The 202,083-nt window shown below is 36.8% G+C and overlaps 1 protein-coding gene across 2 annotated transcripts; it reads left to right on the top strand.

Moving 5' to 3' along the window:
* Window positions 1-1,603: 1,603 nt before the first annotated feature.
* On the top strand, window positions 1,604-153,345 carry LOC150101236 (ERI1 exoribonuclease 3-like). Of its 2 annotated transcripts, XM_090401742.1 has the most exons (8): window positions 1,604-2,065; window positions 23,006-23,122; window positions 39,041-39,100; window positions 73,380-73,468; window positions 93,977-94,049; window positions 111,544-111,640; window positions 131,592-131,704; window positions 153,160-153,345. In XM_090401742.1, the coding sequence occupies exons 1-7, from the start codon at window positions 1,874-1,876 to the stop codon at window positions 131,675-131,677; spliced, it is 714 nt and encodes a 237-aa protein (XP_090257868.1). In that variant the 5' UTR covers window positions 1,604-1,873; the 3' UTR covers window positions 131,678-131,704; window positions 153,160-153,345. The 2 variants fall into 2 exon arrangements, with proteins under 2 accessions (XP_090257868.1, XP_090257869.1); XM_090401743.1 differs by lacking the exon at window positions 131,592-131,704.
* The last annotated feature ends 48,738 nt before the right edge of the window (window positions 153,346-202,083 follow it).

Genomic DNA, 202,083 nt, shown 5'->3' on the forward strand with positions numbered 1-202,083 from the left:
ACCACCAGTCATATTTTCAAAAATATCTTCTGGATCAATCCTATAAAAACCCTTCAGTAATTTGAATGTCTCAATCATATCACCCCTCCTTTGCCTATCGTCCAATTTCTGCAACCCACAAATCTTCAACCTATTCTCATAAGGTTCATTCCACAGACCTGCTATCATCTTGGTCACTCGTCTCTGGACCCTCTCCACTTCCTCCCCATCACGAAGAAACCCTGGTGTCCATAGCTGGGCACAGAAGTCCAAATGGGGTCTTATCAAGGCTCGATACAGAGGAACAACAACTTGTTCATCTCTGCATGTTAAAGTATTTTTCAGAAGCCAAGTGATTTGGTGAGCTGTTTTAGTTACTTTTGCAATGTGATTTTCAATCTTTTTCATTCTTTGCAATTTTCATTCTTTGCAAGTTACTTTTGCAATTTGAGATGAATCATAAGCCTGTCTGAAAGACTCACAGTTAAATGAGATGAGCTAGGGTTACTCTCTTAATATAATATGTTAAATTATTATTGTTTTTATTAAAAAAAAATCAGCTAACGCCTTATTCATGTTATTATTTAAAAAAAAAATTATAGGGCTATGTAGCTTTGTGGATATGGCGTTTGCATCCACAGCACTAGTCCGGCTGAAAAGAAATTGTTCTAAATTCGATCTATAGCAAGTTTTTCTAATCCTTTTTCGACTGGTTCACGAGTTAGTTGATGTCTAGAAAGAGCAAGTGGTTTTTTCCTCTAGTTTTTCCATCCTGTCATCTCAAGAAAATGGACAGTATAAGTCACTGTATTCCAAAGAAAATATATTGCACTAGGATTAGGGCCAACGAGATGGGAGGAGTGTCTGCCATACTCTCTTCACTGGATGTCATTTAAAATTAGTGACAATCTTGGACAAGCTATCCATGATTGTCTGGGGTGGGGTGGAGATTCCTCCTCTCTCTCTCTCTCTCCGGAAGTTAGATAGAACTTAAACTGCTTCTCCTAATCCTCATGGGGATTAAAAGGCACTAGGATTTTTTTTATTTACAAAAGGTTTAGCAAATCCAGCATGCGCTTCTCGTATTATAAATGTGAAATTCATTGTTCTGCCTTTTGTACTAGTCATAATTATCCGATGACGATCTTCATTTTCTGACCTAAATATGTTTATTTCGATATCGTTAAAACCTTCGTGCTGCTTATGTGTTGTGGAGGTGGTTTTTCCCTGTCAGTCGGTTTTTCAACCCTAGGTGACTTTGTAGGCATTGCCCACGAAGTGTTCCTGGTGAGATTTTTTACAGGGTAGTTCATCATTGCTACCCCCACCCCAATTTTTTCAGGGATCGGGACCGGCATATGGGTGAAAAAACCCTCCTACCTCCCTATGAGACCGGCTATCTTATCTTTTGTCGAAAGAGACCACATAAAGGTTCCTCACGTCACTGATGGGAATCGAAATCAGATCTTTCTGACCACAGTGCTTCGTCTATGCTGACTGAGCTGCCGAGGCTCGCTTATGGGGTGCATTGGTCAAAAGCAAATCTTGCAGGAGTAGATAAGTTTGCTTTTACTGACAATTTCGGCCAGTAGGTGGCAAAATATATTATGCCCAGGCACTAAATGCGTTTGTGTGAGAAACGTTTTATGCCAGCGGGAATTGAGTTAAGATAGGCGGGAATTCAAAAAAGAAGTGATATATTTATTAAAGATAGGACAATGAATTTTCTTCCACTAATATTGAAAAATGAGGTGTTGGCATGAATGAGCATGTTTTCGTTTACTCTATATCCAGATTTCGAAATGTGGGCATAGTAACCCTGCAAACTCGGTTCGTGATGTCAGCTTTTAGCTGATTTTAAACATTGCGGCACGTTGTAGGTCAATTCCATGATATGAGGCGGTTTATTTTGGTTTCTTCGAAGTGTCTCAAAGCTTTGCGTCCTTTTTTTCCCATAAATTCTTCGAACAACATGAGTTCTACAATACCAGTTACAAATAGCTCGTGTATCAAACAAAAATATGATCATTTTCTTGTTTTGGATTTTGAGGCTACCTGCGATAAATTTCAAGTACCTAGACCTCAAGTAAGTTTTTATTGACTCCGTTGTTAATTGTTGTTTTCTTTGTGTGTCATCCCATTTTAGAATGACGCTTTTGGCTGCAATCATATGTCATCGGCATTTGGTCCCATTATGTACTTTATGTATTTAGTATACAAAGCAATCGTAGCTCTGCCTACCATTACTTGCTTCAAGTCAAGGCGAGGGGAGTGCTGCAAAATAGTTCAGTTACTGAGTGACCACTTTACGAGGATATGTCATCCTAGTGTGGTTACTGCTTTAACCTATGTGACAGACACTAATGTGGGAACAGAGGTGGATGAATTAGAGGTTCTTAGGATATTGCAGAATCTCAATGTAAATACAGCTGTGGAATTAGATGGGATCTCAGCTAGGGTTTTGCAAGAATGAATGTGCAAGGGAACTGGCAGTGCCTTTGACTAGGCTGTTTAATTTAAGTCTCAGCTCTAGTAGAATTCCAAGGGAGTGGAAAGAGGACAAAATAATTCCTTTGCATAAGGGAGGTAGACTATAGTAACAAATGATAGGTATGGTGGTAAAAGTACTAGAAAAATTGGTAAAAAAGAGAATTCAAGAATCGGTAGATAAAAATGTGGTACTGTATGAGGGTCTACATGGCTTTGTGAAAGCTCAGCCACGCCTTAGTAGTTTACTTTTTATGATAGAATGACATCTGAGTTGGAATCGGCTACACGATATTTCTGCTGGATTTTGCAAACACATTTGACAGAATACTACATGGAGCTATTATGCAAATTAGAACAAATGGGGATGGTTATGACACTGGTTAAGTGGATAAGGTGGCAGCTGCTGGACAGATATCAAAAAGTGGTATATGGAGGTGCAGAATCGAGGCAAAAAACAGGTGATTAGTGGTGTGCTGCAAGGTTTAGCGTTGGGACCATTGCTGTTTAATTTGTACATAAATGATGTGGGAAATAAGCTGAAAGGAATTACTCAGTTGTTTGCTGATGATGCAAAATTAGATAGAGTAATAGTTAATCAAAGTGATGTGGAGAGCTTGCAGGATAATTTAAATAGGCTGTCAGTATGGGCAAAAGTTAATGGGTGTCAGTTTAAGGTCAAGAAATGTAAAGTTATGCATTTTGGGATAAATAGATTACAAGCCATGTATCATATTGATAGCACTGGTCTCTAGGAAACAGATGAAGCTAGAGATTTAGGGGTGGTGGTAGACAGAGAGTTAAAGTTTAGAGGACATATTGCTAAGAGTGCTAAGGTAGCCCATAAGATTATTTGGCTATTGAAGAACACACATTAACAAGTAGAAATAAAGAAGTTGTAATTCCTCTTTATAAGGCCTTTAAACGCCCACATCTGGATTGCTGTGCTCAAGTCTGGTTTCCTGGGTTTCTTCGGGATGAGGAAGCAGAGAGGATTTGGAGGCGAGTGACCAAGATGATGAGCAGTCTATGGAATGTTCTCTATAAGGATAGATTGAAGGTGTGTGGATTGCAGACGTTGGTTGGTTGGTAGGAGAAGAAGAGGGGATATGATAGAAACATTTAAATTGCTTAAAGGGTTTTATAGGACAGATGCAGGGGAAATATTTCAGCACTTGGCTAGAGGGACCAGAACAGAGGGTCGTTCCTGGAATTTGAATAAAGGTGTGGTTAATAGGGGGTGTGAGGACTAGATTTTTTGCTTGGAGAGTTGTGGAATGGGTTGCCAGAGTCAGTTTTTAGTGCTTTTTCTGTTAATGGGTTCAAGGAGAGTTATAATAGATTGTATGGATTGATCGTGTTTCCTGTGATGAGTGTTCAGAGTTCGAGGTGCCCGTATAATAATAATATTGGTATTTATGTTACCAGTAAAGTTTAACAAGCTTCTCAAAAATGAACTACTTTGTGATTATGCAAATTCCTTGTGTTAACACATATACATTTAAAATAATTTGCTTTTTGAATGTGCCATGCACTTCTAGAAGCTAATGACTTTACATCACTTGCCTTAGTATCCACTAATATCCAATAATACATATCACATATCCTAATGGACATGTATAATGCTATGCATTATGGGAAGGGTCACTACCTAGACCGGTTTTGATCTTTAGTGAGCAATTTATTAAGCAAACTTTGTTTGCTTACACTTAGAAAAAAGATTAAACCAAGAATATAATTTCTTGATATCTTTAATTTATAGTGTAACCAAGTGGAAAAACTTCAAATATCTCTCCCTAATCCAGAGTATTTTATTAATGAGGTGTGACACCTTTTGACTACTTATATCTTGAAATGACTTCTGCATTACTTCAAACCTCGGTATCACATCTTTGTCTGGCTCCTTCAGAATGAACTAGTTTTTCATTCATGTATTACCTCTGCTGCTGTTCTTTGAAACTAGTTGTCACATATTTCCATAAAACTTGAATTTGTAGATATTAAATTCCAGTGCTTTAAAAGATTTATTTTTTTTCTTTCTTCCAATATTTATTTTCAACAGAAAATGGATTGATGGACTAGTATGCGGTGGAGGTTGTAATTGTTCTTTCTTAAGAAAGAAAACTTATGGTTTATTTCACAGTACTAAAAACTTCTGGTCAAAGAATGTGAATATAAGGGCTTTCAGCTGAAGGCCAGTTAGCTATCTCGTACCTCAGGGATGCATATTTATTCTCATAGTAACATAATATGCTGTTCTAATATCCTTAGTTAATTTGATTGTTGTTCCAAATAATTGAATCCATTTGAGAAAGAGAGAAGGAAAAAAAAAGTGCTGCACCAACATTGGATATATGTGCAAAAACAGAAAAAAAAAAAAAAAAATACTGGCCTCATACCAGTCCAACTCAGGGAGAACACATAACAATCATATCATAGATTTAGTTAAGTTTGGAATAATCTAACCCAGGCCAGGTTTACTAGTGTTCTATGATTTTACTTATTCGTTTATTATTATTATTACGGGCGACTCCAGGGACTCCTTAGACTCATCGAGGGAGACCCTAAATATCATGTCCACACAACTATACAACATTCTCACAGTATCTATCATACCTTGCCCTGAACTACTCACTCACCGTCATAGAACCCACAACAGACTCTGGCAGCTTATTCCACTCATTTACCACTCTAAAAGTAAAGAACCCAGCTCTAACACCCCTGCTAACCACACTCTTGCCTAGCTTCCATAGGTTTCCTCTAGTTCCCCCACCACCAGTCCTGATCTCAAAAATATCCTTTGAATTAATCCTATAGAAACCCTTTAGCAATTTGAATGTCTCAATCATACCTCCCCTTTTCCACCTATCAACTAATTTCTGCAACCCTTCACAAAGCCATGCTGTCCCCCGTACAGTATCTCATTTTCATCAATCTATTCCTGTATTTTTCCCTTGACTACTTTCTCCAAGACCTTGACAACTTCATTTGCAGTATAAATTCTAGTGTTCAAAGAAAACACAAAGGAACATAGGAACATATTTTTATAATGTGTTGCATTACATATGAAAAAAAGATTATAAGAAAGAAATTGTAATCCCTCAATTATCTCAAGTAATCCTTGAATGCAGGCCTGGTTGGCTGAGTTGTTAGTGTATATGCTCTCCAACCAAAAGGCTGTGGGTTCAAATCCCACCTTGGGCATGGATGATTGTGAAAATATTGTAATATTTTGAAGGTTTTCGCTTTTTTTTTTTATTTACTTATGTTTCTGTTACTTCGCCTTTGTAATATTTCTATCTTAAATCTGTCTATCAATTTCTTTAGACTTGTCTCTATATTCTCGTTCGTTATCTTTATTATACTTTATCCTTATCCGTTACCTTTCTATATAGTCAGTTAATCTTAATTGCTTTTCTCTACTTTCAGTATATTATACTTGAGATTTCTAGAAATTTATTTGATTATTCCAGACTGCACCACTAAAAATCTCTAATTTCCATAAGAAATTATTTATACCTCCAGTAAAGCACCTCTATACAGTTAATTATAGTCGTGGCTAACTCCTAACATAAAGTTCATACCAAGGTTTAATTTCTTTCCCGCTTACAGGATCGGATTTATTTGGAAACAGTGCAGTTGCTAAAAAGATCAGATGGCACTTCTTATAAATAAAACAAATATATTTATTTACACTAAGACAGTAATACAATGTATACACTTAAATGATGTTACTATCATTTTCTCTCAAGGCTAAGCATCAAAATTAAAACATTGCATAGAACAACTCTCAGGCATGTTATAAGCATCAAAATACGTAAATCATCAAACGATTAATTCTGTATATCAAATAACTATCAGCCCATTTACAATCTAGGGATTATTATGCTTTGAATCTCCAACTTTCACATAAAGAATGTAACACTCACTTAGCAATCAACCTTTCACACCATTACAATTCTATAATTTTCTTATCAGCTCTTTTAAACCATTTTAAACCAGGAAGGTGAGAGACTTTAGATACTTGGGTTCAACAGTGGAAGAAGATGGAGGAGCTGAGAAGGAAGTGAGATACAAGTGGGTTGGAGGAACTGGAGGGGGATGCCTGGAGTGTTATGCGATAAGAGGGTGCCGATCAATCTGAAAAGCAAAATCTATAGGACAGTAGTGAGGCCAGCTATGACATATGCTATAGAAACTGTGGCCCTGAGGAAAAATAACATCAGCAGGATGGAAGTAGCAGAGATGAGAGGAGACTTATTATCAACAGTGATCCAACTTAAGTGGGAGAAGCTGCAGAAGAAGAAGATTGATGCTGTTATGTATTTCTTTGTCTGTTCCCAAGCAGCATTTATTTCCTTACCACTCAACTCCTTATTGCATGCTATAGCTCCAAGCTGTCTCCTAAGCTTATTGTAGTCACCAGCCTTGCACTTTCAAATATATCCTTTTCTCACAGAAGTCTGTACATGACTAGCCACAACCCAAATGATCATTCCGTGATCACTCTCACTAACTGGAGGAAAGTGCAAAATCCCACTCACGATTACATCCTCTGATAAAATTATCAGATCCAAAACTCTCGATCCTTGCATTGCCCTCCTTTACATGCTGCCTGAAATGTTTCTCAAGAAACTCATTTTCCTTATTCCCAAATGCTACCTCTTCACTCCAATCTATACTGCCATAATTAAAATTGCCCATAATAATCGCCCTTCCTTTGTTCACTAATCCAAGTTGTTTATACATTTTTTCATCACTACCCTTCACATTTCCTGGCCAATAGCAACATCCAAATAAATGTCTTCTTTTCAATCTCCACCTCACACCACATTCCCTCATAATTATTGCTATTATTTCTTTCATTTCTACCTTGTGTGGACATAATTCTCCTGTTATGATCAGCAGCACTCTCCCACTCCCTCCTTTCTTGTCCTTTCTATCCTTGCAAAAACACTATCCTTCTATTTATATTCCCATTAGGATATTATTATTATTATTACAGGCTACTCCAGGCAGTCCTTAGGCTCACCGAGGGAGGCCCCAAATCATGTTCATCACAACTATTTGACATTCATACAGTATCTATCATACCTCGCCTTAAACTCATTCACTGTCACAGCATCCACCACAGACTCTGGCAACCCATTCCACTCATTCACCACTCTAAAAGCAAAGAACCCAGCTCTAACACCCTTACTAACCACACTTTTGCCCAGCTTCCATGGATGTCCCCTAGTCCTCCCACAACTAGCCCTGTTCTCAAAAATATCTTCTGAATTAATTTTATAGAAACCCTTCAGTAATTTGAATGTCTCAATCATATCTCCCCTCCTCCTCCTATCAACCAATTTTTGCAACCCAGAAATCCTCAACCTGTTCTCATAAGGTTCATTCCTCAGACCTGCTATCATCTTGGTCACTTGCCTCTGGATCCACTCAACCTCCTCCCCATCAAGAAAAAACCTAAGTGACCAAATCTGGGCACAGTAGTCGAGGATATCATCTTCATTCAGCCATGTTTCAGTTATTCCAACAATTTTGGAATAAATAAACTCAATCAGTGAAACCATTTCATTTCCCTTATTTCAGATACTTCTGGCGAACACGGAAATGGGGGCGAGCCCCCATTTCCGTGTTCCTTTTGCATTCCCATTCTCTCTTTATCTCTCTCATACTACTACTGCTTCCATTGCCAAGCACTTTTGTCTCTTCATGCAAACAAGGTGCAAAAGGTGATGCAAGCATGAGACGTGATCTCTTGCTTATATCACACACTGCACTTCCATCTAGTAACAGTTTCTCCAGTGCACTCACTCCATAGCTATTCAAATGCAGTGCATCATGTCTGTATAATTCCATTTTCCTCTCAAATACATGCCATGCATCCACAAACTGTACTCTCTTCTCCTCGCATCTCTGCTAACATACTATTCATGATAATGGATCTCCATCTCAACTCGTCATTGTCACACCTGGGCAACACACTGACAACCTTCCCGCTATACTGTTATCTTTCACTCTTCTCAATTATCTTTCACCTTCTCAAAATCCCACAACCACCATTAATTCTCTTACTCGGTTCTTCCTCATTTCCAAAGCATGAATTATCTTGCTCATTCTCAGGGCTGTCCGTAGGAATTTTGCCACCCCATGCAGTAGCATATTTTGCCATCCCCTCTCCCCTTATATTTTGTATAGTTTATGCCAATTTTGCTGGCCCATGCAAATGGACGTTTTGCACCATCGGTAGAGCAGGCCCTGCTCATTCTCCCTCCTGGATGGCAGACCTTATGGACTCTCTCATTAACTTATTATCTAATAATGGAAAATCTCCATACACTGCTGTTTTCAAATCACTTGTCACCTCTTATCCTTTTTTCTTTCATTCTATTCTTTTGCATGCTTTCATTTTGAATAACGTTCATTAAATCATGCATTCCAACAATTTCACTCTCTGTCACTCACTATCTTACGTTTTGCTGAACCTCACTTCTGTTTCCTGATTTTACTTCCTTTTGCTCTCTTATCGCTTGTTTTTGCTTCTAGATTCTTGCATTCTTTCACTTTCTGTCTTGCTAGCTTTTGCTCCATTTTCATTTCATTTACACTGCTTCATTTCTTCAGTCTGTTTCACATTTGTTAACTCCTAGTCTAATAAAAATAAAAAGGGAAAAAAAATTGTAAATCATTTTGTTGTATTTATACAAACCATTAACAGTTGACATAAATTCAGGAATTGTAAACTTTTTTTTTTTTTGAGATCTGTTTTAGCACTGCATTATAAAGCACTGAATTTTAATACTCGGTTATATAATGGCTATATTGACAGTAATCATGAAGTTCTCAGAAAATGGCTTTCTTTATAACAAATGTGCTATGCTCTATTAGTAATATCAGTAATTAATACGACTCAGTCTCATTTTTGTGAAGAATTCAAAATAACTTCTATAAAAATGAATTCATATTATTAAATCTAATTTTTATTAATTATTAAACCTAGTTTTTTCACAGTATCCATACTCTGCAGCTACTAATTGGCAGGCCAGACGTAGTCTGTGGGTGAGCTGCCATTTGAGAAGTCCTGAATGAAAGCTTTGAAGGCCAGTATATTTGTTTATTCGTCTGGCCAGTCTGCTTGGTGGGATGAAGAATCAGAGTTCTGGGTAGTGAAAACTCTCTGCTTAGTAGCATTTTTTAGATTTTTGGCATTCTTGGCTGTATGGGTTTTTAGTCCGACAGTTTTGAATAATTGGTAAAATATCCTGTCACAGATACCCTTCTGATATTGGCACTCATGGTAACTGACCAATGCCATTGCATTGGTCAGTTACCTTGATCACAATTATTATTGTGGTCAAGGTTGAAAAGACAAAAAAAAATATTTTTAATAGCTGCAGTAGCCTTTGGGAAGCATTTCTAGAGAGAATAGACATAAGGAAAGAGCCAGTGATTGGGTTTATAAGGGGACTGCAAGTGGGGGTGCAGCTACTTACTGTCCACATTCTTATAGATTTAAACAGTAGTGCAGAAATGATGAATGTTATTTTAGTAGTACATCTGTGGAAGTACTTACAGAACTTAGACTTAAGAGAGAAAAAATCACCAAGATAGTAATTGGAGTTTCTGTGTGAGAGATGTTTCAGTTGTCAGTCACTCCATTTGTCCACTTATGGACAGTATCAAGAACTTTATTGAGAATCAATAAAACAATTTACTGGTTCATTATCCAAATATGAGAATAACACTGATGGGTGGATATAGGATTTTTATATGGCTAGCAGCTGTACAGATGAGAAGTAAAATCAGATTAGAAACGAATGAATACCAAGTTCTTGGATACTGAGTAGGCATTTTATGTAATCCATTTGTTTCAAGAAAGGCTAGAGTTGAATGGCAACATAGAAGTAAATTCTGAGAATCTAATTATGGAAAAATAAGATTAGATGAAATAATCACAAAGATTATTTCATCTAATCTTATTTTTCCATAATTGCAAGGAAGAAGACAGAATTATTCTTTTGGCATCAAAGTTAATTGGGTTCTTCTCGCTCCATTGAAGGATGGTAATGAGATTAGTAGCTGAACTGGTTGTTGATTTTGAACTTCAATGTTTAGCGCTGCTTTATCTTAGCATTCTCCTCCACTTTTGCACTCTGATTCTGTTGCATTACTCACAGAAAAAATGCCACTCACCTTGCTTTTACTGTTCTTAACAAATAACATTCCACCATCCTCAATGCATTAAAACAAAAACAAACCTTATAAACACAATGGTCTATATAAGTTTATTCAGAGAAGACTACAAAAACATTCCTGCCTTATGTGGATTTTTGTAGCCTTTGTAGAAACAAGCACTAGATTTTAACATCTGAGTAATTGAGACAGGTTACTGACATTCAAGTCTTCTTTGATTTTTTTTGCCACAAATCAGGAGAAACTTGTTCAAACTAAATAAAATGTGTGGTAGTCCCAAAGGCTAAATAGGAGAACATATCATCTACATATTTTAGCCAGATAAAATGCTTCAGGATGGGGTGGGGAGGGTGTAAGTCAACTGCTTGTTTTTCAAAATCATCCAGGAAGAAGTTAGCAAAAGGGATGAGATAGAAGAAAATCCTCCATCTGTCTCTAAGTTTTGTCTCTTAATAAATCTCTTCCAAGATACATAACAAGAATGGATTGCAAAGGATAAGAGATTTGTAATATTAGGAGGAAAATCTTTAACATGTTAAGATGTCATTCAAAGAAATATTGGTAAACAATGATGTGATGTCAAAGCTGAAAAATCAAAATATCTGTATTATTTACAGTTAGATTTTCAGAGATATTTTAAAACTTAAAAAACAAATTAATGAATGAAGAGAAAAATATCTTTATTGAAATGAATGTGTTCCATGCTGAACTGTCTTGCATGTAAGGTGAGAACTAGCTTAACTGTGTGTCACATCCTCTCTGCATCAGGTGGACATTTTTTTACGAATTAGCCATTGTATCTGGCATTCCATTTTCCATACATTACTGTTTTCAAATCACTCATTACCTCTTTTATCCTTTTTTTCTTCAATTCTATTATTTTGCATACTTCCATGTTAAATAACTTTCATTAAATCATGCATTCCGACAATTTCACTCTGTCGCTCCCAAGTCTCACTATCTTGCGTTTTGCTGCACCTCATTTCTGTTTCCTGATTTTACTTCCTTACTAGTATTTGTGAACTGCCTTATTTCAAGTCATAAAAAACTTATTTACTTTTCAAAAATATTGTGCATTATGTCAGATAGCTTGGTTTCTTATTTATTATCACTCAGCACCTCCAAGGGCCTCATTGCAGGGGAGGAATCCACACAACCCACACTCTCTCTCTCTCCACTACTACTTTATTCTTCACTTAAATACACAGTGGCACTAACCACCATTGATACACAACACTACTACTAATCAGTAGTATTTTTTGTCTGTAAATTGTGCGAGTTCTCTGACTGATTTGCCTGTAGCCAGGATGAAAAACCTGAGTGTGTAAAAAACCTGGCAATGAGTTTCAACCCATATGGTGTGAGGTGGAGTAATAAGGTCAAATGCATAGTTGGGTGTTGTTTACAGACCTAGTGGATCAGTTACTAATGATGATGAAGTGGATTACCAAATAAACATGGATGCAAAATGAGTAATTGTCATGAGTGATTTTAATTATTCAATCATTGAGTAGTGGTGAGATCTCATGAGAGAAATGAAGCTGAATTTATTGAGCTGTTCCGTGACATCTTCCTCAAGCAGCATGTGATGAAAAGAATTTGAGGTCAAAGAGTGTTAGATCTGATTATAGGGTTGGAGGTAGTAGTTAAAGGCATGACTGTTCTATCTTTGGTTGGTGACAGTGATCATGCTGTATCACTTTGAAAGTGCCTAATTTTATTGATGTTCCATTCAGAAAAGATATGCTTAACTACAAAACAGGAAATTATGACTGAGGAGCATGCTAGATCCTGTTCCATGGTATCATTCACTACACAGGAAGGATATTGGCAGCACATGAGAAGCATTTAAAAAATGCTTTAAACGATGCAGTGGCAGAGTATTTTTCTAGAATTTGAAGAATAAATAAAGTAAGAGTGAGATGGATGTGCCAACTTATTAAGAAAGATTCTGAAATTAAAAAGAAATGTGGAAGAATACCATATACATGAGGATGATGTCAGTTATGAAAATTATAAGGAGCAGGCCAGAAGAGTTAGAATTATTGCACAGAAAGCTAAGTATAATTAGCCACTAGTTTGTGGAGAGCTCCCAAGCAGACAAGTGTCATTTTGAGTAATAATTGGTGATTTTGCATGGTATTTACATAGTATTGTTTACTTTTCATATTTTGGCATGTCTGGGTGATTTTTGGGTGTTTTCTGAGTATTTTAAATTGTAAATTGATAGATACGGTCATCGTGCACATGGCCCCCATAAAGAGGAATACAACAAAGATGGCATCCAGGTCGCCATATTTGTCTAAAAATTTTAATTGAAAAGATTTGATTCAGTGTACCGTTTGCAAAATCTATGCATTGAGGAGAGCAGTTGGAGTCTGGTTAAACAACGATAGTTGAGCGAATGTGTGCAGACAGTGTGAAGAATGTGAGGATTTAAAGAGTGTATCAGGTCGTGAGAGTGATATCGTCGAAAGTGAGAATCGAGAAAATAGCGATGTTTGCGAGGTAGTACCACATAACTGTGATAGTGGCATTGAAAGTGAGAATGAAGGTAAACATACAGAACAAATGAATGAATTATTGGAGAATAAAAATGATGAGACTGATGCAATGAGTGAGATAGCTTGGTTACGCGGAGCAATACACAAGGCAAATCGGCAACTGGAGCATTGGCAAAAATGTTTACCGAGCATAGTACTGATAAACGGCAAAAGTATGATAGAAAAAATGAGTATGATAGTGAGTGTAAACAAAACGAAAGAGCGAGTGTTTCTTAGTAAGAGGTGTGTTAGTTGAGAAGTTAACAAAATCGTACCAACCTGGTGCAAACGGTAAGGATGTAAGTGAGTCAATTAGAATGCAAAAGCAGCGGGTGAAAGATTTGATAGTGGTAGCAGGTACAAATGATTTGAAAGGAGACAAAATTGCTGTGAGTGAGAATGTGAAGGAATTGCTTGGGGTAGCAAAAGAGAAGAGCGAGAGAGTTAGGATGGCGAGTCTGTTGCCGTGGTATGACAGTGACGAGTATAGGAGGAGGGCCATAATTGCTAATGACTTTATGCGTGAATTATGCAGGACGAGTGGTGTGGAATTTTTGGATGTGTGGAGTGAGTTTGATGGGCAAAAGGATTTATATAAGATGGATGGATGGATTTGGTGTATGGAGACTTGAAAAGGTGTTGTTGAATGTAGTGGAAGTGGATGTGCAGAATCAGGGAAACTAGAATTATTAAGGGTGGTGGGGGAGTAGATATGCAGACTTTAGGGAGACAGGTGAGTGTATGAATGTGTGTAATATGCCCAAGCGAGTACGAAAGACTACGAATCAGAATGGGATAGTTAGTATAAGGCATCAAAATAAGGTGGGGACAAATGGGCTTCTGCAATTCATGTATACTAATGCCAGAAGTATTAGGAACAAAAAGGAAGAATTTTTGGCCTTGGTTGGCACTTCCAGGCCACAGGTTATTGGAATTAGTGAAACATGGCTAACAGAAGATGATATAGCTAGTGGGATTGAATGTGAGGGGTATGGTGTGTTCAGGAGTGGCAGGAAGAATAAAATGGGCGGGGGGGGGGGGAGGAGTGTTATTGATGATAGCTGATGAGCTCAAGCCAAAGAGAATAGAAGTGGAACTGCAGGATAGAGAAAAAAACACATTTGAGGCTATTTGGTGTGAGATTGAAACTAGCAGAACAAAATATACAGTTGGGTGCTGCTATAGACCAGGTAATGGAATAGATGGTGAAGATAGTATGCATAAGCAAATAGAAGAAATGAGTGGAGGGAGGGTAATTATTATGGGTGATTTCAACTATGGTAACATTGATTGGAAGGAGAGGACACATGGGAGGAAGGAATTGGATTTTATGCGATTATTAAGGGATAACTATCTGTGACAGCATATAATGGAAAATACTAGGGGTCAGTGAGTGCTTGACCTAGTAATTGCATCGGAGAATTTGGCTGTAATGACCACGTTGCCACCAATTGGTGGGAGTGATCATAGGGTCTTGACTTGGAAGGTGGCTAAAGGTGCGGAATTTACAATTAAGACAGGGTACATGTGGAATTATCGGGCTGATAAGTATGACAAGCTTAGGAGTTTGATTGGATAAGTGCCATGGCATGTAAAACTGCAAGGGCTAGATGTTGAAAGAGCATGGGAGGTAGTTAGGAAGTGTTTGCATGAAGCAATGGCTGACTGTATATCTAGAGTCCGAATAATAATTCAAGTAGGGGTTAAATGGAATAACACCATTAAGCTTAAGCTGCAAAAAAAAAGAAACAACTATGGAGGGAATTTAAGGGGAAAGGTGACTGGCAGGTACATGAACGGTATGAAGCGCAGGCCAGAAGGGTGAGTGTGGTAAGAAAAGCAAACATGGATTATGAAAGAACATTAGCCATGCAGGCTAAAGAGAATCCCAAATACTTTTTTCGATATGTTGCAAGTAAAAGAAAAAATGTATATGGCAGAATGATTTTAATGAATGCCGATGGTAGGGAGGTAACCGAATCAGTTGATATAGTTGAATTACTGAGTGAGCACTTGCAAGACTATATCATCCAGGTGGTGACATTGCAGGACTGATATAGTCTTGCAAGTGGTGAGTAGTCCATTACAAAACCTCAATGTCAGTACATCTGTGGGATTGGATGGTATACCAGCGCATGTCGTACGTGAAGTGGCTAAAGAAGTGTCAGTGCCCTTGACCATTTTGTTTAATTTGTAATGGGTCTGGGTTAGTCCCGACTGGGTGGAAAAAGGGAAAAATAGTTCCACTGCATAAAGGAGATTCCAAGACTGCTGTTGTAAATTACTGACTGATTAGCATATCAGGAATCGTCAAGGTCTTGGAGAAATTAGTCAAGAAAAAAATACAGGATTTGATGGATGAAAATGGGACACTGTATTGAGGGACAACATGGTTTTGTGAAGAGTAGATCATGCCTCAGTAACTTGCTCACATTTTATAACACAGTGACGGCTGAACTGGATAAGGGTAATGGGTTTACAGTGATTCTATTGGACCTTGCTAAAGCCTTTGATAGGACACCACATGGAATTCTAATCAGTAAACTGCAGCGTATGGAGATGGATATAAGGTTGGTGAGATGGATAGGAGGGTGGTTGATGTAGAGATATCAGAGAGTGGTTTATTCAGGAGTAGAGTCCAAAAGACAGCTTGTGACTAATGGTGTGCCCCAGGGTTATGTTCTTGGACCACTACTTTTCAATTTGTTTATTAACGATATAGGAAAGGATCTGAGAGGAAGTGTTTACTTGTTTGCTGATGATGCAAAGTTGGGTAGAGCAATAGTGAATGCACAGGATGTCAAAATTTTGCAAGATGATTTGGATAGTTTGGAGGACTGGGCTAAGGAAAATGGATGTCGATTTAATGTGGCAAAGTGTAAGCTTATGCATTTTGGGGTGAAAAGATTAGTAGCAGTATATCACATTGGTTGAACCGTACTCCAGGAGATTGAGGCCAGGGATTGGGGAGTGTTGGTGGATAGGGAGTTGAAGTTTAGGTGGGGCACATCGCATAAGTGGCTAAATCTGCTCATCAAATCACTTGGTTGTTGAAAAATATTTTAACAAGCAGAGACAAACAAGTTATTGTTCCTCTGTATCGAGCCTTGATAAGACCCTATCTAGATTACTTTGCCCAGTTATGGGCACCAGGGTTTCTTCTTGATGGGGGAGGAGGTGGAGAGGATCCAGAGGCGAGTGACCAAGATGATAGCAGGTCTATGGAATGAACCTTATGAGAACAGGTTGAAGATTTGTGGGTTACAAAAATTGTATCAAATCAAATCTCATCAAATCACTTGGTTGTTGAAAAATATTTTAACAAGCAGAGACAAACAAGTTATTGTTCCTCTGTATTGAGCCTTGATAACACCCCATCTAGACTACTGTGCCCAGATATGGGCGCCAGGGTTTCTTCTTGATTTGGAGGAGGTGGAGAGGATCCAGAGGCGACTGACCAAGATGATAGCAGGTCTATGGAATGAACCTTATGAGAATAGGTTGAAGATTTGTGGGTTGCAAAAATTGGTTGATAGTCAGAAAAGGGGTGATATGATGGAGACATTAAAATTACTGAAGGGTTTCTATAAGATTAATTCAGAAGATATTTTTGAGAATAGGACTGGTGGTGGGAGAACTAGGGGTCATACATGGAAGCTGGGAAGAATGTGGTTAGCAAGGGTGTTAGAGCTAGGTTTTTTACTTCTAGAGTGGTGAATGAGTGGAATAAGCTGCCAGAGTCTGTTGTGGGTGCTATGACTGTGAATGAGTTCAAGGCGAGGTATGATAGATACTGTGTGAATATTGAATAATTGTTCTTGACATGATGTTAGGACCTCCCTCGATGAGTCTGTTGACTCCGTCTAGTTGCCCGAAATAATAATAATAATAATAATAATAAAGCAACTGGATCTGAAGTCAACTCAAAATAATTCTGTCATGTTGCAAATAAAATAATGAATCAGCATAAAAGAATAACTCTACTGAATTTAGATGGTTTGTGTGTGATGGATGCAGAAAAGATTTTTCAACTAATGTATGCCCGTATTCCTAAAAGCAATCAACCTAGTGTGTGTGACATTGAGTTCTGCTGTCTCTTCACCGGTTGAAGAAACTCCGGTATATGAGGAGAAGGTACTAGAGTTATTGCACAAACTGAATAAGAATTCAGCAATAGGAGCTGATGAAATATCAGCATGAGTGCTAAAAGTATTCACCTGAACTGGCTGTTCCTTTGACTTAACAATAAATTTTAACCTCAAAACATAGGTGATTCCACAGGAGTGGAAAAAATGTCTGATAATCCCATTGTATGAAGGTTGTGCAAAGACTAATGAATCTACTGATAGGTCAACGGTAGACAAATGTATCTACTATTGACCTATCAGTATCTCTGGTGTGGTGGTTAAGGTTTTTTTCCCTTATGGTGTTATATGATTAGAATGGATTGCCTTCTGGAGGTTGTGAGTGCTGCAGATAGTGTAAATGAATTCAAGAAAAGGAATGACAACTGGGGCAGTAGCTGATCTCCATTGGCCTACTAGAGACAGAAGGCCAATTTGCAGGAACAAGGAGCTCTATGTACACCTAGAACTGAGAGATGAGGGAGTTTGTCTTTAGTGGAGTAGATAAGGGTAGCTAGTTTTAAGTGAGACTTAAATGTGGTGCAAAGATTGTATTCCCTTTAAGATTTTGGATATTTTTTGTGATGTGACTCGGTTGGGGTTAGCATTACTAAAATCTTTCTGAAGAGAGTCTTGGGCTAGGGGAAGGATTGCTTATTTTTTTTGATACTATGGGAATCATAGCTATTAAAAAAAAAGTGCAATGTATATTGAGTTCTGTTGTGAGAGTGGTTTCATTGGAAGAAAGATTATAAGCTCTATGGTTTTTTATGACACCATATTGTTGAGTGTGAAAAGGACAGGTGGTCAAGGTGTCTGGAAAGGCTAGACTATTATTAATTTCCCTTTCCATTATAAATTGGATTCTACAGGGAAGACTTTTGAGGTGATGGAGAAAAGTGTCTAATGCATCTGGGCCATGAGACCAAATAGAAAAACACATCACTTAACAAGATAGAAAGGTTGAGAGCAGCTGAGCCCAGAGCTTGTTTTTCAAAATCTCAAAAAAAGAAGAAAAAAAAATTGCCAAGGGGTTGAGAGGGGGGGGGAGACCCCATAGAGATATATACCCTCTGTCTGTTTATACATTTTTTCTAATGGCAGAGAAATAACCAGAATGGATAACAAAGGAAAGGAGATCAATGATATCAAGAGGAAAATTTTTTTTAAAAAATAAGGTGTCATTTAAGGGAATGTTAGTAGTGTTGCCAATTTAGCTCTTTTGGAGCTAGATCTAGCTCCTTTTTTAATTTTTCCTAGCTCTAAAAATTTTAATCTAGCACCTAGCTCCAAATTTAGCTTCTTCAGAACTTGTTTCGGCTCTTTTTAGTCGTTTTTATAACCTACTCTTAAAAAAATTGTTTTAAGTTTTCCAGATGTTCGCATTTGATAAAGAAATGTATTGTGCATTTGGTGCGAGTACCATACACGTTTCAAACTTGTGGTGACATCAGTCATGTGACCCAACAGTCTGCCATTTTGTCACCTTGAAGTTGATAGCACCGTTCCAAGTTACGATAGTGAGTGGAAAGTTTCAAAGACTGATTATAATTCGTTGCAGTAGAGAGTTATATATGTACTCTTCTTCAAAAATGAGCAGAGACAAATAAAGCTTACAAGCAAAACTTTAGGAGGGAATGTTTAGTAAATGGCTTTGTGAAGTTTCTGGTGATGCTACAAAAGGCCACTGTAAGTTTTACAGATGGGATATAGCTGCTAAATATTGTCAACTTGTAAAGCATAGTGAAACTAAGAAACATCTTGCTTCAGTTCCATATAAGGTTGTTCATATTACAAATATGCTTGTGAAGAAGTCTGATGAGACAGCAAACTTTGAAGGCATCTTAGCATTATTTCTTTGTTATCACTCATCATTCGACAGTTGCGATTATCTAGTAGATCTTTGCAAAAATATCATCCCAGATGCCAAATTAACTAATATCAAATTATGCCAAAGATGAAAATGTGCCGAACCAAGCGCTCTGCAATTGTAAAGAATACTAGAAGATCTAATTGTGGACATTTTCAGTTTGCTAATAGATGAATCAAATGATATCACAGTGAGTAAGATTTTAGGAATGGCCATCATTTATGATAGCAAGAAATTCAACAAAATTATGCATACATTTCTGAGCATGGTGGTTCTAGAAAAGTGTGATGGTATTGTGGCTGCATTAAAAAAAAAAAAAGCTCTTGGCCAAAAAACTGGACATTAAAAATCTCATTGCAATTGGTACAGACAAAGCCAATGTTATGGTTGGTCAGTAATGGTGTTTATGAACAACTGAAGGCATACTTTCCCTCCTTAATTTAATTAGATGTGTATGCCATTCATTGCAACTGGCAATGTCTCGCACTTGTGCAGAATCTCTCCGAAGAAAATTAGAATTTTTAGTTGCCGAGACGTATAAGTGGTTTTTACATTCTTCTTCAACACAAGTAGAATACAAAGAACTGTACCAATGCACTCAAATCCTACTTTCCTTCCCCACGTTCACCTCCACAGCATTACACTTATAGTTCTGTTATATATATCCAGCTATATTTCTTATCAACGAAAATGATGATGCTCTTAAAATTATAAGCAACTGTGCAACAAGGTGGCTCTCCATTGAACCTGCAGTAGACAGAATTTGCAGCCAGTGGTTGGAATTAAAAACTCACTTTGAAGTCGTGAGTGTGATTGAGAAATTTTACAAAGCTCAAATTTTGTGGGAGATGTATAAAGATGAAAGGAATCTGTTGTACCTTTTATTTTTGAATCCTGTTCTAGTTAAAGTTCAGCAAGTTAATAAAATTTTCGAATTGTGCGGATAAGACGAGATTATTTGAAGATCTTTCTCGTTTGATTCGCTCTATTTCTAATATGTTAGTGCTACCATCATCCACAGTTGACCCTCTAGAGTCAGAGATTGATGACTATTTGGATCCCAAACTAAATCTTGGTTACAGATTTGAAAGAAAAAAATTCAGAGTTGATGATACAAAAGAAAATAACAGAAAATGATAAGCAAAATCTTAGAAATAGAGCAAGACAGTTTCTTCCTGATCTCTTCAAACTGTGTAAGCAAAGGTTGCCTCAAAACTTGAATATTTTAAGAATGATCTCTTCTTTTTCTGTTGACAATACCCTAAAACATATAAAAGAACCTGTTACTCCCATCTTAGAAATAATGCTGAAAACAGAAAAAGATGTTGCTGCTGCTGAATACCAGTATACTACTATCCACTTAAATAAATGGACAAATATAGAAAACACAGCTATTCTGGACTGAAGTACGAGAATACAAAGATGCATCTGGAATGAATCCATTTAAAGAAATTGCTCAGTGTGCAGTCAATTTATTAATACTGAAATTCTAATGTGGAAATTGAACGAATTTTTAGTTCCTCGAATGTAGTTAAAACTGAATTAAGAAACAAGATGGAATTGCCAATGCTGACAGCTGTTTTGTCAGTCAAGTATGGCCTCAGACATAACAAGTGCTGTACAAACTATCATTTACCAGCATCTACACTGAGTAATATTGGAACAATGGTCACATATAATAAAAGCTGAAAATCTGATTGAGAACATGGGTGAATTAAGCACAGAAGGCCACTTGGAAGATGCTTTTAGTCACTTATATGCAAGTATGACTTTAACTTGAATAAAGTAAGTAACTAAAAAGTATCAGCTACTACTTCTAAAATTTTAGCTTCAAATTTTTATTTTTAACTCCTTTTTAGCTCTTTTTAACTCCTTTTTTTTTTTTTTAAAGATTTAGCTGCTTTTAGTGATTTTCATTTAGGCTACAGTAAATGTTAGTGAACAATGAGGTGGTGTCAAAGCTCACTAGGATAGCGTATCCGCTTTCCAGCCAAAAGGCTGCAGGTTCATATTCTGCCGTAGGCATGGATGTTTGTGATTGTCTGTGGAAATACTAGTGGTGGGCAGTAGGTGGTGTTGGTGATGCAATTACTGGTAGTTGAGATCAGGTGCCCTCCCTTGATGAGTCTTTGGACTCCCTGGAGGTGGCGCGTATTATTAATAATAATAATATCAGTATATGTTTAATATCATTAACAATTATATTTTCAATGGAACTTTTAAGGTAAGAGTTTTTTATGTATGGTGTTGTATGACCTTTTCTTCAGAAAGGTTTTAGTAATGCTATCACTATGTCTGAGTCGCATCAAAAAAAAATATCCAGAATCTTAAAGAAATACAAACTTTGCATTGTTTTCAATCCTCACTTAAAACAAATGATTGCAGGACTGGTTGGCGGTTACCTTATATGCTCTCCAGCCAAAACGCTGTGCTGTGGGTTCGAATCCCTCTGTGGGCATGGATTTTTCTAATTATCTGTGAAAATACTAGCAGTGGTGGTGGTGGCTGTTGATGAGTCCTTGGACTCCCTGGAGGTATCACGTAATAATAAAAAATAATGTAGGTAAGGAACAGATAAGGGTAGCTTTGCTAAAGAAAAGCTCCCTTCTCTCTCTCTCTCTCACTCTCTCAGTTCCAGGTGTATATAGAGTTCCTTGTTCCTGCAAGTTGGTCTACTATGGACAGACAGGAAGAGCATAAATAATATATCTGTAGTGATGATCATGGTCACTCTCTGGCCTTGCAGACCATGCTTTGGATACAGCTCACAGAATCAATCGGAAAAAGAACCATCATGCTCCAGTTCAGTAAATTTAGAAGAGAAAGACGGTGTTTAGAATCTGCTTCTGCTCTTAAAAATCAGCTTGCTTTGAATAAATAAGGTTGCATAAAACTTCCCAAAATATGGGAAACACTAATACTTTGAGATCTCAATTTACATCCTAGGACTCTGACAGATGCTCATAGAGGGTGCCCCACCTAGTTTGGGCTCTAGTCTTTCAATCATGTGTTACAAGTCTCATTTTGTACTTCCTGATATCTATAACCGAGATGAAATATTGGAAGAATTAAATACTATTTTTAATATTTTCTTAGTGCTCTTTCACTCAATTAAACTTTTAATGAGTTTCTCTCAGCACTTAAGCCTTAATGCATGGATTTTTTTTTTTTTTATTCAAGTGGCATATTTTATTACCTGTTACTGGTAGTTTTTTAAATTGATAGAAAGCAATTAGCCAAAGAAAATAATAAATGCAGCAAAAAAAGAAGTTAAAACAAAGATAGCTACAACATTGTTTTGTAGCCTGACTGACCATGCCTGTAGTGTATTAGCTCTCCACCTGACAGGATTGTGAGTTCAGATCCCACAATCAGCGTGAGTCATTGAATGGGAGATGAATTTCATTGCCCATTGTGAGATTACAAGTCATGCCTATTGGAAGTCTGAAGTCACTTGGAAACATTCCATGTTTAGTCTTCTAGAGCAAGGCTTCCAGATTATGTTTTTTTTTTTAAAAAAACTTCTCCCACAATAGCTCATCCTCGATACTATAGGTTTACAACCTTTTGCAGATGAGAGTTTAACATCTTCAATTTAATCTCACTAATTAATTTTTTAGTTTTTTTGCCTCTTATGATTTTTTGGTTAATTACTTATGTAATTAAGTACTTCTTTTGAAATTGTTGCCAGTTATAATAGTTGTCAAAACACATTGGTACATGCTACTTTGATTAAATATAATACTGTGGTAATAAAAGCCTGGGCGTTTATCACTCTTATATGTTGAAGTGTTATTTTCTTTTAGGAGATAATAGAATTTGCAGTTTTAAAAGTTAATGGAGTTACCTTTGAGATAGATGCAGTGTTTCATAAGTATGTACAACCGCAGATCCATAAAGAGCTAAGTACATTTTGTACAGAGGTAAGCTATTTTTATTTCATTTACCACAAAATATAATTTCATTTTATTTGCTGGCCTGGCTGGCATAGTAAAATAACATCTTCACCAACAGGCTGTAGTTTGAATCTCACAATGCAAGGGAGATGTAATGGAAAATGAATTGTTCATCTTGTTGTAATTTATTTTTATTTGAATTTTATCTTATTTAACACGTACACTGTGTAATACCATGGATGGGCTAAGGATTAGAAATCTTGCTCTAGAAACTTGGAACTTTTCCACTTCAGGCCTTCAAATAAGCAAGATCTAGTGAGTGTGGTCTCACCTACAATAATTCATCTACAACCTATTGGCATTCTACTGAACAACTTAGACATGCATTTGTGAATATTTTTAGGTTGCAGATGAATTATTGTAGGTGAGACCACACTCACTCACTAGAACTTGCTTATTTGAATGCCTGAAGAGGATAGGAAAAGTTTCAGACTTTTCCTAGAACAAGGTTTCTGGATTTCTTATCCTTAGCACATCCATGGTACTACATAGTATGCCTATTAAATAGCAATGAAATTCAAATAAAAATAAACTACGGCAAGATGAACAATTTATTTATTTTTCCATATAATCTCCCTTTATTCAATTTCAGCATATATAATTTGAGAAATTATAGATTATAATTTCCATTATAATCTCCCCTTAATTCAATGCAGCATTTGTTCATGCAATTTTTGAAATGCGATTGGTAGGTGTCTAAAAGTATAGCATTTCTGTGGTCACATATTTCTGGATGATCTCAGCTGAGTCAAACTGGTGTGCTTTTAATTTTTTTTTCGATTTTGGATGTAACAAAATCCAGTGTGCTAAATATGGCAGATGTTTGTGGACTGATGGATTTGGGATTGAGAAACTGTTTGACATTTAATGCACAATGTTCAGGTGCATTGTTGTGCAGTAACAGCCAGTTGCTTGTTCAGTACAGCTTCCTTTCCCCTGTTACATGTATTAATTCACATCCAGGATAGTACTTGTTTGCTGTTAACCATTTGGTCCTGTGAAACACATTCCTTATGACCAATTCCATTCACATTAAAGACATTTGTTTTGACTCAAGACTTCTGCAGTTATGTTGTCTTGGATATGTCAGTGATCACCATTCCATTCTTTGCCATTTTTGTTCCTAGTTTGTATTGGAAGCACTGTAATTTATCTGCAGTTGTGATTCTCTGTAAAGTGGTATGATCTTGGTCACTGATTTCGATAGTTTCACAAGGCACTAACACTGATGCACAAAGCACTTGTATTATATCAATCGCTGCGTGCGGAAGAACTACTTTTTCTAAGGTGCATATGCACATTAGAAAAAGCATGCACTAATGGTTAAAATTATATGCTATTTTCTAATTCTGTTTAGAGTAAGTCTAAAAAAAATTTAGTTTAATGAACATACCGTATTTTTAGTATAATGGATGCACTTATTTTCACTAGAAGCATATCTGGCAGAATGCCAGTAATTGTTATTTTTGCAAAACCATATACAGTAAAACCCCTTTTTTTACACTTTTCAGGGGACTGATGGAAAAAAGTGTAAATAGCAGGAAATGTAAAAAAACCTTTAAAAAAGGCTAAAATATGACACTGCTAGTATGTGAGTCTACATACTAGATTACAAAATTTAATAACTGAAAATAAATGAATTTACAATTACTTACATTTATCTATTTAAAGAAATCTTTAATTGTTGATTGTTTTTGCTTTTCATGTTTTATTTTTTTTTTTTTTTGACATACCGCAAGATTGCTTTGCGTTGAGTTTTTTTTACTATCGTGTTCAAAGAGGACACGGATAGTCCAAGATCTTTTGCTAAATGCACACGTGTTCCTGCATGCCAATCTACACGTCCCAGAATTGCCATCTTTACTTCTCCCAAAATACATTTTCTGTCTTTTATCTCCATGTCACTAACATGAATAATCCACCACCGCAACTTGAAAAAAAAAACTTTCACATGCCAAATTACGTAGCAGAAATTCTGCAATATCAATTCCTCCTGTGATTGAAAAATCACGGTATCGCTCATCAGTACATTACTGCTGCATGCATGCGAGTCACCGTGATGACGGAAACGAAACTACAGCTGAAAGCAACGCCATCTGGGAACAGAAATGCACAGATTGCACAGAAATCGATTCGAAAATCAGTATTGCCACCCAAGAAATAAACACAAATCATGGGAAATAACGTCCACATCAAGTTGGTAATGGCGGGAAAACAATATATCGTAAGAATAGGCCTTAAGACGGGACCAATGGAAAATGACGTAAATGGCAGGAAAACGTAAATTGCGGGAACGTAAAAACAGGGTTTATTGTGTGTGTGTGTGTGTGTGTGTGCGTGCGTGTGTGTGTGTGTGTGTGTGTATACACACGGGGTGGTTCAAAATTTCACGTACAAACTTTGAGGGGAGGTACAGAACATCAAAATCAACTATATTCACATAAGAAAGCATGTCTGGAAATGCCACCGAAAGGTACTAACAGGGACACAAAGATACAGAAATAACACAAGGCAGTAAGTAGTGTAAAAAAACTTTATTAGGAATAAATGATCAGTTCAATAGTAGTTGGATACATAATATGGTTTCACATCAGGTGCTCAAAGTTACAACGATTAGCAGTGATGCATGCCTGACACCGATACTCATTGATTGCTGTACATTTTCGAAAATACCTGGAGTTTCCCTGATATTAGCAGCGGCAACAGGCGTTTCATACACCATGACTTTAAGGGTTCCCCCCCCCCCCATACACACACAGAAAGAAATCAATGCTCGATGAATCAGGTGAGTGTGGGGACCATGTGACGGGTCCACCACATCCAATCTATCGAGCCCCAAAGGACCTGTCCAAATACTGATGCACAGAAATGCCAAAATGGGCTGTTGCCCTGTCATGTTGGAACCACATCTGCCGATGCACAGTCATTGGAACATTGTTCAGTATATCTGGCAGAACTTCCAGAAAGGTCCGATACTTCTAGGAGTTCAGTCGGGGGTGGAAACAGGTATGGACTGACTAAACAGTCAGCGACGATACCTGCCGTACATTAATGGCGAAGCGTTGTTGTGCAGCATGTGATCGCACAGCGTGTGGGATCTCATGGGCCCACACATGAGCATTGTGATGATTGAAGATCCCTTCACAGGTAAATGAAGCTTCATCCGTGAAAAAAACACAAGTTGGAAAATCCAGGTCTGCGGCACTTTTCTGCCGAAACCACTGCGCGAATTCCATACGTTGAGGATAATATTTAGCCATCAGTAACTGGACCTGTTGCAGATGAAATGGATGTAAGGACTCAGAGTGCATAACGCACAATACACTGGATGAAGATATTCCTATAGCAGAGGCAACGGTACGTGTGCGTGTCTCTAGATTATTGTCCATCACATGCAACACCTCTTCCATGGCGGGATTTCGCGTTGATCGTAGCCGCCCACTATCGTGTCTGCGATCCCTGAATGATCCATAGTCACACAAATTCTGATGCAAATTCTCAAACATTTGGTGATGCAGTACACGTTTGTTTGGGTACCTCTCGCTATACGTTCGTACAGCGGCTTGTCCATACTGTCACCTAACCCGTAAACAAGGTGCATGTCTGCCATCTCAGCGTTCGTAAAACAATGCATATTCTTTGTATGATGTCAAAGCTTGAATGAGGAAGCCCCAATTGCTCACCCGGAGCACTGGCGAACAGCGCCACCTATCACTTTTGGGTGGCGTTTCCGGTCATGCTTTCCTATGTGAATATGGTTGATTTTGATGTTCTCTGCCTCCCCTCAAAGTTTGTATGTGGAATTTTGAACCACCCTGTGTGTGTGTACATATATATATATATATATATATATATATATATGTATATATGTACACACACACACAGGCATACCCCAACTTACACGAATCTGGAGTTACGCAGTTTCATATATGTACGTATTCCCGTCCCACTTCATGCCTCACCACTAGTCGCATCTTTCCGGTGTCAGCCGCATTCGCCAGTGTCGCACATGCTGTGAACAAGCACTGACGTGTTTCGCGCGGTCTCCATTCTTACACGATTTTTATAGTCGACAAACCTTGTGATTGTTTAATGTTATGTTCTTGATAAAAATTTTATCACATAAAAAATAATAATGTCATCCAAAGGAAGCAAGTGCGATTCTTCTACAGCTAGCAAGAAAAGGAAACAAAACTTTGGAAACAAAATTCAACATTATTAAGGATTTTGAAGGTGGAATGAAAATATGTGAGCTAGCAAAGAAGTTTGATCTATAGGAATACACAGTAAGAATAATCATAAAAGAAAGGTTTACAGATTTTGGAGGACATAGATTCTAAAGAGGAAAGAATTGTAGCCACAAGGTAAGGAATAAAAAAATCATTATCTTGCTATGAAGAAATTTTGTGTGACAAGAAAAAGACATTATTAGATTTTATGAAATCATTTACATCGAAATAACTTTCTTTTTTTTTATGTACGAAAAACTACAATTATGATTATATTTCTTCAAAAATATAGGTGTTTTTGTAAACCTTTGATCCCAATTAACTAATATTTTGTATGTTTGTATGCAAAATTATACCAGAGTTACGCGAATTTGACTTACGTGCTTTTTGTTTGTCCCACCTACCGCGTAACTTCAGGGTATGACTGTATATATATATACACAGGTAACCCTCATATAACGTGGATGTTAGGTTCCACAAAAATGCCGTGTTATATAAATCACGTTATGAGAGACTTCAGATCACTCAGAAAAAGTAGGGTTAGGTTCTGAAATATTTTTTTTTTTTTTGTTAAAGATTATATAAACAATGACATATCCAACAAAACTATATTTTTATTTAATTCAGGTAATTCATCTAAGTTAAGAAAACATAAACTATGAAACAAATACATGGTATAAAATTTTAAAAATTATAAATTGTACGTAAACTTCATTGCACATAATGCATAAATGTTTTAGGCAAAATAAAATAAAGTGCATATTTTAATCGTCCTCACTCTCTTCAAAACTAACATTTCTTAGATGTTCTTTATTTACTAGTGGCTGGGCGTCGTCATCACTTTGAATCTCTTGGACATCATCATAATTCTCATTGCATACTTCAGCTGGTTTAGTTATCAAGAATCACTATGCTGCAATTTTTTATTAAGTTCATAATATGGAGCTAAACAAATATCCAGTTGTCTCATGAATTTTCCAGAGCGCTCCATTGAGAGATCATTATCCATAAAATAACTTTCTTGCCAAGTCCAATCCTTCTGCTAATTTCTTTAAACTGAATTTTTAAAGGATTCATCACAAGCTTTGGCAGAACTTTCCCTGCCATTTGGTTCGACGTCATTTATTAATTGTACCAGTTCCTCCTCATTTAAATCTATTTCTGCATCAATTAATTCACTATTGAAGAGATTGGAGCACTTATGAAGAAGTTCGTGAAGGTTGAGTCTCATGTGCTGATCGAAACCGAGTGTATCTTCAGTCTTGTTCAATTGTTACCTTGACAGTTTACAGTGTGTGGGTTTATCTCTATTAATGAACACGTATATTGCAAAAGTGCTCTAAGTGGCCATTACTATAAAAATATTTTTTTACATTAAAAAAAAACATTACATATTGTATGTAACTAACCAAAAAATAAAGTGCTCAGCACTTGAGATTAACACACTTATGATTTTAATGCGCTTTCCTGGCAGAAAACGAAGACAATTTTCAACAATAGACACTTTATATGGTAAACATTTGACGTATATGCGTGCTAAAGGATATTTCCCCTAATATAAATTTGCTGCTTATAACTACATGCGTGATACTGACAGACGCAAATTTAATGAAGATAAAATTTGATTTTTAAGGTGCGCGTTGAAAAATATATGAAAAGATAAAGGATTACTACAGTTTGTAGACCGTCTTATATCCATACCGCGTTGTATAAGTACCGCGTTATACTAGCGTTACCTGTATATATATTTATTTTTTTAAATCACAAAATGTCTTGCAGCTTAGCTTAATTACTACAGTCATTGATGTGACTTGAGTTAGTCACTTTCACTTCAGTGCTATTGCAAGTGATCACTGCTGTTTACAATTAGCGTTTTGTTTAATTTAGTTTTGGATGTAATGAACAGTACAAGAGTAAGGAAGTTAAACTATTATAATAGGTTATTTATAATATCATAATAGGTTTATTAGTTAACCTTATCGTAATAAAAATTAACCTATCATAATAAAACTGGCTTTAACCTTCTCTCTGTGTACAAATATTTAACGTTAACTGTGTACAGGGGTGTAATTATATCCCATACATTTTCAGTGCAAAATGTAAAGAAAAAACTGTGGCTGCATAAGTATTTGTGAAATTTTATTGATTTTTAAGAAGATAGGTATAAAACAATTAAAAAATTTAATTTAAAATATAAAAATTAAGTTTTGTATAAATAAAAAAAATAAATAAATTTAAGATGCATCGTCAGAATCGGTGTGAATAATTTCTTCATCATCATCAATTTCGGTGTTCATGCATTTGTCTTTCTCCCAGAGCTCTTCCAGCCGTTCATCCCAATTCTTCCACATTCCAGCATATATTAGAATGACAATCAAAGTATAGATTTCATCAGCATCATACCAAATATGAGGTTGTTTGTATTGCTGTGGATTTCTGGATGCATCGTAATGATCTCTGGCTTTTCTATTAGTTTGACACACAATCACGCTTATAACAAAAGTCTACTGAGTGTACCAGCCAATAATAAAAAGTATGATAGGAAAAATAAGAGTATGAGTATAAACTTAAATAAAATGAAGGAGAGAGTGCTGTATGGAGATTCATTCGTACGAGGTGTGTTAGTAGAGAATTTGACAAAATCATACCAACCTGGTGCGACCATCAAGGACGTAACTGAGTCTATTAGAGAGCAAAAGGAAAGGGTGAAAGAAATGATTGTTGTGGCAGGTACGAATGATTTGAAAGGAGATAAAATGGAAATGATAGAGGACCTGAATGAATTGTTTGAGGTAGCAAAAGAAAACAGTGAGAGAGTCGGGATGATTTGTCTTTTGCCACGGTATGACAGTAAAGTGTTTAAACGGAGGATCATAATTGCAAATGACTATGTGTGGGTTATGTATGACGAGTGGTGTGGACGTGTGGAGTGAGTTTGATGGGCGAAAGGATCTATATAAGATGGATGGCTTGTATTTGAATGGATTTGGTGAAAGGAGACTTGAAAAAGTGTTGTTGAACGAAGTGGATGTGCAGAATCAGGGAAACTAGATTTATTAGGGGGGGGAGTAGATATGCAGACCTTAGGGAGGCAGTTGAGTGTATGAATGAGTATAATATGCCTGAGCGAATAACAAATCAGAATGGGATAGTTAGTATAAGGCATCAAGGTAGGGATGGGGCTAATGGGGGTCTGAAATTCATGTACACTAATGCTAGGAGTATTAGGAAAAAGAAGGAAGATTTTTTGGCCATGATTGGCACTTCCAGACCACAGGTTATTGGCATTAGTGAAACATGGGTGACTGTAGATGATATATCTAGTGGGGTTGAATGTGATGGGTATAGTGTGTTCAGGAATGACAGGGAGAATAAAATGAGCGAAGGAGTATTGTTGATGATAGCTGATGAGCTGCAGCCAAGGAAAATAGAAGTTGAATTGCAGGATAGAGAAAAGAGCACATTTGAGGCCATTTGGTGTGAGATTGTGGCTAGCAGAACAAAATATACAATTGGGTGCTGCTATAGACCAGGTGATGGAAAAGATGGTGGAGATAGTATGCATAAGCAAATAGAAGAAATGAGTGGAAGGAGGGTAATTATTATGGGAGATTTCAACCATTGATTGGAGTGAGGAGAGGACACACGGGAGGAAGGAATTGGATTTTATGTGGTTATTAAGGGATAACTATCTGCGACAGCATGTAATGGAAAATACTAGGGGTCAGAGAATGCTTCACTTAGTAATTGCATCTGAGAATTTGGCTGTAACGAATATGACCATGTTACCACCAATTGGTGAGAGTGATCATAGGGTCTTGGCTTGGGAAGTGGCTAAAGGTGTGAAATTTACAATTAAGACAGGGTACATGTGGATTTATCGGGCTGGTAAGTATGACAAGCTTAGGAGTTTGATTATTTCAGTGCCATGGCATGTACAACTGCAAGGGCTAGAATTTGATAGTTCATGGGAGGCAGTTTAGAAGTGTTTGCATGAAGCAATGGCTGACTGTATACCTAGAGTCCGAATAATAAATCAAGTAGGGGTTAAATGGATGAATAATACCATTAAGCTTGAGCTGCAAAAAAAGAAACAACTATGGAGGGAATTTAAGGAGAAAGGTGACCGGCAGGCACATGAATGGTATAAAGCGCAGGCCAGAAGGGTAATGAGTGTGGTAAGAAAAGCAAAAAAGGATTATGAAAGAACATTGGCTATGCAGGCTAAAGAGAATCCTAAACAGTTTTTTCGATATGCTGCAAGTAAAAGAAAAAATCTATATGGAAGAATGATTTTAAAGAATTCCGATGGTAGGGAGGTAAGTGAATCAGTTTATATTGTTGAGTTACTGAGTGACACTTTGCAAGAATGTATCATCCAGGTGGTGACATTGCAGAAATGAATGAACCAATAGATTATACGGGAATTGTGGTGAATGAAGTGGGGGTGAATAGTCTATTACAAAACCTCAATGTCAATACATCTGTGGGATTGAATGGTATACCAGCACATGTCGTACATGAAGCGGCTAAAGAAGTGTCAGTGCCCTTGACCATTTTGTTTAATTTGTAATGGGTCTGGGTTAGTCCCGACTGGGTGGAAAAAGGGAAAAATAGTTCCACTGCATAAAGGAGGTTCCAAGACTGCAGTTGTAAATTACTGACCGATCAGCATATCAGGAATCATTGTCAAGGTCTTGGAAGAATTAGTCAAGAAAAAAATACAGGATTGGATAGATGAAAATGGGACACTGTATGGAGGAAAACATGGTTTTGTGAAGGGGTAGATCATGCCTCAGTAACTTGCTCATGTTTTATAACACAGTGATGGCTGAACTGGATAAGGATAATGGGTTAACGGTGATTCTACTGGACCTTGCTAAAGCCTTTGATAGGACACCACATGGAATTCTAATCAATAAACTGCAGCATATGGGGATGGATATAAGGTTGGTGAGATGGATAGGAGGGTGGTTGATGGAGAGATATCAGAGAGTGGTTTATTCAGGAGTAGAGTCCAAAAGACAGCTTGTGACTAGTGGTGTGCTGCAGGGTTCTGTTCTTGGACCACTACTTTTCAATTTGTTCATTAACGATATAGGAAAGGATCTGAGAGGAAGTGTTCATTTGTTTGCTGATGATGCAAAGTTGGGTAGAGCAGTTGTTGAGTGCACAGGATGTCAAAATTTTACAGGATGGTTTGGAAGACTGGGCTAGGGAAAATGGATGTCAGTTTAATCTGGCAAAGTGTAAGGTTATGCATTTTGGGGTGAAAAGAATAGCAGCAGTATATCACATTGGTGGAACCGTTCTCCAGGAGATTGATGAGGCCAGGGATTTGGGAGTGTTGGTGGATAGGGAGTGGAAGTTTAGGGGGAGCACATCGCATAAGTGGCTAAATCAGCTCATCAAATCACTTGGTTGTTGAAAAATATTTTAACAATCAGAGACAAGTTATTGTTCCTCTGTATCAAGCCTTGATAAGACCCCATCTAGACTACTGTGCCCAGTTATGGGCTCGAGGGTTTCTTCTTGATGGGGAGGAGGTGGAGAGGATCTATAGTGATATGAGTGAGACATTAAAATTACTGAAAGGTTTTTATAAGATTAATCCAGAAGATATTTTTGAGAATAGGACTGGTGGTGGGAGGACTAGGGGCCATACCTGGAAGCTGGGCAAGAATGTGGTTAGCAGGGGTGTTAGAGCTAGGTTTTTACTTGGAGAGTGGTGAATGAGTGGAATAAGCTGCCAGAGTCTGTTGTGGGTGCTACGACAGTGAATGAGTTCAATGCGAGTTCGAGTTGCCTGGAATAATAATAATAATTGTTTCAAGAATTATTTGTTTGAAACAGTCCATTGCAGAGCTTAGATTTTGAGTTAGCATTGCTCTGGGAATTCCTTCTCTTTCTCGAAATGCCTGAAAATCAGGAACTTTATGTACATCATAAAAATTTGAAAGTTTTGTATAAATAAAAAAAAAAAAAAAATTTAAGGAGAAAATAGGAGGGACATTGGCCCATCAACTGTTTATTTTTTGAGTTTCTATTTGGATACACAACAACATTTTCCGGGATATTCTCAGCAGAAGAACCTGCAGCTGACCGCAGTAGCTATAGATTCCACATTTGCTGCTGCTTCTCTTAGTTCTTCATCTAATTGTGGTATATACTCTTCAGCAACGTCATCAAAAGCTGATAAATCGCCGTCAAAAATATCGTTTTCTAATTCCACATCTGAATCATCATCATCACTTGGTATATCTGATGAAGCAACTGACGACACTTCCTATAAAAGATCTCTCAACTCAGTGCTGGTATGACGTCTTTTTGTTCCTGTCATAATTATCTAAAAACTACAAGAAAAAAATAAACATATAACAAATCAAACTTAGTAGCAAAAAATTACTAAAAACGAAGAAAAATATACATGCTCATACGAGAATCATACATAGTTCCAAAGCGAATATGGTAGCAAAGCAAAAAATATATATTTCAGACAACAGGAATGTAAATACAAAACAGCCTGTGGAAAAATACTAACTCAGCTGCTTACAAAAACGTTTTTGTATGGAGAATATCGGGGTGCATATGCACCCTTGTACATGGTTAAGGGCTTAGGTGCCTTTGAAGCCTTATAACTACATTCAAATTCACAGATTTCAATGAAATTTTTTTCAAATTTTGTGTGAAACATATCACATAGCATTCCTAAGAAAACTTCGGAAATTTTCAGTTCGGCAACTTTTTATTTACATTTTTATTAGCCTGTAGAGTGTGTTTGCACTCCTGTACACACAGAGAAGGTTAAAGTGGGCCGAGTTTGTTGTGTGTGAATGGAGAAGGGGTGGGGGAATGCCAGAATATTGAATATTAAGGTATCTGTGAAGTAATCTAATCTGTGTATTTGTAGGATCATATTCTAATGGAAGATAGGTTAGCATTCTTTAAGCAAAAAAGCAAGTTTTAATTTATAATCATAGTAGTTTTGAACTACCTAGCCTTCTTTTATCAGAAGTAATTACTATTTTATTATTCTTCTTGATTTCCAGTAGTGCTTCATGTTCTTTATATGAAGCACTACTGTAGGAATTCTTATAGGTACAAGTATGTAGTTGTGGCCTAGAGATAGTGCACTAAATGCTTCCGGTGTGAGAGTGAAGGGAGATAACTTTATTACAGTGTTTGCTTGACAATAAGACTTGAGAGCAGAGTTTTTAGAAGTTTTGGAACCCCTTCCCCCCCATATCTATGGGCTGCCTAAAACCCATAAATAGAATGTGCCATTATGCCCAGTTGTAGATGCCACATACAAATTAGCCATACCAATTTAGCAAAAAGTGCTTTTCGAATATACTGGTAATACTCCCTTACACATTTAAAAAAAAAAAAAAAAAAAAAAAAACTCACTTTAACCCCAACTAGCCATTACGTCTATAGACATCCAGCTAAATCTGGATACGATTCTGTAACACCTATTGTATAACATGGATAAGAAGTGCAATTTGGTCTCACTATTTCATCCACCTCAGATGGTCAGGAGGTTAAAACTAGTATAGAAAACCCTAGCACTCTAACACACTGACATTATGGTCAGTTTCAATGTCTTCTCTTTGTTCACCACTGTCCCACTTAAAGACGCTTTAGAACATATTCAAGCTGAATTTCCTCTTGATGTTTCAGCCTTGTTTAAGTTCACTAATTTCTTCATGGAAACATTTCAAGAAACAGCTCTAAACTCTTCCCCATATAGACCCACTGTTTGACTATGCTTTGTTGATATCTCCATTTAGCCAGCCTGGATGCTATCAATCTATTTTTAACACATATAAACAGTCAACATCCCAGGATCCAGCTCATATTAGAAAAAGAAAATAACAACAGTCTCCCCTTCCTAGATGCTTTAATTATAGGCCAGCCTGATGGATGAAAAGAAATTAAGGGCAGCTCCATTTCAATTAAATAAGCTTTACTATTTTTTTCACATCTAACTTTAGGAGTGAAACGTTTTTCAGAATCTTACATTTATACTGCTCACAACAATTAGGGGATATTTTGGTTTTCTTGTAAATTATAAAGTTATAAAAATAATTTACAAATGTAACATATTATTTTAAAATATTCTTTATATACAACAATGTAGAACATGCAACTGTGTACAAAATTATGTTAAGACGTCGAAACGTGTCTTAGCCATATTAGCATGTGGAGGGTATAAAAGCTTGGCTTGTTGCACTCACTTCCACTGCATAATTATCACTTCAATTATAAACTTGTCACCTACCACCCAATATTTTGTTAAAAATAGCAGAGCAACATGATATCTTAGAATCCATGTCTTGGAGAGCCATTGGTCGTTTAGAAGCTGGACAAATGCAGCAAGTTGTCGCTCAAGTGCATCATGTTTCGCAACTTTGGAATCACTTTCTGGAGACGGGAACTGTTCAAAATCGTCTTAGTGCCATAGGTTTATATGCTCGAAGACCAATGGTTTACATTCTACTTACTGCAAATCACAAAAGAGCCCAAAGAATTTGGGCACAGAAACACCGCAATTGGACAAATGAGAGGGCTCGTGTACTTTTTAGTGAAGAGTCCAGGTTCAGTCTGCACCCAGATAACTAATGTATCTTGATATGGCATGAAAGTGGAACAAGAAATAATCCACAGTTTGTTTGTGAAAGACCCCAACATCAAGGTGGGAGTTTGATGGTGTGGGCTGGAATAAATATAGGTGTCCATACTGATCGGTTCCTTAACAGCCCAAAGGTATCGCAGTGAGATTTTGGAACCTATGGTTTGTCCATATGCTGCTGCAATTGGCCAAGAATTCATTTTTATGGATAATAATGCTCATCCACATGTTACAAATTTGGTACAAGGGTGGTTTTAGGAAGAAGGTATTGAACGAATAGACTGGCCTGCCTGTTCACCAGATTGTAATTCAATCGAACATGCCTGGGATGCTTTAGGTAGCCGTGTTTCTGCTTGACTGATGCCACCACGATTGCTTCAAGAACTCGAAATTGCTCTCATAGAAGAATGGGGAAATATCCCACAAGACCTATTTGATCATCTTATTTATCCGGTCTATGCAATCAAGTTGTACTGTTTTGTTTATGGAAACAGTATGCCCTATTAAAAATTAACAAAAGGATTTGGCTATTCTTGTTGTTATTCTTGTTAAAAATTATTTCACGCTAAAATATATAATTTCTTAAATTTGTAATAAATATCGATTATTTAAACAATATCTCATCAATTACACCCTATCCATAAGTAAGAAATATTTATTCATCTATAAAGTACCCAACAGTTATAATTATCTGCACAAATTTATAATTATCCGACAAACTAAAACCTCTAATTGTTTTGAGCAGGGTATATTGATTACCATTAGGTAGGCAGCAGGGGGACTGCATTAGAGGAGGCTGATATGGAATAACTTGTGGCATCTCACAAGGAATTAACTCTTCAAGATCTCCAAGAATTGGATGGGTATATTAACAAAGAAAGAGACAGTGAAGAAGAGGAAAGAGAGAAAGATAACCTTAGATCGCTCAGTTTATCAAGGAATTAATTGCTAACCTCTAAAAGGTTAGAAAGATAAGTGATTTTTGTATTTTTATGGAACTGACTGTGACATTAACTTGGCTGTTTAATGAAGGTCTTGCACAGGAGCAGGTTCCTAGAAAGTGAAAAGAGGATAAAATAGTACCATTGCATAAGGGTGGTGGTAGAATGGAAGTATTAAACTATAGGCCTGTTTGTATTTCTTCTAAGTTATGTGGGGAAGTAGGAAGGTTACAAATGGAGTTCCTCAGAGTTGCTTCTGGGACCATTGCTGTTCAATCTTTATATCAATGATATTGTCACAGGACTGTAGGGGTGTTCAGTTGTTTGCAGATGATCTGAAGCTTTGGGAGGGTTCCGATGTTTTGGCTCTTCAGTCAGATTTGAATAAGCTGGAAAAGTGGGCAAATGAATTGGAATGTCAGTTGAATGCAACTAAATGTAAGGTTTTAAAATTTGGGATCTACAGATGGGATGCTTCGTATTCACTTGGTGGAGTTAAACTAGAAAAGGTGGAAAGCAAGGGATCTTGGGGTAATTGTGGATGGAGATTTGAAGTTCCAATGACATATTGCAAAAGTTGTGAAGACATCTTATAGAATTGTGACAATGCCAAGGAAACATTGACTATGAGAGTAGTGTGCTGGTCCCATTGTATAAAGCTTTGATCAGACCACATCTGGGTTTCTCTGCTCAGATCTGATCACCAGGATTTGAATGAGATGAAGTAACCTTGGAAAGGGTGCAGAGGGAGATAACAAATCATGCAATGTTGATTATGGGGATAGACTGAAGGCATGTAGATTGCAGATTTTGGTGAATATAAGGTAAAAGTGTGTGTGTGTGAGGGGGGGGATATGATTGAGACATTTAAGCTGTGAAACATATTAACACTGAGGAGGTTTTTCATATGGGAGAATGGAGCAAGGACACGGACGATCCCTGGAAGTTGCAAAAGGAGGTGGTGAGTAAAAGGGTAAAAAGTAAGATTTGTGCATGGAGGGTGATAGGAGCATGGGATGCATTGCCTGAGAGAATGGTGAACATGCAGACTGGATGATTTTAAGGAGTGGTATGATAAACTTTGTTGACTGACCTCCCATGATGAATCTTGTGACTCCATGGATGTGGAAAATAATAATAATGATCATCAGGTCCTACATTAGCTCCTTGCCTTACTTTAACATGCAAGAGTGAACTCCTATATTACCCTTGATTGCAATATGATGAATTTGGGTTTTGATTTTGCCATCTGATGATATCCAAGCCAATTTGTGTATGTCTTTATATTTAAATAAGCTTCCTCCTATCACAAGATTATTATTTCACAAAATACCACTAGTACATCACCATTCTCATTTCTTGGACCACATGCTTCATTACCTACTGCTCTCTTATCTTGATTAGAGAGCAGTAGGTAATAAAGTATTACCTACTGCATTAGCATTCGCGTTACCCATAAGAATAATTATGCCATGCTTCACTACTTGTTTTATACATCTGTGTGACTGTTTTCCTTCTCTTCAAGATCCTTCTCATTTGTTGGTGCATAAACCTATATTATGGCTAATTTAATATATCTTGAACATAATTAGTCATTATTATCAAATCATTTATGGCTTCTAATTTATCAAGGTTTTACTGGTCTCTGCACTAAATATAAACGGCACATATCTTTCATGATTTTCATCCTGAATACAGTATTTGATATCCATCTACAGTTCTCACTCTTTCAAAGCCTGCCCATCTCAGCTCATAATGCTTAGTTCTTGGTTTTGGGCTGAGATATGTTCTGCATTTTTTTTTTTTCACCCCTGTCCGTTATTTCTAATCTACTTATCTTCTCATATCCACAAAGAACAAAGAAAATAATGCCAAAGTCAATAATGTCATATTTAATTTTCTTTGTTCACAAATAATCAGTGCATGGTTAATTCTGAATTGTTTGAAGATTGGTTGTTTACGTTTACTTTGATTGAAATTTGAATTTCATAATTTATTTTTATTTTATTGCATTTTATTTTTTGCAAACTGATATACATAATTATATTACTTCATTATCTTATTCTACATAACTGTTTTGCAGCTGACTGGTATAATTCAAGAAATGGTAGATAACCAACCTCATCTTCAAGATATACTCAAGGTATATATAGAGAATATTTTGGTTACTGTTTTGCTATAAAATGTGTTCCTTACTATTTATTATTCAAGAAATACTGCTTTGCAACAAATCAAAAAATTGTGATTTCTCATCATTTATAAATTAAGCTGCCAGATTTCTGTATTGCCTGCTGCTTTAATTGGAAATAGAATAAAACCACATATCTAGATAAAATTTTAATATCTTCTTGTTTATGAGCATCATTCTTTGGAGTTTCCCCTGATAATAAATCAGTATACTGAAATCTGTCTTCCTTATAATAGATTTTTCCTTGGTGCTGCCATGTTCTTGAATATTTTTGTGTTCATTTCTTGTGCAATCAAGTTGGTCAGGAAGAAATTGAGTTACTTATCAAAGATATGCATCTTTAACAACATTACACTCTGGGGATTTATAGTACTGTAACGTTATATTTTACATCATCATCACACCTTCCATATGGAGTCAGCAGACTCATCGTGAAAGGTTAATTTAACTCAACATATTTATCATGCTGAATCTCAAAATCATTAACACTCCTTGCATGAACACCATATTCTGGTAATGTGTTCCATTCACCCACAATTCTACATGTAAAAATATACTCCTCACATTCTCTTCACCACTCTTGTACAACTTCTAGAGATGGCCTCAGGTTCTTCCCTCTCTTGCCTTTTGCCATATCATTTACTCTGTTAATCAGATAAAATCCCATCACTAATTTAAACATCTCTGTTTGATCACCTCTTCTGTTATCCACAAAACTACAATCCACAGTCCTTTAACCTCTCTCAATAACTGACATTCTGACCTCCTGATATTGTCTTGGTCACTTATCTTTGAACTGTCTCCAAGGGTTCCACATCACATTGAAAATCAGGTGACCATATCTGAGCACAGTAGTGCAAGTATGGCACAACTAATGCTTTATACAGTGGCACAGTAACCTCCTTATCCCTACATGTTTGTATTGCACTGTAATAAGAAGGACATGACCTTATCCCTGCTTTCCAAAATGTAACACATTTCATTTTGGAGTGTAGAGATATGATGATTGTGCCACTTTTAATATTAACACCTTGCAGTTATTAATATTCGAACTACAGCCCTACTTACTTGTCTAAGATAAGTCTATTGATAAGTCTAAGATATGTCTATTGAAATCTTCCTGAATGGAATTAACATCAGTGCTTCGTATTATTCTTCCCAACTTTATATCATCAGCAAACAACTGAGGATCCTCAGTCAGTCCACATGAAATATTGTTTACAAACAAGCTAAACAGCAGAGCCCCAAAAACAGAACCCTGGGACACACCTCTGGTTACTCTCCTTTTTGAGATACTGCTCCATCATACACAACTAGTTAGTATCATTCAAAGAGCCAGTCTCTGATCCATCTATCTAACCAATATGCTATCCATTCCAGTTCTCTGCAGCTTGTACACTAACTTATCATGAAGTTATCTATCGAACACTTTTGCAAAGTGCAAGAATATCACTGTATACAAATCTCCCTTATCCAACATACTTGCTATCTTATAAAATGCAAGTAAATTATTAAATTAAAAGCTATTGTTTAAAAATTCCTGCCAATCAGTGGAAGTGACAATTGCATCCTCTGCTTTAGGCTGCCCAAAGATTGACTTAAGTTCTAGTCTAGTTCACCGACTAGAGGAACTTTTTCTAAGTCTTTCGTCAAACTGGTTCCTGAGTTAGTCAATCTCTGGCACAGGCAACCAGGTTTTTCATTCCATAAACTCAAGAAAATCAACGGTAGAACCTACTCTAATTCAGACAAGAACATATCTTGTTAAGATTAGGTACCAAAAGATGGCAATACTTCTTTGCCAGTCTCTTTCATCAGTTGTCGCTTATAATCAGTGATGGTGATGGGCCAGCTATCTCTGATTGACTGCCAGTGGAAATTGAACTGCCCACTCGATCTCCAAAAGTTAGGGTTAAAAAGCCTTAACTACTGCCTATAAGGGAATAAAAGGCATTAGCTGATTTGATTTGCTAACCATCATAAAGAATCCTATGTCGATCAACCCATTGTTGTATTCTATTCCTAATCAATTTCTCCAACACTTTGATACAACTGCAGTATACATTCTGGTCTATAATTGGAAACTTTGTCCTAGACCCATGCTTGTAGAGTGATATTATTTCGGCTTTTTTTTTTCACTCCTCAGGAACCTTATCCACTGCAAGACTTTCATTAAATAACCAAGTCAAGGGTATAGCTAACTGTTTTGCACATTTTTTAAAATTATGTGGTGATATGTCATCCATTCCCACAGCCTTATTAATATCTAACACAAACAACACTTGATACACCTCTGATTCTCCTAATACTTGCCTAGCTTCTACATATGTACATTGTCATTTACACCAGTATGATATACACTGATGAAGTGCTCATTCATTAGTATATCCTGGAAAGGATATACTAATTCTACTATATCCTTTACAGTGGTCACTCTGTTACCATGACTATCTACCAGGGTCGATCGACGACGTAGTAGAAGAATCCATTGAATAATCTTCAATGAAATATCATTGAAATATCCTTGGCCTGACTAACAATTTTAGTGTTGCACGGTGATCAGCATTCATTTTAGAAATTATGGACTTTACAACTGTGTTATAAATAACTCTTTTAATTTCACGACATTTCGATCTTCATATTAAGATCATAATCTGGAGCATATACAGATATACAGGACAAGCTGGCTTACATTACATACAATAAGCTAGAGAAACAATGATTTGATCACAGGTTATTCTACTGGCATGACCTCTAGTGAAAAAAAAAATTTACAAATTAATTAATTATTAATTAGGGCGTGTTTAATGGTCAAAGCTGTATAACTGAGAGGAGACCTCCACATGGCCTTTAAAGGAATGCGGAGAACCGACCAGGGCTTCTGACCTAATGTCCAATAATCACCTTCTCGTGGTGCACCCTGTTGGGTATCTACCTGGATACTGAACGAATGAGGATGGGCTGGCAATTTAGCCGACCAAATTTTATTACTATTAGTTAAACCAAAATACAAAATGATGGTACTACATGACAAAATTTCATGCTGGCTGGGGCGTCACCAGTTAAGGCCCCCGTTGTTTTCGCCAGGGAACCAGGGCGAACAGCCCTGGTTCCCAAAACACACCCCAACTCAACATCACCAGAGTTAAAGATTGGTACTATGAACATAAGAAGCCTGAATGGCAAAGAAATGGAGCTAGCGGAGGAATTAGATAAGTACCAGATCGACATAATAGGGGTGACTGAAACAAAAAAGACAAAAACTGGTGAGATCTTTCTGAGCAATACAAAATGTTATATTCAGGCAGTGACAATCAAAGAAAAGAAGGAGTAGCCATAGTATTCAACACTAAATACGAGGCTAATCTTCTTGAATGGCAGGCAGTCTCAAGTAGAGTAATGTGATCAAATATGAGAATGGGGAACTGGACAATGAGACTTATTTGTGTCTATGGTCCCACAGAAGGTTCTACTAAAGGTAGAAGTGGAAGAATTTTTTGATACTTTAGAGAAAGCCACTGACACAGTGAAAAAGGAAAAGTTGGCCCTTGTTGGGGATCTAAATAGCAGAGTAGGAAATGATTGTCAGACATACCAAAATATTTTGGGAAAATTTGGAGAAAAGAGCAAATCTAATAATAATGGCAAATACCTGTTGGATTCCTGCTCAGGACATGGACTGGTTATTACTAACACCATGTTCCAACATAAAAATGTGCACAAATTCACATGGAGAGAAGAGGCAAGGAATAAGAAAAGTCTCATTGACTATGTTATTGTTGATAGTGATGTTTTTTTCCTGGTGCAGGACACCAGAGTGTACAGAGGATTTGAAATTGGAAGTGATCACTATTTTGTCTTGAGCAGGATAAAATTGTATATCATATTGAAAAGAATGACATGTAAGAAAGTTTTAAAGCGAATAAAAGTTGAGCAGCTCTTGTGAACTGTAGACTAAAATACACAAAGATTATTGAAGGAAAAATGAAAGAGTTTGAGAACAGGAACCAAACCGTGGAGATTCAGTGGCAAGCATTGAAGAAAACCCTGATTGATTCAGCTAGAGAGGCATGTGGTGAAGTTATCTGCAAGGATAGAAAAATTAGAACTCCATGGGGGACACAGGAAATTAAAGAGGCATTGAAGGAAAAGAAGAAAGCATATCAAAAGTTCCTGGCAAATAAGTCAGCTTGTGCGCTTAGAGAATACAGAGACAAATGCAAGAACGCTAAACACTGTGTAAAACTAGCTGAACAAAAGTCATGGGAGGACTTTGGCAAGAACATAGAAAATAAATATCAAGAAGGTGTCAAAATATTCTGGAGGTTGTTGAAGAAGCTTTGGAATGGAGGAAAGAGTGCTGTGAAAGGAGTTAGAGATGATAAAGGTGAAATGAAAATGGGAGAAAAAGATATCCTTGAAGTATGGAGTAATTACTTTGAAAATTTGCTAAATGAAACAAGCAGTGATGACAGCACAGTGATAAAAAAAACACCGACCAGGCATGCAGTCAGGAATACATATCCATACTTGAAGTAGAAAAAGCCATCAGGCTTGAAATGTGGAAAAGCAGCAGGAGCAGATGATATTCGACCAGAAATGCTGCAGTATGGTGGTATAAAAGTCTTGCAGTGGCTGCACTGCATAGTTCAGAATGCCTGGACAGAGGGAGGAATTCCCAATGATTGGAGCAGAGCTCTCATAGTACCTATATAAAAAGGGAAATAAAACTGAATGTCAGAATTACAGAAGTATATCCCTATTGAGTGTCCCTGGTAAGATATATGCAAGTATACTTGAGAAACAGTTGAGAACAATTGTGGAAGAAAAGCTTGAAGAACAAGCTGGATTCAGGTCAAATAGAGGCTGTCAGGATCAGATCTTCACTTTATGGCAAATAGTGGAGAAATTATGGGAATATAACAAAGATCTGTATTTAAGTTTTGTCGATTTGGAAAAGGCATATGACAAGGTGCCAAGAGAGAAGCTATTCAGTACGCTACAGTTATATGGTGTCAATGGGGCATTATATCAAGCAATACTTAGTCTTTATTTGAGTTGTAAGTCAGCAGTTAGAATTGAAGGAAGTACAGGAAGATGGTTTAATGTTAAATCTGGTGTGAGACAAGGATGTACATTATCCCCTCTTTTATTCATTATCTATATGGATCACATTATGAAGGAAAGTGGTATTAAACATGATATCAAAATTGGAGATGTTAATGTCAGCTCTTTGCTTTATGCGGACGACGTTATACTGCTAAATAAATCCGCTACAAGTCTGCAGGATTCTCTGACTAAATTGAATAACTGTTGTAATAGATATGGTATGTAGGTCAGCAATAAAAAGACAAGGACAATGAAAATAGGCAGAATCATTGAAAATATCAACTGTGTAGTGAACCGGGAACCTGTGGAACAAGTAAAACATTTCAGCTACTTAGGCACGATTTTTACTGAAGATGGTAAATTAAATATGGAAATAGACAACAGAATCAACAAAGCTGGTATGGTAGGAAGTCAATATGGAATAAGAGAGAAATTAGTCGGAACACTAAATTAGCTGTATACAAGACAGTGTTCAAACCAGTTTTAACTTATGGATCTGAGAGCTGGGTCAGAAGTAAAACACTTGACCAAAGACTAGAGACCGGAGATATGAGAGTCCTGAGAAAGATTAGAGGTGTAAACAGATGGCATCAACAGCAATATCATATTAATAAAGAGAATATTAGGAAAGAACTTGACATTGTCAGCATCCAGGAATGTGTTAGCAGAGCTAATCTCAGGTGGTATGGTCACTTAAACAAAATTGGCGAGGAAAGATTAGCAAAACAAGTGTTCTCTGCCAGGTTGGCAGGAAAACAACCCAGAGGAAGACCAAGAAAGAGGTGGATTGATACGGTACAAAGTGCCTTAGACGATAGAAATACAAGATATGGTAATGTTGTCGTCTTGACAAGTAACAGACTGATTTGGAGGAAAATTGTAGATAGGAAGTTAGTAATGATGTAAATTTTTCATGTAGTACTATCATACGCTACTAATGGAGCCTCTGCTACTAATGGCTCAGTTAAGTAAGTTTGAGCGTGGTTAGTAGTTGGAAAGGGATCAATCGTTTGATGCTGTTAGCACACTCTCGATTAGTCTTTGGACTCCCTGGAGGTGTCAAATAATAATAATAATAATATATCCTGTACACCCCTTTAGGGTACAAGGCAGGAATTTGATGATGATGATTAATTATTTAGAAACTACATCAAGCTAAATTCTATTTATGATAATATGAGCAAACATTCTTTCTTATAGATAGTTTTCTTTCAGTAACAATGATGTCCTATTTTTAGCATTACAATTGTTATTTTTGTTTTAGGATCCTGGATTATCTACAGTCCTGTTTATAGTTATGTTTATTATCTATAAATGTATACCTCTTGGTATATATTTATACATTGTTTAGTCAGTGCCTTATGAATTCCTATGGACTTGTTGCACACAACTCATCTACCCACCGTATCGATGCTAGTTGACTATAGATATTCCCATAATCACCCACCTTATAATTTCACATTTATCCTTTTTTGGCCGTAATGTTTTCATATTTCATTGCTTCCCAAACAAGCACCTCATGATCACTCTGTAAAAATAGATTTTATAATTATGAATCTTTTTTATAATTACTAAAATAAGGGGATATTAAATCCCACATAGTTTTAAAACCGAATAAGAAACTCAAAGATAGGAATCAGAGTTTCTTGCCGAATATAGTAAACTATAAAGTATCGGCGAACACTAGCGTTAGCCAATGCAAGTGATCCTAGTACGTAGTACAATCTCGGGCAACTCGTTGCAAAGGTGAGTAAAGTTCAGATCGCTATTCTTAGGTATTTTCCATAATGTAAAAACACATTTCCTAGGAAATGTGTTTTTACATTATGAGTTTTTTACTTTGAGTTTCTTATTCGGTTTTAAAACTATGTGGGATTTAATATCCCCTTATTTTAGTAATGTTTTCATTGCCGAAATGAAGCTTATTAGCTCTTTATACTTAAGTAAGTTTTTTATAATTATTTCTTTATGTCAATGTTTCATTAATTTTGGTTTTGTAACACATATAATCAGCACTTGCAATGTACCCGATATTGATTTACTCGCATACCTGATTTTACTTTATGAAAAAAGAAATTTAAAAGTTTCATATATACCTCACAAATGAAAATGAAGTTTAAACACATTCACATCGGGGTGGTAGTACTTGCTCGCTGCGGTAAACAACATGCCCTCCGCAACAGTCACTATACTGCAGATGCATGAAAAACAAGTAGTTTTATTGTATCATACCGAATAAGGTATAGAGACATTTGCAGGTGTGTGATATATTTCTGAACAAATAGTGCAATTAGAGACAACTGGGATAAAAACAGCACTAACTAATGAATCACATGTCCCCTCCCACAGAAACTATGCTGTATAGACTCAAGCAAAACTATATGTTACACTGGCAAACACAGTATTTTACAACTATTGTCCAATTTTTCAATTACATGAAATTAGTGTTAGTTTGATTACATTTGAAATTTTTGATATCAATAAGACAGATCACAAAGGCTAACTTCAAATAAAATTCTACCGAGAATTGAAACATGCCATATAATGTGTGTGTGTGCATTCTGTCCACCCGCTCAATGCAGAAGAGTCAGGCATGTTAGCAGCAATAAAATTCAACCGAAGGGTTGAAACTTTGTATGAGTTGAGCTCGCCCATGAGAAGACGTGGAAGCAGTACACAAACAGTAATGAGAAGTTCCATCGGAACAATTAACGGGCAAAACACCACCTCATTGTAAACTTGTTAAAACTAAGAAATATATGGTAGATGTTGTTAATGCAGTTTCAGTTGTTATGGAATTCACTTGAAGAGAATTAGCATTTCAACTCAACAATTGTCGACTTGCCTTTGTTGTTAGGTCGTGCAATCTTTTTTAAATACCACACCAATCATATGCACGTCTTCATAGCTGCTTTATCTCTATTGGCCTACCATTGCTGTCTGTTTCGCTCTCTGCTTTCACTTCTCATTAGTCATTCATGATGGATTGTTCATTATGTATCTCAAGTCTTGTAAATTACTGGTAATTTTTGCTTGAAATAATGGGAAAGAAGATGGCGCTATTTGAGATGATGACACTAGCAGTGCACACAAGGAAACCGCTCCCAAGGCTGGAAGTAGCGAATGGGACATTCTTGGTAAGTCATACCCATTTTCAGTTTTTTCCTGATAACTTTAGTTTCCGAAAATCCCTGCATATATCTCGCACCACGATTTTTTAGCTTTCATTTTGGGTAAAAAAGTGAGAGTTATATTCCAGTAAATATAGTATGTTAAAATGAAATATGAAGAGTATTTGAGATTGATGTGCTTACTGGATATCAGATATTGTAATAATTTTAATATTCTTTATTGTAAAAACATTCTCTTTTTGTCAATAATGTCAGCCATTACTAACTTCTTGCTTGCCACTTAAGGGAAGAAGTGCACATTCTCACTGATCAGATTGATGGATGATTAAGAGCTGATAGAGAGAGAGAGCATTCGGTATCTGGATAATGAGAAGAAACAAGAAGGTGGAAGTCTGAGAATGCAGACCAGAGAATTTTGTTTTAGGAAGTTTTTAAGAAAATTTGACAGTCAGAATATATTAATGGAGGATTCTGAAAAAGGATTTGTAGCAAGGCAAATCCTTAGATTGGAAAATTAAGACTATCAACAAGCAAATAGTAAATAAAATAAGGTATTAAATAAATGTTCTATTTCAACATTTGAAGAAATGCTAAATGGAAAGTTTTGTCTTCTATCAGAACAAGTGATGGAATTAGAGAAATCTGAAACTGTAAAGTGGCATTAATGAAGGAGCTTCACTTTGATACTTTTGTTTATAAAGTTGTAAAAGAAACTTTTTTCTCTCTGGTAATTCTTGTGTCTTGTAATATAACTTCCTGAGGTAAGAATAATTATACTCAAACACTGAGGATCATTGGAACAAACGCATGCCAAATAAAGAAACATAGTTCCAGGGAAGTTAATAAGAAATTTTATAATTTGTGAAAAGGCCTAATTAAGAAGCCTGATTGTCGTGAAAGGGATCAAATGATAAAGGTGACATGAAAACTGGAGATATCCTTGAGGTGTGGAGTAATTACTTCAAAAGATTGCTAATTGAAACAAGCGGGCACAGCACAGTGGTAGAAAACGCTCAACAGGCATGCAATCAGGAATACATCAATGTTTGAAGTAGAAAATGCTATCCAAAAGTCTGGAGGTATAAAAGTTTTACAGTGACTGCGCTGCATAATCCAGAAAGCTTGGACAAATGGTCAAATTCCAGATTTGAGTTAGAGCTCTCATAGTACCTATCTGTAAAAAAGGGAAATAAAACAATATGAGAATTACAGAGGCATTTCCCTAGTGAGTGTTCTTGATAATATTTATACAAGTATAGTTGAGAAATGGCTAAGAAAAATTGTGGAATAGAAGCTTGGAGAAGAACAAGCTGAATTCACTCCAACTGGAGGTTGTCAGGATCAGATTTTCATTTCAAGATAAATAGTTGATAAATCAAAGGAATGTTGTAAAAATCTCACATAAATGTTTTGCTTATTATGTTAGTTTTTCACAGTTTTACATATGTTTAGTGAAAATTTTATTTAATGAAGAATATGTTTTGTTCTTTGCATGCTAAGGTAATCTAAAAATATACATATACAGTAATATATATATGTGTGTGTGTGATTTGTTTGCATTTAGTATTGCCATTAGTGCTTAGTATTATACCAGAGCTGCCATGTGATTAAGCGGTAGCGATATAGAGAGACTTAAATATAATAAATAGTATATAAATGTAATTAAACTTGCTTAGTGTATGTTATAATTTTTAGGGAATAGTGCAGAAATGTATGTATATTATTTGCAGGTTTGAGTTACGATATTGATCGTATGTTGCTATTGCTGTACAACTTGCAAGCTGTAGCAATGGCAGCCATTTTGTCACTTGAGTTTTGCTTTGAATCTTGGTAACAGAGATGCACATTAGTTGCTTTTTCAGAATGTAACAGGAATGCTAGGAAGTAAAACGTAGTCAGTCAAGGAAGGAAAGCTGAAAGAGATCTAATAAACTATTGAGTTAAGTTCACTGATCTTGGGAAAGCTTTCATGTGCATCTTTAATTACTCTCCAAGGATACAGAACTCTAAAGTACAGTATAATATATCAAGCCTTTGTGTATGAGAATAATTTGTGCTTAATGAAAGGCAAGTGATATATTATTATTTAGTCCTCCAAGGAGCAAAAGACTCATCGCGGGAGGTCCTTCCTAGGAAACACGTCTATTAAGACTCATCGTGGGAGGTCCTTCCTAGGAAACACAAGTCTATCAAGACTCATCGTGGGAGGTCCTTCCTAGGAAACACAAGTCTATCAAGACTCATCATAGAAGGTCCCTCCTAGGAAACACAGTCTATCATACCACTCCTTAAACTCATTGACCGTTCTCACTCTCACCACTCTTATCAGGCAGTGCATTCCACGGTTCAACCACCCTCCATGCAAAGAAACCACTCCTCACCCTCTTGCTCACAGTTTCCTTTCGTAACTTCCAGGGGTGGCCCCTTGTCTCACTCCTTCCTGCTGTTCAACCAAGCGAAGGAACTCCTCAGTGTCAACCCTGTAACCACCTCTCAACAGTTTAAAAGTCTCAATCATATCACTTCTTCTATCCACCAAATTCTGCAGTCCACATTCCCTCAGCCGATCCTCATAACTAACATTGTGCAATCCAGAAACTGTTTTTGTTATCTGAATTTGTACCCTTTCCATAGTTAATTTATCCCCTTCAAATCCTGGGGACCAAATCTGAGAACAATAGTCTTAAGTGTGGTCTGATCAGGGTCTTATACAATGGAATGATAACTCTTTTTCTCTGTAGGTCAGCGTCCCTCTCACCATTGCAGCAATCCCCTGTGATATCCCCACCACCTTGGCAATATGTCCCCCGAATTTCAGGTTTCTATCAATCTTCAACTCTAGATCTCTTGTCTCCCCTGCCTCCTCCAGTATAGCTCCTGTAATAAAGTATGCAGCGTCCCATTGATGTGTCCCTAACCGCAAGACCTTACATTTTGCTGCATTAAACCGAATCCCCCATTCATTTGCCCATCTGTCTAGCCCAGGAGTCAGCAAACTTTTGAGACGGAACCTGTCCCTCACAACAATTTAAAAATTATTCAAGAGCCATAAATATATTTTTACAAATAAGGAAAATTTAAAGTAATATTATAGTAAATTTATAGTAATGTATAACAAGTTATAATATTAATTATATCTTTATGAAATGAAGAAAAAATCTCGCAAAAAATTGCTCTCATTGGTTTTAATCAGTGTGAGCATTGAGCTTGCATTTCCTTACAAAGTTTCTGTATGTCCAGTTTGTAACTAGTCGTTTTTAATTTAAGGCACAATTCCAAGTTTGAATCAGTAATTTGGCTCCTCAATTTACATTTAATGAAATTCAATTTAGAAAACGATTGCTCACATAAATGTATAGACCCGAACATACCGAGACCACCAAATGCAAATTTTTTTCAATTCATGATATGAGTCTGGAAGACTATTCCAAGTTTTGAAAATCATTGAGTTTGCCTTCTGTAGTTCTTTTATAGCAGTCTGCTTGCTCTGTGAAATCAGACTGCATTTTTCTTTTTCCAGTTCTATTTCAGTGACTAATAAGTGTTCACTTATTAGTCACTTTGTTGCTCTGCAAATGAGCTCAGATGTCGAGACACCCTAAAACCTAATCCTAATTATCACTTTGTTTGGCTCCCCTGTCCTACTATGTGCTCAACCATCCCCTCCACTCCCTCTGTATACTCCCTCCACACTTGCTTTCCCCTCCCTGACATTGTGCATCTTAGTGCCACGAAGTTTTGCGAGATCTATAAAACAAACGAAATCGCCATTATGTGAATAAATTCCTTTAAAAATTTTATAAATGAAACCATGATAGTTTTATTTTCATTTTCAATTTTACTTCAGAGCCACGTGTATATACCCAAAGAGCCTCATGTGGCTTGCGAGCCGCAGTTTGTCGATCCCTGGTCTAGCCTATTCAAATCCTCTTGCAAGACTACCACATCTGCACTATTACTAGTAACCCTTCCTAGCCTCACATCATCCGAAAACAACTGAATATCCCCCTTCAATCCACTGACAATGTCATTGATATAAAGGTTAAACATTATAGGTCTCAGTACTGAGCCCTGTGGGACCCCACTTGTAACCCTTTGCCTCCTTGAAACTGCCCCAACATACACAACTCTCTGATACCTATCAGACAGCCAATCCCGTATCCAGTTGACCAACCTGACATCCAAACCCATGTGCTGCAACTTAAATATCAGCTTATCTTGTGGCACCCTGTCAAATGCCTTTGCTAAGTCTAAGAAAATTGCAGTATATGCCTTTCCCTCATCTAATGTTCTTGTAACTTTATTATAAAAGGCTAGCATATTGCTAAAACAAGAGCACCCCCCCCCCTCACAAATCCATGTTGACTCTCACAGAGAACATTACCCTCATCTGCTCAATGTTGTATATGGTCCTTAACTAATTTCTCCAAGATCTTAACAACTATTCATGACACACAAACTGGCCTATAATTAGACACTTCCAGTCTGCTACCGCCCTTATGCAATGGCACTATCTTACCTTCCTTCCATTCCCTGGAAACCTTTCCTGTAGCCAGACTTTCATTGAAAAGCCAGGTCAAAGGAGTTGTCAGTTCCTTTGGTATGAAAATCAACAATGAAAATAGGCAGAAACATTGAACATGTTAACTGATCCTGAATGAGGAAACCTATAGAACAAGTAAAACATTTCAGCTATTTAGGCACAAGTTTTAGTGAAGATGGCAAATTGAATATGATAATAGACAACAGAATTTGGAAAGCTGGTGTGATACAAAGGGAACTGAATAAATTTATATGGAATAAAAGAGAAATTAGTCCAAACACTAAATTAGCTTTATACAAGACAGTATTCAAACAGTTTTTATTTATGCATCTTAGAGCTGGGTTAGAAATACTTGACCAAAGACTGGAGACCACAGATATCAGAGTTCTGAGAAAGATTAGGGGAGTGAACAGATGGCATCGGTGGCAATATCATATTAAAAATAAGGATATTAGGAAAGAACTTGGCATTGTTAGTATTCAGGAAAGTATACTAATGAATTCCTGTGCTAATCTCAGGTGTTACAGTCAGTTAAAGAAAATGGGAGAGGAGCAAAACAAGTTTTGGCAGGAAAAAGATACAGAGGAAGACCAAGATCTAGGTGGATACTTTAGAAGATGGAAATATAAGATCTGATTGGAGTTTTGTCATATAACAGGTTAATTTGGAAGAAAATTATTGATCTGTAGTTGGTAATGTAACTTTTCATGTAGTGCTATCATAATATCCTGTACCACTCCCAGAGGGAACCTGTCAAGAATTTGATGATGGACACTATCACTGACATGATTTGTGTCCAGAAAATTCTTCACAGATTGCTTGCCTGGTTGGCCAAGTGGCCAAGTTAGCATATCTGCTCTCCAGCCAAAAGGCTGCAGATTCGAATCCCACTGTGGGCATGGATGTTTGTGATTGTCTGTGAAAATACCAATTGTGGTGGTGGGCGGTAGATGGTGTTGATGTAGATGATGATGGCAGTTGCAGTTAGTTGTAGTTGGTGGATTGAGTGATGAAGATAGTTTTAAAGTAGGTACCCTCCCTTGATGAGTCTCTCGGACTCTCTGGAGATATCACACACACATAATAAGGAAAGAAGAATGGCTAGTTGGTAGAGCTGGAAAGAAGTTGAATTAGTAGCACGACATAGTTATGTAGAAGAAACCAATCTTGGCCTTATATGTCATAAGGCATGAAGAGTATAAGTAAATAACTAAATTTACATCATTACTAACTTCCTTTCAGCAATTTTCTTACAAACTCATCTGTTATTTGTCAGTCATTATGAATAATTTTGGACACACACTACTGAGTTAGAGAACTTCAAGGTGAAAACATCTAATATCATCAGCTTTCTTTAGTCTACTGCTGGATGCCAGTCTTGTGCATCTCTCCACCATAAATGTCCATAACATCTTATCTCATTGTCCCATCTTACCACTAGTCTACCTGATTTCTGATAACCAATTCTTGGTGTTCTCTCTGTCCATCTGTTGTTAGAGACATTCTCATTACATGTCATGCTCAGTGCCATTTGTTGCCTTTTATTACTAAGGCAATGTCCATCATCTTTGTTTGCTTCCTTTTTCAAGTATTATTCTTTTTTATCTAACAGGGTTTTTCCTGAATTGGCTCTTTCCACATTTCTTTGTATTTTTTTCAGTTTCTCTAGGTGTTTTTTAGTCAGACTCCAGGTTTCAGTACCATAGCTCACGTTGTGAGTACACACTGGTTGTAGATCTTTCATTTTAAGCAGTTGGGTAAATTGCTCTCTGTAATGGTTAAGAATTTTCCATTCTGCTGAAATTTCATTATCAAGTTTATGGTTGGTTGTAATCATTTGTCCTAGATGTTTGTATGAATTCGTTATTTCAATCTGTCTTTGATTTATTTCAGTTTGTTTTTGTTCTGGAGTATTTCCACTCTACATTATTTTTGATTTATCTTATATTTATTTGTAGGCTTATTTCTAGGTGACTTACTTCATTTAATTCAATAATCATGTGTTGTAGTTTTGGTGATGTTGCTATTAGAATGATATCATCAGAGAATCATAGATTGCTTGAGTATTCTCCATCAATATTCAGTCCTCTTTTCTCCCAGTTGAAATTTTCTCATAATATGTTCAAGGACTGTAGCAAATAATTTTGGTGAGATGGTCTCCTTGTCTGACTCCTCTTTTTATTTCTATTTCTTTTCCATTTAAATTTATTACTGCTGAACCTCTCTCATATATATGCGAGTTTATATATTAATACAAATCTCATCTATTCCTATATGTTTTAAAGTTTCTAGCATTTTATGTAGGTCTGAGTCAAAGGCTTTTTCATAATCTATGAAAGCTAAAGAAATTGGTATATTTCTTCGTGTAAATGATCTAGTGTTGAGATGGATACTGTTCTTTTGGTTAATGAAAATTTAATATATTGTTTATTTTGCCATCTATAATTTTTGTAAACAGCTTATGAAGAACTGGTAGGATTAGAGGTCTGTAATTTCTTATGTCAGTTTTATCACCTTTATTATATGCACTGTTGGAAAAAAAAGGCAACAGACACCTCAATGGGCAAGGTGCATTGTGCTATGTAACAAGTAACATGTTCATATCTAGTAAATTGGAGGATGATGAAAATTTTTCCACTTGGTTATATTAAAGATGCCAAGAAGTTATATTTTTGGTTTAATCCTTTATCCAAGTGTAAGCAAACAAAGTTTGCATGTGTAGTAACTTCACGACTGGGCAACTGATATATAAAGGCTAATGACTTCACCTCACTTGCCTTAGTATCCAATAATGCAAAGTGCATATCCTTATGTACATGTACGATACTATGCATTATGGAAAGGGTCACTACCCAGACTGGTTTCGACCTTTATTGAGGTGTCATCAGTGGGAGCTAGACCCAGAATTGATACTGAGGTTCAAGTAATGCAAAAGTCATATTTCCATATACAAGTAGCCAAAAGGTGTCACACCTTATACTAAGGCAAGTAATGTGAAGTCATTAGCCTCTATATACAAGTTGTTCAGTCATTAAATTATGTTACACATAAACTTTGTTTGTTTACACTTGGATAAAGAATTAAACCAAGAATATAATTTCTTGGCATGTTTATTTAATTTATAAATTGGAGGAATATGGTACTCTCAAGCTAGTGCAACTTTGTCTGGGTGAAATGACTGTGAGAAGGGAACTGACAGAGTTTGAAAGAGGTGTTGTGATAGGATGGCATGTTGCAGGCCTATCTGTTTGGCAAATTGTAGACAAATTGAGCCATCTCAGGTTAACAATCAGTGATACCATTCTGAGATGGAAAGGCAAGGAGTTAACTTTAAGTGTTACCCATTCTGAACAACCCACCACGCTCACTGCACTGAACATGATCATAGGCAGCTACGAGGGATAATATGTAAAAATTGCCATTAGTCGGCCAACACATTGAATTTGGAGTTTTAGGTGTCGACTGGAACATGAATCTGCACAAAAACATTCAGAACCAAGGCTCACAACATGGAACATCAGTTTGCATTTGGGATCACGATATGCAAGCCGACATTACTTTAGCCGACATTCAGAGTCATCTTCAGTGGTGCAAAGAAAGTGTACAGTGGGAAGTGGAAGCTTGGAAAGTCTGTTTTGGAGCAACGAATAATGCTATATCCTCTGCGGAACAGATGTACAGGTGTACGTGTTGCAGATGCCTAGTGAACATCTCTTACCAGAGTGTGTAACCCCAGCTGTGAAATTTGGAGGTGGCATTGTGAGGGTATAGTCCTGGTTTTGCCTCAGACCTCTGTTTGTGGTACCATGAATATTGAAATCGGAGATGTATCTGAACATTGTGGGCAATGTAATTATTATTATTATTATTACGGGCAACTCCAAGGAGTCCATAGACTGATCGAATTTATGGACCTCATTTACAGTCATTGCAGCTTATTCCACTCATTCACCACTCTCCAAGTAAAAAACCTGCCTCTAACACTCTTGCTAACTGCACTCTTGTCCAACTTCCATGTATGGCCCCTAGTCCTCCCACCACCAGTCCTATTCCCAAAAATATCTTCTGAATTAATCTTATAGAAACCCTTCAGTAATTTTAATGTCTCAATCATATCACCCGCTTTCCACTTATCAACTAATTTCTGCAACCCGCAACCTGTGGGTTGCAGAAATTAGTTGATAAACCTTCTTCAACCTGTTCTCATAAGGTTCATTCCATAGACCTGCTATCATCTTGATCACTTGTCTCTGGATTCTCCACCTCCTCCCCATAAAGAAGTAAACCTGGTGCCCATATCTGGGCACAGTAGTCTAGATGGGGTCTTATCAAGGCTCGATACAGAGGAACAATAACCTGTTTGTCTCTGCTTGTTAAAGTATTTTTCAGCAACCAAGTGATTTGATGAACTGATTTAGCCACTTTTGTGATGTCCCCCTCAACTTCAACTCCCTATCCACCAACACTCCCAAATCCCAGGCCTCGTCAATCTCCTGGAGTACAGTTCCACCAATGTGATATACTGCTGCTAATCTTTTCACCCAAAAATGCATAACCTTACATTTTGACACATTAAATCGACATCCATTTTCCTTAGCCCAGTCCTCCAAACTATCCAAATCATCTTGCAAAATTTTGACATGCTGAGCACTCACTATTGTTCTACCCAACTTTTCATCATCAGCAAACAAGTGAACACTTCCTCTCAGATCCTTTCCTATATTGTTAATGAACAAATTGAAAAGTAGTGGTCCAAGAACAGAACCCTGTGGCACACCATTAGTCAAGCCGTCTTTTGGACTCTACTCCTGAATAAACAACTCTGATATCTCTCCATCTCACCAACCCTATATCCATCCCCATATACTGCAGTTTACTGATTAGAATTCCATGTGGTAGCCTGTTAAAGGCCTTAGCAAGGTCCAGTAGAATCACTGTAAACCCATTACCTTTATCCAGTTCGGCCGTCACTGTGTTATAAAACGTGAGCAAGTTACTGAGGCATGATCTACCCTTCACAAAACCATGTTGTCCCCATACAGTTTCCCAGTTTCATCTATCCAATCCTGTATTTTTTTCTTGACTAATTCTTCCAAGACCTTGACAACGATTACTGATATGCTGATCGGTCGGTAATTTACAACAGCAGTCTTGGAACCTCCTTTATGCAGTGGAACTATTTCCCTCCCCCCGTTTGGACTAACCCAGACACGAGACTCAAATTAAACCAAATGGTCAAGGGCACTGACAATTCTTTAGCTGCTTCATGTATGACACGTACTGGTATACCATCCAATCCCACAGATGTATTGACATTGAGGTTTTGTAATAGACTATTCACCTCCACTTCATTCACCACAAATACTGTATAAGCTGTTGGTTCTTTCATTCCCGCAATGTTGCCACCTGGATGATATACTCTTGCAAAGTGCTCGCTCAGTAATTCCACTATATCTACTGATTCAGTTACCTCCCTGCCTTCGGCATTTTTTAAAATTATTCTGCTGTATATATTTTTTCTTTTACTTGCAACATATCAAAAACACTGTTTGGGAGGTCTCTTTAGCCTGCATGGCTAATGTTCTTTCATAATCCGCTTTTGGTTTTCTTACCACACTCGTTACCCTTCTGGCCTGCGCTTCATACCTTTCATGTGCCTACCAGTCACCTTTCTCCTTGAATTCCCTCCATAGTTGTTTCTTTTTTTTTTGCAGCTCAAGCTTAATGGTGTTATTCCATTTAACCCCTACTTGATTTATTATTTGGATGCTAGATATAAAGTCAGCCATTGCCTCCTGCAAACACTTCTTTACTGCCTCCCATGCACTATCAGTGTCCAGCCCTTGCAGTTTTACATGCCATGGCACTGATCCATTAAAACTCCTAAGCTTGTTATACTTACCAACCCGATAATTCCACATGTACCCTGTCTTAATTGTAAATTCCACACCTTTAGCCACCTTCCAAGTCAAGACACTGTGATTACTCTCACTCTCCATTTGGTGGCACCGTGGTCATATTCGTTACAGCCAAATTCTCAGATGCAGTTACTAGATCAAGCACTCTCTGACCCCTAGTATTTTCCATTATATGCTGTCACAGATAGTTATCCCTTAATAACCACATAAAATCCAATTCCTTCCTCCCATGTGTCCTCTCCTCCTTCCAATTAATGTTACCATAGTTGAAATCTCCCATAATAATTACCCTGCTTCCACTCATTTCTTCTACTTTCTTATTCATACTATCTCCACCATCTTTTCCATCACCTGGTCTATAGCAGCACCCAATTGTATATTTTGTTCTGCTAGCCTCAATCTCACACCAAATAGCCTCAAATGTGCTCTTTTCTCTTTCCTGCAGTTCATCTTCTCTTCTTTGGCTGCTGCTCATCAGCTATCATCAATAACACTCCTCCCCCCCCCCACCATTTTATTCTCCCTGTCATTCCTGAACACACTATACCCCTCACATTCAATCCCACTAACTATATCATCTTCTGTCAGCCATATTTCACTAATGCCAATAACCTGTGGCCTGGAAGTGCCAACCAAGGCCAAAAATTTTTCTTGTTCCTAATACTTCTGGCATTAGTATACATGAATTGCAGAAGCCCATTTGTCCCATCCCTATTTTGATGCCTTATACCAGGGGTGTTCAACTCGTTGATTGCAGAGCGGTTTTTGGTCTGTCTCTTGTGTATTCCTCCTTACTTACAAATTTAATTAAAACTGAAAACATAATATTTTATTTATCATTATTTTGTATTATTTTTAATTTGCTTTAAGTGTGATGGTATTGTTTATTTATTTTTCATTAAAATTGTCTAATCAGTAATTTTCTTATAAGTCCGGGTAAATGAATTAATTTGGATCAGTGAAAGTCAAACAGCAAGCCGTGTGAATGCGATTATAAGCAAAGTGTAAAAACTCGATTGTAGCTTAAATATTAAATATTCTAAAACACATTACATCGATTTTTTACTTAGGTTAAGTCCCATGTGAATATTATAAAAAAAATAAATAAACTTTGTTTGTCTTGGTATAGTTTGTATTAGATGTTTTTGTAAATAACTCTTTTGAAGCTAACTGTATATACTGCTTTAATAAGAATATGTTTAGTGTTAAAAACAAAGGCTATGTTTTTGTTGCTGAAGCTGTACATGGCGGCATTAGAAAGATTGTTATTGAAACTTGTATGTATGAGAAAGGCTTGCAGGCTCTAAGTGTAAATATCTCTGAAGTCAGTCAGAAAGAGTCCAAACAACTTTCTGATGGCTACCAACTTATAGTCAAAAGAAAATGGAGGAGAACAAAAGGCATGCTGTACTTGAAACTTAAGATGAAAGACTCATACAGATTCTTTTGGGGTTGCCAAACTTCATGCAAGGTCTCAGAGGAGGCGTAATAAAAAAGGACTGAAGAAAGCAAAAGGGGTCCTGGTTCTAGAATTCCTGTCAGAGAGGAAGTCGCCTGGTCCAGAATCACCGTCAGCGATACTGCCCGGATCCACATTGCTTGAGAGAGGAGTTTCCCGCTTCCAGAAAGGAGCTTCTCGGTTAATCAGATATCAGGTTGGGGGAACGTCATCTATATAAGAGAGTAGATCGCCGAATAACTTATATATAAGAGAGTAAATTGGTGAATAACTTTTTATAGAATAGTAGCTCGCGTAGTAAAAAAAAAAAGGTTGAACACCACTGCCTTATACTAACTATCCCATTCTGATTTGTTGCCCTTTGTACTCGCTTGGGCATACATATTGCATACATTCATATGCTCAACTGTCTCCCTAAAGGCTACATATCTACTCCCCCCCCCTACTTAATAACTCTAGTTTCCCTGATTCTGCACATCCACTTCATTCAAGTCTCCGTACACCAAATTCATTCAAATACAAACCATCCATCTTATATAAATCCTTACGCCCATTAAACTCACTCCACACATCCACAAATTCCACACCACTCCTCCTATACTCTTCACTGTCATACTGCAGCAACACACTCACTATCCTAAATCTCTCACTCTTCTCTTTTGCTACCTCAAGTAATTCCTTCAAATCCTCTCTCATAGCCATTTTGTCTCCTTTCAAATCATTCGTTCCTGTTACTACTATCAATTCTTTCACCCTCTGCTTTTGCGCTCTAATAAACTCGCTTACATCCTTAATGTTCGCACCAGGTTGGTACGATTTTTTCAAACTCTCATCTATCACACCTCTTACTAAAGCATCTCCATACAACACTTGCTCTTTCATTTTGTTTACACTCACAATCATACTTTTATTTTTCTTATCATACTTTTGCCGTTTATTAGTTGGTACGCTCGGTAAACATTTTTGCCAACTTCTGACCCAGCTCTTAGATTCATAAGTTAAAGCTGGTATGAACACGGTCTTGTATACAGCTAATTTAGTGTTTGACTAATTTCTCTCTTATTACATACGAATTTATTCGATTCACTTCCTACGATACCAGCTTTGTTGATTCTGTTGTATATTTCCATATTTAATTTACCATCTTCACTAAAAAGCGTGCCTAAGTAGCTGAAATGTTTTACTTATTCTATAGATTCTTCATTCACAATGCAGTTGACATTTTCAATGATTCTGTCTATTTTCATTGTCTTTGTCTTGTTATTGCTAACCTTCATACCATATCTATTACAACAGTTATTCAATTTAGTCAGGGAATCTTGCAGACTTGTAGCAGATTTATTTAGAATTATAATATTGTCCGCATAAAGCAAAGAGCTGACAATAACATCTCCAATTTTGATATCAGGTCTAATACCACATTTCTTCATAATGTGATCCATATAGATAATGAATAACAGAGGTGATAATGTACATCCTTGTCTCACACCAGATTTAACATTAAACCATCTTCCTGTACTTCCTTCAATTCTAACTGCTGACTTACATCTCGAATAATGAATAAGTATTGCTTGATATAATGTCCCATTGACACCATATAACTGTAGAATATTGAATAGCTTCTCTCTAGCACCTTGTCAGATGCCTTTTTGAGATCGACAAAACTTAAATACAGATCTTTGTTATATTCCATGATTTGTCAACTATTTGTCGTAAAGTGAAGATAAATAGTTTCTCAAGTATACTTGCATAAATCTTACCAGGAACACTTAGTAGGGGTATACCTCTGTAATTCTCACATTCAGTTTTATTTCCCTTTTTATATATGGGTCATAAAGTGAAGATCTGATCCTGACAGCCTCTATTTGGCCTGAATCCAGCTTGTTCTTCACAAAGCTTTTCTTCCACAATTCTTCTCATCCGTTTCTCAAGTATACTTGCATAAATCTTACCAGGAACACTCAGTAGGGGTATACCTCTGTAATTCTCACATTCAGTTTTATTTCCCTTTTTATATATGGTTACTATGAGAGCTCTTCTCCAATAATCTGGAATTTGTCCCTCTGTCCAGGCCTTCTGAACTATGCAGTGCAGCCACTGTAGGACTCGTATACCTCCATACTTCAGCATTTCTGGTCAAATATCATCTATTCCTGCTGCCTTTCCACATTTCAAGCATTTAATGGCCATTTCTACTACAAGTATGAATATGTATTATTATAATACAGCTATATTGCCTGCTTCAGTTTAGGAATGCCCCTGTTTAAATGTCATTGGCTATTTACTCATGGGTTCTTAGGGCATTATGAGTGTAGATGTACTAAAAAGTATATGTAGCTTAAGGAATAGAAATTGCACATACCTTTTTCTGGGTGTTGTGGCTTTTCCTCTGTCTGCGATGTCGAGAACTGCAGAGTGTGTGTGTGGGGGTGGGGGTAGGCAGTTTGGTAGAATAAGTTAGAAAAAACCCGGGTTTTTTTCGTAATATATAGAAACATATACTTTTATATAGGGTGGGGAAAAAGTGAAAGGGTTAATTTTTTAAAATAAGGAGGGGGAAGGGGAAAGGTGGTTGACGGGGTGTGGACCGTTTCGACTATTCGTGGTCATCATCGGAACATATTGGGAAAGTGGAAGCTATGTCAGGTCGGGTGGGTGCTTCAGAGGTGTTTGTGTTGTCTCCTATTGGTTGGGATTGTGACCTCAATTTAATGTTGTGAAGCTTCCAAACCTCGGAGATTATGTAGGGCCTGTGTACGTTGATCGAGTTCGCGTCACACTTTATAGCTATTGTTTCCGATATTCTGAGCATTGTTTCATTGTCTTGTCTGTCTATTATGATGGCCTTGTCTATCTGCAGGGTGTGTTTTTGTTCAAGGGCGTGAACAGCTATTTCCGTTTTTCCTGTGCTTTGTATACGATTTTTCTTTTTAATGTTGCGTTTTTTAGTGTTTAAATGTTCTGGAATAGGGATGTTACAGTCACGGAAGTGTTCTTGTAGTCTTGTCCATAAAGACCTGATGGTGGAACCAGTGTAGGTGATGTCACAGTCTTTTTGGCAGGGAAATTTATAGACTACATTGTGCTGTTCAAATATATCTTTTTGTGTGTGAGGTTTGGTGGATTTTAGGAGGTTAGCCAGTTTTTGGCTTGTGGTGAATACCAGTTTGTAGTCAGTATGTTTGAAGATGTATTTATAGGCTTTGTATGTGTTTTGGGTGTATGGTAGTTTGATAATTTTTTTTGTGTAGGGAAGTTCGTTTTGGTACTTGGGTTGTTTTGGCGGTTTTTTGCCGTCTTGTTTGCGTAGTTAATCAGTTGTGTAGGATAGTTACGATTTAAGAAGATCTGTGTTAGTTTTTTTATTTCAGCGTTTAGACTATTTTGATTGGTTGAAAATTTGTGAGCATTTATGAATTGTGATAAGATGACGGATTTTTTAACAGAATACGGATGGTATGAGTGAAAATGGAGGTAGTTTCCGATGTGTGAGGGTTTGTGGTATATTTTCGTGGCTATTTTGTTGTGTGTTCTGGTTAATGTCAAGTTTAAGAAGTTGATGGATTTGTTCTGTTCGGTTTCTGTGGTGAATTTTAACCTGTTGCTGTAGCTGTTTAGGGATGTTTTTAAGGTGGTGATGTGTGTGGGATTTCCAGTGCACAGAATATCGTCAACGTATCTGCCATAGAAGTTGATGCCGGGGGGAAGGGAAGGGTGGAGTAGAAGTGATTCTATATGTGCCAGGAATAATTCCGCCATCAGGTCTTTATGGGCAAGACTACAAGAACACTTCCGTGACTGTAACATCCCTATTCCAGAACATTTAAACACTAAAAAACGCAACATTAAAAAGAAAAATCGTATACAAAGCACAGGAAAAACGGAAATAGCTGTTCACGCCCTTGAACAAAAACACACCCTGCAGATAGACAAGGCCATCATAATAGACAAGACAATGAAACAATGCTCAGAATATCGGAAACAATAGCTATAAAGTGTGACGCGAACTCGATCAACGTACACAGGCTCTACATAATCTCCGAGGTTTGGAAGCTTCACAACATTAAATTGAGGTCACAATCCCGACCAATAGGAGACAACACAAACACCTCTGAAGCACCCACCCGACCTGACATAGCTTCCACTTTCCCAATATGTTCCGATGATGACCACGAATAGTCGAAACGGTCCACACCCCGTCAACCACCTTTCCCCTTCCCCCTCCTTATTTTAAAAAATTAACCCTTTCACTTTTTCCCCACCCTATATAAAAGTATATGTTTCTATATATTACGAAAAAAACCCGGGTTTTTTCTAACTTATTCTACCAAACTGCCTACCCCCACCCCCACACACACACACTCTGCAGTTCTCGACATCGCAGACAGAGGAAAAGCCACAACACCCAGAAAAAGGTATGTGCAATTTCTATTCCTTAAGCTACATATACTTTTTAGTACATCTACACTCATAATGCCCTAAGAACCCATGAGTAAATAGCCAATGACATTTAAACAGGGGCACTCCTAAACTGAAGCAGGCAATATAGCTGTATTATAATAGTTTATAATGAGGAGTAACATGGGAGTTTTCCCAGAAATAATATACATGAATATGTATTCCTGACTTTTGAGTGTTGAGTGTTTTTTACTGCTTTGCTATCATTGCTTGTTTCATTTAGCAATTTTTCGAAGTAATTACTCCATACTTCAAGAATATCTTTTTCGCCAATTTTCATGTCACCTTTATCATCTCAAATTCCTTTTACAGCACTCTTTCCTTCAGCTCTGAGCTTTTTCAGCAGTTTCCAAAATATTTTGTCACCTTCTTGATATTTATTTTCTATGTTCTTACAAAAGTCTTCCCATGACTTTTGTTTAGCTAGTTCTACACCGTGTTTAGCTTTCTTACATTTGTCTCTGTATTCTCTAAGAGCACAAGCTGACTTATTTACCAGGAACTTTTGATACGCTTTCTTCTTTTCCTTCACTGCCTGTTTAACTTCCTGTGTCTACCACTGAGTTCCAATTTTTCTATCCTTGCAGACCCCACCCCTCTCTGGCAGAATCAATCAATGTTTTCTTCAGGATTTGCCACTGAATCTCAAACAGTTTCATTTTTTCTTGAATAATATTTGTGCATTTTAATCTAGAGTTCACATCTGAGAGTTACTCAACTTTTATTCACTTTAAAACTTTCTTACATGTTCTTCTTTTCAATACCAAATTCAATTTTATCCTGCTCAAGACTAAATTGTGATCACTTACAATTTCAAATTCTCTGTACACTCCAGTATTCATCCTGCACCAGTGAGAAAATATCACTATCAACCATAACATGGTCAGAGATTTTTCTTATTCCTTACTTCTTCTCTCCATGTGAATTTGTGCGCATTTTTATGTTGGAATCTAGTAATAACCAGTCCATGTTCTGAGCAGAAATCCAACAGGTATTTGCCCTTATTATTAGCTTTGCTCATTTCTCCAAATTTTCCCAAAATATTTTTGTATGTCTGACAATCATTTCCTACTCTGCTATTTAGATCCCCAACACGGACCAACTTTTCCTTTTCATTGTATCATTTGCGCTCTCTAAATCCACAAAAAATTCTTCCACTTCTACCTTAATAGAACCTTCTGTGGGATCATAGGCACAAATAAGTCTAATTGCCCAGTTCCCCATTCTGATATTTGCCCACATCACTCTACTTGATATTGTCTGGCATTCAAGAAGATTAGCTTTGTATTTAGTGTTGAATACTGTGGTTACTCCTTCTTTTTCTTAATTGTCATTGCCTGAATATAACATTTTGTGTTTATGGCTTAGAAAAATCTACCAGATTTTGTCCTTTATGTTTCAGTCACCCCTATTATGTCGATCTGGTTCCTATCTAATTCCTTAGCTAGCTCCATTTCTTTGCCATTCAGGCTTCTTATGTTGACAGTACCGATCTTGAAGGTGATGTTTTCCCTGGCAAAAACAATTGGGGGGGGCCTTGTTTAACCAGGTGATGTCCCAGTCAGCATGAATTCTGTCAAGTTGTACCATCATTTTATATTTTGGTTTAAGACAATAAGAATACAATTTGGTTGGCTAAATCTCAAATTGCCAGCCCATCCTCTTTCGTTTAGTTTCCAAGTAGATACCTAACAGAGTGCACCACGAGAAGTGAGGATTGGACATTAGGTCAGATGCCTGGTTGGTTCTCTGCATTCCTTTAAAGGCTATGTGGATGTCTCCACTGAGTTATACAGCTTTGACCCTTAAGCACCCCTAATGTTTATCTTGTTTTTATTAAATATGTTTATCATATATTAACATATATTTACTAGAAGCTTTTAAGAATTGAACTTCACGACTGGGTTACTTGTGCAGTCATTAGCTTCAATATACATCAATTGCCTTAGTATCCCATAATGCAAGGTACATATCTTTATGGACATGTATAATGTTATGCATTATGGGAAGGGCCACTACCCAGATCAGTTTCAATTTTTACTGGGGTCTCATCAATGGGATCTAGACCCACAGGAGATACCAAGGTTGAAATGATATATTTTGCATATACAAGTAGTCAACAGGTATATCGCACCTTATTACTAAAATTGGTATCTCTTCAGTGTCTGGCTCCCACTGATGAGAGGTTAGGTCATGGTGATGTTTAATGGAGAAAACACACATCTAAAAATAATAATTAACTAAATGGGTGCAGTGGTGGAATGTTGCTGAAAGTTTCATAATGACAGTTTCCCAGATTTTTGGCAATGTGATACACTCGAATTTGTTTAGGTTTGGAGAGCTTTGTAGTGTTGTGACAGATTCCAGGAACTTGTCTGATTTGTATCGGTTTCTGCATAAGAGGGAGGTTTTCTCTGTTGGATCTGATGATCTGTATATATACATGCCACAGTCTATCACTCCAGCATGATAGTAGTAGTGCAGATTGGCATATTATTTTCTGTTCTTTTAGGTGAATGGTAAGTTGGTAGGAGCAAGTTATACTTTAGACAGAAGGATGATCCAGATTGTTCTTTAGCTGGGCAGATAAGGGTAGCTAATTTTTTGTAGAGCCTGAAGGAGGTTCATATCTTATAAATGTTAAGAACATGTGCAATTTTTTCTGATGTACTCCAGATAAAGAGAAGAGCAATTGATTTTTTGTTTTGAATTTTTTTTGGAGGGGGAGGATTGGTTTGGAGGATGGGCGGTGTTGTGTCGGAAAAAGGGCTGACTCACTATTCGTAAGCCATTTTGTTTCCGACCCAACACAGAGACAATGAAAACCTAAGGATAAGGACATGCTTACACTTCCAAGGACAGGGCTAAGGGAGTATTGAATATATATTCACTCAAAGGTATATCAACTTGACTGAGATTATTAATACTAAATAATCTAAGGAAATCTGTGTTTAAAACTAATATTGTTCTCGAAAAATAAGCAAAGGAAAACTGTATTTCAGGACCAGAATTGTTGTTATTTAATGTGCTTAAGAGATCTATGTTTTAGAACCATGTTAGAATAGTTCAGAGTTAAGGTGACCAATCGGCCGTAGCAAAGAATATGACGTAGTCAATGAGAGAGGGTGCTCGGAAGGCAAATATAAGGTGCCGCACGAGACTCAAATGCTCCCTTGTTTTCTGTTCCTGTCCAAATCCTGGATAGCTGAGGAAGCTCGTTGCCGGTGCCCAGCAACAATCTCCAGGTTGCTGTTGTACCAAGTTGAATAAAGCCACTTAAGGAATGAAGACAGAATTCCAGTAAAGAGCCGTTGGTGAACCACGCCAATGTATAGTCAGCGAAGGGCAACCTTCGAAGAAAGTGCAAGTAAGTCGCAGAGGCCGTAGAAACACGTGGCCAAGAAATACGGAAGTCTTGCCATATCAGAAGTGAAAGTGTGGGGGAAGTCAAGGAAACCCCAAGAACAAAGACAAGATGGTAACGTACAACCTTTTCATACATATTATAGAATTGTAGACGTAAAAAGGAATAGGAGCCAAGGATTTGAGGAGCTCCACACATTAACTTACCCATAGTGCCTTAAATGACTGTTTGGACTAATTGTCTATGTCAAGTAAGCTGGTGCCATTCCAAGCTTGTGCTGAGCAGAGAACCTAACCTTTGAACTATTTGTCGGGAAGAAGCTATTTGCTGTAGTGTTAGATATTAGCCTGAATTTTACTTAAATTGTGGGGGATAGAGATTTTGCAGAATTAGAACTTGTTTTCCATGTTAAAATATAAGTTAGAATGAGTTTGATATGCCATGTATAAAGTTTACATCTAATTGTGCATTGTGCTTAGGAAGTGAGCATTGAGTAACCCTGTATGGATAAGTCGAGTCTGAGTTTAATAACATGACAGAGATATAGGATTTGCATTACTTAAGCAAAAAGATTGTAATTTTGGATATCTTAATCTAAAAAAAGGGGGGGGGGGATCAGACTCTCAATTTAATTCAAGGAAGGTAACTTAGCATTGAAATTGTTACTTAAAGTGTATCTATATTAGTGGTTTAATAAATGTATTCTTTTATATCAAAGTTCATGAGTCCTGATTTTCTGAGACTGAATTACCACTTATAAATCTTTCGGACCTATGTGAGTGAAAGGGGAAGCAATTCATGTAAGAAAGGGGGGAACCATGACTGCACATCACGTGATCCCTAACAAATTAATGCTATTTATTTGAGTATCAGAATTTAGTTGCCGGCTGGTGCAGTCATTCTCAAAAATATAAATTTGTTGGCAATAAAATAACTGATATGCATGAGAGATAAGTAAAGCATAGAATATAATAAAATATAGTAAAAGATAAGAAATAAAAGCAAAAGAGACATATACGGAGACATAACAGCGGAGAGTTCTACTGATCTTGTGAAGGGGGAGCCAATGGCTAAAAAACATCTCACAAATATGACTGAAATCAGTAGAGACTAGTGTGATCCGAGCAAATGGTTCTAGCTTTATTACACTAGTTTCCATAATTTAAGGAACAAACCTTCAATGGGGGGGGGGGGGGGGCAATCTGAAAGTCAGATAAATTATAAAAAACGTGATCCAGAGCCTGATGGTGAAAAATTTCGAAAAATTTTTTTCACTTAAACTTTGATATCATTTAGGTCTAGCTACTCACTGATGAGACCTCAAAAAAAGGTTGAAAACGGTCTGGGTAGTGACCTCTCCTCATAATGTAAAGCAGTACTACATCTCCTACGAGCTGTGTGTTTTTACATTATGAGAAAATATCAAGAATAGTGAGGGAGCTTGCTCCACCTTTGCATCGAGTTACTTGGTATGGCACTACCAAGTGGTCGCTTAGCTTGGATCCGCCGACAGTTCGTCAGCATGAAACGTTTAGATCGTAGTTTTTGATCTTAGAGTTTCGCATACTGGCTGAAAAACAATAAGGGATTTTTATCCCCTAAACATATTTCATCTTCATTTAATTTCTTCCTTTTTCTTAATTGCATATTCTCTCTGTAACTCAGACCCAAGAACTATCTTCAGTTTTCCCTCCATTCAGTCTGATGTTGTTGTATAGTGTCTATTAAGATAATGTCTTTTATTATATGAGAAAATGTTTTCACAAACAATGCCCAACAGTTTTCCTGATGGATTCATCATAAATAAGAACTCGTTTTCCCATTGTTCATTGAATTCACGTTTGCTATCACCTGTTTTTTCCTGATCATTTTCTTTTGCACTGTGATGGATAACTGAATGTAAAAACAAGGCTTAATTTTTTTTGAAAAAGTACAAAACTGTAAATATTATTATTATTATTATTCAGGCCTCCAAGGAGTCAAAAGACTCATCGAGGGGAGGTCCCCCCCCCCCTGAGAAACACAAAGTCTATCATACCACTCTTTAAACTCACTGACTGTTCTCACTCCCACCACTCCATCAGGCAATGCATTCCAAGGCTCAACCACCCTCCACACAAAGAAACCACCCCTTACCCTCTTGCTCACAGTTTCCTTTCGTAACTTCCAGGGATGGCCTCTTGTCATCACTCCTTCTCGCTGTTCAACCAAGCGAAAGAACTCCCCAGTGTCAACCCTGTAACCACCTCTCAACAGTTTAAAAGTCTCAATCATATCACCTCTCCTTCTATCCACCAAACTCTGCAGTCCACATTCTCTCAGCCAATCCTCATAACTCTCCTTGTACAGTCCTGAAACCATCTTTGTCATCTGTCTTTGTATCCTTTCCACAGTTAATTTATCCCCTTCAAATCCTGGGGACCAAATCTGAGAACAATAGTCCAAGTGTGGTCTGATCAGAGACTTATACAACGGAATGATAACCCTCTTATCTCTGCAGGTCAGTGTCCTTCTCATAATAGCAGCAATCCTCTGTGTTACCTTCACCTCCTTTGCAATATGTCCCCAGATCTCTTGTCTCCCCAACTTCCTCCAGTATAACTCCTCCCATAGAGTATGCAGCATCCCATCGATGTTTCCCAAACCTCAAGACCTTACATTTTGCTTCATTAAACTGACATCCCCATTCATTTGCCCATCTATCTAGCTTATTCAAATCCTCTTGCAGGGCTAACACATCTGCACTATTACTAATAATCCTTCCCAGCTTCGCATCATCTGCAAACAACTGAATATCCACTTGCAATCCACTGGCAATGTCATTGATATAAAGGTTAAACAATATAGGTCCTAGTACTGAGCCCTGTGGGACCCCACTTGTAACCTTCTGTCTCCTTGAAACTGCTCCACCATACACAACTCTCTGATACCTATCAGACAGCCAATCCTGAATCCAGTTGACCAATCTGACATCCAGACCCATGTGTTGCAACTTAAATATCAGCTTATCTTGTGGCACCCTGTCAAATGCCTTTGCTAAGTCTAAGAAAATTGCAGTATATGCCTTTCCCTCATCTAATGTTCTTGTAACTTTATTATAAAAGGCTAGCATATTGCTAAAACAAGAGTGCCACCCCCCTCACAAATCCATGTTGACTCTCACAGATACCATTACCCTCATCTGCCCAGTGCTGTATACGGTCCCTCACTACTTTCTCCAAGATCTTAACAACTACTGATGACACACAGACTGGTCTATAATTAGACACTTCCAGTCTGTTACCACCCTTATGCAATGGTACTATCTTACCTTCCTTCCATTCCCCGGGCACCTTTGCCAAAGCCAGACTTTCATTGAAAAGCCATGTTAAAGGCACTGTCAATTCCCTAGCACATTCTCTCAAAACTCGTGGTGAAATGCCATCTAGTCCCACAGCTTTACTGACATCCAGAGTACTCAGTATCTGAAACACACTCTCTCCTCCTGTACCTCCAGACCTTGAACCAGTCCTATCCCTCTAGCATTAAAACTGACTCCTCTAGGATGAAATACTCCAATAAAGTGTTCATTGAACAATTCCACTATGTCCTCTGCATCAGTCACTCTATTCCCATTTTTATCCCACAATATCATTCTTCCACAGTCATTTCTCCTCCTACTGGCCACATAGCTAAAAAATTCCTTAGGATTTTCTTTGGATCTTAGGGCCAATCTCCTCTCATATTCCAGTTTTGCTTTCCTTACCACACTAGTCACTCTTCTGCCCTGTGTCTTATATTCCTCATGCATCTCTTCACCTGTCTCCTTATATCTCTTCCATAGCCTCTTTTTCTGTAAATATTCACAAAGGACAAACAAAGCACAACTCTGATGCACAAGTATCAATTGTAAAATGACTGACAAAAACCTGTGATGCACTGCTGTTGCAATGCTTGGCACCTCGGGATCAAACAAGTGAATGTGCAAAAGATGTGCATGAAACAAATTTGCAAAAAATAATTATCAAGTTTTAGGTTTTTTCTACAAATTGGTTTTTGGTTAATACTTATTGTATATCATTGGAGTCCAGTGTGAGTTTTGGTGCATGCGGCATAGGTTGGCCATCCCTGTGTAATAATTCCTTAATTGTGTGTTCTTTTCTTCTTTTAACTTATCTATTCTAAATTTGTTTGCACCTTGGGTTACTTTAGTTTCGTTTCTTCCCTAACTTCTCAATCCCTTAGTTACAGTTATCTATCAAAGTTCCCAACCTTTCTGTGGCTGCGCCATCTTAATTCCAATGCAATAGAATTAATATTGTCAGAAAGTCAGCCACAGACTATTACACGATTTAGCAATCTAAAGCAGGTGGTGCATTGGCTTGAAAGATCAGACATGTATTTTGGGTAAAGAAAACATGAAAGTTTATTCATTCTAAGTAATGGTACATATTAATCAAAAAAACTAATTTAAATGAAAAGTTTCTAAAAGTAATGCTATACTAACTGACAAGATCTATAATACAATCGGCATTTCACATTAAGGAATATTAGCAGAGCCAAGCTGTCTTAATCCTGCTCACTTATCACAGTCACGTATATGAATATCTTACTCTCTCCTCAAACATTAAGAAATAACACATCAAATTAGTCTAATGACAATGCTTAAAACAATACACTTCTAGAGCTACAAAGTTCTTGCTAGAAGACTAGGTATTAGAGTCCTGAATTCTATCAACAAGTCTGATCACAAGAAATTTAACACTTTCACTTACCCTGGCCTTAAAATACAATACAATGGACATAAAAACTACATTACCGACCAGTTCAATCTTTCAGGAGAACACTTCTCATCAGATCTTCTTGTAGGCTTCCTTTGGATGGTTACCTTGTTCTGGGATCTGTTGTTCCCCGTCTTGACCTTCCAGTGATTTCGGTCACGAATCACTTCTTTGCCTTATACTCGAAATTCCTCAATGGAAAGGTACGGCTGGAACTGCACAAAATTTTGGTGTTCGCTGGTTGTCTTGTTGCATCAATGACAATACTCGGACTTGGCCGCTACTTAACCATATTGTCGCCGCTTGACCATCCTTTGTTCACCCGAATGACTTCTACTCGACTCCGACGCCACGAGAAAAGGACACCACAAGAGAGAGAGTGCGTGAGCTTGCAATGCCAAGCCTTTTATATTTCTCTACATCTGCTCTCCCTACTACGTCATCAATTGCAGATGCCACCCAAGCCTTTTGCACACCGTACTTTCTCCTCTACGTTGCATCTCCATGTGAGCATCTCGCACGTGCCTCGGACCTCGTATAGCTATTGCCTGGGGTCATGTTTATAATCTGATTGTACAAGTCTGCACTTTGCTCTGACTTTCCTGTTACAATATTACTTTTACAATTTCTTGTTTCTTGTCTGTTATTTACAGGACCATTTATAAATTAATACATAGCAAAATACATAAAAGAACCATTATTACTATATTTACAATTTCGAATTTTATCTATTTACAAGTATTTCTTTTGGGAAACTTTGCATCCCAGTTAAATCCCAAATGAAAATGCTTAAGGACAAATTAAGCCTTTCATTCCAGATTTAACACCTGCTCTAGTATGTGAAAAAATCCACTATCCAAACACAATATCCCAAACTACTAGGATAACACAGGGTTCACTGTTTGAGTCTCCCTTATCGAACACATTGCTTTCATTTTATGATAAGATGAGTGTGCTGAAGTGACCATCAGAGAGAATTTCTGTATGCATATCAACCCAATTCTGCATTCTGTTCCTATTCAACCCTTTCAGTACATTAATTACAACTGCAGATGTACAGTGGTCTGCAGATATACAGTTATGTAAATGCCATAGAATTGTGCTTAATTCAGTGGCATTTTTTTACCCTTCTTTTCATTTACTTTTTTGAAAAAAAAAAAGCAAATATAAATACCTGTCTAATAAATAGCTTTCATGATATAATCCAATCACATTTATTGATCAGGTGGTTAATAAGTAAATTTTGAGTACAAACACAATCTGTGATCTTGCTATAATCAAATAAGGAAGCCTTATAGAATTTGGTGGTAAATCCATGGCTGAAATTTGTATTTGTGAGACAAGCAAACAGAATGTTATTACATATTAGATATGGTGAAATTACAATTATTATTAATCATTAAGACATTGAGTTATAGTCATATTACATAAATTCTTAATGTGTCAGTCTACCACCTGATATGGAAGATTTGAAAAGTATTTTTATTCTTAGGATTTTGATAGATGGTTGCATACTGAAGAACTTTTAAAACATAACAAATTTAGTTTTGCTACCTGTGGAGATTGGGATTTAAATGTCATGTAAGTATTTTTTTGTGTACATCTTTTTTTTTAATGTGTGTATGTGTGTGTGTGTGTATGTATATATATGTATATATATATATATATATATATATACATTTCCATTAATAATATAGATCATTGAAAATTGAAGATAAGGATATCCTAGATATCAGAAGTAGTTATTTTGAAAGACCGTTATATGAAACAAGCAGTGTAACCACAGTAGAAAATTTTCAAGAGAAATGCAAGCCGGAGTACATATCAATGCTTCAGGTAGAAAAAGCCATTAAAAACTTGAAATGTGGAAAATCAGCTAGAATAGATATTTCACCAAAATGGCCAAATATGGAGATATAAAAGTTTTGCAGTGGCTATGCTGCATAATTCAGAGGGCTGGGTCAGAAAGTCGAATTTTAGATGATTGGAGTAGAGCCCTCTAAGTCAATGCAGTAATTTTAAGAATAACTGAATTAGGTGACTTTCACTAGACCCCACTCATAGGGATCAAAAAAAAAAAAAATACATATATTATAGTGGAAATTTGCTATAACAAACTAAATAACGACAGGTGTATATAGATGTTAGCAATGGTGTGCAGTGTTAAGTCATAATTTTCCAAAGTTTACAATCTTAGATGATCATTCCTATTTAAGTGCATTTATGATATATGTCAATTCTTACAACTCTCCCTGAACATTCTTTCAGATAGAAATCTGTTTTTATAAGGAATCTTTATTCTCTTTCATCAGATCCTGTGCTTGGTTGAGAATGGCATAGCATACAAGGCCTTAACTTCTCTTGCTCAGCTAGTGGATGTAATCGTAGTGTAATCTCATCAATACATTGCAGCATGTTCCCATCTGTCTGAAATACAAGAGGGTACTACAGCATGGAATTGGATAGGATCCTGTGGACCATCGGTCTAGATTGTATTGTACCTTTTGCTTAATTCAAAATCTTTTTCTTTCGTGTTAGACTAACTCGACTGTATCATATGCAATCCTATCAGATGCCTGTAAGTGATAAGGATAAATTGTTCCAATAATTTCATCTACTTTTATCAGTAATTATACTACAGCAAAGTAGGAATAGTTATGGACCTTACCATTTTTGCTTAAAAGTAGGTTATTGGAACAATTAAAAAATTGATGTTATGTAGTTTTAATGTTGACAATTTCTGACCCAGGTGGTGATGTGAACAGTAATATATGCTGTTGAGTCTTTATGATAGACTTCTAGTAGGTGTTAAAATAATTATCTGTTTTAGCATTTTTTTTAAAAAAAGATATCTGTAGACTGCCATTATGGTATTAAAATAATTATTTTTCTTTCTTTTTTTTTTTTAAAGTGTTAATTGACACTTTAAAAAAAAGTTTTTTTTTTTTGAAGCAATTACAGCGAAGTTATTACTTCGCTGTAATTGCTGATGCAACATACACTATCTACCAATAATTGTCGGGACATCCCTGTTATTTAAAATTATGGAACATTCCAGGTTTGTTAAGAACATAAAAACCAGTTTACAGATAGTAGGATGCAGTATTTCATCGAAGCAGTTGAATACTGGTGGTGGTGTCACATTGGTGGCATGTCCGTACATGCGATTGCCACTCAACTGGAGCATCAAAATCAATAGTTGGTGATGTGATCAACAAATGGAGACGTTTTGGCATCACTAGTACAGGAGAACAACCAGGGCAGCTGCCAAAAATGCCTGACAGGAGGATGTGCAAAATCAATCAGCACAGACACCTGTAACGAGTACCAGAGTGTCAGTAACACCATGGTGAGCACTAATACTGTGCAAATAGAACTCCATTTACTGGGTTTCCACAGAACAACAGTGACTTGTCTGGCCTGGTTCAAAGACATTTGTGAATTTCAATTGACCAGTGAAAAATAGTACTCTGGAGCGATGAATCAAGGTTCATCTGTTTCAAGTCTGATGGCAGGGTGTGGAGGCAGCCTGGTGAGCGCTTGTTACTACAGTGTGTTGTACCCAGAAGTAAAGTTTGGTGGTGGAGGCGTGATAGTGTGGGGTGCATTCAACTGATTTGGAGTGGGACTGCTGGTCATTGTCTGTGGTTCCATGAAAGCACCTCACTACCTTGATATTCTGGATAATCATGTGGTGCCTACGCTGTGGAGTTTTAGTGGAATGAACCTGTGTTACTATCAAGAAGACAATTCTCCATGCCATAAAGCTGAAGTTGTTATGGAATAGTATGAAGAAATGAGTGTTAAACGACTACCTTGGCCTGTGCAGAGTCCTGATTCAAACTCATCGAACACCTGTGGGATGAATTGGAGCAGCAGTTAAGGTCCAGAGCAACATGTACTCGATCTGTCGCTGAACTCAGTGCTGCTTTGATGGAGAAATGGAGACAAATTCCAACTGATGTCTTCTACACATTGGTGAAAAGCCTCTCTCAATTGATGCAGAAGGTGATCAAAGCCAAAGGTGGACATACCCAATATTAGGGGTTCTCCTGCTGGTATCAGTTGTAAATTGCTAGTGTCCAGACAGTTATTGGTAGATAATACTGGCCAACAAAAAAAAAAATTTTTTTTCTGCTGATTATGATCTGACACTTGTTTTTTACTAATTTGGGTGCGCTGATTTAAAATATCAAACCCGTAGCAGGGAAAGTAATCTTGTGCAATATTTTAAACACAAGTGTGGGTTTGTTTACTGTAACAACGTGTCAGGTTTACTAACTGAAATGAGTGTTGTACAATATCATCCAAATGAATGGCGTTTATTTATCAACAGTTCAAGCAGAAGTCTCAAGTGTGTCTTATTACACAATGGGAATGTATATGGCTCAATTCCTATTGGCTATTCAGTCCACTTAAAAGAAACATATGAGGACATTAAAAAGGTTCTGAAGTTATTAAAATATACAGACCATAACTGGATCATCTGTGTGGATCTTAAAATGGTGAACTTTTTACTTGGCTTTCAAAGAGGATATACAAAGTTTCCGTATTTTCTATGCTTCTGGGATAGTCGAGCTAGAAACCAACACTGGAGTCAAAAACATTGGCCTCTTAGAATATCCTTAAATGTTGGAGAACAGAATGTTATAAATCAACCTTTAATCAACAGAGAAAAAAATCATTTTTCCACCTCTACACATCAAACTAGGTCTTATAAAGCAGTATTATTATTATTATTACTACGGGCTACTCCAGGAGTCCTTAGACTCATCGAGGGAGGCCCTAAACATCATGTTCACACAACTGTTCAACATTCTCACAGTATCTATCATACCTTGCCTTGAACTCGCTCACTGTCATAGCACCCACAACAGACTCTGGCAGCTTATTCCACTCATTTACCACTCTAAAAGTAAAGAACCCAGCTCTACACCCCTGCTAACCACGCTCTTGCCCAGCTTCCATGGGTGTCCCCTAGTTTTCCCACCACCAGTCCTGATCTCAAAAATATCATCTGAATTAATCCTATAGAATCCTTTTAGCAATTTGAATGTCTCAATCATATCTCCCCTTTTCCGCCTATCAACTAGTTTCTGCAACCCACAAATCTTCAACCTGTTCTCATATGGTTCATTCCATAGACCTGCTATCATCTTAGTCACTCGCCTCTGGATCCTCTCCACCTCCTCCCCATCAAGAAGGAACCGAGGTGACCAAATCTGGGCACAGTAGTCAAGATGAGGTCTTATCAGGGCTCGGTACAGAGGTACAATAACTTGCTTTTCTCTGCTCGTCAAGATATTTTTCAACAACCAAGTGAGTTGATGAGCTGATTTAGCTACTTTCGCAATGTGCCCCCTAAACTTCATCTCCCTATCCACCAGCACTCCCAAGTCCCTGGCCTCATCAATCTCTTGGAGTACAGTTCCACCAATGTGGTGTACTGCTGCTAATCTTTTCACTCCGAAATGCATAACCTTATATTTTGTCACATTAAATTGACATCCATTCTCCTTAGTCCAGAACTCCAATCTATCTAAGTCATCTTGCAAGACTTTGACATCTTCTGCATTCACTATCGCCCTACCCAACTTTGCATCATCAGCGAACAAATGAACTGTCCCACTTAGACCCTTCCCTATATCGTTAATGAACAGATTAAACAGCAGTGGTCCAAGAACAGAACCCTGTGGCACACCACTAGTCACAGGCCGTCTTTTGGACTCTACTCCTGAATAAACTACTCTTTGATATCTCTCCATCAACCACCCGACTATCCATCTCACCAACCCTATATCCATTCCCATATATTGTAGTTTACGGATTAGAATTCCATGTGGTATCCTGTCAAAAGCCTTTGCCAGGTCCAGCAGTATCACTGTAAACCCATTTCCCTTATCCAGTTCAGCCGTCACCTTGTTATAAAACTTGAGCAATATGTTGAAGCAGTATGTTAAAGCTTTAGATTTATAAGGTGACTGTTTCCAATACATATGTGAAAAATTTCCACGACTTAGTTATGAAAAAATTAAAGCTGGTGTATTTGATGGACCACAAATTAGAACTTTAATGAGAGACCCAAATTTCATCAACTCTATGAACGAAATTAAGAAAGAGGCCTGGACTTCATTTACAATGGTTGTGAATAATTTTCTTGGAAACAAAAAAGCGTGCAATTACAAAGATCTAGTGGAAACAATGCTTGAAAATTTCCAGCGCCTAGGTTGTAACATGAGTATAAAGCTTCATTTCCTATACAGTCATCTTGATAGATTTCCCGAGAATTTAGGTGCTGTAAACGATGAACAAGGCGAAAGATTTCATCAAGACTTAAAAACTATGGAAGATCGGTACCACAGAAGATAGGATTCTCACATGATGGCCGACTACTGTTGGAGTATTCAAAGGGATTGCCAAAACAGAACACAGCAGAAATTGCTACAGACAAAAAAAAATTTATTCCCTGAAACTCATATGCAAGTAAAATTGTTATTTTTTTATAAATATTCTTATAATTTTTAATGAATATTGTTAAGTAGTTATGTATCTAATTATCGGCCTCTCTCACATTCAAAGCACCAGTACGTGTCGTTGCAGGTTCTTATGCATTTATTCGTTTACTAACAAGCGAGAGTGGTGAGCTCCGATTCTGATCTGCGCACCACTTTGAATAATAGGCTATATCTTCGGAAATTTTCCGAATTTCTTGATAAAAAGTTCGGAACAGATTTTTAAAAGTACATACTTTCAGAAAATAATATTAAAAAATCGATTTTTTTGATCCTCTAAATAGTACTGCCTCCTTAAAACTATCCAAAACTTACAAATTAGCAAAAAGAACATGCCACAGAGGAAAAACCTGACGTGATAGAGAAAAATGGGTTTGATATTTGAAATCAGCGCACCCAAATTAGTAAAAAACAAGTCTCATAAAAGTCAGCAAAAATTGTGTTGGACTGTGTAATATTCATATGATGATACAAATGCGAGTCTTCAATATTAAATTGATGCAATTATCTGTAAGCATGTTTAAATCAAAGCATTTATTACTAATTGATATCACTTTATTTATTTCATATTCAAACACAAGTGGTATAGTAGTAAGTAATTGGTAGTACAACAAATTAGGGTACATTACAAATGAGAACAGCTTAAATTGAATAAATAAATTATTCAGGGAATAATAGGTAAAATATGAAGGAAAAAGAAACTATAAGTTGTATACAATAAATATGGTCAGATGTTCCTCCAGTATCTTGCACAATCAACTGCTCTTCCTGTGTGGGATATAAGGTCCTCTTTTGTGCAAGGTGATTGAAGAAGGGGAGCAAGAAAGATGTTTCATGGACTGGGTTTCCCCCCAAACTCAATTATTTGGTCCAGTGAGGTAGCCCCATTTGAAGTTTTGTTTGCAGCGTCCCATCATTTGTAGTCTGTTGAGGCTTTTCTAAGTATTCCAGTCCAAGTGGGTACCACATGGAAGATGTTCGGCTGTTGGGATACCAGTATTATTCTCAGTATAATGCAAACCATTGTTGAAGTCTCGTCTCTGGGGGATTCTTAGGTGGTTTAACAGTTGCTAGAAAGCTGTGTCGGGATCTTAGGCTTTGAGGCACTGTAGTCTAGTCAAATAGTGGGTGGTGCTCATCGTTCATTTGTCAACTTCTTTCATCAGCTGAGAATGCAGATCTTAGAATTGAAGGGGTGATACCAGCCAAAGTATACAGGTCTCTTAATGGTGTTGGTTTCAGGCATCCTTAAGTGACAACTTTCATTCGATGCTGGGTCAAGTTTTTCAGCATGGCAAGATCTGGTCCATACAGGTCAGACATATTTAACAGATGAATAGCAAAGTGCCAAGGCAGAAGATTTCAGTGTGCTAGGGTCTGTACCCCATTTGGAGAAAGTAAGCTTTGTTACTATATTGTTTCTTGCATTAACGTTTGCATTTGTTTTTTCTATGAGTATTTTATTATGAAAGAGTGCGATTGACAGTCACACCATGGTAGACTGGGTTCCAGGAATGTTCTATATATGAGCCTTCCCAAGAAATCTGTAGCTTCTTGTTGGCTTCCTTATTGTTAAGGTGGAAAAAAGGCCAGTCTGGGTTTTCAAGGGGTTTAGTTTTAATTGATTATTGCTATAATATGTGGTTAGAATATTTAAGGCAAGTGATAGAGTAGTTTCAATGGATTTGAAATTATTTGATTGAGCAGCTATGGTAAGGTCCTCAGCATAGATAAAATTTCTAGTTCCTGGAAAGATGGGAAGATCATTCAGATGTAGATGTTGAAAATGTAATGGTTTATTTTTATTTATTCGTATGGAGTTTCCTCCCTTTTTCTCCCCCTTCCCTATTGGAGTGAGTTGAGCCACCCTCATGGGGGGTTAAATATTTATTGCTGTAGATCTGTGTGTTCACGGGGCCAGTTTGCCTGCTTGTGGAATGAAAAATCCAGATAAACTGGGGGGGAACCCTGCTTGGGGGTCCACACCCAAGACTGGCTAACTTGGCTATGGCTGAGGAAGATCCTTAAGCTCCTCACGTCAGTGACGGGAATCGAACCTAGGACACTCCTTTCCCAGGCATATGGTTGCAAAGTGCACAGCCACTAGACTAACCGCACGGTAATGTAATGGTGATAACACACCTCTGTGGGGGGGGGTGCCAATGGTCTTCCTACCCATTCCCCAAGTTCCACAAAAAAGCGTCTGTTTTCCAAGAGTGATTGGATCAGGAGGACAAAAAAGCGATAGTCTCTAGCTATTCCATATATTTTATTTCTGAGTGTGAGGTGGTTTATGATATTGTATGCTGCAGTTAGGTCTACAAACCCAACTGCAGGTGGCTAAAACCTGCTCCTGTGGCTAAAACCAGCCTGCTCAGATAAGATTGGGTTTGATCAGGGGCTGTAGCCTGTTCAAAATAAATCATTCATAGAGTTTAAAGAGGTTGCTGAGTAGTGATATAGGTCTGTAATTTTTTGTTTCAGTTGGAGTTTTCCCTGGTTACAGAAAAGTCACCTGATACAACATTAGTTATGTATGCATGCCTCCAGATAGTTGGTATCCTTAGGGTTCTGAGGGAAGTGTCGTATAAGCTTAATAACCACTCTTTAGTCCTGGATTGAAAATGTTTAATTTGTTCATTACATATATCATCAAGGCCTGCAGATTTTCTAGATTTGAATAGGTTTATTGTAGCATTGAGTTAAGCGATTGTGAAATCGGAGTTTCATATTTTGTTCCTCACTTGGGGTTCTAAATATCTTATTTTTGGGTGCTTTTTAGAGAATATTCCATTCAGCAGCAACTGGTGAGCAATTTCATTAGCTGTAACCTGTGGATGCTCATTTGGCTTAGTGAAATCCTTCCTAATTCTGTTGATAAAGTTCCACGCCTTTCTGTTACTGAGAGTCATGTCAAGGGTTTCTATTCCTTTTTTCCATGAGGAACATCTTTCCTCTGCCATCTCAGAGCATATTTTTCTCCTGCATGGATATTCTCCTCTGAGAAGGTATTGGTGGTGTTGTAAAGTTGTAATTATCATACCGGACTTGTATATCATTGGAAAGGCCTGGAATGTAGTTTGTGCAGCATCCTTAGGGGATGTGTTTGGTGGAGATTTTCTTCAGTATTTTTATGAATTGGGGATAATACTCTTGAGAGTTGGGAGGGACTGTATGGAGTGGTCCAGATTTTCCACAAAACCCTCCCACTTAGCTTTTTTGAAATTAACCCGTCGCCTGTAAGGGACTGTGTTAGGCATAATTGGCTGGGTTGACTTGAAGCATTATAGTGTTATGTCTCCTACTTCCATATATATTAGTTAATTACCTCAAAGGAATCTCTTACATGTGACACGTGATAATTCTGGTTCACAAAGGAATAGCCTGAGGGTCGAGATCCGTATCATTTCACAGGTGGTGCATTCAATTCCATACAGACACAGGATTTAGTTCAAGAATAGCAAAATTTATTTAACATAAGGCATACAATACTATTTACACAAAGTAAGTTCTTCATCCAATAAGGGTTAAGAATTAAGTTAAGTCTAACAGTACTAAGTCACTCAAATGAAAATTTACACTAAGTTTCAATTAACCCTATATATCTCTCTCATTACAACTATTTAACACTATAAACCTTAATTAAACAATCTCTAATTATATATCCTCATTTTAGACACAATCTTATTAATCCCCTTATAAACAGATATTAATCTAATACACATTTTATCGGATTACTCATAATATTCCACACACTGGTTTCTCTTTGTCCTAATGTCCTTATAATAATTGTCTCTAGGTTCTTTGTTACAATAATTCTATGTGAGATTAAGCTCTTAATTCATGCACGTGCTATGGGATAATCGTACATTCTTGGTCACAAAAGATCATACAGGCACCATTCATTTAACCTTAATTATTCCATACAATATATCCTTTATACACTACTAGTTTTAGAATTAACAATTTTTAAAAGCATTCACTCCTATGATCAAATCTCCTTCTAATATTCCTGGACAAGTTTAAGATTTACAACCATACGGTGCCTATTCATTTAATACTTTCTTTAGGTCAAATTAATTACTTTCCTACAGTCCTTATTTTAACTATTCTTAGAGTTCTTCGCTGATTGATTCTTTTACAATTCTTAAATTCTGATTTCACATACAAATCAGAGAACAAAATTTTGCTTAACTATATGCTTTGTTTTCTTTACCTCCGATCGATGATATGCCAATGCGATCTTCTTTATGGACCTCTAATTTCTTAGCACTCCAGGTACGTACTTTCTCAGGCACTTCATGCTGTATAGCCTGCTACTATGTGGTGGAAGTTTGGAATCAGAATCTTCGCCGACAACCGTTCCTTCCGCATGCTAGCGATGGAATCAGCACCTAGATATGCAGCCGACCACGAGGTATAAACCCGGGACATCCACAAGGATCTCAGGAACACCAGGACTAAAACCAAAAGTCATCAAGGGGGGTGGTCCCAACCCTTTTATACCCCACTCCTACCAGCCGCTACCGCAAACTTGGCCGTTCACCCGAAGCACGAACATCGTTCGTTACATACCTGTGACGTCACAGCGTCCGATTCCCTCGCTACTCGCCCTCGCACTCTGCTAACACGGGGCTGTATGCTTAACGGCTTGCTTTCCCCCGTCTTCTCTTAGAGCATACGTAAACATAGAATATTCTTGATTATTTTTCCTTATGTTGTTTTATAAATAAAAAACAATTTGACCAAAATTTAAGCATTACTATCACTTATAACGTTAGCATAGGTTCTTAAATATTCTTTCCTTTTCTTATAGTAAACAAGTTTTTTTCCTTTTACACTAGTGCATAACACTTCCTTTAGACATTTTACAATTTCTTCCTCTCTTTTTCTTGTTAATACACTTGATATTAAAGTACACATTACTATTATCTAGATAACAAGATAACAAGCATTTTCATCATTGTATATAGTTTATACTCTGTTATATAATGATAAGTAGAATCGTGACATTCTAAACTTATCAGGGTATAACAATAGGTCTGCGTTGAGTATATGGAATGGAATTTGAAATCTTTTTTAACACAAGCGTTGGATATTTTTGAGCTAAAAAAAATATGAGGTCAGAGTTATAGCCCCACTTCCATCTGCCACTGTTGAAAGATGCAGGAAGTTTCGGATTATGTATGATGTTTAGAGAGACGTTTTTGGTCCATTTTAAACAAGTTCTCCATCTTCATTGGACTTAATACTGAATTAATACTGTGGCTGTTAAAGTCACCTAATACAACATTAGTTATCTATGCATTATTATTGAGGAGGATGTTGGGGAAAGAGAAAGCTTCTTCTGGCGGTTTGTAAATTGAGGTAATTGAGATATTTTTAAATGTGATTGTAATAATCCCAATATTTCTGTTGTTTGTTGAGTCAGTGGATGATGGAATTAAGTTTTTTTTAGTAAATATTGCTACCATAATTATCATAGGGTATCTCTTTGGGTTTCATGCCATGGATGTAAGGTCTGGTGGCACCTTCCCTTCTGTGAGTTTCTTGTAGGCAGAGCGCATCGCAGTCATTATCTCTGCAAATATTTGCAATGAGGTCTTGCTTGACACTGAAGAGACATTCAGTAGTAAATGATACTATTTTTAGGCCTGGCCCAAGGTGGGCAGGAATTTGGGAGCATTTTAGTTTGATCACTTGCACTAGATTGGTAGCAGCTTTAGCTTCCCCTAATGGGTACTCACAGGGTGCAGGAACGAGAACCTAGCTGCTGCATACCCCCCATCATTTATTAATAACAGTAATAATAATTACTATATAATAATAATTAATTAATAAATAATAATCAATCATTTATCAATACAAGTAATTTACAAGTAATTAGTACAAATAATAATAATTGATCAGTATATCTCTGACCCATGAATTAAAGCTTTTGCATGCCTCTAAAACACCATGGACTGCTAGAAACTTAATATTAAATGTAAATTACATGTGAATTGAGTTATTAAATGAAATGCACTAGTAGAGTAGCCAGTATAGATGGTAGGATGGAAAATGTTGGAATTAATGTCGAACGTGCTGCCGTGAAAATAGAGGAGAACGAAATGGATATAAATGAAGAAATAGCACGCTTGAATGCTATCCTTCACAGAACAAAGTGCAAAATTGAAAAATTGCAGAAGCGAGAAAAGATTAGCAGGACTGAGAAGAGAAAGAAGTAGGTGGTCTGAAGTAATAATAAGGACTGAGCAAACAAACAAGACAGACAAGTTAAGGAGAAAATTATGTACGGAGACTTGATGATCAGGAGAGTACTTAACAAAAGTGTGACAAAGTCGTGTTTCCTTGGTGAGAAATTCATGATATTAGTTGTCTTACCAACTACAAGAAAAATAAACATTATAAAAAGTAATTCTGTTTCTGCTATTGGGACCAGCATTTACATAAAAATACATTTTTTGAACAGTATTGTAGGTGATTTCCTAATGTTACATAAGTATGTTAATTGAAATGGGGATGGCCTAACAGATGCTTCAGTCTGTATTCCTGAAAATATTTGTACAGATGAACTGCAACTTAGGAACATAATGCCTTCATGGAAATGAATTTGTAAATTTGAACATTCATAAGATATATTGTTAAAAATTTTTAATGTGTTCCTGAAATAAATTACCTTATTACAAAGATAATAAAAATGAATAATTCCAAAATAATTTATTCTAATATAACACAATGTTGTTTTTGTTACTTCGTGAAAAGAAATAAAATACTACAAGTATAATAACTGTTAGCACATGACAGATATAAAGTTATTAATTTTGCAGTCCAAGTCTGTTAGTGGCTTTGCAGTGTAGAAACACTAAGCATTTATTTTTTTCCTATTTTGATTCTGAATCCCAAATTGCTAAATGCCATTTTATTTCTTCCATGATGATATTTACTTTTTACAGATAACTATAGACTGAACAGAGCTTGTGTTGCAAGTATAATCACATTTTTTGTTGGTCTTTTAAAATCTCTGTAAGTGTTGAGGATTGATGGTATAAATGCAATCAGTTGAAGCAAGCAATTTGCCATTTTCAGATCACTTAATTATTCGAGTTTGCTTTCTGTTGAAGTCAGATATTTTTGCCACTTGTCCCTGCACATAATCCTGCATCTCTGTTTGTTTATCATATTTCAAAGATAATGAAAAACAGAACAATATATTTATATATACTGTTCTATTTTTTATTACTCTTGAAATACATATGCATGATTAACATGTGGAACATGTTCACCAACTGAAGAATGTTAAATATGCCCCAGAAAAAAAAAGGTTGGAATTACCAGACCATTTTCTGTTTTGCATGATAAAATATCGGTAAACTTTAAGCAACGTAAAATGTTCTGTGTTCATAAAATGAATTGGAAATTGTGCTTTAATAGTCCATGCAGTGTTCATAAATATGAATTGTTCATATCTTGGACGTTTGTAAGCAGAGGTTTTCCTGTATATAGAAAGAATATAAAATAAATAATAACTCAGTTAACACCTTTTATTCCCTTATAGGAAGTAGGCAAGGCCTTTTAACCCTATCTAGCTTTTTGGAGACTGAGTGGGCAGTTCATTCTCCACCAGTAGCCAATCAGAGTTAACTGCCAATGACTAATCACTAATTGTAAGCAGCCACCGATGAAGAGACTTGAAAATAAGTGCTGCTATCTCTTGGTACCTAATCCTAACAGGATATGTTACTGTCTGAAATAATGTGGGTTCTACAGTTGATTTTCTTGAGTTAATTGGACGAAAAACCAGATTTTCCTGGAGAAAAACCCACTTGCCCATGCCAGAGATCGACTAACTCGGGAACTGGTCAAAGATAGGCTTAGAAAAACTTCCTCCAGTCAGCGACTGGACTTGAACCTAAGTCTAACTTTGAGCGACCTAACACAGACGATGCAAGTGCCAATTCCACTGAACTACACAGGTCTTTTGAATATAACTTTATATTCTTCCTAATTTTGTTTCTCTCAGAGCCTCATAAAAACTTATTCTTTCTCAGTCCTCCTTGTGCTCACATCATTTTAATATGTATTCCTAATAATGCATACATTTTTTAGTGAGTCACACCCATGAAAAGTTAAAACTTCTCATGCATTTAGTTGTAGGTGGGCTAAGGTTTCTAATCTGGTGCCTTTGCTCTCGAGGATCCAGCAAAACTTTTGCAATTCATTTCAGGTAAGCAAAGTAATGGTTTCACGCTGGGCATTGAAGATCAAGTAGTACTTACAAACTTTCACAAAACATCTATGCAACAGTGGGATTCGAATGCAGTCCTGTGTGTTGGAGAACTAACTTCATCCACTAGTCTGAACCAGCAGAACTATTTATCAGAACTGTATACCAATTAAAAATCTGTAGTTTATTCAGATATGAAAACTTTGCTACACATAGAAATTGCTAGATTTTCAAATATATCCTACATAGTCGAAAGAAATTCATCTATAGTTTAAACCAACTGATGATACCATTTTTTTTTCCCACTGATCTTTTGCCATGACTAAAGTTTGAGCACACAAAGCAAAGGACTCAGGGAAAGGGGGAGAATCTGATGTATTTTAAGTGTCATCATTGATTTCCTGATATGTACCCTTAAAGGGTGTTTAGTCTACTATGACAGCACTACACAATTATGTTTTTTGTTACGTGTCATCTGGTCATTTTTGACTCTTGGTAATTTTGTGAAAACAAAGGCTCTTCATCCCACTCAGACTCTTCCTTTCTTTCAGCAATTTTTTTTCAATCTTCCCTAACATAACTACTTTTTCCAATGATTCATCAGCTTGCATATCAATTTGTCCAAAGTACATCAATTTCTGTTTAACAGTTCTCCAAGTAGAATTCTGTCTTTATAATCTCTAAATCCTTATTGGTCATTGTTGTGGTCCATGGGATTCTTAATAGTCTCCTCCACATCCATAATTCAAATGAATCAATTTGCTTTCTGGCTTTCTTCTTAATAATCCAGCTTTCACATTCACACATAATTACTGGAAATACCATTGCTTTGGCAATTCTAATTTTCGTGGCCTTACTCATGCCTTTATTATTCATAATTTCTGTCAAGTTTAACATCGCTTTTTTTCCCACGACTATCCTTCTTTTAATTTCATCTTCACATTTACCATTATTTCTGATTCTGGACTCCAGTAATCATAACTTTTAATGATTTCAATTTTATCCCCCTCTATTATAAATTAATTTAAATTGCCAGAAGCCATCACGTTTGTTTTGCCGATGTTTAAATTAAGCCTGGCTTTGTTACTTTCCCTCTTAACCAATAGAATTAACTGCTCCAAATCTTTCTTAATTTCAGCTATGAGGGTTGTATCATCTGCATATCTTAAATTATTTATTTTTCTGCCACCAATTTTAATTCCAGCTGGATCTTTAAGTTAGCCATTCTCATAATATTCACAATAAATATTAAAAAGATAGGGCAACAGTATACAGCCCTGCCCACCCCTTTTTTTACTCAAATACTCTCTGTTTCTCCAAAGACTGTTTTGTTGAATCTTCGTGGTTGTCATACATCTCTCTTATCAAGATAATTAGATGCTCAGGTAGGTATTCCCATTAATCTCATTACAATCCCACAGTCTGTTGTGATCCATGTAATCAAAAGCTTTCATATAATCAATAAAACATGACTACTTCCTTCTGAAATTTTCTTGTTCTTTCCATTATCCATCTCATATTTGCTGTGTGGTCTCTAGTTTCTCTACCTCTCCTAAAGCCTGCTTATTTTTGTGGCATTTCTCTATTCACATATTGCTCCAGCCTTTGTTGGATCACTTGCAGCATAACTTTACTTGCACATGAAATAAAAGCAATGGTTCTATAATTCTCATAATCTCTGGAACACATATTCCTGAATTACTTTTTATGACTCCTAATCTATGAATAAACTTCCTTGTAACATCACTTATTTTTCTAAACAAATCCCTCGTTCTACACATGCTTTCTTCAATTTCCTTGCACCTTTTGTTTAGATGTTTTTCCTTATCTTTCCTAGCCCGTCTCTGGAAACCTGCACTTAGTTGTCTAACCCTTTTGTTGTTTTGCTGAAGTTTAATTTTTCTTCTTTCCTCTGCTATCTGAACTTCTTCTTCTGACAATCATTTATAATCTTTCTTTCTTGTTGCTTTACTTAGTCTTCTTTGCTGCTTCAATGACTGTACATTTTGTTTCTTCCCACATTTCTAATTCTCTTCCTGTCTTCTCCAAATTTTAATTTTTTTTCTGACTTCTTCTTTAAATGCTTCATTTAAATGATTTAAATCATATCTGATACTGTCCTTTTGTTTCTTCTTAGCCCATAATTTTAATTTAACTTCAGCTGTCAATAATTCATGATCTGTCCTGCATTCTGCACTAGGTAGTGTTTTTTTCTGCTTGGATAGCAATTCTGGCAACAATATAATCTATCTGATTTCTGTGTTCACCATTAGGTGAAGTCCATGTGTACAATCTTCATTTATGTTGTTGAAAGCAACTGCTTGCAATAAAGCAACTGTTCTCGACACAAAATTCTGACATTCTTTCTCCTGCTTCATTCTGCAGTCCTAAACCAAAATTTTCAGTGATGCTTCATTCTCCTTTTCCTTCTAGTTTTTCATTCCATCTAATATCAATAAAAAATCTGTTTTTTCATTATTATTATTATTATACTAGGGGGCTCCCCCCCCCCCCGACGCCTATGGCATCCAACCCCCGTGTTCTGGACTGGTAGGCCAGTTCTCCTTGAATTCCAATGACTCGAATTTTGAAGACTCGACACTCAGGGTAGCCCCTGAGTTTCAAAACGTTTCAAATAACTTGACAAAAACGTTACAGCCTACATCCGTTTCTAATTTCAGCTTATCATTTTATAGTATAGAGTAGATAAATGACCTGCTTTCGTAGACTTCTAATCTTATCCATAGCTTTACTGTGGATAGGATTAGAAGTTGATAGGATTAAAACGAGCCACTGCTAACCAACATCCTCTTACAGTCCATCTCAAAACTCACTGAACCAACTTCACTGCTTCCTGTTTCATTGCATCTACTTCTGACTTTTGGAACAGTCTCCCCCATTCTGCCTTCCCCAAAGAGTACAACCTTCAGTTGTTCAAGCATATGAACAGATTCCTCCTTTCTTCTATTCATCTTACCCCCACACAGCACTAATGTGCTATAGGTCTTGTGACCTTTTGTGAGTGGATCAAATATTAAAAAGGAAAAGAAGATCTTGAGGTATCTAACATCAAGGTATTACAGGGTTTATCAAATGATGAAAAGTATTGTTATTGGTGAAGCTGTGAATAGGATTTGAAATCAGAGAAAGGAGATCATTGATGTAAAAGAGGAAGAGTGTGGGTGAGAGCACAGAACCCTGAGACACTCCAGCATTGATGGGGAAATCTGATGACAAGAAGCTACACTCTGCAGTTGGAGAGTGTAGAAGGGAGGCCATAAGATGGCAGTTTGTTTAGAAGGCCTTGTTGCCAGACATGATCTTAGAAATAGACCTTAGAAATATCGAGAGCAATAACATGAGTTTCTCCAAATATTTCCATAGCCTGAGTCCAAAGGTAGGTAAGATTAGCTAGCAGGTCAGCTGTAGAATGAGAATTCATATTGGTGATCATTAATTAACTGACGAGTCTCCAGGTAATGAAGAAGCTGGTTGATAACCTTCACCATCACTTTTAAAAGTACTAATGTGAGCGCAATGGTTGATGCCTTAGTTAATGTGTCTCTTTTTGGATACAGACTGGATGTGGGCTTGTCTCCATGTTGTTGGATAGATGCTAGTAGAATATAAACGTTTATATAGATGATACAGGATGGGTGTCAGTTCTAGAGCACAAGTCTTGAGCACAACTGGAGGAATACCTGGAGCAGGAGCCTTATTAGTATCAAGATTAATGAGTTTTTTTCTGATGTCCTTTTGACAAAAGTTCAGAGGAAGCAGCAGTGAGCAGTTTGTGGAAGTACAGGAGATGATTTGCTTTGATCATGCATCCAGGATTTGGAGGGAAAAAAAAAAACTGATGTCAAGGGATCTGCTTTTTCCTTGGGTGAGGTTACCATAGTGCCATCAGGATGGCACTATGGTAACCTCATTTGGAGGGAGAGTTGGTTAAGAAAAGGTCAAGAACATTGTAGAATGATGAGGATTGTCTGGTATTCTGGTTGGTAGATGGACTATTTGTGTTAGGTCATGACCTAACACAAATAGTCTATATTAAAGTAATTAAAGTATGGCACTTTAATGTATATTAAAGTCCCCAAGGAGGACAATCTTACATTTTGGGTAATTAGTTTGTAAGAAATCAATTTTTAGTGATAGGTAGTCAAAAAGGACAGCAGGGTTATCAAAGTTAGGAAAGCAGTAAAGGTAGAAAATGAAGTCTGTAAAGTGAGGTACGTAAATCTTGAACCAGAACAGATCAAAAAGTGGGATTCTAAGTTGGATAGCCTTGAACGGGGGATGTTTCACCCTTTTTGCAAAATTCATCATTTAGGATGTAGCTGGGATAGTTGAGGTGGACTGTGGTCATGACCATCTGAGGTTCTGTTAGGAAAACAAGATCAGGTTTTGATGTCTGTAAGGTGATTTATGTCACTAATGTTTCTATTAATCTCTTGAATGTTGGTGAAATGAATACGAAAGTGTTTCTTATTGGAAAAAGTTTTGGTATTATTTTGGGTGGGTTGGGAGTGTATTTTTATTATTTTAGTTCCTCTTTATGAATATTTATTGCAGTTATAAATGAATTTGACATGTGACTGCACTTTGATTATTTAGTGTTTTGAATCATTCTTCCTATGATTCAAATGTTAACTCCAATCCTGTCTGTTTAAAACCTTACTACTACTACAATTTGGACATTGTAAGATTTTGCTATCTTGACTAATGGTATCTATCTTGTTCTTATTGGTTTGCCTTCTGGTCTTTTACCAAGAATTTTATAATTTTGTAGGTTTAGTGACAATTGAGTAACAGGCAACCTGGTTAGGTCAAAGTTTAAAATTACTTTCTTACACATAAAAAGGCGATAATAAAATTAAAATAACTAACAACTGTTCATGTAAGGTAAAAATTTCAAAAGACTTTATCATGCATAAAATTCTGATGAAAAAAAAATTATAAAATGTACAGATTAGGGTGTAAATGATGGTGCACAACATGTAGAAGTTAGGCAAGTAGGAGAATTAGAAGTGAAAGAATCAGAGGTGTATTAGGTATTGATTGGATTAGATATTAATAACACTGTGGGAATGGATGACAAATCACCACACACTTTAAAAAAAAAAAAATGTGCAAAACAGTTAGCTGTGCCCTTGACCTGGTTATTTAATGAAAGTCATGCAGTGTAATGTTCCTAGGGAGTGGGGGGAAAAAAAGGCCAAGTAGTATTACTCCAAGCATGGTTCTAGGACAAAGTTTCCAATTATAGACCAAACTGTATACTGCAGTTATAGTCAGTGTTAGCGAAATTGTGTAGGAGAATATATAATTGGATTGATGGACAGAGGATTCTTTATGATGGTTAGCACAAATTTTTTAAAGGACAGGTCTTGTTTTAGTATGATAATTTACTTGTATTTTATGATAAGGTAATGATTGTGCTGGATAAGCAAGATTCATCCACACTGATATTCATGGACTTTGCAAACATGTTCGATTCATGATAAGTTGGCTGCAGAGGATGGATGAATAGTGTATTGGTTAGGTGGATCAGTGATTGGCTCTGAATAATAACAGCAAGTTGTGTATGATGGAGCAGGGTCTCAAAAAAAGGACAGTAACCAGTGGTGTGCTCCAGGGTTCTGTTCTTGGGCCCCTGCTGACTGAGGATCAGTTTTTTGCTAATGATGAAAAGTTAAGGAGATTTATAAGGAGGAGCACTGCTGATGTTAGTTGCCTTTGGGAAGATTTGAATAGACTTTTATCTTAGATAGATGAGTGAGGTTGTCATTTTAATATCGTTAACTGCAAGGTGATGCATTTTGAAGTTCAGAGATATAAGGCTTATAAGGTGTTGTACTGTATTGATGGAGCTATACTGCAGGAGAGTGGATGAGATTTGAGATGTGGGAGTGATGGTTGACAGGACTGAAACTTAGAGGGCACTTGCAAGAGTTGTAAAGACTGCACATAATGTACTTCTTATCATAGCAGCAATATGAACATCTTAAGGATAAGGAAGTGGTTGTGCCACTATATAAAGCATTAGTCAGACCACACTTGGAGTATTGTGCTCAGATTTGGTCACCTTATTTTCAGTATGATGTGGAAACATTGGAGAGTGTCCAGAGACTGGTAACTAAGAAAATATTAGGACTCTGGAATTTTGGTTATGGAGAGAGAGGTTAAAGGAATGTGGATTAGGGCGTTTTGTTGATAGGAGAAAAGGTGATCTAATAGAGATGTTTAAATTAATGAGGGGATTTTATCCAATTAATACAGAGTGGATTATAAAAATAGTAGAAGCAAGAGAGGGAAGAACCCAAGGCCATTCCTGGAATTGTGCAAGAGTGTGAGGAGTAGATTTTTTACATCAAGAATTTTGATAAACAGAACACAATACAGGAATTTAAGATTCAGTGTGATAAATGTGTTGTCATTTGAATGGACCTCCCATAATGCATCTAGTGACTTCATGGAGGATGTGATAATGTGTGCGTGTGTGTGCATGCATGTGCACACACACACAGGGCTTATCAAATTATGCAAAACCATACTTGCTATGAAAAAGTACTTGTCCCCTACTCTCCCAGTTTTTTAAATGATATGTTCCAATAAGTCAATAGGAGTTCTATGAAGTAAATACTGGTGCTGTCTATCTTTTCTTAAAATTAAAGAGTTTGTTTAGAAAGTTATTTTTATTACATATTCTACTTTGTCCAGCTGACAGAATCTACTCGCCATGGGAAAGTGGGCTAGCATATATTCAAGCCCTGTGTACACTCACTCACTAGAGAAAGTCTTCCATTACACTCCCCCCAAACTAACTTTTGCTAACTTATGTCAGCCAAACTTCTACCTGATTCTGAAGAACATTTTTTTTTATGTCCAAATCATTTTCTACAGTGTTTCATTTAATGTGTTCTTCAAGTGTCATCCCCTAGAAGGAGGTTAGCAACCATATTTAATGTGTTACTACTATATTAATAAGTCTGAAAAAATTGGCAAATGCAAAGCAATATATATATTTAAAAAAAAAAAACTTATGATTGAAGTATCATTTTTTGTGTGGGGAGTTTTATAGTATTCTGCCTACATTCTTCATAATTTCACTTATTATCTCTGCTCTGCATCTCATTGCATTTTTTTTTTTTTCTGTTACTCATTTCATTTGCTAATCAGTACTTCTTTAATAATAACCATTATAATATTTTCATTTGTGTGCAGCAGGTGATGCGGTCATAATCCTGTTTTAATGTTAGGAAGAGTCAGCTTGATTTATTACCTTACTCAAAGAATAAGAGAGTAAAAGTGTTATCAGTGTAATTTATGTCCCATTTTCTTTAATAGGCTACCTGGCCAGTGTAAATATTTTGATATTCCAGTTCCTTCTTACCTGACATCTTGGATAAACATTAAAAAGGTAAATTTTGTTTGCTAAACATAATTTATTTTGTTTTTTATTATTACTAGTAGTATTTTATTTGATTATTTTTTTTGTATTTTTTTTTTTTTTTTGGTTCCCATACATAGTTGTAGAACTTGCTTCACACCAGTATATAGCTGAAAAAGAAATCCAGAACGGGTGGGGTCTATTTAGCACATAGAGGACATATAATGGAAAAAATCTATTGATTTTTTCCATTATATGTTATTTGTTGTTATTTGAATTATGGTCCTTTATATGTAGGGAACAGCCATTTCTCCTAAATTAAAACATTGGGTGAAAAAAATAAGTTAGGCACATATTTAGAATTTTCATTTAATGATATTTCAGCTTTTAGTTTAGCAGTTCACTGTGGGTGTATTTAATCACCATTAATTGAGGAATAAGTAAGGATCAGCTGGCAATTTGGATCAGCTAACCAAATTGTATTCTATATTGGTTTAATCCTAAATGAACAGTACTTTATCCATTTAAATGGGTAGAGCACTTCCATTGGATCAATCAGGAAACTAGGATGAATAACAAAAATTCAGCTGACTGCAGCAACTAACTCTTCACATTGAATATAAATACTATCAACATTTAGAAGCATTACTCGAAATGAGATGGAGCTAGCAGAGAAGGAATAGCCATAACCAAGGTAGTGAATTTTTTTTGAGAGCGTGTGCTCAAATTGCCTATAATCTTCTAAATATTTCTGTTGTATGCCTAAGGTAATTGTAGCAGCAGATTATCATTTATTAATTATATATGAAAAAGCTTTAATGACTGATACCGAGAGATAAAAAGATGACATGATATATTTGAAAAGATACTACTAGTACACTAGTTTCGTTGAATTGATCAACATCTTCAGTTATCACAATCAAAGAAGTATATAAAGAATTACAGAGACTTAAAATTGTAATAACAGAACAAGTACAAAAAGACAGTAGCGTGTTTGAAAACAAAATGCGAGCTTCAGTTCCAAACAAACGTATACACGTGCTGTCGCAAGTGCACCAGTACTGAACAGAGGCAACGTGTACGTCAAAGAGATTGAAACTCAGGATGTTGTTGATATGAGAGGAATCTAGAGAAATTTCCCTAGATTCGACATTCTTTCTCTCGAGTTCATCATAGCACACATGGATGTTAGAAGTTTGACAATGTGTTGGCGGCCTTCGTCTGAGTTAGCTGAAAAGAGAACGTGGCTAGAGAGAGCGCTAGCTCTAGTCCTGTTATAGGAGATATCTCTACGGTGTTCTTCCAAACGTAGAAGGATGGATTTAGCAGTCTGGCCATAGTATGGCTTTCCACAATCACATAAAATCTTGTACACTCCTGGAAACTGAGTTGGAAGATGTTTTTCTTTAGGTTTGCTAAGTATTGAATGAAGTTTTGGAAGCGTAGTGAAGCAAGTTTTGAAGTTAAACTTCTTGAGAATCTTTGCCAGTTTTGGTGAAAGAGAGCTGATGTAAGGCAAAGATGAAGGCTCTTGGAGAAGAGGGATCTTCAGAAGTAGTTCAGTGACTGGGGGAAAGAAATTTGTCAATTTTCTTAGGAGAGAAACCATTATTAATAAAATTTTTTTTAAGAAAAAGGAGTTCATTTTCAATTTCTGTTTCTTCTGTAATTATGTGGCTGTGGAAAGCCATACTATGGCCAGACTGCTAAATCCATCCTTCTATGTTTGGAAGAACACCGTAGAAATATCTCCTATAACAGGACTAGAGCTACCTCTCTCTCTAGCCACGTTCTCTTTTCAGCTAACTCAGACGAAGGCTGCCAACATATTGTGAACTGGACTCAAACTTCTAACATCTATGTGTGCTATGATGAACTCGAGAGAAAGATTGGCGAATCTAGGGAAATTTCTCTAGATTCCTCTCATATCAACAACATCCTGAGTTTCAATCTCTCTGATGCACACTTTACCTCTGTTCAGTACTGGCGTACTCGCGACAGCACGTAGTATACGTTTGTTTGGAACTCAAGCTCGTATTTTGTTTTCAAACATGCTACTGTCTTTTTGTACTTGTTCTGTTATTACAATTTTAAGTCTCTGTAATTCTTTATATACTTCTTTGATTGTGATACCCGAAGATGTTGATCAACTCAACGAAACTAGTGTACTAGTAGTATCTTTTCAAATATATCATGTCATCTTTTTATCTCTCGGTATCAGTCATTAAAGCTTTTTCATAATATTCCAACCGAGTAAAAATGAATTATGAAAAAATATATATACACACACACACACACACACACACACACACACACACACACACACAGGTAGTTCTCACTTTATGAATTCCCGCTTTACGAATTTTTTGTATCGGAATTTTTATTTTAAATTTTGCATGGCAAAGGCGATTAAGGGCATGTACGGGGAATTACGCAATATGTAATGATCAGTTAGAATGACCCTTGGTAACACAAATGTGTTCAATTACACCCGATTTTTTATTTTGTTTTCTTTTTAAGTATAACCTTTTTACCTTTCCAGCAATGTCAAAAAGAAGCAACAGTGCAAAACTAGAAAATGAGCAAAAGAATCAAAGAAAAGCAATTACGTTAGAGAAGAAATACGAAATTATTACCAGCAGATAGCACGTTTAAATCCCTTTCTGAGAAATTTTCTCTTTCCACGTCTACGGTTAGCACCATTTTAAAGGATAAAGAAAATATTTGAAAGAGGTAAAAAATATGCAGGCCATGCAGTCTACATGGTTGCGTAATAAAGAAACAGGCAGTATAATTTCTCATATGGAAAAACTGTTAACTTCTTGGATAAGCGAACAAACTCAACGATTAAACATGCCTATTACCTACGCAACGATTTGTACTAAAGCATTAGCCATTTTTAAAATGCTGAAAGACCAAAAAAGGGATTACTGCAAAGAGACTTTTGCTGCAAGTAGTGGGTGGTTTGACTGCCATAAAAAGCAAACTGGTTGGCATAACTTTAAAATACAAGGTGAAGCCGCCAGCAGCAATAGTGAAGCTGCAAAATCTTATCCAGAAAAATTAGAAGAAATAATTAAAGAAGGAAATTATTCGGCATCGCTGATTTTTAATGTTGATATGGCTGTTTTTGGAAATGGATGCCTGCAAGAACTTACATCACAAAAGAAGAATCCTCAATGCCAGGTTTTAAAGCATTAAAAGATCACATCATTCTACTATTAGGAGGAAATGCTGCTGGCAGTTGCAAGTTAAAAACCCTTATTTGTGCATCAATCAGAAAATCCAAGAAGCTTAAAAGGAATTAATAAAGATACTCTCCCAGTAATATGGAAGCTAAGAAGGCTTGGCTCACGGGTTCCCTATTCAATGATTGGCTTATGCATCACTTTTTTTCCTTTATTGTGAGAAAAAAACATATTCCATTTAAGCGCTTCTGATAATTGACAATGACCTGACCATCTCTCATCAGTAGAAGATGGTCCTTTTACTTTTTTTATAACCAGTGGATCAGGGAGTGATTGTGACATTTAAAGCACATTATCTCAAAGAGACTTTTGACATTTTAATAGAAGTAACCGATAAAGATGGAACCTTTTCTATCAAAATGTTTTGAAAGAGATTCAACATTTTAGATGCAATTCAGGTAATGCAGAGCGCTTTGAAAAAAGTTTCCGAAAAAACTATGAAAGGAGTAAGGCATAGACGTGAATTTAATGATAATTTCGAAGGCTTTAAAGACCCAACAAAGATTGTGAATTCTGAAACTCAAGCGATCTTAAGTATGACTACTTCTTGAGTATTCTGCAATTGAGCAGGTTCTTCTTTTAGTAGCAGAAACTTTCCTTCCACTCTCTTCTGTTCTGAGCCTTCTCTTTCAAGGTTGTGTACCTGTCTCCATTCAGCATGTCATCTAGCATTGTTTTCCTTACTCTTCTTCTGCGTCTTTTTTCTGGCTATATTTCCTTTGATGGCATCTCTGATGATTCCATTCCCTCTTAGAATATGTCCAATCCAGTTTACATTGCTTCTTTTTATCCTCCTTAACAGACTTCTTTCTTCTTCTACTCTTTTTAAGACCTCTTCATTAGTATGGCTAACCAGTTGCAAATGGAAGTTTCGGAAGGTGATATTAATGAGCTGCTTCAATCTCACACTATGGAACACTCACCCAATGATCTCCTTGAATTAGAGGAACAAGAAAGAAACAAAGAAGAAAAAGACAAAGAAGATAACGAATATGTAGCTCTAACTTGGTTTTTCACTTTAAAAGGCCTAGAAGAAGCGTTTAAACTTCTCGAAAAAGCTCAAGCAATCTTTGAATCACAAGATTTAGACTTTTATTAACTCAGTAAATTTTCCCGTGAAATAAATAATGCTTCTGCTTTGGTATTGAGCTATTTTAAATGAAAAGAAGCAAAAGTCAGTGAAGCAGATGATACCCGAGGCCTTCTTTGAAAAAAATATGCACCGAAGCTTCCTAATATATCTTCTACCTCGACAGCTGTTGATTCCACCCAGTGATATAGAAATGAGCTAATTTTTTTTCAAAGAATCTTTTTAAATTGTTTGATAAATGATAAATTAAAGTATATATTGAAAACAGGCATCTTTGGCCAGTAAAGTCTTTTCTTATCATTTAGTATTCATTTTATATTTGATATGTTCCTTCTTACAACATAACTCTCACTTATAGCATTATTTCTAAGGCAAATAAACTCTTGCTTTACGAACGGTCGCCAGGAACCAATTAATTCATAAAGGCGGGAACTACCTGTGTGTGTGTGTGTGTGTGTGTGTGTGTGTGTGTGTGTGTGTGTGTGTGTGTGTATTATTTTATGTATAAAGAGAACAAAATGCATAAATGCATTTGTAAAGAAATCTGTTTAGGCAACCACTAGCTTATGAATTGTTTTAAATGGGAAAGCTTTAGGAAGTGCATATTGTTATTAATAACTAGTAATTCACAAGAATTAAAGAATTAGTAACATTAATAATGGACTTTTTTGGAAAAAGGAGTCCTGTTGCTTATTTATGTGCATTCATTATTTTACTATTAACAAAAATAAATATAAAGAAGTATATAAAGAATTACAGAGACTTAAAATTGTAATAACAGAACAAGTACAAAAAGACAGTAGCGTGTTTGAAAACAGAGAATGAAATAAATGATAAATGAAAGAAATTTAAAACATGTTTTTTTAAAAGATGTTTTTAAAAATGATGAAAACTAACATCATTTATAAATAGTATTTATTTTATCTTATAAGCAATATATTAAATGTGAATGTGAAATTATAAGCTTAGGTTCAGATTAAAAAAAAAAAATATATATATATCAAGGAAAGGAAAATATCTTGTTTTACTCTCTTCTACTTCTGCATCAAGGATTGACAGAAAAAGTTTATATCAGGCTTGCATTTGGTTGTTTTTGAGAGCTTTGCATGCAGTACTAATTTCATCAGTAAGTGTACTCCTATAATTTACAGAGTTCATTATTGAATACAGTGATGCAAATATTGATGAAAATAATGTTAATAAGATTCTTCAATCAAAAGTTTCAGGAATGGAATTAGTTTCGGAATCTTGTTTTGTGCATTAACACGTTCGCTGCCAACTACGAGTATACTCGTAGTGGGTAAACCTGCTTCACAAGCCAGCTACGAGTATACTCGTATGACGCTTACCGCCGGGAACGAGATTATTGTAGTGACCTTGAAGAAGTGAAAATCCTTGGCGTGTCTGGCTGGCATCAAAACTGTGTATTCTCATAGACCGTATATGCTCTGTACAAGCCAACTACGAGTATACTCGTAGGACGTTTACCTCCGGTAACGAGATTATCGTACTGACCTTGAAGAAGTAAAATTGCTCGGCATAGGGGAACAGACCATGCAAAAGTAGCGTGGCAGCGAACGTGTTAATCCAGTTGCCAACTGATCACTTTTCAGTATTTCTGATCAACTTCAGAGATGAGTGTTCTTTTTCAAGTTCAGCTCTTAAGTTGACAAATTTTTGCACCCAAATTGAGCTGCTTTGTAATGTATTAAAGATAATGTACCTTAGTTGCAGCTCAGAATGATCTAAATCATTCAACTGAAGATTTTCTAAATCCAATTTGTCTAAGGTTACATTGTCTGCATACTTAATGAGTCTTGCAGTTTCTTCAAATGATCTGAACTTAGTAAATCTTAAACAAAATTGTTCAAGTTTGGTTTCCATTGTTCAACTGTGGTTCAGTTGTTGAATCAGTGATGCTCTATTTCATTTGAAGGCTCTGAATGTTTTTTTTTTCATGAATTTCAAGATGTCATATATATATATATGTATATATATATACAAGGTGATCAAAATTAAAGTATCCCTGTTTTACCTTGTGGAGCACCACCCAGTGATCCAAATGCTGTGAAACTTTTATTATTATAAATATATGAGCACCTCTATGGAGTCTGAAGATTTATTGTGGGAGACCAAATCTATCCGCACAATCTATCAACCTCTCATCCATCAATCCATTAACAGAAAAAGCACTCACAACCGAATCTGGCAACCCATTCCACTCATTCAGCACTCTCTAAGCAAAAAATCTAGTTCTCGCATCCCTACTGACCACACCTTTATTTAACTTCCAGGGATGACCCATTGTTCTTGTCCCTCTTGTCAAGTGCAGAAGCATTTCCCCTGCATCTATCCTTTAAAATCCTTTAAGCAACTTAAATGTTTCTATCAAATCCCCTCTCTTTCTCCTATCAACCAACTTTTGCAGTCCACACACCTTCAATCTATCCTTATGTTCCACAGAGGCAAGTGACCACCATCTTGGTCACTTGCCTATGAATCTTCTCCATTGCTTCCTCAACTCCAAGAAACCCAGGGACCAAACTTGAGTACAGTAATCCAGATGTTGCCATAACAATGCCTTATAAAGAGGAATTACAACTTCCTTATCTCTACTTGTTAATGTGTTCTTCAATAGCCAAGTAATCTTATAGGCAACCTTAGCAATATGTCCTCTAAACTTTAACTCTCTGTCTATCTACTACCACCCCTAAATCTCTAACTTCATCTATTTCCTAGAGTACAATGCCATCAATGTAGTACACAGCTTGTAATCTATTTATTCCAAAATGCATAACTTTACATTTCTCGCAATTAAAATGACACCCATTAACTTTGGCGCATACTGACAGCTGTTTAAATTGTCCTGCAAGCTCTCCACATCTTCTTGATTAACTATTAATCTGCCTAATTTCCCATCATCAGCAAACAGCTGAATATTTCCTTTCAGGTTATTTCCTATATCATTTATGTACAAATTAAACAGCAATGGTCCCAGCACTGAACCTTTCGTCACACCACCTGTTTGTGGCTGGACTCTGCCTATCCATATACCACTTTTTGATATCTGTCCAGTAGCCACCCTCTTATCCACTTAACCAGTGTTATATCCATTCCCATTTGCTCTAATTTGTGTAACGGTGATCCATTTGGTATTCTGTCGAATGCCTTTGCAAAATCATTGTGTAACTGTTTCCTTTATCCAACTCAGCTCTTACTCTATTATAAAAATTAGTAAATTACTAAGACATGACCGACACTTTACAAAGCCATGCTGACTCTCATAAAGTATCATATTTTTATCTACCCATTCTTGAATTCTCTTTTTTACCAATTTTTCTAGTACTTACCACCACGCCTGAGATACTGATTGGTCTATAATTTGCTAATATATTCTTAGAACCTCCCGTGTACAAAGGAATAATTTTTTTCTCTTTCCACTTCCTTGGAACTCTACCAGAGCTGAGACATAAATTAAACATATTAGTCAAAGACATTGCCAGTTCCCTTGCACATTCTTGCAAAATCTTAGCTGATATCCTCTCTAATCCCACAGCTGTATTTACATTGATATTCTGCAATATCCTAAGAACCTCCATTTCGACCACCAGTGTTCCCACATTAGTGTCTGTCACATAGGTTAAAGCAATAACTCAACTATTTTATCCGCTTCTGTCTTCTCGTGACCCTCATCACTCATTAAGGTTAATCTTCCATAGTCATTCCTCCTCTTACTTGCCACATAACAGAAAAACTCTTTGGGATTTTCTTTGGCCTGCTTGGCTAAATTCTTCTCATAATCTGATTTTGCCTTTCTTGCTGAGCATTGCATTGTTCACGAGTTTGCTGGTCACTTTTCTCTTTTATACCTTCCTCAGCATTTTCTTCTTCTGCAGCTTGTGCTTAGTGATATTACTCATCCATCTAACTTCTTCCTGATTAACCCTCCTTATCCTAGGTATACAATTTAATACTGCTTCCTGTAGATGACCCTTAACTATATCCCATGCACTACTAACATCCTTACTCTGCAGAGTTTTATGCTATGGTACAGATTTAACCTTTTTCCTAAGCATGTCATAATCACCTGCCTTGTAGTTCCACAAATACCCTATCTTGACAGAACATTCTTCATGTTTTACAATCTCCCAAGTCAAGACTGCATGGTCATTTCACCAATTGGAGGCAATGTTCTTCTCTCCTTGGTTATGGATAGCTCTTCTGATCCTGTGACCAGGTCTAATACTCTCCCATCTCTACTCCCCTCCTGCCTTAAGTAATTATCTCTATAGGTGTATAAATTCTATTTCCTTTCTACCATGTGATCTTCCTTCCTTCCAGTCTATATCTCCATGGTTGAAGTCCTCCATAATAATCACTTGACCTGTACTCATTGTACTAATTTGGCGATGCGTCTTCCGGATCATCTGTGGAACTCCCTAGCCTATAGCAACAACCAAATGTATATTTTGTCCCATTGGTCTTAATCTCACACCAGATTGCTTCAAATGAACAGCCACCCTCCTGCCTATCTCCTCTTCTTTTTGGTTCCAATTCATCTGCTATCATCAACAGTACTCCTCCCCTATCTTATCTTCTTTATCTTTCCTGAAAATACTAAACCTTCACATTCAATCCTTATAACTACATCATCTGCTGTTAGCCAAGTCTCACTAATGCCTATAACTTTTAGCAAGGTTGCACTAACCAATACCAAAAACTCCTTCCTCTTGTTCCTGATACCTCTGGCATTAGTATATAGAAATGGCAACATCCCTTTTTTCCCCCACCCACCTTTACTTTCTGAATTTGACTACCTTATTCAATATTTTTGCTTGAGAGACTAGATTCCTCACTTGGTCATTTTCACACTCACTTGCTTCATGAATGCCTTCACACAAACTCACTTGCTTCCACTCTAATTGCTTAAGTTTTCCTGAATTTGCACGTCAGCATGCTCAGTGAACAAAGCTCTCTCCAGACACCTAACACCAAAACCATTTAGATGCAGTCCAACTGTGCAGGAATACATTATGCATCATCTGATATCTGAGGTGGAGGGAGATAGTTCCAAAATTCACTGCAAGGGATGCTGTGTGATGTACCGAATGTAAATGTAATTGGTTACAATTTCCATCACTTCAAGTTCCTTAAGGCACACAAAGCTTCCCTGTGTTTTTATGTGGCTCCCACATATGAAAGGTTTTATGCAAAACCTATAGTATATTCATACTGTGGGATAAGTTTTTTTTTTATTAATTTTATTTATATATATATATTTTTTTTTTTAATTGAATTTTTAGAGTACAAAAAAAATACCATTGGATGACCAGCATATTTTGAGAATCCATTTAAAAAAACCTGCTTCTTTATATAAACATACAAACATACTATTTTGCATAATATAATTTTTAAATAATGGCTTCACACTTATAAGAGAAAATATACAGGAGTAATATAAATATATTACTCCTGTATATTTTACTCAAAATGTCATGAGCTTCTTTCAGAGAGAAGAAAGAACTGGTAACAGCATTTAAATTCTGAATACAAGAATGAGTCATAGAGCATGTGTGTCTCAGTTGCAGCTGTACAGTAGAAGGAAACACTATTAGAGCTCAGAGAATAGGTGTATAATTAATTAATTTAAAAGAAATAAACAATTAACAGCATTACTTCTCAAAACTTAGAGATGGGCATGCAGTCTGTCTGATTAAGAGTAGGATAGTGGTGTAGGGCTTCACACGATTCAAAACATAGACGATCAAATTGAACCTACTGTAGTGTAGCATATTAGTACAGTTCCTGTGAACTCTGTCTAGCGTTGGTGTCATGAGAAGCAAGACCTGAACCTTGAGATTCCAGAAATCTTGATGTTCTTTGATTCGAAGGGTCCTTGCAATTCGAAGTGTATATACAATAGCAAGTGTTTATAAAGTGTTTAAAGTATACAAATTATATAAGGATATAATTTGTATACCACCTTCAAACTAGCCAGGAAGTTATCTATATTTGAGCAGAATGGCCACTCCATCCCAAGTAGCAAAGATGACAAGAACAGAGTATTTGATAAACACCAGGTAAAGATAGAGGTGATAATGTATCTTTGATAGGTGGTAAGAAAGATAACTTTCTAGCTAGTTTAAAGGCAGTATACAAATTATATCTGCAAAGGGTTCTTGCTATTTGTTCAATTTGCAAGGACCCTTTGCAGATATAAGTTCCTTTCTAATAGGCTTTGTTTTTAATGTGATTCTATCATTGATCCTATCTGTTCACACCTCTTATCTTCCTCGGAACTCTCATGTCTATCATCTTCACTCTTTGATCAAGTATTTTATTTCCAACCCAGCTCTCATATCTATAAGTTAACACTGTCCTGTCTCATATCTGTAAATTAACACTGTCTTGTATATAGCTAGCTTAGTTTTTTTTGACTAATTTCTTTCTTGCTTGCTCCACATAAATTTATTTAGTTGACTTCCTACCATACCAGTTTTGCTAATACAGTTGTCTATTTCCATATTTAATTTCCCATAATTTTAATAATATAAATCAAATTCGACTTAGATCAAAATCAACTTGAACACTAAAAAAGTCTTCTGGTCCTGATGGCATCTCTCCAGTTGTACTTGAACATCTTGCTCAAGTTCTAATGCCTGTCCTGTTTCATTGCTACAATCTTTTACACTTAGCTGGCACTTATGCTCAGTATGCGGAGGCAATCATATATCCAAGCTGTTCCAAAAAAAAAAAAACGGGAGATAGAAGTCTGCTGTCAAACTACTGCCTAATTGTCATACTTCAGTCCTCTTCAAAATAATGGAGAATTGCATCAATAATCAACTTCTCCACTGCCTAGAGGTCCACAGTTATCAGTGACCACCAGTATGGATTCTGCCATTCTAAGTTAAATTCTGAGCGTTTAGCCTGTGGCAACATGTCCAGCCACTGGACATGTTGCCACAGAAAAGTTTGGAGAAACATGCTGTCACTCTTGACATTTCAAGAGCTTTGAATCACATCTGGCATTAAGACCTACTATGAAAATCGTCATCATTTGGCCTACCCCTAAATCTGTAATAGAATAGCCAACTTCTGGTTGTTCTCCATATGTCATGACCTATTGTCAGGCACCACTAATCCTGTTCACACCTTGCTGATGATAGTACTCTCCATTCATCCTACTAATTTGATAAACTACACATTGCTCAGATATCCTGAGTTTCAAAATCATCTTCAACCAGTGCCTTAAGCATTGATCTCAGTATTACCTTCTAATGAAGCAAGGACAACCCAGTCACCTTCAATGCCACCAAAATGGTCATGCCTTTTCTCTCACAAAAGGTATATCTTGACTCACTTAGGAAAGACTACTATAAAAGAAATTGGATGATAAAGGTTATCATGGATGCCAGAAATAATTATGTTGAAAGATTGTTAAATGAGATAAGCAGTGACAGACCATCATCATCACCGACTCAACAGTCCTATGTTGGTCCTAGCCTTGCTATATTCCTCCTGTTGTTCACTTCCATAGCCTTAATATCTTGGATCATTCTCTTTCCATCTCAGTTTGGATCTTCCAGTTGTCATTTTTCTTTCTAGTTTGGTATTAAACACCTTCCTGTTATTATTCATGTGTATGTCTAGCTAAGCCGTTGATTTTTAATATATATTTAGTATCGTATTTTGATGATATCTGGCTTATTGAATAATCTGTGTAGTTTATGGTTAAAAAAAAGAAGGGTTCTCAAATACATTTGAGAACCCTTCTTTTCAGATAAACCTAGCAGTCTTTCATTTGTCTTTGATAACACCTAGGTTTCAGAGTCATTTGTTAATATTGGTCCTGCAAGTATTTAGTATCATTTTTTTTTTTTTTTTGAAAGCTTTTCCACTTGGTTTAATCCTTTATCCAAGTGTAAGCAAATAAAGTTTGCTCATGAAGTAACTTCACGACTAGACTATTTGTATAGAGAGGCTGATGACTTCACATCACTTGCCTTAGTATCCCATAATGCAAAGCACATATCATTAAGGACATGTATAATTCTATGCATTATGGGGAGGGTCACTACCCAGACCAGTTTCGACCTTTATTGAGGTGAAAAAGTAAAGGGTTGCTCATCATAGGCCTAGAGTAGTTAGTATAGGGGTGCAAGAGAGCCTGATAGTATTAGGAGAAAAAAAGACAGATAGCATGTTCTACTGTTTCCAATTGGTAACAGATGTCACAGATTGGATCTCCGATGTTAAAGTACCTCCATTTGATGGCATTGACTGGGAGGTGACCATATGCAATTCTCCAAGCAAGATCCTTCCTGTTAGGATATCCTTGGAACTTCATCAAGTTATGAAACAAAATATTGTTGTCAGTACCCAACTATAAAACTTCCCACCAAAAGAGATTAAAAATTTCTTTATACCAAATTTTACTTTTTTTTAATGGAAAGAATGTCAATTCTGGAGTGTTTTAGCAGTCTTAGAGTTAAGCACAGAGTGTTGTAGTATTCAGGAACAATCTCAGCTTTTGGACCTTTATAATCATTAACTCCAGAGGAAGATGAAAACCCAAGTAGTACTGGAGAAGGTCTGCACATGTGTGATTAGTTTGCAATATTTTATGGATTTTTGAAGCTGTATTGCTTAAATAGCAGAATTTTAAGACTGGAAGTCTAAATCCTCCATGCTTCGTTGATAGTTGAAGAAATATTGGCTAGACCAGAGGTTGGCAACCCATGGGCTGCATGCGGCCCAAACATGCATTTTTGGTGGCCCATATGTTGAATTATTTTATAATATGAATAATAAATTAAAAATAATTTTATAACCATACTTCGTGATATTGCCGTGCAACTTGGTGCGAATCAACCGTGTGAGTCATCATGGGTGGGATGACAAAGGCGACTTCATCCGACAACAACCAAGATTTTGGTGCACTTTTTCAGTCACGTTCCCTGCGCCGTCTTATATACAGAGTGTTTCAAAAAGAATGACCTGATTTCAAATAATTATATTTAATTATTTGAAATTTGAAAAATGTCATTTTTAAAACATTTTTAAAAATGTCATGACTCATGCAGAAATTCAAATTTCAAATAATTAAATATAATTATTTGAAATCGGGTCATTCTTTTTGAAACACCCTGTATTTGTTAAAAATAATTTCAAAAATGCATTCAAGAAAACATAAAATTGCAGTGGAAGGAAGAAGGTTTAATAATGAATGGAACAGCAAGTACTTCTTTATTGAAAATGGGGGTAAGCCCCTTTGTCATAAAAGTGTTGCTGTTAAAGAATATAATATCAGACTTCATTACGAGAATGAACATGAAAGCCAATACAAGGGTTTGAACTGCGAACTTAAAAAAAAAAATCATTAATAAATTAGAAGTTTCTTTGATTCCTCAGCAAAACATATTTAAGAAGCAAAGTATTCATAATGAATCAGTTGAGTATAAGGACGTTACACAACTATCTGATAAAAAATGTATTATGTCTCTTGCATTTATGGTAGACATAACTACCTTAATGAACTTAATTTGAACCTGCAGGCAAACTATGTCTGTTGAAGAAACATATGATGGAAGAAAATCTAGATCATTATATATGTTGCAAATCTGCATCTACAGTTGGATGACAAACACAAAAGGAAACTTTTGTTGGTATCATTGAAGATTTACAAACGGAATTTTCAACAAGAATTGTGGATTTTCATAAAAATAGCATCGAAATGCGATTATTTTTGAACCTTTTTGATGTCGACATTGATAACGTACCAAACCAACTACAGATGGAAATTTTGGATTTACAACACAATCAAACATTAAAGAATGCATTTTCATTAGAAAATATCCAAAAATTTTATAGATGCTTACAAAAAATTTGAAGGATTAATTAGTGCCACAAAGAAGATGATAGTCACATTTCGAAGCACATACATTTGCGAACAAGTATTTTCTGCCATGAGTTTTAAAAAAAAATAAATTTTCTTCTCAACTGACTGATGAATATTTGCATGCTTTAATTCGAATTTGCACTTCAGGTTATAAAGTAGATATAGATAATCTGGCTAAGGGAAAACAATCACAAAAGTCACATTAAGCAGGGAGACACATATAATAAATTGTGATGCATAAACTATATTACTTTGTTTTTACGTGATAATAATTTTCATTGAGTTTCATTTTCATGCTTGTTTCATATCTCGTATTTTAAATATTTCTGTGTTTTTTTAAGATTGTTATAATAAAAATTGATAACTTAAATATTTTTTTCACTCACTATTTTCTCTTAATTAAACGCTTGTGGCCTGATTATTAAAAATAAAAGTTGAATGTGGCCCGCCAGCTTGAAAAGGTTGCCGACCCCTGGGCTAGACAAAAAAAATTGCACAGGTTTACTATATAATTGCTTTTCTTCAGGTTCTTTGATGTCTGTAATATTTATTATGTACACCTGAGCAGGAAAGATTATGGTTTTGAGTACTATGGCTTTAGAAGAAAAAGTTAGCAGCCCTCCTTTATTTGAGTGTCGTCAGTGGGAGGCAGACAAAGAGGTGATACTAAGGTTGAAGTAATGCAGAAGTCATATTTTCATATACAAGTAGCCAAAAGGTTATTAACCTTATTACTAAAATACTCTGGATTAGAGATAGATGTTGAAAGTTTTTCCACTTGGTTATACTATAAATTAAACGAAGAATATAATTTCTTGGCATCTTTAATTTATTTTTTTGTTTTTCTTAAAATCAAATGTGACTGCAGAAAGAATACATTTTTGAATATCAGCACTTGACAATTTAAATTTTGTAGGAACTGATTTCTGTTTGATAGTACTATGATATTTGAGGAGGACCATCATATGCAAATAGCTAAGAAAGCTTTCTTAGCTATTTTCATATATTTTGCATTTTTTTTTTAAAATTCAATCTGTAGATGTATTTGCCTGTTCTGAACTTGTTAAACGTTTCTTTCTTTCATCGCTATTTGCATCTTTCATATTATGTCATTATCACATATAAGAATTTGTACTTATAGAAGAAAATTGTCTTTATGTTAATACCATCACTCAAGTGACCTCATATGCTATGTTAAACAGACAGGTTAGGGAATTTCTTTGTTGAACACCATTTTTCATGCACATTAGAAACAATGTTCTGAATTTTAATCTGATATTGAACATTTCTCTTAGTAGCTAACATTTCTTTTTTTAGCTCCTCCAAGAGAGCAAAACACAGTACATACCTTTAATGAAAATAGCACAACTATTTTTGTACTGAAATTAACTGTTTTGAACAAATAAGCACTTCAAAGAGACAGGCATACAAAGTAAATACAATGATCAGTTAACCACTGAAATGGTTGCTTGGTGCTAGAAAGATCAAAAAACAGTAAAAATAATATTTCTGATATCTACATAGAATGAAACTCCCAAAATTTAGTGGGAGAGAGATAATCATTTCCGTGGAAGAGTTGAACACACTTGTATCCAAAACCTATGAATGCTATTTCTGAAGATCCGAAACCTATGAATGCTATTTCTGAAGATTACAACAGCATATTCAGATGAATCAGCTTGTATCAATTTATATAACTGATTTTGAGTAGAAAGCGGGTTCAAATTTTTGAATCACTTGAAAGGGGTCATGGGATAAAAGGCAAAAAGATGTGCTAAGTGAATTATGTTTGAAGGAAGCTCTTTTCATGAAGGAATAAAGTTGTAAACTTGGATGTCTTGTAATGTCTCAAAGAAATCATCTAGATGATTTCACATGGGGAAGAATTGTGGAAGGCTGCAGAATTACTGATATTACCAGTCAGAGTTTGGAATCTCACATAGTGTTGTATCCAAACTCTGGGCAGCATTTAAAAAGAGTGGCATGTGTTCCAGATGTTTGCTAAGAGGTCACCCTTGCTCTACCACGGAGCATGAAGGCAGATTTTTGTTTATTACAGCAAAACGTAATCAATGCACCACAGCATGTCAACTTGCAAGTCTGCTCCGTTCAAGCACAGGAACACAGATATCTTGACGTCTATAACAAGTAGGCCTATATGTAAAAAGGCCTGTAGTCTGCATCCCTTTATCCACAGCTCATTGTAGAGCACATTTTCAGTGGTGTTGTATCCATAAAAATTGGAAGACACCAATGGGCTAATGTACTCTTTACAGATGAGTCGTTTTAGTCTTTCCTCTGATTCTAGACAACACTTGATCTGGTACTGCGTTCCATCACAAGAATGTTCTTGAAAGGAATGGATACGGTGGTGCTGGTGGTATAGGATGGGGAAGCATTATGCTTAATGGAAGCACTGAGCTTACAAGTGCTGGGAAAAGGGACTATGACTGGTGAACGATGTTATAACGAAGTTCTTCAGCATCATGTTCGATTGTCCAGTGGTGCTGTAGGCAAAGAATTAATTTTTATGCAGTGCCACACATTGTACATTAGCAGTGGATACGCTGAAGACCAAGGTTATTAATCAAATGCATTAGGGAGATGTACTGCTATGGTACAGTAGGCAAAGAATTAATTTTTATGGATGACATTACCATGCCGCATTGTACATGGGCAAGGGATATATTGGAGACTGAGGATATTAATCAAATCGAGTGGCCAGCACCCTCCCCAGATCTCAATCCCGTAGAACATGTTTGGGATACAATAGGGAGATGCACTGCTGCTCGAAACTCCCCTCCAAAAAACAAACAAGGCTTTATTCTTGCTCTGAAGGAGGATTGGGCCAGTTTGCCTAAGGAACTCACGAATCACTTGGTGCTAAGCATGGTACAATGTTGTGAGAGCTGTATCACATTTCGAGGGTGGACATATTTCATGCTGTGAAATGTCTCTCCACAGTTTTTATTTTTTTGTAAGCACTGTACATTAATTCCTTAACTATGTCCTTTGTAATTTTTTCCAAAAAACATATTGCAATTTAATTTGTATGAAATTTGTAATGCATTTTTGTGTAATATAATTTATTAGTATGCTGGCAATAAATTTATGTTCACATTTGACTGTAGTCATGAAAATATTTTCATATATAGATAAACTGTAGTTTCTCCTTAGCTTTTGGACACCAGTGTATTTGATTTTAGTTATTTATAAAATACAATTTATGTTGCAATAGTATCATTGCATTGTACTGGCATAGATTTACTTCTTTTATTAATGTAGTGTGTCTCAGATGTTACTGGTATCTGGCCTAAAGGATTGTTTTCAATAATGCAAACTTTGCAGCTCAAACCCGTTGGAAAGCTACACAGTGGTATTGGTGAGTATATGCCTCATTTAAATTTGGTAATGTGAAAATCTGCACTTTGTAATAAAGATCTTCAATAATGCACACTATGATTGTTTGATTTTAGTTGGTTTGCTGAATTGAATTCCATGAAAACTGTTGTTTTTTTGATATACTGATCATAATTTTCCAACAGGCTGAATTGCTTTTGAAGATGAGTGAATCCTCACCACTCAACCACATTGTTAGGCTTAATATAGCACTTCTAATGTCTTGGAATTTAATGTTAATATATTAGGTATCCATTCATGGTTTTGAAAAGAATACTTTGCAGTTTTCTTTTATATATATGGTTAATCATTTTGAGCCTAATTTTTAATTGGTGTAAAATATAATTTTTATTTTAATTCTGCATAATGGTCAATAAGTTTAAGGAGTGGTATGATAGACTTTGTGTTTCCTAGGAGGGACCTCCCACGATGAGTCTTGATAGACTTCGTGTTTCTTAGGAAGGGCCTCCCACGATGAGTCTTTTGACTCCATGGAGGCCTGAATAATAATAATAATAATTATGCCATTCAAAATTAGTGTCATACACTTTTTGATTTGATTTGGAATTCACTGGATATAGCATACATTAGTGAAAAAATATCTGTACACATGAACATGAATCTAAATATGAAAGTCTGGTGATCAGATTTATATGTTGATCATTTATACTGGTATTTTTGAAGAGATAATGGATGATATACTAATTGAAATCTAATTAATACTTCCAATATTTTGGCAAAGTCACATGGTGCATCATTATGCACACAGGCACTATAGTGGGTAAGTGAAAACTGAAGCATAGAAACAGTTATGCCTAAAAGTCTTCAATAGTTCCACGTATTGAGCTTGATTGGTGTTCCTGCCCATTGTGCTGATAGTCTGAGGATGACTGTTTCCCAGATTTTAAGCAGTTTTATGAATCCAAATTTATTTAGGTTTGAAGTAGAGGCAGATTCCAGGGATAATCTTTCATATTTGCTAAAATGGAGTAGCTGGCCTTTTATCCAGCATAATCTAGCTTTGATTGTCTGTTGTGACCTATTGGAGGCTGTAAACTCAGTTATGAGCTGAGCAGGTGGGAAACAGAAGTTCATCTTCTGAATGTATTGAAAGAGGGTTACTACTTGTCTAAACCGTTAATATTGAAATGTTGCTGTAGGTTTCAGACTCAGTTCTATGTAACATAACGATTTAATAACAAGTGTACAAAATTACATAATACGAGCTTTTGCCAGATCACTTAAATAAGTGATCTAGCTATGATTCTTAATTCAACAAATTATTATGACCTGTTTATTGCACTTAAGTAATCATTTACATTAGACACATATTCTGAAATACCTTGCATTAATTAGTTTAAATAGCTTATCTCTGTCTATCAGTTCTGTAGCACTTCTAAAGTCCTATTTATTAGTTAAACTTTGATTTACATTCACTTATGTTAAAGTATTCTTTTAACACAAGCATGTAGATACAGTTTAGTTACACTATAATCTTGTGCTGCAAGTCACCTTGAAATCCCAGGCCCTGTACAAAACTCTTACTTCTGTGAACACTATGTCATCATCAAATTCCTGACATTTACCCTTAAGGGGTGTACAGGATATGATATTACTACATGAAAAATTTACATCATTACTAACTTCCTATCTACAATTTTCCTTCAAATCAATCTATTATCAAGACTCCAACATTGTCAGATCTTATATTTCTATCTTCCAAGGTACTTTTTACCATATCAATCCACCTATATCTTGGTCTTCCTCTGGGTCTTTTTCCTGCCAACCTGGCAGAGAACACTTGTTTTGCTAATCTTTCCTCTCCCATTCTGTTTAAGTGACCATACCACCTGAGATTAGCTCTGCTAACACATTCCTGGATGCTGACAATGTCAAGTTCTTTCCTAATATCCTCGTTTTTAATATGATGATGCCATTTGTTCATGCCCCTAATCTTTCTCAGGACTCTCATATCTGTGGTCTCTAGTCTTTGGTCAAGTGTTTTACTTCTAACACAGCTCTCAGATCCATAAGTTAAAACTGGTTTGAACACTGTCTTGTATACAGCTAATTTAGTGTTATGATTAATTTCTCTCTTATTCCATATAAATTTATTCAGTTGACTTCCTACCATACCAACTTTGTTGATCTGTTGTCTATTTCCATATTTAATTTACCATCTTCACTAAAAATTGTACTTAAGTAGCTGAAATGTTTTACTTGTTCTATAGGTTCTCCATTCACAATGCAGTTTGTATTTTCATTATCTTTGTCTTGTTATTGCTGACCTTCATACCATATCTATCACAACAGTTATTCAATTTAGTCAGGGAATCTCTCAGACTTGTAGTGGATTTATTTAGAAGTATAACATCTGCATAAAGCAAAGAGCTGACATTAACATATCCAATTTTGATATCAAATTTAATACCACTTTCCTTCATAATCTGATCCATCACTGTTTGCCCTGGTTCCCTGACAAAAACATTGGGGGCCTTGTTTAACCGGGCGACGCCCCAGCGTGAAATTCTGTCATGTTGTACCATCGTTTAATATTGCAGTTAAAGCCAATAAGAATACATTATGGTTGGCTAAATCCCAAATTGCCAGCCCATCCTCGTTCATTCAGTATCTAGGTAGATAAATAACAGAGTGCACCATGAGAAGGTGAGGATTGGACATTAGGTCAGAAATCCTGTGTTAGATCCTGAATGAAGGAATCTTGCAAAGAAATCATTCATTCAGAATCTAACACATTAAACTTACTAATAAAGAGAAATACCTGCACATCAGTTGAAATCAAAAGTGAAACTTCTTCATTTTTTGTATAAAATATGTATTCTTTATTTCATGTACCATATATTTAAGCTATTGTGATCATATTAAGATTTTATTTGAGTATGTTTTATAAGAGGGATAATCTGACTTAATTTAAGCCTCACTTAAGCTGTGTAAAATTAACTGTGAGTCATCAAATAGTTATTAAATAATAATTCTTGGAAGGTATAAAACTACATGTGTACAGCATAACGCTGGCGGCAGTTGCTTAAGCGGAACATATATTGAAGCGAATTCTGGGAATACAAGAGCATAACAGCATCGGGAAAAAGCAAGGGATGAACCCAAGGGGTGAAAAGATATGTGCCGTGTGCAAAGGGGACTCCAAAAAAAAAAGAGGGCGCTCTATTGAAGAATATAAGGGGACGAGCGCCGTATCGAAGGACCCTCTCTTGTCGTATCGTTTTCCTGTTTGGTGGCTTGGGAGTTAGCGAGAGTTCACGTAAAGGGGGGGGATGAAGTGTCTGTGCTAAGATAAGATGTCAGACAACAGACTTTCTTGAAAATAGAGAAGGATTCTACGCAGAGCTGAAGGTAAAAATTTCCAGTCCTAGCAGAATCAAGCCGTCGCTGAGAAGTCCCATCGAGTTGTTCCTGAAACGCAAAGATTTAAGTTAGTTTTCGGCAGAAATAATGGAGATAGCATAACCCCTACGTTGCCATATGGACTGGCCAATAGACAAGAAGTAACCAGACATACACGTGGTGCTGAAAGATGCGGAAAAAGTTCGGTAAGGTGAAATTACTCTATATTTGTGTATAAAATTCATTAGAAGAGAGAAGATTGTTTGCGAATGTGAAATTAAGAACAGTATTCTAAAGAACTCTGTGGACAGTCACTAATTAGAAAGTTAACCTCCTTTGAGAGAGTAAGAAGAATTGTTTGGAAAAGATCTTTAGTAATTGTATGTGATAGGATTAACTTAATGAGATCAGAATTGTGGATTTCAATAACTGAGTAACATTAGAATGTTTGTTTATATTATCTTATAAATAGCATTACAGAAAGGAATTTTAGTTTAACTTCATATCATTTGCTATCTATCCCAATTTTCGTTTACTGTGTTTTACGATGTTTCTTAACCTTTGAATTAATTTAGAATATGTTAACCTCTTAAATCGAGTCCTTTTAGTTAGTATTGAGTCAAATTGAGTGTATGAATTTTTATGTATTGTGTTTAGATATTCCAATAAACTTGTCATATTTACCTGAACCTGAGTCATGTCTGATTACGATTCCTAACTACCACTTATAAAATATTACCTATTTTGGCGGGAAGGAATTAAATAATGTATATAATTATAGATTTAGGTCATGACTGCGATAATCTGAATCTATACGGCAGTGTTAAAGTAAGATATTGTGTAAGAAAGCCTCAGAATCTAGTATTGTCTCCCTGAGCAAGAATCCTTTTCTGCTATAGGATACTGGCTGGCGCAGCAAAATATAAATTCGCCAGTATCCGAAGAGGAAACAATCCTAGATGTAAGCATATTAGGCCCGATATCTGACGAAGTAAAATAGCGATAGAAAGATAGAATAAGAAGATATAAATCAGAAAATATAGAGAAAGCAACGACATAACAATAGAACAGCTGGTAGGATTTTAAGTGAATAAGGTTATTAATAAGAAAGGATTTAATCAAGTAACAAACTCTTTAAATATAAATCATAAAAATATAAATAAAAATATATAACACCTGGTTGGTTATCTGCATTCCTTTAAAGGCTATGTGGAGGTCTCCTCTCAGTTATACAGCTTTGACCCTTAAGCATCCCCAGGTGAACACTATGTTAAGGTAAGTATTGGAGGAAAACATTCTTAGGCTCTTAGTGTGGAGATGTACTGAAAAAAAAAACATATGGGGAGTAAGCATTAACTTCATGCATTAATCTCTTCTGGCATTTTCCTAATTTTCCTACAAGCATTTGAAGTGGATACCACAGTTAATTTCTTGATGCAGTTTGTTATGAAAGTTATTACTGACTGGTTTCATAATAGAACTGCCCTTTTAATAGGCAAATGCCTCTATTCTAGTAAATAATATAGTGATCTCATAAACTTTTCTGGATCCTTATCACACATTCAGCTAGCAGTCCTAACTTAATTTTCCTTCCTTCTGAATTTTAACTACTTCACATAACTTTGGCTGTATGGCATGTTAACATAATTGTCTATTTCACACACTTCTTCTATCTTGACTTCTGTAACCCACACTCTCAGTAAACCACTATTAATGGTGCACACTTCTTTTCTTTGGCCTCATTCTCTTTTTTATGGAATAACTGCTTCTATGTATATGAAAATTCTAATCATGGTGATTCAAATATTGTAGCATTTCAAAAAAAAAAAAAAAGTGTTGCTATTTGGATATGTCACAAGATGACATACAACTTGAGGCAATTCCTTGCATCCAAGTTTGATGAAGTGAGAATAATAGGAATAGTCTCTTGTATTTTTGTTTGATACAATGAAGTAAGCTGTCTTTCTTCCAGCATATCTTGTAGCCACGGTTGACCCTTCTCTTTTTAGAATTTTCCTTAAGTGAAATAGCCTGAGTTTATGGTGAACTCAAAGAAGGCTGTGCTATAATAGTAGGAAGTTTGGATAATATCCAAGGTGTTTAAGTGGAGCATTAAATGGAGAGAAGAAAGCACAGAAAACTTCATCCATTATGGTGGATGAAGTTTTCTGTGCTGGACTTAAAGTGTGTGTGTGTGTGTGTGTGTGTGTGTGTGTGTGTGTGTGTGTGTGTGTGTGTGTGTGTGTGTGTGAATTGACAGTATGATGGGACAGCACTTTGGCTAATTTGTAGTTGGTGAGTCAGTATGATCTGCATTTGGGCATAATGGTATCTTTTATTTGTGGATTTTTTTGGCAGCTCCTCATCTTGGGATTTTCTGGAATTATTTTAATTAGTAAATCATTGTATAAAACATATCATTATATAAATGCCATCTGTTTATTGATAGTATATTTTTTGAGAACAGTAGATGGTCAGCTTTCACTGACAAACTCATAGGAATAGTTCATTAGTAGTTGGTTTGCTCTATTGAGTTTTTTTCAGATGTTCTGATAGTTTGAGTGAATTCATTATAATATTGTACATGCAACTTGCTATATAAAAAAACAATCTTTCATTAAATATTGGACGTTTTACCTTTTGCAGAGTCAAAAACAGCTATTAGTTTGAATTTGCTAAGAAGCTTCTTTATGTTGCCCAAACACAACTTGTTCAGCTTGGCATTTTAGTTTTGTGCATGAGGAATAGATTGAAAAGAAATGAGAAACTTATTGAATTTAAAATCTATAGGTTGTATGTTTTAGGAAATAAAGTAAACCCTGTTTCATTTGGCTGTGGATATTTATGATGCCCTTTAATCCAAAGTGGATTCCTAGCAAAATATAGCTACATATAGCACCTAGGGTTTTTTCTGAAAATTTCATGCAGCTCCTAATATTTGATTATTAACTAGATTGGATTAATAACTATAATGGAGCTGTCTCTGTAAACTAACCATTCTAGGTTAAAATTAAACTTTAACAAAATGATATTTGTTATATTAAAAAGATTATTAATTTGACATACCAGTGACTTGATTAAGACCTGATAATATGTTATTTGGGGGAGAAAATAAAAGTTGGAAAACCATAAAAATCTTTGCAATTTCTGGTTCTTAATCAAATATTAGGAGTTCCATGAAATTTTCAGAAAAGTTTTGTCTTCCCATGGACCAAAACATTAGCAGTCAATTTGCTGAACTTACCCATATGGAAACAATTTCTATTCTCTTCTCTTCCCATATATCGGGTGTGAGAATGTCACATAACTATTTTGTTCTTTTAAAACATTTAGCCACAAATTAGAACTCTCTGTTGAATACAAAGAAAAATCTATAGACTTATTATATTATATTTGACCCAACTACATCTGATCATCAGTACTAAAGTGTACAACATTATTTGCATTTCTCCTCCTCACCCTGTTACCTTAAAAGATTTGTCATATTGACACAATTTATTAATACTTAAAAATACTCATCATCTCTCACTTCTTTAAACCAAGACGTCTGAAAGGAACCTTCTGTTCTCAGTAATGTTACCAACAACTAATAGATTATGCCATTCGCTTAGCCTAAAATAGTGTATGTTCTTCCGAAAGCAACACATCCGAATCCTCTATTGTATTTTTTTTTTTTAATTCTCATATACATAACACTTAAAAACCCATAAAAGATGCATTGAAAATATTCTAATTATGAAATTATCTTCACCACCAGTAACAAACTATAAAACTTACTAAAACAAAACCACAAGAGCTCAGACCAATTTTCACTTCATCATCATCATCAAATTCCTGCCATGTACCCACAAGGGGTGTACAGGATATGATAGTACTACAAAAAATTATATCATTACTAATTTCCTATCTACAATTTTCCTCCAAATCAGTCTGTTACTTGTCAAGACTCCAACATTATCAGATCGTATATTTCTATCGTCTAAGGCACTTTGTACCGTATTAATCCACCTATATCTTGGTCTTCCTCTGGGTCGTTTTGCTGCCAACCTGGCAGAGAAAACTTCTTTTGCTAATCTTTCCTCGCCCATTCTGTTTAGGTGACCATACCACCTGAGATTAGCTCTGCTAACGCATTCCTGAATGCTGACAATGTCAAGTTCTTTCCTAATATCCTCGTTTTTAATATGATATTGCCATTGATGCCATCTGTTCACGCCTATAATCATTCTCAGGACTCTCATATCTGCGGTCTCTAGTCTTTGGTCAAGTGTTTTACTTCTGACCCAGCTGTCAGATCCATAAGTTAAAACTGGTTTGAACACTGTCTTGTATACAGCTAATTTAGTGTTCCGACTAATTTCTCTCTTATTCCATATGAATTTATTCAATTGACTTCCCACCATACCAGCTTTGCTGATTCCGTTGTCTATTTCTATATTTAATTTATCATCTTCAGTAAAAATCGTGTCTAAGTAGCTGAAATGTTTTACTTGTTAAACAGGTTCTCCATTCACAACACAGTTGACATTTTCAATGATTCTGCCTATTTTCATTGTCTTTTTCTTTTTATTGCTGACCTTCATACCATATCTATTACAACAGTTATTCAATTTAGTCAGAGAATCTTGCAGACTTGTAGCAGATTTATTTAGAAGTATAACATCATCTGCATAAAGCAAAGAGCTGACATTAACATCTCCAATTTTGATATCATGTTTAATACCACTCTCCTTCATAATGTTATCCATATAGATAATGAATAAAAGATGGGATAATGTACATCCTTGTCTCACACCAGATTTAACATTATACCATCTCCCTGTACATCCTTCAATTCTAACTGCTGACTTACAACTCTAATAAAGACTTAGTATTGCTTGATATAATGCCCCATTGACAACATATAACTGCAGCGTATTGAATAGCTTCTCTCTTGGCACCTTATCATATGCCTTTTTGAGATCGACAAAACTTAAATACATATCTTTGTTATATTCCCATGCTTTCTTGACTATTTGTCGTAAAGTGAAGATCTGATCCTGACAGCCTCTGCTTGGCCTGAATCCAGCTTGTTCTTCACCAAGCTTTTCTTCCACAATTCTTCTCAACCGTTTCTCAAGTATACTTGCATAGATTTTGCCAGGAACACTCAGTAGGGAAATACCTCTGTAATTCTCACATTCAGTTTTATTTCCCTTTTTATATATGGTTACTATGAGAGCTCTTCTCCAATAATCTGGAATTTGTCCCTCTGTCCAGGCCTTCTGAACTATGCAGTGCAGCCACTGTAGGACTCGTATACCTCCATACTTCAGCATTTTTGGTCGAATATCGTCTATTCCAGCTGCCTTTCCACATTTCAAGCATTTAATGGCCTTTTCTACTTCAAGTATGGATATGTATTCCTGCCTGCTTGCCTGTCAGTGTTTTTTACCACTGTGCTGTCATCACTGCTTGTTTCATTTAGCAGTTTTTCAAAGTAATTACTCCATACTTCAAGGATATCTTTTTCTCCAGTTTTCATGTCACCTTTATCATCTCTAACTCCTTTTACAGCACTCTTTCTTCCATTCCTAAGCTTCTTCAACAACCTCCAGAATATTTTGCCACCACCTTGATATTTATTTTCTATATTCTTGCCAAAGTCCTCCCATTACTTTTGTTTAGCTAGTTTTACACAGTGTTTAGCATTCTTGCATTTGTCTCTATATTCTCTAAGAGCACAAGCTGACTTATTTGACAAGAACTTTTGATATGCTTTCTTCTTTTCCTTCACTGCCTCTTTAACTTCCTGTGTCCACCAGGGAGTTCTGATTTTTTTATCCTTGCAGACAACCTCACCACATGCCTCTCTTGCAGAATCAATCAATGTTTTCTTCAGAGTTTGCCACTGAATCTCCAAGGTTTGATTCCTGTTCTCAAACTCTTTCATTTTTTCTTCAATAATCTTTGTGTATTTTAGTCTACAGTTCATATCTGAGGATGTGAACTGTAGACTAAAATTTATTCGCTCAAAAAACTCAACTTTTATTCACTTTAAAACTTTCTTACAGGTTATTCTTTTCAATATGAAATTCAGTTTTATCCTGCCCCAGACTAAATAGTGATCACTTCCAATTTCCAATCCTCTGTACACTCTCGTGTCCTGCACCAGGGAGAAAACATCACTATCAACAATAACATAGTCAATGAGACTTTTCTTATTCCTAGCCTCTTTCCTCAATGTGAATTTGTGCACATTTGTATGTTGGAACATGGTGTTAGTAATAACCTGTCCATGTCCTGAGCAGAAATCCAACAGATATTTGCCATTATTATTAGCTTTGCTCTTTTCTCCAAATTTTCCCAAAATATTTTTGTATGTCTCACAATCATTTCTTACTCTGCTATTTAGATCCCCAACAAGGACCAACTTTTCCTTTTTCATTGTGTCAGTTGCTTTTTCTAAAGCATCAAAAAATTCCTCCACTTCTACCTTAGTAGAACCTTCTGTGGGACCATAGGCACAAATCAGTCTCATTGTCCAGTTCCCCATTCTGATATTTGCCCACATTACTCTACTTGAGACTGCCTGCCATTCAAGAAGATTAGCCTCGTATTTTGTGTTGAATACTATGGCTACTCCTTCTTTTCCTTGATTGTCATTGCCTGAATATAACATTTTGTATTTATTGCTCAGAAAGATCTCACCACTTTTGGTCTTTTTTGTTTCAATCACCCCTATTATGTCGATCTGGTACTTATCTAATTCCTCAGCTAGCTCCATTTCTTTGCCATTCAGGCTTCTTACGTTGATAGTACCGACCTTTAACTCTGATGATGTTGAGTTGGGGTTTGTTTTCAGATTTGTTCCAGTAGCTGACTTTTCGCTGTTCGCCCTGGTTCCCTGGCGAAAACAACGGGGGCCTTGTTTAACCGGGCAACTCCCCAGCCGGCATGAAATTTTGTCATGTTGTACCATCATTTTTTATTTTGGTTTAACCAATAAGAATACAATTTGGTCGGCTAAATCCCAAATTGCCAGCCCATCCTCGTTCGTTCAGTATCCAAGTAGATACCCAACAGGGTGCACCACGAGAAGGTGAGGATTGGACATTAGGTCAGAAGCCCTGGTCGGTTCTCCGCATTCCTTTAGAGGCTATGTGGATGTCTCCTCTCAGTTATACAGCTTTGACCCTTTCACTTCTTTACCTTTTAAATTTATATCGATTCATTTTTATTTTGCTATTGGTTTGATTAGTACTTTATTTCTGCTATTTGATAAATATTTTTGCACTGACTTATTGGTTCAAGTTATATACATTCTTTCCAATTATATACTATCTGGGCTCAATTAGGTCCTGTACCAAGCACTGTTACCTTACCTTCATACAATATATCCGCAAGTATATCAATTAATAATCCTTCTTAATATAATAAATCTCATTCACTTAAAATTCAATTTTAGCCTAGTTTATTTTACAGAGGCAACTTCATTACCATAAAAGCACTCTTTCTTACAATTTTTTGACATCCCCCCCCCCCATACACAAATGCACACATGATATGTAAGAGGTCACAAAACCTGTAAAACAGTAGTGTCATGTATAGATAATTGATTAGGGAAAAAGAAAGAATCTGTTATTGTGTTTTTTGAATGGCTGGAGGTTGTAGTCATTGGGATAAATGGCATGGGGAAGGTGCTTCCAAAGAAAAGGGCAGATGGAAATAGAATAGAGAATAAGTTAGACATTTGGAGCTTGACTGTATGTGGATGTTTATCAGCAGCTGCTCATGTTTTTTTTCCTTTTTAGGGGAAAATGGAGAAACGGTGATGGCCAGTTCAATAGAGCAGCAGCTCAATGAAAATACCTGTGAAAAAGGCATAATGCAGAAACAGAGAATAAAGTGATTGAGTGAATTTTTGAGATTTTGGATGTTATCCAGAACAGGGCAATCTATTAATCATGTCCTCTTCTGGATATCATCGAGCATTCTTAGGTAAATTTTTAGTACCACACCCCAAAATGTGAGAACAATATTCTAAGATTGGGTGGATTAGGATTTATATTGTGTTAGAGCTGTGCAGATGATTAGTAGCAGTTTAAATGAAAAGAAGACACTGTGCTTCTTTGGAAGTCAATTAGCCTATGATGTGATGTGTTTGTGCTAGGAAATGCTAGATGTGAAAGTCAATCTTAGAAGAGAGCTAATCTTAACTAGAAACAAGAATATTATCAAAAGTAAGGGAAATGAATATTGTGTTATAACCACTGAGAAATTTAAAAAAAAAAAAAAAAAAAAAAAAAAGCGTTTTTGGCAGTGAAATTCACCAGCATCTTCACTCCAAAGAAATCAGTTTTTTAAGCTTTTTAAGAAAAACTTTTAAAACTTTTTCACTTAAAGATATCAATATTTAAATGTAAATTAAATTTTAATTTTTAGCTTTTCATTATAGTTCAGCTAATTAGAATTTAAGCTGAATTATGCCTAGTTACATAGTCAATAGGTATTATTATTATTAAGAGAGAGACCTCCAGGGAGTCAGAGACTCATTGAGGGAGGCAACATACTACATATGCCAGCTATCATACTTATTTTTGAATTCATTCACACTGCTTGCACTCACAACATCCAATGGCAATCCATTCCAATCATTCACCACCCTCTGAGATAAAAATTTAGCCCTCACCCCCCTTCTTAGCAGACTTCATCCTCAGCTTCCAAGGATGCCCTCTAGTCCTTTTCTCACCTTCCATAAATTGAAAAATTTCATCAATTGAAATCCTGTATTACCCTTTCAGAAGTTTGTAAGTCTCAATCATATCTCCCCTCTTTCTCCTGTTTGCTAGTGTCTGCAGTCTACAAATTCTCAACCTGCCTTCATAATCAGTATTCCACAATCCTGATATCATTTTTAACACTCCTTAACACTCTCTCATTTTTTTAACACGTTCACAATGGAAACAAAAGAGGTAACAGTGAGCTCAATGGTGTGTATATCAGGTTGATAGCTTTTAACAAAATGGGCACTCATTAACTGAACACCCTCTTCTGCATCTGTAACCCACACGCCATCTGGATTTAGTAGAGTTATTCTTTCATGCTCATTCTTTCTTTTACTTGCAGCATATCTATAGAATTCTTGTGGGTTGTCTTTAGCATGCAGAGCCAGCTTCTTTTCATACTCAGACTTTGCTTTCTGTACGACAGTTGTGACTATTCTAGCCTGCTGCTTATAACGTTCGTAATGATGTCATCCTTATGCACACGGTATTCCTTCCGCATCGTCCTTTTCTTACGAATCTCTTGCTTAATAAGATTACACATCCACTTGACTCCTACCCTTTGAATTCTTGTTTAAATGCTTCCCATGCACTGATATTCTTTCGATATTCTTTCCATCCAGCAACCAACCCCGTTCCACTGAACTCAGTATACTCCTCAGTTGGTCATAATTTCCTGATTTGTAGTTCAGCATGTAACCTTTTCTGAATGGAAAATTCATAAATTTAGTCACTTCCCAAGTGAGTACCTTATGATCACTGTCACCAACAGGAGGCAGAATAGGTACGTCTTTAACTGAAACGCCCTCTGACACTATAATCAAATCTAGCACTCTTTGTCCTCAAGTTCCTTCTGTCACATGTTGCGTGAGGAAGTTGTCCTGCAGCAGCTCAATAAATACATTTTCATTCTTCTCATGAGATTCTACTGCTATCCAATCAGTATTTGGATAATTAAAGTCTCCCATTATAATTGCTCTCTTCGCCTCATCTTTTCTATTTGGTGATGCATTTCTTCACACGTGCAACTGATCCACTAGGTATGTAATAACAACACCCCCTTATGTTCTATCTAACAATTGATCTTGTTAAATTCCACCTCACACCAGATGGCTTCAAACTCACTGCCACATGAAATACTGTGAATAGTAGTACTACAATCATAGGTCTCAACTCTAACTGGATTCAGGTCATCTGATATCATTAGCAGCATGCCCCCTTCTCTCTATCCTTCCTAAAAATACTGTACCCTTGACATGCGATACCAGTTAATAGGTCTGATTCTGATATCCAGGTCTCACTAATACTTGCAATCTGTGGTCACAACATATTGACTAAGGCAACAAACTCTACCCCTTTGTTTCTGATACAGACATAATCTACCTGTTTTTGTATTGTGTTGTTAGCAGTCTGCCTGACACAGTTGGACAGTTTGCAAATTTCTATTCTTCTCTAATGTCTTACACATGTTGGCATCTTTGCACACATTTAATGGGTCTGAACCCATGGGAATAACACATAAATGGTGCATACCTGACAGAGAATGTCCTAAAGTAAAATTTACAGTTAGCAGTTGCTGACAGAATTAAAAATAATCTTAATTTAGCATTTAAGAACAAGCTCAGTATGTGAAAATTCTAGTTCTTTATTCCAGAATGAAGAATTTTCAAAATATGTTAACCCCAGTTGTTCTGTACTGAATTTTAATGGTGATCTTAATTAAAATATTAAAGCATTTTTTTGAATCTACAGAATCACACAGAATGTGAAAGAGTAACTTTATTGATTGCAGATGATACTTGAGTGTCAGAAGCTGATGAGATTGTTCAGTTAATGAGTGTTCACTTTGCTAAGATATATCAACCAGGTATATGTAACATAGTGCACAGTGCTACTGCTACATTGGCTGAAGAGTTAGAGGTTCATGAAAATGAGGTTGAAGAGCATAGCCTGTATAAGAATTTGTCTATAGGAACAGATGGAATATCAGCCTGTTTGCTAAAGGAATGTTCATTGGCTATGCCTTTCACATGTTTATATAACTACTTGAACTCTCTTCAGGCATGATCTTGCAGAGTATGTGGCAACTGGATTATGCACCAATTGATTGGGAAGCCTGTGGCATTACCGTTTTAACTGATGTATCATTGAAATGAAATAGAGGAGGTTATGAGTCTCTGAGTATGTCTCTAAATTTTTCAGTGGAGACAAAAGTTAACCATATTCAATCTCTGAATCAGTCACATAAAGTCGATAGTTTATAAAAATTGACTGATCTTCCAAATGCCTGCTTCCAGAGTATTTTTAGCCATCTGATTTAATGGAGATTTTTGAAGGGAGATAGCAAATGTTCTTGCACACAGTTAACAGGGTCATTTATGTCAAATCATCAGCTACTAATTATTTGGAAAATTACAGAATTTTTACAATTCTGGAAGGTTTTAAAATGAATCAGTTTATTTCCAGCTTGTCCTCTTTAATATTCAAGGTGTGTGACCTTTGATTTCTTATTTACATTTTTAGACAAAGTAAATTTTTTTTCAAGTTGATAGCCACCTATTTTAGGTGTTCAATCAGTTTTTTCCCCACATTTTGTACTCTTCACTGCAGACCCTCCATAAATTCATAAATCTGATTTCGTGTGTGTGTGTCATTTATACATGTAATAGAATACATATGCTCCAAATCACCTTGATTGAATCAATTTCTTCTAAAAAGATCATAATCCAGATTTATCTGAAATATCAGAGAAAATACTCCAAAGTTCATGGTTGAGAATAGAAGAGAGGTTAGCTTGGAGGGAGCTGATGACTTAATAGCCTTTAAAAAAAGGAAAAAAAGAGGGAGAGTTAGTGGTATCTACTATGGGAGGGGGGGGAGAGAGAGAGAGAGAGAGGGGATAATTTAGTTTATGAATTTTAGACAATCCTATATCCTGTTGGGGGGGGGGGGGGGTAAAAGGTTCGAGTTGTTTTTAATAACTTGAGAAGGCCAAGATGCATTTTTTAAGTCAGTTTTTAATGTTTTTTCTCTGTGCTGTTAGCTGAGTGGCTATGCGCTTCTCAACCATATGCCTGGGAAAGAAATGTCCTGGGTTCGATTCCCATTCCTGACATGAGGAGCTTTCTCAGACATAGCCAAGTTAGCCAGTCTTGGGCACGGACAGTACAGTTTTTTATCCTACAAACCGGCCTCATGAACACACACGGATACAGTCAGGAATACTTAATATGATCCCTCCAGCCATATGTCTGAATTATCAGTTAGGTCCCGAGTCCGGATAAAAAATAGGGGGGGGGATTTGAGGAGATGCCTATTTTTTATCCTCCCGTGAAAGGGGCTCATGGCCGTTGAATCACCATATGAAATTTTTTTAAAAAAATGTTTTTTATGAGAATTAGTGGAATCATAATACAGTGGTTTTATAAGTAGTGCTGTCTCTAAGCATCACATTTATTTTGTGATTATAATCACTTATTGAGGACAACAGTAGCATTATCTTTCAGCTCTAGTAATGAACATGTTATCTTTGTGGAATTTATGTAGAGCTGTCTGTTGGAGAGATTTCTTTTAGGTAGCAATACTTGTGAAAGGATGTGCTGCATTGAGCCTGATGTTGTTAACATTATGCTCTATATGCCACACAATTTCTCAAGTAGGAACTTGACAAGACACTACAACTTGTGACCAAGGATAAGGAAGCTAAGAATTTCATTGAGTCTTTTTGATGAAAGGTTAACTACAACTTGAGTCCGACTCTGTGGCTTCAGTGTTTATATTTTTTTCATATGCTTATCTTTAACATGTTTATTTTCTGAAGTTCTTTGCCAGCAGATTTATCTGAAATAATAGAGAAAATACTCCAAAGTTCATGGTTGAGAATAGAAGAGAGGTTAGCTTGGAGGGAGCTGATGACTTAATAGCACTTCCTCCCCTCTCTTTTCCAGGTGTTTACAAGGTTTCTTGTTCTTGCAACTTATCATATTATGGTGAGCACAGGAAATACATCTGCCTTCACATCTACAGTCAGTCAGGTCTAGCTGACCATGCCTTGCACAGAATCAGATGTGAAAAAAGCTACTATGCTACATCACAGTAAACGCAATGTTTTTAGAGTGAGCAGCAGATATTTAAAAAAAAAACCAGTCTAATCTAAATAAATATGGTTGTGTTTAAACTTCCCAAGATTTGGGAAACTAATTCTTAGGCTTCATGTCCATCAACTGCAGATATCCAACAGCACCCATAAGAGATCCCCCCCCCCACAGCAAATCATATAACTTTAGGCTTAAAATAATCTAATTTCTTCCACTTATTGTTGTGTTCTTGAAGATGCCAAAAGATGTGACAGAACTGAAATATCAGAATAGAATAGCTAAACCTGCTGTTTAATTATTTCTCTGTGCTATATTCATTACATTAAATTTTTATCTAACACCTAATACTGTTTTGGAGCTTTTTGTGTGTGTAGGATCATTTAAATGGTATAGATGAATCTGAGTAAACTTATCTATACCATCTAGACTGAAATTAAGATGGGCTGTGGTTGATGATACAGAAATTTGGAATTCATTCAGAAACAGAACATCAGGTTTGGATGACTGAAGTTGATGATGTATGTCATATAAGTTATTGTTGATGCCCTGGATGTTGGTAAAGTCAATATGTAAGATTTTTTTTTTTTTGAGAGGTTTATTTTTAATTTAACTGTAGAGACACTATACTTATTCAGGCTTAGTTTCATATTTAATGCTTCAAAAGGTGAAGAGAAAAAGAGAAGGTGACAGTGGAACTAAAAATACTCTTGAACATAACTCATATAGACAGTAACCATCTAGACTGTCTAGATGGTTACAAACCATAATGCGGCCTCAACAGTTCCCCTCGCAGTGTAAATTGCAGCAAGATTATGCTTGAGTTGATCAGGAAGCCTCCTAAAAAATGCATTACCATCTGGTTCAGTCCCATGCACTAACTTACGGCCAGCCTGAAGAACTGCTTTACTGCTGTACCCTCAAAGATTGGGGGAGGTATGCCCTTGAAGGGTATCACCCACACTGTATAGAAGGTGGGTGAGAGGGACAAAACCGGAACCATTGCTCTAGGAACCAAACATGGCAACAACCACTTCAGGTCCTCAGTAAGCAACGTTGATGGTATTTCACCAGACAATGAAAGCCATCTACCACCTAAGTCTAGTTTGCATTTACTCCAACTTGAAATGGGTATCCCTTTGCATCAGGAATACTCACTGTCTCCAGAGCTCCTTTAGTGGAAACAGGCCACAGCACAAGAAGGCAGGATTGACTTGAGGAAGGCTATATGTTGTGCATCACTGTCCATAGTGGCTCATTTGAAGACTTGAACTTGATTTTAATATGTGGGAATAATGTCTGAGTTATGACAGCATTTGAGGAATGCCATTCCATCTGTTTAGAAGTCTAGCAAATCTAGCATGGACACTTACATACTGATTATCACTCATGTTGTTTAGAGGAAGAGACACATATCTAGGGATAATAATTAACTAGATTTATTTAGTTATTAAATTATTAGACCAATATTTTGTCTTGGTCACCAAGGCGTCTTCACATAACAGCTGTTCTGGGATTGTCATCTGCAGTGCTGGCTCGAGGATATGTGGTGCTCCTAGGCCAGTTTTATCAGTGCATTGTAAGACAAGACAGGCATAATAAAATATGCTTCAACAAATACTATTACTTTTTTTTTATGATGTTGGCACCCCAAAGCCCTAGGTTGGTGCTTCTTGTGCCTAAGTCTAGATCCAGCCTTGGTCATCCAGGCCATTGATAATGACCACCGTATCCATTGTAAAATACTTTATTATACAGGTCTGAAACAGTTTCTGGAATCTACTGCAGTTCTGCAACATTCTCCAAATCAAAGTAAATGTAGCTGTATCACCTTACCAAACATTTGGGAAACTGTCAGCTGAATCTCAAGATCTCATTGCATGCATAGAAAGTGTTAGTTAAGACTTTTGGATGGAACCTTTCTTTGGACTCAGGCTGTGTTTTGATTTCCTTCCAGTGTGCATGTGCGTAATTTATCTTCTATATATCATGTAGATGCCTTGGTGACACCAAGACAAAATAATGGTCTAAAGCTAAATAAAGTTAATTATTATCCCTAGATGTTACTTTCTCTAAACATGAATTTAAATTTTATGAGAAGAGGAATAATCATCATGTGATGATTATTCCTCTCTCTCTCTCTCCCGCACATACACACAGATTCACTTGATGGAAATCATTTAATAAACTCATTTTACTTCTACCACTTTTCAGTGTTTCAGTATGTCAACTTCACAAGTTAGCAAAAAGGCTGTTAAAGTGATTTAGATTCAATTTATAACAGAAGCAGAACATTAGGTTTGGAGGTTGGTTCCAAAAGTTTCCAGCGTGACATACAAAATTCACACCAATTTTAAAATGCTGTGTGTGTGCACGTGTGTGTGTGTGTGAGAGAGAGAGAGCGAGACAGATAGCACCATCTATTGGAAGTTCAGTGTACCAATTTCAACTCTCTACCTGCATCATTCAGTTGGAGGAATTCTTTTGACTAATACGCGGCTGTAATATTAAAAATTGAGTAACTGTGATAGTTTTTCACCAAAGAAAGGCTTTCTCCAAGTACTATCAAGCAGTGATTGAATGGTGTTTATAGGGAAGCTTCTCCTTTATATTCCACCGTGAAAGAATAGGCTAAACAGTTTTGCCTAGAAGCGAGATCATTGAAGATGATCCTTGTAATGTTCAGCTTGTGGGAGTGATGACTGAGGAAAATGTCTCTCTTGTTGAGGAGGAACTGCTCAATGACAGATGGATGAAGCTCAAAGAAATCTCAGCAAGGGTGGGGCTTTCTGTAACAGTCATCTTTTGCATCATTCAAGAGGAGCTTCACATGACGAAGGTTAGCGTAAGGTGGATGCCCCAACTTCTCTCTTCAATTCAGAAGCAGCATTGTATGACCTGTTCCCATAAGTTTTTAAAGCTTTGCCAAGGGAATCAGGATCATAATAAAGGTCCTTTATTATGATCCTCTTTCCAAAAGGGAATCCATGGAGTAATGCAAACCAGGTGAAGCACCGCCAAAAAAAGTAAAGGTAATTCAGTCCACCAAGAAGATCATAGCAACAATCTTTTGGGATTGCCGAAGAATTCTCTTCATTGACTTCAAGGAAAGGAATACCACCATGAATGCAGAATATTATGCATTCAGTGGTATAATATTCTGCAGTCATGGTGTTATGCAGAATATTATGCTTCATTCCTGCACAAACTGCTGAGACGAGGAATGCTGAGTCATGGTGCTCACCTGCTCCAGTTCATACGACTATTGCTGCGAAGGCTGCAGTGAAGGATTGTGGCTTCCGAGCAATTGAATGCCCACCCTACAGCCCAGATCTAGCACCCAGTGACTACTTCCTCTTCTTGAAACAGGAGAAAGACCTTCGAGGAAGAAAATTTGCAGGTGACCATGAGGTGATGCAGTTTTGGACCATTTTGCAGACAAAAGTGCAGACTATTTTTTCAAGAGCAATGAAATGTTAATTTAAAGATGTGAAAAGTGTGAAGTAAAGGGAGATTATGTTCAAAAGTAACACTATTGTTTTCTATCACCTCTAAAAGTTAGTCAGGCCAGAAACTTGTGGAGCCACCCATGTGTTTCTAACAGAACACAATTTTATTTGATTTTTAAAAGTTTCATCTGTCAAGATGTTATAATTGCAATGTTATAAAAAGTTACTTATCCCATAAATGATTTTGGTGTCTTCTTTTGTAGATGATTGTCAGAACATAGCTAAAATAATGAAAGCACTTAATGAAAGGGGCTATATTTTTGAAAAGACTGGAAAGCTGATTATTTAAGTGCCTTAATAGTGCTTTTTTTGATAGGTAAGATTAATTGTTAAATTATTTATATGAGCTCTGAATTCTAGTTTTGGACTTCTGTTGGTTGCATTATTCTTGACATTTGTGTTTAAGCAGCACACCAATTTTTATTCAGATTGGATTTATACATATTTCACTAATGTATTTCACTTATTACTAGCTTGGTTTGGATCTAAGTTTTTGTCACAGATGAAATTAGAAATACAGTACAAAACCAGATTGCAGATAGCTACTCTAATACTATACATAAACCTTAAAATACATGTTTATTTATATAAATTATATGTCTGTCAGAAATAGTTGAGTCCTATTTTTATAGTATGGTAATGGTATGAAAAAAAGTGAATATCAAGATTGTTCAGAAGCTGCATTGACAGAATTTGGGTTTCTTCTTTTCATTATATATTTACTTTTTGTGTAGCTAGCAAATGTTATAAAGCTTCTGAAGTAATAACAATGAGCAAGACTTTTTGGAGATACTAGACTTGTCATAGACGTATTTTGACTTTCAGGCAATGATGTCTAATCTGTTCTGATATGAGGACCAAGTTAACAGTGAAAACTGACAACCCATGTTAATTACATCCAGAATTAGAGGAGACAGGAAAAGAATGCGAGTATAGTCAACTTGCTATAGCAAACTCATAGGTGCTACAGGAATGCTTTGTTAAAGTGGATAGTTTGTCGTAGTAAATTTCTTTTAGCATAACATTACAACACTGTAGGACTTTGTTTGGGAGTTTTCAGTAGTCAGATCTCTAAGACAGTGTTTCTCAACCTTTCTAAGCCCAAGGACCAGTAAAATGCCTAAAGTAATTCTACGGACCACTAAGTTACAGAGGCGTCACTGGGGGAGGGGGGGAACGATCCGCCCCTGGAGGCACTTTTTTGACGTGTAAGAAATCTTGCCAGACTGTCTATAAAACAGCAACTCAGTGATGAAATGAACTTCGACAATGTCATCAATTTTGTAAACAGAAAAGCAAGAAAAATAACATTTTAGAATGTTGGAATTAAAGTTTTACTTGAAAAATAAACATTGCTTTTAATTTATTTCCCTATACGTTGTTTTAATTTTTTTAAAAACCTATGTAGGAATTACCAACATTTTGGAAAAACTGTGCCATTTATAACATAATAAATCTAAAAGCATGTTTTGAAGACATATGGAAACATAATTAAATTGGAAGTAAACGATTAAAAGTGTATCATCATTGAATAGTGTTTTAATTTTTATTAAACAAATAAATAATGATATAATTATGCTACTTACTTACAACAGTTCATAATACAAAACACATTGAGGTTTCTATTCACTTTCATCTCCACACTAAGTAAACCCGAATTCCAAATATGAACTGTTATATTTCCTATTGGATTTTTTCTTTGAACTGCTTGTTTCTTCTTTAATAGTATCAGATTTACTCGCCGTTACAGCACATGTATCACAAATAGGATTAGCATCACCTGTTCGTTTTCCCTTCTTTTCAAAGTCCTAGTTCTATGCCACTTTTCCATTATTAAAAAAACGTTTTCGAAAAAATATATAAATACTGGGATTAACTCACGACACACTTTCTACAAATATTAGCACTTCTGAAGATATACTGAGCTTTGGTTGAAATAGGGAAACCTTCAGTAATAAAAATCAATAAACAACAAGCAATTGGTTGAAATGTGGATAACACATGTTCACTTCAAATCTGACAAAACAGCAAGGGAAGAAGGAAGCCATAAAACTATATTGTTGTTCACTTCACCCCTCTTATTATTCGTCCTTCTTCCGCTACAAATTTAGCCCAGAATGACGAATAATAACAGAAGGGTGAAGTGAACAACAATATAGATTTATTGCTTCTGCCTTTGAACATTCTGATGCTGGTTTTTTTTTTTTTAAGTCTACATTTAATTTCAACAATTTTACTTATTTATTCAATTTTAATTTGTTTTGGTAATTAGTTTACAGAATTAACAACGCATATAAAGTATATTAATTAAAGGTAACTTTAATCAATAACTTCTATATTTCGGCAATGTCACGTTGCCATCTTCAGGAACATAAAGATATGGTATGTGCACGCAAGCACTAACAAAAGCAAATGAGGAAGAAAGCAAGAAACTAATATTGTTCCTAAAGTCCTAATGGTGCCCTCTGGCGGGCTAATTTGGTTATCTTGGCAGTTGGACTGAAGTTCTCATAATGTAAGTCTCCCAAATTTGGGGTAGTTTCATGCACCCAAATTTGTTGAGGTTAGGAACGTTTTTTAGAGCTGCTGAAGATTCCTTGAATAATCTTTCATATTTAAACTTGCTGCAGTGTATTATTTTTGTTTTCTTCCAACGAATTCTATGGTGGGTATCTAAGGCATGGTCTGCCAGCCCAGAGTGGCTGTACTGGTGAAATCGGATGTAGTCTTTGTGTTCTGAAATCCTGATATTTGTTGTTCTGCCTGTTTGGCCAAAGTAGGACAATTTGCAGCTGCAAGGGACCTAGTATACACCAGGTAGGTCTAGGAGAAGTGGTTGGTCTTTGGTAGAGCAGATAAGGGATGCCAACTTTTTATATGGTCTGTAACAGGAAGAAAGGTCATATTTTTTGAGGATATTGGTTATTTTCTCAGAGGTGCCCTGGATGTAGGGGATGGTGATAGATTTGGTGTAATCTTTATTGTGGAGGGGGGGGGGGGTTGTGGTTTACTGGTTTTAGTATTTTTTGGATTTTTTTGGGGTTATAGCCTTTGGCTAAGAAAGTGTTGAGGATGTGGTTTAGTTCAGTAGTTAGGGCCTTGTCATCTGAGCAGATTAATTTTGCCCTGTTATATAGTGTTTTTATAATCCCATATTGTTGTGAGGGGCGGGGATTTATCCTACTTTGGCCAAACAGGCAATTCCACCATCCCCCTCTCACAACAATATGGGGTTATAAAAACACTATATAACAGGGCAAAATTAATCTGCTCACATGACAAGGCCCTAACTACTGAACTAAACCACATCCTCAACACTTTCTTAGACAATGGCTATAACCCCAAAAAAATCCAAAAAATACTAAAATCAGTAAACCACAACTCCCCTCCACAATAAAGATTACACCAAATCTATCACCATCCCCTACATCCAGGGCACCTCTGAAAAAATAATCAATATCCTCAAAAAATATCTTTCTTCCTGTTACAGACCATATAAAAAGTTGGCATCCCTTATCCGCTCTACCAAAGACCAACCACTTCCCCTAGACCTACCTGGTGTATACCAGGTCCCTTGCAGCTGCAAATTGTCCTACTTTGGCCAAACAGGCAGAACAACAAATATCAGGATTTCAGAAGACAAAGACTACATCCGGTTTCACCAGTACATCCACTCTGGGCTGACAGACCATACCTTAGATACCCACCATAGAATTCGTTGGAAGAAAACAAAAATAATACACCGCAGCAAGTTTAAATACGAAAGATTATTCAAGGAATCTTCAGCAGCTCTAAAAAAAACGTTCCTGACCTCAACAAATTTGGGTGCATGAAACTACCCCAAATTTGGGAGACTTACATTATGAGAACTTCAGCCCAACTGCCAAGACAACCAAATTAGCCTGGCAGAGGGCACCATTAGGACTTTAGGAACAATATTAGTTTCTTGCTTTCTTCCTCATTTGCTTTTGTTAGTGCTTGCGTGCACATACCATATCTTTATGTTCCTGAAGATGGCAACGTGACGTTGCCGAAATATAGAAGTTATTCATTAAAGTTACCATTAATTAATATACTTTATATGCGTTGTTAATTCCGTAAACTAATTACCAGTTATGTATGACCAACGTATAAGCCTTGCTACTAGAATTTAATTTATTTTGTTTGGATAATTACAAAAATATATATTTTTAATTAATTTAAGTCTGCCTGCAGACCACAGGTTGAGAAACACTGCTCTAAGAGATTCACAGGGAAACTTTCACCATGCCATAATGCTGTTGTCTGTTTCTGTTGGACCATTACATTGGGATTTCTCTCCATTAGTTTTTTGCCTAACCATCTACTTATCGTCCACACAGCATAGCTGAGACTTATAAAGACAACTTTTTTTTTCCGGTCTTCAGTGGCTTAATGATCTTTCTTAGATGCGAACTAAGTATATATATATATATATATAGGGTGATCAAAATTAAAGTATCCCTGTTTAAGGCCTTGTGGAGTGCCATCCAGTCATCCAAATCTGTAAAACTTTGCAGGAATACATTGTGCATCATGCAGAAGCAATATCTGAGGAAGGAGGGTGAAAGTAGTTCCAAAATTCACCACCAGGTGCATTATAAACACCACATGCATGGAATTTGCATGTCATGCAACTTAGCAGGTGCCAGGAGAGTTTAAAAAATGGACACAGGATTTTTTCTTCATTCTGGTTATTTATATCGTCCACAGATATGCCATTAACCTTGCCCCAACATTCTTTGCTCGTGAAGCTGTACTACCTAACCAATTGCAATGCTGTTGCTGCACTATGCGAATTTCATTGCCTGAACATATGTTGACGAGGTCCACTATTTCCATGTGCCCTGTGGCGAATGAGTAGTTGTTTTGAAGAAACAGGATCGTTTGGAGTTAGACGTGGCAGAAGTCACAACCAATCAGCTCCCAACAAGTGAATGAAGTTACTACTTCCTCTATGGTCAGGCCATGAATAACAGCATTGGCTCCTACAATGCACATGCTATCTAGGAAATTCTGTGAAAGATTCTGCATTTCTGCCCATTCATAAGTCAATTTTCAAAATCCTGTGTCTGCAGGACTTTGAAAGTTGACTTACATTCAATTTAACATTTCTTGCTCGAGTGGAGTTGGATGCTGCATGGCTAATGTTTGTGGATGGTTTAGTGGGGAGATGAGGCTCACTTTCACCTGAACGGAGCTGTGAATACCCAAAATTGCTGGGTACAAGCTATGCAAAAACCCACATGCAATCTAACAGATTCCTTTCCATTCACCCAAAGTTACTGTCTGGTGCTGGTGTACAGCTTCATTTATCATTGGACCATTATTCTTTGAGAATATTCACCAGTCTTGTCCTTTGACCTGCTCAGTTACTGCTGAGAGGTATCACAATATGATAAACAATTTTGTTGTTTCATAGCTACAGAAGTGCCTGTGCTTGGATTCAGTCATTTTCCTGCAGGATGGACCTTTCCACACATCAGTTGATCCATACAGGAGGTTCTTCTAGAACATTTCATGGAATCCAGAGTGATCGACCATGACCATGCATTCCTCACTACGTGGCCACCTCGTTCGCTTGTCTGGAAATTTCTCAGACATGATTTATTGGGATCATCTCATCTTAACTTGCTAGTGCTGAAAGACAGCATAATGCAGCATGTACACATCAGTCCCAACCAGCTGCGTTCTTCCATTGAACACTGTGCAAAGGTTGCAGTTTGTGGTATACCAGGAAGGGCAGCACAATGAACAGCAGCCTGTGAATGTATAATGGAAGTGAATAAAAATGTGTTATTTATGCTTGTCGCTTTTCTCCTTCTTACACATACACAGAAAAATTACTACATCTACGTTTGGTACATTACACAGCACTGCCTGATGTTGAATATTGGAACTACTTTTTTTCTTTCGGATTTTTCCCTCGTGCTTCTGCATGCCCTACAATTCATTCTTGGAAAGTTTTGCAGCATTTGGATCACTGGATGGTTGCTCCATGAGGGCCTTAAACAGGGATACTTTTAATGATTAGGCATGGAGGATACTTTGACTGGTCACCTACTTTGCAGACCAATAATAAAGAGATAGTTATGTTGGATTATGGTCTGGGAAACATTGCCAACACTGCCATTCATCCTGTTGGTTAAATTCCATAATTAGCCATCTCACTTTTTTTTCTTTTATATATATATATATATATATCAATGCCATACACAAGACTTAAGAAGGAAGAAATCGGACATTTTTCTTCAAAAGTTATAGGTTCTATTTGTTGGGAAACACCTCTTGAGAATGCTTTTCCAGGTGTAGTAGATGGAATAAATGGGGAAGTGGAGGAGATTTGGTGTGTTTGCAGTTAGACTGGGGAAAAAAAAAAAAAAAACTCGAACTGAAAAAGGAGTGTTTGGTTACTGCTGCTCTTTTTTAACAGGTCCACCACCAAGTAAAGGAATGATCACCATGGAGCAGTGACTATGGAAGTTTTTGTAGGAAAGACATGGAGCTGAAACGGTTCATCTTTAGGATAGTGTTTGAATTCAGTCAGTGAAGGAGATTGTCTATCAACTGACTTTCTTTCCTCTGCATAGTATCAAGAATTTTTTGAGATTTTTTAGGTGCACCATCCCAAACATATGATCAGCATTCTGCAGGTGGGGCAGAATGCTGATCATATGGGATGGATGAAAAGTAGCATCTTGAGTGGAAAAAAATGCCTAGTTTTTTAGTGGTAATGAATCTGTTGACATGTTTAGGTCACAGGTAAACATGTCCATGGAGTGAGATCTGATCCTGTCAGATGTGAACTGAGAGATTGATTTCACAAAAAAAAAAAAGTGCATTTTTGTAGCTTGAAGGAATAACCTTTCCTCTATTGAATGATGGTAAGGAAGTTACTGTTTAAAGCATTGGTTTCAGGCGATCTTGAAGCTCGGGATGCCTGAATGTTACATAGTTGGTTGAATGTGTAAGATGAATGAAGTGTATTGTCATCAAAGTTGTGGATAGGATTAGGGGTGATTGAGAGTAGGTCATTTCTGTGTAGGAGAAAGAGTAGATGATAGGACTGAGCCTCCTGCATTGGCAGAGATGCAGAAGAGAGCCATCCACTATGACATACAGTGAACAACTAAAAGAAAGCTTGCTATCGATTTACAGACGGCAACAGGTAAATCAAAGGATGGCAGTTTACTGCACCTAAAGGTCTGCATTCACTGAACATCAATGAGGCATGAATGCTCACCATTGGTCCAGTTGCTGATGTTCTGCTCTGAATCTTTCCACTCTTGAAACACTTTAACTACAGTACTCCACAAACATCCTACAATATTGGCTCTTATTGAATGCCACTGTTCTTCAACTAGTACCCTGACGATCCTGCTTTCAACCAGTACTCTGATAATTATGTTGATCAGATATACTTAGATAAACATTGTTAAATCATATGCTTCCACTATCATATATATTGGCTTTCATTGTGTTATGAGTACTACCTGTCAGGATGAAATGGCCAGTTGTGAAATAATAGAGAGATTGTAATATTTTGAACTGGGCTGTGTGTGTGTGTGTCTGTTAAAAACACTCATGGATTCAATAAAAAGTTTTATTAAAAGATATCAAAATATAACTATAGACTGCTTCTTTTTACAGTAATATGTTGTAAAGAATACATCAATGAAGTGTTTGGAGATGTGTGTTTGTGACAGTTTAATGTGGTTCCAAAGATGACCAATGTGAACAATCAAAATGACCATCCGATATAAATTTTTAGTTTTTGATTTATTTGATTTTGTATTAGAAAGTTTCCTTGCACAAATTATATGGATGGCAGCTGTTGTGTTCTCTATATTTGAATATAGAGATAACACTATAAGTAGCAGCAGAAAGGGATACAAGCAGCCTGCCCAGAATCTAGCTTTCACATAATTATAATTGGAAAGTTCAAATTGTAAAGGAAGATTCTGCTACATTTCCACAATAGCCACATAGAATTTCAAATATTCTTATATGCTTTCCATAGGAACATACCTGCGAATTAACTTGTAAACTCATAATTGAAATTTGGAAAATGGATGTTTTACAAATGTAACATGTGGAGTCATATCAACAATGAGAACCACTTGCAGTCATCCAAACCAAATCTGTTACTGATTACAGAACAACTACCATCCACCTCTACTATCTAAACTATGCTTCACATAATTCCTTCCCTCACAATAGTGATATGTCAAATATAACATTCCACTTCAGTATACCAAACCTTAAATTCATTTGTTTGATCTGCTGTGGCTCAGTTTCCTTACCACAAGTTTTCTTTTGTTTGCTGTTTTTATTGTTTTCCAAAATGTGATAATTGCTCTGACATCTTTATTTATTTTTAAAGTCTGATTTTTTGCAGTCTGAATATTCAAACAATGAGGTCATCTTACTTGTGGACTTCAGTGTCTGCAACTCAAACTAGTTTCTATTCTCCAATTCCACTGACCAAGCTGCCAAGAATATGCTCCAGATGCTGAAGTATTAGCAGCGACTTAACATAAATAGTCCATTCATCAGAATACCTGATAATTTCCTCATCCTGCCAACATTCTTGTGTAGAGGCTTAAGTGCTGTGAGGACATTATGTTGGAGGTTTAATGGATTTTTTACAACACTCAAAAAGAATTAAAATAGAATTTAATACTTCCTATATTTCGTCCTAGTCACTAGGACATCTATGGGGATTACAAAGACAATTAATGTAACATGCACACAAAAACTTACAATACTAAGCCCAACCACGTGGGTGACAATAAAGTCCTATCTACGTGGAGCGCCCTGTAAGGGCAGTAGTAGGTGGCCTGGAATGTAAGGTGGGACCTCTGGTGATGACTGTTTCCCAAATCTTCGGAAGCTTAATGCAACCGTATTTGTTAAGATTTGGTTGGTTTCTGAGAGCTGCTGCTGCTTCTAAGAAAAGTCTCTCTTTCTTGAATTTGCTGTGGTGGAGCATGGTGGTTTTCTTCCATGATACTCTGTGGGTGGTGTCCAAAACATGGTCAGCCAAGCCTGAATGGCCATAGTTGTGTTTAACGATGTACGACTTGTGTTCCTCCAGGCGGATGGATGCTGATCTGCCTGTCTGTCCAAAGTACGCAAGCTTACAGGAACAGGGTACTTTGTAAACTCCAGGCAGAGATAGAGAGGAGGGAACTGATCTTTCGTAGAACGGATAAGGGTAGCCAGTTTGTGGTAGGGCTTATATGCTGTGTGTAGGTTATACTTTTTTAGTATCTTGGCTATTTTTTCCAAAGTGCCACGGATGTAGGGTATGGTGATGGCATTTTTAAATTCTTGTTGATGAGAGGGATGGGGACTGGGGGAGGAATTGATTATTTTTTTGATGCTGTGTTCGCTGTAGCCATTGGAGAGGAAAGTTCTGTGTATGTGGTTAAGCTCAGTAGTGAGGGCGGTTCCACTGGAACAAAGATTGTGGGCTCTCTTGGTAAGGGTTTTAATGATGCCATATTGTTGTGAGGGGTGGTGGTGGGAGAGTTTGTGAATGTATCTGCCTGTGTGTGTGGGTTTTCTGTATACAGTGAAGGCAAGTGTATCATTAGGCAGGCGCGTGACTAAGGTGTCTAGGAAGGGTAAACAATTGTTCTTTTCCTATTCCATAGTAAACTGGATTCTTGGATGTAGGCTATTGAGATGACCGAGGAAGGAGTCTAACGTGTCTGGGCCATGAGGCCAAATAGAGAACACATCATCTACATATCTTAGCCAGATAGAAGGTTTGAGTGGGGCTGAGTCTATGGCTCGTTTTTCGAAATCTTCCATATAGAAATTGGCAAGGGGGGTGAGAGGGGGGAGCCCATGGCGGTTCCCTCTATATGCTTGTAGATTTTGTTATTCCAAGCGAAATACCCAGAGTTGATGGCGAAGGAAAAGAGATCTAAGATGTCAGAGGGAAAAACGTTTTCTAAGAGAGATAAAGTGTCAGTTAAGGGAAACCTACATCCAAGAATCCAGTTTACTATGGAAAAGGAAAAGAACAATTGTTTACCCTTCCTAGACACCTTAGTCACGTGCCTGCCTAATGATACACTTGCCTTCACTGTATACAGAAAACCCACACACACAGGCAGATACATTCACAAACTCTCCCACCACCACCCCTCACAACAATATGGCATCATTAAAACCCTTACCAAGAGAGCTCACAATCTTTGTTCCAGTGGAAACGCCCTCACTACTGAGCTTAACCACATACACAGAACTTTCCTCTCCAATGGCTACAGCGAACACAGCATCAAAAAAATAATCAGTTCCTCTCCCAGTCCCCATCCCTCTCATCAACAAGAATTTAAAAATGCCATCACCATACCCTACATCCGTGGCACTTCGGAAAATATAGCCAAGATACTAAAAAAGTATAACCTACACACAGCATATAAGCCCTACCGCAAACTGGCTACCCTTATCCGTTCTACGAAAGATCAGCTCCCTCCTCTCTCTCTGCCTGGAGTTTACAAAGTACCCTGTTCCTGTAAGCTTGCGTACTTTGGACAGACAGGCAGATCAGCATCCATCATCCGGGAGGAACACGAGTCGTACATTGTTAAACACAACTATGGCCATTCAGGCTTGGCTGACCATGTTTTGGACACCACCCACAGAGTATCATGGAAGAAAACCACCATGCTCCACCACAGCAAATTCAAGAAAGAGAGACTTTTCTTAGAAGCAGCAGCAGCTCTCAGAAACCAACCAAATCTTAACAAATACGGTTGCATTAAGCTTCCGAAGATTTGGGAAACAGTCATCACTAGAGGTCCCACCTTACATTCCAGGCCACCTACTGCTGCCCTTAGAGGGCGCTCCACCTAGATAGGACTTTATTGTCACCCACGTGGTTGGGCTTAGTATTGTAAGTTTTTGTATGCATGTTACATTAATTGTTTTTGTAATCCCCGTAGATGTCCTAGTGACTAGGACGAAATATAGGAAATATTAAATTCTATTTTAATTCTTTTTGAGTGTTGTAAAAAATCCATTAAACCTCCAACATAAAAACCTGCCAACATTCTTAACATTTTTTTTAACTAAATCTTTCTCCAAGTATTATTATTATTATTATTGTTCCGGGAAACTCCAAGGAGTCGACAGACTCATCGAGGGAGGCCCTAACATCATGTCAAGAACAACTATTCAACATTCACACAGTATCTATCATACCTTGCCTTGAACTCATTCACGGTCGTAGCACCCACAACAGACTCTGGAAGCTTATTTCATAGTCTGTTGTGGGTGCCACAATTCCCATATAATCTACTGGTTTATTTGTTTCTGCAATGTCACCACCTGGATGATATACTTTTGCAAAGTGCACACTCAGTAACTCAACTATCTCAACTCATTCAGTTACCCCCCTACCATCGGCATTCTTTAAAAGCAATCTGCCATGTACATTTTTCCTTTTACTTGCTACATATCTAAAAAACTGTTTAGGATTCTCTTTAGCCTGCATGGCCAATGTTCTTTCGTAATCCTTTTTTGCTTTTCTTACCACACTCGTCACCCTTCTGGCCTGCGCTTTATACCGTTCATGTGCCTGCCGGTCACCCTTCTTAAATTCCCTCCATAGTTGTTTCTTTTTTTGCAACTCAAGCTTAATGGTGTTATTCATCCAGTTAACCCCTACTTGATTTATTATTCGGACTCTAGGTATACAGTCAGCCATTGCTTCATGCAAGCACTTCTTAACTACCTCCCATGCACTATCAACTTCTAGTCCTTGCAGTTGTACATGCCATGGCACTGAACCAATCAAACTCCTAAGCTTGTCATACTTTCCAGCCCGATAATTCCACATGTACCCTGTCTTAATTGAAAATTCTACACCTTTAGCCACCTCCCAAGTTAAGACCCTATGATCACTCTCACCGATTGGTGGCAATGTGGTCATATCTGTTACAGCGAAATCCTCAGATGTAATTACTAGGTCAAGCACTCTCTGACCCCTAGTATTTTCCATTACATGCTGTCGCAGATAGTTATCCCTTAATAACCGCATAAAATCCAGTTCCTTCCTCCCATGTGTCCTCTCCTCACTCCAATCAATGCGACCATAGTTGAAATCTCCCATAATAATCACCCTCCTTCCACCCATTTCTTCTATTTGCTTGTGCATACTGTGACCACCATCTTTTCCATCACTTGGTCTATAGCAGCACCCAATTGTATATTTAGTTCTGCTAGCCACAATCTCACACCAAATGGCCACAAATGTGCTCTTTTCTCTATCCTGCAATTCAACTTCTATTCTCCTTGGCTGGAGCTCATCAGCTATCATCAACAATACTCCTCCCCCCATTTTATTCTCTCTGTCATTCCTGAACACACTATATCCATCACATTCAATCCCACTAGTTATATCATCTACAGTCAGCCATGTTTCACTAATACCTATAACCTGTGGTCTGGAAGTGCCAACCATAGCCAAAAACTCTTCCTTCTTGTTCCTAATACTCCTAGTATTAGTGTACATGAATTTAAGACCCCCATTAGCCCCAACCCTACCTTGATGCCTTATATTAACTATCCCACTCAGATTTGTTGTCCTTGTTTGCTCTGGCATATTATATTCCTTCTTACATTCAACTGCCTCCATAAGGACTGTATCTCTACTCCCCCCCCCCCCCCCCTAACAAATCTAGTTTCCCTGAATTTGCACATCCACTACATTCAGCAACACTATCTCAAGTCTTCTTACACCATAACCATTCAAATGCAAGCCATCCATCTTATATAGATCCTTTCGCCCATCAAACTCACTCCACACATCCACAAATTCCACACCACTCGTCATACATAACCCACGCATAAAGTCATTCGCAATTATAGCCCTCCTTTTAAACATTTCACTGTCATACCGTGGCAAAAGACTAATAATTCTAACTCTCTCACTCTTTTCTTTTGCTACCTCAAACAATTCATATTGACAATTCATAATCATTCGTACCTGCCACAACAATCATTTCTTTCACCCTTTCCTTTTGTTCTCTAATAGACGCAGTTATGTCCTTTATGGTCGCACCAGGTTGGTACGATTTTGTCAAATCCTCTACTAACACACCTCGTACTAACGAGTCTCCATACAGCACTCTATCCTTCATTTTGTTCATGTTCACATTCATACGTCTATTTTTCCTGTCATACCTTTTATTATTGGTTGGTTCATTCAGTCTACTTTTGTTCATGCACTCTAACTGCTGTTTTGCTCTTTCTATCGCACTATTCAACAACGCGATCTCACTCAATGCATCTATCTCATCTTTTTTGTTCTCTGAGAAACCATTTATACTATCATTCACACTTTCTACATTCACACTCTCACAATTTTCATGTACAACCTTGCCGTTTCTTGTCATATCCCTATTTCCTTCATTCTGAAGGTTGACAAAAAAATCACACTCACGATCCGAAATACACTTCAATTCCTCATTCTCCCTACATTTTCTACACACATTCAATCCTTTATTATCATCTAACCACACTCCGACCGCACTCCGCAAAGCGTACATTTGACAGCTAGTACACTGACTCATTTCTTTTATGCTACCGTTCTTTGATAACGATGGCGAACCTTCATTACAGGCCGCCATTTTCCTTCGCACAGGTGCCATATTTATTTGCAACGTGTTTTGTCAAATCATACGTTATAACACACCAAAAATAGACACCTAAAATGCGCAAGGCAAACAAAACAAAACTACACAATATTAAGTAATTTGTATCGATAACTGAAAATGATACTTATCTTATCTGGAGCTTGCACGAACACTACACATTACGAATTCATCTAGCGGCGACTTCCCGACATAGATTATGTTATAAAACACTTTAGTACACTAACCACGCTAATAAAGCTCCAATAATATACCAAAATTACACACTTAAGTCCATTAAATTGAATCCAAAATACCAATAAATCAACAAAAAACACAAATCTCTCAGGAGCTCTCCGGTAGCACGTCCGTTCACCAGCTAGCCTCGACACCAACACCACAGAAGTATACTGTAGATACGAGTCCTCCTCCTGGCAACTCAAACACTTCATCTTAGTTTCCTTTACTATGGAACACTCTTCACCTAGTCATGCTTAACCTTATGTTCTTTGGAGGATAGTCTTCGTAACGTCTACTCCTCTCTCCAAGCCATGGTTCTCCGACTGTGCCTAAGACATTTCAAGAAAAAAATGCAACATATTACAAGTGGCTCATTACAAAAACTCTGCTTTGTACTTGGCTTATTGTAGCTTACAAGTAATGAAAAAAAAAAAAAAATACGTCTGATTTTGAAGGAGTCAAATGAAGAAAATCTTGGCTTTTTCTTTTCAAACATCTATTTGTGTCTTCTAGTAAATGCAGGATTTGCCAAATCATGCATAAACAACTGCAGCAGATTTTACAGGACTCCTCATTCCATACCTTCTCTAGAAGAATTCTGAATAGCTTGGGCAACAACAGATTTGATCCTGATGGTATCCTTCCTTTCGTGTGAAAACTTCTGCTCCATAGTTAACATCTTCCCTCATATTGTCTTGTCAGTCTTTCCTTTTTTGTCCAGTATATACCTTTATAGCATGGAAACAAACCTATTCTGAGCCACTTCCACAAAAAAAAAAAAAAAAAAAGGTTGATAAATCAAACATCAAGCTTTTGTCCTATGTGCTCTCAAAAGTCATGAACAGCTACCTTTTGGTGGTCTGCCAACTAATTATTGGCCAGCAGTATGAATTTCATTGCTGTTAATCTCGTAGCCATTACTGCTCACTTTTAGGCACAAACATAGGAGTGCTTTGTATGATTGAACCTGACACACAGGCCTACTTATCAAACTCGCTCATCTTGTGGTATGCCTTTTACCTTTTGCATTTGGGTTGCTAGCGTCCTCTGGTTGATTACTATATATCATGGTAGAGAAGACTCCTCTACTGCATCCTACCAGTGCTAGAATACTCTTGAATATGGCACTGTACCTTTGCCACTCTGCCTATGCACAAATGACCTTCTCTCTCTGATCTCAAATCTTGCATATCACTTTGCTGATACTTCATTTGACAAACTACTTTGTAGTGCATAATCATTCGATTCTTCAATATATTCAATAACTGATAACTTAAACTCTGATCTCTTTGATATTCTTCAGTTGAGTGAGAATAAACAAAGTTCAGTGTTAGCAAAATGCAGTCCTGTCTTCTTTACTTGAAAGTTTTCACTTTACTTCCCCTTACTTTTGATAAAATCCAAGTCCAAACATTATCAGATTTCTCCTCTTCAGCTGGCTTTCTCATCTAGCCTTTCTTGGTACAATCTGTCATCACTTCTTCTTAAATTAAGGGGATAAAAATCCCTTTTTATTTTACAGCCAGTATGCGAAACTCTGAGATCGAAAACTACGATATAAGAGTTTCATGCCGAAGAACTATCGGCGAATCCAAGTGTAAGTGAACACCTGGTAGTACAACACCAAGGCAACTCGAAGCAAAAGTGGAGCAAGCTCCCTCACTATCCTTGATATTTTCTCATAATGTAAAACACAGCTCCTAAGAGATGTAATACTGCCTTACATTATGAGGAGAGGTCACTACCCAGATTGGTTTCAACCTTTTTTTGAGATCTCATCAGTGAGTAGGTAGACTTGGATGATATCAAAGTTTAAGTGAAAAGAACTTACATACCTTCACTATACGAATGCCAGAACGGTGTGCCCATATATCATAGGAGCTGTGTTTTACATTATGAGAAAATGTCAAGGATAGTGAGGGAGCTTGCTCCACCTTTGCTTCGAGTTGCCATGGTGTTGTACTACCAGGTGTTCACTTATGCTTGGATTCGTCGATAGTTCTTTGGCATGAAACTCTTATATTGTAGTTTTCGATCTCAGAGTTTCGCATACTGGCTGTAAAATAATAAGGGATTTTTATCCCCTTAATTTAATGAACTTTGCCAGAAAAATTTGCCGTTTGGTTTTTTTTTTATCTTAGTTATAATATAATATATGGGCACACCTTTCTGGCATTTGTATAGTGAAGGTATGTAAGTTCTTTTCACTTAAACTTTGATATCATCCAGGTCTACCTACTCACTGATGAGACCTCAAAAAAGGTTGAAATCAGTCTGGGTAGTGACCTCTCCTCATAATGTAAAGCAGTATTACATCTCCTAGGAGCTGTGATGTACATTATGAGAAAATATCAAGGATAGTGAGGGAGCTTGCTCCACCTTTGCTCCGAGTTGCCTTGGTGTTGTACTACCAGGTGTTCTCTTACACTTGGATTCGCCGATAGTTCTTCGGCATGAAACTCTTATATCGTAGTTTTCGATCTCAGAGATTTGCATACTGGCTGTAAAATAATAAGGGATTTTTATCCCCTTATAATATATTATATAACTTTGCCAGAAAAAATAGCCGTTTGGCTTTTTATCTTATCTCTTCTTCTTCTTCTTCCAAAAAAAAAAAAAAAACAAGTGTACCTTTCCACCCATGGCACTACTTCTGACCTATACAATTGCTGACTGTATAAATTCCAAAATGCTTGACTGTGGAACCTCAAATGTGTAACTTTTTTTTTTTTTTTTGTGTTGAGCCCATACATAAGAGGTTGGTTTATCAACCTATAGTATATTAGTACATTTATGGGTAGTGGGTTGGGAAAGGAAAAACTTGATTTCATTTGATTTGAAAACCTGTACAAGGTATTCCTTGGGAAACACATCGGGGGGGAGATTGTTTCACAGTACAGCAGTAGCAGGGATGAAGGAGGAGGAAGGAATGACTGCTTACATATTTGAGGTAGTATACCAGAAGCCTCCCAAAGAATGCTTAATGCTATCCAGAAGAAAGCAGCCTGATGAAATGATGATCCTTCTCAATTTACATATTCACTTCAATCACTCTGTGACATTCAGTTGCTGCTCAATGCCTTATTGGTAGGTATTCATAGAAAATCTTTTGCTATTGTGAACTGGCTACCATCATTCCTCCAGTTTCTTCCAAGACTCTGAGAACATGATCATCTGTGGTCAGCATCCATTTACTCTTTAGCTTCAAACATACAGAACCAGTCTCCTTTTTCATTCCATCTACCTCTTCTTCAGAGGTAGATGGAATCTCCCTCATTCTGTCTTCCCAAAAGACTACTACTTTCTGATTTCAAGAAGCACATCTACAAATTCCTTCTTTTCCCTTAACTTTTAGCCACTACCCAGCCCACAGTTCTATAACAGGTTTTCAACCTTGTGGAGGTTGCATGACTTATGTGGAGTTGATATAAAAAAAATTTGATAGTTTATAGAGATGTTTTTTCAACCAATTATGTAATATTTTTGCATGCTGATTTAAAATTAAAAAGAGACCACCAGTTGAACAACTCTGTAGCCTCTTCTTGTTTGTATCTGATATTCCAGTCTTTCTTTTAATAGGCTGCTTGCATTTGAGTCTTTATTCTTTCTTCATTTTTACAAATCCAGTGAAGAAAATATGTATATGATTAAGGTTTTTTTTTGTTTGCTGATATTATTTTATTTTTCATGTCGCAATCTTCATTGTCACTAATCTTTGTTAGTAAATAGGATATCTTGGAAGCAGACTTCTTTATTAAAACCATTTTTTTTTTTTTTTTTTTTAAAACTTGTTTGCATTTCATGACAGTTCTCTTGCCTTCAGCAGTCTCACTAGAACTCTACTTGTCTACTGCAATGCATAGATCTTTGTCTACATCACATTTTGCCTGTATACCATGGCTGCCGTGCCTCTGGTCCAAAGTGCAAAACCTCATACTAGGCAACAGCGAGCTACATTGAATGTTATTTGCATATAGCACTAATCTGTTTGAACTTTCATTTATAATTTCATCAACCTGAAGTACTGTGAATTCCCTACACTGCACTGGACACATAACTCTCATAACAATCAGGGCTATTTATCTTATCCAAACAATATATGTTATCTCTATCTTAACCTAAATGCTAATTTGCTAGGCAGCATAGTATCAGCTTTTGACTAATTTCAAGAAATATATGATATATGTTGTTGGAAGTTTTTTCACTTGGTTATACTATAAATTAAATATACCAAGAAATTATATACTTTGTTTAATCCTTTATCCAAATGTAAGCAAACAAGGTTTGCACCGGAAGTATTTTCAGGACTGGGACAACTCGTATATAGAAGCTAATAACTTCACATAACTTGCCTTAGTATCTCATAATGCAAAGCACATATCCTTATGGGTATGTATAATGCTATGCATTAAGGGAAGAGTCACTACTCAGACCGGTTTCGACCATTATTGAGGTCTCCTCAGTGGGAGCCAGACCCAGAGGTGATACTAAGGTTGAAGTAATGCAGGTCTTTTTTTTTTTTTTTTTCGTATGAGTTGCCAAAAAGTGTCGCACCTTATTATTGCATTATGGGATACTAAGGCAAGTGATGTGAAGTTATTAGCTTCTATATACGAGTTGCTGCAGTCCTGAAAATACTTCATGCGCAAACTTTGTTTACTTACACTTGGATAAAGAATTAAGTCAAGTATATAATTTCTTGGTATCTTTGATTTATAGTATAACCGAGTAAAAAACTTCCAACAACTGTCTCTAATCAGAGTAATTTAAAAATAAGGTCTGACACCTTTTGGCAACTCATACATGAAAATATGACGTGCATTACTTCAACCTTAGTATTACCTGGGTCTGGCTCCCACTGAAGAGATTTCAATAAAGGTCGAAACTGGTCTGGGTAATGACCCTTCCCTTAATGCATAGTATTATACATAACCATAAGGATATGTGTTTTTCATTATTGGATACTAAGGCAATTGATGTGAAGTTAGTTTCTATATACAAGTTGCCCCAGTCCTGAAATTACTTCAGGTACAAACTTTGCTTATGCTTGGATAAAGGATTAAACCAAGAATATAATTTCTTGGTATCTTTAATTTATATGATATATGTATCTAATTATAACCTTCTAAAATATGAGATTAAATTGCATTTGTTAGTTGTTGTTGTTTTTTCATTAAATACTCTAGTTTTCCCCTCATAAATATAAAATTGCTGTCTGCTGCATTTGGTAGTACATAAGATGAAATTAAGTTCTAATATCTAGAACTGCAACCTATAACAGTAATCAATATTTTTTTTTTTTTGTGAATCCCAGAGAAGTAAGAGCATCACATTTGCTGATGACTGCTCTGATCTGGGCTCTCCCCATCAAGGAACATTTTATTTCTTGTATCTGTATGTATCTGCTTATCACTATCACCACACAACCCTAATTAGTATCGATGATGCCCTTTGGTTGAAAATAGCAGTCTTTGAATCCCATGTAGGATGCAAAAGAACCTTATAAGTTATTTTCAACAGAAGTTGAGTTAGCTGTTTGGAAACTTATATTTTGTAGTCCACAACACAGGAAAACCAGCTGGAATGCAAAATTAACAATGGACATATGCTGGCTTCATAGCCTTAGTTGCTTCATCCCTAATCCTAAATAATCAACCAACCATACTGCTAAACATTTTCTGGTGAATTCTGCACCTCCAGTCCACAGAAATTAATGTTGAATCATTACTTTTTCACACTAACCTGATGATTCACTGGTTATTTATGTGGCTCCTACCCACAAAAGGTTTATTTTTAAACCTGTAGCACATTCGTACTGTGAGCAGGCTAAGGATTTTTTTTCCTTTCATTTTTATTGATTTTATATATATTTTTTGCATAGTATGAAAACTCTGCTCTAGAAATCAAACATGGAACTTTTTTAAAGCCACTTTAGGCCTCTAATAAGCAGGACGGTGGTCTCCCACCTAAAGACAATCACAAACATCTGTGCCAACAGTGAGATTCAAACCTGTAGCCTGTTGGTTGTAGAGTCTGCTAACCACTCGGCTAACTAACAGTATTGCTTATGGCTAGCTATTCTTTCATCTGCATCTCTTTATGGGGCACTTGCTTACTGAATTATGCATGTCATATCACTAAAGTTGTGAATTTTGGGTGCTGATCTACTCATGGAACTTTCAGAAGGAAAGATTGTATGAAATTCACATATAGTTATTCAGAAATAAATTTTAGATTTACATTACACAAAATTTAATCTCATTCTAATCAGGGGAAAAAAGAAACCTTTATCAATAGCCAGCCTGGTTGGCTGAGTCATTAGCACATCTGTTTTCCAACCAACAAGCTGTGGTTTGAATCCTACAGTGCACGTATAATTTTTATAGTTTTTAGGTGGTAGATGAATTTCATTGTCCAGTGTGAGATCACTGCTTATTAGAGGCCCAAAGTGGCTTGAAAAATTTCACATTTGGTCTAGATCTAGTCAAGGATTATTATAGTGGACCATGTAAAAAATAAAATACAAAAAGATATTTAAAATTAATAAAAATAGGGGAATTTCATTGTCCAGTGTAAGATCACTGCTTATTAGAGGGCCAAAGTGGCTTGAAAAATTTTGCATTTGGTCTAGATCTAGTCAAGGATTATTATAGTGGACCATGTAAAAAATAAAATACAAAAAGATATTTAAAATTAATAAAAATAGAGGGAAAAAATACAGCACCAAATCTTCTCTAGAAACTTCAAAGAAGTTATAAAATATCAGTGGACTATGGAGTAATAACCTTCAGCATAAGCCACCTTAGTAACACTAGTTATGTTAAAACTTTATCTTTTGTTTTCGTTTCATTGCAGAAACCAGTCGATTTGAAATACTGTTGTCTGGTTAGTGAAACTTAATCAAAAGCACTAATACAATCATCTTTAACTGCAAAGAACTTGCAGCAACTACAGGAATAATTTATTATAGTGGACAGTTAATTTAATTTTCTTTAGAAAGCATTGTGCCTTTGGGACTTTGATCAAACACTTTTCAGTAGTTTGTTATAGTGAGTTTCTTTATAATGGTTATCTAAGCTCGAAATATTATTCAAAATTTGTAGTACAACTTTTGTTATAAATACTATATACCATATAACTGTGGAAAGGGTACAGAGGTGGATAATAAAGATGGTTTCAGGACTGTACAATGTTAGTTATGAGGATCGGCTGAGGGAATGTGGACTGCAGAGTTTGGTAGATAGAAGGAGAGGTGATATGATTGAGACTTTTAAACTGTTGAGACGTAGTAACAGGGTTGACACTGGGGAGTTCTTTCGCTTGGTGGAACAGTGGGAAGGAGCGATGACAAGTGGCCATCCCTGGAAGTTATGAATGGAAGCTGTGTGCAAGAAGGGTAAGGAGTGGTTTCTTTGCATGGAAGGTGGTTGAACTGTGGAATGCATTGCCTGATAGTGATGAGTGTGAGAACGGTCAATGAATTCAAGGAGTGGTATGATAGAATTTGTGTTTCCTAGGAAAGACCTTCCATGATGAATCTTTTGACTCCATGGAGACCTGAATAATAATAACAACATATATAGCTGATGCCAGTTTTATATGGATGATTTGCTTAGTTGGCCAAGCTAATTTTTGTTTATAATATTATTGTTTTCAAAGTACATTGGTTAAGACTTTTTTGGTAGTCTGTTATAGTGAGCAAGTTTGTCATAATGGTGTTGAGAGTATACTATTTTTTTTATTTCAATTTTTTTTTTTTTTTTTTTTTTTTTTTGAATAAAAATATCCACTTTTTGCTTTAATGCAGAAACTGTTAAGACCAAATTATGAAATTTATTTAAACGCATTCATTGTTCTGTTGCAGAAAGAAGAACCTAGTCATTACTGCATTGGAAATAAATTTTCTTATAATGACTTTAGACTGAATAAAGATTACACTAAGCCAATTTATGGAGCTACTTCATCTGTGTAAAGTTAAGAAAATTGCTATAATCTGTTACTTGAAAGTGTACCAGATATGATCAAATCAATAAAGATAATCGGAATCAGTTATTGTTTCTTGTGGTGATTTTGGTACCTTATAAAGCTACTAAATAGAAAGAGACATTCTAATAATGCTAAACCAGGTAGATGTTTTAATTTATTTTTAACACAGAAGAAGAGAAGGAACTCTGCTCTACTTAAAAGGAGTGAGTACAGTTCATAATTTATGGTTCAGCTTAATTTTTTGTGACACAAAGAATTTTCTGTATTTGTTTAATGGTTAGTTTGGAAGACAGAAGATATTTTTAATGCACTAATCTAATGAAACTACACTCAACAAATTCATAGCTTGTTATTTTTGCATGATTCATTTATTTTGTTATTACCCTAGCAAATTAGTACTTTGTTTAATTAAGTACATGATTTGTTTGAGCAAACTTGAACACAGTTGAAATATTTATCTATTCCTTAATACTTATCAAGTTGAAGTATTTTGTGAACGTGGACAACATACTGCTCTAGAAGAGTTTTTTTATATATTAGTCATTTATTTCAAAGAAAGAAAATCTGTTTTAATTATAACAGTAATTTATGTTTTTTAGTCATAAAAATCTTCCAGTAGCATGAATCTTTCCAAAATTATTGCTTTGTATAAGATGTTTTGTCATCATCAACATCAAATTCCTGATATGTACCCTATAGGATAATTATGATAGTGCTACATGAGAAAGTTACACCATTACTAACATCCAATCAACACTTTTCCTCCAAATTAATCTGTTGTCTGTCAAGACTCCGATATTATCAATCCATCTACATCTTGGTCTGCCTCTGTGTCTTTTTCCTGCCAACCTGGCAAAGAACACTTGTTTTGCTAATCTTTTCTCTCCCATTCTATTTATGTGACCATACCACCTGAGATTAGCTTTACTAAAAGCTAATAGCATTCTTGAAAGCTAACAATGGCAAATTCTCTCCTAATATCTTCATTTTTAATGAGATACTGCTGTTGATGCCATCAGTTTACTCCACTGATCTTTCTCAGAACTGTCATATCAGAGGTCTTCAGTCTTTGGAGACTGGAGACCTCTAACAAAATAATATTTTGTTATAAATTAAAGATGTGATGCCAAGAAGTTACATTCTTGGTTTCATCCTTTATCCAAGTAAACAAACAAAATTTGTGCGTGAAGTCACTTCACGACTGGACTATTTGTATAGAGAGGCTGATGACTTTTCATCAATTGCCTTAGTCTTACATAATGCAATGCACATATCCTTACAGACATGTATAATGCTATGCATTATGGGAAGGTCCACTACCCAGACTGGTCCGGACTTTTGTTTGAGGTCTCGTCATTGGGATTAAAAGAGGTAAACCGTGAGTAGACATATCGGTACACAATAATAACGGAAAAAACTCACGTAGAAAGATTATTTATTAGTATAATTTTCGCCTGTGTGTCACAGGCATCTTCAGTACATTAAGCTTAATGTACTGAAGATGCCTGTGACACACAGGCGAAAATTATACTAATAAATAATCTTTCTACGTGAGTTTTTTCCGTTATTTATTGTGTACCGTCATTGGGAGTCAGACCTAGAAGTGATACCAAGGTTAAAGTAATGCAGAAGTCATATTTCCATATACGAGTAGTCAAAAGGTATCGCACCTTATTACTAAAATACTCTGGATTAGAGATAGATGTTGAAAGGTTTTCCACTTGGTTATACTATAAATTAAATATTCTAAGAAGAATATGACTTCTGCATTACTTCAACCTTGGTATCATGTCTGGGTCTGGCTTCTGAGGTGATGAGACCTCAATAAATGTTGAAACCGGTCTGGATAGTGGCCCTTCCCATAATGCCTGGCATTATACATATCTGTAAGGATATGTGCGTTATATTATGTGATACTAAGGCAATTGATGCACGAGGGTGGTCTGAAAAGTTCTTGGCCACGACCATAGATGGCAACACTATTGGCAAGATTTTCTTTTTCTAAGTTGGTACATCTGTCAAAAGCATCCATGTGAAATTACAAGTAATTCTATCAAATACTTAGTTTTATACAGCTGTCTGAAGCAAAAGTTGTCTGTATTCCTTGAAATGGATAAAATTGAGTATTGTGCAGTTATAAAATTCTTTGTAAAAGAAGGTTTAATGCCAGAAGAAATTCATTTGAAGTTCATAAAAGTTTATGGGCACTCGTCTCCTTCGTTTTTGACAATTGAGAAATGGGCTGTCGAGTTTAAAATGGCTTGTTTAAACCATTGAAGCTGATCCACTTGGACGTCCAAAAAAGTGTAACAACACTAGAAATCACTGATCAAGTGCTTGATATGGTATTGGATCACCAGCTAGTCAAAGTGCGTGAAATTGCTGAGACTATAGGCATTTCAAAAGAACGTGTAGGATATATTTTGCATGAAGAATTGCAAATGAAAACTTCTTTGCACAAGATGAGTGCTGTGCTTGCTCACAGCAGATCAAAAACTCACTCGCATGAAAATCTCTGAACAGTGCTTGGAGAGTTTTAAGAAGAATAAAACTGATTTTGTACATCGATTTATTACTATGGATGAGACTTGGATTCACCATTACACACCAGAATCCAAACAGCAGTCAAAACAGTGGACAAAAGCCAGTTGTTCAGTGCCAGTGAAGACAAAGCCGGTTCCATTAGCAGAAAGGTTATGGCATCGGTGTTTTGGGATGCTAAAGGCATTTTGTTTATTAATTATCTTGAAAAGGGTAAAACAATAACCAGGGAATATTATTCCGATCTTTTAACCAGACTAGACAAAAAAATTCATGAGAAAAGACCTTGTTTGCAGAAGAAGAAAAATCATCTTTCATCAGGACAATGCACCTGCCCACAAAAGGTGTTTTGGCAATGGTAAAATTAAAGGATCTGCACTATGAATTGTTGGAACATCCACCCTATTCCCCAGATTTGGCTTCCTTTGAGTTCTAACCCTTCCCAAAACTAAAAATCTTCCTTGCTTGTCAGCGTTTTTCTTTAAACCAAGAGATGATGGCAGCTGTAGAGGGGTATTTTGCATATCTTACAGAGAACCACTACAGGGATGGGGTAATGGTGCTGGAGCATCCTGGAATAAATGTATTAGTCTTAAGGGAGATTGTGTTGAAAAATAAAAATAATTTTGAAATTATAAATTCGTTTTTTCGTTGTTAGGCCGAGAACGTTTCAGACCACCCTCGTAAAGTCATTAGCCTCTGTATACAAGTAGCCCAGTCGTGAAGTGACTTCATGTGCAAACTTTGTTTTCTTGCACTTCGATAAGGGATGAAACCAAGAATATATTTTCTTGGCATCTTTAATTTGTAGCATAACCAAGTGGAAAAACTTTCAACATCAATATTTTGTTAGCATTGTAAATAAACATGCTGTCAGTTTTCTTTCACTTCATAATATCTAACAATTGAATTTGAAGGAAATTAGTAGTAAGAATTCTAAAGAGTTTAGGATAGATTCTTTCACTGGGCAACATAGAGGTTGACGGCAGGTGTAACACATTTTAACTTAAATTTTTACCTAGCCATCTTATCTGGAAATATGCTGTTGATTGTATACATTTTTCCTACCACACATATACACCTAACTTACATGTATATCACAAAGAAAAGTAGTGATTCCAGATGCATTTTTGTAAAGAATAATGAGAGAATTGAAGGCTACTCTAGTGGGTTTCTGTGTGCAATATTTATCATCATCATCAAATTCCTGCAATGTACCCACAAGGGGTGTACAGGATATGATAGTACTACATGAAAAAAATTACATCATTACTAACTTCCTATCAACAATTTTTCTCCAAATCAGTCTGTTACTTGTCAAGACTCCAACATTATCAGATCTTATATTTCTATCGTCTAAGGCACTTTGTACCGTATTAATCCACCTATATCTTGATCTTCCTCTGGGTCGTTTTCCTGCCAACCTGGCAGAGAACACTTGTTTTGCTAATCTTTCTTCACCCATTCTGTTTAAGTGACCATACCGCCTGAGATTAGCTCTGCTAACACATTCCTGGATGCCAACAATGTCAAGTTCTTTCCTAATATTCTCTTTATTAATATGATATTGCCATTGATGCCATCTGTTCACGCCTCTAATCTTTCTCAGGACTCTCATATCTGCGATCTCAAGTCTTTGGTCAAGTGTTTTACTTCCGACCCAGCTCTCAGATCCATAAGTTAAAACTGGTTTGAACACTGTCTTGTATACAGCTAATTTAGTGTTCCAACTAATTTCTCTCTTATTCCATATGAATTTATTCAATTGACTTCCCACCATACCAGCTTTGCTGATTCTGTTGTCTATTTCTATATTGAATTTAGCATCTTCACTAAAAATCATGCCTAAGTAGCTGAAATGTTTTACTTGTTCCACAGGTTCTCCATTCACAACACAGTTGACATTTTCAATGATTCTGCCTATTTTCGTTGTTTTTGTCTTTTTATTGCTGACTTTCATACCATATCTATTACAACAGTTATTCAATTTAGTCAGAGAATCTTGCACACTTGTAGCGGATTTATTTTGAAGTATAACATCATCCGCATAAAGCAAAGAGCTGACATTAACATCTCCAATTTTGATATCATGTTTAATACCACTTTCCTTCATAATTTGATCCATATAGATAATGAATAACAGAGGGGATAATGTACATCCTTGTCTTACACCAGATTTAACATTAAACCTGATTTAAACCATTTTCCTGTACTTACTTCAATTCTAACTGCTGACTTACAACTCAAATAAAGACTAAGTATTGCTTGATATAATGCCCCATTGACACCATATAACTGTAGCGTATTGAATAGCTTCTCTCTTGGCACCTTGCCATATGCCTTTTCCAAATTGACAAAACTTAAAAATACAGATCTTTGTTATATTCCCAAGCTTTTTCGACTATTTGTCGTAAAGTAAAGATCTGATTCTGACAGCCTCCATTTGGCCTGAATCCAGCTTGTTCTTCACCCAGCTTTTCTTTCACAATTCTTCTCAATCGTTTCTCAAGTATACTTGCATAATTTTGCCAGGAACACTCATTAGGGAACTACCTCTGTAATTCTCACATTCAGTTTTATTTCCCTTTTTAAATATGGATACTATGAGAGCTCTACTCCAATCATCGTGAATTCGTCCCTCTGTCCAGGTTTCTGAACTATGCAGTGCAGCCACTGTAAGACTTTTATACCACCATACTTCAGCATTTCTGATCGAATATCATCTACTCCAGCTGCCTTTCCACATTTCAAGCATTTAATGGCCTTTTCTACTTCAAGTATGGATATGTATTCCTGCCTGCTTGCTTGGTCAGTGTTTTTTACCACTGTGCTGTCATCACTGCTTGTTTCATTTAGCAGTTTTTCGAAGTAATTACTCCATACTTCAAGGATATCTTTTTCTCCCGTTTTCATGTCACCTTTATCATCTCTAACTCCTTTTACAGCACTCTTTCCTCCATTCCTAAGCTTCTTCAACAACCTCCAGAATATTTTGCCACCTTCTTGATATTTATTTTCTATATTCTTGCCAAAGTCCTCATGACTTTTGTTCAGCTAGTTTTACACAGTGTTTAGCGTTCTTGCATTTGTCTCTGTATTCTCGAAGAGCACAAGCTGACTTATTTGCCCAGGAACTTTTGATATGCTTTCTTCTTTTCCTTCACTTCATGTGTCCCCCATGGAGTTCTAAGTTTTCTATCCTTGCAGACAACTTCACCACATGCCTCTATCTGAATCTATGAGGGCTTTCTTCAAGGCTTGCCACTGAATCTCCAAGGTTTTATTCCTGTTCTCACTCTTTCATTTTTTCTTCAATAATCTTTGTGTATTTTAGTCTACAGTTCACATCTGAGAGCTGCTCAACTTTTATTCACTTTAAAACTTTCTTACATGTTATTCTTTTCAATATGAAATTCAATTTTATCCTGCCCAAGACTAAATAGTGATCACTTCCAATTTCAAATCCTCTGTACACTCTGGTGTCCTGCACCAGGAAAAAAACATCACTATCAACAATAACATAGTCAATGAGACTTTTCTTATTCCTTGCCTCTTCTCTCCATTTGAATTTGTGCACATTTTTATGTTGGAACATGGTGTTATTAATAACCAGTTCATGTCCTGAGCAGAAATCCAACAGATATTTGCCATTATTATTGCTTTGCTCTTTTCTCCAAATTTTTCCAAAATATTTTTGTATGTCTCACAATCATTTCCTACTCTGCTATTCAGATCCCCAACAAGGACCAACTTTTCCTTTTTCATTTTGTCAGTTGATTTTTCTAAAGCATCAAAAAATTCCTCCACTTCTACCTTAGTAGAACGTGTAGGACCATAGGCACAAATTGTCTCATTGTCCAGTTCCCCATTCTGATATATGCCCAAATCACTCTACTTGAGACTGACTGCCATTGAAGAAGATTAGCCTCATATTTTGTGTTGAATACTATGGCTACTCCTTCTTTTCCTTGATTGTCATTGCCTGAATATAGCAATTTGTATTTATTGCTCAGAAAGATCTGACACCAGTTTTTGTCTTTTTTTTGTTTCAGCCATCCCTATTATGTCGATCTGGTACTTAACTAATTCCTCAGCTAACTCCATTTCTTTGTCATTCAGGCTTCTTATTTTGATAGTACCGATCTTTAACTCTGGTAATGTTGAGTTGAGGTGTGTTTTCAGATTTGTTCCAGTAGCTGACTTTTCACTGTTTGCCCTGGTTCCCTGGCGAAATCAACGGGGGCCTTGTTTAACCGGGCGACGCCCCAGCCGGCATGAAATTTTGTCATGTTGTACCATCATTTTTTATTTTGGTTTAACCAATAAGAATACAATTTCGTCGGCTAAATCCCAAATTGCCAGCCCATCCTTGTTCGTTCAGTATCCAAGTAGATACCCAACAGGCTGCACCAAGAGAAGGTGAGGATTGGACATTAGGTCAGAAGCCCTGGTCGGTTCTCCGCATTTCTTTAAAGGCTATGTGGAGGTCTCCTCTCAGTTATACAGCTTTGTACCTTAACACCCCAATATTTATCAAATCTGGTTAATTACATCAAATCTAGTACACATAACTAGTTGTTTGGAAATAAGTGACTGATAAAAAATCAGTAGTTACCTGCTTCTGTGGAAGTAATGCATAATTGCTTCAGGAGATAGCTAATCATACTCTGTGATGTAATACTCTGGTAATTACACATTACCAATTTAACATTTGTAACTCGTAGACTTGGCTTCTGCTTTTGTTGTGTAAGAAAGTTTGTAATAAATGTGAAGTCTGTGTTTAATGAATATAATCTATATATCTTTGAAATATACCAGATGATTAAAGCAACTTCTTTGGAAGTTTCTTCAATCTCTTGAAAACAATATTTATATACTGGAATCATATGACACACTCACTTTCAAATTCTCTGTTTTATTTGAAAGCCTATGATTTAACGTTAATTCCAGGTAATTAACAAGGTAACAGAACTCATTACCTTCTTTGTTCTTTAGAGGAAAATTCATCAAATTCCTGACATGTACCCTCAAGGGGTGCACAGGATATGATAGTAGTACATGAAAAATTTACCTCATTACTAACTTCCTATCTACAACTTTCCTCCAAATCAGTCTGTTACTTGTCAACACTCCAACATTATCAGATCTTATATTTCTATCGTCTAAGGCGCTTTGTACCATATCAATCCACCTATATCTTGGTCTTCCTCTGGGTCGTTTTCCTGCCAACCTGGCAGAGAACACTTGTTTTGTTAATCTTTCTTCACCCATTCTGTTTAAGTGACCATACCACCTGAGATTAGCTCTGCTAACACATTCCTGGATGCTAACAATGTCAAGTTCTTTCCTAATATCGTCGTTTTTAATATGATATTGCCATTGATGCCATCTGTTTACACCTCTAATCTTTCTCAGGACTCTCATATCTGCAGTCTCTAGTCTTTGGTCAAGTGTTTTACTTCTGACCCAGCTCTCAGATCCATAAGTTAAAACTAGTTTGAACACTGTCTTGTATACAGCTAATTTAGCGTTCCGACTAATTTCTCTCTTATTCCATATAAATTTATTCAGTTGACTTCCTACCATACCAGCTTTGTTGATTCTGTTGTCTATGTCTATATTCAATTTACCATCTTCAGTAAAAATCATGCCTAAGTAGCTGAAATGTTTTACTTGTTCCACAGGTTCCCGGTTCACTACAGTTGACATTTTCGACGATTCTACCTATTTTCATTGTCTTTGTCTTTTTAATGTGGACCTTCATACCATATCTATTACAACAGTTATACAATTTAGTCAGGGAATCTTGCAAACTTGTAGCAGATTTATTTAGAAGTATAACATCGTTTGCATAAAGCAAAGAGCTGACATTAACATCTCCAATTTTGATATCATGTTTAATACCACTTTCCTTCATAATGTGATCCATATAGATAATGAATAACAGAGGGGATAATGTACATCCTTGTCTCACACCAGATTTAACATTAAACCATCTTCCTGAACTTCCTTCAATTCTAACTGCTGACTTACAATTCAAATAAAGACTAAGTATTGCTTGATATAATGCCCCATTGACACCGTATAACTGTAGCGTATTGAATAGCTTCTCTCTTGGCACCTTGTCATAGGCCTTTTCCAGATCGACAAAACTTAAATACAGATCTTTGTTATATTCCCATGCTTTCTCAACTATTTGTCGTAAAGTGAAGATCTTGGCCTGAATCCAGCTTGTTCTTCACCAGGATTTTCTTCCACAATTTTTCTCAACCGTTTCTCAAGCATACTTGCATAGATCTTGCCAGGAACACTCAATAGGGAAATACCTCTGTAATACGCACATTCAGTTTTATTTCCCTTTTTATATAATGGTACTATTAGAATTCTACTCCATTCATCAGGAATTCATTCCTCTATCCAGGCTTTCTGAACTATGCAGTGCAGCCACTGTAAGACTTTTATACCACCATACTTTAACAATAAATTGTTTAACCGGGTGATGCCCTAGCTGGCATGAAATTTTGTCATGTTGTACCATCATTTTTTATATTGGTTTACGCCAATAAGAATAGAATTTGGTCGGCTAAATCCCATATTGCCAGCCCATCCTCGTTCGTTCAGTATCCAGTTAGATACCCAACAGTCTGCACCACAAGAAGGTGAGGATTGGACATAGGTCAGAAGCCCTGGTCGGTTCTCCGCATTCCTTTAAAGGCTATGTGGAGGTCTCCTCTCAGTTATACAGCTTTGATACTTAAGCACCCTCCACTCTCAATCTCTGCTCTCCAGCTGTTGTGAAATAGATGTTTGTTAATCTTCAGGTTGGTAGATAATTCATCATTTAGAAGAACTCCATTTTTTTTATTATTATTATTACGGGTATCTCCATGGAGTCAGTAGACTCATCGCAGGAGACCCAAACTATCAAAACAATATCTATCATATCTCTTCTTGAATTCATTTACAGGCGAAGAACTCGCAACTGAGTCAGGTAATGCAGTCCATTCATTCATCACCCTCCAGGCGAAAAACCTTGTTCTCACACCCTTGTTAACCACACTTTTCTTTAATTTCCAGGGATGACCCCTTGTTCTTCCATCACTATCACACAGCTGAAATGTTTCCCCTGCATCAATCTTATAAAAACCTTTTAGTAATTTAAATGTTTCTATCATATCCCCTCTTCTCCATCTATCAACCAACATTTGCAGTCCACAATCTCTCAATAGGAAGCATTTTTTACATCACTCACCAACTTAGTCACTCTCCTCTGAATCCTCTCCACAACCTTCTCATCCCCAAGAAATCCAGGTGACCAGACTTAAGCATAGTAATCCAAATGTGGAAGTATCAATGCCTTATAAAGGGAAATAATAACCTCTTTATCTCTGGATGTTAATGCGCTCTTCAATATAGCATTATTACTCCCCTCATCCTTCACCTGGATCTCTACTATAGTGCACAAACCCTCATTTCTAATCCACTTTACCACTTGAGGCTTTCCCTCCTACATTTCACCTGTGAAATTCTAGTTTCCCTGTCCTGACATACTCACTTGCCTAGAAAACAACAGTCTCTCTAAATCCCTGTGCCCTTCTGTATTCAAATGTAATCTATCTCTTGCATGCAATGCTCGTCTCTCCTCAAATGTACTCCATGCACGCACATATTCCAGACCTCTTTTCCTGCTCATTCTTGCTATCATCTCATTCTCCATCACTGCTCTTCTTCTCCCCTCCACATTATCATATACAGGCATCACATTCACTATCTTTCCTCAGACACATTTCTACTGCACTATCTCTAACATCAACCTGAAATCTTGTGCTACATGTTTCACGCTACCTCTCAGGTCATTTGTCCCAACCATTACTATGATTTCCTCTACACTTTCACCCTTCTTCACTGCCATTGCCACTCATTATCATTCCTCCAGTAAGCACTGCTCTGGCACTCTCCTCTGCATACCCCAAATCACTGAATCTTCATACACTTCAACTCAGTCTTCATTCCTTCCATCTCTTTTCTCAGCAGTTCTATTTTTCTGTCCACACAGTCTGCTTTCAGTTTAAATTCACATATATAATCATGGCTATTATTATTACTGTGATAAGCGCTATACTAAAGTATTAGAAATTATTCAATTTGTAACTAGTCTGTAATTCAGTAACAAACTGTGGATTGTTTCTGATGTTTCAGTGTTGTGATTGTTGCAGTTATAATTTGTGCTCTGATGATGCTTGGTGAAAAACCAGCAAAATATTGGTAAGTTCAATAAACTAATTTATTTTTTCATCTCTTTGTATTGTTTATTCTGTGAAGCAATACTATGAATGACAAATTGATTTTTTTTTTTTTTAAATATTTTACAGGACTACTGAAAGTTGCAGAATCCTGGAGTTCCTTGGAATATTGCTTGAACATTGGTGCCTTATGTGATAGGCAGAATTTTACTCATAATTTTTTTTGAAAAAATATTGATGCATAAAAATAACTTGTAAACAAGTTATGAAGTGAATTTGATGACAACAGGACTTATAGAAAAGATGCAGATGATGAGTTTTTGTTATGTTTATGTGCAGGCACCCTTTATGCAAGCAAAAGAAGAATAAGAATAACCAAAAAATGCTGAATGTATTTTCTCAAATTTTAATTTGAATTGGAGAGTCATTGCAAAATATGAGATTAGCTGTGATCACGAGAAGATATTGCACTTCATGCATACTAATATTAGGGGTATCAAGAATAAGAATGAGGAGTTTGGCATTGCTTAATTTTTCTCAGGCTAAACTTGTCATTAATGTGACTTGCCTGATGGATGATGATATATGGATAGAATTTAAGGGATATCGTATTTTCAAGGAGGATAGAGACAACAGGATGAGGAAAAGGGTAATGTTAATGATAGCAGAAAAATTGGCGCCAGTGTATAGGTTCAATACAAAGGCAACATCATGCAGTGCAGTTAAAACTGTGATGTGAGATAAGAGGCCAGCAGGACAAAATATATAGTGTGTTGTATGCTGTAGGCCATAGTTGCAAGGGAGGCACAGACAACATCTTCATTGCAAATTAACTCAGTGGGTATGACTGTGTAACTGTTATAGGGAGATCTCAACTGTGGAGACATACCTTTGAAGAAACAGAGGATTGCATGGAAGGAAGGATGAAATTTATGTAACTATTAAGATATAATGGAAGAAATATAGGATTTGAGAGCACTGGCCAGTGTTAGATTCGTCAATAACCAAGGTCCCCACATAGTTACCGACTGGAAGAGAGTCATCATGCGTTCTTGAGCTGGAAGGCGGCTAAGCATGTGGAAAATATTTGGTTAAGAAGGGGTATATGTAAAACTACAAAACCAGTGATTACAACAAACTTGAAGAACAGCTTGGAATCATAGCATAATAAGCTGCAAGGGAAGGATGTTAATAGTCCATGGGAAATAACAGTGTTTCAGGGAAGTAGTGTCAGGGCTGCACTTATGCACGAGACTAGCTGGGGCCCCTGGAGCACTCTAGTGCTTCCAGCCCTGCCCATCTCAGGAAAAGTGTGAGTATGACCCTGTTGCGTGTTTATCCTCCTGACTCATATCTGGAGTCAGGAGGATAAATTTGTGAGAATTAAATGGATGAATAGCATCATTAAGGTTTGGAACAGACAAAGGCACTTTTTAGGCAGAAACATTGAAAACATCAACTGCATCCTGAATGGAGAACCTATAGAACAAGCAAAACATTTCAGCTATTTAGGCACAATTTTTAGTGGCAAATTAAATTTGGAAACAGACAGCAGAATTAGCAAAGCTGGTATGGTAGGAAGTCAACTGAATAAATTTGTGGAATAAGAGAGAGATTAGTCAAAACACTAATCTAGCTGTATACAAGACAGTGTTCAAACCAATTTTAACATCACATCAATGGTAGTATCTTATTAAAAACAAGGTTATTAGGAAAGAACTTGACATTGCTAGCATTCAGGAATGTGTTAGCAGAGCTAATCTCAAATGGGAGAGGAAAGATTAGCTAAACAAGTGTTCTTTGCCAGGTTGGCAGGAAAAAGATCCAGAAGAAGACAAAGATGTGGGTGGATTGATACAGTAAAAAGTGCCTTAGAAGACATGAATAAAGTATAGTGCAAAAAAAATAAAAAAAAACAGTATTGAATAAATGTGTTATGGAGTAAAAGGGTTTTAATAAATCTATTTACTCTGTTAACAAAGAAATATGTGTTTACACATGATACGTACATACACAGCTATTGGTGAAATCTTGGTCGAATAAAGAATTAACGACAGTAGATTCATCATCATCTCATCCGCTTGATAAAGGGTTGAGTCCACTAAGAAGAAAGGTTCTCCACTTATCGCGATATTTAGCCATCTCAATCATGACTCTGTAGCTGGGTAGATGGGAATGTTTTTTCAGCAACTTTATCCAAGTACTTCTTGTCTGCCTCTAGGTCTTTTTCTTCCTATATATATTCATTCAGACCTAAATATGGGGGTCTATGAGGGGCCATTCTCTGAATATGACCAAACCATCTCATTTGATGCTTAATGATTATGTCTATTATATTATCTGGGAAGTTTAAATCTGTTCTAACTTGATCATTAGTCTTGTGTTGCATCCAGTAAGTGTTATTAATTTTTCTAAGGCATTCCATTTCAAATGCTTGAAGTTTCTTGATTGGTTGTTGAGTTAATCTTCAGGCTTCTGAAGCATAAGTAGCCGTTGGGATAATAATTGTTTTATATTGTGGAGTTAATATGTGCAGAAAGTGTAAGGAGAATGAGGATCTCGAGCGTGTTTCGGGTGGCAAGAGTGATATCGTTAACGATAGTCAGAATGTAGAAAATGGCGGTGTGATAGAGAATTGCATGGTAGTGCCAGATAGATGTGAGAGCATCATTGAAAGTGTAAATGAAGGTAGAAAAACAGAACGATTGGATGATCTGATTGATAATGAAAATGGCGAAATAAATGCAAGTAGTGAAATCACACGTTTGAACGGAGTGGTACACAGAGCAAAAAGGCAACTGGAGCGTATGGAAAAATGTGTGCTGAATGTACCGACTAATAAACGGTAAAAGTCTGTGACAACAAATAATAGAATGTTTGTAAACGTCAATAAAATGAAGGAGCGAGTGCTGTGTGGGGATTTGCTATTAAGAGGTGTGATAGTTGAGAGTTTAACGAAATCGTACCAGCCAGGTGCGAACATAAAGGACGTCAGCGAATCTATTCGAGTGCAAAAACAGAGGGTGAAAGAGATGATAATTGTGGCAGGAACAAATGATTTGAAAGAAGACAATATGGAAATGATAGAGGATGTGAGGGAATTAGAATTACTTGAGGTAGCAAAAGAGAAGAGTGAGAGAGTTAGGATGGTGAGTATTTTACCAGAGTATGACAGTGAAGTGTTTAGAAGGAGGGCCATAATTGCCAATGATTTTATGTGTGGGTTATGCATGGAGAGTGGTGTGGAATTTGTGGATGTGTGGAGTGAGTTCAATGGGCGAAAGGATTTATATAAGATGGATGGGTTACATTTGAATGGAGTTGGTGTACGGAGGCTTGAAAAAGTGTTGATGAATGATGTGGAAGTGGATGTACAGACTCAGGGAAACTAGAGATTTATTAAGGGGGAGAGAGCAGATATGCAGACTTTAGGGAGGCAGTTGAGTGTATGAATGAGTATAATATGCCCGAGCGTGTATGAAGGACAACAAATCAGAATGGGATAGTTAGTATAAGGCATCAAAGTAGGGATGGGACTAATGGGCTTCTGCAATTCATGTACACTAATGCCAGGAGTATTAGGAACAAGAAGGAAGAGTTTTTGGCCTTCGTTGGCACTCCAGGCCACAGGTTGTTGGTATTAGTGAAACATGGCTGACAGAAGATGATAAAGCTAGTGGGATTGAATGCGACGGGTGTAGCGTGTTCAGGAGTGACAGGGTGAATAAAAAAGGGGGAGGAGTGTTATTGATGATAGCTGATGAGTTGCAGCCAAGGAGTATAGAAGTTGAACTGCAGGATAGAGAAAAGAGCACATTTGAGGCTGTTTGGTGTGAGATAGAATCTAGCAGAACAAAATATACAATTGGGTGCTGCTATAGACCAGGTGATGGAATAGATGGTGGGGATAGTATGCATAGGCAAATAGAAGAAATGAGTGGAAGGAGGGTAATTATTATAGATGATTTCAATGACTGGAAAGAGGAGAGGACACATGGGAGGAAGTAATTGGATTTTATGCGGTTATTAAGGGATAACTATCTGCGACAGCATGTAGTGGAAAATACCAGGGGGCAGAGAGTGCTTGATCTAGTAATTGCAAATGAGAATGTGGCTGTAACGAACATGACCATGTTGCCACCAGTTGGTGAGAGTGACCATAAGGTCATGACTTGGGAGATGGCTAAAGGAATGGAATTTACAATTAAGACAGGATACATGTGGAATTACCGGGCTGGTAAGTATGACAAGCTTAGGTGTGTGCTTGGCTCAGTGCCATGGCATGTAAAACTGCAAGGGCTGGATGTTGATAGTGCATGGGAGGTGGTTAAGAAGTGTTTGCAGGAGGCAATGGTTGACTGTATACCAAGAGTCCGAATAATAAATCAAGTAGGGGTTAAATGGATGAATAACACTATTAAGCTTGAGCTGCAAAAAAAGAAACAATTGTGGAGGGAATTTAAGGAGAAAGGTGACCAGCAGGTGCAGGAACAGTATAAAACTCAGGCCAGGATGGTAACAAGGGTGGTAAGAAAAGAAAAAGCGGATTATGAAAGAAAATTGGCCATGCAGGCTAAAGAGAATCCCAAACAGTTTTTTCAATATGTTGCAAGTAAAAGGAAAAATGTTCATGGCAGAATGATGTTAAAAAATGCTGAGGGTAGGGAGGTAACCGAATCAGTCGATATAGTGGAATTGCTGATCGAGCACTTTGCAAGAGTATATCATCAGGTGGTGACATTGCAGGAATGGAAGAACCAACAGCCTATGCTGGAATTGTGATGAATGAAGTAGAGGTAACTAGTCTATTACAGGACCTCAATGTCAATACATCTGTGGGATTGGATGGTATACCAGCTCGTGTCGTACGTGAAGCAGCTAAAGAATTGTCAGTGCCCTTGACCATTTTGTTTAATTTGAGCCTCGGGTCTGGGTCAGTCCCAAGGGGGTGGAAAGAGGGGAAAATAGTTCTGCTGCATAAATGTGGTTCCAAGGCTGCTGTTGAAAATTAACGGCCAATCAGCATAACAGGAATCATTATCAAGGTCTTGGAGAAAATAGTCAAGAGGAAAATACAAGATTGGATAGAAGAAAATGGGATATTGTATCGGGGACAGCATGGTTTTGTGAAGGGTAGGTCATGCCTCAGTAACTTGCTCGTGTATTATAACACAGTGACGGCTGAACTGGATAAGGGTAATGGGTTTGCAGTGATTCTACTGGACTTTGCTAAGGCCTTTGACAGGATACCACATGGAATTCTAATCAGTAAATTGCAGCAAATGGGGATGGATATAGGGTTGGTGGGATGGATAGGAGGATGGTTGACGGAGAGATATCAGAGAGTGGTTTATTCAGGAGTAGAGTCCACAAGATGGCCTGTGACTAGTGGTGTGCCACAAGGATCTGTTTTTGGACCACTGCTGTTTAATTTGTTCATTAATGATATAGGAAAGGATCTGAGAGGAACAGTTCATTTGTTTGAGGATGATGCAAAGTTGGGTAGGGCAATAGTGAATGCAAATGATGTCAAAATTTTGCAAGAAGATTTGGATAGATTGGAGGTCTGGGCTAAGGAGAATGGATGTCAGTTTAATGTGGCAAAATGTAAGGTTATACATTTTGGGGTGAAAAGATTAGCAGCAGTTTACTACATTGGTGGAACTGTACTCCAGGAAATTGATGAGGCACAAGATTTAGGAGTGTTGGTGGATAATGAGTTGAAGTTTAGGGGGCACATTGCAAAAGTGGCCAAATCAGCTCATCAAATCACTTGGTTGCTGAAGAATACGTTGACAAGCAGGTTATTGTTCCTCTGTATCAAGCCTTGATGAGACCCCATCTCGACTACTGTGCCCAGATTTGGTTACCTAGGTTTCTTCTTGATGGAGAGGAGGTTGAGAGTATTGAGAGGCAAGTGACCAAGATGATAGCTGGAATGAACCTTATGAGAACAGGTTGAGGATTTGTGGGTTGCAAAAATTGGTTGATATGCAGAGGAGGGGAGATATGATTGAGACATTCAAATTACTGAAGGGTTTCTATAAAATTAATTCAGAAGATATTTTTGGGAACAGGGCTGGTTGTGGGAGGACTACAGGACATCCATGGAAACTGGGCAAAAGTGTGGTTAGTAAAGGTGTTAGAGCTGGGTTCTTTACTTTTAGAGTGGTGAATGAGTGGAATGGGCTGCCAGAGTCTGTGGTGGATGCTGTGACAGTGAATGAGTTTAAGGCAAGGTATGATAGATACTGTATGAATGTCAAATAGTTGTGATGAATATGATTTGGGGCCTCCCTCGATGAGTCTAATGACTCCCTGGAGTTGCCCGTAATAATATAATTTTAATTTTAGACTCGTTGGGATTTTTTTATTTTTCCATATTTTGTTTAGTTTATTCATGTTGATCCAACCTAGGTTTAGCCTCTGTTTTACTGTTTCCATATTGTTGAGGTTACTAGATATAAGACTGTCAAGGTAAACATATTTATAAACTTGTTCCAGCAGGTGATTTTTCGAGATTTGTAGAAATATTTGCTTCTTCTCTACCTATCTTCATTATTTTTGTTTTATGAAGATTTATTTTCATACCATAAGTTCTACAAGAGTCATTTAAAATATTAATAGTTTTTTCTAGCTGTGGTTTAGAATCTGCTAAAATAATAATATCATCCACGTATTTTATGTGATTAATGTTGCTACCATTGATTTTTACATCTGGTTCATCAGCTATGGCTTTACAGACTTTTAGGAAGATGATAAAGAGTTGAGGTGAGCGAGTGCACCCCTGCATTACACCTTTCTCAACTCTGAAATCCGCAGTTTTAATGTTGTTCGTCTTAACAAAAGCTTCGCCTTCTCCATAGTAATTTGTAATAAATGTTAAAATATCAGAATCCATTTTTACTTTTTTTAGGATAGTAATTAATTTGTTTCTATTAACTCAATCAAAGGCTTGCTTAAAATGTATAAAACAACAGTATATGGGCAGGTTGTATTCCCAATATTTTTGTGCTATATTATTAATGGTGAAGATATGGTCTATAGTGGATCTAAGTGGACTGAATCCTGTTTGGGTTATCCTCTATGATTTTTTCTGTAAGCACCTGTGTTCTCTTTTGTATAATTCGAATGAATAGTTTATAACTATGACTTAAGAGTGTTATGGGCCTATAATTTTCACATATTCTTTTGTCTCCTTTTTTGTGAATTGGTATAATTGTTCCTTTTCTAATTTATGGGTTATGGGTGGTGCCTTTTCATATATCATCTTTTCTATTATACTTTCCTCCTCCTGTTTTCCAGTGAGTTGAAATTACTCCAGTATAAAGAATTTGATTGAATAAATTCATTAAGAAATTAATGGCTTCCTTGCCACCATTTTCCATAGTTCTATAGATATTTCATCTTTACCCATAGCTTTTGAGTTTCATTTGGTTTATTGCATTTATAATTTCTGTTGGGGTTATGGGTGGTGCCTTTTCACATATCATCTTTTCTGTTATACTTTCCTCCTCCTGTTCTTTTTGAAGTAATGCTTGATAGTAGTCCTTCCAAATTATTTTAATATTGTGTATTGACCCAGTTTCTAGATTGTTTTTATCTTTCATTGTTAATGGTTTATCTTTATAGATCTTAGTTAATTCTTTGATAATTTTGTATACCGTTTTATTATAATTTCTTTTATTAGCTTCTTCGCACAGTTTTGCTTTTTCCTCCAACCAGTTATTTTTGGCAGATATGCACATTTTATCAATTTTGTTTTTAAGATTCTTATAATGTTGTTTATTTTCTTCTGTATTTTTTTATATTTAATATATGCTTTGCTGCTCTTTTTTCTTCTAAAGTATTTAGAATTTTAGGGATTATCCATTCATGATTTGGTCTTGATGTTGTACCAAGTATGTTTCTTGCAGTACTTGTCACAATTTTTTTTTTTTTTTTTTTTTTTATTTAAATTAAGGGGATATTAAATCCCACATTGTTTTAAAACCGAATAAGAAACTCAAAGATTGGAATCAGAGAGTTTCTTGCCGAATATAGTATAGTAAACTATATAAAGTATCGGCGATCACTAAGCGTCCGCTAAATGCAAGTGGCCCAGCACGTAGTGCAATACCGGAAATCTCGCAGAAAAGTCGCAGCAAATTTCCGGTATTGCACTACGTGCTGGGCCACTTGCATTTAGCGGACGCTTAGTGATCGCCGATACTTTATATAGTTTACTATACTATATTCGGCAAGAAACTCTCTGATTCCAATCTTTGAGTTTCTTATTCGGTTTTAAAACAATGTGGGATTTAATATCCCCTTAATTTAAATAATGTTTTTGTTGCCGAAATGAAGCTTATTAGCTCTTTATATTTAAGTAACTTGTCACAATTTTTTTTACTTTGATTTTATGTATTTTCTATATTGTCGTAGGATAATCTTCTAAACTCATTTCCTATTAGTGTCTGATATCTTGCATAGATTTCTCTTTCAGTTTTGACAGGTCCACTTTGTTGATAGGAGTTCGTGATTTACGATACTTGAATTTTAGTTTAATTTTTGCCGCAAGCAGTTCGTGGTCACATGTGATGTGTCAACCTGTCACACATGTGATGTATGACAGGTTGCTCCATCCTGTTGGAATACCTGTGCACGAAATGGAATGTTTTTTGCATGACACATCATATGCAAATCCTGGGTGAACAGAACTGACATTGTTTTTGTAGATTCGCTATTCAATATCACAATTACACCACTTTCTTCAATGAAGTAGAGCTCAATTATGCCATGACTGGAAACCACTAACCATGCTGTCACCTTCTCACTGTGGGTTTCTCTTGGACAAATTCAGGTCTTGAGAAACTAAGAAAGCTATATGTTCGTCTGTTTACATGACTGCTTAGATAGAAATGCACTTTGTCCAAGAACCAGACATTATGAAGGCAGGATGGATCTTCGTAGATGTTGGTTAGCATTCATGCACAGTATTCCTGCCATGCAACGTAATCTGTTGCTGTTAAACACTGACCTTCCTGAATGATGTACGAAAAGGCACCCAGCTCCTTAATTATGATTCTCTATAGTGACTGCCTCAGTATCCCAAGTTTTACTGCTGTTCAGCAGTAAAACTTGGGATACTGGATGCCTTTTGCATTGCAGCAAAACACTCTCCGGTATATCAGAACCTCTCGATTAAGGCAATGATGACACTATTTCTTGTGGCACGCTTAAAGAAATGATGAACAAACATAGGGAAAACTAACACTGATCAACAAGATTTTTTAACTTAGATCAAAATATTTTTAACCAGCTTTAACAGGGATTTTCATGAAACCCAGTTTGGAACTATTGGAACAAATAATTTCTTCGAGTTAACAAGGAGGTTTTTGTTTTATATTCTCCTTTCCTGTTATAAAATGTTTTCAGGAAGATAGTTTCTTAACATAATGTTCTGTCTCTATCCTGTTCCTGTTGTCACAAAAAAGAACTAACGTTTTTTGAACCCTTTTGCTGTTAGCCAATATAGAAGTTAGCTTGTGCTAATTTATTTTCTTTTAGAATTTAAAAAAAAACAACTTTATGTTATTTTTTTTCCAATTCAAAGTTAACCAAAATTGTGACGCTAATTATGCTTTATTGAAAATCTTGCTTAATATTTTTATACAAAGCTGAACATTCTGCATCACCTCCATCATACTTTCAAAATTTAGCAATTATATATTTTTCAAAAAAGCCAGTAGATACATAAGGCACCCAACATTTATCTTGCATATCTTTGCTTTTTTCTCTCTCTCTCTCTCTCTCACTCACTCACTCACTCACTCAGTCCAAATGAGTTATCTGGACTTGCATCACATTATGTGGTTTTTTTTGAGTGAGAAGAATCAATGTTTGGAAGTGACTTATTTCAATCTGTGAGACCATTTACCAGGTGGTGAACATCTATTTTAATGGTTGCTTTTGGTGTATGGAAAAAAATTTCTCTGAGAGTCAGTTGAAAGTTTTTTTTTTTTTTACATACTGCAGGTGCTTTATATTTCAAGTCCCAACCAAAACATGCAACAGAACTACTTGTCTGACATGTCAACTGCTTCTGTTATTCTTTATGGTGTTCTGTTACACAATAAGGCTTCATTGCTGGCTTAATGTTCTTTTTCCTGATGATTTCATGCAATTTTTATGACATAGTCAATATGCACATATCCCACTATTTTTACTATCCATGCAAAGACAATGATCACGTGATACATCAGCTAGGAGATTTCATGTACTATAGGCAAAATTGCAAATATTTTCCTCCAGGTAGCAGGTGAAGACAGAAGTACTTGAGTTTAACTGAATTACATAATAGATGTCCTCACATGCTTACAAAATTCAGATTTGTTTAAAAATAGTTTCTGCAGAGATTTTTTAAATGCAAAAGTGTGCTCAAGAATGCTCTAGCTTAGCAGTGTAAAGATTAAACCTCCTTACATACCTGACAGTAATGCAATTACTTCTAAATCACCAGAGAAATTACAATGCGTCATTGTATATTATCCTTTGGTTCAACTTGAACATATTTTCAAAAATCTGTTTTTATTATGTGCACAGTACGGAAGGCTTCTCAGTTATGCAAAGAACTGGTATTTAGCTTGTTAAAGATACCAAGCAATTTTAAACCTGGTTTTACTCCATTTTTTCCAAGTAAGCAAACAGACAAAATGTCAAGTTTGAGCCTGCAATTTGCGCAAGACTAGCTGATCCCACAGGTAGTGCAAGACCAAGGCAACTCGTGGTAGAGGTGGAGCAAGCTCTGATCACTAATCTTAAAGTGATCAGAGCTTGCTCCACCTCTACCACGAGTTGCCTTGGTCTTGCACTACCTGTGGGATCAGCTAGTCTTGCGCAAATTGCAGGCTCAAACTTGACATTTTGTCTGTTTGCTTACTTGGAAAAAATGGAGTAAAACCAGGTTTAAAATTGCTTGGTATCTTTAACATAACTATACCCAAGTTAAAAATACTTTCTACTGGTATTTAGCTTGTTTGGAAGAGAGTCCAAAAGTGCTATTCTGTTGCACTCTCATTGCACTTGTGATTAACTTCATTTCTGGAAGAAGACCAAGTTGTGAACAAGTTCCATTTTTTTCCCTCTTAAAGTATGTAGTAAGACAGGTTCAGACACATTGAAACCATGCTTCCATTTCTCTTCCAAATTACTGATACATGTTTTGAGTCACAATAAGTATAAATGGGTGATTCAGAGACAGTAATTTAAAAATAAAATTTGGATGATATTTAAAATTCATAATAAAATGTTAAAAAAAAAAAAACTGGGAAAAGCATATACAGTAAAATCCCGTTTTTACGTTTTCCTGACATTTACGTCATTTTCCGTCGGTCTCGTCTTAAGGATATATTATTTTCCCGCCATTAACAACGATGTGGACGTTATTTCCCGTGATTTGCGTTTTTTTGTCAGGTATCAATACTGATTTTCGAATCGTTGTCTGCGGAAATTGCGCATTTCTGTTCCCATATCGCTGCTTTCGGTTGTAGTTTCGTTTCCGCCATCGCGGTGACTTGCACGCTTGCAGTAGTGATGAGCGATACCGTGATTTTTCAATCACAGTAAGAATTGATAGTGCAGAATTTCTGCTACGTAATTTAGCGTGTGAGAGTTGCTTTCAAGTTGCGGTGGTGGATATATTGTTTATATATATATGGAGAAAAAAGACAGAAAATGTATTTCGGTAGAAGAAAAGATGCCAATTCTGCAATGTGTAGATTGGCATCATTGGCGTACCCAGGGAGGGGCCCCCCAAAAAAAAGAAACAGGGAAAAAACTTAGAAACATTTCAAAATTCTTTTTTTTCTTTTTTAAATTTATGTTGCGTCGTGTCCTCTATTTCTATACTACTTATGAATTAGCGGTCACATAAGGTGGGAATATCCTCTGGCTCTCGGGAATCACGGCCGTTGTGAACGCAAGGCGAAGTAGTAGTGCTCGGACGATACTTTGTTTGCCCGAACCGGACCAGAGACCATGGATATCATGTATTGGCGATCATTGCAGATGCTCAGTCATAGGTCGTATGCAATGCGTAGTGTGTACTGTATTCTCATATCGTCTACTCAACTCGGCTTCCCCCCCCCCACTCCCAAAAGATTAAATCTTGAGTACTCGGCCCCCTCCAAGATTAAATCCCGAGTGCGCCACTGATTGGCATGCCAGAACACGTGTACATTTAGCAAAAGATCTCGGACTCTCAGTGTTCACTTTGAACACTATAGTAAAAAACAGGTCAAGCATTGAACTCAGGTGCAAAGCAATGTGGTGCAATGTCAAAAAAAAAAAAAAATGGAGAGCAAAAACAATCAACAATTAAAGATCTTTTTAAATAGATGAATGTAAGTAATTGTAAATTTATTTATTTTCAGTTATTAAATTTTGTAATCTAGTATGTAGAGTCGCATACTAGCAGTAAGTCATCTTTTAGCCTTTTTTTGTTTTTTTACATTTCCTGCTATATAGACTTGTTATATTTAATGTATATTTATATTTTATTCACTTTCTTTACTTTCAATATCTACCTTCAATTCTTTATTTTAATTCTATATCTATATTCAATACCTCGTCCTTGTGTTAATCGATTTATTTTATTTCTGCCTTAAACTGATTACTCTGATAATCCTATCTTAAAACAAGCTATTGTGCTAAACTACGAAGGCTATCTATCTACTTGGCCGACTACAAATTGTAAAATCGATTTAGACAAATACCTTTTGAAAGCCAGCGAACTTTTGTGTGAAGCAGCAAACGATTGAAATCTTCGTTTTCACTACAAAGTTGGCTAAACAATCTGTCACTCAATGAATTGCTTCTAATCTTGTTGACTACTCTAATAACGTAATGGAGCGACGTGTGCAAGCGTTCACTTAAATTTTTCGCAACCAAATGTTGATGATGAAGAACACAATGTATAGCGAGTACATTTGGTACTGCTTGTTTTAAATGCGCTATGAAACCCTTGTGGCGCCCTGTCATTGCTGGAGCACCATCAGTAGCAGCAGACAAAATATTACGAATAGGAATGTCTTTCTCTTGAAAAAACTTATTCATGATATTAAATACAGATTCTCCCTTTGTATCCGCTTCCAAGTTTTTAGCAAATAATAATTCTTGACAGACCTTTTCTTCTTTTATGAATCGTACGTATGATAACAGTAGTGATTCATTATTTGGGAGAGTTGATTCATCGAGTTGAATGGAAAATTGGCATGTCTTCAAATAACCGCACAATGATTTTTCAACGTCTTCAGCCATTTCATCGATTCTTCTTTGCACTGAATTATTGCTCAAAGGAATTTTCCTGATGATATCTGACGCTGGCTTATGAAGCACAGTGTGTTTATTACTTTTTTTTACTGCCGGCAAGATTAATTCCTCACCAATTGTGTGTGGTTTTCCCGCTTTTGCGATTAATAATGAAATATAAGAAGCTTGTAATCCGTCATTATCTTGTTTAGTGGACGACGTAAAAAGTTTTGATATAGTTAGACGTTTAAAATATTTTTCTTCTAGTACTTGAAAATAGGACAAATCTTTATCCTTTTTGTCAGCATGCATTTTAGTCAAATGCTCTTGTAGCCTAGAAGGCTTCGTTTGAAAGCACTTTTCAAATCAAGCGCATGGTAATAATTGGTTCGTAGGAGACTGAATAAAACCATACTTCAAATACTCAATGTTGTACTGTCGACATTTCTTCTTATATTCAGACATAATGAAGTAATAAAATTTGCAAAAATATTCACAAAATAAAAGATTTAATTTACACTTTGTGACTCCACTTATCTATCACACTTTCGACTTGTTGGCAAAGCACACAAAAAATAATGAAACTTATTCCTAAACCACTGGTATTTATAGATTTGAAATCTAGGCCCGAATCGACTTGCATGCATTGACTTGTTTGCGATACCATCGTACTTGTGCTTTGAACAAGTCACTGCAAGCACCCATATTCCTAAATAATAATATTTGGTTAACCGATCAAGTGTTGATCAATTTTATTAATTAACTGGACCAACTAGTTTCGCCACACTTATCTGTTGGCTTCTTCAGGGCACTTACATATAGGTTTAAACACTCTCACAATTATGCGTAACTGCAAACCGACAAGAATAAAAACTGACTAGAATAATTACAAATAAATAGTATCGAACGTGAGTGAAACACGTATCGCGTGTACAAGATCAGCTAGCTGTTGCTGAGGAACTTTCTGTAGTTTGTATTAAAGTTTTCTTCCGTTTTTAAGGTTCTGATTAGGGTTTTCCATATCTCTGGGAGTATTAGGCCTTGATTTCTGTTTTCACAGTAGAACGGGCGACTGTGGCTGCTTCTTTGAACATTCTTGAATGGTAATCTTCCTCTAAGTAAGGGGAACAGCTTTTGTCCCACTCGATGACATGGTTAGTTGTGGAGAAATGAGACGATAGGCCAGAAATGTCCTGTCTGTTGTTTTTGACATAGCCTATGTGCTCCTTTTGCCTGATTTCGAGGCTTCTCGAAGTCTGTCCGATGTAATTAGAGCCACATGAGCATGGAATATTATAGACTCCAGCATATTTGTAGAAAGGATGGTTGTCTTTTGGAGATCTTAGTAGTTTACGAATGGTATCTATAGGTTTAAATGCTACTCTTATTTTGTGTTGTTTGAGGAGATCGGCGAGCTTGTTGGAGATGCCACTTACGGAATTGCAATCGTTTTTATATATTGAATCTCTTCTTGTTCTCTTTGTGGTGGTTCAGAGAAAAGAATTTTGTTGATTTCACTCACGTTCGATACTATTTATTTGTAATTATTCTAGTCAGTTTTTATTCTTGTCGGTTTGCAGTTACGCATAATTGTGAGAGTGTTTAAACCTATATGTAAGTGCCCTGAAGAAGCCAACAGATAAGTGTGGCGAAACTAGTTGGTCCAGTTAATTAATAAAATTGATCAACACTTGATCGGTTAACCAAATATTATTATTTACTAATTTATGATCAAGAAAACAACCATCACCCATATTCCTGTCAAACTATGCTGAATTGAGTGAATTACCTACGTAATAGTTGACCGACATACTACTAGTTAAGACTCTCTGCTGCGTGGATAGAGTAAAGCCTGTATGGCACGATCAATTTTTACAATAGCAAAAAATGAATACATTTTTTAAGTATATAAAAAATAGAAGTTAAAATATCCTGTATGACACGTTCAATTTTTTATTTTGCACGCAAGCGCATTTTGTTCGTCCGACCACGACATTGTCCGAATAATTATAAATAATAAATAAAATAATTACACAAGATATAAACAACAAACCTACAAAACATAACCACAGAAAACAGTATAAGTTTAGAATAATATTTACTTTGTCTTTTACCTCTAGTTAGCAATATAAGTTAGTGCTAACTAAAATTTACGATTTTATTTCTCTCTTGCCATTATTATTTTTACTCGTAATATTAAATTATATAAAATTGGGTTTATTTTTGTACAAATCAATTAGAAAAGTGGTTTTATATATTATATATATTTTGAAATGAAATATAACGAATATATTTGCTACTGTAAACATAACCTATTATACACATATATACGTCTATTTTCTCATTGACATCTATTTCTATATGACATGGTAAATTTTCAAATTATTAAATAATTGAAATAGAAAATTGATAAAAAAATCGATCGTGTAAGACGGGCATAAGATGAATTAAAATGCAATATTTAAATTTTAAATGATTATCTAATCGCAAAATCACGAAAATAATTTTTAAATATATATTATTAATTTCTTCCATAAAGAGCCACCGACTCCTAGACCGCCTGAACGCCCCCAAATGCTTCTGATCCCACTATAGGCCACCTAGAAGGCTTCAGCTCCCACTTTGGGAACCTATGATCTAGAGTATTCCCTCTCTTTCAGATTCACATATTTTGGTCAAACAGACTGCATGAATGAAAGTAATATGCCTAGCAGCGCAAAGTCACTCTGAGGTTGCAAACAATACTACTGACAGCAGTGGCATTGTTTGCAATTCAATCAGTTGAGGGAATCTTCTCTGTTATGCTGATGTAAATATAGCTGAGAAGCTGCTTTTGGCATTTGCCTCCTAAACTCAATATATGGCTGCTCTTACCAAAAATCTGGCATATTGTCATGTGACTGTCAGTAGAATGATCAAGATCTCATCATTACACCCATAGGGGTGTCGAACTTAGTCTGTGTTGGCATTCCTTTTGTTGAGTATGCATATCTCATTCGTATGCCTACAAAAGAAGCCTTGGTGATCAAGATGAAATATCAATTATTAATAACTTAAAGGCTGTTATTTCTAGGTGTCTGTTTCTGCCTTTAAACAGTCAACGTTGAGTGATAATGAGCATGTCTATAACAGATTAATTTCAGTTACACACACACACAAAGCTAATCTTTTAAGTAGTATATAAAATATAGATTATCCTTTGTTATATTTGTTTTTAAAAACATCTGTGGTGCAATGTTGCTTACAGTTGGGAGCCGTTAGATGGTAGTAGATTTGACAGTTTCATTTATTTGCATATCGATTTTCTTGATATGCAAATTGTTTAGCTATACTGGTGAACAATATTCTGCTGCAGAGTAGACTTGGCCCAAAGTGAGAGTGTCGCAATGTAGTAGCAGAAGAACCCCATGTAGAACCATGCAGTTTTTGTATGATGTTGTTATGGGTTCTCCAGATGTCTTTTGAATGATAACGTTCTATCCAAGGTATTAGGGAAATCTTGGAGTTGTAGTGTTGTGTTGTTAAAGCTGACCTGAAGTTTCTTATTTGCCAATTTGGTGTTTAGGTGGAAAGGCTAACCTTGGTCTTATTAAGATTAGGTTTTGGTCTCCGTTTATAAAATATTCCCCAACGGTTCTAAGGTCATTTGTGAGAATATCTTCAGTTACTTCAATAGTCTTATGTTGGATGGCGAGGGCTATATCATCATCATAAGCAAATTTTCTTGACGTAGTTGTCGGTAGATCAGATGTATATAGGTTGAATAAGACTGGTGCTAATACAGAGGCCTGTGGGAGACTTGTTTGGCTTTCTCAGTTTGCTCATTTTGTTTCCCAGTACGACATGAAAGAACCTGTTAGAAAGCATGTTACCAATAAGGTCAACAAACACAACACAACAGAAGTTTTCAAACATCTCTGAAATCCTGCCTCGATATGGGTATTAAGGCCCATATCGAGTCCATACAACTATGCTGAGCCTTAAAGCCTGCTTGCTCAATAGGGATAATTTTGAATATTTTTGGCTTAATTCTGTTAAGGAGCAGTTTTTTTGCAAGGCAGCTTATAACAGCAACTAAGGAGTGCGATTGGACACTAGCCCTCTGCTTGATCTTGAGACTTATTTGGTTTTAATATGCCTATTATTTTTGTTCTCTTCAAAGGCTCTTGGATGGTTTCCAGTCCTTAAAGTATGAGAAAAGAATCTTGTTAGCCATTGATGAGTATTTTTTCAACAGTTAACCAAGAATTCATGATCAATACCATCAAAGCCTGATGCTTTGCCAGTTTTAACCTCCTTTAAGGCCTCGGTTATTTCGTCTGTGGTAAATTCTCTTGAAAATTGGAAACTATCTGCTGCACTTTGTCGTAAGTTTCTGAGTGATCTTTTAATCCCCCCGTGTGTGTTGATCTTGAGAACCTCTAGACAGCAAGGTTATTCGATAGGAAATTTGATCTGAAGTCACCAAAAGATATTTACGGGTGACTCGGTTATTTCCACCTAACTTCTTAATAGGCTCCATGCTTTTCTACTTGATTTTTTCAAGTCTAAATCCTCTGTAGTTTTTATCCATTTTTCTCTGCGTTCGTTATCAATCTTCTGGAGTAATTCGTCAACTATCACAGTTGCCAGATTCTAAATAGTCTTAGTATGGCTGTTCAGTCCTAATTCCAGCCAGGTATGCATTCCTTTCGGAAACCCCTGGAATATACTTTGCTGTTGACTGCTATATTGATATGAGTGCTCCAATGAATCTGTTGTAGTTTTCACACACACAGGTGATATTCATCTTACTACTTTATCCAGTTCTTTTGAAAAATCCTGCCAGTTCGCTTTCCTAAAATTCCATCTTGGTTGTGAAATGGACCGTATTATTGGTATTTGTATTCCTGTTTTTACCAAATGGACGATGTTGGCTATGTGGAAAATCTTCAAGGACTCGTCTTGTGTTTAGCGGCTGATTTTGCAAATTTTAGGTAACAAAACAGGTCTGGGTTGTATTCCTTACTCCATGCTGCAGCCTTAACAGTTCTTTTGCATCGAACATTAAGCTCAGACTGTTTTGCTCAGCCCAGTTTGTTAATGCTTCACCATTTCCATCATTATTATTGTAATTCCACAGGGTGCGAGGCTGTTAAAATCCCCTATGTAGATAGTAGGATGTGGGGATTACTTCGGGTGGCTATTCTACGAGGGAGACATAGATGATAACCACTGTGAGATCTGCAATTCTCGATTTGATGTGTGTATTCTGATATTAAGTGAGCATTCTCTATGTTATTATGTACATAAGTTGCACAGCCTATGTAGCTCCTAGAATATCATACCTTATAATTCTTCCTCTAGATTTCAATTGGTGTTCATTATCTCTGTGTGTGTCTCATGAATGATAGCTATGTCAGTAACATTTTCTGAATGATTTTTAAGAGAGACTGACTTTTAGCAAAGCTGATTTCTTGAATGTTGAGTTGGCAAATCCGGAAATTAGTACCCAGCTTTTTTGTCTTGTGGTCCTGAAAAGAACCGTTCGGTGATTATATAGCTTGTGATTTCATGTGTCTATAGCCAGTAGATCGTTAAGGCTGGCTTCCAGCAATTGCTCTAGCTCATTTAGCATTTCCCACTGTATACCACGTTGAGGCGAGCTAGAAATGCACCCCGAAATATTGTTAAAATGGCATATTCCAATTTTAACAACTTGTTGAATCATTTTTTTGCATCTCGTTTGCATTTAGGTTTCTGAGTCTTCAAAAATGTATGTCAGTGTTTGTAAAATGCATTTGGACCTATTCTTAACAGCTTGCATAGCTTCATAATGTACAGACCGTTACATTATATTTAAACTTTACAGAGTAAAATCGAAATTGACAACGTGTGTGTTTATAATATTCTTAAGACTGTTTTTCCTCTAACTAGATTGAGCGAATGGGCTGTACATAGTCAATGTACTTGCTAAGATTTTGAAAGAGTGCTTGCAGCCCCTTGTCCATCCCTTCATGTTCAATGCATTATCGTAGATTGACCATGAATGTTGCCTAATGGCAATTTACAATCATTCAGAACTTGTTTTACTTTGTTAAACAAAGTCGTGATAATTTTCAATTGGTGTAAAACGTAAACATCTCTCGTTTGGTTTTCCATTATGGTATTAGCTTATAATAATTGCAAACTGGTCTAGATGTAACACACACCTACAGGTATACAGCTTGACAATAATGAAGCATTTATTGGAAGTATGCGACATATGGAAGTGAAGCATGCACTTTGACTAAGTTGAGGATTTCTTAGAGGAAAATGGGAAGATCATTACTCGGTATTACCTACTATTGGCCTTCGTCCAGCGGTGGAAAAATGACTGACGATGGTGATTTGGTATCTGGATCGTTCAGTTGATTCGCAATATTTCGTCTTACGCCTGCTTTTCCATGATTTCAATTAATTCTTCATAAATTGTTTTGGATAAATAAGTAACATTTTTCGAGGTTCTCATGCAAAAATTGGTCAAACTCCGCAATTAATTCAGTGACCCCATAAAATGTCTGCTGTTGGGTGAACTCCACTTCTCATCATGACCTCTGAAGGACAAACCTCTTTCTCTTAAAAACTTCAGTAACTGTTTTCAGTACTTCAAAGCGGTGAATGTTTTTCCACCCCCCCTTTCTTATTCGTTCCTCAAGTTCAATTCGTCCAATATATTCGTTGACTCCCGTGTCATCTCAGATAACATGGCTTGCTTGTGTTTTGTGAAATCTGTGATTTTCAAGCTCTCTTAGAATATTAATTCAGTGAGAAAATGGTTCGTTGTAAGTGATGTTTGTAGAAAACAGTTCGCAAACAAAATATATATGCAACCTTTAATCTTTGAGCAGCTTCTTTCTTTTTTTTTTTTTTTTTTAATGCGTTCTGCTTGATTTTGTGTAAACATCCGCATTACGGTTTTGAAGAAACGCAATGCGTTTCATTGTATGAAATTATCTTTGGTGACAGGCCATTATGCAAAGTCAAAATGAAACTGCTTCTGATGACGTTGTTGTGATCTGTGCTCCGTAAGAATTCTGCCCTTCCTCATTCATAAAAGTTTTTTCATTGTGTTGACTTGCTTAACTAATCATTGAATTCCTCTGGCCTTAGTTGATTTTCTTCACCGTTACATCTTATTTCCGTAGTAAAAAAAAAAGTAAAAAGTTTTTACATTTCGAAACATCTTCGGATCTTTCTATCATTTTACGTTTTTTACATCCACTGCGATACTTTCGCTTGCCAACTTGGTAATTTCCCTAAAAAGTGAAACAATTAAGTATTTCCAAAACTGAAAGCAGTCTGATAATCAGTAGTTCAAGTAAATTACATTTTTTAACATTTACGAAATTCTTTGCGTTTGCTACGTAGGAGAAACTCAACAGTAAATAATGATTTCTTTCTAAGATTACCAAGAAATCCTAAAAGTCTTCGATAAATGTATCTGGTGAGTTTATCAAATAGTTTATTCTCCATGACCGTTATGAATGGGCACAATCTTTGTCACAGAGTGCAAATGTCAGTGTCTCAATAAAGGTATTATATGCGTGCATCATAAAACGACTCATAAGACTTCGCAGGAAATCTTGGCAATGCGCAAGAGAAGGAACTGGATTGGACTTTAGAATTTTCGCCCATTTTGTTGAATTTTTGTGTTTCTTTGGCCTTGGATGTCCTAAAGGTAATAGTAAATCCACCTCTGCATACATCTCAATGCACAGTTTAAGGTAGATGGCGGTGAGTCACTTCAAGTGACCATGTCCGGTCCGAGAGTATCTGATGCCCCTAGCCAAAGAAAATTTAGGCGCCCCTATACATTCTCTCTCTCTCTATATATATGTCACCGCTAAAGTGCGAAAACCGTTAATGTGCACATTACCTAGCTAATCTGCAGATTAACCGATTTGCTCCGTTAACGTGCGGAATCAAGAGTTTTCCGCATTTTACCTAGGTAATGTGCACATTAACGGCTTCCGTATCGTTAAAGTTCAAAAATTTGTTTCTCTCATTTCCTTTCCCCTCTCCCTCCACTTTTAGTTTGGTTTTTTAATAAGTAAACATAATTTTATCATATGTTTTTTTCTTAATTGTAATAATATTTTAAACCGTTTGATTCCTTGTATTATATTAATTGATTGATGATTGATTCTATCAACTAATTTGTTGATTGTTTGATTGTATTAACTTGATTCTTTAGATATCGAAAAATAAATAAATAACATTATGTCAATTTAAGCGTACAGAAACGTTGCTGTTGTTCCAGCAAAGATCTTATTTTCACTTTAACGAGTGCCTAGTAGGTAATGTGCAGATTACCTAGGTAATTTGAGAAATGAAACAATTTTCCGCACATTAACGGATCACCGTAGTTAATCTGCACAATACCTAGATAATCTGCAGAATAACTGATTTCTGCACTTTAGCGGTAACATATATATATTTTGTCATACTCACACAAGTACACGTACACATGTGGATATTTATAAAAATATCATTATGAACATTCTCACATTTTATTAATCAAAACCAATACATTTGTATACATGTATGACTACTCCTAATATCTGTATAACAATAAAATTATATTTTAAATAAGTCTTTGCGCCTCTAGGCGATTGCCTAGGTTCGGCTAATGATAAAACCAGCCCTGCAAGTTCATCTATGATCGCGTTACATCAACGTGAGTTGGGAATAAAAATGAATGCAGGCATCATCGTTCTTGCACCTGATTTTTGTCCATGTGCACCAATCAGGTTTACTTAATTATTGGCTAGTATACTACCACTGCTAACGAGAAGCAGTATTATTCTTGTTTGCTATTTGATTTTCATAATACAGTAGAGCCTTGATTACTCCACATTCCAGTTTATCATGCCCATGTGTCGTGAGTTATTTAAAGCCCCTGGTTATGTCAGCTCTTTGTGATGTTGAGATGGACGTGTATTCGAGCTACTATTCTCCTCCGCCTTTGTTTATGGCTGTCACATTTTCGCTGCAAGCTTAACCTGTTTGTTCGTATACAAGGGGAGAAAAATGAAAAGTAGAAAAAAAGCGGTTCTTTTAACTGAGCAAAAAGTTGAAACTTTAAAAATGGCGAGTTCATGCAAACAATTGCATCCGAACAACTTGGTATAGGAAGAGTTAACGACTGGGAGATGAAAAAAAAAAAAACGGAAAAGTGGTGCTCTGATGATGCCTCTAAGTATGGAATAAACACCACAAATTATATGAAGCAATGTGAATACGAAAAGATGAATCAAGCTTTGTTTCTAGGTTCGCACAGCAAAGAGAGAGGCCTGCCCATATCAGGTCCCATGCTGCAAAGAGAAAGCTTTGATTTTTCCAAAACGAATTTAAGGGGATCCCCTATTTCATAACTACAGGAGGGGGGGGCGGTCACCCCCGGGCGGCACTTGGGATATTTTTGAACTTTTGCAGTTAATTCTAAAATACAGTGTCGAGAACTCATTTCCAAATATTGCAATATTCCAGCGAATTTTCCTCACAATTGCTGTAAGCGTTGCTAGTTGTGAGAAGAGTTTTTCTAAATTAAAATTGATTAAGAATTACCTACATTACTATGAAATAGACTTCGCCAATGTCATCGACGATTTTGCTAACAGAAAAGCAAGAAAAATAACATTTTAGAATGTTGGAATTAAAGTTTTACTTCAAAAAATGAGCATAGTGTTTTAATTTATTTCCCTATACGTCGTTTTAACTTTTTGTAGTATTTTTGGTGTGTATTGAGAAGGGCGACAAACTCGGGGACTGCCCTGGGAGACAAAAGCTCTAGCTACACCACTGCATAGCTAGTGTAGGTTGGCTACACTAGCTATGTGGATTGAGACAGCTCGATAGGGAAGAATTATCAGCAAGTTGTGGAGAATTTCTTGAATTTAAAATTTCATCGTCTTTTCAAAAATGGACGAGTATCGGGGGGGGGGGGTGGAGGCTGCACGCAATTATATCTACCTAAAACTGGATTAAATCTTAAAATGCGAATCTTACATGCTAGACTTCTGTTCGATTTGCATTTCTTTCATACACGTCCGCCATTTTCAGACGATATTTTTGTTTATTCGACCAGCTGTTAATTCTGTTTTATGCGGGACTCCACTATATCTTTACGACTGCCAATTAAATATTATAGTTATTTAAAAAAAAACGCCGAAAAATTACATTTTATTAGGTCACTATTGGTCGCTCAAATGTACAATAATATAAATGGAATGAAGGAATGTAAAGGCCACTAGCAGAAAACACTGAAGTGGATTTTTATATGCGATGCAACATCGCAATGCTTTTTGATGTTTCAAATAGCTCTGTACGATCGGCTACATTCTACACATTGTTGTCTATCGCCCAGTAATAGTAGTACTTCTGTCTGCTAATTGCATTTTCTCTGGCCGAGATGCCTTTATGCATGATGAAAAAAACCGAGTATCCAGAAGAAATAAGCCTACTGCCTTCATCTGAGATCAGTTAACCAATTTGTTTTCAGTTTTTTTTTTTGAATCCATATAAAGTTGTCTGACTGTGATGAGACTTGATCCATTCTAGTCAAAAGTGCGCACGTGTCCCATCATTCTTCTAACTGCGGTACGGAGATTGCTGAACTTTGATAAGAGAAATGCCTTCTTGATGCCACTGCTGAAGTTATATGATCGGGCCAGAAATATGAAGAGTGAGAACTGTAGAATGCATATTTTGTGAGGATGATAAACAGCAACGTTTACTTTCAACACACCTAAACCTACATTAGATTGGGTTGTTGTTAATTAGCAGAGCAGAAGCGATTTAATCTACGAGGCCAGTATTGTCTGTTAACTGCCAGTGTTCTAGCCTGTTGTGTCGTAAGAACCCAATTTAAAGGAGGAAATCACCTCTGATTCATCGCACTTTTACGTGCTTTTCAATGGAAGGCGAATTAGCTGATGAATCCTGCGTGGGGTTTAAAAACCGAAGGGCACGATCGATATCGATTGAGCTAGTCTCCAATGAGCTTACACCATCTAAGAGAGAACAGCTTAAGTGGCTTGTTAGATTTTATGTTATGAACCTGATGTTTTACGGACAGGCATTTTACCTTTCTCTTGTTGAGAAAGGTAAGATGCATAAACTGTGTGGAAGAACCTCTGCACTACTTCTAAATGTGCCGTAAATGAAATGAAAAGAAATTCAAAAATGAAGTTAGCAAAATATCTCTTGTCCTTGCTCCTTATACTCCATCAGTTTGCTTTTTTCTGTCTGAAAAATTTCCTTGGAATGTTATCAGTGGTATTATTACTTTGATGCATTTGTAATACTTCTAGCGCAACTGGAAGAATATGCACAGTTTATTAGAAAGATTTGATTGAAATCTCATCAAGCAGGGTGAGAAACTTTTATACGGATAGTCCAGCAAGATGAAAACTCTTTCTCCATACGAGAATGATGCTTTCTGTTATGGCGTTATCTTATATATAATAAAGAGCAGTAATTTTCTTTGGAGATTCCAAAGAAGTCAGCAGTAATTGCAACATTTCTAAAAGCAGCCAAAATGGATGGGGGGGGGAGGGTCTCCGCATATTTTCAGAGTGAAAAATGAATGGATGATATTCAGAGAAGGAACAAAACAATTAAAATTGGCAAGCAGCCCTCTCATACCTCCCGAAACATTCATGATCTTTCGTAAAGAGCGTAATGAATATTAGCTATCCATATGTATCCCCCAAAAAAGGGGATATGGGGGGGATAAGAACAAGCGAGTTCATTCTAGATTCTTTAAGAAAAATTTGCACAGATATCCACTCATGGTTCTGCAAAGCAACCTGGAAGATAAGATTTTATTTCATCAAAGGAAGATGAAAAAGTTCTTCTCGGATAAACTTTGGAACAGAAGGAACGATTAAATCAGGTAGGGACTGTGATTGGTAAAGGCAGTCCCCCGAAAAGTGGACGAAGTCTTCATGCATCTCACTCGAAGGAGGAGATACTCCATTCAGTATCATCCTTGCGCAAACACTTCTTTGTGTGTGTAACCTCCATTCCATTGCAAATCTAACCTACACTTTTGGTGATGACAACAGTCACCTCCGTGCTGCAGTTGTCAACATTTGCCCTTCAGAGTGAAATGACTTGGTTTTGAATCGCATCTACGATGCCAGAAGAGTAAGGGCTTTCAGCTAAAGGTTCTTTAGCCTCTCTCTTATACAGAGGTGATATCTTCCAAAATCTCTAGTTCCTCCTACACAAACACACACACACACACACACACAGAAATAATAAATTAACTGGAGAACACGTGCAGCTAACAAACAGTCTACTTGTCTTCCCGCATTAGTTTCTGCTGCCATAATTCCTATCAATATCTATTCTGATGACAGTACACCTATTCCACTTTCTCATTTCATACTTTTCACTATTTATAAATCAAAACTCGAACATCTACTACTACAACTTTAATTCAGATCTCCAAAGTACAATTTTTCGTTACATGATTTGATAACGTTAACTTCAATGTTAGAAAATCTTCATCCTGGCTTATTCTCACAGAAACAATACTTGTCTTCAGTCTTATTTTTGATAAATGTACCTCCAGAGACAGATTTCTATTTTATAGAACTCTAACCTTCAATTTTCTTAGCATACGTATTACCACCTCGGCATGAAATAAATTCTTTTCACTTATTCTTGACCTTACTTTGCCTTTGAACAACTATTATAACTTGTACAAATCCAACATTTTCCTTTATTTGGGTGATTTCCACAATACGTAATACACTTACTCAAATTTTCCCATAGTCACTGACCTTCAGAATCAGTAATGATAATTGCACCACTCTCTTCTAAATCTGTAAGCGAACACGCAGCAGCAGCTACTTTCCAATTCACAGTTCAACCAATCTCGTACAACATTTCTTCTTTCTCTTTGTTCATTCCCTCTGCTGCCGCCGTTGGGAACAGCTTCTGTTCATGTATTTCCCAATGTGTGCGGGTCTTTAATTTCAGTCTTAACGAGTTTATTTTTTCTCTTCAACATTTTACTGTTTCGTGACACTAATGTGCTCAACAACCAACTTCTCATGTGCTTTGTGACCATAAAATGTACAGCAATTCATTAACACAGTAATGAGGAGAATCTGCGAGGATTACCCGCCCAGGGCAAGTGGTTTGAAAAGAATAATGGTGCTCTTTGGGTAGGAATATCTGGGTTTGAATGGCATTTATAATGCAAAGAAGTTCCTTGTAGGTGTTAAACTAAAAAGGGAATAGATGGCCTCATGTAATGTGATTTCATTTTTCCTTTCAGAAACTTGAAATTTGCCATCTACTTTGTGTTACTAAACACAAACTTGGTCGAAGATATACTGTATATATGACTAGCAGCAAAATAAATGCCTTCTTGCTTAATCAGTATGAAAACAAACAGAAGTCACCACCATCCTAGGTAGTTCAATTGATAATGATGATACTCTTTCGTTGGAAAGACTTGCGTTTGAATCACGTCAATGAATGAAGAATATAAGATCTTTTCAGCTGAAGATGATTTAACTAGTCTCAGATGACATCCACCTGGAAAGTCGTATTTTTCATCCTTCAAACTTAGTAGAGCTTTAGCTTCTGCTGCTGCAGCCCTGTACAATGTTCTTTCCTTGTAGGCAGTAATGATAATCTCATGCCAGCAAATTACTTTGCACTACTGTAGGGTCACCTTTCTCACTGAGGATTTCTAATTACAATAGTTCCATGTCTAGGATATCCTCCCCTTCCAGGCTGACTGATTTTATTTTACAACTGCTATAGCATGAGAGTTCTTCGACAAGTGGTTAACCAATCTCATGCATAAGTTTTGCATCTCAGGGACTCCGATTTTTTTCTCTGCATAACAGAAGAATATCAGCTGTAGAACATACAATAAACAGACATGTAATATATTGGCTTCGTTGCTTTAATCGTTTCAGCTATAATTCTGATTAACCCAAGCCAATAATTATGTCTAACATCAGAGCTAAAATGAATCAGATTCGATTCACATCATCTGTAACCAAATGGATTAATTCCAGAGCGAGCTGAGACAAGATCTTAAAAATGAAGTGCAGGGTTGTCTCCCACCCTTCATTGTTCTTGGAACATAATGGATGTGCATTTGCAGACAAATATGGAGAGAGTTTTTCAGGATATACGGGAATCCTTTCATATTTTTCAGTAATTCAGGAAAAAAGAAAAGTATCCCCTAAAGAAAACAAAAATGGCTCTTTTTGAAATAGCTATTCATCGCTGCCAAAGTGACTCCATTTCGAAGCAGTTTTGAGTGGGTTAAATCGGTGATACCGTACCTAGCAAAGTTTGAATGATACCGCAGGTTCTCGGTCAACAATACAATGTGTGGAGTGCTTCCGCTGCGCGTGGTTGAAACCTTCTCCTCAGCTACAGAACACTTCGCATCATCAGTTGCCTTCATTGGTCCCGAGTATACATACTCATATATACAGGGTGTTCGGGATAAATTTGACATATTTATAATTAATTATATTTTTCCGTAAGTTACATGTATTAACACACACTTCTCTTCATTTAAAAGTTTGGACCCTTCTTCATTCATATACAAGATGTCAGAAAGGATGGATAGCTGGAACCCACCTGAATCATGGAAGAGAATAACTTGTATCATGATGATTCGTGCCCGCCATCAAAATAAGGATATTACTACTGCTGCCCAATGCTCCCTGAATACAGTAAAAACAATCAGGCATGAACTAGAGACTTGCAATGGTGACTACGAGGATGTAGCAAGAAGAAAGATCCCTAGCAGACGATCTGATTGCGTTCGTACAGCAGAATTCCTCGCAAATCTGCAGGAACAGGTGTTGAAGAACCCTGGCATTGGAATTCGGGCTTTGTTCGTGGAGTTGCTAACTGTAGTCAAGCCCTGGATAACAAGGGTAGCCAATGGTAGGCCGTATGTATGGCAGCAGGATTCGGCCCCTTGCCACACCTCTGGGAAAAGTCAAAAATGGTTGTCTGAAAATTTCTACGACTTCACCAGTCCAAATGTTTGGCCTCCAAACTCCCCAGACCTTAACCCCATGGATTATTTTGTATGGGGCGCAGTTGAAAAAGACACCAATCGCACTTCCAGTAATACAAAAGCCCAGTTAATGGATAAAATTAAAACAGGTTTTGCGGCCCTTCCCAGGGAGACTGTAGCATCAGCTTGTTCGAGGTTCCGAAGCAGAATTGAAGCTGTGATCGATGCTAATGGTGGTTATTTTGAGTAAATCTTGTTGATAGTATTGTAATTAACTCTGCCTGTAATGTTTTTTGTCAATTCATTAAATTTAATAGATACAAAGAAGATTTTCTTTTTCCTTACGAAACTGTCAAATTTATCCCGAACACCCTGTATATATATATATATATATATATATATATATATAAAATAAAAAATCATTATATAAAATTTAGTTTAATCCTTTATCCAATTGTAAGCAAACAAAGTTTGCGCCTGAAAATATCTTCAGGTGTAAGGTATTGCAACTCCGAGCAAAGGTGTACCAAGCTCTCATCACTCGTTTGCTTACACTTGGATAAAGGATTAAACTAAATTTAGTATAGTCTAACCAGGTGAAAAATAAACTTCCAATAAAAAATAAATCAGTTAACGCCTTTTATTCTTATAGGGAGTAGGCGAGGCCTTTATACCCTAACTAGCTTTTGGAGACTGAGTGGGCAGTTCAATCTCCACCGGTAGCCAATCAGAGATAGCTGGCCCATGTCTATCACTAATTATAGCAGCTTATTAAAAAAATAAAAGGCTTCATATTTTTGGCCAAGTGAGCATCTTAACAACACCAAATCAAAACCAAAAGAAATTTACAAACCTTCAGTTCAACTTGCAGTCCTCTTTATGCACTACCCAACATGCTGCCCTCTAGAATGAGTCCCACTCCCTTCAGCAGCTATTTGTAAATAATAATAAAATAAATAATAAAAATGCGAATAGCAACCTGGAATGCGGGCACCACGACCACGTGGTGCCGAATTCTGCAAAGACACATCAGTAATATTAAAGAAATGAGACGGAAGAGTTTTAATCGAGGAATATCGGATATGGACACCAAACTCATCTACAAGGGCAAGGCAGTAAAACGAAACGGAGTCGGTTTGGTGATTGAGTTACTTCCACGATTATGTGATCTTAACTTCGTGGAAGTTAAGATCACATAAAACAGTTGACGGTAAACCAAGGTTATGAGGACTAAAAACCTACAGGGCAAAGACATACTGCGTTTGTATCACTGTGATTTTGCAATTATTAGTACCTTCTTCACGAAACCTACAGAACACCTTATTACGTATAAAAGTAGTAACGTGAGTACTCAAATCGATTATATTATGGCAGACCGCCTATCCCTCAAGTCTTCAAAGATTGAGAGTGGGAGAAGCGCTCACCACGCACGATACACACCAACAGTGTGGATTACATGCAACGAGAGGGACCTAAGCTCGGTGAATAGAATATTGGATGACTTCCAGCGATACTGCACTAAACAGGCTGCACACTATTCAGATATATCTAAGGGGCCGGTAAACGGCAACAAGGAAACCAGATGGTGGATGGAAGAAACGAAAGACAAGTTTCGTAATAAGAAGCTCATTTTCAAACAATGGCAAGCGAACTAAAACCGAAAAGGACCGCATTGCATATCAGGCAGCAAAGAACGATGCAAGAACTGTAGCAATGATTTTTATGTACGAATCGAAACGGCCAGAAACGATAAGGAAATCTTCAAGATCGCAAAACAAAAGACATCTTAGTTCAAAAGACATCAAGGGAGTCAGATACATGAATCAGAGTAATCAGATGAATCAGAATCATCACAGAATCAGAAGTAAAGAGAGCAATTGACAAAATAGCAAACGACAAAGCCCCAGGAACTGATGGGATGGTCTACCTGCTGAAGTGTGGAAAAGGAGTGTGGTAGATGTAACCTTCCTGACAAATCATTTCAATGGGATTCTAGCAGAGAGAATGTCAGAGAAATGGAGGAAAACTATCTTATATCGGTCTATAAAAATAAAGGAGATGTGTGACTCTGCAAGAATTAGAGTCATAAAACACCTCATAAAATATTGAGCAAGTGCTTGATCAGGGATTTCAGAAGCTAACAAACATCACTGAAAGTCAGGTGGGTGGATGCTTAGGAATATCCTCAATAGATGCCATTAGATCAGAATACACTAGATCAGAAATTTACTACAAAGGCACCAAGATAACAAACATACCCTAAGATTTTTTGACTTCCCAAAGACCATTGATCGGGTTCTGCAGAAATTAATATGGCAAGCGCTGAAGTCGCAGACGGTCCCAGAATACTGTATTAACAAAGAGGTAGAAGACATGTACCGGAATGTCACAACCAAAGTGATAGAACTAGAACACATGGATATCGAAGTGTAAAAACATCAACGATTGGTGCTAAGCCTGCTTCTGTTTAACTTGGTCAGGCACTGCCTAGCAGCAGACAATCAACGACCTACCCCCCTCCCCATGGGATATTTTATACTCTAATGACATTGTTGTCCTGGCGAGCGATTACCCGAATGACTAACAGTTGATGCTAGATAAGCGGAGAATAGCTCTTGAAACTGGTGGCTTGCGATAGAAGACTGAGTGTGTGCTGTGCTTTTTGAAATGTCCATAGCAATATCAAGATACTCCATTCTAGAAGCTTGACAGCTTCAAGTACTTGTATTCAATCCTCACAAAGGACAGCACCATCGACGAAGACGCGGGACACCGCACGAACCTCGGCTGGATGAAATGTAGAGCGTTTCTGGAGTATTGTGTGACAAAAGGATGTCAGTACGAGTAAAGAGGATGATATATATATATATAAAGCAGCAGTACGATCCGCCATTTTATACGGCGCGGAATGTTGGCCTCTTAAGACACAAGAACAAAAGCTATACGCCACTGAGATGAAGATGCTGAGGTGGCCTAGAGGTGTTAATAAAGCTCCCATGTGAGATTCAAAGTTGAACTATTGCTTATAAAATAACTGATAGCAGGGTTGGAGACGCCTTGCAGGTCACTAACGCGGAAGTAATGGCAATGTGTACGGAACCGAGAGAGCGTGGTAAACCCGGATTGACGACCTGGAACAGAATCTCCTGGCAATTATGAACGCAGAGAGCCGATCCCAACTGAATGATGGCGAGTGAAAGAAAAATCTGTTCATTAAATGGATCTTTAAGAATCTAAACTTGAATCGCTGCCAGTTCATCGCCTTTCACTTTAATCTTAGCTTAAATAAGAAACATATTCAGCAGCTTCCTCGCTATCTGAAATGTGCTGTGGAATTAAAGTAAAAGTTCTGCCGCTGTTCCACAGGAGAACGCACCGCAGATGTGACGGAAATGTTTCAGAGCTGTTGGTTTTCAAAGCTCATCATTGAGCGGATCGCTTCTGGTCGGAAGGTCTCCCAATTCGTGCTCTTCCTCCTGCGTTTCCACTTTGTGGGAAAAATCTGATCTCACACCGCAGTCAGTGATCAGATTCGTGATCACTCCCTGCGGTGTAAGAGAAGATAGTTCTCCTCCCCCCCCCTCTGACTTCCCTGCGATATACGATCTCAAGAATATTTTTAGAAACTTTAATTTTTGCTTTCTGTGTGCTTCGCTCGTAAAAAAAAGTATGGGAAACAATTGACGAGAAGAACGAATCGCATCGTGGTTGCTTTTGTGGAATTCCCGTTTCCTTTATCTCCTTATACCAAAGCTCTAAATAGTAGCAAGCAATTATCGACACGTCCAAAACTGACTTTGAAAGTTCCCCCCCCACAAAAAAAAAATAAATAAATAAAAAGAAACTTGCATTATATCCAAGTAATAGTCATTCTTTCTGTCTTTTTGACAAAGCTATTTGCCGAAACTTTTCTCTGGCTTGTTTTCATTTCTTTTGAATCGGATAGTTGCACGGCATCGCTCTGCACAGAACAAGCGATCTCCTTTCTTCCTGGAATTCTTGTCCCGATTATTTCAGAAAATGGCCCAGCGTTTCAAACTCACAACACTCAATCTCATTCGAGTTTTCAGAAAGAGGTCAGAAAAATCTTGTCCAAATGAACATGAAAAATTCTCTTGCTTATGTTTCTCTGATTCACGGTTCACTTCTGTCGCCAATTTATTTGTTCTCTCCTTTTTCTGGCGTATTTATCCAGCCGCTTGGAAATCCGATCATTTCAACCTGCGCCTAGTAAGATTAACATTTGGTTTCCATCAAACGTTCCGCCATTTTCTCTCACTTTAATCCCTCCTAAAGGAACGGATATCCGCCAATAGTGAGCTTGCACGTCATCTGGAAAACTCTCGACTAATAAACAATCACTAGTATACATTCTAGACTAAAGGTGAGTTAGCCGGTCTCATACGCAGGTAGAGGATTTTTTTTTCACCTGGAAACTCGGATTTTTCGTCTCCCAGAATAGACCTAACCACCTTATATATCCTCAAGGCGGTTGTGGTTTCAAATCGTAATCAAATATAATAGGCCTAGTGGCCTGATACGAACGTAACAGGCCACTAGGCGTAATATACGTATAAGGAAGAAGTGTGTATTCTACATACTCTTGATATCTGTAAGCCCTACAGGTATCAAGAGTGTAAGGCATTTGATCAAGTGCAGTTCAAAAGGCGAATTAAGTACTACTGTCATGGTTTGCTTTGAGTCCTCTGCATTTGGATTCTCTCTCTCTCTCCCTAATTGAATCTTACGTGCGATGGCGAATTGATGAAAATCCTTAGAAAAGATTTGGCCCAGCGAATGGTAATGATCTTTGGAGGATCAGATACAACCGTCAGTTTTATCAGCTCTTTAAAGAAGCCACGATATCTAGTTGAATCAATTTCAAAAACGTTGCAGTAGGAAGGACTGTGTGTGGAAAATGACAAGAAGACTGTAAACAGTAAACTTCTTAGTAAAAGACAAAAATAAAAACCATGACAAACATGGATCGATACCATCAGTCAACATAGCAACATCATATTGCAAAGTCCAAACTGGAGAATTAAAATTTCGGACAGACAGAGTCCGGAGACAACAAATCTAGCTGGACACGGCTCTATTTGGGGTGTAGAGCTATAGGAAGAAGAAAAGAAAAATTGAAAAACAGACCATAACCCATCATCCCGCATCATCTGATAAGGAAACAAAAAACATCAGAGGCAGTAATAAACATACCAGCTGAAGAACATCCGCTGGAGAAGTCACCTTTCTTCATCCAGAAAGGTTTGGAAGTATCTCCAGATGAGTTAAGAAGCTCCGTTCAAAAGACATTTTTGTAGAAATAAAATATCTCACAAAAAATCGGAGCAACGCCTTCGTGCAGCATCTGTCGGAGGAAACCCAATGGCAGTTGCCTCTCACGAAACTTCGAACTACTGTCCAAAGTAATATCGGAGTGAGATCTCCTCGATGTTACTGACGAAGCTCCAAAATGAAAGATCAACGAAGGACAGCCATCAGGAGAATACTCATACGTAGCGATGGTCACGTGGTTCCCACCAGGTATATCGACCTTACTTTCAACACACTAACGTCTCTGAAAGCCGAATATCTAAATTGCCCACGTATACGTCCCGAATCCCTCGCGCTTCTGTAAATGTCTTAAGCATAGCCATTCTCAAACTTCCTGTCGGGGATCTCCCATTTGTGTCCGATTTTTCAGTAAAGATCACACGAACAAATACTGTAGGTGCAAGACACCGAAATGCCCTAATTGTGAGGGAGATCACCCAGCGTAGCCTCTAGCATGCCAAAGATGGAAATGAGATCAAAAATAAATACAAAGCGCGCAGCGCATCCCCACTCAGGAAGCAGCAAACCACAAATGTGGAAACATCGAATGGTAAACTCTGCTAAGCTGAGAGGGCAGCTCTGAAACAATTGTCAGTAGGGAGGACCTTAACGCGTATGTCGATCCCAGCTTCTGACGGTGATCAACTCCATGAACGGATGCTTGCTGTCTCTTTGGAGTGTAACAGAAAGGAAAATAGATATGGGGGCTCACTCCTGATGACGTACGAAAAATTGTTACACAGTACATAACAATCCACTAGTGGAGAAAAAAAAACATAGAACGTGTGCCGCAGAGAAGCAAGGACATCCCTCCATGCCAGTTAAACAGATAGGATGGATACCTTTGTCTCCCCACAAGAAGATAAAAACAGTTATTATACCAAGTATCCTAAAGAGAGAGACCAATTTGACGACTTTTCTTTCGATAGATCATCACTGGACTTCAAGTATGCTTCCTACAGGCAAAAGCAGGTTGGTTTATGCCTCTGCAAGAGAGATTTGAACGGATGCAACAGCCCATAAGAGATGAGCTCATCTCTTATCAGCGATGATGCAGTGAATCGTGAGACAGAATACATACACGAGCTGTCATAGCTGCAACTGTCAAAATATCCAGGCACTTTCCACTCTTCTGTAGACCGTGGTGAAACGCTGATTGCACAGTAGCTAAGGAAGCACAGAAGAAAGCTTGAAGCGGCTTTCTCAGATACCCTGCAACAACAAACCAGCGTTTCACCTACCGAGTGCGAACAAGGTACAGCCGTCGTCAGAACTAAAACGAATCCTGGATATACGGTACATCTTCCGTAACAAGAACAACCAACAGCAAGGAAGTGAGGCGTAAAATCCGGAAAATGAAGGGCATATTTACTCCCCGCCCCTTCTATTCTTAAATGGAACGAAGGCATAACTGCCAACACCACAGCAATTATACACTCTAGAGGAATTTTTTGCGACCACAGTTAGTTGTCTGGAAACGTAAAGTAGAAAAACAACAAATTATATTCTGTTCGATGGGCAATGAAGTTTTGTTTTGTGAACAGCTTGTTCATCAAACAAGAAATGAAAGCTGGTTTGCTTAAATGTTGCCCAATTGCGTTGGACCAGATAACATCCATTACGAGAGACGATCAAACATCTGATTGAACTGCGCAGCATCAACTGCTGCACCTGTTGAACGGAATTTCATGCGATAACGTTTTTCCGGATACTTGGGAAAAGGCTATTATTATTGGCTTTCCATAGCCAGGAATGGACCACAAATCCCAAGGAACTATCGACCAATTGCTCTGACCAGATGCTTCTGCAAGTTTATGGTAATAATAATAATAAACAGGTTAACCCTTTTATGGTTTCTACGGAGAAACAACCTTTTTTTCCCCGAAGCTGTCTTCCACAAATGTCATCCCACACTGGAAGCGTGCATTCGAGATGCCTTCCTCAAACACGAGCAACCAGTATTTTTTTTTTTTTTTTTTTAATATGGAAGAAGCAAACGACCCTGCTTGGAGATTTGGAATATTAAAAGACCTGCACAACTTTGGTCTCTCTTTATCAAGAAGTTCTTATCGAACCGTATCTTCCCAGTGTGTGGATGAAAGTGTGTCTTCCTCGACTGCATACTCAAGAAGAAGTCCCAAAATGTCAGTTTTAAGTGTCACGCTATTTGCATAACTCGATAACCCAAGAATTTGGCCAAACTGTAAGTAACGCCCTCCGTGTGGATGACTTTGCCATCTTCTCTCATTCTTGCAATTTGAGCGTCATAAAAAGACAGCTGCTCCAAGCCATTAACAGTCTTTCGTAATGGGAATTACGAATAGATTCAGATTTTTCCACAAGAGGACGGTTTGTGTGGATTTTTCCCGCGAGCGTGGTCTTCATCCAGACTTCGCCCAGTTGCGCCAGCGCCAAGTTTTTTAGGCTCGTATTTGAAACTCGGTTTCCACCATCACGTATGCCAGTTTGCCGAGTAAGCGCAGTAAATCAAGGAGCATCTTTCGCACCCTATCTTCTACCTCACCTCTTGGGGTGCTGAAGGATGTTTCTTGCTTTGCCTCTACCGTGCACTGATTACATCAAAACTTGATCGCGGGTTCCTCCTCTGCCAGAGACGGTGGTCGCGTCCTGTCTACCACGAAGCCATAAGAAGTGCAACCGGAGCCCTTCGAACTGCTCCGATCCGTGGTGAGTAGTGGGGTTACCAGATTAACCATCATTTAGATTTTAACCGATTGCCGTCAATGAGCGCAGTCGCTATCAGCTTCCGAGTGTTATTTTCGTTTTTAAATTTTTACAGAGCGTTAATATTGGTCACCTGATGTCGACTGTGTAGATGTTGTACTTTTAACAGTTGAACTTCGTGTGTTTTAACGCCTGCTTTTTTATGTTTGTTTCTGAGTTTCTTCCCACTTGATTTTATCACTTTTTTTCTCTTTCATGTCGATTTCTGGTATTGTTTTATGTATTAACTTTGTATTTATCGCCTTGTGTACTGCTGTGATCCATATTATTGGCTCAGTATGACCTGACCTTAGCTGCCCTGTTAAACCAAACCTGAAACTGGGATTTTCCCCCTCTCAGGACAGTCAGAAGAGTGATGCCATTAACAGGCCTCGTCCACTGCCTCATAGTTTTAGTTGCTTCTGCCGCAGTTGTAACATCTCGCCTCACTATCTTGAAATCTCTGGGGCACAATCCAATTGATTAAGGATTCCGCCACAACACCGATATTCGTCACGTCCCTCGTGAGATCGGTAACTTTTAGCATGGCGATAATCTTTCTCTCGAAGGCGATTTTTTTTCTCTAAAATGCGCCATCCCTCCAAAACCTTTATCTGCTCCAACTGACGACGAATTTCTTCCTCGTAGCTGCAGTCGGGATTTCCTGATCCCCCTATGTTTGGGGCCATCTGCTTGTTCGGCAACACGTGTCTGCTTACAACGCAATTTCCAGGGTGGAAGTGATCCTCGCTGTGTTTGGTCATCGAAGCTTAATTTTCTGTCTGTTTGAAGATGTTTCGGGTGAGTTCGCATCTCGCGCTCTTCTCTCTCTCTCTCTCTCTCTCTCTTTGTGGTCAGCACGTTCGCTCGTGTTTGTTTCTCAGTTGCAGAAGGGGGGACGCTGCTGTTTCTGCGCGTGTGACTCGCGCTTCATAACTAGACGAGCTAGCAAGAGCCACTTCACTCTTCTTCTACGCGTTATTCCTGCTTCCTATGCAGGGTCCGCGTGTTACTTAGATGCGACTTCTTGTTAGTACTACTCCCAACCGACCTGTCGCTTGGTCTACCGCTGGGGGGAGATATATTTTTGACTGTAGAGGCGTATGTTCACGGGGCCGGTTTGCGGGATGAAAAACGCCAGATAAACTGGCGGAAAAAAACCCTACTGACCGCGCCCAAGACCGGCTAACTTGGCCATGCCTGAGGAAGATCCTCAAATTCCTCACGTCTACAACGGGAATCGAACCTGGGACACTCCTTCCCCAGGCATATGGTTGCGAGGCGCAAAGCCACTTGGCTAACCGCGCGGTGAAGAGCCACTTCACTGAGTCCTCGAATTTCGCCCCACCGAAGACGAACGCGCACCCCTGCTGCTCCGGAGATGGTTGCCCTTCGTATTTTGTCTTCGCAGTGATATCGCCTCGGGGAAAAATCTACTGCGTTGGAGAGATTTAAAAAAAGAAAAAAAAAAGAAAAGTGGATTCATTTCTGGCCAGAGTACGATAGCGTGAAAATTTCCTATTTTCGATCGAAAGTTCAAAATTAAAGATCTTCGTCACTAATCCTCTGCATGCTAAAAAAAATAATAAAAGCGATCTTTAGCAGTTCTTTAGAAAACCGAATTTCTGCATTTCTCTACGGG

Source organism: Typopeltis vanoorti, chromosome 12 (genome assembly GCF_054136105.1).
Source record: "Typopeltis vanoorti isolate ZY-2024b chromosome 12, IOZ_Tvanoo_1.0, whole genome shotgun sequence".
In the NCBI taxonomy this organism is placed as follows: Eukaryota; Metazoa; Arthropoda; class Arachnida; order Uropygi; family Thelyphonidae; genus Typopeltis; species Typopeltis vanoorti.

Excerpts from the sequence above, each read along its gene's own strand:
- LOC150101236 (XM_090401742.1), top strand. The coding sequence starts at position 1,874 with ATGAGGCGGTTTATTTTGGTTTCTTCGAAGTGTCTCAAAGCTTTGCGT. Across the intron at positions 23,123-39,040 it reads TAAGTACATTTTGTACAGAG|CTGACTGGTATAATTCAAGA; the intron begins GTAAGCTATTTT and ends ACTGTTTTGCAG. Across the intron at positions 73,469-93,976 it reads GATTGGGATTTAAATGTCAT|GCTACCTGGCCAGTGTAAAT; the intron begins GTAAGTATTTTT and ends TTTCTTTAATAG.